The 288358-nt window shown below is 40.8% G+C and overlaps 16 protein-coding genes and 1 long non-coding RNA gene across 32 annotated transcripts in view; 8 read left to right on the forward strand and 9 right to left on the reverse strand.

The window, feature by feature from the left end:
• Positions 1–1661, forward strand: part of gpr155a (G protein-coupled receptor 155a) — an 8998-nt gene extending 7337 nt beyond the window's left edge. The window contains exons 14-16 of the mRNA XM_071531932.1: positions 34–98; positions 198–335; positions 619–1661. Coding sequence (XP_071388033.1) covers positions 34–98; positions 198–335; positions 619–814 — 399 coding nt within the window. The 3' untranslated portion in view covers positions 815–1661. The remainder of the gene's footprint in view (positions 1–33; positions 99–197; positions 336–618) is intronic.
• Positions 1662–1778: 117 nt separating this feature from the next.
• On the reverse strand, positions 1779–4653 carry scrn3 (secernin 3). Its single transcript, XM_071531951.1, has 8 exons — positions 4574–4653; positions 4212–4376; positions 3911–4092; positions 3332–3531; positions 2863–3075; positions 2607–2769; positions 2329–2509; positions 1779–2186 (listed from the first exon to the last, which is right to left on the reverse strand). Exons 2-8 carry the CDS (start codon positions 4365–4367, stop codon positions 2025–2027), a joined length of 1257 nt encoding a protein of 418 aa, XP_071388052.1. The 5' UTR covers positions 4368–4376; positions 4574–4653; the 3' UTR covers positions 1779–2024.
• A 782-nt stretch (positions 4654–5435) lies between these two features.
• cir1 (corepressor interacting with RBPJ, CIR1) lies at positions 5436–11557 on the forward strand. Its single transcript, XM_071531939.1, has 10 exons — positions 5436–5584; positions 6195–6289; positions 6939–7012; positions 7171–7184; positions 7312–7364; positions 7473–7521; positions 7944–8064; positions 8927–9033; positions 9397–9482; positions 10305–11557. The coding sequence occupies exons 1-10, from the start codon at positions 5513–5515 to the stop codon at positions 11026–11028; spliced, it is 1395 nt and encodes a 464-aa protein (XP_071388040.1). The 5' UTR covers positions 5436–5512; the 3' UTR covers positions 11029–11557.
• A 2259-nt stretch (positions 11558–13816) lies between these two features.
• Positions 13817–15755, reverse strand: sp9 (sp9 transcription factor). The gene is made up of 2 exons (XM_071531933.1): positions 15735–15755; positions 13817–15115 (listed from the first exon to the last, which is right to left on the reverse strand). The coding sequence occupies exons 1-2, from the start codon at positions 15753–15755 to the stop codon at positions 13817–13819; spliced, it is 1320 nt and encodes a 439-aa protein (XP_071388034.1).
• Positions 15756–19452: 3697 nt separating this feature from the next.
• LOC139654770 (obg-like ATPase 1) lies at positions 19453–58925 on the forward strand. Of its 5 annotated transcripts, none has more exons than XM_071531934.1 (11): positions 19453–19476; positions 19573–19664; positions 25854–25997; positions 26678–26805; positions 37150–37325; positions 41420–41500; positions 41835–41932; positions 51746–51886; positions 52476–52572; positions 56309–56431; positions 58531–58925. In XM_071531934.1, exons 1-11 carry the CDS (start codon positions 19453–19455, stop codon positions 58630–58632), a joined length of 1206 nt encoding a protein of 401 aa, XP_071388035.1. In that variant the 3' UTR covers positions 58633–58925. The 5 variants fall into 5 exon arrangements, with proteins under 5 accessions (XP_071388035.1, XP_071388036.1, XP_071388037.1 ...); XM_071531935.1 differs by having other exon boundaries at positions 19453–19467; XM_071531936.1 differs by having other exon boundaries at positions 19453–19467; positions 19579–19664.
• A 5130-nt stretch (positions 58926–64055) lies between these two features.
• On the forward strand, positions 64056–74817 carry sp3a (sp3a transcription factor). 3 transcript variants are annotated; one of them, XM_071531924.1, is made up of 7 exons: positions 64056–64193; positions 64591–64688; positions 64875–64970; positions 67303–68545; positions 70642–70828; positions 70963–71159; positions 72422–74817. In XM_071531924.1, exons 1-7 carry the CDS (start codon positions 64187–64189, stop codon positions 72712–72714), a joined length of 2121 nt encoding a protein of 706 aa, XP_071388025.1. In that variant the 5' UTR covers positions 64056–64186; the 3' UTR covers positions 72715–74817. The 3 variants fall into 3 exon arrangements, with proteins under 3 accessions (XP_071388025.1, XP_071388026.1, XP_071388027.1); XM_071531925.1 differs by having other exon boundaries at positions 64884–64970; XM_071531926.1 differs by lacking the exon at positions 64875–64970.
• A 31605-nt stretch (positions 74818–106422) lies between these two features.
• Positions 106423–110779, reverse strand: cdca7a (cell division cycle associated 7a). The gene is made up of 10 exons (XM_071531953.1): positions 110712–110779; positions 109753–109890; positions 109542–109664; positions 109240–109437; positions 109047–109124; positions 108751–108942; positions 108509–108643; positions 108252–108401; positions 108018–108154; positions 106423–107924 (listed from the first exon to the last, which is right to left on the reverse strand). Exons 1-10 carry the CDS (start codon positions 110730–110732, stop codon positions 107891–107893), a joined length of 1206 nt encoding a protein of 401 aa, XP_071388054.1. The 5' UTR covers positions 110733–110779; the 3' UTR covers positions 106423–107890.
• A 450-nt stretch (positions 110780–111229) lies between these two features.
• map3k20a (mitogen-activated protein kinase kinase kinase 20a) lies at positions 111230–133299 on the reverse strand. 3 transcript variants are annotated; one of them, XM_071531927.1, is made up of 20 exons: positions 133168–133299; positions 131149–131401; positions 130317–130404; positions 126797–126898; positions 126136–126201; positions 126011–126039; positions 124719–124856; positions 123273–123359; positions 122883–122957; positions 122677–122783; positions 120553–120688; positions 116121–116165; positions 115973–116003; positions 115717–115856; positions 115451–115513; positions 115272–115361; positions 113122–113238; positions 112855–112929; positions 112512–112662; positions 111230–112273 (listed from the first exon to the last, which is right to left on the reverse strand). In XM_071531927.1, the coding sequence occupies exons 2-20, from the start codon at positions 131305–131307 to the stop codon at positions 111546–111548; spliced, it is 2427 nt and encodes an 808-aa protein (XP_071388028.1). In that variant the 5' UTR covers positions 131308–131401; positions 133168–133299; the 3' UTR covers positions 111230–111545. The 3 variants fall into 3 exon arrangements, with proteins under 3 accessions (XP_071388028.1, XP_071388029.1, XP_071388030.1); XM_071531928.1 differs by having other exon boundaries at positions 131149–131338; positions 133168–133255; XM_071531929.1 differs by lacking the exons at positions 111230–112273; positions 112512–112662; positions 112855–112929; ... (4 more) ...; positions 115973–116003; positions 116121–116165 and adding an exon at positions 117503–119538.
• A 1081-nt stretch (positions 133300–134380) lies between these two features.
• Positions 134381–169198, reverse strand: rapgef4a (Rap guanine nucleotide exchange factor 4a). Of its 4 annotated transcripts, XM_071531905.1 has the most exons (32): positions 169125–169192; positions 165643–165785; positions 165402–165490; positions 164561–164707; positions 160896–160904; positions 152229–152301; positions 148011–148075; positions 146726–146776; positions 146502–146608; positions 145805–145926; positions 145523–145706; positions 145325–145409; positions 144756–144816; positions 144363–144439; positions 144102–144248; positions 142982–143097; positions 141786–141871; positions 141307–141385; positions 141015–141165; positions 140330–140418; positions 139855–139885; positions 139668–139746; positions 138814–138960; positions 137907–138004; positions 137240–137365; positions 136541–136719; positions 136208–136298; positions 136066–136116; positions 135792–135879; positions 135476–135540; positions 135312–135366; positions 134381–135143 (listed from the first exon to the last, which is right to left on the reverse strand). In XM_071531905.1, exons 1-32 carry the CDS (start codon positions 169190–169192, stop codon positions 135016–135018), a joined length of 3087 nt encoding a protein of 1028 aa, XP_071388006.1. In that variant the 3' UTR covers positions 134381–135015. The 4 variants fall into 4 exon arrangements, with proteins under 4 accessions (XP_071388006.1, XP_071388008.1, XP_071388007.1 ...); XM_071531907.1 differs by lacking the exon at positions 160896–160904 and having other exon boundaries at positions 169125–169198; XM_071531906.1 differs by lacking the exons at positions 146726–146776; positions 160896–160904.
• A 6343-nt stretch (positions 169199–175541) lies between these two features.
• ppp1r9ala (protein phosphatase 1 regulatory subunit 9A-like A) lies at positions 175542–200536 on the forward strand. The gene is made up of 19 exons (XM_071531914.1): positions 175542–175677; positions 176187–178319; positions 187209–187341; positions 187740–187860; positions 188415–188519; positions 188976–189111; positions 189810–189968; positions 190088–190141; positions 190507–190736; positions 190913–191009; positions 191093–191225; positions 191437–191588; positions 193290–193617; positions 193704–193761; positions 193845–193916; positions 194529–194730; positions 196943–197059; positions 198389–198577; positions 199231–200536. The coding sequence occupies exons 2-19, from the start codon at positions 176355–176357 to the stop codon at positions 199387–199389; spliced, it is 4410 nt and encodes a 1469-aa protein (XP_071388015.1). The 5' UTR covers positions 175542–175677; positions 176187–176354; the 3' UTR covers positions 199390–200536.
• A 69-nt stretch (positions 200537–200605) lies between these two features.
• pdk1 (pyruvate dehydrogenase kinase, isozyme 1) lies at positions 200606–208323 on the reverse strand. Of its 3 annotated transcripts, XM_071531913.1 has the most exons (12): positions 207885–208323; positions 207366–207507; positions 207203–207274; positions 206929–207113; positions 205486–205581; positions 205247–205331; positions 205170–205185; positions 205078–205137; positions 204784–204882; positions 204434–204544; positions 202797–202910; positions 200606–202689 (listed from the first exon to the last, which is right to left on the reverse strand). In XM_071531913.1, the coding sequence occupies exons 1-12, from the start codon at positions 207991–207993 to the stop codon at positions 202549–202551; spliced, it is 1230 nt and encodes a 409-aa protein (XP_071388014.1). In that variant the 5' UTR covers positions 207994–208323; the 3' UTR covers positions 200606–202548. The 3 variants fall into 3 exon arrangements, with proteins under 3 accessions (XP_071388014.1, XP_071388012.1, XP_071388013.1); XM_071531911.1 differs by lacking the exon at positions 205170–205185 and having other exon boundaries at positions 205078–205154; positions 205254–205331; XM_071531912.1 differs by lacking the exon at positions 205170–205185 and having other exon boundaries at positions 205078–205154; positions 205254–205331; positions 207366–207509; positions 207872–208323.
• A 381-nt stretch (positions 208324–208704) lies between these two features.
• On the forward strand, positions 208705–211188 carry nup62l (nucleoporin 62 like). The gene is made up of 2 exons (XM_071531952.1): positions 208705–210583; positions 210682–211188. Exons 1-2 carry the CDS (start codon positions 209000–209002, stop codon positions 210838–210840), a joined length of 1743 nt encoding a protein of 580 aa, XP_071388053.1. The 5' UTR covers positions 208705–208999; the 3' UTR covers positions 210841–211188.
• A 103-nt stretch (positions 211189–211291) lies between these two features.
• On the reverse strand, positions 211292–228829 carry itga6a (integrin, alpha 6a). Of its 2 annotated transcripts, XM_071531910.1 has the most exons (26): positions 228576–228829; positions 221453–221577; positions 221212–221291; positions 220512–220773; positions 220012–220143; positions 219561–219774; positions 219205–219398; positions 219021–219115; positions 218773–218900; positions 218601–218690; positions 218456–218517; positions 218202–218371; positions 217502–217645; positions 217250–217365; positions 216265–216427; positions 216055–216141; positions 215880–215959; positions 215626–215703; positions 215422–215524; positions 215126–215302; positions 214946–215044; positions 214732–214848; positions 214495–214593; positions 214241–214366; positions 213171–213305; positions 212466–212604 (listed from the first exon to the last, which is right to left on the reverse strand). In XM_071531910.1, the coding sequence occupies exons 1-25, from the start codon at positions 228752–228754 to the stop codon at positions 213198–213200; spliced, it is 3228 nt and encodes a 1075-aa protein (XP_071388011.1). In that variant the 5' UTR covers positions 228755–228829; the 3' UTR covers positions 212466–212604; positions 213171–213197. The 2 variants fall into 2 exon arrangements, with proteins under 2 accessions (XP_071388010.1, XP_071388011.1); XM_071531909.1 differs by lacking the exon at positions 213171–213305 and having other exon boundaries at positions 211292–212604.
• An 11497-nt stretch (positions 228830–240326) lies between these two features.
• On the forward strand, positions 240327–242695 carry dlx2a (distal-less homeobox 2a). The gene is made up of 3 exons (XM_071531940.1): positions 240327–240821; positions 241313–241497; positions 241673–242695. Exons 1-3 carry the CDS (start codon positions 240503–240505, stop codon positions 241997–241999), a joined length of 831 nt encoding a protein of 276 aa, XP_071388041.1. The 5' UTR covers positions 240327–240502; the 3' UTR covers positions 242000–242695.
• A 2442-nt stretch (positions 242696–245137) lies between these two features.
• Positions 245138–255798, forward strand: LOC139654767 (uncharacterized). Its single transcript, XR_011696042.1, has 3 exons — positions 245138–245277; positions 250022–250140; positions 255619–255798. It is a non-coding gene; the product is annotated as an uncharacterized lncRNA (long non-coding RNA).
• dlx1a (distal-less homeobox 1a) lies at positions 248185–251554 on the reverse strand. Of its 2 annotated transcripts, XM_071531930.1 has the most exons (3): positions 250581–251549; positions 250094–250293; positions 248185–249609 (listed from the first exon to the last, which is right to left on the reverse strand). In XM_071531930.1, the coding sequence occupies exons 1-3, from the start codon at positions 250891–250893 to the stop codon at positions 249358–249360; spliced, it is 765 nt and encodes a 254-aa protein (XP_071388031.1). In that variant the 5' UTR covers positions 250894–251549; the 3' UTR covers positions 248185–249357. The 2 variants fall into 2 exon arrangements, with proteins under 2 accessions (XP_071388031.1, XP_071388032.1); XM_071531931.1 differs by lacking the exon at positions 250094–250293 and having other exon boundaries at positions 249440–249609; positions 250581–251554.
• A 17281-nt stretch (positions 255799–273079) lies between the features above and the next one.
• hat1 (histone acetyltransferase 1) overlaps positions 273080–288358 on the reverse strand; it is a 16766-nt gene continuing 1487 nt past the window's right edge. The window contains exons 2-11 of the mRNA XM_071531944.1: positions 287508–287579; positions 287288–287363; positions 284807–284927; positions 278940–279116; positions 278573–278694; positions 277917–278021; positions 277426–277532; positions 276577–276728; positions 275046–275162; positions 273080–273781 (exon numbers count right to left, since the gene is read on the reverse strand). Of these exons, the coding sequence (XP_071388045.1) occupies positions 273611–273781; positions 275046–275162; positions 276577–276728; positions 277426–277532; positions 277917–278021; positions 278573–278694; positions 278940–279116; positions 284807–284927; positions 287288–287363; positions 287508–287579 (1220 nt within the window). The 3' untranslated portion in view covers positions 273080–273610. The remainder of the gene's footprint in view (positions 273782–275045; positions 275163–276576; positions 276729–277425; positions 277533–277916; positions 278022–278572; positions 278695–278939; positions 279117–284806; positions 284928–287287; positions 287364–287507; positions 287580–288358) is intronic.

Consider the following 288358-nt stretch of genomic DNA (forward strand, 5'->3'; position numbering starts at 1 on the left):
TGCTGTGATGACAGTTGCCTTTTCTGTCTCCAGGGATTCCTTTCTTTTGGTCTATTTGGACTGGACAAGCATTTGATTATACTGCCGTTTAAAAAGAGGTAAAGAACATTTTTGTCATGAAACATTGCCACACTCTAAAGCATATTCAAAGCTTTGAGATATATTGTTTATAAATATATTTTCTGAACGGTGTTTAGGATATGCAGCCTGTGGTATGGAAAGGAGCAGGAAGAGCAGTCACAGACCGATTTACCTGAGGATATCAGGATGACTTGCTCCCAGTTCACCAAATACCACAAAGACCAGTGTTTTCAGGACATTGTCCAAAAGAGAAGGTGAGAGCTCACGCTGACTAGTAAACACCAGCCACCGTATGGTCAGAGTTTGATGAGAAAACGTCTTTCCTGAATTTGTGGCTATGTGCTAGGAAACAGGCCCTGTTACTCTTATCCACATAAAATTCTTAGAAATACTATCCAAATACTATTTCTCAGGTTTGGTGCATGTGCTCCACTGAGTGTGCCTCTCTTGCCTCTGTTTGTACAATGTGTTCCTCCCTCCCACTTTTCGTGGCCAGCCATGGAGAGAAGATAACAGAATACTTCTTTTGCCTCGCAGGTGTGGAGAGAGGACTACGGTGGACTCGTTCCTGGGCTGTGAACTGGTGGAGTGGATCCAGCAGGTGGGCTTGGCTCAGGACCGCGGCGAGGCGGTGCTCTACGGGACACAGCTACAGCAGGGTGGCGTGCTCCAGCACATCAAGCAGAAATATGGTTTCGAGGACAGTCGCTTGTATTACCGCTTCACCGCATAAGGCCCAAGGGTCAAAGATCAAGGTATAACGTCATTTATCCCAAAGTGGGTAATTAGCTTTGCAATACATAAGGCATACTACATAAAGAGAAATGCCTTCAGACGTCAGATACATCATCTGAGGTCAGGAAGCAGGAAGCGACCAGCTATAAACAAGACTGACCTTTAAGGCACTTCAGCAGCATGAGGTCGTCATTCTCTCTGGATAACAATCTAGCTAGCAGGCAGCACTAATCCTAAGGGGTGACTCAGAGTTTGCTGCTTTTTAAAGGTGTTTTGCATATTGTTATGCAGTAAAAACATGCACTAAGCACAGGTTTTCTTTTATGCTGTGTCATTGTTTTTGTTATTGCTTTTCATAATGACAAAACAAGCAAATTGCCAGTGTGAAAATGTAAATAAATCATCATTGATAAATGATGATCATATTGTGGTAGCATGGCCTCAAAAACCTCTCGAATGCCTGAAAAATTAGTCCGTTAGAACTCAGGGAATATAAATGTGTCCATTGGCCTGAATGTGATCTCAATTATTTTATATTGCCTTTCATTCAAAAAGAAGGCATTTCATAACAGTATCTTCCTTAACAGAAGTTTTCTGGACTAAATTTGGAAGGTTTTAGCTAATCTGCTGTAATTCATTTTGCCTCTCAGGTTACTTGGGAATATAACTAGGGAACCAAGAATCATCAAGATTCTTTTGTGGCTTTTTGCATTTGTGTTAAAGTACACACACCTTGTTCAATAATGATTGTCTTTCATTGACATTACTATAACAGAATGTCTAACGCACATTTTATGTCAAGGGCTGCATATTTATGATCTTGTTTGTTTTTTTAAATAAACTTTTATCACTGAACACTTGTATCATGTAATCATGTATCCCATTTATGTTGACCAGGATTCTATTCATAAATGATGAGTCAGTCATTTCAATATTTACTCTATATTATACAACATAGTACCCATTACAATTTTACCATCCGAGTAGCTGAGGCTTCTCATTCTTTTTCATACAATTATGATAAAAGTTCAGTTGTATTTTGATATCTTTATTTGTGCAAGCATGAATGAGCATGTCCTTGTACTTAACTAAAAGGTAAACTATAATCCAGTCAAAATATTCTCATTTTGGGAGAAATAAAGGGGCTTATACCGCTGCTGTCACACTGGAAGACTATTTTGTGCTACAGACAGGTTATAGGCGCCTTCTCAACTTTTGCCATACACACTCATCTCCTCCTCTACAGAGTCTGAGAACAGATTCTCCAACAACGCAGAGTCCTGAACACCATCTGAAAGAAGATTCTCCATCTCAGCCATCTTCTCTTTTTCCAGCTGCCTCATATTTTGCTTAATCTTCTTTCCTCTCTCCTGAAGAGAAAAAAAAGCAATTTTGTAAAAATCTAATTGACAGAGAAAATCTTCAGCAGACAGTGACCACACTAAGCCAAATGATTTGAGTCTGCTCCTCATCTTTAGGTAATTTGCAGGTATGTGTTGTTAGTTTTTTAACCTTGTTGGTTTCAATGATGGCAGCCACCACTTCATGTTTGACAAATAGTGGGTGTTTGCGATCGGGCTTGCTCTGGAAGCGGGGTTTCTTCTTCACAGGGTCGTCAAGACCATAGCTGGGAGAGCAGGTCTGCATCAGCTGTTTAATGTCATTCACAAAGACGAAAGGTTTGAAAACAGACCTGTCGCACAAAAGAATCACTCAGTATATCTGTTTAAAGGCAGTCAAATTGAACTGAGAGGATGTATTACAAGATAATGCAAGATCAAGCACTGTACCTGTCAGGGTCAGGAGTTGCAGTAAAGTAGTGAATTCCTGGCAAAGCAGGATCTGTGGGTATCACAGACACCATACTGCCTGTGGACATGAACATTCCCTCCATGTTGATGCCGCTGTCCTTATCCCTCAGGATGTCCATCATTGTCTCAGCAGTGATGTGACCTTAAGTAAATGAAACAGACACATGCATAAGTAGTTGAAGCTATGTAACCACCTCTTGATCAAAAGGGATCCCAGTTTTACATGTTGACTGACCGTTGCTTTTTTCCAACAAGTTCTTTCCTTCACAGTACCGGCTGCCAGATGCCTCTATTCTGGCTGTAGTCAGGAAGGAGTAGACTTCAGCGAAGTTGAACTGGGCCTTTCCGTCCCACCAGCCTTGGCTCTGTGCATATTCCCTCATCCCTGGATGTTCCTTGTCTATCTTGGTTGTTATTCCATACTGATTTGAGATGTTGCGATATCCATCTAGAGCAAGGTTAAAACATGATCAGCTATAAAAAAAATAAAACATACTTCTACAATACATGCTATGCTGTTACAGAAATGAAACCTAGGCAGGGTCGTCTGTTGGTCAGAGAATGTCATATTTACCCTTAACTGACTTCTGATTTGGCTGGAAATATAGCTGGGTAAGCAATGACCTGCTTTATGACCTTAGTCCCTCATGCTCTATATAATATGGAAAATCGACATCCATCCTTAATATTGTATTTCTGATTACCTTCCACTCTCTCTGCTGCCCAGTACTTCCCTGACGTTTCCAGCAGCCATGCCTCCTTTCTGTCTGAGATAAGGAAGCTGTTGTGGTAAGTGAAGCCACACTCATCCTCCATGCAAGATCCTCCCTGGCCATATTTCTCCAGCAGCTCAGTAATAACATCCACCGCTTTCTCAGCCGTATCGGCTCTCTCAAGTGCAAGTCTGTAAATTGTAGAGGCACAGATTCATGTTTTGCCTTTTCCATGAGCATTCCTCACTTTGAATTGTTGAATTACACCACAACCAGGCTGTGGTGTAATTCAACAGCCTCGTAGAAGGAATTTACAACTTTCTGTTTTATTTTAGTTAGCTTTTGTTTAACCAGAAAAGGAAATTCAGAATATGTTTTATTTAGAAATGACATTTGATTGCCCTTTCTATCTGTAGATATTGATATATATATATTGCTATTGCAATAATTACAGTTTTATTAAACAATATTCATAGAAACTTAATATAATTTCAAACAATGTGATGTATTTTGGCTGGTAACAAAGGCTTGGTATGACAAATGATTTGTACATCTTTTGTGGGGAGTTACCTGACCAGATCCATGCCAAGCAGAGCCTCCTCCTCATCAGCGCTCTCTCTGCCCCATACTGCTTCATTTCCAACACACACTTGGTGCTCATTAGCGCCCATTTCTGCCCCCCACAGCCAAGCTGGTCTGCTCAATACAACTGCATAAGTGTGGGCAGCCTGCTCAATCTCTATGTATGTACACTTTTCACAAGAGCAAGAAAGACAGAGGGGCAAAAGTGTTAATGGGTATGGAATAGCATGATCAGCAAAGAACAATCACAATCTGGGGAAATGAATAACAGACAGTCGAGTTGACCTACCTCAAGCTTCTCCCCTGCCTCACAGTCTCTGGCAGGGAAATACACCACCTCCTGGACTTCATCACAAGGCCTGTCAGAGTTTTTCCCAAATATGATGCGTTGCCCCTCAGTGGAGTGGGGCAGAGCCACGAAGGTGTCACAGGAAGATGGGTACATTGTGAACAGCTGTAAGGGCAATTCAAATCAAATAGCAATAACAGTTTTATGTCTGATCACATATACAGAGTGTGATTATCTCTCCATAAACAGCAACAGACCTACACTTTAAATATAACTCGCTGATTTGAGTTAAGATTTCACACCATTTCACCACCAGACATCCACTGCAAATAATGCTTATCAATAGAGCAAGTTATACTTACCGATGCTTTCCAGTCTTACCGGGCACTCTTAACTTTCTATTCTCATTTCTACATGATTTCTTGGAAAGGTCACAGTCCGCACGGTCTGCCTGACTGACCCGGAAACAGTACTGTCATGACGGAGCTGAAGATGGTTTCTTATTCGTAGCTTCGCGAGTTAAGGAAAAAGTTGAGGGTACATTAAAGGGAATTTCAAAGCACGACTATCGCGCCATTTCGCACAATTTGCATTTATTTTTTTAGATTAAAATATTTTATCGTCATTTAAGACTATTCTCGCATATGTCCCATGTTACTCCTATCTTTTAGTAGGCCTAAATTGCTTCCAAATGTTTTCAAGCCAGCTTTGATAACTGATGACAAGAAGCTCATATGATTTGAACCCTAATAGATTTCAGCCTGAGCCACAAGGAGTCTATGACTTTTCGGGATAGCTTTGCACTGAAATAATGCTTTTTCTATTAGATTCTGTTTTTCTGTTTTCTATTGTGTAGGACTATTTTGATATATTTGATCTGTTTATAATGTATGGCCTATTCATGTCAATTATGGGAATTGTAAGATCAAATTTGGAGTCTCTGATGCAGGTATGACCGTTTAATATACAATCTCACTACCCATTGATTTACATGCAGAAAACATTTCTCAGCATAACTGAATAATGTTATTGGTCTATAATTTTTTTTCTGAATAAAGATATATCAATCTATATGAAATGTGCCATTTGACCTATTGCTCATGCAAAACAACAGTTTCCCCTGAAAAACAACTGTTTCCCCCTGATGTTTTTCCTTAAAGCTACAATACAATAAGGAACCATCTTCATCCTGACGGCGCTTGTTGTTTACGTCGTTGCGGAGGAAGCTACAGCTAGCGATTCTGTGCTAGCTAACGTTACGCTTTCCATTCAACTAACATTAGTTTATAAGTAGTTCAGTCATGGGGAAGTCATTTGCTAATTTTATGTGTAAGAAAGATTTCCACCCTGCGTCGAAGTCAAATATCAAGAAGGTGAGTGCTACTGGATAACGCTACAGAACATTTGGTTAGCCTGCTAACTAGCTAAGCTAATGTTGTCATTGCATAGCAACTAACGCTAGCTAGCTAACTAGCTTACCTTGCGTCATTACAAGAGTAATTTTGTTTCGTGGCTGATTAACGGGAAGAAAAAAAGTCAAACTAAACGCTTTGCCTAACGACAAAACCATCTGTTAAACATCTTAATTGCCAAATTCTAAACTATAGCAATAGTAATTTAACTACCTTGGTGATCTGAGCTAACCGTCTAACTTCTAACTTTCTTTACGCTAAGAATAGCATTTTCTCCCTCAATTCATTGATTTAACTTTTCTTAACGTTAACATCGGTCCACTTCTGTAATTAGTTTTGCTGTTATTATAAATATAATTTACCCGTAAAAATCTAAGATAATTCAATAAGTATGTTAGATTGTTCTGTTTACTAATGTGTTTAGATACAGTAAGTGGGTATGTCAGTAATTGCATGTAGTACTGTACTTTTTATACGTGTCTCAGGCAAGTAAGCAGGCCCAAAACAGCAGTAGTTAGAAATGCATGACTTTATGGGGAGACTGTATCCTGTAATCCTCTTTATTTTACAGGTATGGATAGCAGAACAGAAGTTGACTTTCGAGAAGAAGAAGCAGGAGGACCTTATGCAGGCATACTTGAAAGAGCAGGAAACTTACAACAACAGGTTAGATAAATATTGCACAGCTCTGCTGCAGGAACAAACCTTGTTTCTCCAAAAATCCTGCTTCTGAATATCTGCTTCATTTTTTAAAGTGATGGTCATAAATTATACATTCTGAATATTTTTTGTGGGCACTTGGGTAATGAAACTTATTCAGCAAATGAAGGTCTTCATTTAAGTCTAGCATATTTCATACAAAAAGCAACACAATGTTCTTCACAAGGCCAAGAGCAATACATGTATAGTAGATTAAAATAAGAACATACACATCATTTTACATAAAAACATACATTCATGCATACACATGTACACAGAGAACATAGATGTAAAGTGCATATAAATTCAGGTAAAACAGGAGCAGATATTTGCTCTAAAAAAACCCAACATTAGTGTGTTAAGTCAAAAGACCTAGTAAAAAAACAGCAGTAAAAAGAAATGTTGTAAGTCTACTTTTAAAAGAACTAAGTGTTGGGGCACCTCTGGCATTTACCATTAACTTTAGTGACACGGCTGTTTGTATCTGTAGTCCCTCACAATGAAGGAGATCTATGGCCCTTTTCTGAAGACCTCCTCCTACTTTATTTTGTTTGGCTAAGCTTTTATGTTTCACTTTGTACTGACATTTAACTTATCATTATTTGTTTTACTCTAGATTGTTGATGGGGGATGATCGTGTTAAAAATGGTCTCAATTTCATGTATGAAGCTCCACCTGGAGCATCCAAAGGTAAATCATAACATCACTTGAGCTGAACATTTCTGACTGTTGCTAAATTAATATTATTTCCCATTTCAAACTTCTGATTGTTTAGAAAATCATGCATAACCTCATATTAATTGTTCATTCCCCCCCCCCCATTTCATAATTGTCCTTCTGCCCTGAAGAGGAAACAAAAGAGGTAAAGCAGAGTCAATTACGAACCAACACAACTGCATGATATGTACATGTTCTGAACCAGTTTTAAATTGTTACCACCAGAAAGGTTCACATATTAGAATTCATAACTAAAATGTGTCTCTTTTTAGGAGGGGGAGTCAGATTACAAATTTGAGTGGCAGAAGGTGGCTCCTCGAGAGAAGTAAATACTTGATTTTTACACACACATTTTCACCATTAAAATCTTGGCAGTATGTAGACCAGTGCTATTTCAGAGTTGGTAATATTTCTTCTCAATTTTCTCATATAGGTATGCAAAGGATGACATGAATATTAGAGATCAGCCATTTGGGATCCAGGTGTGGTGATCTTTCAAGCATTTTTCATTTTGTTAAGCCCTAGATAAAGTTACTATATGTGTTTTCCAATTTGATATTTCAGTGTCATAATCAGCTGCAAATCATTTACCATTTGAATTGGAAAAGTATATGTATTATACATTTGAACCATATATACTGTACATCAGGAATTTTCAAAAATTGAAAAAGGAGCTTTTCTTATGAAATAACATTTTATTTGATTAATAAGATAAATTCCCCCGAGCTTCACTTCTGTTTGATGGGAGTCATGTTTTTTCTTTGTTTTGAGGTGTTGACATGACCATCGTATTTTATTAAATGATCATATAGAATGTGATTTCATCTCAAACATCAGACATGCCTCTGTGAAATTCAGACTGGTAGAACAGAGATATTAATGTCTATTGTCCTTTAATTCCCAGGTGCGCAACGTGAAATGTATCAAATGTCACAAATGGGGCCATGTGAACACAGACAGAGAGTGTCCTCTCTATGGGCTTTCTGGTATCAATGCCAGCTCTGTGGCCACAGAGGAAGCAGCAGGTAGAGTATACGTATATCATAAGTGTCATAAACAATGACATCAGCGAAGACATTTCCCACTGCGTTTGTACGTGGTAATTTGAACAAACAATGCATTTTTACTCATAACATTGTTTAATATTTACGATATAAACCACTACCTATTCTATATCGATGCTATTGAATTAAATTGTCAAGTAAGAATTGGTGCAGACATTATAGGCTTTAATAGAGGGTTTACTGCATCATACTAACATTTGCATTATCTACATTAAGTAAGTATTTCAAGTATAATCAATACAATAATATTTTCACCTTTAATATTTGGTTCCAGAGAAATGCAGATTTATTTTAAACATGTGTCAGTGTTAATTTTGCACTGGAAAAACTGTAAAATAATTTTGTGTGGTATAAAAAAGAGGAAAAAAGAATATCTCCTTGGCTGTTGGATATTTGTGGCCAGTGGGTTAGCCTTTGTCTGTCACAGACGTTGCAGCAGGTACAGCGACTGTATCTCCCCTCTCATGTTTCAGCTGGAGCTCCCAGTCTTGAGCGGATTCTGACTCCTGCAACAATCAGGGAGTTGAGTAGTAAAGTAATATGTTTACTCTGGGAGAGTCCAGTGCATGGTGTTGATGGTGGAGTGCTGTAATGGTGCCCCTCCTGTGCCGGGAGAAAAAATGCAATTATTGTGTATTCTGATTCTCCTAACTGCTGCTTTGGCAGAGAATGATATTGTATGATTTGCTCAGCCGGAAGTGGAGTGAGTTGATTTGATGTCCCATTCTGTTAACAAAGCCGCCCCTGAAATTCCCACTGTGGAGGTAGTGGTTGGCATGGGCTGACATCAATGGGACTCTGAGGCTGTGATTTGTGCTAACAGGTCCGTCGATGCACCCCTCGGAGTTAATGGCGGAGATGCGAAACAGTGGGTTTGCCCTGAAAAAATGTGTCCTTGGTAGGAATGCTACTGTTTGTGATCCATCGCAGGTAATCGTCTGTCTCACACTCCCATCTTCACACACACGGGCCGATATGCCGACACACACATACACTCCCCTTGAAAGAGAAAGACGAACAATATCCTTGGTATGCCCCTTGCCTAAATATGATTGCTGCAAAGTGGCCATTTATTGGGGTAAAACACTGAGCTATTCGAGTCTAAGCAACTTTAGTCAAGAGATAAGATTTGATGAAACAGTTTTTAATCACTGTTGAAAGGTAATGTGCTGATATAATGCTATATAGATTTGCTCCCATGCAACAAATTTTATGCATTTTAGGGGTTTAGTGATGTTATACATCTGTCTTTTTAATTTCAATGTTGGCTGTTGATTTGCTGTTCTTTCATAGGATTATGTGTCCAGTGATGAAGAGGAGGATCCCGAGGTAGAGTTTCTGAAGTCACTGACGACCAAGCAAAAACAGAAGCTCCTCAGGTAGAAGTGCAGCACAATTCACAAAATCTATTGTTTAATGTATTAAAGTTTAAAGGCCTAGCCCCACATTGAAATTATGGTGGCAATATTACCTCCTTATTGGATTTTTAAAAATGTTTATTTCCATGGTTTGAATACTTTTTTTCCACTCTCAAATTGATAGAGTAATCTTAAGATAAGGAGCGACATTAAATGGTAGCTAAATATTAATTTTAATTGTATTTTGATAATAGTTTTACATTATTTGCAAAGGCTGCAACTAAATGGATGTGTAATTGGAGTAATACTGGAATCTGAAAGAGAGAAAGCATATTTTGATAGAAATGTGCATATTGTCACTGTAAGGTAAAACCTTATGTCCCCCAAATATCAACTTGTCTGGAACTAAAGAAAAACAGCCTTGTTTTCAGATTGACCACCATGCAGTGTTGAGTTTATCCAGTGTTTTTTTTTTAAAGGGTTTCATAAGACCAAAGGGTTGTAGAATTTTCTTAACCTATAGAAGACCATATAGTCCATCAATTGAAGTGAAAACATGAAAATCACCAAAAAAAAGTTATGACATCTTCACACCATAACAGCAATACAAGAAACAAAAAAAAATGTATTCAGGTGTGGAAGAACACTGAATAATACATATAAATCTTCATTAGAATATTACATTGCTCTCCATATGGTGTTGTGTTTTCCATTGACATTTAGCTTAAACCTGGGTGTTACACACAGAACACACTGTATTACTAGAATCATATTGGACATCAATCAGCTGTCTTATTGGGGAATGTCAATTCTATAGGAAATGTTTGTGTTCTTATTTTACAGGAAACTTGATCGCCTAGAAAAGAAGAAGAAGAAGAAGAAGAGCAAAAAACAGAAAAAGAAAAGCAAAAGAAAGCACAAGAAGAAGCACTGCAGTAGTGACAGCTCGAGTGACTCCTTCGATAGCAGCAGCAGCAGCAGCGATAGCGACTCCGACTCGAGCAGCCATGGCAAGTCAAAGAGCCAGAAGAGAAAGAAGAACAAGAAAAAAGAGTCCTGTCGGGATAACAGCACCGGGGGCGAGAGCCGAGTCAAGAGTCAGAAAAAGGGCTCTTCTCACAGGAGCAGGTCGCGGAGCCCTCACACTGCACACAAGCGGCCTAAAGAGGAGGCCGGAGATGACAGACAAACAAGGACAGAGAGGGGAAGGAGCGGGAGTCGAAAGCGCAGCCCGGAGAATAAGATCAAGCTGGAGGGAGGTCAAGAGAGAAAGAGGCACAGCAGCAGGGACAGGCAGAGACCCGGCGGCTCCAGGTCCGGTCCCGACAGAAGCCAGAGCCACGAGAGAGGCAGGGAGGACCGAGGTAAAGACAGGCATCACAGCAGAGGTGGGGATAGGGACAGGGGGAGCACAGACGGAAGGAAGGACAGAGCTGCAGATGGGAGGAGCAGGAGCAGGGAAAGGAGGAAAGAAAGGGAGTGCAGACAAAGAAGCAGGAGTAGGAGCGCAGGCAGGAGTAGGGAGAGGAGAGAGAGGAGCAGAGACAGAGTAGAGCGAAAGCACTGACTTGCCCTATGACTGATTCATTTTATTTTATTATTTTACCCCAAAACTTTCTTTTTCCACGTCCATTCTTGGACAAAAATGTGTAATGTTTTGAATGTTCTTTGGGTTGACTTTTAAGGGATATTTTAACTAGGTGATCAAAAAAGAGAGAGCGCCTCATTATTGTGTGCGGGTCTTATTTTCTTCCAGTAGAGGGAAGCAGTCTACAGAAAATAACTTGAGACAGACCGCCACACTCGTGTTGCCCTGTATGGATATGTATAAATTAATTGATTACTAGTGTAAGTAATTTGCACCTAAGGCCCTTTGATGGGTGTAAGCGTTAGTTTTCATGATCAGTTGGCCACTAGCGGGTTTACATTGTTTTTTCTGCTGCAGTATTTATCCCATGTTTTCACTGTTGTACAATTTACAAATCTCGACATTGTGTGACTAGGCGATAATGCCAAACAGTCGTGTATTCCTGGAGAAAGATGACTTTATTTGCTGATTAAATTTTTAACTCTCAGAACTTGCTGCTTTTATTTGCGGCTGATGATCAACATCATGGACCTGATGAAAATAACCACTCTAAATGTGGATGTTTCTTGATTGATTACCGGGAGTGTGCATGCTGATAAATTTAAATTTATTTGAATTTACCTCATGTATAGGATTCCTTATATGAACAAACCACAGTTTTACCCACAATCATTTTTTTCCACGTGTTTGTTAATTTATCAGGCCGCAATCCTCGACTGGGTGTCATGACATGATGGCAGGAGAACTGCGTGAACCTTTAAGGAATGAAACGCGTCCTGCTCCAGGCCTGTGAGCGGCAAACTCCTCTTTGATCTCCGGTTATTGTGGCCTGGAAACAAATATGATTTCTGTCCAAATACCCAGCGAGTGGGCATGGCAGAGAAAAGACACAACAGCAACCACTGACCGCGTACTGTCTCCTGCCGCAAACTGCTCATCCCACGATGCATTTCAGGCTTCACTGTCTTGTTGACAACTATATATTTTAATATGATTGGCAAAGCCCGTTAAAAAAAACTAAATAATAGTCTAATTTTATTCTTTTATTTTAAGCCACCTGAAATAGAATCTAAAATAGCTGTAATTATTTGCCTCTTATCATCACATTCACATTAATTGGTTGCCCTAAAATAAAACTAATGATTTGACACCATTCAGTCTTCGAAACCGAGACTGGAAAAAAATACAATTTAAATGTTCTCTCAGCATAAACTGTTGTATGTTGATTGCTAAAATTTAACATTTTTATATTTTTTCTGTTGCAGTTTGTATTTTTATATATTGATGAAATTCAAATTGTCATTCTAATTTGATAGTTTTCACTATGTGACAGTTTCCTTGAAGCCGGCTGCACAAAAGGAAATGAAAATAATTTCCCTCTATTGCCTTCTGGTCAATTTAACTTCCTCTTCAAAAAAGAGGGTGTCTGGATGAGATGCTTTTCCCTGACGTATTCCCAGGCCCGGACTCACGCTGTAATTATTCCCCGGGTTTTTCTTTGAGAGTCGGACGCTGCACTGGGTAAGCACAAAGAAGTCAGAGAGCATCCTTGAACCCTTTCAATACGGGGCCACTGATATTCAAATAACATGCAGGCACCATTTGACTGCGCTGAGCAAAGAGCATTTCAAATTCAACATTTGCATGTGGCTCTTTGCCCCTTCTTTTTCAAAAGTTTAAAAAACTGTTCCCATAACATCTAGTGGTTTTCTGGCAAAGAGAAAGATGCCTTATCCTTATTCTTGGGCCACCGTTTGGTATGCAAATTAAAGCAGTTAATTTGGACAATTAGAATAAATATTCAGGGACCTTTGTCATCAAACCCCCTTGGAAACCCCCAGATAAAGTGAAATTGAACAAAAGATGTCTCGGAGATTAATTAGATATTTGATAAGACACGAATCCCTAATCGCAAATACAAGACACATGGGGCTGCGATGTGCTCCAAGTCATAATTAATACCATTTAACAAGATTTTCATTTGGGCATGAAATGTCTTTTCCGGGGCATTAACCATTGATTTATTCCATAGAGGAAATAGTCAAAGTCAAGGTACGATTACGTGATAGACTTTAAGAAATATACTCTTTCTGAATAACATTGAGTTTTTGGTAAAATAAATTTATAAATAAGCTAGATTTTTTTTTTTTTTTGATTAAGGCCTGAAGAAAAATAATGTGGCAACATAAGATAAAATCTACATCACACAATTCCAGCCTCGGGTTATTTTTTAAAGGTGTTTTTAATTACGATAAAATGAAAGGCTTATACGTGTGACTTTATACAGGTAAACATTTATATATATATTTTTTAGCAAAGAAATAAAATGGTTAACCAAAGTTTAAAAAGCTGTGTACATACATATCCACAAAGTGCGTCGAAAGTAAACTCCCTGATTTTCAGGATACCAAACACGAATAAAACAATCATAACATTTACATGAAAATAACACATAGTTAGCCGTCATATACAAGATGTAACTCACATTGTCCAACCAAGTTCAACAGGTTTCGCGCACCCTTATAGCAAACATCCATTTCATTCTCAAGTTGTCTTAAAAATGTCCATAGGCCTATTCTGTATTTTCTTTAGACGGTTTTGCGAATCAAATAGCCTATTCGTTACGCGTGTGAAGAATAACTTTTTTTTAAGCTTTGCAATCGCCTCCTGAAATATTTTCTCCCATAATTGTCTTTCAGATTAGACCCGTTTTCATTGCTGTGCAGTTTTGAATCTGGTGTGATGTTGGCTGATCTTACAGGAGCTATTAGGGCTCGTCATGAGGAGATGGATCCTTAACAGTGATTCTGGGGTTTACCCCTTCTAAAATAAGTTCTGGGGACTCGGACCTCGGGGTCTCCAGGTTACTGGTGTCGGTGTCACTGTCGCTTCCCTTTTTGCCTCCTCCACCGGCCGTGTGCGTTTTGATGTGCTTGCTCAAATGGTCACTCCTCATAAAGCGCTTGTTGCACACCGGGCAAGCAAACCTTTTCTCGCCGGTGTGGGTGCGCAGGTGTCTCTGGAGTTCATCGGATCTCGTGAATCTTTTGCCACAGAATAGCCAGTTGCAGACAAAAGGCCGCTCGCCGGTGTGCCATCTCAAATGAGCTTTGAGGTGAGATGTTTTGCCATACACTTTACCGCAACCGGGAATATGGCAACTGTGCAGTCCTTTCCTCCGGAGGCTGGCCCCCGCGGGTCCCAGCCGCTCAGCCTCCTGGCAGTTCGGACAGTCACATGTTGCTCTGCCGGAGTACCTCCTGGATGACCTCGAAGAGCTACTTATTCCTGAACTGGCCCCTGAAATCATGGCGTTGGCGGCGGACGCGTCTGTGTACGTGGGGATGACCGTTTTGAAGCCCTCCTGTGTTAGCAGGTGCTGACTGGTCGACAGCAGATGAGATGCGGACGGGCTGATTCCAGTGGAGCTGAACGCCGAGTGGGTCAGCGTGGAGAAGTCCGGGTTGTAGCCGCTGAGCTGGGAGTGGATGGCTTGGGGCGTCCCGGAGTGCAGGGAGGTCTGGAGGGTGCTGGCTGGGTTCTGGACATCGAGCCAGGAGCCGGGGTTAGTGTGGACGTCCCACCACGAGGACGCCCCGTTGGCAACATCGCCAGAGATGGTTGAGTGGAAACCGGACTTGTACCAGGACTCATACGGGTGTGCCATCCCCACCCTCGGGTACAGAGTCTCTGCTGATGTGTGGACTTTGGAGATAAACGCTGACTGTCCAGGCTCTTGAGATGTGACGCTCGCGGAGTTGGAAAACAGACCGCTGTACTCTGTGGAAAACGCAGACGAGGTCGGGGAGGTGGAGGCTAAGCAAAAGGCGCTGTTGCCTGTGCCACTAGTCGATGTTAGTCCTGTCGATGCGCGGCTTGTTGCCACCGTGAACCCGGGGAGACTGGATCCCAAGTTACAACTGGAGGAGGACCTTTTCCAAGGATGAAATCCACCTTTGGAGAAAGCGCTCGAATCAGGTAAAGTGGTGAGAGGACTGGTGTTACCAATTTTGTTGCAAGTTGCAGCCAGCATAGCTAGAGGGGTAGTTCCAAAACGTGGCTCTTCCTGAAAAAGACAAGAAGTTTGACTTAAAATCATGCATTATACAACAGCTACAGCTGAAAAGTTCTCTGCTGTGGCTAACTGGAGGATTGGCGACTCGACAAACCAGGATTTCAACTAATACATTATAACTCAACTCAAATTATTTGGTTAGAACTGTAATTTGAAATTAGAAATATGTTGTTTTGGGAGAGAGAGGAGTGACAATTACAATTCTTAGCTGCTCGATTGCTTTGTTTGAAGTGTTTGTTTTAACACGCGCATAGCAATCAAATATAAAAAATATATGGAAGCGTAACTAATAAAGACTTTAACAAATGTTATTTACCGACTTGCTGAAAATATCAACTGAATCAAACATCATCGACAATGGATATACAGGATGCTGACTCGAAAGTTTGACCATGTTTAAGATGCCGCCAAGCTTTACCAACAGTGAAAAGCTTGTTTTTAGGATAAACGGCTACAGAAGCAAGTTAAGGAACAATAAACACCAACAGTAAAGCCCAAAAGCACGCACGTCTATAAAAGTAGCTGATACTTTTTCGTGGCAGAGGAAAGTAGGCTACGCTAGAATAACTTTACGCACAACTTTTACGCACGAATACAAAATCACACTCACCCCAAGTATAGACGTAGCCATATCCAGGGTCTGTGCTATGATGGGATAGTTCGCTATTTCAATGCTGTACGTTTCCAATTTGAATCAGATACACAGAGCTTTACTCAGGTCACACGGTTTCTCTCTTGGCTCGCAGCTCCCAACACTACCTAGTTGTAGAGAGCGTGTTCTTTGAAGTACAGCTGGCGAGGACGCGCAGCCAATCTAATAGCTGCATTCATAGCCGGGGATGAAGTCAGCCAATGAGAGGCCCGACCGCAGACAGAAACACCAAAAACCCTCCCGTCAATCATCTGTTGTGCAGCCTCTGCTCTGACTGTCATACAAGATACGATTTGGTATTTTTTTAAATGCATACAGATATTTTTATGTATTCTCACACGAAGGTTCAATGTCTCCTTTCATTGCAGAATTGAGTTCACACACCAGTTCTCCAAGAGGTAAGCGTTTCACTCATTTCAAGACGTGTTTTTGGGACTGCGGTGACACACTCCTGTGTATAGTTCTAGGTTTCTCTTCTGATTTTTAATATTCAGATCATGCGCAACACGTCATTGAGAAATTGTATTTAAGCACAGAGTATCCTCAGTAATGTGACAGACAATATTGTTGCGGTATTACTTTCTCAAAACTGCGTACCATCGCCTGTTGAAGTGTTTGTTGTTTGTTAGTCATGACAAAGCTCACGGGGCACGGCTTATGTAGACAAACGGGAACAATTAATGTTACATGTTTAAAGTTGCCGAAGTAGATGTGTCCGTGTAAACTTCAAGGAAAAGCATTGATGGAATGAGTTTACAAAGTCCAGTATAGGCCTAACAGCACCGACATCACTTCTTTAACTGCCGGGAGAGAATTTATGCGCTTCATTCACGACGTCCGAATAAAAGGACTCATCACTGAATAAATGAAGACAAATAGATAGGACTATGGCTCGAAACAGATAAACTATGTTTACTTTCAGCTAAATTTATGCGCGCGTGTGTGCGCGCGCGTGCGTGCGTGTGTTCGCGTTCGCGCGCGACCGTGTCGTTCGCGCTCCCTCCCTGCTTACTTGTTGGGGGAGTGAAGGTGAGAGGTTAATTAAAAATGACAGCTTGCTTTATCAGTGCGTGCAGTAGATTTGTTTTAAAAGACAAGAATTTAATAGGCGAAAAAAAGTTTCAGAATCCAGTAAATGCCCGATGCAAGGCCGCCAGTCATCTCTATTAAATTGATTTAATAGGAGGCAGGATGCCTGTCTTGTAGCTGTGAAGTGAAAATTTATGCCAAGCTAATCACACATTTATGTGAATTGTGGAAAATTAAGAGTATACCGTGTTTCACCCATTTTCCTAAACTTATGAGACTATTTTCTTAAGATCGCAATACAATAAGCCAACATGCTCCATAGCTTGTTAAAACACTCAGGGATAATGGCATAATGTAAAATTGACCTGCTCTGATGTGAATCATCATCCCTTTAAAAGTTAAAGCAATTTTCCAGAGAAAGGCTTCACCGAAAAATGTGCATTACAGTATTCAAAACGGGCAAATAATGCAGGCGCAATTTGCTCAAATACTCTTTTTGCTTTAAATCCCCACCTTAGGAGGGGTGAATAAAAAACAATTTCATCAAATACTGAGCGCTGCCAAGAAAATTGAATCATTTTTGCAATCATGGCAATTTGGCGGAGTGCTATTAACGGTATTAAATGTCTATTCTACATAAACAAAGTTGATTGTCGCCAAAGAAGTGAAAATAATTTGATCGTTAATGAAAATGAATGCAACATGTAAGGGCATTTTTGACAATATACTAGCACATTTTAAAACGCACAATAGCCGTAGCCTTTAATTGTGTACAATCCATCTTTAAATAAATAAGCATGATTTCACGGGTTTTGCTCTACGTTAATAAATGGTAGTCTTATAATATTATAGTCTGCTGCCCGTGTGTTTCAATTTTAATATTCATATGTACGTGATTATTTTTATATTGTTCAGTTAATAAGGATCAGTGTGACAGACCGTTTAGATGGAAATCATGACGATTGCAAGCCCTAACAAAGAACCCTTTGAAGGAATCACAGGATCCTTACATTTAAATAAACATGTACATTTTTATATACATGCCTCTAATTTATTTGGAATTCAATTTATTAGGAATATTAACTTGGTATTATAAAACAATAGTGATTTCTCATAGACTGCTTACTTGGGACTAAAGGGATATGATCTTGCCTTGTCATTCAAGTGAGAATTTTGAGTTGAATCTCTAATTCTGGACTCCATTCGTGAGCACTTTTCTGTGGCAATTAGGAGCCTATTACAAGCCATTAGATTGATCAATGTACCTTAAACAATGGGAATGATTTATTTGGTAGAACAAAACGCTCTGCATCTATTGTGATGAGTCTAAGTGACGGTACATCCATCAAGGCGTTAAGTAACAAAAGATAAATGATTAATTCAGACCTATTCATTTAAATTCTTGCTACAAAGGGTCCCCTACTTGCTTCAAATCCAGATTATTAGAGCCTCATTTTCTGCATGTTAAACTAGACAGGGTGCTGGACTGGGGAATGGTTTCTGCTTGTGTCCTGTGTACTTTAATTTGTATTTCTGCTGAGGGAAGTTTATTTGAGGACATTTAACTAATTGTTGTAATTTCCTTCTGCTCATGGGATATGGCTACACCTGTTCCTCTCAAAGGGGGTTGGAGGAAACTATTAGTGCAAGGATGTCATACTTTCATTTTATGGAGCTGTAGTGTGTACATTGTTGTGTGATAAGTCACCTAAGCCACATTGTATCATACCAGAGCGGAGGATACTCAGTAAATGGAGAAAAGTGGGCAGAAACATGTTAAGTTCTTGTCAAGATGCTTTATCTGAGTAGACGTTTTTTAGCCTGTAATGTTCTTGCAGCTCACTTTTGTGCTAAAATGTATTGTAATACCTCGTGAAATACAAAGCTTATGTCTTTATTCAATATTTTTTCTTCTTTTTTTTCTGGGCATAAAATGGCAATGTCTGCATGTCATCTACTGTTTCCCATGAATTTGCTTTGGTCCATGCTTCTCAGTAGGGAATCTACCTGCAGTAGTTCCAACTTGCAGGTTGATAGATCATTGTTTATTCAATTGTAGGTAAAGATAGACAGACACAAGGGAATTGAAATGACAAACATTCATATGCGGTGTGAAATAAAATCTGCTCTACATGGGGGATTATTACTGTGGGAAATCCACAGGCTACAAAGCAAGGGCACATGGTAAAATTCATATGACCTGTCAGCATAGAGATGCAACTCTTTCACGGATAAGCTGAGCGCAGATGCAATTTGGTTAGACGACTGTCAAGAAAGAAGATTCAAATGTTAATGGAAAGCGGGCAGTTGTTGACAACACAATCAAGACTCTGATAAAGATTAACTACATTTTCAATACCAACTTTCTGCGTAAGATTGTGCTTGCAGCAGCTCATCAACCTGCATCAGTACTATCAACACACTTTTGCTAAATTTAGAAGTGCAGGTCAGCTTGCCAGCTAACAGTGTCAACTTTCATTTCCAGAAACTGCACGTTCTATTTTGAGAGAGGGGAGTGAGCCAGTTCAAGTGCAGTCGACTGGATATATTTGAGGACTTAGCTTAGACCCTTTTCTCTCAATGTAGGATTTTTTTGCACCGTAGTGGTGGGCTGCTTTGGTAGTCAGTATAAAACTAAGTGTGAGAAATGGCTCCAAAGAAGGTGTGTTTTGTGAGGAATACCTCCATTCAAAGATGAGCATGTTGTAGGTTACATAATGGCAAGTGCTCTTACTCACTACAGACATTACCACATTGTCTTTATTAGGGAAAGGGAGGTGATGGACCAAAGCCACCACCACTGATTGGAAGGTTTGGCACCTCACTGAAAATAGGAATTGTCGGCCTGCCCAATGTAGGGTAAGTAAAAAGGTTTTGATTTACAAAGATAGTGTGTGCTTCTCTCCATGTACTCCATGCACCAACATGTGCTGTATATGCCACTGCACTATATCTGCCTGCCATGATAGCAAAAATACAAATGAGTTGAGACCCGATTTAGACTGAGTAGAGCAGTAGATTGCATGACCTAAGATATTCATTTTATATAAACATTGTGAATCTAGACATGCAGGTGACTATACAGACTCCATTTGGGATTTGACAGGAGGAGTTATGCAAGTTTACGGAAAAGCAGCTTTCACACCTTGTGCACATCACACTTTCGCTATATAGGAACCAGCAAAATGACATGCCGCATAAGATACATGATTTAAGATGCACACTGGAGCTAGAAACACACAGATCCTGCTACTTGAATGTGTTTTCTTTAAAAAAAATACTGAAGTGTGCCCACAGATAGTGGAGCGGTTAAGTCTCTGAACCATGTGCACCCCCATTAGCCTAGGATCAGCTACCTGCTTTCCCAAAATAAAGAATACAAATATTAAAGGTGGTTGGCCTGCCCACTCTCCATTAAAAACATTTGTTTCAAACATTGCTGCTTTATTTCAGAAGATATAGCATGTAAGGATTGTTGATTGATCTGTTAGGTAATAAAAGGTCCAGTCTAGAAAGCACATTAGAGTAAAATCTTAAAGCCCTCCAGCTACTCACAGCTCCAGCACCATGTGCTGTGGCTCTCTACTGTAATTTTCACTGTGTGTGTGTGGTGTATGAGAGCTGTTAGCTTATGTGAACTGCAATATGAACTCTGGAGAAAGTGGAGGGTAAATCTTTCACTTCAAAAAATTATCAGTTTTGAGTTGAGTTTACTAAAGTTGTTTAAGTTCTGGTTACTTTTATTACACGTGATATGCACATGTGCATGCACATACTTCAAAATGTGTGTGTGTTTGTGTGTGTGTGTGTGTGTGTGTGTGTGTGTGTGTGTGTGTGTGTGTGTGTGTGTGTATGTATGGGCACTCATGACTGGAAATTTAATGTTAGCATGTTATGTAATGTTTGAATGATTGCTCTCATTTATTTTAATAAATGCCACAAAATTGACTGCAAACATCGAGGCCCTTTTTTCTCCAAAACATAGTTTGGTAACAGTCCAGACATAAAGGGGTGTATCGTGTTCAATATTTGGAGTACAAAGATAATATTCATATCACCAGAAAGCTTAAATTCTCCAACAAACTCAAAATGTGTCCGGGGATCAATGTGACTGAAGATGAAAGAGCAGGTCACATATAGACTAAAGGATGCCTGCTAATTTCTATAGTGTTCTGATATTTATGATAATCTGGATTTATGAGTGTGTTTTATTAGTGATATCTCTCAATGAAAGGTGAGGTGATGTCAGACTGCAGACAGTGTCTCAATTGACTCTTAATTAATGCTTAATTGCTTAATTGCTTTATTAATACATTTTCTCCTATATGACAGCATTATGCCCTCCAACTCATTTAGTGAAAGGATGACTTGTTTAATTCTGTGGAACATCTTATAGACTCTGACACTGTGTGTGTCACTGTGATTCATCCACAATCTGATTAACACCTAAAAAAAAAAGATAAAGAAGCAAAAATGACTATTCTTTCTACCTCTCTACAATGCCCAGTTATTATAGAAAGGAACATAAAATGCATCAAAAGACATATTTCCCACATCCCGCCTTGTACATTCAACAAATCATATTACGTTGACATGTTGACATATTAGGTTGAATTATTACTGTGACAGCACATTTTACGCAAACATTTTAGTTTACTTGGAAATGGTGTCAAATTCACTTGCATGTTTTTCAACTTTCAGCTTTGCAGCGTGTCAGTTGGAGATAAGGACTCGTGCATTAAATAGCAGTAGGTTCAGGTATTCAGCCTGCCTGTAGATCCCAGCCTCACAGGTAGAGAGCCCTTCAGTCTCTGTGGCACTTTTATGAAAAAAAATGTATAGGAGATGATTCTTAAACTGAGTTTTAACATGTTTTGATCAGCCTGGCTATCACAGCCGCGTCATTCAACAATCTGTTCTTACAGTTTTAGATGCATTTCAATTCAACAATTTGAGAGAAATAACTGGATCACATTATAAGCAAACAAAAAAAGAAACTCAGAAATTCAATGTTATATACTGTTAGCTCCAAAATTGAATGTCATTGACAAAAAGTCGAGTACAGATTATTAAAGTGGCCTGTTTTGTGATGTATTCCTTGTGTTCATGGAGGGGTCGGGTGTGTGTGGTGGTGGTGGGGTGTCTCATTTTCATTCAAGTCAAAAGATTCACATCTCCCTCCTATTTTATTTTTTACAGCAACAACAATGGGGTTTCAAGCAGAGGTTGAGATGACATGACATGTTTTTGTGTGCCTTGCAACTGTGACATAACTTTTTGGGCAGACATACAGTATATACTCTGTAAATATACAAGAATTCAAAAACAGCAGACTTACTAGCCCAGTGAGCTAAAGGAACCCTCTCTAAAATCCAGTAAGCTTTTGGTATGTGTTGTATTTTTTTTTCAATTATAGGAAGTAAAATGGAGTCACCAATCTTGCTTCTCACTTATAGCAGGAGAGAGGGTGTGTCTGTTATGCAAGTGGTGAAGGTGTATTTGAAGAATTTATATAAATGAAATTCGCAATGAGCAACTAGAGGTAAAATTTAAAAACAGTGCTTACTTCAAAGACGACTACTTCAGGCATTGACGCAGGAGCTAGAGCTACATCGGACAAGCATGACGGAAAAGAGGATGATGTACCTGGTGTCCATTTGAGGTGCACTCAAATTTTTCTTGGTCTATAACTTGTAATCACAATGTAATGAATGACTGTAGAGTGTGAAAAAACCGAGGTACTTGAGGAACAAAGTAGAACTGATCAGTGATAGAAAACAGGTGTGACTGTGGATTGATTTGAGAATTTCCTTGAATTATATCTTCGCCATTGTAAAAAAGAGGGCGCGACCAACTGAGCATGGTGTTCTATGGGAATGGAAGACCTTGTCAAAGACTGGCTTTTGACTTGTTTCACTGCACAAGATTTTTATTTGTAAGGCGGACAACTTGACCATATTCTAGTCATGTGTGGCATGACTGCAGTGCTAAGAGGCTGACACACTGTCTGCGTGTCAAACCTGGTCAGATAAATCCACCTATCAGCTCCTACCAAGACCTTCAGCACCGTCAGCGACTGAGCTTAATCACAGGGCAGAAACTACATGAGTTTCCAGCATGAGGAATGCAGCCCGCTTCGAGCTACAGGAAGGCCTACAGTAGTGAGAGGTCATCTACCGTTCAGCTGACAGCTCATCTTTGGCGGCTCCCTAAAAAAGATTCTTTAGTCATTTTCGTAACAAAACTGTTGTTTTCAAGCTGCCTGGAAAAGTTCAAATGGAAAGAGATCAGAAAACTGTGCACGTAATGATCTTCTGAGAGACAGACAAGGCCCATGATGTCTAGACCTTATCCACGTACTGTATTGTAATCAATGAAATTGAAGTCACAGGTATTGATGGAGTCAAGACAGGAGCAAGACAGTTTCACTTACACTTGAGACAGGTTGAGGGCAGAACTCTCCAATACTCTTGTAAAACTTGATTCAGACCGCTTATTTAAACACTTGTGCATTGAGAATGGGAAAAGCTACACTACATATAGCCTAAGCTTCCTGGAAAAGTTTGTTCTTGTTCACATGTAGCGTGTGTGTTGGTAGTTGTTTTGCCAGATTTTGGGCTGATGGCATGAAGATCCAATCCTCCAGTGTCCAGTGTTTTCATTTCTTAGCCCACTGCAACCACAGTTTCTTGTTCTTGGTGAAAGAAGTGCAACTGTGTAAGGTTGTGGGCTGCCGTACCACATCTGTGTCAAAATACAACATGTCAACCTCTTTGGCTTCTTTCATGAATGAGCTACTTTCAAATACTAACTTAGCCTGCTGTTGGCTGGTTGTGATTGACCATTCTTAATACACAACCTTAGAGCGTGACTGAGCCGCTTTGCAGCTGTTCATACAGTCAAACCAGCATGTTTGGTATCTACTGCCATTCCCCCATTTAAAGGCATGTAAAGGTTTTGTTTTGTCCATTCATCCATTGATTGGCACATACACACCATCTATGGCTCAATTGTCTCGAGGCTTAAAAGTCGCCACCAATTCACCTACATGGATTTAATGGGCGAAATCAATAAGGGAACATGATGTTCGCCTAGTTTCATCTGGTCAATCTATTTCATGAAAATCATTTAAAAAGTTGGTGTTTCTCATGTTGTGTGCACTCGGTGTGTATATCTATAGCAGCTTTTAGAAGCATATGTTAAAAAAAAACGAAATAGATCTTCAAATCTTATGAATCTCCATTAACTTCAGGGCCCCAAAAGGCCTATTTTGAATAAGCTGATGTGGCCATATTATGTTTCTTAAATAATTGTGATGTTTAGAGTATAGAAATATGGTGTGGTGATAGCTAAGAATGACAGAAAATGTAGTGAAGCAAAAATGGGAGAGGAAAAGGAAGAGGGCCTCAACTTTAGACTCCTCCAAATTAAACAGGCAGTCCACCTTAAAACAAAACTCTTCTGTTATTATATTCTACCCAGCTACTGTTTTTTTCAGCTGTTCATGTATACAGAGCGAGTAGACGTGAGTTCAGACTGGGAAACAATTTAACAATGTCTTCATAAAACTGAAATAGCCTGCTGTAGCATAAAGGTAACCAAGATGGTTAGGATTAAAAAGTAAAGAATCTCAGGTCTTGAGTTAAGATAGCAGGCTATCAAGCTAGCTAGTTAGCCTGCTAGCTAGCCATAATTTCCCCAAGGGCTGTTAACCTAAATATCAATTCTGACAAGGTCACATGAGAAACATAGTCGTGTGTGAGATACTGTGCATGTTTGCTGAATATGGTCACTAACATATAATGTGTTGGTAAACTGTTTAACAGGTTGTTGGTGACCCTAAAACACTAAAAAAAAAAACAGCCATTGGCGACCGTGCATTCTGGACCAATTTTGTTTGGTGGTGTATTTTTCCTATTCCTGCGGATAAATGGCTAAATGTAGATGTCATGTCTAGATATTTCCAGCGCAGCTACAATGCAGTTTAGTAGCCTAGCAGAAAAATGTTCAACTATCTAAAACATCAATGGTGGCTATAGCATATTTTTAAATATGATTTATTTCGGTTTTTTTATGGGTACATGTCTGCCACCCGGTAAGAAAGGCTCACAGCAGTGGAGAAACACTGGTCCAGCACAACCAGGATTGCCACATTCAGCCTGCCACACAGCTTCTTGCCGCAATCTTGTCTTCCTCAAACTCTTAAAAACACATCCAGAGATTTATTCACCCAGCCCAGCGTACAGTGGTTTGCATAGTATTACCAATTAGTTAGCAACAGATTACTCTCTAATTTGCATTTTACGAGTTATTTACTTAATAATTACATACTATTCTTATTTAAGCACTGTGTAGGCCTATGTAGATAATATCTAAACGTTGTATACCACTTGTTGGTGATTGTAGTGTTAATGCAGATTGTTTTCCTTTCTTCCTGAAGGTGACCCAAGAAAAGCCTTCAAGTACAGAAACAATCCTGCTTTATATAAGGAATTAATACATGCACCTTAGCAATCTTGAGCAATTTCACACCTATAGGTCCTGTCAAACAATCATTTCAACGGAGAGCACCGGGTGAGGGGATAAAGATGGAAAGTCCTGGATTATAGTTAACTGCCATGCCATTATTGCACTTAGATTCATTCTGTTGTCTGTAGATCTTGAAGTACCCTTGAGCTGCTTGTGCCATAGAAAAGAAATCTCCCTGTGAGCACAACATGGGGCTGCATTTGGCTGATCCTGTTCAACAGCTCAGATCTATCAGAAATGTAATTTGCCCCTCGATTCCAAGTACAATTGATCTATTATGGGATTATCTGACCTTGTAATTGGGTTTAGTATTTTACAGTCCGTGTATTTTTGGATTCAAGAGATCAAATGTTCAATATATTCGAATGACCTTTTCCTTCTTGTACGGAAAAAGGAAAAAACAAACCACATCTTGCATAATTTACTGAGGTTTTTAATTAATCAACATCATACTCTCCATCCATCGGGACACAGCAGCACTTTCAGATGGATTGACCTCACTGCTGTTTTCATTTTCAGGAAGTCAACCTTTTTCAACGTGCTGACAAAGAGTCAAGCTGCAGCTGAAAATTTCCCCTTCTGCACCATTGACCCAAATGAAAGCAGAGTGCCCATTCCCGATGAACGCTATGATTTCCTCTGCCAATTCCACAAACCTGCCAGGTATGGGGTCTCACCATTCACATATTATTCACACTTCAGATTTGTAGTCTCTGAAGGCCGTGCACCGACTGCACACTATAGGCATGTGAAAGCATATAACAATGTTGTTGACATGTAGCTGCCACTTCTTCATATGATGTTTGATTGCTGCTCTCCGCCAACATTTTTGGTAAAGAAAAAGCTGTAGCATTGGAACGCTCAATACCTGGTTATCATACATCTTTATGGAAGCAGTTAAAGCAGGTTCAATTCAGATTTTCTCTGCTATGCTGGTAAATCACTAGTGAGATATCCCTGTTGGATTGACAAGTATAGAGAATGGCACAGAACATTTCACTACATGAAATGGACCCATAAGGACTCAGCTCAACTTTTCAAAGGGCAAGATAAAACACACTAGCACTCAATTCTGTGCCCCTTATGTATATGCTGTATATAGTGTAAGGTTATATGTATATATAGTGTAAGGTTATATATATAACCATACAGCTTATATAAGGTTATATATATATATAATCTTACATAAGGTTATATATATATAACCGTGAAATGTAATAAACATATTATATATTAAGCATATATTCCAGAGAGTTTTTGTTAGAAATAGAATCAACATAATACATATTTGAACTGATAATGTTTGGCTGACTTGTTGTCTCTCCCTACTTCCTGGTTTGCAGCAAAGTCCCAGCATTCCTTAATGTTGTGGACATTGCTGGCCTCGTGAAAGGCGCTCATGCCGGCCAAGGCTTGGGAAACGCCTTCCTGTCCCATATCAGCGCATGTGACGGCATCTTCCACATGACACGTGAGTCACTCCGATAGGTTCGGGATTGCTTTCCCTCATAGGAATATCAAACCGTAAACAAAAAAACTTTTATTTGCAGTTGTATCTAATATTCTGTATTCTACCTAAAGCAATTGCGTCGTTAACAGTCGTCTTACCCAATAGCCCCTGCGCCAGCTTTTTGAAAGCAGAGGCCTTAGTTGTGCTATGGTTTTACTAGCAGGGCTTCTTGTGTGGTGGGGTGCCAAGATCAACATAACAGTCAGGAATAATGAAGGCAGACCAAACCTCACATTCCTAATGGGAGGCTCCCTGTATTGGAATCACAGAAGTAGGGACTGAAAGGGTCTGCGCCTGGTTTGGGCTTCACACAATCAGTGGCATATTCTGAGGTTTGGAAATATAACTAGACTGTTGAGAAGCGACACCACATATTATTGTAATTTGATTCCAAGTGTCACATTTGATTAAATTTGGGTACAATGGAGATAAGTAGGTTATTAATAAACATATTCTAAGAAAGGATCTCTCCTTTTCTGGCAGATTTTAAGTTTTTGTTGATAATCAATTTAGAAAAGATAAATTCTGTGTCATGCCCAGTGCATTTATAAGATATCTATAAAACAGATACTGCTTTTTTGAGTGTTTATCTTGTAGAAAGACTGCCTTTTGTTACTCTGTGAATATACAGATGTGATTAGCTCAGCAAATTATTCCCAGCAAAATACCTCTCACTCAGTAAGGCAGCCTTCAAATTACTTGTAGTTCTCTCTCTGCCTCAAGTTCTTTTGTGCCTCTGACATCGTCTTTGTCTTACACAATTAAAGTGTTACACGCTAGAATAATTTAAATTGCAGCTACTGAAATGGAGGCAGAGGCTCTTTTAAAAATAGCAGAATTTGTTTACTGATTGTATGCTGTTATTGACTTTCCCATTGTGTGAAAAGAGCTCTGATTAGTGAGTTGTTTGCGGCAGGCAAAGAGCGGCCAAATAGAAAGGGTTAAAATACAGACCATTTTCCCATATTGTTCCCAAGTTGTCTCTGCTAGGGATCGCTTTGGTGGACAGTATAAGTGTATTATTTCTGTTCCAATGCAATTTTCCAATAGGCTTTCAACAGACTGCTAGTGACACTCTGCATGGTGACTGTGTAGTTTGTGATCAACTGGAGGACCACCCACTGTAGGTCAGACCTAGTAATGATTTACAGAGGAGACAAGACATGTCAGGTGAGATACATTGGTTCGCTGGTAGCTTTAAGGAGTGACAATTTTGTCATTCATTTTTTAAGACTTTGTTAAAATTATGACAGTAACCATCATAGGAAAGTATTTAGTGTTTACAGTATGGACTTGCCCAGATTTTTATACCAGTGACTTGGGACATTTTTGCCTCAAGATATTATGCACATACTTAAGAACACCCACTTCTTTTTTATATGGACCAAATGTATACGCCAGATCCTCACCCAAAACCAACTCTTTTGTTTTCTGCTCGTACAAAAAAGACAAACATCCACATCCATCGGAAACAAGATGATCGAAAGCTTCTTCTGCGAGTTTACAACTGTCTGTTTTGACATTCCATTGTTTTCCCTCTCGAGGAGCCCTTGGAGACCATGTGGTATGTTTCACAAGTTAACCATTAAACATAGCTGGTTTTGTTTTGTAATTATAGAAATGTTTTATCTGGTGTCAGGCAAACTGCAATGTTCAAGGCACTACTTTTATATTGCTTGATTATATGGTTGTGGGGGATCACACTTTTTCGTGTCTGGAGTGGTATGTTTGTGTCTGGGAATTAGCAGAAGGGTTTGAAAACGTACTACAGAGGGATGCCTAATGTTAGAGAGCTCAATGCAGTTGTGTGATTGTTAGTGTTTGAGCCTTTGACAAACTGAGCAGATAAGCGGTTGACCTAATCCTGATGAAATGTGTGGGAAAAAAAAAGTGTGGAAGGCTTGTGAAACCTTAAAGATCCCCAAATTTCTACCCTAAACATGATTAATTCACAATTGAGCTGAAACTTTTTAAGTAATGCAGAGCTAATGACTCCATGTTGTTTGATTCCCTATATTGAGTTACAGCCCTTTGTTTAGAAGTAGTGAAATCTGAGAGAAAAAAAAAACTTGTACGCAGGCATGCAGGTGGAATATGTTCCCACAAAGTTTCTAATATTGATATTTCTAAAAAAAGATTCAACTTTTTTCCTGCAGTATGTATTGATGCCAGGCAGTGGTCTAACTGGATTTTCTTCTTGATGTCTGGACTTTCATGTCTAGCAGACTTAGTCACTAAATTCCCCCAGTAGTGTGCATGTTATGAATATTTTTCAACCCCTAATGGCTTTGAAAAGCCTGTGTAAACAGTGGATTTGCTTTCAACAAAACCTTCCAAAAACTATTAAGGCGCATTATGGCATCCTGAAAGCTGATTCTATTGAATGCCTGGTGTTGCCTGATCTCATAAGGGAATGGTTTGCAGGCTAAGCGTTCCCAGTGCTTCTGCAGTGACTGGAACACGGTTGGATCCTCACTGTCTGAGACAAGACACAGACATGTTCTACTTCATCTACTCTTCTGTTCCCCGCTAGCAGCCCTGCCAGCTCACCTGGCCTTATTCCCAGACGTTTGGTTTCCAGCAATTAGATGTATGAATGCTCACAGAGTGTCCCCCATCACCGTAGGAAACCTCTAGTTCATTTCTAGTGAAGACTTATTTACGGTTTCAGGACACTCAGTAAGAATCCAGCCTTAAGATACTGTGGTATAGCACGTTTAATCTTAAGGCTGCGGCTGTGGTCAGCCAACTGGAAAGTAGCTGTTATTCTTGGCGTACACTCTTCTCTCACTCTGATTTTCATGCCTTCAGCACCTGCATTCCTGGCCATGTGTTAAGTAAGACTCTCACACCACTCACACCTCTTCCAATGCCTGCAGTGGAAATAAGAATATATTCCTATGTTCAGAAATAATGGTAATATAGTCTGTGGTAGCTTTTAAGAAAATAATGTTTCAGTGGAGATGTTACATTGCATATCCTGTATGTGCATCATTTGTCTTATGTTGAGCATTGAGTGGCATCATGGGACAACAAGTGTTGGTGTTAGCATTCAGTAGCCTACCAAGTATCTGCCTCTACTGCCTTCTTTCAACTCTAATATAGTATGTATGATTGCTATCTGGTCAGCACTACTACTAATGGCTAACTCCAAGACATGATTTTCAGTTAAAAATGGCAATTTGAAAATATTTGCTGAATAAATTGACAGACTGTTGTACAGCTATATCACACATGACATAAATATTACATGAACACCGTATGAAAGCTGAATCAGTATTCATGAATGCAAAGTTGTTATGAAGCTCTTGCTCAGATGTCATGAATACGTTATAACCCAGAATTAATTCATCCATTCATAAAGTGGTAGCCCTCTGTGTAAACATCTTAAGTGAGAAAGAGAAATTTAAACAAATCTGAATTTGTGCTTATGGACTTTCTCCTGGCAATGGTTTGTTTGTTTCAAGGCAATATGTGTACAAGAGCCTCACTGTCCTGTTCTCGCATCTTTTTCTGTGTTTACAAACCGCGGCTCTTTCAGGAAAAACTCACTGAATGTAAACATGGACATAACAGACATTTTCAACAGTTTCTCAAAAGTTTCCCATTTACATTCAGTGGTTTTAAGCTCTGTGGCATTGTGCAGTCTGTTCTGTTTTCCTCAGATTTGCTAATGTTTTTATGTTCTGCTGAGGTGTTTCCATGGGCCTTGTTTACCCGCATCTAGCTATTGGATAGTGATGTACAGCTCCTTGATAAGTCACTCTTTTTGAACGACTCTTTAAAGTGATTGATTTGGGCGATCAATCAAAATTCCAATCAATAACAACGTTAGACAAGAACATATGTGCCTCTGCAGGACTTAGTCTTATTCACTCACCTCTCAAACATTTCAATACCTGAAGAACTCCAATATGCTGAGTGACTTCCATGTGAATCATCACTATCTAAACAAATGAGGCAGTGAGTAAATAGGTTGGCTATCAAGTTGCTGAATCAGGAAGCACATTGCATTGTATTTGGTCATTGTATCATTCCGCTTATACTTAATCGCTTGCATGGAACAAATCACACTGATCGCTTAGCTAGGGGTGTTGAGAACAGGCCGGATTGAATGTTCAGACAAAGACAATTTATGGCCTACCTGCCTTGCCACTGACGCCAATAATGGCTGCTCTCCAGGAATTGGTCCTTGTCACTCACTAACTCACAAATCCTCAAACTTGTCGAACATTCAAAGTACTTCAACCTGCCCAGTGACTTCCACGTGTGTGACTGTCTAAACAAATCAGCGATGAGTGAATGAGTTAGCAGTTCAGTTGCTGAATCAATTGGCATGTTGGTTTATTCCTTCAAAGTACATACTGATGGAAATTCTATTTTGCTGAAAATCCTTTAGAGATAGATTAGTTACAAGACGCTCATTGTTTCAAAAAACAGAGAAACACGTTTGAGTTGAATCCAACAAACGGATGAAGCCTAGTAAATATAGAGCTGTGTCAAAAATGAAAAAAAAGCTACCAAAAATTGAGAAAATATTTTGACATGTGTAAAGCACACATTTCTCATTCCTTTCACACATTTGTCTCCTTATCACTGTGTGAAACGGGATCTATACCCAATCAATAACCAAAAACAGCAGAAACTAATAGCAGAAGTTAGATTGGGGGCGCATCTCACCAATGATGAGATGACAGCGCGCATACTCCAAACATTTAGTAGCTAAAACCAATGTCTTCACAAAACATTTTGTCATATGATAACAAAATATCTAACATACATTACATACATAAAATCTGGGACTACTCTCACAAATTTATATTTTTATATTAAAGTAATATTTAGATATATATTGTCCCAGTTGTGAAATTTTGTTTTTACAGGAAATTACAACACAATATGGATTTTATTGTTGATTTGAATAGTTAAATTACTGTGAAATTCAACATTATATATTGCATTTATTAAATACTACTTGGTATTTCACTAGATTCAACATTGTGTTTATTGCTTGATTTCTCCAACTTCATTCAGACTTGAAATAAGAGACCTTAAAATAATTTCTGCCCAACTGAACCACTCAGACTTGTATTTGAACAAGCAAAGACAGATAAGGAACATATTATTGGGTCAGAAACCTAAGACGTGCTGCCAGTATACTGTACTGTGTGTGCTTCTACATTTATATTAGCTGTTGTTTTAACCAGTGATGCACTTTTCTTGAGATGCAGCACAAATCCGGATCATTTAGCTTTGCTGGTAGGAGGCTGATTCCTCCCCTTGTATGTTTGTGGGCTGTGTCGAGGTGCTGTCACAGCGTTTAAATGAGCATTTTGATTCAGCCAGAATGAAGAGTTTTTGTCAGCCTCCACTCATCGTGGGTGATTAGAGTAAAATGTCTACCCATCTTGACTGGAGATCGCCACAGCTCCAGATAACATGCCCGGTGATTGAAGGTCGAAATATTTTGAATTCTAATGGGGCTGCAAGATGAATTGCTTGAAATAGACTGTAGAATCTTTCTGCTTCCTCCTCATGCCCCCCTTCCCTGTCCGCTGTGAAAAGAACCATTGGGAATGGCAAGGCCCGATGATCATAGAATTATTGGATGGTGATTCTAAACCCCTCAAAGAGGAGTTGCTATGGAGATCTCGTTCCAAACTGTGAAATGATTCACCTTTGAAAGGCTGGAGGGCCTGAAAGCTGAACACATCATTGTTCAGGTGGCGGTTGGTTAGGAAATTGCTGGTGCCTGTGCAATCAGCAGCACTATAGTAGTTAAGGATCTAAAAAGGTTTGTTCTCTGAATGATGTGGGACAACAGTGGTGTGCATATGACAGTTCCTTTCAATCAAGGCACTCTCATACTCCCCAGTTTGACAAAATAAATGAAACGACTGAGGTTAAGCTAATGATAACGGAATGAACACCGTTGTTTTCTATCAGAGTTAGAGAAAACTGGAGCCTCCCCAGTACATTCACTTTTCAGCTGCATATAGATCAGGCTAGTATGAATGACTTTCTCCTGCATGATGTTGGCGCCATAGTTTTTCAGTCATTGATATCAAAATATTGCTGAAAGATGCACATTTAATACTCAGTTTGGTATGAGGCATTGCAGTTGACAGTAGATTACACAGGAATTGGAGACACCTTGTGAGGTGCTGATATTCATACCATGGAGCGCTGTCATTTCACTATAATCTATTTTGAAAGATGGGATCATGCAGAAAACATGAGTGTATCCCTGAAGGACACAAACCCATCATTTTCACGTGTCAAACTGCTTTTTAGCAGCCAATGTATTTGCCATAATTGAAATACGGAGAGAAACAAGGCTGAATATGCTACAAACTCTGTTACGGAAGGCAGCCTACTGAAAATTGCTGTCAAATTCACGTATCTTAAAATGAATGTCAAGAAGATATTTCCTGAATAAACATAAATACTCTTGTCTGCATTGCCAGTGTTTTTATGCCGGGAAGACGTCCATAATGTGCTTTTCCTGACAGACTCATAAAATAGCTTTTACTGCTCTGAATACCAGGAGAATTGCGGTACTAAGTTTGCATGAACATTTTAAAAGCAGCGAGAGGAATGCAAGTCCTTTAGATGTGCTCTTACCCATCTTGCATGTGAAAACATGCACAGGAAGTTAGCAGCCAATGAATACTGTAATTTAACTGAATTATGTTGACCACATATCCTCCCAGGTAGCAACATCTGAGGAAGCAGCTTGATCAGTATTGATCTCGACTTGCCTCGGATGACTCCCTTGTCTGTGTACCTGACAGGAAAGTAATGATATAAGCCAGCTCGAGCCACCTCATTGTTTTCAAGTGTTAAACTTGTACAAACTGAATATAGCCAGTGAAAGAAGTTCTTAGTATGTTTCGTTAAATGCTCTTATCTGTGTTGCAGTGTAATTATGAGCATGGTGAGGGATTTTGAAAAAAAAAAAAAAAACATTAACAAGGTCAAAATATATTTCATTCCAAATTAAATAGTTTCTGTCAAAATGTTTTTCATTAATAAGTGGTCGATTCAGTGAGTTATATTTTCAGAGGCAAAGGGGAAACAGAGCCTGCTGGCTGGTGCAGACTGTTGAGACAGAGCTTAGCCTGACCTCTGCTCAGGCCATTGAAAGCCACTCAGCCCTTAAAGATTAAGCCTTTTGTTCTGTCAATAAAGGCACACCTGTTAATGGTCTCTTCAAAACATACAGTATTTGAAATGAAGTAGTAAAATTTTAATTGTGAGATAGACTTGACTCCTGAAACTAGGCCTTTCCAGCCTCTTTTCTCTTTTTTTACTGTCTTGCATGTGGCTTTGTGTGGCGCCGCAGCCTCATAAGAGCTGTCTTCACAGAGCCATGCCCAGACCCAGTCGTTAAAGGACTAATTGTGGAGATTTCCCCCTCAGATTTTTCTTCTCTTTTTCTCCTCATGCATTTGTACCCCGGCTCTAAAGCTTGAATGGGGCTGTGGTGAAGTAGATGTGAATGTTAAATTAGGTGAAATTAATTAAAGCAAATTACTTTGGAATATATAGTAGTCAGAGGAGAGTGTCAGTAGATGACTAAATGTCTAGAGATCAGCTGCTCCAGCTCTTGGGAAGGTTCTTTGATGTTTTGATGTATCAGCTTTTTATTAGGGATGTAGAACAAGAGTTATAGACTGTTGATTACTTACTTGCAGTAAAAATATGCTGCAAAATGATGTGCTTCCTTTGTGTCTCCTTTGGCTTTGTTTTATACATTTTAGAAAGGGGATCTCTAATAATTTGAACTGACCTCAGCTGTAGTATATTCATTGCTAATAATTTCAATAATGTTTTATATTAATCTTAATATTAATCTTGGTTTATTTAACCATGTGAACCTGTTATAAACCTCTTCAGTACTAATTAATATGTACTAAATTGCACAGAAGCATTCACAAATAGTTTCCATTTCAAACACAGTGCAAAACTGTACATCATAACCATTTATAATGTATGTATATTCTTGCAGCTAACAGAATGATTTACATTGCATTATATTTTCTGAGTTCATGCAGACACAATAGCAAATTTTCACTCCAATCAGTGTTGAACAGGGAGCTGGTAAATTGGAGCAGCAAAACAATAATTCCACTGATTAGCCCCTTTCTGTGTGGCGTAAGTGAACTGTTTATACTGTGGAGTACCTCTGGAAGAGGAGAGGAACCAAAACAGCCTGATTAGGCAAAGAGTAATTGGATAAGTTCATTTCACCATGAGGACAACTCACAGGATGACAGCTTGCACAAAAGTCTACAGCTTCTGTTGACTTGCATGAGTAATGGGCCAGTAGTGTAAAGTTTGATTTTGGGTGTCTGTCAATTTGTTGCTGATGTTTAGCTCTGATATTTAGATGTGAATTGATGAGTGATGCAGGATTAGACAAGCCCTGTAGTTCCATGTCATTGAATTGCATTTACTTTGGAAACGTGGGTGCTTATCCCTTCTTAAGCCAGTACAACATCCATGTACAAGGTTAAATATGATGTTGTGTGCATGTGGGAGATCATTAGTGATTTTAAACTGGTTCTTAGTTTCCAATTTAGTATCCCTAACAATTTAGAAATACTGGAAGTGCTTCTTCCAGAGGCAGAACTGTTTCTTATTAGTGAAATATCTGGCAGTGAATACTGTATAGACAAACAGGATGTTGATCTGATTAGTGGGGGATGGCTTCTGCTGTTCAGACTATACAAAATCCTTCAAAATTCTCCTCAGACAGAATAACAACTCTGTATAGGATGCAGATCTGCAAAGATGTCCATGAATCTCAGGTGTGCTGTTACGCATCATGACAACTGCACACAGCCATGAATCATCAATATTTTTAACATGAATCACCGTTGGAACTTGTTGAGAGACGGTGTGACAGTTCCGTGATAAGTAGCATGGATCGGTGCAATGACGTTATTTTCTCACAGGGCCTCAACTGTCAACAGTGCTTTCCACAGCAGTGTCAACACTTGAACATGGATTGTTGATAACATTTAGTGGCTCCAACATCCAGATGCCAAACATAGCGTTCATCAACACAGCAATACTTAAAGCAGAGTTGTCATTCACCTGACATCCACTTCCTTTTTGCGTTTGTGAAACGCATGAAGCTTCACACGTTGCTGTTGTGGGCCATTTGATTCGATTGTTTTAATTCTTTAACGGAAAAATAAAGCATAAAGTATGAGAGGAGTAAGTTGTGCTATATTCCAAATCTAAACTATAAAGTGTTGTTATACAGTGAATTTAGTGTTTTAATCCCTCCTTTGCCAGAATATTGTTAATATCAAATGTGCAAACAAATCTTATGGGTTGTAAATGGGCTGAAGGACATATTGGAATAACATTCTGGAGAGTGGTCAACTGCAATTGCCACTGGTAATGTTAAAGGCTGTCACTCTTATGTGACAGATGCACGCCCCAGCCCCCCCTCCCTAACCCCGAGCCCTGCTGGAGAATCAGAAGGAGGCCAAGAGCCGCTGCTGGCTAAATGGTCTGCTTTAGTGCCTCATTATCTAATCACCAGCACAGCCATTGCAACGAAGCAATTGATTAGGAGAAGATTGTCCTTATTCTCTTATATTTCCATTTTTTTGTTACATCACACTCATAGTGTTTTTTATTTCTCATGTTTGTAACTTTAGTGTTGATGAGCGGCTAATAATTTTAAGACAGAGTTGGGGAAATATGTGACCAAAACCTCCCCGCTCCAAGGAGATTTACACTCTGGCATGGACAGACAAAGCTGTTTTGTTGCACTGAATAATGGAGTAAAAATGCCTTGAACCATGCAAAAATAGAAGTGCACTTTTCCATTTAAACAAATGAATATCCACATTGGTTGGAGGAATTTATGACACTGTAAGCTTGTTTCTTGTTTCTTACACTTGCAGGTTGAATAGAAAGATAAAATATATTCATGAATATGTTTATTGTATTTGTTATGACTTTCCTGTGACTCCCACTGTGCTTTTTCAAGTGGATGTGTTTATTTTTTCAATATTCTCTGTAAAAAGTAATTATTGTTGGCTACCTCTAATCACTGTTCTACATTTGATCTCAAAAAGTCAATGTCATTGATTCTTTTGTGGTGTGTGTGTGTGTGTGTGTGTGTGTGTGTGTGTGTGTGTGTGTGAGTGCGTGCGTGCATGCGTGCGTGCATGCGCCGTATGTGCAAGGGTGTGTTCTTGTTGCTGAAAAAATAATACTTAAGACATTGTTGTCTTGATGCTGTGGGTGTTTTTGCTGTGTTTGTGCGTGCTGTTGCTGCAGGTGCCTTTGAGGATGAGGATATCATCCATGTGGAGGGGACAGTGGACCCAGTGAGGGATATGGAGATCATCCACGAGGAGCTGAGGCTGAAGGATGAGGAGATGATCGGACCTATTATTGACAAGCTGGAGAAGACGGCCATTAGAGGCGGTGACAAGAAACTCAAACCTGAATACGTGAGTCAATGTCCCAGCATGCCCGTTGCTCCCCCTCACAGCAAGGCACAAATAATAACCCTCCCACACACATGGCCAAGGAGAAAAAAGTATGTATTTTTTTTTTATCTCCCTCCAATAGGTCTCGCCCCCTCCCCCTGCCCCATTTTTTTTCTTTTCTGAGATTGAAAGTGATCAGGGGTCAGAGGTTTTCTGCTGTAGAAATCATTAATAGAGAGTTACTTATTCAGCTGCTAACCCTGGGTCACAGCACTGGGCTAATGAAAGTGTTTCCACACGGCTCTTTTCATCTAAAGTAATACTCAAATCACAGTACAGCTCTTGCTCATGCTTATACACCTACAGCAGCTCGGGAAATTGTGCAAGGCCATACAATAGGTGACACACAAGCCTATATCTTGCTATGAATACAGTAAATGTTTGGAATATTCTTTGACAGAGCGTTCATGGGTTATATTCAGTGAAGCACAGGGCAAAATACATGGCAAGATCAGAAAAAAAAACACAACCTGTATATCAGATCAAAATGTATGTGGATGCAAAACACATTCACATGGTCATATTGTTAAGGTAATGAGGCTGAGCAGGCAATGTTGGCGATGAGTTGGTTATAACTGTGTCACGTTGCCGTTCCATCACCAGAGCAGGGTGGGATATAGCAGGCAGTGATGATGTGACACGCAATATCAGTGTTCAGGGCAGAGAGAGGGTGACCCCAATGCAGAATGGGCCAACAAGCGAGGTAATCTGGCCTTTCACTCGGAGCGGCATGCCCAATTTCAGGCCCCGACACACCAAGGCTCTGACCACTCATTACGCTAACGAGAGGGGCCATTTCACCTGCTGCAGAGGCCCTGTGCCTGGCTGGTTCCCTTTGGAGTAACACCCCCCCCCACACACACACACCCCCCACCCAACACCACCACCCCACACCCCACCCCACTCCCCCCACACACACCCCAGCAGCCCCACAGACAGGAGCCATTCAGGCCAGGCAGGTGGCCGCTTACGCACATAATTGCTAACAATTTTAGGCAATGAATAAAAATGATCTACATTACTTGTCAAAGGTTGCGCACACGTCGGCAAGTGAAATCTATAGAAGACCTCTTTAGATGGCGAAGAATGGTGCTTATCAAAGGCTGCACAAGCTCAGATGGGAGGGATTGTGTGATTGTCTCACAGACTGAGTCTCCCGTTTGACATGTGGAACTGCGCGTACTCCTGAGTACACATGTTTATGTCGACATTTGTATGCAGAATGTGTGCATCGCCCCAGCCACTATAAATTTACAATTTAAAAAAAGATAGGTACTTGTACTCTTTTTTCATAGTGCCACAACATACCATGAAATAACAAGGTAAATACCATGTAACTATTTACATGGTAATTACACATCCTGAGATTTAGCACTTACTGAGTAATTTGCAAGAACTTTGAATTAAGTTCTAATTTCCGTAGCTGCACCTCATTTTCCCACAGCTCCCCAGTGTCTGTTCCTTGCTGAGGATGTCTGAAATTTCATGAAGAAGAAGTGCTTTTATCTGCTCTGTGGTAAATTTAAAGAATAATTTTAATGGTTTTTGGAGGAGAGGGCAGCCTGTTTGACAAATCAGTTATCATCCAGTTAGCTGATTATTATCACATAATAGTAAATCTAATATGATGCAATATGATGTGCCATTCAGACTTATAGGGCTGGTTGCATAGACACAGCTTACATTAAGCCGTGTTTAGGCCTAAATCTCTAAATACTATATTTAGGCGGAAATAGGTTGTGATAAAACCAAACAATCACAGACAGTATTAAAAGACATATTGACAATGAAAGTCTTAAAAGACAAAACAGCTCAAATGAGTGTGCACCAAAACTGGAAAATTTGGATTTTGAGAGTGCCTTATGAAAATATATACACATATCTGGCTCATTGTAATTGAGAATCCTGGATTAATTTGCATTTGCACTTTTTGCTTCTGTTGGTGCTAAGTGGTTATCACTGCCACAGTCTGTTCTCCTACACTGTCATCAACCAACATAAAACTGAACTCAAGCCTTCTGCCTTCTTGGAGGTTGAGGTTTAGCCCTTCTCAAGTCCTGGAGTGGATCTAATTATTTTCTGGGAAAACAAATTATTCAAGTCCAGACTAGTTTAAATCAAGGATTTTAGTTCATCCAGAGTAAGAGACTTTAAGTCTAGAGCAGGAGTGTCCAAAATGAAATGTGGGTGGTGAAATATGAGCCAAATAATGCAATTGGACATTCATTATTGAGAAATGGAAACATTTTTTAGACTTTAGTCAGACATTGGGTTTGTTAATATGCCTTGTAATAAGCTAGCTATCTCAAAATCACTCTTCAAATGTTATATTGCACTAAAAAATTCTTATCACTTTCTTGAACCTTTAAAGCGACTAATGTACATTTTTTACGGCCTCTAGATGGATGAGACAGTAGACTTTCAAAGTGGTTTATAGCAAACAAATGCAAATAGTGTAGGAAAGTTAACATGCATTACTATTACTGTGCAAGATATATAAAAAATAATCCTATAGCAAATCATTGTGGGTGAGAATTCCAATATTGCTCCTATGCATTCCCAGTTCAACATAATGCACTCCCGGAAATACAATTTTGCATATGTGTGATTTGCAACCTGCTAATAATAGTGTTAAAGCACAAGAAGACAGGTTGTCTGGATGCAGATCCACATGGATCCTATCCATCCAGAACAAAGCAGGCCAGTGCAAATGAGTCTTATGCTTAATTCATGTACATGCAACCAGCCCAGAGCATATTACAGTATGAATTGGTATAAAGACTTGAATCCATTTTGCGAGTGCTGTATGTACAAGAACAATGTTTCATTGCTTTTGTCCGTTTGAATCCCCAAATTCCCTTTCCTTACAAAACAATAATAAGAAGCCGGCCCACCAGCAGCGTTTCATGGTGGCAGGCGTATGTGTTTGACCCCTGTGGGACCTATATGCCTTTTATTAACACCTGCCTGTTAGAGGAGCGCTGCACGGAGGCTGCGAGCTGATGAGGGAAACCTGGAGCGGGTTCAGCCTGTGTCACTGGCCGTTTGCTGTTTCCATTTCACAGATGATTAATCTCTCTGTGAAGACTTGGGCCGGCGCGGGCGGAGTGTGTGCCGCTCTTCCTGCGCTCTCTCCCGCTGGCTGCACTCTGGCTGCCTGACTAAAAGGCCTTTAGAATTCCTGTGGAGAGAGATGTGCAGAGAGTGAATGCAGCTGGCTGGGGGTCAGTGTGTGGAGCTTTTTCTGCCATTGTGTAATTGAGGCTCTGGCAGGCTTTTTTCCTCAGTTCTTTCAAAAGGGAGTATGATTGTGAAGTGCTGCAAGGGTTTGGGGAGGAAAAAGGAGGTAGGGGGAGTGTTGCAGGGGGTGGGGGAGTTTTTATATGAAGGGGGAGGTTAAGTTGACAGGAACAAAAAGAATGTGTTCCGCTAATTTCTGTGGGGCTGGATCAACAATAATAGGCTCAATTTCTTTATTACAAATTTTATAACTGCCTCCCTCCCATTTTCCCACCCTTTTCCGCTTCCAGATCCTGTCAAGACCCAATCTTGCCTGTGGTCTCAACCCACAAGTACCTCAATAATGAATGTGGCATACATAGCTGGAAATGCTCAATATTTTCTCCAGAAGAAACAGTGAATAATTAGTACTGTACCTCACCAGTGCATATTCAATATGACTACATGCTGCAGAGTGCCTGAGGAAGAACTAATAATTTACACATAACTAACCAACTTGCAATTAGTTCCCTGCTCTTTCCAATTTCATTCTCACCCTATCCTTTTCATCAAACAGTCCCTATGGAATATCAATGTACATAACTGTGACTCCCCAGAAGGCATTTTGTCATGATTTAAAGGTGGGAAGGGGTCTTTTGCGTTTCCATCCCTGTCAAAGCCAGGCCACTCCTGTTTGAATACGAGCACAGCCATTGTTCATTTTGGCATCAGGATGCCATGCATTTAGGAAATAATTACCCCATACCCTGCTGGGTTTATATTCTTTTTCATCTCCTTTAATGGCTTCTTGTTCATTCTCTTTTAATCCCAAACAGGACGTAATGTGCAAAATGAAGAGCTGGGTAGTGGATGAAAAGAAACATGTCCGCTACTATCACGATTGGAACGACAAGGAGGTAAGTCTTTGATGTTACACTCAAATTTATTAACGTGATTTATCTTGGTAATCATTTCATCTGGCCTGAAAGTCCAACTGCTATGTTTTTTGTGCAGGGTCTTATCACAAGCTAATATGCACGCTTGTCTTTTTCTGCTGGTTATTACTTTTTCTACAAACTAATGACATCTGTCCGTGCTGATCTTGATCTAGAGGCTTTATAGATGCTCCCCACAGTGCCTAGACCAGACCCTAATTTGATTTGGCTTCACTTATCTCTCCCTGCATGGTCTTCAAAGGCTACTTTGGAAAGTTTGGATTCTTAGTACTTGCCTTCTCTTTGTTTGTCACAGATCGAAGTGTTGAACAAATACTTGTTTTTGACATCCAAACCAATGATTTACCTCGTTAACCTCTCTGAGAAGGACTACATAAGGAAAAAGAACAAATGGTAAGTGCTTAGAAGTAGGGTGGGAGCAGACACATTGCACTCTCTATTAATCATCACCAAAGAGCCTGCCTTCTGCTTATGTATTCAGTCACATCGATGTCTACTAACTTTCATAGAACATTTTCTTAATACTTTTTGCGTGTGTGTGTGTGTGTGTGTGTTGCGGTGCGAGAAGTGTGTGTGAGAATTACCCACACTGGTCTACTGACTCTCGTCTCCTGCTGGCAAAAACGGTTATATGTTTGTGAGAGGATCTGCCTGGAGGTGGCACTAAGTATGCTCTAACACAACATCCAGCTCTGCAAACCCCAGCCAGCCCCCAGACTCTGCACTTCATTAAGCACTTACTAGCATATGGTCTCCATTTTCCATCAAAAAATTTCTCATTTCCATACGATATCAAAGAGGGTGAAGGCTTTAAATGACAAAAAAATAAACATACATAGATTCAAAGCCAAAAAAGTAATTAATATCATCTGGAGAAGGCCAATAAATCATAAGGATAACACTCTTTAAATATTGTGATGTCTAAAATTGTTTTGCTACAAATATTTGGTTTTGTCTGAGGAGCCCACTGTCTTCAGATGTTGTTGCTCAATACAGAGAATATTAGTAGCATGCTTTACGAGCTTCACTTTACAGACATGAAATTCCCATAGATCACAGTGGCATTTGTGTCTTTATTTATGTTACACTGAGGAATGGAAATGGGCTTGTATCTACTGTGTCGTTTAATGTACAGGGATGTGTATTTACTTTTCAGGTGCACCCTTATTCGTAATCACCAAACTGATTGAGAATGACTTTGCATGCACTAATATAAACTTCTCTTCCAGACCTGTGATCTTCTGTTCTGTCAAACATACTTTTTATAGTAATGTTATGATCTGGCCACAGTGAGAGCAGATCTAGAAGATCGGTGTGAGACATCCATTATATCTGAAAGGGATACTTATCCACACTACAGCCGTTTTGTCAATAACAACATCTTGTGGATTGTTATCACACTTTTCCAATTGCCCTCTAGGCTTTTGGTGTCAAACAGTTCTTACAGCATTTGTTTTTCAGTGCTTTACTTGGCAGCATTGTATTAAAAAGGGAAGTTGTTTACCTATGACTGTTTGTTAAAATGTTCTTGACACGAAAGTATGACTGTCAGACAGAGGGAGGAGGAACATTGCAAGAGAACACATAAATCAAGTGATTCATGACATGTGGAACATCAGTCATCGGCAGGAAGAGGGTTTTTCATGTTGCGTGTGTTTTTTTTTACTGTGTGAAATGCAATAAATCTTAGAGTGTTTTAAACAGGCAAACGGTAGTGCTCAGATGTCCTGAGGGCTCCACGTTGAACAATGTGAACATCAAAGTGTTGATGTTTGACAAGTGATGAGTCACTTCCCTTGTCCAGAGAGGAGCTCACACCTGTATGGAGATGATTACAGGTAGATCTGGCTGCCCCTAATTGTACAATAAATGCTGCTCTCAGCCCTAATGGCAGCTAGTCTGCAGCAGAGACGCCAGACTGCCATTTGGCTGTCGCCATGCTCCCGTGTTTTTCCACCAGCACAGTTGAGATGATGATACGGTTAAGGACTATTCAAAGCAAACAGCAAGACAAATTGCAATTTCAGCTTTAATGTGTGGAGGGAAGACGGAGAATCCTAGAATGAGGCAAATAAGCCAATTTCATCTGTGTCGCTCAGGACACCCACTCAGGCCATTTTGCAGGCTCACCTCACTGCATTTTTTGAAGTACAGTTATATTTTGCAATGTTTTGTTCATTGCATTTTGTCTTTCAGGCTCGGAGTTGATGCTATTAATTTTGTCGCAATCGCATCCCACCATACATTATTTTTTAGGTTGAAAAACATGCAGGTTCCATACATTTATGCAACCTGAAAGAAAAGTGATAGTAATTATTAAGGACACTCAACTGTGTGTTGTGGAAAGATTATCGCTGAACACCATCATATATTACACTAGCCTTATCAGATGTAGGAGATAGCAGTAGTCTTATCGGACTTATTGAGGTTCCAAAAAAAGATCCATTGTTAGCCAAGATCATTCTGTTTCGAGTACGGGAACCACATACCACGCTGCCCTTGTTTAGACAAGAATACACAGTATTAGCTTTAGCAAGCCATCATTAATGGAGGGATCAGAGGAGGAGCAGGGCCTCCTTTCATCCCCAGGTTCTCTGCTGGAGACAGTACATCATTTACTGTTGAGAGGAGCACATGGCTCCAATCCTATACAGTACAGTGCATGTGTATGTGTATGAGAATGCGTACATGTGCATGTTTGAAGTCTGTTTCAGAGGCGACTCCATGCTCATTTGGATGCTGGCGTAATTGCGGTGTGGAGATCAAAGGCGCGCTGGCCGAGTGATGTTCCAGAGGAGACTTTACCACACGGCCCTCTCCTCTGTGCAGAGGGGGCCGCCTGCTGCTCACCGCTCCCCTCTCCCCTCTAGCCATGCGCTGCCCCCTGCACATCCCCGCTCGTAAAAAATGATTAAGGCCGCATTTGTCATGTGTTTATGACTGAGAGGCATTGCGTGATAGGGAATGGCATCTACAAGAGTCTATCAAGAGGCTTTCTCCTCTTCCCTCGGCGTCAGTAGGCTGCCTGGAAGACTTTTGTCTATGCCACATAGTTTGTGTGTTAGAGAGGGTCATTACGGCACTGTTGATGATGTGGTGGCTGCAGTCTGCCTAGTGTTAGCGTGTTTTCACTTGTCAAGGGAGGAATGGATGATTTTACAAGCTCGTGGTCTTGCCATCTTTATCAACCTTTAATACTTTTATTAGGTTTGATATCAGATATTTCATCCTGGTCCTCATCAGACAACTAAGAGCAGTCACATTTTGTAAAGGCAAAAGACACAATTGAGAATACTCTTGATTTGCTGTCATGTTTTTTTTTTTTTTTCTTTTTCTTTTGATAATGTCCATTAAAGTAATTGGTGCCTCTTAAGTAGGTGTGTTGACCTTTAACGAAACCGGTAAGCGTGACCTGTCTGAGTGCCTCTGCCGTGTGGGTTCTCCTAGTGAGTGTAAGAACGGCGGGGTACCGTAGCTCTTTTATTAACTCTGTGTGTGTGTGTGTCTGTCTGTCTGTATGCAAGCATGTATATGTAGAGGCGTGTGCATACATGTCGCTCTGTCTCTACCAACCTACCTAGAATGTTAACTTATTTATTACTTTCTCTCTGTAAAAGTTACTTGCCTCTCAACATGTATTACATTAGGTACTTGTGTCTTGCCTTGTGCTTTAGGCTGGAAAACACAGCAAGGTTTCCTGAAACAATTAAGTACCACAGTTGCTCTTCCAGCCAACCTTTTTAATGATCATTTTCTCTGGCACTAAAGCATACAATGTTCATCCACAATTAATCCCCCCAAATTTGTCTGGGATGGCGTAATTTGGGAAAATCTCATGCCATGGTTATTCTTGTCCGCCTTTTCAGAGAAGTGTGATCTTGAAAAGACTGCCGATAATAGTTATGAACGGCAAGGCAGTGCAACTTAGTGGTTCAGGAGAGCGTCCTGTAACTGAAAAGTCACAGGTAGAATCCCAGCAACAGCCGCGTGTCCCGTTGAAGTGTCCTTGAGCAAGACACTGAATCCCAACCTGCTCACTTATGTAATGTAATGTAAATATAATGTAACAACTAGTTTAAGTTCAAATAAATCTTCCAACCTTGGTTAAAGAATGAGGAAAGGGACAGCAGATTCTGTTTGCTGAGTTTCATACTCTAGTTGGCCTCTAGGAGGAGCTTTGACAATTAAAGTGGAGTTGAAGCATGTCAGTTTTGGACCCACACTCTGAGAGCTTTCGCCCATTTTCCCAAAGCTTTTTCAGAACAGAAGATAGCCTGTGTAATTATCCACATGTTGAATAGATTCTTCATTTGCTTAACTACAGTGTTGACTTGTATTTTACTTTGTCCATTTTTGCTTTTGAAGAAGTGCAATAATAAGTCATGCGTTTTCTTTTTGTTCGATCATTTTGATGAACAGTTAGACAGCCATTTCTGAGTATCCCTCGAGATTTGGAGACAGAAGAAAAACTGGGGGGAAAGGCTATTATGATTCACTGAGAACCGTTTCATGAAAGCGGTTGCTGCAGCCCACTTCGGCTACTCCAAACCATAATTCCCATAAACACAACTGAAACTTTATTGAGTGCAAAACCACTGGCTCCATCCAAGTTTTTTAGGAACTACTGTCTAGGGAGTCACAGTTCGCTTTTCAAAGCCATGTGGGAGATATATGATCACTTGCTCCTTTTATTTTGTGTGCAGTCGTCCACTCTCTCCTTGTGTAGTGTGGGATCCTGAAAAACACTTTCCCATGGTAAGAAATGTACCCTGCTGCCCACAGTCAGTCCTAATGGAAGCCTTTAGCTAGCTTTTCAATGAGAGAAAACAACGGGAGAGGCTGTATAGTAAAACTGAACCAGATGGCGCTAATAAAGTCCTGTTGGTTCAGTTAGCCTGGTTATTGACTGTCTCTTAGTCCAGGTAATGAAAGGACACTGTTGACATGTCACACATCACTCTGTTGCGGCGATGTTGGATTTGTAGCGTACTCAACATGGTGATGCTGCCTTTGTGTTCTGGTGGTAAAGAGAGAGTGCTGTTGTTATCACTAATAAGCTAGATCCTAACTGGGGAGTGTCACGGATTCTTTTATATCAAAAGCAGCCTCTTGTTTGATCTATTATGACCCTGCAAGAAATCAGTTTGCTTCCCAAAATGCTTTTCATGGTGTAGTACAGATCACAACTTCTTACTCGCTTATCAGGCCCAGCCCAAGGACACTAATGTTGAATGAGTATCCTATAGGGGGCTGTGTCTGGTTTGGCCAATTAGAGAGCCTTGGAAAAAATCATTTAAATCAAGGTTAATAATTCATACATCTCTGTAGGAGCATAATATGCCTGCCTTGCACTGAGGCAGCTTCATACAGGAGCAAAGGAGGCCCTGGGAATTTTTCTCCTGTAAAGTCTCCAGTTTGGCATTGCAGGCATAAAAAGAAATCTCTGTGAGTTTCAAGTCTGGCTAATGATACATTTTGATAGCTTTGGCTTTGTTGAGCTGTGCTGTTTATTATCTTTGTGATAAGGTTGTAACCGAATACACATGTCACAGCAAGCGGCCTGCAGCCTTGCCAGCTCTAATGAGATAAATAAATGAATTTAGTGTTGCCACATACAGCTCCTGAACGCTTATTATCAGGGCGATTGTTGAATTGTTATGAATGGGGGAAAAGGACGCAGGATTGGAAGGGGGCATGATTGGCTGATGTTACATATGTCCTTGATTACCTTCCTTCTGCTTTTATTCTAATAAGTGACATTCTTTGTACTCCCTAGGACAGCTAGACAGTCTGACACACGATGAGAATAAATATTGCATGTGGTAGACATTAAGCTGTCATCCTGGAAAAAAGGAGAGATGGAGAAATCCGTGCGGCATTCTGCTGCACTACACTTTGCCTGCTCTTGTCACAATTGTCACATCTTGATGACTCCCCCACTCTACCCCAACCCCCTTCTTTTCTCTCTCCCAGTCAACTGCAGTGAATGACAGCATGGATACCCCATATAGAGAATTATTTTGGGTGATGTACTATATACTCCTGAGGGTTACTGTTTGAATTTCTGATGTTTGTCTTTTTTTCCCCTCCTCGCGAAGAGCCTTAAACAGGGCCACAGCTATGGTAATGCATTCTCAACTATCATCATAAGGACGGAACTGAGAGTGAGTGTTTGTTAGGGTTACGTCTGTCGCGTAAATATTTAAAGTCAAGGATTTGTCTTTGAAAATTTAATGGATGTAGTTATCAAAGAAAAGAAAGAAAGTTGTTCAAAAAAGCCTGTTACTAGCACGCCCTTGAGGTTTGTTTGAGACAGGATGCGAGATGATGCTCTTAATTAAAGCTGCTCCCATTGTGCCTGCACTGTGTTCTGTTTCCTCCAGCCCCTGATTGCTTTGAAGAGTGAAAGAAGTTGACAGTATTGGCAATGGTGTGTGTGTTTGTGCGTGTGTGTGTGTTTGTGTGTGTGTCAGATCTGCCTCCTTCTCAGAGACTGATGTGTGTAATGCCTCTCCATCCGGCCATGGCCACAGGGAGCAGAGAGCGTCTGCACTCATGTCTCTCAGGAGCTCACCACTGGGAGGATGAAAAGCATCCCACAGAGCCCCCGACTTCCCAGCCTCAAAAGCCACCATGAGCTCATACCTCTCATTTCTGTCTCCCTTCATAGGGGAAGGGAAGAGGAGGGGGTTAGGATGCTGTGTGCCACAGTGCCTTCTGCAGCCGGGGACTAGCAAAACAGAAGGGACCCTTGGGTTTATTACTTGATGAGTTGGTGCCTAGCATGCAAGCCGGCAGCTGCCAAGAAATGTGAAATGGCTCAATAGCACAAGGCTGATGTAAACAGGTTCAGGTGCTGAGCCAGTCTGTCTGGTCGCGGGTGGGTCAGTAATGAAGTTGCAGAAGAGGGTGAGGCAGGTAGTGGATTACTCCTCAGGTCTGTCAGCATTCAATTGCATCTGAAAGGAGGCACTCAGAGTGGAGGTGATGGCCCACCTTTTACAGGCTTACCTGGCTAAGCGCTGATAATAAAGCCAGCCTGTATGAATGCATGTCAGACACAGGCCCAGGTCATTGTCTCAGGTAGCTGCACCTGTACTTTAGCAGCTCCCATTGTTTTCCCCTCCTGAGTCGTTTAAGCAGATCAAAGCTCTGACAAAGCCCAGGGAAGCCCCAGGCATGCGGAAACACAGGAATTATTCCCCCTTCAGGATTCCCACACAAAAAGACAAATAGACTGGCCCCAGAGGGAGGCCCCCTGTGGGACGTCTCCATTCAGACCCAGCCTGTTGTGGAAGCTCCTTTTGTTTTTGCTTTTTTGTTTTGTCATTATTTCACTACATATTGTGCTTTTAATCGCACATATAGTAAGTGCTACGGGCATCAAATCTAAAGCTTACAACAAATAGCATGTGAAAGCTGTTTTTCTTGTTGTAAAATGACCAGATAAAGGAGTGATTTTCACGGTGCTGATTTAACATTCAACTTATCTTATAATACCAATTAACCTAAACTGAAAAAATAACTGCATATTGTGTTTTAGATTTGTCAAGTTGATGGTGAAAGCACATATATATGAAAAAGCTAAGTATACTTGCTTTTGAAATATTTTTTCTCCTTGAATTGAGAGCAGCAGGAAAAGCAGCACAAACATGGCTTGTTCCTCAGTCTTGTTTGAGCCTTTTAAGCTGGTGAATGATTAGCAGAAATAATGTCCCTGTCACCCTTAATCACATTAAAACGTGGTTAACATTTAATTTTTCCCACTTGATATGCAAAAATTTCCACTAGATTTGCAGCAAAGGCCATTGGAATTCCATTATAAAAAGAATAAAAATTTCAGGCATCATTTGTTCAGAGAAGGATATCAAGACCAGAAAGTGCTGAATCTTTCTATTAACGGAGCAGTGAGAGATGGCACTCAATGCTAGGACATAATGGGAGACTGACAAGACACACACACAGACACACACGCACACACACACATACACACATACACACACACACACACACACACACACACACACACACACACACACACACACAATCTCTCTTGTTGGATTTTTTGTAACTCATACTTGTAAAACCTTATGCTAGAGAACACCAACACCCACATTTTATTTTTTCTTAGAATTACTCAAACCTGTGCATAATAATTCCAAGCAATCTTGATGTGAAGATGTGAATGATCACCAAATGAGAGATATATCCAATTAAACCTCCCTTGAGGAATAAAAAAGCAAGCCTATTTCTTATTTCATAGAATGAGATGGGACGGAAGCGGTACACCAGACTTAACTCAAGCTCTAAACACCAAGAGGTGTGAAGCCTTGATGTAAAGAAAACGTGATTCTTATCAACACTTTGGTCTTCATAACATGAATCCTTTTTAGGTTATTATTTAGAATTTCATGCATGACTGAGAAACACCTTTGCTATCTTTTGATATGAACAAAGGCATGTTGTTGTACATTAACATTTTGCCCAATTTATACATCCACACAAAATTTCCTACAAATAATTGGAAAGGACATAAATACAAATTGCAAAGTGGCATGACTAGACAGTGGTGAAGTTGACAGAATTGGTTTTGGAAGTCATGTTGACGGAGCATCAAAGCTCTTAATTGACAATGCTTTGTTTCTGGAGTTGAGGGAAGGGGGTGTTTCATGTTCCTGTGGCAAGGTGTTTGTCTGCTCCTATGTCACTCAGTGCAAGGACCCAGAGACCCCCATGCTCATTTGCAGCTCACGTTCCCCATCTCGGCTTCACATTATTAAAATCATCCCTCAGCCTTCTACCAAGAGCCTCTTTGTTACTTGGCTGGCTTGGCTCGGCTCTGTCAAGTCTTCACCAATTACAGTCTCAGGTACAATGGTCTATTCACAGGATCACAGCCCTTGACTGGTGTGGGGAGAGTGATTTGTGAATCATTATTCAGCCGCCTGTAGAGAACGCGATACCTGAGGAATGCAAATAACGTGCCACCAAATAGACAGCTGTGCTCCTAAAAGTGACAAACTACAGCTGTTATTATCTCAGATTGGATTTTTTCCCCTCTTGGAGAGCCAGCCATCTCCTATGTTTTCAAGTTTTCAGTTTTGACTAAATGTGATTTTTTTTTTTGTCCTTTATGAGACATAGTGACCACCTTATTGCGGTGGCTGTCAAACCTCAACTACATACATAGTGCTAACAGAAAGGGAAATATTAGGTTATGGTTCTTAATAGATGTGTGTCTGAGCAGACAGACAGACTGGCGTATGAGGCATTTAAAATTTAGCCCATAGTGTTATTCATGCTTGTTGGGAAACGCATCCAATAAAAGCAAAACTGTGGTTTCCCGGGACAGCCATTGCCTGTCAGATGTTGTGTATTGATAATCATTTGGTAGGAGCGGTGATACGGTACTGTAGGTGATAAAGCAGTGACATTGTTATTGGAATAGATGTGGTATTGAGGTGTTGCGGCCCCTCCCAGTCTTTGATTTCTTATAGGCTTTAAACAGGAAACTAGGATTACAGATAATGACAGGGACCCTTAGAATCAATCCAGCCTAGGAGCTCTGTCAGGCCCGCCGTGTGAAAATGGATTTGTGTGATGCTGTTCTTTGAGACCTGTCCAATCCCAGCCTGAAAGCATGTGGGGCTAATCTCATAATTGCCCTAACTCCCTTATATTGTTCTGACTGAGAGTTACCATTAACTGTAAGACATTGCAGGATATCTTTGTCCTGCAATGTCAGGTGCCCTGCTGAATTGGAAGGCAAAAAAAACTCTCAAACAGTTAGGGGAGCGACAAAGACATTTATAAGTGGGAAAACTACACTTAGTGGGTAGTTTTGCTTCCACTTCCCCCTGGCCTTGCAGTAATTGTTTGGTTGGACACTAACTGGTTGAATGAATTCTATTTGTCCATTATAATAAAAAATAGGGCGGCACATTTCTTTTAAAATCTTTATGAATCTGTATTATATCATACGAGCACATGCCGTTTCATTATAAATTCTTAGTTGGAAAGTTTCACGGAAAGAAAGTGAAACTCTCTCTGACAGAAATGCTACCTTGGGAGCACAATCTCCCGCAACGGTACAGTAAACATTCATGCGTTGAGCCGCTCTCATGAATATGCATGCACCAGCAGATAACAAATACTTTACATGTCAGTCAAGCCCTCCAACTAGTTGTGTGGCTGCTGTTTTACCAGGTTGGTGAAAATCAAGGAGTGGGTGGACAGTCATGACCCAGGGGCCTTGGTCATCCCCTTCAGCGGAGGTCTGGAGAGCCAGCTACAGGACATGAGTGAAGAGGAGAGGCAGAAGTACTGCACAGAGCACAAGACGCAGAGGTTAATTAGCATTCAGTCTCCCCACACTTTATTATCAACTGTGTCCTCCATGCACTCCTTTAATTGCATGTGCTGATAGAATAATAAATGGCAGAGTAATTACCATTATAAAGCAAAGGATCCCTCTCTTTACCGAACAACTCAGTCAAAGGGTTTTCCTCTAAATTAAGTTTTTAACTGTCATCTGTCATCTGTAGGTATAATTATAACTTGGGCATTTTGGGTTTATTGTTCTCATGTGAAAACCTCTATGGAGAGAAAGAAATTGTGACAGCAGATTTTTTTTTTCTCTCTGGGCACAGAACGAGGCGTTGGGTTGAATTCTTAAAAATGCTAAATGAGTCTACAAGCTTTCCAATTAATCAAAGAAACCATTGGAGAGTTGAATGTCCTATGTGAAACGAAGTGACCCATCTTATTAATTTAATGAGTTTGTATTTGAATGAATGGGGCCTTGCCACCGAAGTGAACTTTGACTAGGAATCAGTGCCAATAAAGAATCCTTAACTAGTCCTTGTGTTTGCTTCAGTTTAGGTCTCTCCATTCAAACTGAATTTTCTCTCCCCCTCTCTTTGCGTAATTCCACCAGTGTCCTGACCAAGATCATCAAGACAGGCTACTCAACCCTGCAGCTTGAGTACTTCTTCACTGCTGGACCAGATGAGGTCCGTGCATGGACCGTTCGGGTAAGAGCCAGCTGCCAGTTGTGTGCACCAATGAGTGTGAGGGTGCGCACCCGACACACACACACACACACACACACACACACACACACACACACACACACACACACACACACAGTGTTCCACGTTCCACCCTGCTGGCACCCTCACTGATATCGCACACTTTCAACTTTGTCATGGTTGTGCTTTAGCTAGTCATTACAGGCCAAGGATAACTTCAATTACTGGTGAGCTGCTGAACAGTGAAAGTGGGGGCTACATTGATTGAGGAGGGCAACAATTGATTTTGCCCATTACGTCCATGAGAATGTTTCCATCCTGTGCAGATCTGCCTGCCCTCCTCCTGCCGCTAGAGATAAGGGGCCGGTGCATTGTGCCTGCCTAATCTGTGTGACGGGGGTTGTCTGTGCCGAAATTGATGTCGCTTTTCATCCGACTGTTTGTGGGCCTTGCTGGGGGCTCCTCCTCCCTGTGTGTCTCAGTTTACTGAGCCCGGCCCGCCAAGAGCTTTGTGCAACGGGATCGCAGGATTTACATCAATACAGATGTTGGCTTGGCATGCTGCTATTGTATAAAAGTTTTTTTTTTTTTTTTTTTTTTTTTTGAGCAAATGAAAGGATTGAGTGCAGTTATGATAAGGTATTTGACTTGTCAAGAGCTACATGCACTTCAGATAGGGGGTTAAAAAATCTGGAAAAGTCATGTGAAAGTTTTTGAAAACTTAAAGCAGATTTGGGTTGTACCATGTCATAGTAATTCATATCTATCATTCAGTCCCTCAGTCCCCTAGGAATTTATGATTTTGCCATCACCTATTTTTTTTTAACAGTTCTGCAGATATTGCAAGGCATTACAATTTTGATACACCATCAAACCTTTACAGTATAGAATGCTTTAAGTCCTTTTAAAATAACAGGGACTACAATTTTCACAAATCATTGCAATTTTACTGCAGTAGCATCTAGTCAAAGCACTTGTCACAAAGCAGATCATTGCAGTTTTGTGCCTTGGATCACAACTCTCATCAATCTTCACATGCCTAAGGCGAATAAACAGAAGACCCTGCAAATTGGATAAGCTGCTGTTTTTATGGTCACAATAATGACAGAAAATCTCATGGAGGGTCACTATCACTATCACAGTCACTGTGGATATTTACACTATTTAAAAGTTTTAATCCTCTCTAAATTTGTCATTACTAATGGACTCACAATTATTCTAAATTAAACATGACAAATTATTTATGTGTTGACTGCAGCAGCAATATGTGCTATGATATGTCCTTGACAGGACACTGATACTTTTTTAGTTACTAAAATTACTAAATTACTCACAGTACAGGTGGTTACATGTCTGATTTTTTTTTTCTACAAAGATTTCGTTACATTCTTTATGCTGAATTTGCCAAAATGCATGGGATTTCAGCTTCCATATAGTAATTTAGTACAGAGTGGAATAAATGGCCCTAAGAGTGAGTCTGAGTCCAGTCTCTGACATTTTGTACAAGACAAAAAACTGTTTACCACAGTTGGTATTTCAACATCCAACCTAATGTTATACTGAGCCACTTCCTAACTTATTTTCCTATGGAGATCGAGGGAAATTGAGGTTTGAAGGAACCCCGCTGCTGAAGTGACCCTGGATAACCTCAGGTGTGGTGGTGGGAGGGTATTGGCTGGTACATTAGCTCAGGGTCTGAACTATAGATCCATACATGAATTCCTCACTAAAAGAAAGCACTGTTGGAAAAAGTTTATACTATAAATCCCATTGAGATGTGGCAAGCTGCATTTAATGCCCAGCTATCTGGAAGAAAGATATCAACAGTCTGGTGTTATTTTGACAGGTCACAAACTTTACATAGTTATTGTGAGTAAGGCATGTAAACAAATGCTGCCTAAACATACAGACTAAATAGCTCATACTGTGTACTTTGTTCTAATATTCACGGTTTGTTCAGAAATGCAGATTTCATGAGAAAGCAAATGCATGAATATCATATGACTGCCCTGATATTTTTGCCACAGCGGGTATTATAATTTTTTTAACCACTGTAATTAACATGAATATCAAAGCTCTAAGTGAAGACCAGCCACTTTGAAATAGACTCACCTAAACATTGATTATTTTATATTAATATAAAATGTATTGCTGTAGATTCACCCACAGATGCGATGACCCATGCCTACACAAGTTTGTATACAGGAACTTTGGGGGAAAATATTTTACGGCTTCTCAGTTTAACAGACTGTACTTAGGCCAGAGGAGGAGGTGAGATCACTATTTGTTTTTACAGGAAACATTACTTTTTATTCAGGTGACATCATCTTGTTTGGGTGCACACTCGTCCCAGCATGAGTGATGTCCTCACTATTTGCAAAGTCCTGGAACACTTCAAAGGCATCCTCAAAAACACGGTTGTCCTCCTTGACATAACTGATTACAGCTAGCCTTGATTGTGTGTGAGGGGCATTTAGTCAGGTAAGCATCAGTGAGTAACTATATTAAGCCAATACATCTTGCATTGTAAAAACTACACTCAGTAATGTCGTGTTCCTAAGTCCTTTAGCATGCTTTATTAGGCAGCCTCGAGGTGACCATTATCTATCAGCCTGCTCTGCATAGCTCTTAACTAGGACAATGTGGATCTCTTGTAATGCGCCATATGAAAAAAATCCCTCCCCTAATCTATTTTTCTCCAGATAGACAAACCTTGATGCTGATTAATGGTAGTTAAACTCACAAGCACTCCGTCAATGAGATTGCATAGGGATGGTAATGTATTGGAGTCATTAAATACGCATCATTCTTTTGGCATGAAATATGTTGACCCCAACCTGATTATATACATAATTAAAACTGCTCAACAGTTCCTGAGCACAGTGCTGCAGAGCAGAGAGAGAGGGAGCAGGTCGACAGGCAGGAGTCATAATGATACAGAGCAGCCACGTCACTTATTTGGGTCATTTGTCATTTCCACCCAGCATTATTTCAATGCATATAAATTGCACATTTTATCAGTCACCAGTTGTGACTTCGGCTACTAAAGAGGATTCGGTGTACAAAGAATTTATGAAACTGTTAAAATGTTATTTTGTCCTCTTTGAATTGGCATCTGAAATGATTTTATATTTTTCATGGTCAATCCATGGTGACTGACTAGGGGCGTATTTAAATGTATGTTTGGAAGATAAAATCACAACTGTCTGTTCCAAGCCAATTTAAAAAAAATCAAAAACAGCTTCAGATTCTCCGGCACTTAATGCACTCTACAGCACCGAGTGTACTACAATAAAATATTATGAAACGCATGTATTAGAATTACCAAACTTTGGTATTTCAACATAGTAAGGCACGATGCAGTGAGGTCAATACATTGCTGGCCGTTCACTGCAACACCGAGTCTTGCTGTTATGACCAGAGAGCAGAGCAGCAACCCACAATGAGGCAAGATTGCTTGGACAGAAATCAATACCACCGCGGAATGGGAATCAGAAGGCATTGATAGCAGTGCCGGGTCCTTATCGGTCTCCAGGCTGCCCTGGCAGGGCACAGCCGAGTGGAGAGCTATCCAGAAATCAGGACTGAGGCAAGAATACCCCCGACCGAACACACCCCCTAGTGATGCTCACGCCGCTATCCCCCTATCAAACACCATGTCATTCGCGTGCTGTAATCCATCTTCTCCAAAAACAATTCATTTGCCTTATGTGTCCTCTCTTTTCCTTCCTCGTGACAGAAAGGAACTAAGGCTCCGCAGGCTGCAGGGAAGATCCATACGGACTTTGAGAAGGGCTTCATTATGGCGGAAGTAATGAAATTCCAGGATTTTAAAGAGGAAGGCAGTGAGAGCGCTGTCAAGGTGAGCAGTCAGGGTGCCAGTGGAGATGAGGGGAAGTCTCCTGTGATCAGTGGAGCTGACAGTCACCACACAGCTCCTACTGCAAACTGCTCTTCACCTTTACTCAGGGGAAGAAATTACTGCACACACTCCAGCACCACTCCTGACAAGCCAACTGATTCTGGCTCTAAACACTGCCATTCTGCTCCAGCTGTGCATATCTTTATCACAATGTGTCTTAACTGGCTCATGGTAGGTCTTGCTCATAGCTCAGCCCAGTCTCTCAGAGGTAGTGCTTCTTCACCTCACCAGGCATTTATCAGATCTATAGAGTGCACTGTTAGCTTAGAGCTCTCTGTTGCCAAATCCCCAAGCCACCGTAGGCATGTGACAGTGATATAAAGAGGCAAGTTAAATAAAGTGTGAAATTCCTCAAATAAGGACTGTTTCATGGATGAACGGCACAGAAATGTGACTTGCATATCTTCTTTTTATAACTGCCAGTGTTTGTTTTGACCTTTTTACTGGGCTGTGCGCACGCCCCTGTCAGATATAATAACTGATTTCATGGTGAATTTGTGAAGACAATAACTGAGCACTAAATACTGTAGGTAATATTGCAAAATGCTTAAAATGTTTTGGTGTTTTTTTTCCCACTACAAGTGGTGATGTTTCAGGTTTGGCATCAATTCAGTTTCAAATCAGCAAATTGTTATTTAGTAATTGAAGGATTCTAGGATGCTTTTCATGTCAGAGGTGCTTATTTTTTGTTTTTCAGGGTTTTTTTTTTTTGATAATTCAATTTCAGGTTCTGAATGGACAGAACTGAAAATGTAATCCGTAATCAATTGAATTAAATGGGAAGTGACTGTAACCTTGCTATGGGTGTCATCTGTGATCAGCAGTGGCAGAGCCTGAGACGCTGTTGTACAAACATCCTATTATCATCCCCATCACCTCCCTCTGCCCACTTACAGCCTCAGCTAATCCACTGATGGTGACACACAGGGATCTACAATATGTTACTGAAAGGACCGGTGTGGAATGGACGTATTATGAAAACATTTAAACCATTTTACTATTCAAGCCTTTTTAAAATATATTTAATATTTAATTCATCGGCAGTGTATTGTCCCCGCCCTTCATAAGCTGCAAGCAGAGTGTGAAATGTGTCGGTCTCTGGGGGTTTTCACCATTGTTATCCGAGGTTGAGATCTGAGTGTCAGGTCCTTACTGCATGCTCTCTTACTAATCCCTTTTTTGGGCCTCATAAGAACATGGAGCGTTTCTGACTGTGGCATTAAGGTCCATGCTATTTAATGCCAGTTGTGGGAATAGGCTGTCTGAATAGGGCCAGTGTATGGGGATATCACATTATTAGTAATCATATCTGCTTAAGCCAAGCTTGCTGCTCCAGATGGCTGCTTTCAAGTGCAAATGAACCAGTTAGACGTGTCTGGTTTAATACATACTCAGGAATCACAAATAGCCATTGATTTTTTTTTTCTGTCTCCTTCTCCAACCAGTGTTTCTGGTGGTATTGAGCTTGGATTAAATGGTCTCCTGAGCCTTTACAGGGACATTGATTCTTCTAATTAATTGTGTGCTGTGCAGAACCAGAATGCATAAACCTGTCCGTATTAGCACTTCAAGTCAATTATTTTGAGTTTGCTGGGAAGGAGAACAAACACTTATTGTATACAAAAGAAATGTTAGAACTTATTTTGCTTCCTTGGGAAGTGTGATGATGCTGTAATCAAAGAGTTATTAACATTTTGTACTTGTGCATGTAAAACTGAAATGGGCAGAGGAGAGGATTATTCACTCAATGGGAATTTAGACACCCCTCGAAAAAAACATGGGTGCAAGTATGTGTGTGTGTGTGAGAGAGAGAGAGAGAAAGAGAGAGAGACAGAGAGAGAGCGATAATGTGTGTATCATGTTTGCAATGGGACTCAAGTTGTTTACAGTAGATGATGCATACCCATCCTGCTATTCTTTTTTTGTTATTATTTTATACATTCTATTATATATGGAAATGTGTATATGTCATTTTCCATATACATATTTTGTTTGTTTATTAATCTTCAGTAATTTTTATTTTATTTGCTATCTTACAGGCTGCAGGGAAATACAGACAACAGGGAAGAAACTACACTGTTGAGGACGGAGACATCATCTTTTTCAAATTTAACACACCAAACGCACCAAAGAAAAAGTGACTCAAGAATAATCTGCAAGCTAACATAACAAACTGTACTGTTAAGAAATTGATTTTTTTTTTTGTTTAATTCAGATTGCTGCCTACCAGGCCACTGAAGCTTCTGATACCCACTGCCACATTCTCACTGTTTGTTCTTCTGTCCTGTAGCATCGAATCCCCCTTCTTTGCCAAAGCACAGGTTCACTAAAACCTGACAGCTTTGCTATTTAAGATCAGGATCGGCCCCCCACTCCAAATTGTAGCAGCATTTGAAGAAGCGTATTACTCTCCAGATACTTCATTAATCTCCATCACTGGTGCCAGCACTGACACAGCTGACAGCGGGGACAATGCCACCTGCTCCTCTCCCCCTTCTACAGATAATGCATGTTTTACAGTAGCCCAGATGTCTACACTCAATAAAACATTTGACAAAACCAGTCCGTGTGTGTTTTGGGATGTCTGTATTGAGTAGGGCGCTGCATGGGGACGGTGATAGCGGTCCTGCCGGCCACTGATTAGAGAATTAAAAGACACAACTGACATTGGCTGTAGCAGAGAGGGGACACCTATAATTGAATCTGTAGAGTGATGCGTTTTTTAGAAGGGTAAATTTGAGACCGATTGTTTCAGGAAAAAGAAATGGTCAGTCGAAATTATTATTTGCAGTGTGTTTGAATTAGCCTTTCATCTCCAGCTTTGCTTTCATTTATGATTGATGAATATATGCATTGTTCTGTGTCCCTACCTAGCTGCAATCACCAAATGTAGACAGAAATGACATCTTTGTTATGTTTACAGCCTTCTTACTCCCATCCCTGAACAATGGGGGCAAACACCACCTACACAAAAAAAGAAATATTCATTTGAGCCATATTTTCAGAAAAGTCTTCATTTCATGATATTCTGTATAGTAAGAAAATAGAAGTTGACGCAATCTGCGAGCACAAGCAGAAAACGAGTCCTGTGGTCTGAAGTAGTGTTTTTCTCGCCCCTATACTTTGTGTGTAAGTGTTTGCGAAGCGTTTATGCTGATGGAATTGTATGGCTGTGGCTGCGGTGCTCCAAAGTTAGATTGTATTCTCCATGGGAGTCAGAACACAGAGCTGTAGATCAGCAGTCCTTAGCTGAATATCTTGTATCTATTAATACTGCAGAGAACAAAATGGCCTTTTGACAGGAACAAAAAGATTGAATAAAAATGGTCATTTTACAGGGATAGTATTGCATATACAAGTTTTAGAAAGGATGTGTTTATGGAGCGAAGCCTGTGCTAGCACTACAAAGCATAGTGTTTGTCATGGAAATAAGGTGGATTATAGTCTTCAAGTTTTGAGATCCAAAGCAAAATGTAGGATAGTGTTTATTGTGGTTTGATGGACAGATGATGACACCTGCGTCAAACAACATTAAGCTTCCCTTGCTTAGTAGCTTTAGCATTAAACTTTGATTTCAATCACTCACACATATTTCATGCAGTAGGCCCAGGAACACTTAACAGAAAAGCACATGCTTCCAACATTTACAGTTATCATATACTGTATTCCATACAACAACTGGGTGTTTTCAGTTGGCTGTTTTCTAAGTGAAACCATACAAATCCTCTTGAGAGCACAATGGGGACTTGAGACAAAAGTGTTTTTGCATTCTTCTGGGGGTGGTGGTGGTGTTGGCCAACCTAGAAACCCCACATAGAAGATTATTCATCCGCTGCAGTTTTGAGGCCCAGGGATTGACAAGTTGTTCCCAGTGGTCTGGGTCGGAGTATTTTGTTTTTCATAAAGCGACAATAAATCTTTTCAGGACCAGTAATAAAGCTATTTAGAATCATGCAGATGTTCCATAGGAACAAAACACCACAAAAGCCTGTCTGTTCCTTAATCGTGACTTTAGTAGGCTGTTTCAGGGTTTGATACCAACAACCTTGCTATCATAGGAGGGACCAGAAGTAATCAATTATGGACTCATTTGATGTCCTTTTTCTATTGGATCTCTTCATCTGCTGATGTTGTGGAACATATTTTCCACAGGCAGATATGAACAAGGCCTAATGTTTAGCACAGTCATGTTAAAGAAGTGTTAAAACACATCATCAGGTGAAGTACAGTAGGTGGATTGCAAAAACAAGCTAGCTTCTTCTAAAAAAAAATTAACTGGCTCAGACTCCAGAAATCAGAGAGATTCTCTGTTGGTGCAAATGTTCTGTCAGCACCATCAATCAAGCGGTGCCATTCTGCCCCGGGGCAAACCACAGTGGCACCAGACCAAGAAGGGCACAGAATGGAAAGCCTGCCTTAAAAAGTACACACATAAAAGACTATGGCCTGCTATTGTAAATCACATACACACCAAAGAACTTTGAGAATTAAAAAAAGAATTTATGAGTTATGACAAATAAACATATAAATAACTATGGTATTTTTCAGAGCAGTAACTGCGCACCAGGGATTTGAGTTGGGAAATTCCATGGCTATTATAAATGTATTGTATCATATAATTACGGAGAAATTATCCCTATTTTGGATTACAATAAAACTGTTACCAGTCCGTGTTATAATTATTGCCATTGTGTGAATACTCTGTCCGACACTTGCAGATACCTTAAACTTTAACAGACCTGAAATCAAAGTCGAACAATAATTTGACTAGAATAACAATTGATTTATGTTTATCGATGAGGGTTTATGCAACAGCTTTCCACTGATTCGTGTTGTACAATCATGATATAACTTGGGTTTTGATTTATTGCTCTCTCCCTCAGGGTGAACAAACACTGTCAGTGCAATGTTGAGTGAAAAGAATGCCACCAATGGCTGAGAGGAGTGTCTCAGAGAGGAGTGTTTAACTCATAACCAGAGATTGACAAATTTAGTGCCTCATTTGCATCTACTGTTGTTATTACAGTAAAGGTCTGAAACACAAGATGACTTCACATACCTGGTTCACAACAGGTTAGTTTATTTTACTGCTGCAACATAATACAGCAAAAATATGATCTAAGCATTGAAATATGGACAGTAATGTATCCACACGTGTTAAACAGATCTCTAACTTTGACTAAAAAACACTATAAAAGCCCACCGTGTGACTGGCTTTGACCTCAACCCCTACACTCATGTACGACTGTTGACTCTGAGTGCATCAGAGAAAAACAGTGTGATTGTTCCTGTGTCTGCAATGGTGCTTCTTCAAAGTTGTCAGTAACACACATTTGGTATTCCATCCACACTTCTCCCTGCTGCACCAGTTTCAATTTTCTCTCTGAGGTCCCATTTACAGTGTCCCACAAGGTGCCTCCAGCAGGGCAGTTTCTCTCCATGGGGTCACTCTCTCTTGGACTGGCCTTCATGAAAACAACTGTCAATATGTTAATACGCTCACACACTCAGCGCCATTGTGGACACTCGCTCCTCTAATCCTTCATATTTCGCCTTCTTCGCCGTGCCACAACAACGCCATACACCCTTCACCCTGGAGATACTGAGAAGAAGCAATTGCATTGAATAATAATGCTTTGATTACTATTCCTTATCAGCTCATATTGTGCACCTTTGAAAAAAAATAAACACAAACATATACATTACATTGTCCACATCATGCTACACTGTGACATCTCATGTTTCTCCACTAAAATAAAATTAAAAGCTATGGGCTGTTAGCTATATATGTACATGCAGTGAAAGTGTCATAGATGCCTCTATAGATGCCTCTATTTACAGCTATATCTGTATCCTCATAGATGTATTGAAACTCCCACTGGGTAATTGCTCTAGAGACTTCACAGATTCCTCTCACCAGGTGAATACAAGGTCTGTCAATACAATCTCATTTCCTCTGCCTACAGCTGCAGTCGGAGACAAACTAACACTCAAAAGTCTGAAGACAAATGCTCCAGCAATTATATGTCTTGTGTAGGCCACCGTGTCCTCCAGGATGTTGGCTTTGGTGTTGCTATTAGGATATTTGACTTTTCCCTTTAACTTGGAGGTCTTTGTTGAAATTGCTGATAAGTTTCCAAGGGCTACTGGAGTAAGACAGACATAGCTGCGAGGTTTTTCTAAAGCTGTTTCCATTGGCCTGTGTTTACCTGACACTTGGATTGACAGCAGAGTGATTGGAAATATCCACCATTCACTGCCGTGAGCTCCTGAGTGCAAGGAAAGTGCTTTTGTAGTCTGGCTGTAATGGGCCAAGTTTGAATTGAAGGTTGAGAGAAATAGCCTCACTCCGGTCACGCACTGTGAGGAACTGACACACCACAAATAATACTCAGAAGTGGGGCCCTGATAGCATCACAGGCACAGAGCGGGCACAATAGCATGCAGGCTCTCATTTCAATGCAGGTTCACAATGCTATAATGTGCACAATCAGATGGGGGGGGGGGGGGGGGGGGGGAATCCAGGCAAATACAAACTCAATTTTTGTGTTGATCATTGATTCAAAACGATTGACACAAAAGATATCTTAAGACTGAATCTTGTGTAAGAACACATGAGAGCACACCTGCCAGGATGGATGGCAGAATTAACAGACTTATCAGTCAAGGCAGAAGTGTCAGAGTTTGGTTGGTGGCAGTGCCATAAGAAAAGCAAATCTGTATTGTGAATAGACTATATGTTTCTATTAAATTAAACTTAATTTACAAAAATTATACAACAAAAACAAAGCTGAAATAACTCATCTGCTTGGAATATACATTTGTTTTTGTGTTTTGGGGTGCCACAGAAGGCAATATCGTAATACCTCCCAATGAACTGAAAGCAATGGAGACCAGATGAGGTACTTTATGACAGCTGTAGACAGGGTCAAATCATCAAGGAAACACTCCAGCATTGTGGCCGAGTGTTTTTTTTTTTACAGACATCTGGAAATTGCTATGTTTGGTGTGGTAGTCGTTTAAATGCTTGGGATGCATAAGGTAATGGGTTCAAGTTCCATGCTTGCTGGGTGCCATGGTGCTGTCAGAGGTGGGTTGGCTTGGCAAAAGACTTATTGTGATAGCTGAGCGTGACATGCTCTCCCATTTAGTGGGGCGGTGAGGATAACAACCATTGTCATGGCCCACTAACTGTCCTACATCAGTTACTGCACACAATCTCATGGATCTTTAAGGCAAGCAGTCTTTTTGTGTTATTGTTAACTGACACTTGAAGTCAGATAAGCTTGTCTAAAAAAAAAAAACTGAGGGCATTAAAATATAAAGCTACATTTTGTACAAGCTGACTGCATCCTCATCAACACTCTGTAAGGCCAAAACTGAAAAGGTATCATAAACAGGAAATGAATTCGACAGAAGATGACTGACATCACGACTGACAAATAATAACACAGGATATAAAACTGTTAACCAATCACCTTTGGGGAGAACGGCGGGATTTCCTGTACGTGACGCAAAAATTCTCAGTCAACATTGGAGGCCCCACCCTTTGTGTTTCCTACCGCCCGTCAATCAAAATAGAAAAAATCTTGACAGTTATCACCTATTCCTGCGCTCCTACAATCAGTATAATTTGCTGATCATGTCTGGTGGTGTGTGACTATCCAGATTCTCCGATTTTGAGCAAGTCACGCAATGACTGGTATGTAATATCCATCTCATTCTCAAACCACGGAAGCTAATAAGCTAGCGCAGGCATCCTTTGGCTAAGTTAGCTCGCTAGCATGCTAGCATTCATGCCTCATCTTAGAGCTAATGATCGCTAGCTTAGTTAGCAGTAGCAGCTAACATTAGCAGCTAACATTACGCTTCTTAGCTTAGCTAAGTAGCTTGTTGTGAATACATCAACCAGCTAGCTTAGAGTGGTAAAGTGTCGTTATAGCAGTCTGTTTTCAGTAGGGACGCCAGTGTAATTTGTAGCGATGGTTACTGTCCTAGTACGTTAATATCAAGAAGTAATCCTGTAAAATTTTGTGAGTATCGGGTTTGTTTAGCTAACGTTAGCCCTGCCTTTCCCCACTGTTGTGCTTTTTATATAGCCCCAGAACAGCCAGTGAAACAAGAGGAAATGGCTGCCTTGGACGTGGACAGCAGTCAAAGCGACTTTCTGCACCAAGACAATGGGAAAGGAGATCAGGTAACTTTTCGTTCTCGAGCTAACGGCTCTAGCTATACATCGTTGCTGCGTTTTTAGTAATTGAGTGGTGCTTAGTGAAGTTCACACGTTTCAAACTTTGCTAGCTAGCGATAAGTCAAACTTCCTATGTGGCCCGGACTAACGGCCACCCACTTTCTTCCTTTTAAACCCGCCCATTGTGGGTAGGACACTCAGCCGTCACCGCTCGACCTGCTAGCAACTACCTGCAGTAAGGTTGGGTCGCCATCGTCAGAGTTGGACAGAGGTGCTGCCGCTGATGTGGTAAGTCAGCACCTCTGCTAGATTCGACCGAGTTCTAGCAAAATTGAAACCTTCCATCAAAATTACTTAAACAGCCAAACAAATGGTGGCAGAAGCGTAGCTTGTACTTGCTTACGGGGCATTATGCCGCGTTCAAGTCATATCTGAATAAGTTGTGGGATGACGTCTCCTTGCTACAACTTTGAAGTATTCATGTGTTTAACTCATTGTAACGCCCACATCCAAAATAATGTGTATTTATTAATTTACAATTAACCATAAACTAACTGCGGCAGACATTACTCATTTTTCTAAAATTGAATTGATTGTGTTATTGTGATTAATATCTTGTACTGCTGACATCTGTGGATTCTCAGCAGTGTCTGCAGCTTGTGTTAACACACTTCTACAAATCCCATATGTCCTAGTTGGAATTACCACTAGGAGGCTGACATGTTTTTTTTTTCCCAGTCATCAAGTCCTATTTACGGTAAATCCAACATGACATGAACGCAGCATAAGCTAGGAGACGTTTTATTTATTTAGGCTTCAGTTATGTTTCCTTTATATAGCACCAGCAGGAAGCCCATTACTAAATAGTTGCCACATCAGTAGTTCTCAACTGGCGGACTCGTTTAAGGACGTAATAAGGAAATGTAGGCTGACATTGTAGTTTGAATATTTCTTTTGTTACACTTGGCCATTAAATCGCTGAGTGCTTACTTGTCAGATTGTTTGTCCTCCACCACATGCATAAGTGTTTTGGTTGTTGGCCGGTTTTTGTCGCTGATTCACAGTGGGCAGGTCAGGAGCCTGCTGCCGGTAGGGCCCGTTTTAAAACAAGCACAAGCTCCGCCCCGGCTGGGATGTCACCACCCGGCTGGGAGCCCTTAAACAAGTGCACCCAACCTTATTTGGTCTGAATCCCCCCCCAGCACAGGTGTGCACACACTGACGCCAATATCCTTATTTGTCCTTATTTCAGGTTGTCATGTAATTAAATATTAGAGAAGCATTCAAATATTAATTTTCACAAAATCTAACCATAATAAAATGTATAGCCTAGTACTTTAGCAATATATCTATACTTTTAACATTTTATTAACCATCTCACAACCCCCAAAATATCAGGATCCTCTAGTGTTCCCTACCCCCAGATTGAAAGGCACTGGAGAACACGCAACAGTTTCAATACATTTGTCATATTTGGCAGTCCGCCTAGGCAAATTAACAACTGCCCAGTTACATTTTTGTTTTAAATGTATTTCAGGTACTGCAATGAATTAAGCTAGCATACTTGATGTTTCTCGTCAATGTTGTATATAAAAAACAAAGATGCTGTCAGGCATTGAAAGCATGTTGGTGAACTACAACGGCCGTAATTTATTGCTCCGATGACGCAGCGCATTGGTCAAACAGTTTTGCTGGGTCTGTGCCAACGCAACCTAATTAGATTGGCAAAGTTTGAAACGTAGCCTAATGATGGACTTGATACTGCATGTTAAGGATGTAACCTATTTATAGCCAGCTGTATGCTGTATTTGCTCCACCAAAATAGAGCTAATCAGATAGGAGTAAAATAGTAGTAAGTAGTAGTAAGTTAGTCTAGCCTCATTAGCTTATAGTTAATGGAGTAAAAGACTTGAGTTCCTGAACAAAGATAAGATATTGAGATTGCTAAATAAAATGTCAATAAAAATACAGCCAATATAGCCTACTTAGATATATACACACACAACTGAAAAAACATCAACTCCGTCATTATTTGAATAGATTGAAAAGTGGAATAAAGCTCATTCGCACGCAGCCCCTCCAACCCCCCACACCTGACAAATCAGCCAATAAGGCTTACATCAAGTTCAATTAAAAATAGAGCTAAATAGAGATAAATGCAAGAAGCATAGGGGTGTTTGAGTAAATTGATGAATTTATGATTGAAGCAACTTTTATTTTCAGTGGTGACGTGATATTCCGACAACTAGTCGTCTAAAAATGTCATTGTTCCTATACCCAAAACATTATAGTATTACATTGTAGGCTATATTCCTTAAGTATGTATGCATATTTTTGGAAAGTAGTCATATTTACCAAAAACAAAAAGATATTTTTTTCTTTTTCTTATACTATTGTGTGAACCAGCACCAAACACTTTGAGGTTTTTATTTTCCTTCAAAATTGTCAGCTGTGTACTATCTTTAGAATATTGTTTTTCTCTTATATAAAAGGCAGGTTATTACTAGATTCCTGTGAATACTTTCTTTGCATTTTTTATTCTTAATTTCTCTTTGCTAATTCACCAAGAGGAGGTGTGTAATCATTGCGATTTTCAAATGTCAATCATTTTCTTCCTCAGACATCTATACAACTAACCGGGACTGATAAATGGGAGGTGTTAACCCCCACAACAGCTGTAAAGGATGAATGTGGAATGATACAGATCCAGAGTCAAGGGATATTAACGTCAAACGGACAGTATGTTGTTCCTCTCCAGAACCTTCAGAGTCAACCAATCTTTGTGACGTCGGGAACGGACGCCTCCTCTGCCAATTCAGTGCCTAACATTCAGTACCAAGTGATTCCTCAGATTCAGACAGCCGATGGACACCTGAGCTTCTCCACGTCTGCTGTGGATGGAGCTAGTCTGAGTCACGATGCCACAGGGCAGATTCAGATCTTGCCCGATGGTAGCCAGAGTCTAAGTGTGACATCAACTGCAGACATCCTTAATAACAACCAGAACCTCATATCACAGACTGGTCATGTCCAGCAGATCCAGGGAGTTTCTATTGGCAGCTCCACCTTCAACAACCAGGGTCAGGTTGTCACTAATGTGCCTGTGGGTTTGCCCGGGAACATTACTTTTGTTCCTATTAACAGCGTGGACTTGGACTCCCTTGGCCTGTCTGGTGCTCAGACTATAGCAACAGGAGTCACTGCTGATGGCCAGCTAATTATGGCCAGTCAGCACGTGGATGGCTCGGAGAGTCTGGAGAAGACAGGTGATCACCTCTCACACACGCTATCGGTAAATGACTCGAATGCAAACCCAGACATATATGTGCCAACGTCTTCCTCTCAGCTACCCGATACAGCAAATGCATCAGGTCTGCTGACGCAAGACACTTCATTGTCATCGATGGCTATAGAGCAAGGAGACTCGAGTTCTGGTCTTCAGGAAGGCTTCATCCAGCAGAATCAGGTCCAGAACATCCAGGCATCCTCCGCTCAGCCCATCATTCAGCTGCAGCAGGTGCCTGTCCAGACCAGCAACGGTCAGGTAGTGCAGTCAGTGGCAGCAGGCGGGCAGGGCTTGCAGAATGTGCAACTGATAAACCCAGGGACCTTTATCATCCAAGCCCAGACAGTGACGCCGTCGGGCCAGATCCAGTGGCAGACCTTCCAGGTGCAGGGTGTGCAGAACCTGCAGAACCTCCAGCTGCCCACCACGCCGCCCCAACAGATAACCCTGGCTCCGGTCCAGACCCTGTCGCTGGGCTCCAGTCCAGTCAACATCAGCACAGGACAGATCCCCAACCTGCAGACGGTGACTATCAACTCAGTGGGCCAGCACGAGGGGGACATGGACAGTCCTGGAGGTACAGCATCTCTCTTCATTATCAAACGATATGTAGGAGACAGGATGCAAATTGTCAGTTTTTAAGAAGTTACCACCAGTTGAAATTTGTGGGCGCATGTTGCCATTGTTGTAAGCAGCCAACCAATCATCTTGTGTATCTTGAATTATGTCCCTCTTGGCAGATTTACAAGCTTCAGACTGCATATTTATCTATTTATCTTGGTGTTTGCCCATAACACTAGATTTTTAATACTTCATTTATTACTTCCTTTCAATTCTTGACAATTTAGAGCAGTTCTCAAACACAGATGACGTCCAGCATAGGTTTTCAGTCAACCTGCGCAGGGTTTACCATTCACTTTGACCAGTTGCCTTTCTGAACTTCACCTGGCCCACAGGAAAAATAAAATGCATCCCTCCCTTCCTGCACACTAGTGCAAACTCCTCATTCTGCAAACAAGCACACACAACATGCTCTCTCCGTGCATTGCCTGTGGTGTTACCAGCAGTTAACTTGAAACTTAATGTAGCCTATATCATCAATAAAAATACATCACATAAACTTGAAGAGTTCCACTTATACTTAAAAATAAGCTTTTTGCAACTTTCTTAAATGGTTGTAACCGAAAATACAGGTCTGTTTTAGTTAAGTTAGTTAAGTTACCAACATAAACCAGCCTCAAAATACATTTAAAACTCACGTTTAGTTGTCACATGCTGTCATTCAATAATGCTTTGAGTTAATCAATTTGAGAGTGGAAATAAATGCTCCAGTAAATCAAAATATATAGGGTGCCATCAGTGGAGAAATAGTGCTTTAGCCAAGGGTGCAGTTGCAAAGTGGATCTTTAAAGTGCAAGGTGTGTTGGTATCCACGGTGAGCACTCATAATTGAGTACTGGCACTTTGGACAACAAAAAAATGGAATCAGTGCAGCTCTGTCGCAAACCTACCGTGAATACAAAACCATAATTAGATTCAGGATTGGATTGGCATGAAGTGAGCTGAGAAGATGCCCAGAGAGAGGCTGTGTGCACGTGTGAGTGTTTGCTGTTGCTGTTCCATTCATAGCTCAGACTGCCTGCACAAAGAAAAATTATAAACTAGGTCTGCAGTTATTTGAATCCTACATGCACTTAAAATCTTAAAATCTCTAAAGAAAATAATGTCCATAATGGATACTAAATTTCCCACAGTTTCAGCCGATAACCTGTATGACTATATCTTAAAAATCACATCTATAAGATCATAAACTTCTCATCATTTAGTTATGAAAAGAATTAGGGCTACACTAGAGATGCACTGATCAGGTTTTATGGAGCCGATTACGATTTGCCGATTTTCTGCTAACAACGGCACATCTTGTAAAAGTGCACAGCAAGCGTAAATAATAGCCTAAAATACAAATATAGCACTATGTTTTCCAGATTGGTCTTATGGCTGCATGACATAGCTGGCTTATCCATGTGTAAATAAATCATAGGTTTTATCCCAACATGGTAATTACATGTTTGTGTGTGCTTGATGACTGAGGTGCTGACTCACCTATTGCCATTGGTAGCATATGAAAAGTTTTTCATCGTGGCGGAATAGGCTCTGCCCTCTGTCCAATATATTAAACTGGTTTTCCCCTACAGTTTGGTCATAGGCTGTGAAATTCAAAACAAATGCTAAATGAATGACAGAAATGAACTGTCGATGCCAGATGGACTACATGCCTACGCTACTAACACTCTGCTGACTGCCACAAACTGGCTCATACTTTTTATGGCATAACATTTGTCTGCTTTCCTGATATGCTGATATTTTTTTCTATCCTTTGTTGCTTAGAATTGTGTTCTACTACTAGCTATAATGATAAATACCATGTTGCCATCTCTTTGAGGAAGTGTCAATATTCTCTGTTTTTTTTTGTTTTTTTTATCAAGTTATCTATACAGCAATATTGTTGTATGGAGTTTTACTTGTGAAATTCCCTGCCATGTTGTCAGGATTATTGTCACATACAATAAAGCACTTTTCACTGTGGGCATTTTGCAGGCTATTAGGCATGCCATTATCTGAGCTTGTATTGATATTGATGTATGAATTTATTCCTCTGTCCTTGCTACCCAGATATCCAGATAAAGGAAGAGCCAGACTCTGAGGACTGGCCGCTAGGCACCGACTCCACCCTGAACACAAGCGATCTGTCCCACCTCCGCGTGCGGCTGGTGGACGAGGACGATCAGCTTGGCCAGGAGAGCAAGAGGTTGCGCAGAGTGGCGTGCACATGCCCCAACTGTAAAGAGTCGGGCGGGAGGTGAGTTAGCCTGACTGGTGCTCTTCGCTCTGACTGATCGCTCTGTACAGTGTGTGTGTCTCGATGCAGCTTTTCGCCTCTACGCGTGAAATAGGCATGCAGAGATCCTAACTGCTCATACCTGTGTCTCTCAGAGGATCCAGCATGGGGAAGAAGAAGCAGCACATCTGCCACATCGCGGGCTGTGGGAAAGTGTATGGAAAGACGTCCCACCTGCGAGCGCACCTGCGCTGGCATTCGGGGGAGCGGCCCTTCGTCTGCAGCTGGATGTTCTGTGGGAAGAGGTTCACGCGCAGCGACGAGCTGCAGAGACACAGGAGAACACACACAGGTGCCCTCTTTGCTCCCTCAGTGTTTGCACATTAGGAAAATGTGGAATTGGCTGTGATGTATAATGGCTTGGCTATGTGAGTAAAATATGTTAATTTTGTGCCCTGCAAAGTGTGAGTCATACAAGAAATAACAGTGTTTGTCCCCTCTTAGTAGCAGAAGCACAATTGGGTTTGCCTATCTCAGGTTTGGATCAAAGTCCGTAATCCAAAAACATAGCCAAAATTCACAGACTTGGTAATTTTCCATTCAGGGGAAAAAAGTTGATCAGTTTGTTCTGCAACCTAATTTGCATCATTATCTGCAGGAACAAAAATGTTTATAACTGCCGCCAGTAGCATGCTGCACCTGCCAACAGTTTTTTATCCCCCATGATTCTCCTTTAATCTTTACACTCTTGTTGCAGATACTCTTGTATCTGTTAAACTGATCTGTTTCTCTGATCTGTTGTTGTATTTTTTCCTGCTAATATATTCCCTTGAAGTTACAAGGAACAGTTCCCATTATCTTTCACCATAGTATGAATTCATAGTCGATCAGAATATATGTTCCTGTGAAATATCCAATTAAATATAGCAACAAAACATTATGGTATATCTACGTGATGCTTTGTGACTGGGAGCGGGACACGACCATCCAGATGCATTACATAGAGATATTGCTGTTTGAATTTATAGAGCTAGGCCGCATCATTGGCTGAGAGTGAGACATCTGTCTGTGCCGGTTACAGCAGCATTTCACTGCGCTCTTAACTGCAGGCTCAGATATTCTCTTACTATTACTCTCACTATTAACTTTGCAAGTGGATATTCATTCATTCAGTTTTTCTAATTGATGAATTGTATACAGTAATCAATAATCAATAATCACATCAATTTATTTGTCATTTTTGTCAATGACGAGCAACAAGTAATTCAGTTATAAAAGATTGTCTTACAGGACAATGACATGCAGTGAAAAGCCAATTTGGACTTCACCGGGTAAATCCCAAACAGTCCTGCAGTAGGCCTTTATTTGGAATTTACTATGAAAATCACGATCAGACCTGCAGTACACCTTTATTCTTCATATTGATTGTTCATATCTTATTAATTTTATTCATGAAACAAACAAATCACAACTTCTTGTGCCACTTTTTAAGCTTACCTCCTGATACATTAAAAAAGATCCCCCAGAAAAATGGCAGGGTGCCCATTTGACCCTCTCCAAATTTATACAGGATCAAACACTTTTATATTTCCAACTCTGTTTTCTCTCTGGCAGGAGAGAAGAAGTTTGTCTGCCCGGAATGTTCCAAGCGCTTCATGCGGAGCGACCACCTGGCGAAGCACATTAAAACTCATCAGAACAAAAAAGGCGTGAACTCTGGTAGCGCTGTGGTGGCCTCGATGGAGTCTGCGGGGTCCTCAGACAGTATCATCACCACGGCAGGCGGGACCACCCTCATCCTCACCAACATCCAGCAGGGCTCCAGCAACGCCCAGGACATCCTGGCCAACGCAGAGATCCCTCTCCAGCTTGTCACCACCGTAGCGGCCAGCGAAGTCATGGAGTGATTTACACTCCACTTATGAACTTCTACAACCCCTCTCATATACTCCAACCTGCATTTTTATTCCAGTTTTGAAGAAAAAAATTATATATATATTTTAACACAAAAATAGTCAATCCATGTCCATAGGCAGTCTTTTTACCGAGGAAGGGTGGGGTGGGGGGCAAAAAGAGGATAAAGGTGGAAAACGATGTGGTTGCAGTATACACACAAGGAAATGCCTTATTTTGTACAATATTGTGTAGTTGGAAATGTAGGATGCCGTTTCGTTTTGAAGCTACTTATTTGTTAATGATGTGTTTTTAAAGAAAAAAGGAAAAAAAGAATGGTAAGTTGAGGAGTTTGCTCCTGCAGGTGTAATGCCTTTGTTGGTAGTATATTCTGATGATGTCCTTGGTTAGCAAGGTCTGTTCCATATTCCTTTGAGCAACGCAAAATTTCACAACAGAGCTAATTTTATTCAACTGAAGTAATGTTATTGCTTACGTCCAGATGTGTCTTCATGCAAATTTATTCATGTTATTATTCATTTTTTTATATTATGCATTTATGACTTGTTTTTCATAGTGTCCTCCTTTTCCTGTAGTTTTTGTGCTTGCCTACCAAATTAGCAAGCCCTTCTCCCCCCTGTTTTATTTGCTCACACCTTCTATAATTTTGCAGGTGGAAATGAAAAACAATCATGTAATTACATTTTTTGTATTATAATTCCTCTTGAACATATACAGTTGATATGATATGCATTATTTGCGTATCAAATATTTTGACTGAACAGCTATTTATAGTAGGCTTTGCATAGAAAATGGATTTGTGATATTGAAGTCCAAATTCTTTAAAATGGCTTTTTCATCATATGTAATTCAAATGTGTTTTTGTAAAAACATTTTTTTTTCTTGAGTAATTGAAAACAAAATGTTGCATTGTAATATGAAGAAAAAAAAGCCATCTTTGGGAGATAATTGCCAAATTTGACTACAAACTCAGGGTGACTTGGTCATGCAGTACTGTGTGATAGTGCATACTAGAGTAAATCTCCCCTGTAGCTCCTGGGGCCATTGTGGGGTGTTGTTAAGAAATGTTATTTGATGGACCAAAAGCTGAGGTGAATTAAGCTGTCACCATGTTACCTATGCTTGTTGAATCTGACCATGTCAGGTTTTTTTTTTTTTTTAAAGGACAACCCCCATCACCTTAATGAAATCGCTTGGTAGGATTCTTCATCAGTATCTCACTCAATCAGCCCTATTAGGCAGTTGAAATAATGTCAATGTATTGCTGAAAGCGGTACTCTTTTAACAGCACTGTTCTCATCACTTTCATTTTATTGTTAATCCTTTTGTATGAAATGTTTTGTATACTTTCCAAGAAACTGTCATTCACACTCATTGTCAGTAAATGTACAATGTTTCTGTCTTTGTGTTGTTTCTTTTTATTGATCGGATTGTATGTTAGGTTTCCCTGTTCCATGTCATTATATCTTGTTCGATTTTGCTTTATGTTTGTTTTTCCGCCCTTCCAAAATATTGAAATGTTAAATTGAAGAATGATAAAAGTATACACTGAACAGTGAATTTATTGCTGGAATGTTGGATTTTTGTGCCACACAATAGGTTTCTTGGGAGGTATTTTCTCACACGGTGTCACATATTGACACAAGGTCCTCTTCAGGAGATTACATGATGCCCGAAGCGGTAAATAGTAAGACACTGTTGACATACAGTGTTTATTTCACAGCGTCAGCATATGTAGGAAGCACTGTAGTTTATATTCTCACTCTCAAAAATTCTGTTGATCTAGCTTCTGTATAAATGTATGTCAATATAACGTCAATATAAACCTTTCTGTAACACTTGAATTTCCTTTCATTTTGCTTTATTTAAAATTCTTTTTTGTAATGGTGTATAATGGTTGTACAATGTCCACTTTTTGAGGGCAGCTTGATATTTTGTACTAAAATGACTAAACATGGACAAGTTATCCTGGTCTCTACTTAAAAGTTTTGAAACCCTTAATTGTTTTGTCTCTTTTGAAAGACTTGTCTGGCAGCCCGGTGGTTCAGTTCTCCCCCAGCGGCTCACACTCTGAGTTAGTAGTCCAGTAGATGTCAGTACAGCCAAGGGAGCAGGAGCAGAGGTATGTTTGACCCCTTGACCCCTCCCCCCATGGTGTCGCTGAGATGAAGGCAAGAAGCCATTGAGGCCAACAGGAGGAGTGGACCCTCAATTAACCACCAAGTTAATGTCACACAGAAAGTCATGACCATATTCTGTATTCTCTCACCATGACTTTGAGCATGATATACAGCACTGTCGGGGATAATGGCTCTTGGGTTTTATGGCCTGCAGTCATTTATTGATGAGTAAATACCAAGGAAGCTGTATTAATATTCTGCATTTTCTTGCTTTCTACTGAAACTCCGGCTAAACTGTCCCCATAGTGCCTAAAATGTTTATATTCATAATGATTTACAAAGAAATAAATAGGTAATAATTGCTTTTTTGTGGTGACATTACATATTAAACCAATGCATTCCTGATACTGCCAACCCACTCCAGCACACACACTATCTTTACTTTATATAAAAAGTACCACTTTTCAAATTAGCTATTATTGCTGCTGCAATTTTTTTGCTTTAATATCACACTCAAGACAATTGTATGGAAGAGTTAGAAATGCATTATAACCTACCTGGTTTTAGCACCTGTGAACATAATTAAAATTACACTGTATGAAAGCCTTTATCTGGTAAATCAGAGTGAAAAGCACATGCTTTTTGAGTCTTAGTCAATTTGCTGAAGTCAGAAAATGTGGTCTATAACGTTAAAAGGACTCGTCCATTTTTTCGTACCTTTCATTTGCATAATTTAATGAATTCAATTCATTGTAATGCAATACCAAGTGCACCAGGAACATAGAATGACAGTTTGAGTTAATGAAATGTGTTAACGGTATCATCATTTACTTGTATGTTAATTAGTCCAATTAATTTCCCCTGCTCGGTAATCTGAATATTGTAATAATCTTTGCTCCCCTGCAGGAATGAAATCTATGATACACAGACCTCTGGGACAATCTGCTCAGAGAATCACGGTCTTTCCAGTCGTGGTGCATGGCAGTTTTGAAAAATGTTTGAGTACCTTGAAATTTTTTTTAGGTTTTTTCAGGTTCAGGAAGGTTTCTCTACCAGGAATATTTATGTTCTGTCCATCATTATTGTTTACTAGAGGTTGTGTACAGCCTGCCTGAAACCATTATGATGCAAAACATGCCCACAGTTGGAAATGCATTGACAAACTGGAGATGATTGTCCAATGTTAGAGCCAGAAGTTTGTCTTGCTTGATAAAGTGCCATTGCTTCAGTAACACGAAGAGGCATGATTCTTCTGGCCATGCCAGATAAAAGCTGCCATCAGTGAGCGATCCTCCCCAGCAGCTCAGCAGGTTAAAGGAGGAACAGAGATCAGGTGGCTGCTGAGCGTGACTCTGTCCCAGCTCTGCACTGTCCTGTCAGTTCAGCTTGGCACAAGGATCTGTGCTGTGTGGAACTTTGTCAACACATTCTTTTTTCATAGTTACATGTATATGAAAACATCACCCAATTGTAGAGTGAACAATGCCTTCAACAGTTTTCAGCCCAGGTAGTGAATATGGTGAGGCAGCTTATGAATTTGGTTCATGAATTATTTCTAGTGGTATTGCGTCCCTTCCAAATAAAATAGACACACAGCCCCACTGATGCAGACGTTGGTGCAAGATAGGTAAAGCTTCTCGCTGCACAGGTCTGGACTGTACACAGTTGGTTCCTCATTGTTATTGATGGGGTTTGAATATTATGTGGAATGAATTTTATGAAAGAAGAGCGAAACTCTCAATGCAACTAGAAATCTGAACAATCTTCTGTGAAATCTGCACACAGGAGAGTAAAAGGAAAGCCTTTTCAGTTATGGCGATTCAGTATTGTGATTTGTGATGGAAAGGTATCATTTCAAGTAGTGCTTATGCTCGAAGTTGTTTGTGGTTTTGTATTGTACAAAATAGCTTTCGTGTGATAGGTTCTTCTTGTAGCTCAGTTTGAATAGCTATGTAATTGTACATGACGCTCAACTTCTCATTCCAATTCATGTGCAAAATACATAAATACAATAACTATGCAGAGTGAGAGGGACACACTGTAATAATGTAATAACATTTCCCACTGTATGTGTGATAGAATTCAAAATACCATAGGGATTATGCTTCTTAACCATGGGGAGGTAATGTGAACTGTTGGCAGAAATGACTTATTTCATTATTCTGTCCCAAATATACAGAATGCTTCAGCAAGAGGGGTGCTTCATCCCTATCCTTGCCCAATTTTAACTATTTCCCCCAGTTGTTGAAGGATAGGCCTGCAATTTTGCAAAATGACTATTATTTGCCTTTCTCAAGGAATCAACAACTTGAAAGTACAGTGCAAGGAATTGTTGAGGTTTTGCAGCTGCATTCATTTACAATATCTATTCTCTGTCAAAAATCCCGCAGAATTTAAAGCATAAAGCCTTCACTTCATTGCTTCTCGGATATAAACCACAAGTTTCTTTATTAGTGACAAGAAACTGACAAGCTCCGGGCATCCTGCTTAATGTCTTGCTTAGTCCAGGGTACTAATGCTATTTTTCCTTTTAAACCATTTGGAGATTTGAAACTATCTAAAAGTCTCTTGTTGTGCCTCTACATTCCTGACACATTCTTGCCCTTGATCAACTGCAAAAGGCAGACAATGGAGCAGATCATTTTCCCCAGGCAAGGAAACACAGCATGGATCGACTCAATAACCTGATATTCCCTGTCTACTGAATGTGGCCAATTTAACAGAAGGTCAGTGCCTTTTTTATTCCAGAGACAATTTGGTGACCTCCCTCTGGAGTCCCAGCAGGACCAGAAGAGACAAACAGAATCGGCGAGCTAGAAAGTGCTTGTGTTGACATTGCATTTAGGTCTGGACTTCTCAAGGTGAACGGATACCTGGTGTGGGACAGGGGGGCTATTATGCAAACCTGATAGCAACGGCCAGCAGTCGCACACTCTTGGATTTAGGTTTTCAGGTATTTTCTGTCATTTGCCATCAGCATTTATTTTAGGTGTCAGGGTGGATGTTTAAATTGAAAGATGCAGACTGTGTAGGAAAGTGTGTGTGTGTGTGTGCGTGTGTGTGCTGGGGGGGCTAAGTGAACTGCAATCACCTTCATCTTCCTTTTTCATGCAGAGGTGTGCCGTTCACAGGGTCTAATTAGGTGCTTTTTTGTTTCAGGGAAATTACTGGTTTGACTCACTGTTCTCTTTCAGGAGGGTGGAATTCAGATCGTATCAATTTTTGCCATCTTTGTTTCTTATTAAGTTGTTAAGTGACATTTCACACTCTTACTGTTTTGCATTTATGTATGTTTCTTACAGATCAGACTATGAAAAATGGAATTGATTGTAATGACATATTTCTATCATTTTCCACATTATCTTATTCTTTGTATTCAGTATGTGTCCATTTTCAGTTGACACAATTGTATAAGATGTTAAGATTCATGTTTGAGAAAATATCTAATTGTTTATTCTTCCTCAAACCAGTAATATAGTTTTGCCACTGTACAGCATGGCAGCTAATAACTCTTTGTCTGTATTGTACACCTCAAGGTCAGATGTGAAAATGGCTTCAACTTACTTGGACTCAAGTCCAGGAAAAGCCGTGAGTATGTGCTCAATATTTTCTCTTGGTGACAAGAGCTGGTCTTCAGTGTTATTCAGCCCATTGAAAACGATTTCAGGTATGAAAGGAACCGTTTTGTATCTGAAAATGTACATTAAATGGTGTCAACAACATCCCGGAGGTCAGAGTAGAGTCCCCACGGAGACTGAATCTGGCTGCGTTTGAGGAGGCAAGACTCGACACCCCCCTGAGTGGCGGCTCTGTGATGGCTCTCAGTTTCTCTCGTCATGTCCCTGGCAGCTTTGACACAGGTAATATGCATGCAGGCTGACAGTGCCCGGGATGTGCGGCAGAGACAATGATGTACATATCATTTTCCTCCCTGACTGATTGAAGACTGTAATCTGTGCTGGACTTTCTCTCTGATTACACATGTCTCAGGGAGCAAAACAAGGACTCTGAGCTGCTGCTGGGCACTGGGCTCATCCAGGGCTTTCAGCCTTCAAGAGGACTGAAGTCCGCCTTTAAGGTGAGCTCAATTTTCGTCCCATTTACACTATTGTTACAAGTGTCGGATGGAATGCATCTGGTAGATAGTGGTCAAACAGTGGCTGTCTGAAGATGACACAGGAACACAGATGTATCTGGCTCCCAAGGTCATCCTATTCTCATCTCCAGTACATACTCACATGCTTGCTGCTGCCTTAAAGACACTCAGAGAGAGGGAGAAACAATATCATGAATTTTACATTCAGCCGCATTGTGTTCTGGGCTTACAAAATGAAAAATATCTGCTTCAGCTCAACAGGCCAATAGTGAGCCTGCCCACGGCCAAACAGGCTCAGCCATGAAATGCACAGCAGAAAAAATACCTTGTTAAAATTATTTCGTGTGTGATATGTAATGTTTATAAACAGCAGCTACAGCCATTTAACATGCACTTACCTGCCCTTGTAACCTTGTGAGTTACGCTGGTCTTTATATAAAACCTAAGAGATTTCTCTGTTGACAATAGGTCAGTCCTTTGCAGAAGGTACCTAGCACATTAGAAGGTTGGTCTCAGGGGAGAAGTAATGGGTTCTGGGCAATTGACCAACCTGCCATGCTTTACTGCACCTGCACTGAGTTAGAGCTGTCATCATTACTACTTCCTCTAACGTTCCCCACAGCAACCCAGACACTCCCACTTATAGCGATATTTCACTTGGGTAGAACATTTTCACTTTTTATCATGCATCCCTCCATATGGGAGCGAAGGGAGTCTAGCCTAAGATTGGAAGCTGTGAGGTAACCTTTAACAGGCCTTTGGGGCGCACACAAAAAAATAACGGTTCCAAAAGGGTCCCTAGTTAGAGGGTATGATTGAGTTTAACTTTTTCAGTCTGAGAACCGTGCTTACCAAAAAAAAAAAAAAAAGGCTTCTTGAGGATGAAAGGTTGTAAAAAGTGTCATTACACATATTTTTCTGAGAGATTCAGTGTCAAAAAAAAAAAAAAAATGAGGTGATCACCTACTCATTTGACTGACATTTATCTTCTATTTTGGTTGAGCGATTCAAAATTAGTGTGCGATTGTGCAGTCTGAAAATAATCATTAGGTAATACTGTAAAAGATGCTGTTTGAATAGTTAATCAAAATGGATAGAAAAGGGAACAAGCTTCTAAGTCTCAGCTAATCAAGACATGGAGTTAGCAAGCACCTATAACTTAATTTTTAGTTTTCATTTTTTTCTTGTTCTGGATAGCAAACAGTCCCTATGAAAACATTTCTACATCAAAATGATTTCAGCTTCAGGGACGCAAGCTGGAATCAAACCTGTGATATTCATCTTAACCACTGAGCCTCCAGGTCTCTGATTGCCTGGCCTTCTAAAATCTGGTTAAATCAAAATTTTTGAAAGGATTTTTTTGTGCTTTTTTGTGTTCATCTTGGCTTCTGATATCATTAGCCTTGTTGTGTGCAAACAAATGGAGAGATTGTCATATATGTTTTCCTCAAAACAAAAACAGATCTTGACCAGATTTTGTATCAATTAAACAATTTAGGAAGGTGAGGATGAAATTTTACATCAACAATTGTCCCTCAGGTATTTCCAGCCTTAATACTGACTGGAACAGTAACCTTGATGAATTGTTTCAAGAATTCATGCCTTATACTTCAATTGGAAAATTTCTGTTTTGGTTTTGTTTTGCCCTTATTGTAATGATGTAAGCTGCCTGGCTCTATATAGCTGAGCAGTTGTTCTCTAATAGCGCTCAGCCAACCACAGCATCATCATGTCACATTTTTGCAATAGGAGACAAAAATGTTTTACTACATAAAACCGCTTTAAAGGACAAATATATGAAATGATCAAGGCTTTCGAGCCAACACCACCCAAACCAAACAGAGCCTGTAGCAACTTCACTCTGTCTTGCAGATGTTTTTCCCTCAGTTTTCACTTCCTCCACCCACACATGTCTTATATCAGTGTTTTCTGGATCCAAAACGACCAGCTTCGAAAATAAAGGAGAGGAACTTTACATTGTGCCAGAAAAAGGAATGGAAATTACGGGCAGTGTCAGATAATTGAGCTTGTCGTAAGAGACATGTTAATAACAGACGGAGATGCAGAAGACTTGTCACTCCGTACCCTGGGTGACAGACTCTCTCTGCTGTTGATGAGCTGTTTAGAGGGGAAATTGTTCCACGCAAACACCATCGTTATTACAAGCTGGCAAGCTGCTCGCTTGTGTACCCAATTCTGCTTGAACTGACAGAATCCAATTGACCGGCACATATTCATGCACTTTATTTTCTTTATTCTCACCAACAATGCAGATAATTACTGCACCAAGTAAAACTGAAAATAGAATTTCACAGTGTCCCAGAAAACAATGCCAGAGCTGTCTCAGCAACATGTCTGCTGAAATAGCTGTGACTGGAAGACCTACTGTAAGAACACTTAGTTGGACCAACCAGTAATCCAATATATTACTTGTCAAGTTGAAACCTACTGAAACCATATTGACATTTTCTCCTTTTCTCTTTTTTCTCTTCATCTTTTTTTCACATCTTCTGTGTTACCTGTTTGTAGTGTTTAATGAAGAGAGCCTCATGGTGCAGTAGAGGGAAGGAGGCTCCAGTATGTGTGTTTTCAGCCAGGGAAGAGAGTAACACTGTGCTCCTTTCTGCATGGAGGCAGAGCCAGGACACACAGCCAAGCACTTCAGGCTTACTCACCTCAGTTGCTGTTGCGTTTATGGGTCTTTATGAGCTCCCCTGTATCCTGTAGGTAAACACACCAATTAAAGAGGAATACTGCTCAATTGAAGACATTATATATGCTGTTTCCTGTGGTCTAAGACAGTGCAATCAGTGTCTGTGAACATGAAAAACTCCCCCAAAGGCAGAAATCACAGAATCAACTCTTGAACCTGGGATGTCATCAATAATACAATCTGGGGCTGCTTCATAGGCAATGAATGGGAGGCTGATTTTGTGGACAGAAAATCTGCTTGACTTTTAACTCTTAAATGAGTTTTATTCTACAGCGGTGCAGTCAGTTACACACCAGAAAACGTGCCTTTATCCTCGGGAAATGGAAATGTTCTCTCAGAGTCTCCTTTTTGTAATTAATACACCATTTTCACATCTATTCAGAAGTTGATGTAAACAAGGCCTATTCTCAGAGGAGCTGTTCACTGGCACGATCATTTTCTTCCATTGTTTCTGGCAATGGGACACATGTATATTTCAGTAATACAAACTATACTTGAGGCACTGAAATCACATTTGAATCCCAAAATTCAGTGATATTCCCTTTAGAATCATTTCCTGATGAAGCTCACAAGCCTATTTGACTTCAAATTGAATTGAATAAAAATCTTAACCAATGCATAAAATTATTTACCAATTTGTGTTTTTTATCCCAAGTCAATGAGTTATTTGTTTATGAATATATGATTAACCATTGGACTTAACATAGTAGGCTTTTTCAAAAGCAGTGACAAAACTACTAAAAGAGGAGCATCAGAAAAATAGCTTTTACTTGTTTTGATGTTTTCTGTGTACCATTTATTGTTGTAAAACTACAAAATTCTCATAGATTCTCATAATAGATTACAGCAAAAAAAAAAAAAAAAGAGATGGTTTTAGAAAATGTATATGCATGCCACATTAGCCTCAAGTTTCAGTACAAAATCAGCTTATACATATAAAAAAAAATATGACTGAATATAGATTTTGGTGTGGTTAAAAGGCACATTTACCCTAAATTTAATGGTTATGTTACTGGCATTAATGCCCTTGGGAACCAATGGGATCAGCGGAGTAGCAAATGTGGCGTTGTCTCTGATCCTGGTGCCCTGAGAGAATAGAGCTCCAGGCGGGACGGGGGGAAGTGTCTCCCAGGGACCCAAGCCACATCTGCTGAGTTCATGTCCCTCTGCCACCTCTAACGCAAAACGCATTAATAAGGATCCTTCACTGAAGTCGTGTCGGTGTGTTCGTGTATTCTTGGAACTTTAACTTTGCTGTGAATCCCGGCGTGAGGAGGGCGAATGGCTGTCATACTAATGTAGGGGGGACACTAGTGCCGCTGTCCAACAAGTCGTCCGTTATCTGAGGGAAATGTGTCCGTCCAGAGGTGAGGGCGGCTTTGTGCTCTCAACCAGGCCACCTCTCAGCCTTTGTGCCGGTAACAAGCTCAGCTCAGGCTCCAACGAAGCGAGAAATTGTAAACTCTCCGGAGAGGCCCAGTGGAGAGATAAGGGCTTAGTGTTTGCTGGCAATGTGCATGGGGATGAATCTGATATGGCCAAGTCCCACGCCAGAATGGGAGTGATGATACCTCCCCTTCTATGGAGAGTTATGTTTAATCCCCTTTGCCAGTGTATTCACTTGCAAATACTCCTGTCACCATTAATATGTATTAACATCCTTCACACACTGTTCAATACAGATTTATCAGACTCTATTTTTCCTCTTGTGTGCACCATCATCTCTCTGCTGCTCTCCAACCGCAGCTTTTTTGCAAACAGAATGGGCCTGAACGTGCTGCTGATATTCAAGCAACGCACCTCTGCCTGCAGATGCTGCAGGGTGCAATTTAGACTCCAGTGATAGTCTTCAACGAAAGCAGACAAATTTCACCATAGTTTATTTGTATCGTTTATTTTTTATATCATTCCTTTGACTTTTTTTTTTAAATGAATTTCCCAATAACTTCCCTAAAGTGGCATTCCATGGTCAAATTCAGCTCTGGTGTGGCCATAACTTGCTGACTTGAGCAGTGTGACATAATTTAAGCATGAACAAAATTGAAGAAACATTTGCCATATGAATCCTACTGTAATTCATGTGTTCTTAATAATATGTTCAAGGTACAATAAGGGTTTCTATATCTAAAAGTTTGACTCACCATCTTCGGTTTAGTACACTTAATTTCTCTTTAAATGTGAAATTTTGTCAATACTGATATTTGACTTCAATTTTTTGCTAATTTCAAGGTAATTCTGATTAATACTATGGCATTAATCTAACAAGATAATGAATGTTAGATGGGATTTGTATGAGATTTTGTCTGCATTTGGTGGTCTAATCCACACAAAGCCCTGAGAAGCTCATTATGGCGTGGTGAGGCCTTAAGCCTGTACCGTTTGCATTAAAACAGCCAAGAGCTGTCTGTCAGCTTCCTGGCAGAGCCCAAATCAAGCTGTCAATTACTGGACGTGTTTATGGAAATTACATGTTTGTTAACATGCTGGAAAAATGTGCTTTCGGCTCAAGCAGCATGAGTTCGGAGAAACAATTTCGCTCGGAAATCACCTTTCAAATGGATGAAGGTGATCCTCATCAGATCACAGACACGGGAAGCATTTTAACTCTCACTATTCTGATATGCATGACAAAAAGCCCAGGAACTGGACTTTAAGACTCACAGCTAACAAGCAAAGTGGGAGCCTGTGCCCATATAATGTTACTATGGGTTACTGTGTTTTTATTTCTTTTAAGTTTGTTTAAAAGTCACTACACTCTCAGTTTTAGCTGTTGCCCACCCCCTTGGCCATTTTCAACACTGTAACAGCAGAGGTTTGGCATCTAATGCAGTGGGACAGGGAGAGGGAGCAGGGGGCTTGTTTTAGTCGGGACATCAATGACAGCTGTACAAAATAAACATTATATCAAAACACATTTCACCAAATTTCCAAAAGGGAGGAATTATCCACAAGAGGGAGCAACAAGCGCTGACTTTTTTCAAATCAAAAATATCAAATCAATAATTTATGCACAATAATGTTTTAATTTTTACCAGAATTGATGTCTTGCAGTATAACATGGGCAAATTCTGCACATCAGGTTTCATCTGAAGAAAGGTTACTTTAATGCATAGCCTCACTTTAAGTCTATTCATAAGCATGCAGTGTAAGACATGAAGCTCTGCCTGCCACCCACTATAATGTCTCCAGTGAGATGTTTATGTCAATTTCCCGTTGATTTCAGCCTCCAAATGATCATGAAATCGAGCCAATCGACATGCATGTCTCAGATGTCTGGTCGAGCTCATCTTAGACAAGGTAATTTTGTCAGAGCAATTACCTTTGTAATGTATTCCAAAGTCAGGGCATTTTCTGCTGCTTAGGTGAGCCGTTGACAGCATGTTTTGATTTTTAAGCAATTGTGCTTTTCACTTGGAGATCACGCTAAGGTCTGTATTTCTCCCTATGTAACAACCCCCCGTGATTCCGTTATTTCACATAAACTCCGTGGAAGAGCACACTTAATTACCTCACACAGACCCGCAGCTATATTGAAAACCTATTGCCAGTTGTAGGATTTGACAAAGCTGTAAGTATGGGTGGGTGGGTGTTTATGAAGAAGAAACTCCTACTGTAAGACATACCCATTCCCAGTGGACCCGTATCACCTGTCAGTGATGATGACAATGCCCTGGAGAACGTCACTGTGCAGTGAAACTGTCATCACACAATTACTCTCACCATTACTGGCCCTACATCTCCATGTAATGGCTGTGACACACTTTACAATTCAGATTGTATTCTCAGTCATTGGCACTTAAATGCTGCACTCCGTTTTATGAAAAGATAAAGATCTCTGTAATCTGCCAGAGCTCAACCATCCCTTGAAAGCTTGTCAGGCAGCATTTTGTCATTCGCTAGAAGTTGTCAAACCCTGTAGCATCCCCCTTTGTTGGGCTGGTGAAAGTGTTTTTTTGTGTGTGTGTGTTTTTTTTTTGTTTTTTTTTGAGTGCACTATTGTGTGCTTGTTGATGTGTGCTCGCCTATAGTAACGAGTCAGACTGTGTGGGTCCAGTTATCTGTTTCAGTCATCACAACAAGTGGAGCTGAGGATGGTGTATATTGTGTACAGTACAGTGCAGTTGAGCCTACAGAACAGAATTGAATGAATTTAAGATCTAAATGTGGTACTTTTCTCATGGTAAAGCCTTGCCATGCACTGATTGAGCTGTTCAGTTTGTGTTTAGATTTGAACTTTTACTCCAGGTTGTTGCCACTGAATTTCAATTTCTCACCAGGTCTGGGAACAGTCCTCTGCATCAGTGTGTGCATCGATACCACCAACTACAGAAACCACACTGTCGGCCCGTGTGCAATAGCAGATTGAGTTTAACAAGCCAGATGGGTTGTAATTGTCTGATCAATCCTTTGTTTGTGGGCTTTTATGCCTTTTATTATGGTTTGTTTTCCTTACGTGTAATTTCCTCTGCTGATTTACCTTCCCTTGGGGAGGGTCTGGGTCCAAAACACTTCTCTGCCTGACCAGCATCATTTCTGTCAGGGCCCAGAGTCGCATCATGTGCCTGCGGAGCTGGGCAGGACCTCCTGTGAAAGTGACTGGAGCAGCATCATCCTCCATGCCTGTCGGCCATGCTGCTGCAGTTTTAGCGCCCACCTTTGAGAGCAGCTCCAGTTTTGTCTGGCACAGTGCTATATGACTAATATCGCCCTCCTCTTCTCTCTGCAATGGTTAGTAGGGGCATTGCTTTTTTTCACACTTCTAGAGAATGCAAAATGAATTTAGACATTTCGAAATGCCATTTGCTTCGGCTAAACTGTACCCTTTTAATGCTCCCTTAGTAGCTTTTTATAACTTGCTGGGATTGACCTTTGCTTTTTTTTGTGCAGAGTTCCACTTTACATTAAGATATTCATGTACCTGAATCATAAAGCTGTTGTTCTGATAAAAGAAAATGTGGCAGACGAACTCCTTCAACATGATGAGATTTAAAAAACCAACGCAGAGAGACGCTCCTCCCTATATGAGACACACAGATGTGTCTGTCTTCGAACTTCACTAAGACAGGGTTTTACAATCTTGCAGGCATTGTTATTTTCTACCCACCTGTAACAGCAGGCATCCCTTTTCAATCATAACTTAAGTGTTGTTCCCCTTACAGATGTGAAGAGGTTAATTCTTCACTTTTGGAACCCATGGACTGGCTTTGTTACTTCTCCTTTTATCGCAGTAATTGAGACTCTTTAACAGTGCTTTTGTTTCTATTCTTAGGTATGTAATGTGCTGGATAGATCCTCAACATGCTCAATCACAAAGAGCTAATCTGACTATATTGTTTGACAAGTGTGTCCCTTACAGCTTGGTGCGACTGAGATGTAATCTAAGAACAATTATGATCCCTTAAACCTCACTTCTTGAAGTTTAAGTTTGCCTTTTTTTCTCCATTTCCCTACTTCCTCCATAAAAATTGCTGGATCCTGTCTGCGGCTCTCAGACATATGATTTAGTCATTTTCTTATAGGGTGAGGACTTAATTCTAATTCTGCAGCACATCAGGTACCTAATCTTAAAAAATGGCAGGTAAAAGACCCTGAAGGTGCACTGGCATTTCGGAGGTAGTGAAGTAAAAGACCTCAAGGTTGCAGAGGACTGAAACCCATCTGAGCCACGTCTTTTAAGCCCCTGTTGGACTTTTAAATTTTTATCACTCCTGATATTTGTTCTCAATGGCAAATTAACAGCCTTCCTTGTGCCATTCAGTTTCCTTTCTGAAGACAAGGCTTAAATTTTGTCTAACTGCCTGAATTTACTACTATTCTATTTTTCACACGACAGAATCAATACCAGGACTGAAGTAGAGAGGATAAAAATTTATGGTATCTTGCAATTTAATGGTTGAAAAGATGCAATTTGAAAGATCATAAATTGTGAAGGAGCTTATGCTTCATTGCCCTTGATTCAGTGCTTGCTGTTAGAACTTGATTTGCGAGTGTCTGCAAAGTGTGATTAACGAGGCGATCAATGTGCGCTGCAGCACACTATGGCACTCCTAATGCTCTTCATTAGAATAAATAAAATAAATTGACTGCAGCTCTATGAAAACTCTGTAATGGTTAAAAATCAAAGAACGTCATCCCTCAGCCACGATTTAGCTTCTCTCAGCCTGCATCCACCTTGATCACATTATCCTGACAGCCTTGTCCCCGAACCTGCAGGGGCCCCGAGACACGCTCCAAGTGAGGGAAGGAGAGGGAAGTGGTGTGTCGGCGGGGGCCACAGGGTATTGCTTAGTTGACTGGTAATCATAAATCGGAGGGCTTTTGTACTGAAAATGTTGGGGGGAATGCAGTTTGTGGAGTATTAATGCATGAAATAGCATTTCAAGCTGATAAACGGTTTGCAGAAGGTTCAGTCTGCGCAGATTGCTCTTCCTAGTCTCTTGTTTTTCATGAAGGCATATTGTTTGTAATAACATTTACCAGCAGAATTTATTCCAGTTCATCTCATGTTTTCTTGGGAGGCAGCGTGGTACTGCTGTTCAGTGTGTTGTGCAGGGAGGTATTGTGTCCTGCAGATGCCCAGCTCCACTATACTGTTCAGTTCTCTTGCCTGTCCTCTTTTGATTATTGTCCTTTCAGATTCGCTGACCACAATATGATCTGTTATGCAGTCGCTTAACTTAGGCCCTCAATTGATTTTTTTTTTTGCTACATCTCCCATATGGCTGTTAAAATCAATTAACTATAAGTAATTGGGCAACAAAACACATTTGTAAATGAGTAAGTATTGATATTTTCATCTTTCTCCATTAAAAGCAAAGTATTGACTCAAAGGTTTATGTCATGTTGTCTCTTTGTCTACACTGTTATTGAGAGAATATGAACTATACAGCTGCAGATCCATGACTGTACAGTTGATGATAATCCAACAGTCATTTGTCTCACATATCACATCATATCACATTCATAACATCATAACACCTGGAGCAGAAAGGAATGCTTTGTACTTTAATGTAAACATATAAACAGTACATCTATATACTGTAGTTATATGTTTATATATATAGAAGGTGAATTCAAAAAATCGATCTGTATATATCTATATGGGTAAGGGTATTCTGTGTTACACACTGAACTTTTGGCTGATGTGATTCATAGTCTTCCACAGTGAGAAGAGATTCATATTTCGTGGCAGTTTGTGTGAAAGCCCATGCAGGGTGTAGCTACTTATGAGCAGACGTGGCACTGTGAAGGAAGATGATAGGGTGGCTGAGCAGGAGAGGGAGACTGCATGGTGACCAGCGTCCCTCTCTGCTCCGTCTTTGAGACACCTTTGTGGTGCTACAGTAGGGTGAGTCACCTCTCCTCCTGCTCAGCCCAACCTTTATTAGCTCTCTGCCCATTAAACCTGACCTGAGCGCTCATTCTGCATGGAAACACTTAATTGCATGCTGCTGTGCTGCTAGTCCTCCATTGGGCAACTAATAAGTGCTGGCTCCTAAGGTGACTACGCATGAACTGTATATGAACTGCAAAACTTTCCTTATCCCTGCACCCCCACCCCCGTTCAGCTCATTATTTTAATCACCTTAGAAATTATGCTCTCTGAATTAAACACATGCATGTGTGATCTGAAAATATTAGGCTTGTGTAACTTTACAAATATGAATTAAAGATGAAACCATTCCTTCTTCTTCACAAATTATTCCATTAAGTAAATGTTAAATGGTTTACAAATAATCAGTAATTACTTAATTTCAATTTAATCTAAAATTGATGAATCTTCATGTGCAGTGCAATCACCCTTTGGGGAAGTTATTAGAAGTGATGTTTTTTAAATAGTCAATTTGAAGCTGGCAACATTTCCTAAAGCTGAAATACAGTCAGGTGTTTTTGGAGACAAGTCCACATGATAAAAAGGACATAGGCTGTATCATCATCCTTTTGAGCTCAATAGCTAGAGCATGATGGCAATGCCAAGGTTAATGCTTCAATTCATGCCGGGTCCTTCCATGCTAAAAACGTATGGACTCATGGTACTGTAAGGCGATTAAAGTGTCTAACCAATGGCATAGGTTCCAACATCTTTCAGTTCAAACAGTTCAAAAGGACCCACTAAAAGATGACTAAGAGGGTCTGATCAAACTGTTCCAAGTTTTCCAAACATGTGTCCAACCTACAGACTCCTTTGAAGATCTCGTTGAAGCCCAATTGCCACAAGAAAGGATAAAGAATAAAGAAAGGCCTACGATAACAAAATATAAAGTTCTATCTATCTAGCTAGTTAGCTATCTATCTATCTCTGGCAATTTTACACAGACACAAACAATCAACAAACACAAACAGACACAAACAATCAACAAACACAAACACAGACACAAACAATCAACAAACACAAACAACAATTAACTAAACTACATTTATTTGCAAAACATCATGAAGAATATTAATCTATAATCTGTAATGGTTATCTTGAGCCATGATATATTTGAAAACTTAATAATATGGGCTCTTTAAAACAAGAAAGCACATGGATTTTCTTTTCTCACAAAGCAACAAACAAATCATATCTGGTCCACACAAAAAATACTAATCAGATCTTCTGTTCCTGTGAAAATGCAGCCATGCTTACACGTTACTTTTTATCTCAAGATATGTAGGCCCTATATTTACACACGCTAATATATTTAGAATTAGTAACCCAAGCTTTACTTTACCCCTTATCTGCTGTAACATTAATCCCCTGAAACATTTGATGTTCACAAACTGACTGACTTGATAAAATATGAACAGCACCGACTGTTTTAATTTTCAGGATACAAATGCATGTAACTAAGCCTGGTTAGCAGTGCAGGTTATATTGACCGAGTGGTCAGTCTGTGCAGGGTATTCTGCTCTCTTGGGACTGGTTAAGCTGTCCATGGTGGGACTCGTCTATTTTGTCCCTTGTTTGCCTGCGGTTTCCTCAGCATCTGTGGGTCAAACCCCAGACATGGTGGCCACTGATATATTCCATGAGAGAGTACTGGATACCCTAAAGTAATTATTGTAGCATCCTGAATTTTTTGTTTTTTGTTCTCTTGATGATTTCCCTGGGTATCTCTTTTCAAATAGAGGACAATGTGTACAATCATTTCTATATTTTTGTTTTCCGTCATCAGCCAGAATACAGCTAATAAGCCATGCCTACCCATAAAGGCTTTTCTGAAAGGTTAACTGTAACTGAGCACAGCCAAATGGCAAGGTCAGCGCAAAAACAAAACAGATCAAGTTTTTGGTTTTTAAATTGTTTTTAGAGTAGGATTCATGTTGCATGGCATGTGTCCATGAATAATAGACAGCACAATTTATTTCCAAAAATTGCTTCAAGATCATGCCAAATCGCTCAAATAAGATAAACAGATGTTGGCTGGACATGGAAGTCATTGTTATGTTTCAGTTCCTCATAATTCAGTACGTATTTAAATGGTTTACCTTTACCTTCAAAAGGTGTTAGAGACATAACTCAGTGTGAGGTACAGCAAACAGGAAAACTATCTGTCTCTCTTTATGGCTGTTGGGATTAGGGATTTATCAACTCGCACTATTTTAAAGTGAGCTGACAGTGGTGAAAGCCAGATTTGTTAGATTCAACACAGAGCATAAATCTAACAGAAACAGGAAAGAGGTTTTTATTCTGGTCTATGGGTCTATGAGTGGGATTAGAGGTGTGCCATTTGCAGAGAGCAGCCTGCCCAACAGCATCTGTGGTTATTCCCATACTTACCAATAAAAACATCTTTTGAATCGGTAATCCTTGAATGACTTCAAGCCGTATTTACAGCCAATTCCAACAGCCAATATATTTATATATGTGAAAATGAGTAAAATATGTTATGCTTTATCTTGAGAAAATGTTTTTGTTTTCGTTGTTTTCCAAAGAGTTTGCCTCTAATTCAGTAGGTAAATACTATTTTCTTGGTTCCAAATAATGCTATTACCTTGTGAGTAATATAGTGTAATGTAGTTTTAACACTCAGCTCTACTGCTTAAGCGCATGTACAGTACTGTGCAAAAGTCTTAGGCACCCAAGAGTTTTTATATAAATTGTGTCTTAGATGTTTATTCATTTTTTTCTGCATTAGTGTGTCAGTGGACTGCTCTTTATTGTACATTTTTTGATATTTAGAAACTTTTCATTTAATTATTTTTGAAAGCATCTTCGCTTTACTTTTTTTCTTTTACATGTGCCTAAGACTTTTGCACAGTACTGTAGCTCCTGTTGTGTTGTATGTATAGCTTGATATTATACTATACCTGCTACGTCTTTCAGCTCAAAGGCCTCTTTATAAACACAGCATGCTGCTGACTCCCACCATCCTCCTTCACACTGAGGACAGAAGCAGCGCTAGCCATACCTGATTACTTCCTATTGCATAGCAAACTCCAGGGTTGGAGGGATGAATATCGATGTGTAATATAATCGCTTTAAAACTTTAACAACACACTCCTCATCATGCTGAAGTGTAAGGAGCCGGGGGGGGGGGCTCAGGTCAGCAGAGCTGTGAATAGGCCTCATCAGTGAGGGTGAGGGTTCAGATCCTCGTATTAGTTATACTGGAGTCACCCTCCCCGACCTAAGGCAAATAAGCCGCTTAACGCAATTATTTGCAATCACCAAATGTGGTATTCATTATAAAATTTTTTTTTTTTTTTTACAGCTACATAATTTCCTATTGTTCGTGTGAAAAAGCCACACAAAAGAGCATTTTAAGTGTTATTGTGAAGAGAAGGGCATCTGTTTAAGATTCTTTTAAAGTCTGATTAAACTTTCAAATTGTGAGCTGAGATTGAGTCTTATTATGCACTGACCCTTGCTGAGAGAGAAAATGGCAGGCTTCTTGAGCACAATTTCTATTGGGCTGATTTGTAAATATAAGCTTTTGAAATGCAGCACAATACTCTGTCATGAATATTATATGAATATTTCAAATTGTTACATCTTACGCTGCTATTGTAATCCTTTGACTTTGTTTATTAACCTTATCAGTAGATATTGTTGTTGGAGCTACGTCATCTCAAACAGTATCTGCTGCCTGGAACCTATAGATGTGAAAATACAAGAAGGAAACTGTCTATAATAAGCTGATGCCTACAGAATACCAGCAGAGCAGCAGTGCAGATAGAGAGAGCAGATAAATGATTATGCCAAACTTCCCCTCTAGTATTTATCTGTACATCTGTGTTTGTGTGATTACGGTTTCAAGAACAGAACCCACACTCTTTAGCCTCCTATCTGTTTGGGGCTTAATGTGCTATTTGGTAATGCAAACCAAATATCTGACTAATTAGCAATTCCCTCACGTTGCTATATGTTTTTTCGCTCTGCATATTTCTGCCTTCCAGATAGTAATGCAATTAAGCACAACATTTTTTTTCTCTGCAAAATTGCTTAAGTAGATGTAATTAGGGAGTGGATGTTTTGATGAGGAGAACAGAACTTATGGAATATATCCATAAACCTTCACATTGTAGAATCTTAGCTATAGAAAGCATCCACTTATATCTTTCTGATTTTTATATCTCAGTTGCAGTGTGCCTCATTTAAGTGTAATAGGATAAAGGGTAAAATATTTTGCATAAAGATTTATTTCACAATGGCTACTTCTGCACACAGCTTTGCACACCTCTCTCAAATACTAATGTATATTTAGAAGTTAGTGATTACATGAACGGCATCATCTGCTATTGTGTCACTGAAGTTATTGTGAAAACCCCTCATTTTGCGAGGAAGCGATTCAGAGAGGCAGTTTAACCAATCTCTATTCCCATTAAACTCCATAGTTAATAGTGAGGTGAGACTTTGAGAACTTGTGGCGGCATGCGCATCTGTGTGAAAACTGGATGCAGCATGATGCGTCACAATCGCCTATGATCAGTTACAATGGAAATAAATAATTCATGCTGGAGGAAATGAGTCTAATTAGCAGGCAGTTTGGGTCCTTTGATAAAGCTGAGGACTAATTCTATGAAGGGCAGGAAGCTCTGTCATCAGTCAGCCCTGAACAGATTAGCATCTATTATGAATGAGGGACGAGCACCCTGGTGAAACCAAGTGTGTCCTAGAGACAAACTTAATAACTCCTGCAATGGGACAAACTTCCCATACCATCCACCCTTCCCCCTCAACACATATACTCTCTCACTCTCTCTCTCTCCCCCACCATCCCTCCACACTCCCGTCCCGCAGGCCTATTGTGTGCAGGTCGAAACATGCTGCTGCAAAGGAATGACTCGCCCCTCTGTCCATCACCCTGACAGCTGTGGAAATACATTCGACATGCAGCATTTAAGAGCATCCACAGTGTTCAGCACTGCACTTTAGCACAAAAGGAATCCATAACTCAAACGCTGCCCCTGGGGCAACTCCGCACCCCGCTCCCCAAGTCCTGGCAACATATTCTCAGGTATTAAAGTTTATTGGGGGGGATATTATTTTATTTTGGTGTTTTCTTTCGTCATAGGATGTAGACTTGTTTCAACAATACTGAAGAATTTAGAGCAATAAAAGAGATGCTCGTCCTGGAGGTGTGATGCAGATGTGAAACTTGTGGAGCTGAGTGATGTCACATTTCTTTTCTCTTATGAGAGCAACACAATGAGGGCCAATTAGAACTGAGTGTGGAGCCGCCGTGACAAGCAAAGGCCCTGGTATCAGGGGGACATGGGTGGGCGGGGTGGGCCTGTCAGGAGTACATTGAGAAAGATAACAATAAATAGCTAATAATGACACTTAATGAGCTTGATTAAGTTGATTTGTTATGGAAAAAAATGCAGCAAATGGTGGATGTAGGCGATGTAATGAGAGATTGATTTTAATAGATAGGAAATTCTGTTGGGGCTTTGCTACACAATGGGACTGGAGGGAAAAATAGTGCAAGGTACAAAGGGATGCTAAATGGATTCTCACCGGACATATTTTAGATAATTAGATAAATTTCACACTGCCATACCTCATTCACCCAGGCGCACGATGAACATGTTATGATTCTCACCATACTTCTTAAGCACGGTGGATTTCATATCGTGTTTTCAGAATACGGCTGGGCTGATTATTTTGAACTCACATTTTTCCTACAGGGAACAAGTGCAATATGTTCATACAGTATATGAATGTCATTAAATGCTATTATGGGAGCAGTAATGACTGCCAGATAATTATCCCTCCCACTCAGACTTGACGGCTGCTGAATTTCTCTCATTTCATAACATAATTGTCTATGATTGAATTGGGGATTTTACATACTTTTCTGTTCTTATAAGCTCCGTTGGCTTTGCACAGTGATGGTGGAAGTTATCACAGACCCTACAAGTTCCCGAGTGGCCCTGTAAACAAAATGCAATAGTGAACAAAGTTTCCCAGGCTTTGAATACGCCTCTCCCAATTTTCCTTCGAAAGCAACAGAAAGTCAGATGAAGGGAAGTTTAATTAAGTAAGAACCTGTTGAAGAAGATTTCCAATCATGGTCTTCAGAATGAGTGCATTCAGCGTATTCATCTCCAGGCGATATGCTCTCTCTTTATCCAAGTGTGCGCTGGAGTTCTCTAGAGGGATCCCAGTTAATTGAATACATTAAAGGAGAGCGCTGGGGGCTTTATTTATTTTTCTACTTTACTCAGACTTGTTTAAAGGAGACCAACTGCTGATGTTTGGCCCCTTCCAGAGTTTAAATGGTCTCAACACTGGGAGTGGCGTGCAGGAGTAGTGGTTTGAGAAGAGGCTTGATGTAATCCACAGCCTTATTTATTCTTGATGAACCCCTCAGTGAGACTAGCTCATGTTATTTGGCAGTCATTCAAATCTGCATCTTCACCGCAAGGCCTGTGTCCCAATATGTATCTATGGGAGTGTTGAAACCCATCAAGGTTTTGTTTTGTTACCTGTCACTTCAGATAATAATTTATCTCCTGCTGCATTCTTTCTCCCTCATATCCTTACTACACTTAGTAGCACTTGCCAACTTGACATCATTCACACAATCAGTTTTAACTGTGGCTTCTCCTGCATTTCCCATACATAAACCAACAGTATACATACTAATATATCAGAAAAGATATTCGTTTTTTATCACAAATGGCACCTAGACTCTGTTGTGTGGTCCGGTAAACAATGTGAGCAGGACTGCATCTATTTGATTTCTAGTTATAGCTATATGTCATAGAAATGCAGTTTCCTGTTATAAGAGTAAAAACTTATTGTGAAACATAACCAGACGTTGCTGTATGAGAATAAAGAGCCATAATGTTCTGCTGTATGATAAACCAGTACTTAAAATAAAATATAGGTCTTGTTCGATTGCGGCTCATTTCCTTCGTCACCCAATTTTCAATTTAATTTTTGTCTGTTTGGGGGCAAAATCTTTTGCTGTTTAGCTGAGAGTCTGTAAAGACTTCGGGAAGTGATCGCTAACGTGTTAAATTCACCAAATACCAATTTACATCTGTAATTACAAATGCAAACTACATTATTCCAGTGGGACCCTTCAGTTTAAGTGCTAGTTGTCTTGTTAGTCACCGCCAGTTCAGAAAGTTATTGCCTGAGAGGAACTAGGAGATATTTCTGCAGACACAGGGGTCGACACTGATTGATTCTGACTTCATATTGATGTCTGAATGCAGGATGTTTAATGCAGTTTCAAAGCACATAGGATCCTATGAGAAGCTGTAGGTACATGACTTTGAATTACATATCTCACATTGAGCAGCAATCCAAATGGGCCTGAGGTAGAGTAGAAATGACAGAGCTGAGTAAAGGATTCAGTGTCGCTGGCATGATCCTTTAACAAGCGGCTTGACTGGTGGACCTTGGGGTATTAATGTCATGTGATGTGTGAAATCCAGACGGTGGCTTTCTCCCCAGAGGGCACCCAGATCAGATCCCTGGACAATATTCATTAGTCAACATGCTCTTCGTCGCCATCGTCACATTTATCACGACGACATGGAAAACTTACTCGCACAAGCATATTATATGCTCATTAATAACCTGGTACAACATTCATCTTAGGGGAAGAAAATTAATTTCCTTGCTATTGCGCACTTGTTCATTTTAGCCAATTGTCAACAGCCGTATTCTTTCTTTTGCTGATCAGGATGTGTTACTGCCCTTCAATCATCGTTGAAAGGGTCATGGAACAAATATTATCTTGCATTATATTAAATAGGCTGATTATTAAGAAATAGAAAAGCGCTCTAAATCTATTCCCCAAAATGTATCTACTTTTTCTTACTTTTTTTTTCCCCGTACTAAGCATGTGAACTTGCAGCATAAACTAAGTAAAAAACAAAGCAACTTTTTTTTTTTTTTTTTTTTTAAGATCTTTGCTATTGAAAAAGTCATTTGAACATCAATTGGCCACAATTCTATTTGAATATGTAAAACACTATAATTTGTGGACGGAGATGCCTTTTAATAAAAAGGGCTAAAGTGAGATTTAAAATGGACAAGGTGATTAAGAGCGAATGTGCTGGGCATTTATATAGCAGGACTGCAGATAATGAATAAAGATTCATGCTTTAGACCCAAATTTTAATTTTTGCACAAAATGTGCCTGATGTAGGCAGCTTTTAATCACCTTACTGACAGGAGTAACTGCTTTCATTTAACCTTGACTGAAGATCATGAATTCTAACGCATTTAATTGGATACATCATTTAACAGAATGAACAGAGCAAATTTTCACCAATTCAAAGGCTCAGATTGACAGACAGTGGCAGTAAGACCCACCACAATTAAAGCTGATCTGTATTCACTGCCCCTGTCACCCATCACCATTAGTGATGTGACTGTTTGATCATCTCTGCAGAGAAACTTTGCTGAACTTCACCTTGTTTTGAAAGGGCTAGACGCTGAATGAAAGACGAAGGGTGAGGAGGGGAAGCGGGTCTTAAGGATGGGGACACACACAAGCCCCTTGGGTACCAATGCTCCCTCTTACCAACCTCTGGCTTAACAGCAGCCTCCATCCTGACAGGGACGTGACAGCACAAAAGAAAACACTGCAAGTCTCACACCATTATGTTTATTATCTCCATCAGTGGCTTAATTGAAATGTTTCAAAATCAGGAAAATAACAATGCCATCTTTTTGAGACATTGGAAGTAATGACTTTGTCTCGTCGCTCTCTGCAGACAATTGCCCCAGTGATGTGAAAAACTGTGTCAAGTGGTACACAGTGAAATGTGCAGCAGACACTTAATTGTTTTCTTGCCTTTGACTCCAGAGAGAACAAATTCAATCTGTGTGCCAGACATTTCCTCTGTGACTAAGCCTAACCAGCCAAAGCATGTTTGGTTAAGCAACCAGCTCCAGGGTTAAATTTCAAATTTTGCAATTACATTTTTTTTTTTTATCAACAAAAATGCAATGTGTTATTTAAATGAACATAGCTCTGGGATGTTTCCGTTAACCAGATCCAATATAGTGGTTCTCAAAGTGGGGTCTGGGGACCCCAGTGGGTCCTTAAGAGCGCCCTAGGGGTTCCCCAGAAAAATGAATTATAGTTTAATTTCGCTGTAGTTTCATTTACAATTTCACACAATGAGAATCCATTGTCTATTTAGGGGTCATCAACAAGATGTCTATATATTTATTTAGGGGGTTTTAATTAAATGATGGTATGTTTGGGGCTCCCCAATAAAAAAAAATTGAGAATCAATGCTGTAATGTAATCAAAAAATATTAAGTGATATAGGATCTGGAATTTTAATCTAAATGACAGTTATTCTAATATGGGCGAAACATTCATACAGTGGTATTTACACATCCATCCAGAGATGTGTAATGAAATGTGTCTTCATTTCATTTCAAGAGGCAACAGAAACAAGGAATTAGCTGAATGTAGAATCTGTGCAATGTCATAGGTAACAAGCATGTCTTAAACCAAATGCTTTATTCTCAAGTCTATCCCCATGGGGAAAATCTACTCCAAGATGTTGCAACTGGGATGACACACATCGGTTTATGCCAGCTGGAGTTGATCAACACTGACATTTTGGAACAGAAGAAAGGCATGTTAAAGGAAATGCAGATTAGGGAGACCAAATCAAATCCACTCAAGTGTTGTTCATTCTGCCCCACCACAATAATACAAACCATGTGTGCTGCTTTTAAGTGGTGAAAATAATCTTAAGATTATAGAGTGGTCTCTGGTGCTAATTGTCTAAGAGCTGTTTTTCTTTTGCTCCCATTAATTCTTCCTTTAAGAGGCTACACCAAATGTTTTAACTGGATTTTATCAACTGTTAGCTTTGGAGATATTGTTTGATGGTGACTGTAATGAATGAAACATTATTTCAGCATGTGTGGTAAAACAGATCACATAATGTTCCTCGGGACAGCTGTCGTAAACCAGATTTGAAATGTTTAGAAGCTCACTCTGCCTCCGAGGGAAAGCACTCAGCGCTTGCTCACTGATGTGTTTTATTCTCATGCTCAATCAGAGAGAAGTTTGACAACAGATTTGCAGGATGAACAACTTCACAGAGCTTGCATACAAGATTCAGTACTGATGCAGCTCACTAGATCTAAGGGCCGCGTGTGAAGAGCTCCAAAAACTGATCTGACATTCAGCATTCAGCATTTAAATATAGGTAATTTCATCCTCAGAATTGTGTTATTTTGAGAGCAAATATGTAAGGCTTGCTAACAGCTTCGATTATATCGCTTTAGTAATTTTACTCTCATTCAAGTAATTATTTTGTAAAAACAGGTGCCATGTTGGAGATTTCATTTCGGACTGAAACTCTCCAGTTGCAGTTCACTCCCACAGGTTGGTTTCCCCTTTTACAGCCACTCTTCTTCTGTGTGGGCACTTATATGAAAACACTAAACACCCACACTCACACACACACACACACACACACACACACACACACATCTAGTCTCAGTCAAACTTTTCTCAACACTTCTGGATCCAGTGTGCTGATATCACTGAGACATCACTGCATACCTGTAATTGCTGAATAAGTCAATCACAAAAAAAAAAAAAAAAGACAAAAAGCATCTGAGAGCTGCTGCGGCAACCGGCACCGTCTCTCCCTCGGTACCCTCTCTTTACCTCACAACACCCTCCCTCCGCTCGCCTGTAAACCAGCAGAGGCCGTCACTCGTCTTGAGTTAATAGTGACGCAGGGCAGAGCAGCATGCATAGGTGCTTTCATGACTGATTGATATTGTTGGGTTTAAGACTATAATATTAAACAAATGATCCATTCTAAAGGGGAAGGAGCCGGCGGATTTTTTTGAAATCCCTTTTGCTGTGGAAAAAACGACAGACTGCTGCAGCACCTATTGATTTGTAAATGGGAGAATTCTCAGGTAACCAAGCTTGGGCAGGAGAGAGGAACTGGATGCAAACAGGCAGCTATCTACAAATGATGGCTTTGAATGTGGATATAGGGACAAGGGTTTGTAATATGACTGTGACTCTTACCAGTTATTAATGTTTTTGAAAACAATGACAGTGGCATTCACATTTGCCCTGTTCACAGTTCAAACATTTTATATTATTTTCTTATCAGCAGAATAAACATGAAACACTCTGTATATGAATTCATTTTATACATAACTTCAGTTCCCAGACAAGAGCTTACATTTTTTTCATTCTGTTGTTTTCATGCTTTTGTTGTCTGTGGCTGCATAATGACTCTTTCACAACTGAAATTGAGACAGCATTACATGTTTATTGCTTGTGATGTTTGCATGTGTTCCCTTTGACTGGAATAAATACTTTTATTCTTTACAGATATGTTTTTCAAATGTGGAGCCATATGATCCAAAGGAGTGACCCTATAGTCCATGAATATGGATTGGTCTGAGGTTACATATATTGCATGTGTTACTGATTTGTTTTGACAGCGTTACTCAGTGTATCCACTCCACTGAAAGTTGTACGGCTGTCCGTTTGCCTGTAGTCTGGATTCATGGCCAGCAATGAATTGTGTGTTGAAGGGTCTGAAGGAGAGAGTTAATGAAGTAAAAATTAATGAAGCACGTGAGCACCACCATCTCAAGGCTGTAAGCTCTTCCATGCCCCATTTATAATGTATGATCTCAATAAAATCAATCCAATGTACCAGTTCTCACTTAGGGTAAGATTAGATTTACAGATTACAGCCCTGCGTTCCCCTGGTCATAATTACCCCCCCCCCCCCTCCCCTTCCTGGAGCCAAAGTGTGCTGCTGGACTCCTTAGACATTTAATGTGAAGTTTCACAACACCGTGCGCAGGCAGCGTCATCGTCCGGTCTACCTGAATATTCAGCTGATACTGCAGGTGCAAGGCCCTCACCACACTGGTTAGCAAAGGCCAACGTCTTCTTTAAACTAAGCAAAGACACAAGGCTGTGCACTAAAATGTACTGATTACATACTTTACATTATCAGACAATATGAGAGTTCTCTCTTTTCCAGAGCAGCAAATTTGTGTTGATAGTGTCATATTTACTGATAAATGTATGTGTTATCATGATATGCCTCTGATAGCCTTTTAACTTTTTTTCCCCAGTCCTGAAGACTTGTTGAAAGTTGAAGCAAAATGAAGTGTAGCAAGTTGCCTGTATTAGAGCTCCCCCTTCAGGAGTTATGGAGAACTATGCATTAGGAAACATGGTAAGTGAAGCTCGACACATCATGAGAAATGCTCCTGTCTTAGCAGAAGCAGCGGTATGCTTCTTTCTGAGTATCTCTCCATCTTTCCATTTCCACAGTGCATTGCACAGGTAAATATTTTGGTGACAGATGTGTAGAGAAGACTTGGTAGCCTGTGACATGTGCAAAGAAACTCTTTTACTATTCTGTACAACTTAATTATACAAATGCAATAAGTGCAAAAAAGTGCAGAGAAACTCCTGCAAACTATCTCTTTTATTTGCAGTGAAAAAAAGATTTTATTGAAAAAAAATACATACAATAGTTCAGTCTTCAAGAATGTCACAATACCATAATGTTCTATGTATTTACTGTATACTGAACACTTACTATATGTATATATATATACACACATATATTACAGTGGGCAGGAGATAGTGTGCAGGAACTTATTTGCACATTTTGCATTTGCATCATGAAGTTGTACCACGTTGTCAACAGTTTTGCTTATAGTGTTTTCTATCATATAACACAGCTGACTAGTTTACTTTGTCAATAGTCTCTTATTGCAATCTTCATGGAATTGTAGTTGTTTTTGAAGTCATAAACTATGTTAAGTATTATAAAGCATAAAAATCTGCAGTCACAGTTTCATATAGGCCTATTTATGAAATGCATGAAACCCAAGTACATAAAAAGTAGATTTTGTTTTAGATAAACCCACACAGGCTTTAGAACTATACATGAAAAACAGAATTGTCAAGTTCAGCTGCCTGATGTGCCTACCCCTCCACCTCCATGAACAATTCTCTATTTATAATGTCATCTTATCACGCTCCCCTTGAAGGCAGCAGCAAGTGCACTTATGCCTTCCTTTGTTAGGGTGAGTTGGCAATTTCCTCAGAGATGGAGCAACTGCAGGCAGCCCTTTTCTTTGATAATGTCCCTGACACCTGGACCAAACTGCTGTTTCCATCACTACGCAGGCTGGAACAGGAGGAAAGAAACATGTCATAAGCCTCCTGCCACCCCGAGTCACTCACTGTGCATTTAACAGCACTCTCTTCACTACACTTTCCAGGATACAGGGGTCAGAGGAAGAGGGAGATTCTTGTCTAGAAACTTGTCTGGCCGAGACATCGTCAAAATAAGCAAGAGCGGGCCTCTCAATGTGCGAGTCCTCTATTCTGTCTAATGCTTTGTCTCTTGTTTTATCATCAAAAACATTAAAGTACTTACCATCACTGTGTTCCCTTTCAATTATTTAATTGTATGTATTAACAATTATACCTTTGTAGATCATTTTAATTTCGAAACCCTGTAGATTTTTACATTTTAACATATAAAGCTGGTTATTAAGCAGCAAGTCTGAAAGGGTATTTATCGCAGAGGCCTGACAGATTGGTTCTAAATTATAATTAATCAGTTGATTTTGACCCACAGATTGTGATTGTGCCCTGTGAGTTTCATTTATTCAGCTTTTCTTCTGGCTCCACCACAATCACTGCAGACCTGCAGGACACTCAAGCAAATTAACAGTCTTCTCGCTACCCTGCAGCCATAATGAAAATATCAGTCAATCAAAACCCATAGAATTATGATGTGAAATCCGACTACATATCTCTAAACCTGCATATAAATAGAAACTGCAGAGTAATTGCTCAACCTATCCCAGCATTACGGCCTATATCAGTGTAACAATATTTACAAGCCTTGCTGCCTTGGGCTCAGCTCTCCCAGAAGCAATATTTTAAGTCTATTTTAAGTGTTGGCCATTGACTTTCAACAGAACAAAGATAACCTCAGCATTAAGATGCTTCTGGGGGGGAAATCCAGCCCTAATTCGTGGAGCTGGGAGAGCAGGGCATGCTGGGACGGGGGGCCCCATCTGTGACCTGTCTGCAGGTCCGGTGATGTATGGCTGTGGGCTGGACAGGCAGGCAGAGGGCTGTGTGTTGCTGCTCAGTGTGCCATGGCACTCAGGGCACTTCAACCCCCAGTCCCTCCTTACAGGTACCCCACAGCCCGCCACCGTGCGCTACTCATTTACTGCTACACTGGTTTTCATAATTAGCGCCGCAAGGCCTCATTAAATCTGCTCTAATGAATAAATATTGTATTTCATAGCCTGATTACCAGATCAGCTCAATGCTTGAGCGTCGTAAACAATTATTTCCCTAAATATTCATCACCCCAAAGTGGATGATCATTGGTATTTAATACAGTACCAGTATTTTCAAGTGCATCTTTATTATACTAATAATAGTTTTTGAAATGTTGCTTTCGGAGGGAGAAAAGGGGGAAAAATCCTTGTAAAAATTGAATTTATATTTATACAGATGTAGCCTTAGAAAATAGGATGATGAGGAGCTAATAACATATATACATCTCTATTAAGAATAGCTTGGAAAAACTGAGTCATGCCCACTCTTAGAAGACCAATCAGTTGTTGGGGTCTTACTGACCTTTTTTTTTTTTTTTTTTCGCTGGGTGAAATATTCCCTGGAAATGTATAAGGATGTTAGGCATCAACAATCATTATGTTTACATCATTGATACATACTAGATCTCAAATCATTAGGTATGATTAGGTATGAAGAGGAAAGTAATGACAGAAAGCAATTTTATGGATTTGTAAATTGAGAGAACTATTTGATTAGTTGACAATCTTATTAGTAATTGACAGTTCAATCAGTTGACTACATGTTTTTGGTCAGGGACAAGCCTTAATCCAAACACTAAAGCAATAATTCACTTAGTGCAACATTTTCCCTCTTCAGCATGCATATTCCATGGAAATTCAGGAGAAATCAACGTAAATCATTAATAATCCTGGAGATTTTCAGTCACCACCGGTATTCAGGATTTTTTCTCCATCTTTCAGTATCAATAATCACAAACAAGCACTGTACTAGGTACAGACTAGTCAAACAAAATCGATAACAAGGTTCTCCAGGAATAAACACTTAAATGAAAAATCTTCAGCTGACCCAATGAGCGCAGAATAAGCATTAACATAATGGATATGCCTCACAACAGTTCAGTATTACTCTTCCAGGTAGTAGAAACTCAGTATTTTTTCCATGGAGATATTTGCACATCCAACTATCTCCGATGCAGGTGCGTTGGAAAGTATCACTTCAGTCATGAGAAAAGAAGCACACTGCTCTTGCTCAGCATCACAATTTATTGATCATATTAACGTTTCGGTCCCTCTGGACCTTTGTCAAAGAGTATTTTAAAGATTTTATTTTTGGCATTTTATGCTTTATTTGAGAGATATAGTGAGAGAGAGACAGGAAGGTATGGGAGAGAGAGCGAGGGGAAGACATGCAGCAAAGGACCACGGGTCGGATTCGAACCCGAGTCGCTACGGGAAGGCCTGAGCCAAATGGTACGCGCCCTACTTGGTGAGCCACCAGGGCACCCCGTCAAAGGGTATTTTAAACAATTCTAAACAATTTTAAACAAAGCTCCTTAGAGCATGACATGCCATGGAATCTCATCGTTCAATCCTTTGGGGGATAAAGTTTGCAAATTAAATATCCAGTATACTTCTCTTCTATTAAAACTTTCATCAATGTTACCACCTCTCTCTGGCAGAGTCACCTTTTCAATGCCCTGGAACCTGAATGATGAGATGTCATGTTTGAAGTCATTGAAATGTACTGCTATTGGGTAATCTCTATCATTCCTCCTTATGGAGCTCTTGTATTCACTTATTCTCTGTTTTAATGAACGTGATGTCTTACCAACATAGGCTAACCCACAAGGACATTTGATCATATAAATTACATGAGAAGTGGAACATGTGATGACATCATTGATAAAATACTTTTTCCCAGTATGAGGATGAGAAAAGTAATTACATTTGACCATATTATTACATTGAGCACATCCTCTGCATTTGTAGCACCCATTTGGAAGAGGTTTTAACAAGGCCTGTGTTCTCTAGAGTACACAGGCCTTGTTAAAACTGTGTGCCTGTGTACTCTAGAATGGTTCTCAAACTTATTGAACCAAGTATAACCTCTGATCAAAGCAAACCATCCAAGTACCAATGAGCGGTATGAGCGCATGTGTATGCAAAAGAGATGGACATCTCAATGGGACTCACCTGGTTAAGTTAAGGAGAAATAGCCTAAATAAAAATAAAATGTGTCATTCGCGTAGGCAGTGACAACATAAGTATGTGGTGGTGTGCAGAATGAAACAGCAAAATTGAAAATATGAAAACATTATAAGTCTATTCAAAATTTTTGATTACGCTGGTAAATCACAATTTAAGAAATTATAAACACTGTAATGGTTTCAGAGGGTTTTTCACCAGTCATCTGGCATACCACCTGACAGCGTTCCACGTACCACTGATGGTACCCGTACCACAGTTTGAGAACCACTGCTCTAGAGTACACAGGCCTTGTTAAAACCTCTTCCAATTAAAACAGAGAATAAGTGAACACAAGAGCTCCATAAGGAGGAATGATAGAGATTACCAGTACATACAGCAGTACATTTCAATGACTTCACACATGACATCTCATCATTCAGGTTCCAGGGCACTGAAAAGGTGACTCTGCCAGAGAGAGGTTGTAACATTGATGACATTTTTAATAGAAGAGAAGTATACTGGATATTTAATTTGCAAACTTTATCCCCCAAAGGATTGAACGATGAGATTCCATGGCATGTCATGCTCTAAGGAGCTTTGGGATCAAATAGACCTATTTATGGTGCACTCAAGATACAAGTATTTCATATGATTGCACAATTTAATTTTGAATGACTTATGAAAGCTGCAAGGCCAATGTTTTCATTCATTAGATATGCAATTTCTGTAAATATTTTTGTAAATAGACATAAGTATGTGACGTTGTGTCTCACTTGTTCCTGTTTTTCTTCTTTTTCTTATGTGTGGACTATAATGCGACAGATTGTACATGTTACTGTCAATTATTGAGAGACACTCCCACAGGAGAATAATTGTCCCACACCTGTGCACACAGAATGGGCGGAGCATTATCTATTTAAGATCATTGTTGTAAGAATTGTTTAAAATACTCTTTGACAAAGGTCCAGAGGGACCAAAACGTTAGTATGATCAATAAATTGTGATGCTGGGCAAGAGCAGTGTTGCGGGATCTTCTTTTCTCAAGACTGAAGTAGAAACTCAGTAGGAAAAAAACCCCATCACAGTTAGAAATAAAATCGAGTGTAATTTTGAAAAGGTGTCAAGTAATCAGAGCATACAGTATACTGGAAATGGTGCAGGTCAAATGAAGTACATTTGGAAGGCTATGGACGACCCAAGGTTAACTCCAAGTCATTTCCTGTGGATTATCACATTTTTGAACAGAAAACGCCGGCCATAACTCTATCGCCACTTCAGTGGAACCTTAAACCATTCCTACTTACACTGCAAGGCATCGCCAGAAAATGAGAGAAAAAGACTGGAAGCAGAGCGAGAATGTGCTTTAACAGGATAAAATGATTTACAGGTATGAGATTCCCATTAGAGTGTGCTAATTGTTTCCACACCATTAGTGACAGTTATCTAATGAAGGATATTTAACTAGGCACTGTAGTATATCACACAGTTCCTCTTGGTTTAGTAGTGGAAGGCAATGGACCCCGGGCTCTCTGCCCTTTCCACCTGCACCACCTCAGTGGGAACAGCAGATTATCCAACAGTCGCACAAGAACCGTTTCTACAGGAAAGCCTCCAAGTCAAACAGAGAAAAGAAAGCAGGTTTTGATCCTGTCAGTAACATAACATTTGATCATTTCCATTCATCAGAACCATGAAAGTAAAGGTTAAAACAACTTGTAAAAACACAAGCATAAACAAATTTGCAGTTTAAAAAAAAAAAGATGGTTCCCTTGGAGGCAAATTTATATTCATTTGGGCTGCATAAACCTCATACATTTAAAACAATGTAAAATATAACAACTCATCTTACGTGTTCAGATCTCATAACAATTGAAAACAATTAAAACAATGTAAAATATAACAACTCATCTTACGTGTTCAGATCTCATAACAATTGAAAACAAGCTTGAAATAGGGCAGCAAGCATGACTTAGGAATTTAAAACAAAAGAGCATTTGTTTACATGCACAGCAATATTTAAGTCTTGAGAAAATGCAAAATGTTGCTTTGACCAAAGGTCACAGGGGGCCATGATATTAGCTGCATCACTGAGGGTCGTTTGGACATGCGAGCACCTTATCAGTTTGCTCATCCATTGGAGTTTTCACAAGTTGCGACATTTCCCTAAAATAGCTCGGGTTGTTTCTCCTCCAGCTTTGTTTATAAAGGACGAGTCTTTATGGAGAGGCTCAGCACTAATAAATTGCAGGAAATTTATGTGGGAGCAACAGAAAAACCATGCAAGCTATGGGCAGGGGGGAAGTGATTGAATGTGTGTGTGCCTCCTCCAGATTTCAATCAATGCTCAAAGTAAGTCCAATCGCATGAACGGGAACATTAACAGAGCATTGTGTTATTATTCTCATAAAACTAAAGGCAATAATTACACTGTGTGCATGTAAATATGGTCACAGAGAGCATGTCAGTCAGGTCCAGAATCAACAGGGGCTCCATCTTCCAAAATTTACTGGCTGCTCTTCTCCAGCTCCTTCTTCAAACTGCAGAGCAGAGAAACCCAATGTTAAAAAAAAAAAACAGACACTTCACACAAAAAAAAAGGACAAACCTCAAAGCTTACACTTCAGAATTACCTGTTCAGGTAGGCGTGCACATTATCATAGCCGTGGTATTTAGCCAGGTAGACCAGCACTCCCGTGGCACAGCGGCCCTCTCGGGCTCGACAGAAGCTGCAGTTGCAGATCCCTCTGCATGGCGGGCACAGCCACTCCTGCAAGGGACAAGAGGATCAAAAGATAAAAATCAGACTCGCCCGAAAACGCCAACGGTCAAATTATGATTCCATTCCATAACGTCTCAGTACTCACCGGATCCAGCAGAGCATCCCGGACCTCCTCTCCGTAGCGGTTACGGAGACACGGGCCACAGAACTGACCCCTCACCCCCTGACACTCAGGATTACGACAGTTGGTTTTGGTGTCGGTCGTTTTCTGACGGCACTGGTGGCACGTGGATCCCTGTCAGAAAGAAAAGGTGTTGCCTTAAACCAAAGAGCAATGCAATCAAAACTTGGCTTCTAAAGACTCATAAATCTTTGCATTATCAATGTGTATGCGGGACCTACAGTGGAGCTGTTGTAGACCTTCTCCCTCACGTTGTTGCAGATGCGGTCCAGCTCTGCCTCTGTGATCTCCTCCACAGGACGCACTACATGAGGTATGGCCATGGCGCCATTATAGGAGCGGCGACGCGGCTGTGCCTGGAATACAGGCAGTTAATTAGCATTTGATTTATGCCTGGATATTAAGTGAATGCAGTGCAACATACAAGACAGAGGTGTAGACGGACGCTCCTGGTTTAACCTACCGGCTCATCCACCTCCTCATAGTAGCGGCTCTTGCGCACCAGGCTGAACTTGTCCTCAGGATCCTCCTCTGGAGTGGGGCTGGGGGGCCCGTCCACCAGGGTGCGGGACCGTGTGTGGGGTCGAGAGGTGCGTGCCGGGTTCCTCCTTCGGGCTCCTGGGGTTCCCATGGACTGCCGGGGTGCGCGGCGAGGCTGAAGAGGTTCAAAACACACTAATCAAAAATAGAGCACCACTAAAATCTGTCCTGTGCGGCACTACACAACAAGTAGAAAGATTCATCTTCAGGTTTAATTACCGTAGTGGATGCTGACATTGCCATCCGTCTTGGGAAGAGGCCAGGTACTTTGTTCAGCTCTGACATCAGCTTTGCTAGCTAAACGAAAAACACAACAAATTCAGGCAATTCTGACCAAAACTCAGTTCATAGTCGCAGATGGTATCAATATAAAATTGTCAAATGAATGTCAAACAAATGCATGGAATTGTACCATTGCTTTGTTCTCCTTGATATTCAGCGCCCTCTTGCTCATGAAGTTGTCCTCCTCAGAGTCGGACTCTGCCACTTTGGGCTGAGTGAGGGGTTCAGATGCAGGCCTCTTCTTGCCGGCCTTCCTGGTGGGGAACGTCATGGCGACCTTAAGGGTTTGGGATCGGCGGCCACGTCTGGGAGGTTCAGAGTCCACTTTCTGAAACAAGACATTTTACTGTTAGAGGAAACTTGCATGCTGCTTGATAAAGTTCTGAAATATGTTGCAACTAACCAGCACAATTTCCCCCCCCAGAAACTCACCATAGCACTCATCTGGCTGTTGATCATATTGTCCTCAAACCCACTGCATGTATCCTCCTCTGAAGTGGACTCAAATACATTTGGTTTCCCTCCCATCCTCCTTGCTTGTCTCAAGCTGCTCCTCTAAAATACAGACAGATATAACCATTAGTTAAGTCACCGCCATTCAACAGAACTATAATCACGATGAGATTTGGTATTGCGTTGTTACCGTATTTGTAAAGCCTCCATCAGAACCGAAGCTGTCGCAGCTATCATCGGAGGAAGATGAAGTCTCCATGGGAACCAGTGGGATGGTACGGAAACTCCGCAAACTCATCCTGGTGGAGGGAGCCTGGGCTGCCAGCGTCTAGGGAGAGGACAGGTACGTTTAGAACGGTCAAATAATACTATAGTGCTTTATTGTTCTCAGTAGTGGGATTCTATTTCCACTTGCCCCCCTATCCAGGGAGGTCAGAGGTCAGGGGGAGCTACAGAACAGCGCCCCTAGAGCTGGGAGGGATTCAGGGTTTTGCTCCAGGACACTTCAGCAAGGGGATACTTGCCAAATCAAAGCCAGAACAAGGGCTTGATCTCGGATAAAGGACGGGGTCTGCAACTACAAGGTCACCCTGACTCCAGAAACACACAGTACCACAGGCAGGGAAAAGGGACACAAAATGCCGAATTTAAAGGAGTTACTTCACCTAGCAGACACAGCTAACGTCAGCGCCATGAGATCCAAGTGTAGCCTCAAATGGTTTACGGGACACACTCATATTAAACCCACCCAGAGACACTCAACTTATAAGTTACTAGTGTTAGCACAACATTTCATTATCAGGTCTGCATTGCTGCAACAAAAAAAAGATGCCTTTTAATTTAGGTTGGACTTTAACCCCCAAGTAAGTTAGGGATGGCGGAAATGCATTTTACAAACTTGCTTAGTTTGAGGCAAAATGAAAGCGTCCCAGTTTTGATAGCTAAACAATCCCAACTGCTTGTAAATGTTATTGACTTTATACATTTTGAATTAATTAGATGAAACTTGAATCGCTGCAGCAGCAGAGTCTAGGATATAACTATGAATACAATGTGAATATATATTGGATAATGGAATATAATAGACTCAATTAACAAGATATAATTGCCTAATCAAAAGAATGAGGTTTGTTTTGCTGTTTTCCTTACCTTGGAGCGGGTGGATCGCATTTTTCTTGCTACACTCCAAACAAAAACACCGTTCAAGCAACTCTGCAGAAAACTGAACAATGCAACTCCTGCAGCCTGCCCACCAGAGGACTAGCTGTTCATTTCCCGCGCCACGACAAAGTCCTGGCAGCTGCATAAAAACGTTCTCGCAAAGTGAACAGAGAAATAAATCCTCAGCAAAAACGGCAGGCTATATTCTAAGTCAAAATCATTATACATATTTTTTCAAATGTTCGGTATATGTTTTGACTGATAAAACATTACAATGTGATGTGTTGCTGAGGTATTTTACGGAATTAAAACGCAGTGTCTTTCATGAACTGTGCCGTGGCGCGAATCTTTTACTACGTAATTTGCATACAAGGCGGGTAAAATCTGGAGCCCTAGTATGTAGGTTAGAGACTGTATGAAAAATCAAATGTGTCTGTTATTAATTTTCATAATTCCCAAGAAAACAACTCTTTCCTTATTTAGATAACTTTTAATAAATACCTGTCGAGCATAGTCAAATTTACACGAACTTGACAGCAGCCAGGTTTCTCACGTTTTTAAATAAAACCATTTGTTATTGTATGTAGTAAAATAAATATTTACAGCATAGGCACATTTGGTACAAAGATAGGTACACATTTTCTTACAGGAAGAAACATTTCTTTTTTTTTTCAAAGTTAAGTGGTAACTAGACAATTCACTTATTTCCTAAAGCAGGCCTCTGTACACAAATAGAAGCTTATTTGTAAAAACTTGTCATTGTATGACATGTCAGCATACAAGAAGCTGTCAGTTCATGTGTATTGTGTAGCCCGTGAGTTATTAGCTTCGTCCACTGACGCCACCACGGCCACCCCTGCCCCCTCTTCTCTGTCGACCTCTGACTTGTTTATTGTCCTGACGTGGCAATCGTTTCTGACGCTCCACTTTGATCCACCCCCCATCGCTGGCTTTAGCCTCCTCTTTTTCTGCGCTGGGGTTTTCTGTCACTGACGATATTCCTGGTATCAGCTTGGGTGGGCGGTTCTGCGAGGGGACACTGTAACTGTTGGACCGTGGCCTCCCTGTCTGCTGTGAGGTTTTGCTGGTTCTATTCTGAGTAAAGCTAGTTCTGTTATGGGTCCACCCATGTCTACTGCCCTCCCCTCCTCTCACAGGTAACGTGCTGCCAAAGTAGTTGTGTCTGCGGTAGTCGTACACGGCCCCGGCGCTGAGCGGCCGCTCTCGCTCTCTGTCTGAGGCGCTCTCTGATGTGGTGCTGGAAGGACTGCTGCCCTTTGACCCCAGGTGGAGCGGGGAGAGCTTGGCTGAGAGGCTGGCGGTTGGTGAGGAGTTGCGTGAGTCAGGCCAGGCAGAGAGGCGGCTGCGGCTGGGAGAGCGACGCACAGCTGCAGCGTAGGAAGAAGCCTGGTCTCCGTATGCAGACAGGAACTGAGGCAGAGTGCAGGCATCAGAGCTGCCGAAGGGGGCCGCGGCGACAGCCGGCTGCTGTGATAACTGGCTTATCGTCTGCCTCAGCCTCACGCTGTACATCCACCTGGGATCTACATCTGAAACAGAGGACATGCAGTGATAATAGGGCTGCTCCATCTTGCAGCTTTGATCAAGATTTTTTTGTTAGTTTGATGCCTGTTCTGCATATTAAGCACCTCATGCGTCTAAATATATTTTTAATATCACGAGTTCAGAGACAATTCTATAACAACAACGATTTTTTCAGCATTGGAAACTGTAGCTTTGCCTCTGTTCAGGTTATACAAGACTACAGGACAGATATGAGATAATTACCAGAGTTAGACCTGCTCCTGGGGTTCCAGTCGATGTTGGGTGGTGCTGTTTCGATGTCCAGCTCCACAGTCCTGATCTCATCTTGTCCTCCAGTAGGACTCCACCTCACTGGGCAGCTGTACCTGGTGGACCTCGGGGACCTGACATCACTCTATGGTGTCAAGTCAAAGGGAAAAGATTTAGGGATATTCAGCATTGAAAAGATTGAAAAAATATGTGTTGCACTCTGTTCTGTGAAGTCCTTTGGTGCAATAGCAGATTTACGTTTTAATCACACAAAGGGTGCTGTGTAGATTTGCATTGTTTTGTTAGGTTGTTTCCTGTAGTTGCTGAAATTACTAACCTCATAATTGACTATGTAGTCCACACTCTGGTTCTCCTGTATTCCAACAATCCACTTGTCCATCACAAAAGGTGGCTGAAATCCAATAGCATTGATTCACAAACTAATTTGACTATGGCAACCACATATAAAACATAATCATCATCAATAATAAGAAACATTTAGGATTTAAACATTTTAACATTCATTAAAATGGAAGGAAAGAGTATCTATAAAACAAAGGGATGTCCTTTCTAACTTGGTCAGGAAATGTGTTTGTGATTGCACCTTAGCCATCCTCAGGATATCCACATCGTGCCGGTTGGCATTAAAGGTGACATCTTTGATGTACGTTACCGCAACTTCATCCCCATCAAGTTCCATGTACATTTTCCATTTGCAGTCCTTGAAAAGAGAGGCAATGGTGAGATATTTCAGGTCTTCTGGTACACTCAGCACCAACCCCTGATAACTGCATTGTATGAAAAAGTTCATAATTACACTATTCTGTGTGGAGAACTTGGTTACTCTTGTATATAAACCAACAGCACAACCTAGAGGTAGTTTAATGGCAATGGCAAATTATCAGCCACATAGGCTCATACTGTAGGTGCAAATGGAAAGTATAACATTACAAAAATATGATGAAATGAAATTACAAAGTGACAAAAAGGCTAATTTATACCAAATGTAATTCCAATCATCTGTATACAACATTCAGGCACGGTAAATGGATTGCTAAAGCAGCCCATTTAGAAAACAGTTATCTTGTTGGAGATTGATTTTCCTCCTTACTATACTGATGTATTCTACATCGCCGAGAGAACTGCGGTGTTTGTAAAATTATGATAACACAGGGAACAAAACAAATGGCAACAATAGCAATTAATTTTCCTCCAGACATTCTGAATTCCTTGCTCTCTGTCAAACATTTGCCAGTATTTTTTTGGGCCCAGGATTAGTTTGCTGGAACATGGGGATATGCCGATTTTAGGTGACAACACCATTTAAGCAATGCTAATTTTATTTCAGTTTGGGCAAAAAAACTGTTTTTCCATGAGTTGCTGCATGTGACACACATCAAATCCTCACTAGGAGGCACGAATCTGAACAATTCCCTACCCCACTTCTCCTGCATATTGAATGCTGACGAAGCAGTAATGATTGTGCCAATCCCTAAAACCCTGCCATGAAGCCACAGGTCACTGCTTAACCACACAGGGTTCACGGCACAGGCCAATCTATTGTGCAGGGATCACAGAGGAAGACATCAGAGGAGTGGCACTAACACACTCGTCTGAGGAGCCTCAGTCCTCTCCTGCATCGTCCCCAGGGGCTGGAAGCGGCTCAAAGGGGGAGCGTCAGCGAGCCTCTGGCTCAGAAACACACCAGTGGCCTTGCGCTGGCCTGGTGTCGGCCCTGGCCAGTCGCACCGGGGCTCCCAGGTCCACGCTAGTCTAATCACTCCAGCAGAAACAATGTCTGGTAATGATGCCTAGGACCCGAGTGCGTCTAATGACAACTCATACATAATTCAGCACCTTTCACTTGGCTGCGCGGTGATATCCTCATTAGTAGGGGACCCTCAGTGGCTGTCAGATGGTGGCCGCACAATCGCAGGCCCTCATTTTGTCTTTGTGAAGTGCAGCTGCTTCCATGACATCGCCAGCAAAGAGGGGCGAAGAAAAAAACGCAGTGCGGGTTTGTTTTATTTAGTGCAAAAAACCTTCCAGTTTGTAAAAACAAGGCTGACACGGAACCTGACACCAGGCAGGGGAAAATAATTAGCTCTCATTTTCTCAGCCTCCTGTTTCCTTCTCCCTGCTGTGTTTTCTACCCACTAAACCACCACATGTCAGAAGAAATGGGAGGCAATTAGCAGGCTCGTTTCAGCCCTGCCGAACACACTGAAAGAGGACTATTTATGATGGGACAATGAACAGCTGAAAGATTAAATAACATTTGCCTTTTAAAAAGAAAATGACTTCTGGCTAAATGGGCTATTTTTGATTAAATTCAAACAGCAAGTGGAGAGTCACCCTTTCTCCACAGTTTGAGACCCTAACAAAGGGCTGTGAGCAAGCCGAGGTGGATGTGGTACATGGCTGAAGATGAAATGTTTATTCATTTCATTTTTATAAAGTACATGTCTAGCGATGGCAACAATGCTCAGTATAACTGTGGTCAACTGTGTGATGGAGGTCATCGTGGGAATCCTCAGAACCAACAACTAGGAGTATAATTCAGTCATGACAAAAACATGATTCTGTACACCCGTTTAAAAATATCAATAATAACCTTACTGATGAAAAAAAGACATATTTTATAACCCATCTGATCGACATTTCTTTGTGAATACCCTTTGTTTAAGTCAGTTAAATCAAATGTTCACTGCTGCAGATCATTTTGGTGGAATGAGTGTGTCGATACAAACTTACAGACTTTCCTGTTCCTGCTTTCCAGTGGTATCCAAACACCAGCTCCAGATTCACTATTTTACTCCTCTCCACCTCCTCTTCCAGCTCATCCTGGGAAGAAAAGGTGTTCAGGCACCAGTATATTGAAAATCAGGAACAATTCTTAGTGAACATAAAGGAGAAACTGTATAACACTGTACCTTGAGCAGCGGTGGGAAATGGACGAGCCCCAGGTAATCCTCAGCTAGCTTCTCAATTTCACCCTGCCAAAGAGAAAATATCACATCCTCTGTGATTCCAAACATGTATTAGCATGGATCTCATCCTATAAATATATAGTCATAGATAGATTCTGGCTGTGTATCAATGACACAGCTTGTATGGATTAACAGTTTTGTTCATACTCTATGGTTATTGATTAACAGTTTTGTTCATATTCTATGGTTATGGGTTAACTGTGCCTTGCCTTAAGGTGCATGATGTGACCTTTGGACTTGACCCCCATGTCCCGCATGTCATGTTCCGTGAGCAACAGCAGCCTCTTGCCTGTGATGTGGTTTTCCTTAAATAGGTCAGCATACAGCTGCATGCCACATGCACCCTCGCCTGAGATAGATGAGAAAAACACCCAACTTTTAATAAACAGGCAGTACACAAAGGAATTTGTAATTTGATTTGAAATTATCTTACCATGTCCTGCTACAGAAAGAGAGCAAACCAACCTGCTCCGAATATTTGATGCATCCAGAAATACTGCAGGTACAAAGATGGGAATATATTAGTTTTCATCAGTAATGGTACTGTGCGATATGAACATCGTAATATTGAGGCATAATACATTAATTATAGGGTGAATGTATTGATACTGACCACATGCTCCTCTGTCCAGGTATAGATGTCGAGGTTGGGCAACAGCTGCATAGAAACAAAAGATAAACAGAAGTAGCACCAGGGAAGATTGATATAATATGGATTGATACAGACAGTAGAAAATGTGTGTGTATGTGTGAGTCCGAAGTGTTACTTTTTGACAGCATGACAGCAGATTTTTGAACACAGACCATCTTTAAGTAAAAACCACAAGATTTAAATAAATGCTGTTAAAATGGAAAATCGCCATGTTTTCCATGTCTGTGGAGCAATTACTTTTCCGGTTATTGTGTTGTGCGATTAAGATGACTTGCCTCTAATGGTCTACATCTGAACTGAAATGTCCATCTGACTGATCTAGCGTGATCTATTTGAATGATAAATCATTTATTGCTCATTAAATGTAATCAGGCAGAAACTTGCCAGCCAAAATAAAGATTTCATCATTATGATCATGAGTCTGGGTTTTAATGACAGAAATTCTGCAATGGAAAATTGGGAGGAAAAATGACTAAATGAATGAGTAATCCCCATTCACTGTCTTCTTCCCACAACATCTGACAACGGCTCAGATTATGAACTGAATGCCAGCCTCAATAGATTGCATTTCAGAGTCATTGCCACACACTTCTGTGCAACCAGCCGCCTTATAAACTCCCTCACCCCTGCAGCATTTTCCGCCTACTCCAGTGCTATCGTTCGGAAGTAAACAGATTCAAAAACACTCCCCCACTGCCAAAGTCCCATTACAGATGGAGCCTAATTAGAGTGACATAACATCACATTTCAAGCAGCCATACTGTATTTCACAAATGACTTGCCTTCCTCCTTTTATTAAAATCCAAGGCGTACTGTTGACAAAGGGTACCAGCTCTTAAATGGGACAGGGTGTTGAGGGAATAGAGGGGGGGGGGGGGTTGGGTTTGTCAGCTGAAATTGCAAAGCACTTGGAATTTGTAAAGGATGATGGGGAGTTGGGTTTACTTCACACAATCCTGCCCCCATGTGGACTGAGTGCATGATAGGTAACTGGGGCTTGTATGTTGAGAGACACATGGTGGCGTGGAACTAACCACACTATGCAGATCAACAAAATCCTAAGTGAATCAATATGTTTGTCATAAAATCATGGTAAACTGGTGTGATCCACTTTCTGTCTTTAATATCCTCACAAACAGTGTGGTGTTGTGCTACTGTATGCCATAGTATTGTGATTTTTGCCTGCGTGATATTGAGGTAGTACCATATAATTCACATTAAACAACACAATTTCAACACAATTGGCTCAGTTTTGAAAAGATGTATGGTTAAAAAAAAATCTGAGAAAGATAGGTAAGCAGAGTGCTGAATGAAAACGGTTTATTGAAAAACAAAACAGTGAAGAATGCAGGAAAATGAGTCACATCAAGAAGCTGCTGGTCTCCATAGGGATTGGGTGGAAGCTTGAGGAGATGATTGGCATGTCTGGGGATTAAATATTTCAAGACACCTAAAGTGGTTGAATTTCACACAGGGAAGCGTAAATATTGTTTAAAGTCTATGTTAATTGGTGCAATCTGACTAGGGGTTTGACAGCACAACAGTACAGATAATGTATGAATAGGAATATTAGCTCATGGCAGGACGCTAACAAGCAACAACACGTGAACACAGCGGATTACATCCTCATGAGGCTGATTGAAGACCTAACATATCAACTGAAGAGGACAATTTAATGGGCTATGCTCAAGAAAGTGTCTCCCTTCCCCAGATGCAGCCTAATACCTAACCTGAACACTAAATATGTGCAAACTGCAAGATTGATAACTCAGCTCTCATTAGGGTGGTTTATGCTTCAAGATTTTCGCTGCTGTAAAGCGCACATCTTGAAGCTAATATTCAAACAGTTAAACCATATGGTGTGATATGTAAAATGTGTCTAAATGAGAAAATAATTCTGTAAAACGCTACATTGTGAATAATTTGGTGAAGCTTAAGTAAGCTTGTGTATGAGTCATATGAGTGCAAAAGTGGTGTGTGATTGAGGCCATTGGTGCAAATACATTAAAGGAATAGTTCACCCAAAAATGAAAATTTTGTCATGATGTACTCTATCTACCATCATGTCAGTTGAAACACTGGTGAAGTTTGTATGTCAGTATAACACACAGTGAGTTAGCTAGCGCAGCTTCATTTCAGCCTTCTCCAAAACAACTGGAGTGAATGGAGGCCGTTTCTTTAAAGCTCCAAAAAGGGCAAAAAATGACCATGAAATTATTCCAAACAGCATAACCCACATGTTCTGAAGCCAAATGATGGCACTGTGGGTCCAAAAGTTACCTATTTTTGGGTGAAATATTCCTATTTATTTATTTATTCCTTCAATTATGTCAACCTCACAGTTATAAACCCTATATATTCAATTGTCAGTACCTTTTATTCAAAACTGCGGGCCTTGTCATGGAGCCTGTCTAAAATGGTAAAGAGAGGTAGAGGATGAAAAGATTGAAGCTGACAGTGCTTATAGGAAAGTTCCTCTCACTCCTGCTGATTTGAACCTGGGTCAGTCAGAGGATAAAACATGTACTTTCTCATCCTGGTGAGAGACTCCATCTCAACAACTGCGCTCCACCACATCCCGAACAAATTGGCCAATCTTAATGTCAGCAAAATGTCACTTCATCATAAAAGCTTTGCCTTCTCTATGCAACTGGCTCACATGGCTCTGTCTTCACAGCATGGCACTATACATCCAGTACATTAGGCATAAATGACATCCATATGGTCCATGTAGGTGGAAGGTTTCAAATACATTCTATAACAGCGACTACATTTCTGTGCTACATTGAGCATTTGCTTCATCATGAATGCACATCATGAATAAAAACAATGAACAGAATAATAGTAATAGCATGCTAAGACAAAAACTTTGAGGGAGAAACTGATGGTTAAAATGACAAAATAATCAAAATGACTTGACGAGCAATTAATTTACAAAGCGTGCTTCCATAACACCAATAACGCAAGATTTGATGCATTATGTGAGATATCTTTCAAGACCACAGTGCTTGACAGACGCAACAGAACCGGCTGTGGCAAGATTAAACTTGGGGGAGATTCAATCGCTGTCGTCGGACCAAGTGAAGCGTCCCATCCCCAGAGCCATGTTGATTTTGTGTCCTTCCCTGACACAGCTGGATTTGGAAGAGTTCTGCTTGGCCTGCATGTTGACCTGCATGCCGGAGTGCAGGACCGGCCGCCCAACGTCCAAGGAAAACATGTCGTCAAAGCCCTTCATCATGGCTTGCAGACTCAGACCCTCCACCTCCCCGTTACTGGAGGTTGTGATCTGACACGACATCTGCGAACTGTTTGACTCCTCCATCTTAGACTCATAGAACGACTTAGAACTTATCTTTTTTGCCACAGGTAAGAAGAGCTGAGAGGTGGAGATAGGTGGAGAGAGAGGGGACAGAGAGGAAAAAAGAGAGCGGGGCAGAGGATGGAAAAGAAAAGGAAGTATGGAAATTAGTTTCAAAAGCACATAAACCGAGTGGAATGAAGGAAAGTGAATAATTTTTCACCCAACACAAGACGTGATTTTGAAAAGAAGAGGGTAAAAGGGAGTTTAAGGAGAAAACACTGGAAAACAGAACAGTGGAGTCACAGTAGTAGGAAAAGAGAGGAAAAGTAAAAATGATTTCAATATTCCTGATTCATAGCTTTTGCTGACAATTGCAAAAAACTATAGAATTTATATGCTGTTGAGTGACAGCTTTCAATTTATGCAAACCGATAGCATGTGTATACTGCACATATGACTGCATGCGATTCAACAGAAACACAACTGAACGCAAGGAAAAACAGCATATAAATTATATGCTGTAACGTGAATGCAATGCAAGTAAAGGTTTCTTGTGCATGCCAAAGAACATTGTGGAGAAACAAAGAAAAGAGCAATGCCACAAACAGCAGGTCAGAGAGTAGCGGAGGTTCACAGTCCAACAAGAACGGCATTAGAAACGCTGCATTCGCTATCTGCATCATGACGGATGATGACCATATATCATGCTTACTTGTTTACTTACTGGGCAATCATGCACTACACAGTGAATGGATACAGCACTACCAACAACATCTACTAAACCCATAAGCCTATCGCTGATGTCCTCAATGCTTTCTCTTCCTTTCCATTCCACTCTTTTTATTTCCATCCCATTGCCTTCCTATTTCCACTCAGTCCCAGAAAGAGATCAGTCTGAAGCAAGGGGATTTCGTCCTTCCCCCTGGTGGCAGTGTGGGAAACCATTGCAAAATCGTGGCACAATCAAGACATCACTAGTGAATAATGGTGGTAAAGTGAGGTGTTGCTCTGTGACCACTCGACAGTGTGCGGCGCTCGCCCTATGGGTGAAGGTGGACCAAGGTGAAGAGGGGACAATGGGGAACTCACCGGGGTGTGGGACTGCTCGATGAGTTTGCGCTCCCACATCTTCAGACGGCGCTCCCTCTCCTTCAGCTCCTGCTCTTTTGTACTCAGGTCTCTCTCCAGCTTCTTAAGCCTCTCGAGTGTGGCTTCAATCTCACACCTACAAAACACATTGCAATACATCGGTCAGGATAATAATGTTGCATCAAATAACTCCACAGTACTGGGGCAAACTGGAATAAATGTGGTAATAAATATTGACAAAAGCTCTCTTGGAGGCTGATTTGCTCTACATAATGGACCAAAGCTATTAGGATTATTAGGATTAGTTAGGAAATATGCAAACTTTTCTGCAAATCAGAATCATAATCAGGTTTATTTTCACCAGGTACATTTTCACATTCTAGGAATTTGACTTGGTGAAGTTGGTGCAGTACAATATACAGGCATTTAGACAGACAAACAAGCAGCAATCAAGCTTTACAAATAGAATTTAAATATCAAATATCAGATACAAAGCAGAGAGAAAGAAGAGATTCCTGAAAAATATATACAGTATATACAATATCCCAGTGATGCACAGGGGTCAGAAAAAGGATTAAGCTTTGGTTGTGCTGGACAGTTTGAATGCAAACAATGCATTATTTTGCCCTAATGCTGGGGAGGTTTGCTTTGCCCAGCAGGTGGGGCTGTGCAGTGTACCATGGAGACCCATGCCAAGTTTCAGGCCAACAAAATTGAGTTCTCACACTAACTATTCATAAACACATGTAGCCCAGGCAGGAAGGTCCGCCCTTACTCCTCCCAATCCTCCAGCTCCACCCGTATGCTTCCCACCTCAAAGAATTTCCTCTCTTGCTCCCTCATAATTTATCCTCTTGCTCGCCACTTTCCTGACAAACTCTCCTGGCATTTCTCATCTCCCCCTACCCTACATTGTTTTCATATCTCAGGCATCTTCTTTTTTTTTCTTCTTTCCCTGCACCCACAACCAAAATAAAGAAGCTAACTCTCCTTTCCTGTGCAACTCATCCAGACAGTTGCAAGAGAAACAAGGAAACAACGGCTCTATTTTAGACCTTCTGGCCTGAGTCCAAACTAGCCTGATACATAGTGCAATAGGAGCCCATTTGACATTCAACGTAGAGAATCAGGATCACTAATTAGACTAAATTTAAATTGACTTCCCATCCAAATAATATATGACATTAATACATGTATTCACCTATCAGTTAATACCGTATTTACTATCAGTGGAAAAAAAAAACACGGCATTGGACGGATTTCAACAGTCAGGTTTAATACAAATGCATCCACATTCACGGTCAGCTGAACTTGGATGTTAAACTAGTTGCTTCTAACTATTGAACTCTCTGAGCTAGTGCCAGGAATTTGCACTGTGCCTGTACATAGAGGATATATTTACTGCTGGGTGATACAGGCAGCACGTCTGCTACCTGCCCAGAGCAATAACAAGCATAACAAACCCCTCTGCCCTGGGGTTAGCATAACATCTGTCTGAGTTCTAGTGAAGCAAACCCACGCTCTAGTCCGGCATAACCATCCAACTAACTAACACTATAAGATCAGCCATGAAAAAAAATATATCTGTCTTTCTGTGTCACACATGCTCCGATTCTGTTTCCTAGCATTGAGATTCAATCCACCTGCTCCACCTGCAGATGGCTGCCTGGACATGTTGCCACCATCAGGACTTCTGAGGAGAAGCCTCAGAGCACAGACAAGCCCCAGAGAGAGAGAAGGAGAGAGAGAATAAAGTAACAGCTGAGACTCAGGCTGTGCTGAACATCACCAAACCTCCAGCTGCTCATACAGGCCAATTAAACACTTCTACTTGAAAAAGATGGTGATTATTTTTAGGGCCTTATGGGTAAAGAGAGGAAGTATATCCAGATGGATGATTCTTTGGAGTTTTTCATGCCTTTATGTAGCTATCAGTGTAATTATTAAAGATCTATATGCACGCTCTCAAGTCCTTTTTAGTATTTCACGGCCCCCATCAGCTACATTTCCACATCTTTCTTTGAAATAGTTACACATTTCCTTAGGCTCCAGCAGTATATCCGCGGAGAAAAAAAGGAGCGTTATAAACATTGACTGGGCCTGGAGAATGGGTGATCACATTACCTCCATTCAGCCTTGTTGTTTAGGAAGGAGTTGCACTGTTGAGGAAGTTGGCTGTCGTTTGACATGGACTCCAGAGTAGAGAGGATCTGCTTGAACATTGGCCGTTCCTAAATCGACAGAGAAACAGGTCACCATTTGCCTTGTATCAGATGAAAACCGTTGGTCATGCCAGTTAGGAGGCTCTTGAAACTCTGTGGCGTTCTCACCTTGGGCTCCGTGACCCAGCACTTCTTCATGAGCTCGGCAAAGCTGGCAGGACAGCTGCTAGGAACAGTTAACCTCTGAAACACAGAATTAGGCAGCATGACGGCCTTGTGGTTAGGTCGTCCCCCTGCTGAAGGAGAAACCTAACCCCTACAGAGGCTGAATAAAGCATATCAAGGTAGAAGAAAATACACAGTCACATGCGCATTTAGTAACGACTTATAACAGTTCACAATACATTGAATGATGATACAAAATCTTGACTCAGTGTGCGGGAAGGCTTATTATTTATGTCATGTATGGACAGTAACAATTCCCCAGTTATGAGGGTAAAGACTGAGGACATTCTTTGTAAGAGGCTGTGTGAAACAGGAAGAGGGATTGTACAATACCTCATTTTTCTCCACCACTAGCCAGGCCACTTGTAAGCCTTCCAGGCCTTTGAAGGGTATCTCACGTGTAAGCATCTCCCACAGAACCTAACACAAAAGGGCTGCGGTGAGACAGACCAAACATCACAAAACTAGACTCTCCTCTGCTCATGACCAGCCACTGAACAAAAGGAAATCAACCTAGAGAGCTAAAAAAAACCAAAAAACTGAAACAACCTAAAAACTTGCTATTTTGTGTATTTTTGTTGTTTTGGTGTATCAGGCTTTCATAGAATCCCATTGAGCAAAATAGCAATTTTTTATATGTGTATAAATACAAATGAACAAAAATACAATTATACTTGGCTGTCACTCTTGGATACCAACTGCAACATACAAATTAGTAATTTAGTTAGTGATTTCAGATAGCTAACAGCCATTAAAAGACTGACATCATTTCTGAAGTACAACAGCAGTATTCCCTAGGTAATTTAGGTTCATTTTTTTCAGTTGGCATTCAGCAGTTTCGGCAAAACAAACCTGCATCGACATCTCAAAATAGTGAGATCATAAAAATTTAGATGAACCAACAATTTTCAAACACCCTATTTTGACGGGGCTGGGTTTATGAGTAGCTTCTAAAAGTGCACCCCATTTCTGCATTTCTCCTGCTCGCTGCATCTCACCACGTGTTTCTATTCCACTGTGGAACTGAACTCGGAAACATGTTTGAATGGTAAAATCCAATACTGAATTCTGAAAAACATCATTTTGCAGGATACCTGAAATTAAGAGCAATCGTGGGTGTAAATGATGATGATGATGATGCATTTCAAATTACAGTCAATGAAGTGGAATGCATTGTCTGTTTGGCTTGCAACATACCCTATAGATCTTAAAGCAACATAATCCAAAGGATTCAGATGATGTTAGTGAGTTGGAGTTTTACATAGTGATCTACACAATCAATTATATTAGTGATTACAATTTTAAAGTAAACAGTAATCGGTAATGTATTACATTTTGAAATGAACCTTTCCAACTCTGTAGACAGCCAAGAATGAAAAATGAAGGAAGAATGGAAGAATGAGAAAGATACAGTAACTTCCTAAGAGGCTGTACTTCTGCAAAGGTCAAAAACACTCCTATAGTCCACTTTAGCAAAGGAAGAAATGCAGAAATGAAAATGTCATTTTTGAAAGTCTGTCCTTTCAAGTGCGAGTGGGACCGGGTGATTGACAGTTTATTTTCTCAGCCATGCTGTGTGCAAGAGTAGCATTAGAGCAATTTCTCCAAAGATAATGTAGTGAACAGATTCTTTGCATTCATTTTTAGCCAGGCTGACTTTTAAGTCTCGAATGAAATGTATTCTAATAAGTCAAATACTTTCTCTCAAGAAAGCTCTTTACAAATTGGTTCCTGCTTCGGTCGAGTCAAAACGGTGTCGCCTCTGTCCTCGTCACTCACCACGCCGTAGGAGTAGGTGTCACAGGTCTCAGACACAGGCAGGCTCTGGATCACCTCCGGAGCCATCCAGGGGAATGTGCCCACCAACGACATGTGTGTTGTGTGGGACAGGAACCTGGACGCCCCGAAATCACAGATCTGCAGTGAGAAACACAGAGTTGAGGCTAATCTAATGAATAAAAAAGTTTATTTTGGTACCCATAGCATCTCATGATTTGTGATATGAGCCACAGAAGAAAGTTTAATCTGAAACAAAGTAATCAAACAACAACACTGTATAATGGCATGATTTGTAATTAGTTTTTTTTGCCTTTTTAGCTCATTCTAACTATCACACCATACACCGATTTGACAATTTATACCACAAAACTGATTTTTGTGTATTTTTATATCCGAATCTCATTACTTTTAATTCCTGGAAAATGGAAAATCATTAGTGGTGACTTCATTGTGTACCAGGAGGTGGAAATAAAAAATTCAACCAACAAAACCATCACAGATTTTGAGCAATCCTGCCCCTCTGCCCTTCCCATCCCACCCCAATATCCTGTTTCAACAGGAAATACATCACATTAGGGAAGCAAGATGCTCTCAAAATGCAGTTTCATTGTGACTTTAAAGAAAGTATTTGAAATGCACTAATCAAACCAGCAATATAGTTGGGAGTTTTTTCCCCACCAAAGAACAACAGTGACTGTAATAATATGTCACATGTGTGCCTCTGATGGTGATGCTGTGTGTATACGGGAAATCTCTCATATATGAACATGTTTATCACATCATTTAGGCCTGACTCATTTCCTATTCTAGGTGGGAGTTTTACTTAATATTTTGCCTTTCTTCTTTTGCAAGTAAGAGCTATAATGTTGGCTATTTTTGTTGTTAATTTTGTAAACAAAGTAAAGCCAAATTTCACTTCACTGCCTCGCTGTTTATCAACAAACTGTTGACCACCAACATCATCTGCTGCTGCCATGCTTTTCTATTATCTTGTTTCTCTTGTCTTTTCTCTCAGCCACATCCAAAGCACCCAGACACACCCACAATGCTGTCGGTATTTTCTTCTGTGTGCTAAGTTAGCCACTGCCCTCTTGTGTCCATATACTGTAGGTAAATAATATATTTCATGCTCATATTCCACAAAACTTGTTACTTCATCAGAGCTGGCAACACCGTGTGCTTGAGATCAAACTCTACAGAATATGACTTCTTATTGCAAATCAAGGTATATATTTTCATCAAAACAAAAGTGGACAGCACACTAATATTACGGTCAAGTACATTCAACCTACCTTGAGAACTTTGTCTGCCGTTAAAACAACTGCAAAGGAACAGAGTGTTTTGAGAGTCAGTAGAAATATCTATTCACTTCAAACAATATATAGCTTTTAAATCCAAATAAACTGCGATCTGTTACCATTCCTGGACTTCAGGTCTCTGTGGATAACCTTCACGGGGGCCTCTGAATGTAAATAGTGCATTCCTAATGGGGAAATAAAGAAAAGTTCTTCAGTGGGAAACCACACTGATGTAAACAATCCTATGTGCTTCTCATCTCTCTCTCCTGCATATCTCTGTCCCTCCGTCCCTCCATCCCTCCACCCCGATGCTCATTACCTATGTAAACTATGGGCTCTGATTAATCACATGGAGAAGTAATGCGTCTTGGAACCACACATGTTCATGTTCACAAGTGGGACCCCATCCTTTCTGAAATATGTCTAGAATAACAATGAGCTGAGAGAGACCTTGAGCTGCCTTCAGTGGAAATGCATTCTATGAGGAACTTGCTAATGAGCGAAAAAAAGAAAAGAAAATCAGTGACTGCTTTACTTTAGTCAAATCGCCATGCAAAAGTACACCTACTCTGCCCAAGCCAGCCTGCACACTGTAAACCACACAAGTACTGGATATCGATGCCAACAGCAATAATAATAGCTACAAATGGGGGTTAAAAATAGCAGCAAAAAGAGAAATTGTATATTTCAAAACACTGTTATTGACTTACACACTTGACATTTGCTGCTCACTAATATAAACAAGCAGATAAATAAATCTTATAAATAAATAAACCTTACCTTTAGCGATCTCCATGGCCCACGTCATGATCTGCCCCATGTCCATTTCCTCACTCTCAGCACTGGACAGGTAATCATACAAGGATCCCCCACTTGCATACTCTATGAAAAGAAAACAACAAAAAAACAGAACATAATTACATGAGTGTTTTAGTGCTAAGCATCTGATACCAAATTGTAGTTTAATCAAACAAATTCTGATAAAAGACGATAAGAATGACAAATCGTGAGGGTAAAATGTACTGCGGTGACAAAACTGTACTCCTGAGGTGCCACATTATACATATGAGCACAGTATGTGAGAGCATTATGTGAAAACAATTGAAAACTGAATTTCTGCCAGAAGCCTCATGGAGGCAAGCTGACAGTGTCTTGTTTACAGATTGCTCCTGTCACTGGCCTGTCACCGAGGATGAGCTCATTTATCACAGCGCTCGGAGGAAACGCTCGCACAACTTAACACCCCGAGCCACGCTGTTCTTCCAGGATGCGACAGGACGGGCATGTTACAGCCATCAACGTCACTCAAACCCTGATGCTTCAGACACACAACGACAGCTCTTTCTCTAGCCATTTTTTCCCCAAATAATTTCATTACAGCTGCGTTTTCAAAAGTTTTATACACTTGAGTACATTTGCCACTTTCTGTGGATTTGGACATCCATGTAGCATCTAGCAAATCTCTAAATAAAATCCCTATTATGAAACTATCCAAGACACAGAGATATAGCTTACTCCTGGAAAATCCCTTTTGTGAATGAACACTATTCAGAGCAGGTAAATCAATATTTTTCTATCTTGTGACTGTAAAAAGTGCCTGAATAAGGATAAAAGGGTAAAAGGAGCACTATCTGATATCAGCTGGACCAGAAGGAAACTGGTGTTTGTGCAACATAATAATCCAATCATGTCAATACAGACTAATGTAAACATGCATAGCCACCAAGATAGGACATGGTTACAGTCTAAATTAACAAACACTGTTATAAAAAAACAAAGGATCATTAATATTATGGTTTCTTTTCTACTTTTGTGGTAACAAAAGCTGGCTATATAACTGCAGACCTACAAACTTACAGTATGTATGTTTGTAAGTATAAAAACAGCTACTAAAAGAAGTTCACATTAATTCACCTTTATTGTTATGGAATCCTCAAACACCTGTGAGGAAGTAAGAACCGGTCTGCCTCTGTACTTTGTACTTTAACACGACCGTCAGCATTCCATAGATTTGATTCCCGTGCTTCTGTTGTAAACTTTACTTCCATTTCAGTCTCATCCACCTCCTCAGAGTAAATAATACTAAGGCCATGAAACACTACTTACATAACCAACTAGAGTGACAACGAATAGCCTTATATGTAATAGGTAATGGTGCCACTGTCCATAATCGTAAGTTGTCTGACCAACCTCTCCATTCATTCGGTTTATGAGCCTGCTGAGCGAGAGCTATTATTGTCAAAGCCATGTTGGTCAACAGAGACAAATAGGTTCTCTTTGTAGATATTGTTTGTTAGAAAGATTGAACTGCAGGGCCCTGATATATCAGCAGACAGAGGAAATTTATAGCTCAGCTGATGAATGTGGACATGGCATGGTCAGAATGGCCATAAACATTTTTCCTTTATCTGGTGTTAATTAGATTCTGCTTTGATAAATAGAGACACCAGCTCCTTGACAACCAACCCCCTTCTCTTTCACAGCCGCAAACACGAGCTGCTGGGTGATATGTGGCGTCTGAGAACTTAGAGAAAGACACTAACATGGCTTATGTAACTAAAAACAGCATGACAAATGCAGTTGTTCCTGTGAAGGTAAATAAAGCAAGGCAGCCGCTTAAAATAGAGATTACGTTCCGATTTTGGCAGAGATTTCAGCAAACTTATTGGGTCATTTCCGAGTCCACAATCTCACAGCGTTACTGATTCACCTTTCACCCTCCCAATAGCCCACATGCAGTATATAAATAGATAAGCCATGTTTCACAGCAGGATGTGAGACAGTATGGAGAGTCACTTTGCATTCCGTGGTGTTGAGACTGGTGAGAAAAAAAGTGTCTTGGACATTGAAGATGCAGCAGCAAGGACATAAAAAAACAGCACATGAAAACCACAACAGAGAAGAAACGGGAGCTGGGGCTTTTAACAAAAGTGAACTTCCTTGTATGTGTGCATACTTGGCCAATAAATACTCTGATTCTGAAGAGCAGCACAGTATAGAAACAGCACACACCCTTCATCACGGGATAAAAACACATGATAGTCTATTAGATAACGCACAAACACAGTGTGGGATTGAAAAAAAATCCTGAATCATACAGTCAGTAAATAAATAGAGAGGAAAGCAAGATACTGTGTTGCTGTAGGGGATGGGGGGCGAGGAGAGGATCAGTTCTATTGACTGGGGAACAAAAATAACCTGCACTGCGGGACACTGCATTGTCAACCTGATGAGAGGAGTTGGTGTTCGGTTGTTCAGGATGTGAGTGGGGTCTGCTACCGTTTTCACTGCCTGTTAGTTCAAATGCTTCCTGAAGAGAGAGAGCGAGGGCTCTGGTGATCTTTGTGGAAGTACGGACAAGACGCAACATGTGTGAGTTGTGAGAAGTCACTAGGTTTCCAAACCAAGCAGGAAGCGCAGCCTTTGATGTATCCAAGGACAAGCACTGTCCAACACAACTTCCCATCTATGTGCACCCCAAGGTATTTGTATGACACTGCAGGCTGGTGGTGGTCTGTTGGTGTTCAATTGAAAATCACCTCCTGTGTTTTGCTTAGATTCAGCAGGAGAAAACAGTCGTCACAGCACTGGGCAAAACTGTCAATAACACAGAACGACTATGTAGTTAATTATCACAAACCTCTGATCATCACCTGTAGAGTAGACTATGCCAATATAAAAATTTGCCATATCAGTCATGTCAAAATGAGGCCAAACTGGGAAATGAAGCAAATCAGAAGAACAGTTGGAGTGACCAAAGAAGGAGTGTACAGCGAATAGAGAATGTGGGTGATGGTCTGAGATCCCAGTGTGTGGGGAGCAGAGATCAAGACTCTTACAGTAAGGAATACAATGCCAGAGCAGCTGTCCTACCCAGGAGAGAGATTTTAAAATAAAACCCTCCACTGGATGGCCTGTACACTCCTGCCATGTGGGAGTTAGTGCAGAGGCATCGAGGGCCGCGCCCCTTTACCAAAAGGCCAATGTTACATGAGCTTTACAGGTTGCTGTATTCTTCTCAGCTACTAACCTAGACAAAAAATAGGGGCACACAACTATCAATGTGTGCACTTCCTGAACCCTCTGGCATTCACTAATGCTTCAATAGAAACCTCAGCACCATTCAGTGTTAAACAAACTGTGCAACTGCTACAAACAGATTGCTGCTGCTAAATTTTCCATAACGGTGTAATCCACATGAAAACTTGTGTCAAGCAACAGGTCGCTCTGTTGACTACTGTTTATTACTGAGAGATGAATGTGGCTGTCAGTATTAAGGCTGTGTAGATAATAAACTTACCAGTGACAATGCCATAGTTGGGCGCCTCAACGATCGCCCCGTAAAACTGAATGATGTTGCGATGGCTGAGGACGCTCAGGATTTCCGCCTGTGAATTGAACACACAAGGAAACAGCGTTACTGGGACGCAACTTTTGTTATAATAATGGAGGTCAGCAAATGTGTTCCTTAATAAATGACTGCACAGCATTACTTTTAGCATGTAAAGAAAAACATAAGTGAGAGTATGTATATAGTTATGGAAATATATGTTAATAATAACACATAGGCCCAAAACGTCTATTGTCCAATCATTCCTAGAATGAACAGAAACCTAACAAAACCGATTCATTTAATTGTAACCAAACACTATAATTAAAAGAACAATCGGTTCCGTGTGAAAGGATTACATTGATTTTTTTTCACTGGAGGACCATCTCTCCAACACTTGACTGAAGTTGAATGGATATCTGTTATCTTTTGGAATTTCATAAAAGAAATTATGACTAATTTTCTGAGCATCCTATCATAGGCCAACAAATGTAATAGAATTTCCCTGAAAAGATTTCAAAGATGATTCTTTTTGTCTTTAAGACAATGAGGCTGTCGTTTGAAAGTAATTTCAAGAACCGTCTATGCTTTAATTGGGCCAAATACATTCTCTCATTTGGCAATAATCTTTCTTTTAAAGCATAACATGCACAATTCTACGCACTAAGAGTGGGGGAGTATAATGACTATGACTGATGGGTACAGAAGTCACCACAACCCACTAAATGGGGGAGCAATTAAAATGATTACTATACTGACAATTAAAAAGTATATGAAAAGCCTGGGCAATTATGACTCCTACCTCATTTTCAATCTTGAGCAGTTTTTTCACCGCCACCTCTTTGTCCTGGGAGATCCACCTGGCTCGGTACACACTTCCGAAGCTGCCACCGCCGCAGTTCTCATAGAAGAGGATGTCATCGAACTTGATTTGCACGAAGGAGGCGCTGAGAGACGACATCTCATAATGACACTCAGCACCAACTCAACTTCTGGAGGACCACCGGGGGACAGGAAGGAAGGAAGTCCAGGGCAAGATTCACCAAAGGATAACCCTGGGAACAGTGCTAAAAGTCAGTCTGGTTCACTAAAGGAGGTTCCTAGAAATCCTTAATGTAAAAAAACAAACTTGCCCCTGTGGCACAATACACTGAATGAACAGCTTCACTCCACAACGCACCATTTGAGAGTGTGACTGAGAGGCTGGATGGAGCTCTAACTCGACCCTACAGAGGCCCACGTGCCATTGGCTACGTCTGGATGGTTTTAGCCGTGTGACTTACAGGCCGTTCCCATTCTCTACCCCAGAACTCCTCTGCATAGTCCTCATCAGTACCAGTAAGCAATGAGCTCAGGATCCAGAGTCTGCTTGTATAAGGACTATGGCATGCCCGGTATGCTGTGATCACGCAGCCAAAGTCACAGACTATTCTAGCACAGTCTGCTGTGTTGAGTACAAGTAAGGCCACAGGGAGGGAGAAGCATGACTGTCATAGCTGTAAAAATATAATTGCTGATGATAAACTGTGTCTGAATGTACAACTGTTTCAATTAAAAACCCTGAGAGACCCTCATGTTCTCTATTGAGCCATAAGAGTCAGTCCTCCTGCCCATGTAAATGCTTACATACAGTTTTTTTTTTTTTGTGTAAGGCAGGGTTAGGAACTCAATGCTTCCAAACTGGCACCCACACTAAATTATTAGCATTTTCTTTTGTTTGTGCATAACAGCATAAAAGCATCTTGTAAAGAAATAATCCCATCATTACAGGAAATTGTAGCTCTGTTATTGTTCATAGGTTTCCCATTTACAGCTGAGCAATTATGGCTTTTAAAAGGCTGTTACCTGGGTCTTGATCGGGATTGCTATCCATCCCAGCGGGAAATGCCTCCATTGTCACAGAGGGGAGCCACTGCTTTCTGCTGATTTACTTGTATTCATGCTATACTTAGCTTCACACCAATCTACTCAGTACACCAGCCCACAGACACATTGTGTGGCCACTCAAGAAGCCTGGGTTACTGGGATATGGGAGCACTCCTGCACTCCTTCCTGACAGTTCTCTCTAAATAGTAAACACTGCTGTGGGCATTGGAATAATAATGGCCTGATAGCCATATGTCATACTCCAGATAGTAAGTGTAACCAAAATTAAATGAAAAAACAAACAAACAAAAAAACACATTTCAGTATAGCCTATCACACAAAATACTTTACCCAGTTACTGCTACTTCCTAGATGAGAGTAAGGTGAATTTGCCGTTACAAGCTGAACTGCGGTCAGTCGAGGAAAGGGGAAACACATTGGTTCACAGTCACTATTTCAGCACAGAGGCATCTAGATATTGATATTATAATCTTGGATATTAATCAACAGCTCATTCAGTGGTTAGATATTGATTATGCCTCTGTGTGCATGCTTAGATCTTTAGGGTAATTTTCACACATGGCTTTAAACTTGATGCATTGAAACGTTTAGCAAGACTTATAAGCGCTACAACCCTCGAGAAAGTAGGCGGCACATAATGTCACGTAAAGATAAAAACAAGAGCAGGGTCGAAGACACAGTGGGAAATAAAGTAATGCTGAATAGAATATGCCTGTTGCAATTACGCTTTGACAGAGAGCTCATGAAAAATAAACTGCATCAGCTGGACAGTAAATAGCGCAGGGACAGGGCAAAATAAGCATTTAGTAATTGCATAGGATATTTAGGCTATAAGGCCAAGTGTCATATGCATATAGCTGCAACTGACAGTCGTCTAGCAACACGTAAATATCTAACTTTGAATCTCAGCTACTGACATTCTTAGCATACATACCGACGTGTGGTGTCAAGTTTGTATCCTACAAAGCAGGGCAGTGCAGCTTACAACAGGCGAAAGATAATCTTACTGTAATAAAATTAGGGCTCTCACTTTCCGGGAACTCGCATGTGACGTTTATGATTTCTCTACTACACCGGGGTGGTTTTACAAGTTGCCCAACTTCTTCCAGCCTCGTAAAGCTACCCGGCAGGACGGGGCTGGCCTCCTGACGCACGATCCCGTTGACAGCAGCGCCCCTCGCTGGACAGAAGTGGTACAACAGCCGACACTCCCGCTTTGTTTTGGGTTTTTTGTTCACATGCCCTGGGACGGTGGTGCTCAAAGTGGGGTTCGGGGACCACCAGGGGGTCCTTCATGGGGGGTTTCAGAGGGCCCCCAGCGAAATGAGGAAGAGTTTAATCTCACTAGAAATGATTGCAATTAGAGAATGTATAAGAATGACTAGTGTAATCTTAGGTTAGGTCATTCTTCTCTCCGTGTAGACAGTCCCACAGTTCAATACTAAATCAACAACATGCACTACCAGACAAAGGTTTGGACACACCTGATTTAATGTAGCCTACTATGTTTTTCATTATCTTAAAGCCATTTTGATCTAAAGACTTATGCTTCAATGCTTGTAATTTGTTTTTTTTAGACAATTATATATAGGCCTAGTGAAGCTGATGCCTATGTATGAATTTCTTTAAAGGGTAGCTACTTTAAAGAATCTAAACTTGGGATCCTACACATGAAAATGTTTGAGAAGCCCTGCCCCACCACAAGTTGACATGCACTAATTCAGTGGTTCCCAAACATGGATTGGTTTAATTTCACCTTAATTTAATGCAGTGGAAGTTAGAATCAGGACATAATGTGTGATAATGACCTCTGATCAGAGGTTTCTCTCTCTCTCCACTGTTGCCTCTCCATCTACAGTATCTCCTAAATCCTCTCAGATCGGGGTCCCAGGGACAAAGCCTGTATCAAATTGGAGTCTGTTATCTAAAGCGTTATCAATCTGGAGTGTCCTTGACATGAAGTCGCCCTGCACTAAATCATAGCCATCATATTAATTGCAGGCTCCGATATATCTCAAGCGACAAACCCTTTTATTGTATGAGAAATCAAAGATAAACTGCTAACTGCAAGGATTATTACACTATTCTATAAATGGCCTAATAAAGACAGTAAATGATGAGAACATAGTGCGCAAATACATCTAAGAATTTTTAATATTTACAGCAGACACGGGTAAAAAGTTTTCAAACAACATTTACTGTATCTCATACACTTTCAAAGAGGAATGTGCTCACGTGAATATCCAGCCCAACATCATAATCCTTTGCATGCTGATGTCAAAATAAATATTTGTATACATTTTACAACACATAGTAAAGCCACAAACTCAAATATTTATAAATATAATTTGATACAAAAGATATGAAACAACTGAATATCAGGAATATCTAGAATTTGCATTTTTAAAGAGTCAGCATCACATAGTGTTTACATCTGAAATGTTACACAATAATCTGATGAATGAGATCCTCAAAGATCATTAGGTTCTTGGATTGTCCCTCTTGATAAGTGACTTTGAGATGATGGTGATATCTGCAGCGCAGTGATATGAAAGGTACGTCACCAGCCAACAATTACCGTTGCATGTTGCTAAAATATCAAAAATTACCGTAATAAAAGGCTTAAGAACTCAGGCTATGGCATCTGAAACAATATCTCTTTATTTTATACATAATTAGGTCCTCCATATAACTGCTTGTATGTGAGTAAATTCATACCAAGCAAGCTCATGTGTAGCGGTTAAGCAGCAGCAGCATGTAACAGCTCCGTCCCTGAGTTGTTTCAAGACCTGCGAGGCTCAAGTCCATGAGAAAGCTGGGTTAGTGTCCTTTGGTTGTCAATCACATTGAGCTGACGCACGTAGCTCCGCACCTCTGGGTGGTTCTTGCTGGCCTGAGATGAATCCGGACCTGAGTGGGTGGAGAAAAGAGAACCGTTTTAGAAAAGTGTCATGAATTAAATTTGAATCCCTGTACATCAACAGCGGACACCGAAGTCTGGATATAATATATTTGTTATGAATCCATTTAACATTTCATGCCTTTTCACAATTATAAAATAATCATTTGAATACTTACTGAATGGCTGGCTCCTACAGTATCTCACTATCTTCACTGTATTAGCAATCATCCGCTGAAAGACAAAGAGCTATAATCAGCAACAGATAACAACAATTAACGAATGGCTAGCAAATTGGTTTACATGGATTGTTAGTCAATAATCTGCTCATTCAGAGCCTTACCATTTTCTCAAAATTGACCAAATTGTCAATGAATGTCTTGTTGCCCTCATGAGTGAATGTCATGTCTGGAAAAAAGAAGGAAGTACAGTGAGAATAGCAGGTTAGAGCAAAATGAAGAGCACAACTAGCATGCAGGATTTTTTGTTTAGATGGTAAAAGCTGTTAATTACAGCAGAAGAAATTTATATAAACAATAGTGCTACCACATGCTCAGTGTCTCTGATATATCTGGTATAATCAAATCAAAAACATGACTAATCTAACTGCAAAATGACAGACTGGCTACATCAGAGAAAGGTCATGTCGACGCTCTGACCTTTGATCAACAGCGGCATGAAGGGAATGATGGGCGGCTCCAGCTTGGCAACTGTCAGACGGTACGCACGGTGGTTCCTGGACGGGTCCTGTGGAAACAGTCACACTGTTCTGAGACCTACCATCACCGCGTGAAATGGATCCATCACAGCCCTGGCCAAGGCCAGCGCTGCTAAATCCATAATGACAAACTGACGCTGCGAGAACATTGATTTTCAATTCAGCGTTTGGCTGGACAGAAACCAACATTCAATATGGAGATGAACAAAACTTACCATCAAGTTTTCAAATTCCCCGTAAAACTTCTTGAATTTGCTGGGAAGTTTCTGTCAACACAGATGATAGGGGTGGATAACAGACAGTTCTATATAAATCTGTATAATTTGAAGCAGGTGCAGATCGCAGACAGATACCCACCTCCCAGGTCTGATTCAGTCTGCTCACTGCTGGGTTGCTCATTCCCATAATGATGGCAAAGAAGGCGTTCAGATTCCTGTAGTCCTTACAGCTTTGAAAGAAAACATGAGACGGTTAAGTATTATCAGAGTGAGTTATTACAGTGTTATCCATGGAGCTCAGCAAAATAGTCCTGAATTCAAACTCAGATAAAGCTTATTCTCACATTCTGATCAATGCCTTTTAAAATACATGAACAACAAGTAAACAAAACTGCAGACTGTGACTAGATAGAAGTACGTTGTGTGAGACAGAGAGCAGCCTGGACACTGAAACAAGGTATAGGCTACTCACTGGGCAGCAATCTTGATGAACTTCTTGAGCAGCTGCACCCGCTTGCTGAGCGGAGCACACAGACACACCTCTGTGATCACCCACAACTGGATTTCATTGAACCTCCTCAGGAACAGATCCAGGTTCACAGTGGTCTTCTTGAAGTTCTGCCTCCCAAATGTGTGGTAGATCAGTTCATGCTGTTGGAAGCCAAATGAAAAACAGCAAGAAGACACAAATTGATATTCTAACTATGCCAGTGAAATAGTGGATTTATTGAAACAAAAAAAATATTCTAAATTATAATATATTATAATTCTGATTAAATATGTAAAATATTTTATTTGTACTACACCATTACCTAACATTTGTCTTTTATTCAAAGTCCATCTGACCAATCTTAAAGTCACACTGAACTGAAAAATGACTTTCTTTGCCTTTTTAACTCATTCTGACCACACAGCTGTATGGTCATTACTTTAACTTTTTACAATTTTTTTTAACAATCCCGCCCCTCCCATCAAATATAACTACCTTTCTTTCCCTAACTGATATCCCATTGGTTTACACTTTTGAATGACCCCTCCCAAATACCCTGTCTTAACAGGAAATACATCATATTAAAGAGGCAAGATGCTCAAACTGTAGTTTCACTGACTTTAAAGGAAACATCATATGATTAATCTATTCTGCTGATGGCACCTGGTCTCTCTGTCATACCTCATGCACACAGTGGAAGAGCTCCCAGTCATAGACAGTCATATGATAGGCCACGTCCTTAGAGCTCATCAGCTCAAAGCTGGCCACCGACCCTGCAGAGGGGCCTTCCTGCTCAGGTAAAGGTGTCTATAATACAGAAAAAACACCAATTAGTGTTCAACAACCTTAATATTTACATGTGACCTTAATTGTTGGGATCAATTATTGTTTTACAATGAAATATAAAACAGGGATCAACAGTAAAATTCATCTTCCAATTGACAGAAATACGTTGTCTCTACCACATAAACAAGAGCCAAACATCAAAACAAAGCAAATTATAAATATAAGCAAAAAAGACAAGAAGGCAGTTACCAATTAAAAAACGTCACTTGCACAGTTTATCTATATTCAAAGCCTTGGCAAATTTCTACAAAATAAAGAACAATACTGGCACAGTAACACCTCCATATTCATAGAGTTGCTCAAAAGAAAAGCTGTTGGTCGCAAAATATCACAAATGTCGATTATATAAAAGAAATGTGTGAAGAGCAACAGAGTTTAACATGTAACAGATGCCAGAAAAGTGCGGCTTGGGCCAAGCCTTCAGTGAATCTGTCTGAACGCTCGTTTGTACACTGTGAGAATGTGTTGGGTAATGTGTCTTTTCTGAGAGGCATTAACGCACCAGTGAATCCAGTTGATCCCTGGAGCAGGCAAACAGACGGCCATTTATGCCGAGTGTGGAGAACACTGAAACATCATTAGGCTTGAAGATGACTTTCTCTGGAGAACAAAAACACACGAGGATGAATAAAATGATTAAATTTGTAACCATAATTTCTAAGAAGAAATGGAAAACCTCCCACACAACCAATTCAACAAATTCAACTTGATGCTAGATCCATCAATACAACAACTCAAAAAACAAGGCATTTAAGCTTTAAGATTTAAGCAGCTTCACAATAGAAACTGGGTGCACAGCATACAACTCTTTTCAGTAATTTGAAACAGATTATGCTGTTTGTAGTATTATACTGTCTGCCCTAAATGGACCCTTCTCTGCTAAGTAAGTAATAACCAGGGAAAGCTGGGGCCTTGATTTTACCTTGCCATGCTTCAGATGATTGATTAAAGATATATAAGCAGTATGATCAACGACTCCAAACAGCAGAGTAGTTTCAGCTCAGTATCTATTTACTTGCCGCTGGTGAGGGGAAAGTGCAGGTCAAGCACGGGCCGGTAAGAGCTGCATTAGTGCCTTTTGGCAGAGGCAGTGGAACATCCTTACAACAAGTACCAGCCAGTGGCAGAAACAGCTCCATGTAGAATGTTATGAGATGGAGCCAAAGAGAAATACTGAGCTGAGGTTTTCCCAAGCTGCCTCTCAGCAGTCTACGGCTCATTCCTTAGCACCTAGCGGCCAGTCAGAGTGAGCCAACCCGCAGCCAAAAGCCACTCGTTTCCCTCTAAATCAGCCACTGATTAATTCGTATGATGCCCTGCACAGGCCTCCCTAAATAGAAGGATCCCTGCAGATCGACAGCGTAGCGTCTCCCATCGTTTGATTAGCATGTGGCTGCTGCCGTTCTCACCTCCGGCCGAACTGAGGCTGACCAGCAGGAGATCCTCCGCTGACCCCAGCTTGTCGGCCACGGCGCTGATGACCTCCCTGACTGAGGCAGCCACTGGGACCCGGATCGTGGTGTACGTGTGGTCGCAGCAGTAGACTTTGAACAGAACTGGAGACGGGGATCAGAGCAAATGAAGGACCATCAGCAAGGAGGAATGATGGGAGTGATAAGAGCAGAACTGACCGAGAGAGAGTTTAGAACAAATTACTGAAAAGAAAAAGACACCCATATGCCAGATTAATGCTCCTTGTGTCCAGCAGTGTCCAGCAACAAGAACTGGTCTTAATCAGGCTTATGCTTACACAAGCATATATGTATTTGTGTAGACTACTAAGATAAAGGACATCTAATTGCCTAATTTCCTCTTACACACAAAGTAAATCCACATCGATAAGGAAAACCGATCTGCAAACAGAATTATCATTCTAGTATTGCAGGGTATCAAGAGCCAATGGAAATAACTTCAAAATCATATAAATCACCAATGTGTCAGACACCACATGAGAAGTATACATATTAAGCCAGTAGATCATCTGGAGACTCGAGAGAGACAATCAATAAGGGTCATCACCGAAAAGGTCTTATGTCAAATTCCTCATTGAGTCTAGGAGTCTAGGAGTATAGTTTCAAAATGTTTCTCTTTGCAAGAGTTTTTTTTCTCCACCCCTCTGTGATAAATCCAGTCTCTTATTACCAGCGTAACACATAGCACTGACATTGTGACCTGCTGTTTTGAAGCAAACAGCGACAAAGCGACAAGGTTTTTTCCATCCACAAGATTCTCTCACCTCCATAGAGACATGCCTTTTACTTACTTTCATCATTACTCTTGATAGGCTGACGCTTCTGAAGCTTCTCATCTCCCATACTGAACTGTCGCAGTAGGACTTTGTGCTGTAACAGATCAGAACAGGTTCAGTCAATACAACAGCACTGCACAATACAGTACATCAAAAACTGAGCATGAACTTTCATTTGAAAGGACAAGAGTTAATCACATACCCTTTTCTGTAAGGATCTGGCATCTTCAGTGCTGAAATGTGAAAAAATGGATTATTAAGCAATCGCTGGCAAAATAAAGGCAGGTTTGAGCATCTACTAATAATAGTTATGCCTTGAAGAAGGTCTCTGACCGAATTGCATATTATAAATGATTCTTGCACAGATTTGAGTGTGCGGATGCTTTTTTCATTCAGTTTTTTTCATTCAGTTTGATATCCTGTAGCTCCAGCACCTCAGCCAAGTCTGATACCGGGTGAGCGGTGTATTTTTCTCCATTTTTGATAGCATCTACTAATAAAAAATTTAAAGGCAAACTATCACAAGGGCATTGCCCCCTAATAAGATATGCCTCTGACCACATACAGGTAAATAATGTCACCTAATGCTATAAATACAGATTCGCAGGCAGTCTCCAGGTTGGGGCCCAGTGAGTCATTATTGTCTTTTTATCCACCTTGAACAAACGTATACTTACTTGCGCTTCACAGTTCTCTCCAGCTCTGGAAGTTGATCCTTAAGGGGCAGAATCACCTTTGCATCATTAGATACTGCCATGAGAAACTCCTGCAAAACACAGCAGAACACAGAACAGGCAGAAAAGGATTTTCCTCATTTACTTGTGTTTCCATATAAGAGCCACTCTTACACTGTAGCACCTACTAGAACTGATTCTGGCTCTCAAAACCAAAATAACCCCTACTCCCACATCTATAAAAAAGGAAACTGTGTCAAACTTTTTGTCTTTGCTTTTTAGTTTCAAGAGGTAAATTGATTTTGACCCTGTGAATCCTGCTGGTTTCATGTTGGTCTAGTGGACTTTGAAGAGATTAAACTTGTTTTACTCTTTTTTTTAATTTTGATTGCTCTTCCTTTGTGTGATTTTGACTTATTCTGACTTTGTACATTATTGCATGTTGATGGTCTGCAACTTTTAGCCTTGTCTTGATGCTGCTTTCGTGGGGTTTCTCCCTTGAAAAAGACATTCTTAAACTCAGTGGGATTTACCTGGTTACTTGGTAAAGGATAGACAAAAAATAATAATAATTCTACAGGAAACACTGATTATTGTACTGTATTGCTACTGTCACTGTACTGTACCTATAGTGTAACAGTGGTTATGACAGTACTCTTATATCTCCATGTGAGCTAGTGAGGCTGACCTCTAGGAAGACAACCGAGGCATCCTCCTCCTGTAGGTGATCCCCATGCACAGCGGCCCACTGCAGCACCAGGCGGATCACCCTGCGTTTGTTGTTAAGAGTGTAGTCCAGCTTCTCCTGCTCAGAGCCCTGCGAGGCCTGGGCATGGTAGGTGCACAGCAGTTAAAGATCACAACCACGGCAACAACTACAGCATCGTATAACAGCAGTGAGAACTCAGGCCATTTTCAGAGATGTAGGGAAAGAAAATTCAAGCACATTAGGAAACGTAGTGAGAATTCTGAAAGGATATTGGGCCATCAACACTGGACACAATTGACTATTAGGGATGAAGACACAGTGCATGAGCGCAAAGTCGTCCAGAGCTGGATCTGTGAAAGAGAGAGAGGCAGAAAGTGAAGCCAGACACCTGTGATGTAAGAGCAGATGAAAGAGAGGCCAGACCTGCAGGCCGAACGTGGCCCATCAGGCCTCGATCCACGTGGCCCCGTCTCTGTCACCTCTGCTGGCAAATGAAACCCATAAGAGTCCGCACAACCGAGAGTAATTAGATCAGCTCTGTGATGTGAGACTAATTATAGATGAGAACAAACAGGTCAGTGCAGAGCAGCAGACAGAGGACACAATCTGAGAGACAATCTGTGAGAGTGGAAGAGATAATACACACACTGCGTAGAAGGGACCTCCTTAAGGAAATATTTAATGACCATGATATTGATAGATTATGGTACTAGTCTGATGTATTGGATGCTGTACGCGGTTCGCAGGTACCTGACTCTGTGAATTGAGAGTCCAGTCGCATCATTTCGAGGAAGTGCTCCAGGATCTTCTCTGGCGTCCCCGACATCACAGTGTATCTGGAGTGACACGGAATAAAGCACACCCTTCACTAATCAAGAAACACTGGCTCTTAGTGCTTAATGACATGGCCACGGCACTTGACTGATTTGTGTTACTTGAATATGTGTCTGTGATTGCTTCATTTGATAACAATCCTATTTACAATCACAGAGTTCTTGGCCGGCTGAAGATTAAGGGGAGCCTGGGCAAGTGCCGCAGGAGAAGCCAAAAAAGGCAGGGGCAGCCGCTCCGTGAAGGAGAATCAACACAATCCAGCCGCGGTTGTTTTCATTACTTGCTAACAGCATCACGAGAGGGAGCTGGATGCAATGTTGTGTCTTCGCCACTCAGGGGGGAGGACACAAGCTTGACACTCTTGCCACTCTTTATGTGTGAGGAGCGGAGTTGATTAGAGGGCGACCCTGGCCAAGTAATTGTGACTTGCCAGGCCTGCCTTTTCCCTAGGAGCCGGGCCATCATTACCATTAATGTGTCTCTCTATATTACAGCGACCATGGTTCAGTGACAGATGCCTCCATTAAGATAACACTCTTCGGCTGCTTTCGCTCGCAGGCTTACGCTGTGCTTGTGCTGCCTGCGCGGTAAGGGAGCGACCGCTTTCATCCGCCGGTCACAGTGGCTGATAGGTTCCAAAATTCACCAGGCACTTTCACTATTTTAACATCCAAATATGTATATTAGACCTATAAATGGTGGCTGGTTGCCTGCCTAAGTGGCCGGTAGAGTAGATAAACTTACACAGTTCAAATTTATCACTATGTAGTTGCTGGCTGGGGGTAATTTCCCACAATGCTGTTTGCTGGCCAGCAAGTTAACTGAGTCCTGTCACTGACCCTTTAGTTAACAGAGAATATATCGCTAAGCCATCCATTATTTTTGCTTTATACAGTGTAGTGCCACGAGGAAACTTAAAGCAGGTTTAAATGCAAAGATCAGCCAGTTGTGCCGTAAATGTATAAATCAGATGTACAGCAGACACATACACACACACACACACACACACACACACACACACTGTCTTTCAACCTCTGCAAACCTCTACAAATCAAGCTCTGTTAAACACTGGTGTTTGAGCGGGTGAGAGCCTGTGAAGTGGGTACATTTACTTGTAATGGGAGGATGTGGCTCCGTGGATGGAGGTTCGACTGCCGCTGAGACTCTTCTCTAAGACCAGCACATCCTGATCGTGCTCCTTCAGACGCACTGTGTTGGCCTCCACATCCTTGACACACACACACACACACACACACACACACACACACACACACACAGTAAATACACACACACACACACACACACACACAGTAAATACACATAAACATGCATTTTAATTCCATGACACATGACCAAGACACTGTTCAAGGTGATGAAGATAATTGATCAGATCAAGACATTTGAGCACTAGGAAACAGTCATAATCACTTATATAAGGAAGAATATGCTGGATGATTGTCTGCAGTTTCAGTATGTAATTCTATCTGGTGTATCTGTATTAGTAAGTGAGTATGAGCTTGCCTTTCCGCTACCGGCCGAGAGTAGCGTGTAGTAAACTGAATGCAATGTTTACACCACCACACATTCATCCCAAAATTGCAGTGAGGATCTACTCTCTGCACTCTGAATGAAAACTGGCCGTGGGTTTTCCACATGCGGAGGCGGTGGCATGACATCCGGGCCCTGGTCACTAAGCAGAGTGGATTAGTCGGCTTGTCCGGCGCACAGGCAGAGTCTGGAGGTCAGCACTCTGACAGCCTGAGCCAGCAGGAGGGGTCAACAAACTGCCTCATTCCTCTACAGTATGCACAGACCCGCATCACATACAAAGACCGCTTGCCCGTCTGCCTTCTGTCCCTCTCCACATAGATAACTAGCACCCACTTCCCAATCAAGACCCTGCTGTTGTATTCTAGCCAAAGCAGGAAATGAATAATGAAGACACAGCTCATAGCTGGCAGACTTCCCAGACAACAAGTTTATATCCACAGCCACTGACACACAAATCTGCCTTTTATGTCTAGCTTGAAGTTACACAAGTCATTTTGTACATCATTAGGGGGATGAGTGAGATAATGGCTGCTGGGGCTGGCATGCTGTTTCAAAGAGCACATGCAGTAATTTTAACATTTACAGCTGCAATACTGATATTTGACCAACAGAGGGCGATAGTGCCATTTACTGACATTTACTGATTTTCTCTGCATCGGAAGATGTTGAACAGGCACTCACCCTTAAGATCCTGTTGAAGTCCTCCTTGTCTACTCTCAGGAAATGACAGTTATCCTCTCGCAGGACAATGGAGGCGGCACGGGGGGCATCATTGACAAGAGCAAGCTTCCCAAAGTCATCTCCTTCATGCAGCGTGCAGACAACACCCTGCGCAGCACATTGTACTGACTAGTTACTGACCAACTGGCAACTAACTTAAGTGTGATATTATGAACTCCAACGTCTTCACATATAACTTGATCTCACTTGAGAAATACTTACTTTTCCATAGATGACAACATTGACCGAGCCCTTTAGAATAATGTACCATGAAGTGCCTTCCTCCCCTTGACTGAACACTGGGAGAGAAAAGACATTGTTAAAAACAGATCTGCACCTCACCTCTAATCAACCTTCTCCTTCAAAACACCTTCAAAAAAATCAACCCCCAAGTCAATGATAGGATACATAAACTGATTTCAGAAACACAAAGAAAAGCTTTGGTAGTCTAATAGAGCCTAATCTGGGATTTGCTGGATTAATTTTGCCTCTGTGTAATGCATTTATAAAACAATCATCAATGCAGCTTGACGGTGTGAAAAGGTTATCCAGGACACCAGGATTTTGTGGCAAAGTCAGTGTCACATTACTCACTTATTTTGTCAAATTACTTACACACTGTTCCTGCCTTTGCATGGGACTCAAAGATCAGCACTCCTGCCAGTTCCCTCTTTACCTGTGAAAACAGTGGACACAGATTTGTTTTACTTACTGCTGCAGCAGGGAGCATCCCAAAAGAGGAGAACCATACCTCTGCACAGTTTTTCTAGCCTGCTACTTGTAATCTCAAAACCCTGCTCATGTAAAATTGTTTTTTACAAGATAGAATTGTAATTGAAGCAGCAGGCAATCTGACATGAGTGATTTTTGGCAGAACTTTAATTAAAATGAATGATTTTACTTGCAGAATGAGTATGCAAACATTTATAAATGTGACGATCAGTAGTCTTTTAGATGCATACACTAAGGTGTGTGTGCTGCTGGTAATTTGCATGCTTGCATCTTTTCCTTCTTGTTTACAACTCTAAACAGGCTGTGCTCTTGAGCGTGACATAAAATCTGAAGAGCTGAGCATTATTTTTATTGACACAGGAGACAGAGCCAGTTGCAATTTCTGCATAATGTCAATAGGATTCCTATGACCACACTTAATACATAAGGCAGAGAATATACTGTATACTCACAGTGGTAGATAAGTGAGATAAGGCCTTTATATGGAGCAACTCTTCATAAATTATCTCCAAATCATCTGCTGTTCTTTCTGACGGACTGGAAAACAGGAAATATGGAGAAAAAAAACAATCTTAACAGCATCCCACTAATCAACTTTAAACCTTGAATGGCAGACATTGCTCCTCCAGATTATTGCTTTAGGGCCCTACTGTTTTCTCAGAATCATTCTCATGTGGGCGTCGGGCCCAATCTGCGAGAGAAGGAGAAGGGTATCCTGCAGTTCATCTTGGCTCTCCTTCCTCTCCTCCTCATTGGGGAAGGGAGCATCCTCCTGTTCATCATCCAGGAAGCGGTAGAAAAGATACTTGTCCTGGAAGCTGAGCTCCTGGTCCACTGCGTCGCAAAAACAACACAGACAACATGGCTTAAATCCAATGATTCTGCTTTGCGTTTCAGTGTGCACAGACACAAACACGGTCCAGAAATCTCACCATGGTTGAGAACACCTTCCTCCAGCAGCACCTGCCACATGCCTACAGCTTGGATGCGAGAGTGGACACATGAGCTCTGCTGCATTTGCCAGTCAACCAACTCTGTCCCCACGCAACACTGCCTGTGAAACACAAAGCAGAGACATTTCAGAGCCAAAACACACCTGCTGGACTATTATATACTCATTTCAGGGTTGCGGAATACATAACCGAATACTTGTAACAGTGTTACATACTTTAAATACAAAAAAACTGTAACTGTATTCTGTTATGTTCTCTAAAAAAACAATGTATTCTGATTAGATACTTGGGAAAAATTTGACTATTACTTCTGGAAATACTGAAAGCAAGAAACTCAAACACATTTAAAGTCCATTTAAACAGTGGCAGGTGTTCAATGTGTTTCTAAAATGTGGCACAGGACAAAATCTGTGTTTGTAGGCAACTGTTTCTCATCTATATCGGTCCCTTTACACCTCAAATAAGGCAAAACAATCTGAAAATGAAAGTAATCACTGAGTTTGAGTTTGTTACTGATTATAATTTTGATGACAAAGCTACAGTATATTGGAATACAACCTACTCAAACCCACATATGATGAACTACTGACAAAGAAGCCCTTCAGCACCTACATATAAAAAGGCAAAGGTGATGAAATCCTCCAGAAATCCGGCAGAGACTAGAGTCCAAACCAACCTGTATGTCTTCAGATGGTACTTCCGGTCTCTGATCATGTGCGGCGCTCTGGAGAGGATGGCGTGACGGAGAACCTTCCCCGCCCGCAGGATCTTCTCCGACGGCACCTTGGGCAGAGTAGAATTTGAAGTTGAATATCACAATAGAGCCATGCTGAGTATCTGCTATGTTAACAGGTACATCGGGCAAGCATTGGCCCCGACTGATGTGATCGTGTTTACTACCTGGGAAATGGATTTAGGGTGGGGTTTGGCTGCACTTTCAATGAGTGACTTCTGAAAAATAAAACGAAACGGAAAATGACTGGAATTGACAAAAAAAAATCCATTGTGGACGACAAGAAAATTGAAGCTGTACAACTGATGACGTAGAACTCAACATTAGAGGAATGGATGAAATGAAAGGTCAAAATTAAACACAACGCTACAATAATTGGCAATAAAAAGACATCAGGGCAAAACACAACGTATCTGACAAGTCATGCTACATAACCAGTGGGTTTCCTCTCAGTGAGGGTCACATTAATGTCTTCCTCACTACTATGACTCACACTTGACATTATGTGCTTTTTTTGCTGTCCATTTTAATTGAACTTATGGCTTCCTTTATTGCTTCTGACTTAAAAATAATGGTGTGTTACCAGAGTCTTGACTGATGCCTTCAATTGTTCAAAGGACAATGTGTGTGCGTGTGTGTGCGTGTGTGTGCGTGTGTGTGTGTGTGTGTGTGTGCGTGTGTGTGAGTGAGTGTGTGTATGTGTGTGGCTGTGACATTTAAAATGCATTCTACATGCCTCAGAGAGCATTGTAACTCACAGATGTGCCATAAACATGCATTTATGTGAAGCCTTTAAATTCTCATTATTTATTTATTAGGCAACGAGCCCATTCAGTATATCCACAGAGGCCGGGCTCGTGTAGTTTATATTTAAACAGCGCTAAAGTAGAATTAGAGTTGTGTTTCTTCATTACATAACGGGGAAAACAATTTAGGCATTTCTATTTTTACATGACAAATCAAATGTTGAATTTCCAAACAGGGTAAATGTGTACCAACAGCGTGATGAGGCTGACAGGACAAATGGAGGAGGGTCATGCTTGCGCTATAAATTCCACCTCTTCTGCTGATATTTATAGAGTGCATATGTTTTGGCTAACCTCTGTCTAAAACCCTCTGGAGGAACAAAGCACACGCCAAGCACAAGCCACAATAAATCTGCCAGAGTGCCATGTTATCAGTCCAGTGGCAAGGAAACGGCCACAGGAGCAAGGTGGGACAGGAACTGTTACGGATGGAGACAGGACCTCCACCTCCACCTTGTTTATATTTAGACAGACTTTAAACAAACTCCACATTCCAGACTTACTTCCATCCTCTGTTGGAGAGGTGAGTAACAGTAAAGGATGCTGTTACATCAGGCAAAATGTAAGCAATGACCAAATGAGTTATAGCCTAGTTTTAACAAGACGCATTAACACTAAATGAGATGAAATGAGTCCTTAAAACTACCTTATTCTGATGTTTGGAGACTGAAACAAATGAGTTGTTGCTTATGTTCTCTTTGTCCGGCATTCCTGGATGGGAAAAGCAGAAAATAGATCTGAATGTGTTGATAGATCTGTACAAAATGTTGTTTTTAATGAACCCAAGACTACATGTGTGGGCTTCAAATACTTAATTTTGTTTTCTTAATACTTAGTTTTTATTAAAAACAATTTCCACATAAAACAGATAAGGAACAAAGTTGTCAGACAACATCTTGATTTAAATCATCAAAATGATTTACAGTCTTTATATCTTATGCATTTTTACATTTGGCCTTCGAAATATAAGTGTACAAGTGTGTCCCTTTTGGAAGAAAAAAGAATAATTAAGTAATGTGATGCACAGAACAACAAATACCTATTAAAAAGTGGGATCATTAAATTAAATATGGAGTGAAACTCTAGCTGTAAAATAGATGCAAAAAACAAGAGCATTGATGAAAGAGTGCAATATGGACTTGTAAGGCTAAAAAAAATGATAGTGGGATGGTGATAAGACTACATAGTGTTGACTTAAGTGTTGGAGTAATAAAAAAACATGTTTTTTTCCAGCAAAACTCACACCATGAATTGGAACATGATGACCTAGTTTTCTGGATCATATGTGTCTTCAAGGACCTGAAAGCTTTGAAAATTAACCATTTCCATTTTTATGCAAAATGAGGTGATCCCTCTGTAGCTTGGATCATTACCTCTGATTTAAATGCTGGGTCATGTGCACCTCAATTTTCTTTCTGGGTTCTTCTATTTGGTCTACTTTTGCTTCTACAGCCATGAGATATATTTCTCTGTAGCGAACCAGAAACCGTACTCATATCCCTGTAAAATCATCCTGGATACTTGTCACCAATTTTCATATTAATTGTCAATGGGGCATCTTCAGGATTTGTCATTTGATGACATTATGGAGAATCTTGGCTGATCTGTCCCAAGAGATTGAATTGTGTGTTAATTTGGTTTATGATTAATTTTTCTTTTATTAAGCATCCTATCAGACTGTATTAACACATGGGGTTATGGGCATTACTGTACAGAGGCAGCAAAATGATGTGAAAAATGCAAAATAAGTGTTCAGTGTTCTTATTCTATGTGACAGTCCCACAGAGGATTTATTGGAAGGGTGTGGTTATTCCTCAGCGTCAGGAGCGAAGCTTGTACTGTACCCTCCAGGACAAACAGCATAATCAGTCAAGCCTGCTCAGTCACAATTGTATCTGCAGGGAAAAACCCAGCTATTCTTAGACTTGCCTTTCAGATTGCTGATACCACAAAAACAAAGACAGAATCCACAAAATACAGTGAAAGTGGAACAAGAGCTACATCAGACTGAAATGTAAAATTCATGCAAGTGGCTAGACATCTAGGAATAAAAATCAAGCAACTGCATGTTTAGGTTTTTTCACAGTTGTGAAATTCCTGATTACTCTAAACAAATGATAAACGATCATTTTTCCTAAGATGCTTCTATTGTTACCTTTATGTTGCATAATGTTTTACCCTTAGGGCCACCTGACCATTGGGGTAACAATATCCAACAGGCAAAACCTTGACTGAAAAATTGCAAAAAAAAACAAAACTTATATTAAACAGAATTCTTCTAAATTTACACTGGCCACAATCCTCATCGTGTATTCAGAAAGAACTACTTGTCAACACCACATAAAAATGGAGTGGGGTTCCTACCAGGAAGCAAGGGGAAGGGAAGGAGCATTTTAATGGGCGGTAGATATGACAAATATGTCATTTTTGTTGAAGGAAGAGGTATAACAAGCTTCAACCAACTCACAAGGAATAGAAGGCCTGTCCGATGCTCTCAGAGTAGAGCAATCTTGTATCAGGAGGGACTTCAGAGATATGGTCCAAAGTATACTGGAGCACACGGATTAAAGGCAACAAACTTTATTGCAGGACTAAGGTTTCGACGCCAAGTGTGTCTTCATCAGAGATTTTTGTTGTTAGAATGTGAAAAGTTATGACCGCTTCAGTAGGAAGAGAGACAAAATGTATGTAATGTAATGTATGTATTTTAACATTAAATGGGTGTCTCTTTATGGTGTCTGTCTTCACCCTCTGTTTCTATCTCTGTGCTATGGGACTGTACAGAATCTGTATTTATTATTGTTCTGAGCAGTTAACATAGCCGCCTGTCTTTTTATTTGTGATGCTGTCATGTTGGTCCATGTGACATCACACCACTCATTCAAGCGTCATCTCAATTTGTTCACAACAATACAAATGTAGCACATGCATGCAGAGGGCTGGATTGGATTTAAGGAACGATAATCCAAAATATTATCTTCTGGGGGAAAAAATGGATGCAAGCATTTACATTTTTAAGGTGAATGAGTATGATTGAGTTGAGAGTTGAGTGTTTCATTGCTATAACTTATGATGAACAAGTGTGCCAGTGCTTTCTAGGTGGAGGGATGGGGTATGGAGGTATGCATGACTGGAGTGAGTGAAACTACATTGAGTTCAAAATTTTCACCTGTTAACACCAAAGTGCACAGTGTTGTTGGAACTAAGAGAATTGCTGGACAAAATATTTAATTCATGCGTTGACTCAGCCACTACAGTTAGAAAATCACCAAGCTACTTCCAGTTGGTTGATGCTTGTGTGACTCTTACCGTACTGCCTGGTGTACAAGTGCACTCTGTATTTCTCTTATGCAGGGCTCTTGGGGCTCTGAGTGGCCTAAAGAGCACACGCTGTAATTCCCCTAAGCACTTGCAAACCCACAAACACACAGAGCCCGACCAAGCACCTAACTATGTTAAATGCCAACACAGCAACATCAGCCTTTCAACATCAGCCCAGAAGCCAAACTAATATAATCTTTATTTTGAGTGAGTTTGAGTTTATGAATTCTGAGTAAAAGCCCTCTTTGTTTTGGACAAAATGATAGAGAAAATCTCCTTCACAAAACAATATATCCATCATTCATGAAAAAAATTCAAGTAAAATTCAAAGTCAAGTAAAATCTTGACTTTGATTAATGGTATGAAAGCAAAACGAGTCACTGAAGTGATCTCTCTGATTCTTTGATGAATGCTTGCTTTCACAAAGCCAGTGTGACAGCTTCAAAAATGGAAGCAAGGCTGTGATATTTGTTCAGATTGAGAAAATTGTGTCACATGTATGCTGACATCTTGACTATACTTAAGTTATTTACATATGTAAATTGATCCTCTGAAAACAAGCAGATGCAAGCCTACTGATTTTAAATGTGTTTTAATCAATACTGGTAGTTGACTTGCGACAATAAATGCCTACATAGCAACATAAGCCCATTGCCAGTAGCCAATAGACTCTTTTGATTTTCTTGTTGAAATGCACTGTTGTTCATCATTTTTATGGTGAGTGACTTTGAGTAAAGTTAAGTGCTCTGTTTGAGCAAAGCTAAGTCAATATTGAGTTAAGTTCCAATGGTAAAAGCATAAATAGAAATATCAGCCTTTTTCACAATGCAAGTGGCTAAAGAAGCATAGCCAGGGTTGGGTGGTAAAAAAAATACTTGCGTTACGTATTCTAAACAAAAAAAAACTATTCTGTTACATTACCTAAAAAATACTGTATTCTGATTACAGATACGTGTGAAAAAATAGAAGATTACTTCTGGGAATACTTTTAAAGTGAAAGCGAGAAACTCAGAAGGCCATTTAAACAGTTCAGGTGTTGAACGTCTTTAAAAAATGTCACACCAAATAAAATTTGTTTTTCTGCAAACCTGAAATAAATTTCCTGAACTTTGTAATTTTTCACTTTTTCTTATCTGTACCTTTAAACCACATATATGGCAAAGTAACCTGAAAGTAACTGAAAGTAATCACAGTACATTACTGAGTTTGAGTAATCCCTTGGATTACATTAATGATTGTAATTGTAATAAATGTAATGGAATACATTTTGAAAGTAACCTACTCAACCCTGTGCATCGCCAACTCTTACTGTGACAGTTGGGTCATGATGAAGTCGCATGTGCATTGCAATACTCTAACGTCAAATATTCTATTTAAAATCCCATTAGAATCAACTGCAGAGTTGAAAGAACGCTTTCAAAATCTGCCTTAGTCTATCCCGTGAAGAAGGTTAATACAATTACTTTGAGCCCAAAATGATGCAAATCAATACTGTGATTGTTGAGTCTGAAACACTCAGATGTAAAATTATAGCACTACTTACTGTCACTGCTGGTACCACTTTCCATCACACCATAAGGTGGGGCGAGCAGTCCAGCCATGCACTGACGATATTTCTGTGAAAAAGGAAGAAAATGCAGGAACATATAAAACATAGGAGATAACACAATCATCTCAGATATCAACAAAATGTCAATTTCACTGTGTCAATTTTCAATGTGAAAATGCAACACACCTGAATTATCATAAATATCACAGTGATCACCTTACATTACTGATGTATGTGTCAATCATTACAAAACAGGAGCTTAAAGATGGCAGCAGCATTAGAACTAGGTAAAGTCAACTTTGTCCTAGCAGCTCCTTTCTTTCAGCCCGTGAATAAACAAGGCCATGGCAGGGTATTTAAATCCACAGCTGACACTCACAGCTGGTAGTTTGGATAAATACCGAGATTTCGGCCAACTGCCTCGCTCCAATCTTGCTTCATTCATCTCACAGCCCTAAAGCGAAGGATCAGAATCAAATCCACACATCCCATTGGCTTATTTGAGGAGCGGCAGAAAGCATTTGCCTCATCCTTTATCAGGTTGTCATCTGTACTCAGTTGTGACAAGCTCCTGATATAAATCTGTGCACGAATCAGCGAAATATAGTATACTCCTCATGACTTCACTTGGCTCGAGCGGTCTTTGTTTACTTTACGTGTGACATTTGAATCCTCATTGTACCAGAATATTTGTACCAAGGAGCAGCTCACTATATAAAGCCAGCTAAATCTGTTGTCTTAAAAGATCAAAAGGAATTACCGCAGTTTATACTGGGAATCAAAGATCTTGTCTTCAGCACGTTATTCTAACATGCTAATGTATAAAGGTTTAATGAGTAATAGTCACAATTAAAAGGATCAGTAAAGAGAAGAAGAGAAAATCAGTAAAGAGGTTATTTTTATGATTTAACACTGTGAAAACTGGCCAAAAGTACATTTAATACATCTTTAATTATCTAAATATATAACATCTTTAGGGAACATTTTTCACTATATGCATTCATAATAACAAATAACAATCTCTGCTTCTTCTTTTAACAATTTCTAGTCCTCAATTTCTAGACCTAATTTTTTGTTAGCTCATTTGTTTTTTCTTTTGCCCTGTTAAACACTTCTTAGATTAGGTATTTTGAATGGCCCTTCTCAGCACGTTTGTCTGAAAGCACTTACGAGCTGCAGGACAGCCACAGAGGAAACAGAGCATGACAATAGAGCTGGAAGTGGCTTATACATCACTGTGCCTCGCAGCATTACCACTGTTATGTAATGAACAGTATACTGCACGCATGTGCTCATGTAAATGTCATATCTTTGTTCATGACACTGGTGCATAAAGGGGTCAAATCAGCCTACATCAACGAGCCACACAAATGACAGTAGGATAGGTCTTATGCACTACATGACGAGCAATGGCATCAAGGAAAAGGCACTCGGAGAGCGTAAACCTCCACCAACACTGAACAATTCTATCACTTATATTTTAAGATAAATTGCTTTCTTAATCCTGAAAACATGACTTTAAGATTAAGAATCAAGTATCTATGTCTCTGTGTTGGTTTCATAGTTGTGGCTAAAAAACATTAATCATCGAATGGTGGAAACCCCAGATACGGATCACCACCAAAGTCTATTAGATTGTTCCTTGAGCCAAGTCCTATCTGTCCACCAAATTTAATGAAAGCACGTTTTTGAGATATCCTGTTGACAGACAGACAGACTAACTAAAAATGTAACCTCCTTGGCAGAGGTAATAAAGCTCAATCCTGCATCTCTAAGTAAACACACCAAGACTTCACTTCATCAGATAAAGCCAACCCCACTGCACATCACTCCAATACAAATTGTTAAAAAAACAAATTTCGTTATACATTTAGTGAAGTAAATTAAGTTAATCAATGGTGCAAAATTCACTTGTGGTAAAAGACAAGAAAAAGCTGGTTAGATGCCAGTCAGTCGAGGTTCTGGGTCAATAAAAAGCTGATTGAGGACCATTAGTGACATGCCAGTTCACTCCACCTTTCTATCTTCTGGTCAGAAGAGACCCAATGAAAGCTACAACTCTGCAGTAATTTGTTACTAGATGGCAGCGTACTCTCAAAGGTCAAGTTTTAAATTCAATTCAATTCCCTCTGAAGTCAGTTAATCACCTTAACATCCCCTTAGAGGCGCACAGCTTTTCCCTCAATTAAGAAGCCATTTAAAAATGTCTCAGTGACCTCAGTTTTTAAAAGCATCTCCCCCAATCAACTCCAAAACACAAACTGACTTGGCACTGTCTTTGAGATACTAAACAACATAGATTAATGAAAACATCACACTTACATTACAGAAATACTTTCACCAGTGTTTGAATGAGACTATGAGGAGGGGATTTTACAAACATTCAAACAACAGCATGTTTTTCTAGTTAATTATTCATTGTCAATAAACTCAAGGAAGTGCAACAGAAATGAAGGCTTCCGAGTCACTTCGACCTATCTCGCTTTGTTGACAATTAAAGGATTTAGGATTGGGATGAGCACTTAAACTGGACAGCACATGAGCAGATGAGATGACCCATCTGAACCAATAAAGCCATGATCCCCGGGGGGCTGAGAGCAGGGTGGGGATGTTGTTTTAGAGGATTAGGACTATTGTCAGGTGTGTAAAAGCACTCGGTTTTTATTTTGTTAGTAATCACGTCCCTCCCCCTTGTGACACGCAGCACACTCGCTTCTATAAGCTGTTACAGGAGATCAATCCTGATAAATGTAATAATGCAAACATTTTCTATTTTATCTGTGACACAGCAAAATGGAAAATGTATTCATTACATGACACATCTCAGTCTGACACTAATGCTGTGTGAGTTGTGGTTTTGGCTGGGAAAAACGCTCTTTGCAACATGCAGTTGGGATTTCTTGTTGCTCTCTCCACTTCATTGCATTAGGAGTTGAATTTCACACTCGATGTAACCCAATAAAGTATGATGACGGTCACTTCAAAACAGTTACATTTATCAGTCTGATTATATTCACACATTTGCCTCTATCATTTTACATCTCAGACGATTTAGAGCATCATTTCATTTCACGCATCGGCTAGAGAGATTAAAACTGAGGAAATACTGGAGTAATGTAAAAATGTGAGAGTAAATACAAAAAAAAAGGCATTTCTGATATTCCAATTGTTTTATCCACTTGAAGAATTACAGACCTTGTTTATGCAAAATTTAGACCATTTTCCTTAGTCATTTTCCTTTGAAAAACAAATTCAAATGTAAGTCAAAAAATGGAAAACAAAAAAACAACCATTATACCATTAGGCCTATTACTGGTTATAAGGGCTACAGTCTGATACTTTGTAACCATAACATCGATAGAGACATACTTATCATCCCATGATCTCCTATGCTAGAGGGAAGAGGCATGCAGGCACTTAAAAAAACGAAACCGGACAAGCAAGCTTGTCTTTATTGTGATCACACAACACTTGCATGCAGCGACCACACACACACACGTTAGTCAGTGAAATTCAGTCTCTGCTTTTAACCCATCCAAGGCTCTCCTTCCTCCAGCGGGCAGCTTTACAGTACAGCACCCAGGGACCAACTTCAGTCGTCACACAGAAAGGCCTCTTTTCACGATAGCCCACCTGGGCACTAGTCACCGAAGGCATTGGGAGAACATACCCCCAGTGCCAACAGCTACCCAGGCGGGAATCGAACCAAGGACCTTCTTGCTGTGAAGCGACAGCACTACCACTGCGCCACCGTGCCACTACTTAGGATCCCTCCTCACTACAGATCAGCATTACTCACAAATAGTGGGTCAGACGCCACAAGGCAAAATCAGGCTCCATTGCCACTCACAGTCAGCTCCTCACACAAGGTTCACCGCTGTGATAAGCAGCAGTGTGAGTGCTTCTGACTGCATGCAGTGAGTGAAGCATGTATAGACCTTTAGGTGTATTCCACCAGGTCAACTAATCCTCGTCAAAGTCATGGTTCGGCAGCCAGATATGAGCCAAAACAATGGTTTAATCAGATGGCTTACTGTGTCTGATTTCACTCAGTAAAACAAATCACGCCGAGCACCATGTAATCTTTCTCAAGTGATTCCATTACATTAGGAGATTATGATCTGATGCGTGGCTTCATTTGAGTAGGTGAGAGGTGTTAACAACACACTCAGAATGAGAATTATGTTCTTTGAAGTGATATATATGATGAGACAGTTACCGGAGATGTGGGAAAATGCCTAAACCTCATATCCCATCCAGATGCTCGGAATAAAAACTAACTTCCACCTCATCTTAGTAGTAGCAGCATCTGCAATTTTTACACTTAAATAATAAGTAAATGACAATAAATCATTACTTTGAACCTGAGTGCAATTTAATGGAACTGTATCTCAGTAAGATGAAGGTTATCTACTACCAGGTCAACAACAACAAAACACATATGAAAAAGGAAGAAATATTCTATACAATGGAAGAGATATTCTATGAAATTTAAAATGCTCACACAGTTGAAATATGTAATATTCAAAGAAATTGAATAATCAGGAGTTGCAGGACAACATAATCACAGGAGAAAGAGTTATATTTGCAGGGTATTTGAGTATAGAGAGACATCCGAATATACTAAGAGCACTGTATGACTCGTCACCAGACAACATCTCTTACCCCTCCATAAAAAAGAGGATTTATAAATGTCTGCAATGACAGATGTGCCATTCTGTATTCCTCCAGGGAAGCTTGGCCAACTAACTGTTTTGCTTAATTCACTCTGACATACTGACTGCACTGTTCAGTAGCAGAGCTCTCCAACACCACTAAAACTGTCCTCTAATCATGACTAATGGGTAATTTCCATTTTTTCCCCTGTGCACATTGTGTATAAACTATTGTGTAAAGCTTGTCTGCATGCATTGGAAAAAATGCTGAATATACATACCTCTATCTGATGCACATGGCTGCTATGCTTTGAAAATCCTAGCCTTATCTGTGTCACTAGGATCAAGGAAGATGCAACCAAGTCATGTCAGTGCATCCTCTGTTCAAGCTCCTCTTTAGTCTTTCATGCTTGAGCACGTCTTGCACTCTGAGCATCACTGTGCATGAATGCACACTTGTATGTTGAATAATTCACCCCGGATTACATAACATACATAGTACAAACTCTCTGTTTTCAAGGCATTCTCAAATGATTCTGGACCCTTTTCAAACAGGCACACTTCCAGCCATTTGGGAAAACAACTGGGGGAAGACCCTCCCAAGAGTCTCGACTCACCTCTGTATTTTTAGATTTTCCTCCAAACAGCGACAGTTGGAATGTAAATTCTAAATTTTCATTTTTATAGTTAGAATGTAAATTAAATATTTAAATTTTTTCATTTGGAATGCAAATTCATAATTTTCAGATTGTGCTGCTACATGTTAGTGATCAGCAAAAACAAGATTCTGTGCAAATCTCAATCTTACAATTTGTTTCCAGTCACAAATTATACAGTATTTCCCATGAAACAAATGAGCATTGCATTGTTAAGAAGTTTGTCAAAGTAAAGATTACCTAAGGATGCTACCAGCGTTCCATGTATGTACTTAGCCTATGACTGCTGTTAGTGACTGAAAGGTCCTCCACACCCTCTTAATCCAAGTGTTAACAAACTCTCTAAGCAAGTGAGTCCAATTCCAGTAGAAGAAGAGTCCCAGTGTGACAAACTAGTCATGGGTCATATCCAGTATGGTCCAGCAGCTCCGGTGCCCCAGCCTCCATGCTGCTGTGTGAGAGCAGTGTGAGCAGACTGCGTTAGCCTCAGAGCCCAGCAGAGAGCAGCCGGCAGTGGACTTCCTTTGAGCAGCAGTTGCTAGGTGATTACTCTACTCCAATCTCTCTCTCTCTCTCTCTCTCTCTCTCTCTTCCTCTCTTTCTCTCTATCAGCAGTCCCAGCTACACCACACACACTGCACAGAGTAGCAGCTAACTTCCAGCATGGTCGACTTCTCAAAGTAAGTGCCAAAAGGGGAGTGTGTGTGTGCCAATTAGATTGGATGTGCAGAGCAATAATCATAACATAAATATCAAAATAAATTATAAAACCTTCTGCACAGTCTCATTAACTTACAAATATGTTTGTAATTCTATTTTCTATTGTAAATATATAAACAAAATGTAGCATTAAAATGGTGACTGGAGTTCTTGAAACCAAGTCTTCACTGAGCCCTTATCCTTTGCTAATTTATTCCCAACCCTAAAATGTACAGACAGCACATCCAGTATCCCTGTCCCTATCACTGAGCCTCTTCCTCTCCAAGGACAGAGGGCAGATGGTGTCTTATCTTTGACCTTGTTACTGATCAAAGCCACACAAGACTGCTGCATTTTAACTCACTGAGCCTTTATAACCAACAAACTAACCACATGCTCTGAAGAGCTTCTGCAGTGTTGTGTAAGACATATCTGAGAGTTGGCTTCTAAAGTAATAATGTGTGACATTTTCATGAAAATTAAATAGCCATTTGCTACTCTATTTTGCCAATTGATATAATGCAATAGTGATTCAAGCAATACCCAGTTCATGGAAGCTTTTCCATTTGTTGTTCTAAACACCCGGTGTCTGGTAGGTCTTTCCTGGGAAAATCCTCTGGTGCACAGGAAGTGATGCGTTTTACGTTTCTAGCAGCAGCAGTGGTTTGTTTGCAATAAACAGAAGAAGAACTGGGTAGTTAGCATGAGCAGCATTAGCCACCATGGCTGAAGAGACAAAGACCAGTACCCACAGAAAGTCAAACTTAATCAACATAAAATCCAAGGAAAAATCTGTCACATTACTGGCGACACTGTTTAATTGATGGCATGATCTCTGGGAAGTGCAGTGAAAAAACATCACAACAATGACCACTTATCACCAAAGATGTCGCCAAAATCTTACCTCTTTTTATTTTTGTTTAAAATTCATTACTGATAGGCCTATCAGTTATGAATTTTAGTTTATTTGTATGAACAGCTTGGCCAAGGCTTCAGGCAATATTGGCAAAATTAAACTTGGCAGCATCAAAACATAACCTAACATATGGCATTTGGTGGATGCCTTTATCTAAAACACCTTGTACGGTGAGTGCAAACATTTTACCAAATTAAGAATAGGCTGAAAAATGACATTTGAGAAAGCTACGTATGAGAATAGCCATCTTTCCATTGATTTTGAGAAGGGAAAACACTAGAAGGGGAATAGAGAGGGGATCAGGAAACAGAGAGATGAGCTAGGGACGGAGCAGGTGTGGATGTGTGTCACTGAATCACCATGTCAAATTCAACTCCCTGACACTAACCAAAACAGCTTAGTTGCTAGAATGCAGGGAAAATCATATGACAGAAAATCACATGTCCTGTTTTGGGTTTAGCAATGGTTTCCTGATCCCTCATGTTTAAACAGGCTTTATACATGACCACATGAATTTAACACGCACATGGCTTAATGATAAAACATGTTTTGTGCAAGTCGGTGGGACTGTGGTAAATATTGTCAAATGCACAGAGAGCATCTTGTTTTCCTCCTTGTGAGGTCTATAACAAATTATCAATGAAGGAGGCTTTGGTTTTAAAATACAGAGAAATGTCTCACTCATGGACAGTACATCTGCATCAGCCTACTTCAAACAACAACAACAGTGTATGCCTATTGTGTACCCTTTCAGCACACAGGCAAAACATTTGTAAAACACACACACACACACACACACACACACACACACACGCACGCACACACACACACCTAAGTGCAAAATAATGACATGGGACCAAGAAAGCTAAGAGAAATCTAGTTTGTGCCAGTTGAATGATTTCACTTCAGCATGGTTCCTGTCTACTGGACACATTATTCTGCACTATAAAAAGTGTGTTGGTGTTTCTGTGTGAGAGAGTCCATGACTGACTGTGAGTTTACAGATGATGTAATATATCCCTTTAATCCTGTATCTTTCTATCTCATTGATCTAATTCCATCTAAATCAATCTAACTTAACTAATCTAAACACTGAAATAAATCCTCTGAGAACAGTTACGAAAAATCAGTCACTTAAGGGATTTAACAAGGGATAAAGAACCAAACATAAGATAATCTGCACGGCAGAGTTGCAATTTTCTTGAGTCCTGTTTTATTTTACAGGTTGGAGTGCACATTCCAAGCTTTTGATGATGTAATAACTCTGTGAGTGGAGATAAGGAAATAAAACAGAAATGTCTTGATACAATCTCCCTGCTCTTTCCGTGTGTATATCCGCTGTACACTGGGAGCGACTCATGGGATGTGGCTTGCTACTTGGATGTTGACCCCACTGAGGCTCGATGTTCCGACCCCCCCCCCCCCCCCCCCGCTCCTCCGCCCAACCCTCGGACCCCAGAGGGCACACTGTGTCTCTGCCACATCCTGTTCATCAGCTTTCTCTACTGCTGCCCACCAGGCTGCCTCCACGGATTGATGACACAGTGACGAGCCGTTCCCCCTGCCCACTCTCAGCTCACCACCCAGCAGATATGCCTCAAGCACAAACAAATGCACGTAAAACCACACGCAACCGTGAGCATCCATTATGCAGTGTTACTCAAACCATGCACGGTACATATGCATATAGGAGCTCCTGTGACGTGTAATGTATGACATCCAGTCCGCAGATAACAAAGCAAATCTGTCCACACCGCATGTGTAGGCCCAGGTCACTGTGAGAGAGCTGCCTTGTGATTCTAAAAACACAAATTACAGTTGTGTTGTTTCAATCACAGTGGCCGTCGGAAGCAGGAAACAAAGTGAAGAGAGAATTGATGATCAGGCCATCTAAGCATCTGCCGGTGTGCCTGTGTGTGCTGAGCATGGCTCATGCCTGCTCTGTTAAACAAACAAGCATTTCTCTTTCTCTTTCTCACTAACAGAAGCCAACATTTGTCATGCTTGAAAGCCATGATAAGTGGTTGTAGTGGTCAGTGGCATGAGAAAAAGAAATATTAAAATTGCATGCGTGAGCTGCAAGCATGGACCAGCGATATTTCAGTGACTTTGCCATGCATAGTTATGTGGAGAGGTTCTGTGTCACAAATGTTCAAACTAATGGGGAAAGAGTAGGCCTTTGGTAAACATGCATTAACTCTTTTAACGGCACAAAAACACGCACACACTCACATATACACATCCTCAAATTCACTGAACACATCCCTTAATGATTTTAGGCAAAAGAGAAAAGACCGGAGGAAATATGTATACTGAATAATTAACATGGCGGCTATAAATAAAAAATAATACCCATTGGTTCATTCAAGCGGTGTTGTGTTCACTCTGGCACCATTTTGTAGGAGTGCTTGGCCCCAGGCGTTCTGCAGGGACAGAGATCTGTGTGGGAGGAGGAGGAGGTGTGTGTGTGTGTGTGTGTGTGTGTGTGTGTGTGTGTGTGTGTGCGTGTGTTCCAGGGCCTCCTGCACCCTGAAGCGGGGCAGGAGGCTCCTTTCTCTCGGCAGACTCTGGTTCTCAACATCACTTCTATGCCGTCTCTCTCCCATATCAGCTGGCATCAGTCAGTGCAAGGATCTATTCCTCAATAAACAGTTAGCCCTGTTTGTCAGGGATGTAAGCGATATGAATACTGAGCTTAGCTTAAAGTGTGTAGCGCACCACCGAATGCACTTCAGCTTTAATACCGCCTGTGTGAAGCAGCTACACTTCATTTGCTTTAGGAATCAGGAACACACCCAAGGCAGTAGGAGGCAGTTTGTAGCCACTGGGAGCAGACTAGATTTGCAATGCAACACAGTGCAGCGTGATGTATTGTATTATATTCCAATACCAAGTACATCAGAACTGGCACAAAAAGTCTGAAGCTTGAAGTCACCAGTAATAGGATACTACAACAACAAGAATCTTTCTGCATTGCGGCAACAGTGACAGAAATAAATGGGCACCACTGACAGGCAGAATAATTCTGTGAAAATGTTGTAGGTACAACATATTGAGTTCCAATGTGAAATGTTGAGTGCCCAGTCCAATGCTAATCTGTCAACAAGCTGATTCTGTGAATTTTGACCTGATAGCCCTTCGGTCACAGCTTGTGTGACACAGCTAACACAGCACATCTAACAACAAAGGCATGATTGATGTTAATGCTGTAAATGGTTGTCGTGGCCATTGGCTGAAGAACAGCTGGAAATGCTGTGTGAAATAAACCCCAATGACAACAAATAAAGTGAACATTTCATTGTAGAATCTGTATATCAACCTGAACTGTATGAGTGATGAAGCTTAAGGGAAGAGGTCAAAAAGAAACTTGAGAGATGGGGAAACATATTGTGGTATCACCAATAATGGAAGAAGGGTGCTCCAACAAGTCTAATGAGTCTAATGTGTTTCATTAACCAAGAGTGCTGGGAACGATGACACAGGATCAAAAAATATTTTCCCCAATGCTGTTGTTAGAAACTTTGAACTGAATTCAAGCATTTAGTTTGCAATAAAAATATTAGATTGAACCAACATACAAAAAAAATGCTCCTGTATCAGTAATAATCTGTGGTATTTTGTTCCTTCATACCTGGGCTGTAGAAACACAACTGCAAACATGGCAAATATTTTCAAAAGAATCCACCTGATAATAATTGCTAAGCGGTTTGTGCTAAAACAAGCAGCTTAATTTGCAGCCACTTCACAGCGCATCATTACTAGGTCTTCTCTTTGATCCCTGTTCAAAAACAACTGGGGTCGGAAAGATCTGAAGGACAAGATGGAAAAAGCTGGAAGCCAGAAACAGAAGGCATAAAGATCAGCTGAGACGAACCTTTACTGAAGAGGTCACGGAGGTAAAAATGTGTAGTATTTCCACGTGGTCCAGACAGGGTAAAGTATCCAGTCACATTGTGGGCCACAGACACACCACCCCTTGGCTTTTAACAGCCCCTGTGCCCTCCGGTCCCAGAGGAAATGGACTCTCTTACTCAGGAAACCAACCCAGTGCAGAGGGAGAGCTGAGAGAGGAGAGGGGCCTCTGAACAGCGTGACACCTACCAGCCAACATGCAGTCTTCCTGCCTGGGGAGGCAAAGGGCTGAGTGGTGCTGCGGGAAGAGACATTGTGGCTGGGAGGAGGATGGGACCATCTCTCCTGCTGCTGACCCCCCACCCCCTCTATCCTCACACGCCTCCTTACTTTGTAAACAACACTGCTTCACTTTAGCATCTTGTCACATGCAATTTCTGCTCTACAGTCATCTCTTAAACCTATTTATAATATATTAAATTTGTTCGCACAGATACAACAAGATATGATGGGATTCTGTAGTTATATCATGTGATGCTATGAGGATAGTGGGTCTCAATATTATAATGGGTGAGTTCACTAAATCAGTGCATGGCATCAAGAGATCAGTAAACACGCACAGGGACAGAGTCTGTTTCTGTATGGCATTGTACTTCCATCTAGTGGTCAAAAGCTATACAGAAAAAAATCCCTGAGCCCCATTGAAACCAATATTAGGGTAAACACTTACACAGAAACTTGGGTTACAGTATGACAAGTAGACACCTCCCATGACAACTGTAGGAGGCTCAACAGTTAATCATCTACCAGTTTCAGCACTGATCCGACCTCCTCTTACCGACATTACACTTCATCACATTATGATGATTTTTTTATGATTTAAACCTCTTTACCCCATTTAGGGGCATGGGGCGTCCACCAAAGGCATCACATTATATGCCACCTATATTTTGGCTTACACTCAGCCCAGTTCGTCACAGTTTTCACATTCGCCGTATCATGTTCAGTAAGAACAGGCTAGAGAGCTGGCTGTTCCTCTGGCTCAAACCAGCCCCCTCAATAGGTCAGAAACCATATTTGTGCTAACAATTAGAGGTTAAATGGGCCGCTGTCCCTGCCGGCTTGAAGCAACCCACTCAGCTGTTCAGGATCTGCATTGGGTCTGCAATCAATCAACCTAACTATGTAAAAATGAGTCATATTTTTACCAGGATCTGTGGAGATGCAACATTTACTAAGATTCCTGTTTCAGATAGAGAATAGTATTGCATGCAGCCTGGTTTTCTTTTTATTATTAAGAAATTTGGAAGCTATATTTCAGTGGCTCCACTGAAAATGCCTCTCAGTACAAAAGAAACTAAGCAAAACAGACACAAAAAAATTAGCAAAAGACAAAGATGACATATTTATTGAGTGACCTTTTAAAATGTCCTGATGCAGGCACTTACCTAGAGCTAATCTCTGAGCTGTGTCACGACTTGCTGTGTAGCCAGAGAATTCCTGTAGGCTGATACAAGTAGAGCCAGTAGAGTAGATAGTGGTACTCACCTCCCACAGAGACCGAAACTCCCTCTGTTCAATGCGTAGGAGCTCACTGAATTCCCGCGTGACAATGGTGGCATGCCGGGGGGTGTTATCCAGGATCGACTCTCCAAACGCCGTCCCGATCCCCAGTGTGCATATAGTGACAGCATCCTGGAGGAGACACAGACAGGGTGCTCTACATGGATGGTTCATTCATATCATAAGCAAAGGATGAAATAGCAAGGTGGACAAGGATGCTATGCTATGCTAATGAAATGTACTTATTCTCCTAAAAAAAGGCTTTTGGTGAGAGGCTCTTGAAGCGCTGTGCTCTGCACTGATCAGATCACTCTCAAAGGTGGGAGGCAATCTAGCTCCTTGGAGCACTTGTGTTAGATAGATGGATACACTCCAATCTCCAGAAGAATCACTCCAATCAGCACCCAGGCAGGCTGACTAAGGCACACAGGGCCGTGGTAATGAAATATTTTCAATGTTGTTCCCCCAGCGTTAAAGAAAAATGCTCTTCACAGCCCACACTTTAAACGAACTTGAGGTCAGCTGAGAATTAACATTTGCATATGTGCTGAATTTAATTTCATTTGGGAAGAATTTGGGAAGAAATCATTAAAGTTTATGAAGCAAGATAATATCTGACTATCTGAGTAAATTCAGTAAATTAGTGCACCAAAATATCAGTTATTAAAAAATGTGAGCACACCTGAGAGATCTATCAACAAATCAATGTGATATGCTAATAGACTAGTAAGGAGAGACATTTCCATCTGCAAATTCAATTTGCTTTATTATCTTTCAGTTACTTCTGGCATATCATATCATGCTGGGGAAATTACATCAGTATTACCTGATAATTTGCTGTCACTGAAACTTTAACATCCAGTGAACCAGAAAGGACAGCGTACCAGCTGGTGCCGATGTCTCCTTGGCGATACACTGAAGAAGCAGTTGGAAAAACAACAAAAAAAAGTGAGTTCAACACCTTTTGAGGGAAAAAAATAATAATAATTCTTATCACTTCTTTATTCACTCTGATGAACTGCTTTGTCTCCAGATACATGACAGTGAGAGCTTGTGGTTTGACTTACAGGTGATGCCTTTCTCCAAGCATTCATAGAATCCGCAGAGGCAGATCTGCTGCAGCAAACTGGGGTGGAACCTCTCAAAGGCCTTCACATTTTTCAGACGTGCCAGGATTATGTCAACATCCTCCCCAGAGCGCTCTGCTGGTCTGGAAAACAGACAATGTACAGGTAGCTGACAAAATAAATGTACATGAAACATCTAAATAGGGTGCTGGGCCGCCATCGACCAGGACAGCCTCGCTGCACCTTGGCCTGGATTCTAAAAACATCTGGAGCTCGACAGGAGGGACGTGACACCAATCCGTCCCTGAGAAATGCTGTCCTATGGTCTTGTGTTAAAACTCTGTGTGAAAAATATTCTCCCAGGTGTCGCTCCACAATCTCCTTTAGTCTTCATTTGGGTTGAGATGACTGAAACAGTTTTTGTTCATGCTCAACATGCTATTCAGTGACTATTTGTTTCCTCCTACGGATGGGGACACTGTCATCTTGGAATACGCATGAGGATAGAAATGCTTCAAGTTTAGTATGAAGGTGATCTGTATTTACTGTTGTTTATTACCTTGACCTCTAATAGTTGGATTGACCTAAAGCATGGCAGAAAATTGGACCTTCACTCTGCTTTCACTGTGTTTTGTGTATTTAATCCTGTGTTTTCTGTATGCAGCTGTCCCACATTTAAATCCAGAGCGTCTGTATGTGGGTGTTGGATGTAGCAGAATCTATCTATCCATCCTTCAAAAATGAAACCAAACAGTTGCACAGTATCAATAATTCAAAATGGAAAACAAACACTTGTTACGCCATAGCAACAATTCCTGGGCTTAAAGCTGCTTTGAATAATATTTAGTGGATATTAAATACTTGATACAGTATTAACTGTGCTGTCATATTATAGTAAATATGTTTCCACTGAGCCACAGATTGCAAGTGAATAACTCTTCAACAAATATTCCCCGGCTCCGTTTCAACTCCCAGTACTCATTACTGTATCTCTCCTACGAACTTCCTCAATGAATTGTAAAATCATGCCTGCAGCCACGTCTGTGAGAGCCTCTGGTTACTTACTGTGTATGTTTTTCTCATAGCTTTTTTTTTTTTTTTTTTTTGGAAGCAGAGGGAGAAGTCTACCCTCCAGTATTTCACTGTGCACTGTGTACTTTATCACACACAGTGCACAGGGAGGACAACTAGGCACAAGAGAGAAATGTGTGAGCAAGGGCCCGCAGTTTGAAATCCATTGGAAAACCAACCAAGCCGACAACCTTTCAAAAAGTGCTGCTTCTGAGTCTGAGTCAGAACAAGTCTTCTTGCATTTGGAGATAAAGCAACTTGTACACTACAAACAATCATCCTGACAACCTGACAACTGCCTCTAATTTGCAATCTACTGACAAAGTGTAAGTGAGACTTTGAAGTTTGTGAGATGTCATATTTCTGCAAACTCCTCAGCGATGTAGACTGAGATGATGAAAACTCTGAACCAATTAAATTATAAGTGACATCTATGCTATTTGTATTCACTCAATCAACTATCTTTTGTATTTCACATTGTAAAAAAAAGCCAAATAAAGTACAGTATGAAATATTGCCAACTATTAGCTCAGAAACATGATACAGTCACCCGAGTTGCATTTAAGTGTCAAATTAACAACAGAATGGTTGAGGTGAATCATGCTGTTTGCCAGCAAATGGTTAGTCATACAAAAACCATTTGATTTGAGCTACACAGGTGGCTTCTGTAACTAACAAAAGGACGTTACTGTGTAAACACATCTGCCACACTGCGTCACATAGCTGTTTATAGCTGATGGACTTTGGACCTTTCTTTAGGATGCGCCCCTCTTTCTCTCTCTCCTCCTCTCATCCATCTAAGAGGCTGACTTGCATTTTTACTTCAAAATCAGAAAGTGAATAAAATTATGAGTCATGCGAAATGATGATGCAGTTTTTTCTTGTCGTTATGCCAGTTTGTTTTTAAGGTGCTTGATGGTTTGATACCTTGTTTGATACCTCTTGTGGTTACGTATCAGTCCATGTTCCACACTAATAATTTAGAGCAGAATTTAGTCTACAGCTAAATTCTAATTCAGACAGACTGAGATCCAATGAGGTTGAAAAGCACCTGAAAATAGTATAGTTTACGATGACAGTAGCATTGTTTATTAAGCATTATAATGACATACTAGCAATAACTACTGTTTTTAATATAATCTTGATTTGTCCAGTAAACTTCTGGCACATTGGAATATATTGTAGATACCATGCACAAAAAGTGCTGTGGATATTTACCAGTTCTGCTGATATGAATGAAAATACCTTAAAATTACCTGTACCTTATCCCTATAGTCACTCTATCATATAAAATCCAAAGAGATACAGAAAAAAAATAAACACCTGTAACTGTGCAAATACTTCTGGAGCACACTGTATTTTATAACAGATTGTACATTTAAGTTTAGATGAAAGACAAACAAGAGGAGTTATGTAGCTCTTATTCTGTTTGTTGCAGATATGTAATGCCAGGAGGCAATTTATATTTTGTTGTTATGGCCAAATGGAAAATGCATGAATAGATCCTGTCCGCCCCTGCCTCCTCTGCCCTACAAGTAATATTTCACTTTGCACCACCATGCCTCCTGGGCCTGAGCTGGAACAATCTGCTGCCACAACCTGGATAAGCTGACACTTCTTTCTCGCTCCTGTTCCGCAATTTGCCAGCTTTTCATTCAAATTGAACGTGTGATTTCTTATATAAGATTTTAGTCATTCTACAATATCCTTCATCCTTATATTGTGCATGTAACTGTTGCATGCAAAGCAGACTATTGACTTGAATGATTTCAATGAAGAACCTTGAAGTGAGCCTGGAAGATTACATTGTAATATTAAAATCTAGCATGCTGACACAGCTGGCAGATAAATGTTCAAGAAAAATGCACTTTTAGTGACAAACAGGCCTAGAAGTTACTGATAAACTTTTCATTAAAGCATGAAACGCCTGTCTATGAGGAGAAGTAGCCTTTGTTAGCTAACTTGCAAGATTATTGTCCTTGGCATGTTCCAATATTTTACTGACCATCAATTTGCCTTAAGCTACTGTTGTGTAAATAATCAGCATAACGGTTTGAACCCTGTAGACTCAGCCAACAGCAGGGTGATGCCGGTCAAACATACAGCCTGAAGGCAAGCTTAATGAAACCATATGCTAGTATGGGTGTAAAGCTAAAATAGACATGGCGCTTCCAAGACCGTCCTAAATTTCAGACCTGATGCATAAAGTCCTGATTGCGTTGGAACATTAAAACAACTGGTGGCGATATGCTGTAGTCTACTTAGTATTTTGATGCAGCCTGAAAAAACACAATGCACCGAAACGCACGCTGCTTCAGGCGGAAAATCGCATTATTCTGATATTCGTCGCGGGTGTGTTAAGCCTACAGTGAGTTCGTGTTGGCAGTGACGCGATATAAATTTAGGATTACCTCTTATCAAGACAAATGATCCACTCGGCAGACTCAGACGAATGCGAAGAAGTGTGCGCTGCGACCATGTTGGGAGAAATCCCCGAGCCGAGCCGAGCCGAGCCGCGGTCCTGATGCTGCGGAAGGCTGGACGAGCAGCAGCTGGTGTCTCTGCTCCTCCACTCCTTATCCACTGTTCATTAAGGTGACCTCTCTCACATCGTGCGTGGCTCTCACCTGCCCAGGAGCATCGGGGACTCTGCCCCAGGAAATACAGCAGCAGGTTCACTCAAACAAACTGCACTTGGGGATGTGAAAACATGTTATCTAATAGACAACTACAGGTTGTTTTGAGAGGATGCGTGACTGATGATGATCACAGTATTGATGCGCATGGATGTGGCAACACGTTGTGTTGTCATGATGTGGCCACCAGAGATGTGGCGGGGGGTAAACGATATAAATTTAGAAGAAGAATACATAACGCAAAGTAGTATCAAACTGTTGATATAATGTTACGCATTCTTTTAAGGGGGCATAAATTAATGCTTCTCTGGAAATATAAAACAATTTGTTTATATTGATGGTTATTTATGATGCTCACTGACTGGAGGTCATGGTTTGCCTGCCTTTTTATGGTTGGTGGCAATGAGTTGTGCTGACTTGTGTGATGTTAGCACATTTGTTTCTCTTTGAGGCATGACATAAAATAGCAGTATTTACAGGCAGTTTTCACCTAGTGTTACTATTATTGATGACAAGAGGTTAACACCTATGAATGGATGAATTATTGAGCTTAAATATAGGGTACTAATGGAACCATTCACTGCTCTAAGGAAATTTCTTTACAACAAGAAGAGCTCAAAGTTAAAACCATTAAGGACACATGGCATCAAGCAGAATAGCAGTAATGACAGTGACATATAAAACATAATTTGTATGAAAAGATACCAGAAACAATCTTTAAAGTGTGTAATATACATATATACACATACACATATGTACACTTAAAGAAATGATGAATTGTTATAATGTGTTCTTCCAACCTTAGCTGTATAGTCTGAGCTTTGTTGCAGCAACCTTGTAATCCTTGCAGAATCATTGCAGACAAAAACCTATAATTTTTTCACTGACGCATTTTCTTTTTTTAATGAAACGTTGGAATTCCATATAAGCTGCTGAGTGCAATAATAAGGTGAACTGGGGATTCACATGGGTGATTAGATAGCAACTGACTCCCAAAGCAAAGCAACACATAATATTATTATCCCAATCTAAATCAAGGTACGACTTCTGCATATTCAGCAAATGCTAATGTTCAAACTGACTACTACAACACAGTTTCAACATAAAACTGAGGCCGTATCTCAAGGCTGAGATGCAGATGGTGTGTGACTGTGTACATTGCCCATGGAGCAAATGGCAGCTGCAGGAGGAGGACGTGCCACACACAGCATGATTAAAGTGGCCAGTCAGCACATAGGGCGTTCTCTACTGCAGGATATTAGCATGCTGTCTGGAAAGGGCGACAGGCAGGCATAGGTGTGACCTTATGTGTCTAGATTCACATTACATGATTGCTCATCAGGAACAGGCAGGGAATCAAGCAAACGACACACACAGTATGTATTAGTCCATATTCTTAGTTGAACGGCTGATTGTATAAAAAGTTGACCCTGAAACCCAGCTGCAAAACTTCCCCTGTGTTCTAGAGTAGGAACATTTCCATTATAGCCCAGAGAAAATGATGTTTTGTAATAAGAGGGCACATATAGTAAAGGGACTTTTGTTCTCTTTCAGTTACCTTGGCAACAAACTGCTACAAAGATAGAAGTAATGTAGACTGGTGCTTTCATTAGGTAGTGCAGCTCCACAATGCCTCCTGTGTTAACAAAATTGTCAAAGCAACTGTTTATATGCCAATGACTTTTTTCTTTTCAGTCATTTCAAGACTGGAGAACTAGTTTGTTTTTGAGTTCCAGGGCGAAACTAAACTTACCCAAATTGTGCCTTAGCTATAAAAAAAAAAAAATCCAGCCTAATTTACATCATGTAAGTCTACATAATTTCTTGTCCGGAATAAGATGTAAAAAAGTAAATCAAAGTAAGATTAAGCAGCTTTTTGAAGGCTTGACTGCTTGAATAAATGAAGCAAGTTATGGATATAATGGAAGTCAAAGTGCAATCGACATTATACAAATTAAAAATGTTTTGTCTTATTTGCTAAAATTATGAAGCATGACACACACATGAAAGTTTGCATGGTATCCATACATTAGATGGTTTAAGTAACATTTATTTTCCATTGAATCTACAAGTTGTCATTGTTCTTGATCTCTTTACATTTTCTGAGGACCAATATTTACTGTACATTTATCTGTCAGAAGATGGCAGCAGTTCCTCTGTAAAAGGCTAGTGGTCATGCAAATTACAGTCAATGCTGATTCAACTCCCATCCAAACTGGAAAATTTAAAAATGACATGTATAAAAGCATCTTAAACACACTCAGCGCAGACTTCTAAACTCATAAATTGTAGGCTACTCTGAGGTTGACTTGCCTTGGTGTGTGTTCTGCACTGTGTATTAATGGTAACAACAGCGTCAGTCTGGTATTGAAATGCGAAGGGTTTTCTTTGGCATGAGCAGAATTCGCACATGCCACCATATGGTCGCTCCCTCTTGCTGAGATCGAGATGGTAAGGATGCAAGGACTTATGAGCTCAGGCTGGGGCATGCACAACACACAACACACATTCCACTAACACCGCATACCACCGGCTCACAGCAGCAACAGACCAACCCATAACAAAGCATGTAACCGTCAATGTGCACTACAGTACCTTGCTACTACTACTACTTTATTATTATTTTGTATTAGCTATCAATTCTCCACTGATTTGCGACTTAATTCTCTCAGAGGTAACCATGAATATCTGAATTTTCTTTAAAATATCAGATGAAAACATAGTTGACAAGATAATTGAGATTTTTATCCATTGCATCCAGGCCAACAATCCTGCATCCTGAAGAGGCTAGTCTTGGAATTCATAACTAACCAGCATCTGAACCAAAGTACCAGTATTTAAAGATCACGGACATTCGAGCAAGAAGGAAAAACACAGATGTAATCGACTATTTCGTGCTATTAGTTCTGCCTGGCTGGATTGGGTTTTAGACATTCTCTAACAGGTTCCATTGGCTGTGCTGGCCAGATATCTTCCCCTGCTCCTGTTTCCATTTGATTTAAGCATACTTGTCTTGTTCATTAGATGTTGTTTGAAGGGTTGCCATGGAGACCATTGGTTTGACTACGGCGTGCCATGTTGCCCCTGGGAGAAAGCCCTCTGACTGTGTATATATGGCTTTCGAGACCCACAGTTGCTAGGAGATAATCCAGCAAGCCTGAAATGGTAAACACACACACATGCAGCCCTCATGTGCACACACAGCATAATTTCAGATGCTGGCGAGTGTTTGGGAAGATGTTTGTTGCTGTTGGTATGTAGAACTCCTCTGAACCAACCCACGCAATTATGAAAAGGTTCAGGGTCAAACTCCTATCCAACTGAATAGATTTGTTTCTTCTTGTCAAACGAAAAAAATTAAGATGGTGTAATATTTGTCTAATTGGAGACATCAGTCCTATTTAAAAAGAGTGAAGTATTGTTTGAGCCAAAGGAAATACATTTTTAACAGTTTAGTGTCTCCATAACTGACATCAACAAGATTTTTCACTCCTGTCTGAGCCTACATCCCGGTGGCGGCCAAATGTCAGTGGATAAACAAATTAACACAAAACACCATAAAAAAAAGACGATGTACAGTATGTGAGTGGTTTGAGACACTATATAAAAGCCCACACATCAGATAACCACGTCTCAGATGGAATGTGAGAGGAGATAACTCCCAAGGAAATGCCTGAGGATCGGAACATCTCCAGAAAAGTCTCCCTGAATGTTGTAAAACATTGTTTTACAGCTTTGATAAGCTTGACTCAACTAGTCTAAAATATATCACCATTTTCCACAGTGTACTTTGAAGACACTAAGTCTAAGACTGGAGGATAAAACATACTGCTCTCTGAAAGAAAAGCAAAAACTTGTTTGGTGTTGATAAGTGTTCAATATTTAATGTTTTGTACAATTAAATATGTAGATGGGATTACACTTTAGGCAACTGAAAAAATAGTAATGCTCACAACAAACTGATGGCCTGCTAAATAGATCACCATCTGTTCAAGCCTCTTGCTGCCAAGTCTGCTTCATATTTTATCAATAATTGCTACCCTCTTCTCATTTTGTTACATAACTCTCCTCTTATTTAGTTGCATACATGGTTACTAAAGACTGTATATTCAAAAGTTATGTGGAAATAAAGATTCTATCAAATACAAGACACTCTACACTCTTAAAATGAGTGAAATAAAAATGTGAAAAGAATATCAAACAGTGCCATGAAGGCTTTTAGAAACATAACCTGATAAATATATTGAAATGTTGTTAACAATTGGATTCAAATGCAAATATAGAAGCTTGTGAAATTCAGTAGATATCTGTAAAACTGTAGATCAAATCATATTTTGATTTGATTTGGCCTCTGTTTTCCAAGCTTAGTTTGATTGGATGATATTTTTGAAATCTAGGTTCTCAGCCACCAAGGAAATGTGACTAAATACTCATTCAGTATGTCTTTGATCTCTCTGATCTGGAGGAAATCAGCAAATCTATATGTTTTGAATCAAACAAGAGGTCATACAGGCTACAGTAGTAGATGTCAATTTTGCAAAATGATTATAAACTGCCTTATTTTTGCTCCCTGAGGAGGGGACCTGTTTCCAAATGTGCATGGTAAGTACATTTCTATTTGAGTACTCTGAAAATAAAGTACAGAATGTGTTGAGAGCATATATTTTTATAAAGCTATATATCCATGAACCCATTGAGGAATATCACTTGTATTGCCAATGTTCTGTGAAAACACTTCAATAGATCATTTCAGCATAAGGTTTACTGTGTTTAGCAGTATCTTTGGTGGTAATGTTCTGTTTCAGTCTGTGCTAAGTATTTTTACTATACCTTTCTTCTTTATTTATTTATCATTTATCATTATTTTCTTCTTTATTACTCACATTCAGGGTGGTATGGTGGCTCCGTGGTTGGTACTGTCGACTCACAGCAAGAAGAACCTAGGTTCAATCCCCAGCTCTTTCTGGATGAAGTTTGCATGTTCTCATGGGTTTCCTCCTCTGGTTTCCTCCCATGTTCAAAAGACATGCAAGTCAGGTGGATTGGAGACCCTTCATTTCCCATAGGTATGAATATGAATGTCTTTCTATGTGTGTTATCCCTGTCGTGGACTGGCAAGTTGTCCAGGGTGTTTCCTTGCCTTCTGGCCAATGCATGCCTGGATAAGCTGTAGCCTCCCACGACCCTGAAAAGGATTAAGCAGGTAGGAGTGAATGAAAGAAACTCCAGGTACTGCGAGTTTCTTTGAAACTCCAGGTACTGCGTCTAAAATTAACATGCTATGTTTACTGCAGCTATATAGAGGCTACATCTTCAGTGCTAGTGACCTACTTTTATTGAGGGTAGATTTTTTCTTCATGGTAATAGATCTACCTGACTAACGTTATGGGTTTTGTAAATCTAGGAGGCATAAAGGGATTCTGATTCAGGTTCACTGGCACAATAAACTGTGCTATGACTTCAGAAGTGAGACTAGTCCCACATCAGCACTTAGGAGTATCGCCAGTGATTAGTAAAGACACTTAGTTTGCTGTTGGTTGCATTTTACCGGCACCTAGGGGTGCTATTAGGAATTCTGGGCCCCTTGGTAAGATGTGAAACGGGGAACATATGACCATAGGACATTAGGAACAGCCCTGTACCAGTGAAATAAGACTTTGTGGGGTGTGCTGAAGTTTGAGGCCTCTGAATTATCACCATCTCCCCCCTCAGTCACTACATCCAGGTGCCAAGTCTACTTATGATAGGATAGCAGGGTTACATCATTTGAAAGTAAAATGCTATTTCATCAGTTATAATGTCTTAATGCTAAGATAGTGTAATAGCAATCACTTACTGAGTAGCCTACATTGCATAGACTAGTGGAAAGGGGGTAGCTAGGGCCCCTTTCTGAAACCTGTTAAGTCTTGGCTGCAAAGCTCATTGGAAATGAACCACCAGTCATACCCGCGTGCACTCATATTGTTTTTTCTAGGTGTGGATTTTTGCCAGTGGAGAGGTCTAGGTGAGCTCTGATATACAGTAATGCTCTTTCCCACGCCATTCTCAGTGTCTCTCACGTGCTTGCGCCATGCTCGGGAAAGCGGTGGCGAGAGGGGCGGGGGGGTTTACAGTCCTGGAATGTGTGCGCGCTCTCGATTTTGTCTGATCTAGTGGCGCGCCAGACTCGTGTGCGCGCAGTACGCGACAGGTCTGGAGTACAAGGAGGCAGGAAAACGCTGGAGTGGGGAATGATGGCGGTGAAGAAGAAGAAGGGACAAGTTTGCTAGTGGAAATTGGGACATTGTAGGCGATCTTTCGGCGCCTAACACGATGGAACAAGTAGGAGGTGAGAGCCTACAAAGTTGCTTACTTTTGTGTGCTGTGTGCGTAGGACCAATGTTTACAATTTCAGCGGTTCGTTACTTGAAATTGCTACAATGAATTGTTCAAGCGCAGACACTAGGACTGTATTGAACTGTTGGCCCAGCAAGTTTAACTTTTCGCTGTTTCGCTGTTGTATCTTTGATCAACTAACACACTAACAGTGTTTGGCTGGTTAAAGTAACGACTTCCTTAATGAAATGGTTAGTTACTTTCACGATTTACTGTTTAGGTTTTAGCCGCCAGGGAACCAAGCTTGAAATGCTTGAAACATTTGTGTAGCCTAACTAGCCTTCTTAGTTATTAACCTGCTTCATATTCGAGCTTTAGCCTACTTTTAACGCTATTTTGATATGCATGTGGAAATATAATTATTTAGGCACTAACTGAGCTAAAACTAATGGTATATGAACGTATGGATCAGAAGATAATGCTATTTGTATTGATAGATTCTACTCGCTTTTCTCTCTTTAGATGTGTAGTTGAGACAATGCTCCGAAGAGGCTCCGCCGGACCCATGGCACCGTTTGTTTAGCGGTGGGGGGCATAATAGTTCACCAACAAATAAGGAAAAATCCCCCAGGTTAATTTATCACTTAAACCGGCTTTTTCGATTTGGGCTGCAGACTAAATCTGGGGAAAATGATTAAAGCGGAAAGCAAAGGAGGAGAGAGGACCCTGAGGAGCGCCTCCCCTCATAGAAATGCATACAAGTCAGACTTCCACGCCATTAAGTGCTCCTTTGATGGGACAAAATCCGAGGGCGCCGCGAAGTCATATGCAAATGGCTCCAGTGACACCCGGGAGGACTCAAGGGGGAGGCCTTTTGGGAATCGAGTGAACAAGATAAAGAACATATTCCTACAGATGGATGGCCAGCAACAAGAGTGTCAAGATGTGAAAGTGACTTTAAAACCTGAAGCGTCCCAGTTGTCCCCGCCGAAGCCACAATTTCCAGCCAGCACACACAAAGTTAACTTAAACAGTGCTACAAGCCCAGAATCACATAATTTAGATAAAACTCCCAAGGGAGAAGATGCTGAGATTGACAAAGCAGCTTTGGCAGAGAAGTTTTCTGTGACCAGAAAACTCTTTGAAAGGGGCATCAAAGAGCAGCCTGGAGCTGAAAAGCAGTCTTCAAACAGAGTAGTGAGTCGTGTGTCCCTTGGTAGTGCTTCTGATGAGGGGAAAAACACAAGGAGAGTGTCGGGATCCTCTGAGACCAACATGAAATCAGAGCAAACTCCTGTATCACCAGTTAAATGTCGACCAGATGAGAAGATCGATGTTGAGGAGAAAAGGCATGTGTCCAGGGTGTCACTGAACGCTGGGCCCATCTCCAGGAGGTTGGAGAACTTCATGGCAGAGAATGACTCCGAAGACGCCAACAGAGCCAGTGCAAAAGGGGGAACGCAGGTCTCTGCTAAAGTATACAGTCCCAATGAACACTCACTGCCTACCTCTCCAACAAGGGACAGCTTCCACAAACCCACTTCTCCTGTTAAAGAGGCCTCTAACAGCCCGTCTTCACCCACAACTGATGCCGCTAACCAATCTACGTCCCCAACCGCCTGTGTCATTAACAAACAGTCATCCCCTGTGGCCACTATCACTCTCAAACCAACTTTCCCAGTTACTAACGCAGCATGCAAATCCGTTTCTCCAACAACGGACTCCACTCACAAACCCCTCTCGCCAGAGCAGACCCCCCCGGTCAGCCATGGCTACAAGCGCTCCTCCTCATCTGGTGAAGGTTTTGGTAGGCCATCTGTTGGTGGGGATGAAGGCAAGCCCTGTAGTCCGCCCCCGAGGGATGTGAAGCAGTCTCTTCCATTAGCCAGTAGCGTTCAAAGCCACCGGGCCAAATATTCTGAAAGGGCCAAGAGTGATGGCCATGTGGCACACAGTCCACCCAAGGATAAGCCACCCAGCCAGGCCTCGTCACTGGACTCCAGGGGGGTGAGCATGGTCCGGGCAGAGCTGGTCGTGGTCCAAAATGAGTCATCCGAGAGTGAGGAGAACGAAGATGAGAATGTTGAAGATAGTGTGTTCGAAGAGCTAAAGGCACAAAGCCCCAAAGACCTACCAACAGACCTAAAAAGAAACTTGCCACCAGAAAAACAGAACGGCAACCCTGCTCAGCATGTCACTGCGAGCGATGTGGCAAAAGAGACGCAAATTGTATTGGAGAAAGCGGGTGCAAGTAGAGTCTCGGAGGACAAAGAGCAGTTTAGGGTGAAAGAGGAGAGAATGGATGAGACCTTTGTGGTGAGTCAAGGTGGTGAAGATGATCATGAGGAAGATGAGGAGGTAGCTGAGGAGGAGAGTGAGCAGGAGGAGCAGGCGGACCAGAGTATCCGGGATAGGGCCTCTCCAGTCGTGTACGGTATTGAGAATGCGGCGTTTGTGGATGACAGGGATGTAGACCAGGTCCTCAGGGAAGAAGAAGAAGAAGAAGAGGAGGAGGAGGATGAAGAAGGAGAGGATCAGCAGGAAGAGGAGCAAATGAGTAGGGAGTATGAGGACTATGACGAAGCCCCTGGGTTGTCAGATGAGGAGGAGCCGCCCCCACAGAGGAAAATCAAGTTCTCCACAGAACCCATTCTGGTATGTATTTTGTGTTTATGTTGTTTACATCTGAGCCTTTGTTGATTTCCTCAAGGCCTAAAAACATATTGCATCATAAACCACTGTCTGACTGATTCAGCAACTGCATCCATCCTAGGTGTTTCCTCGCAGACACATGACAAATTAGTAAAGCTTCAAAATGAATGCTTTTGTCATGGCAAGTTGTCATCACAGCCACAGCACTGTATCATCAGACAAGCTATGTCACAGTTTAGAAAACCAAAACTATGGGCTATTTAAACTCGTCGCCTTGGGAAGCTGGTAGTTTGAGGACCATATCTCCAGCACATTAACCCTGCCATAGATCAGGGGAAGGGGGGAGAAGTTTGGGGATGTAAGTTAGGAATGCTGTATGTGGTATTTTTGGAAATATTGTTGACATTGCATAAGAGCTGTGGCTCTGACCCACAGCTGAATGAGGGCAGCCATGGGGTAGACTGGAGCGGCTTGTGGGACTTTAGACTGTACTTTACTGTAAAGGAAACATGGCCACCCCAGTGTGCAGCTGTAGTGGGTGGGTAGTTTTACTCCTTTAGAGTTCCTCTTTATTTGTGAATCATCCATGTATTTGTATATATCGGGACTTTTCACCTCTGGCAAACATGGGTATGAGGAGTTAAGGTATTCATCCATATGACCTCATACATAAACCATGGCCAAGTTATCTTATTACAGCTGGGGAATTCTTGATTTCTTACTATCCCTTAATTTACGAGAAGGATGGAAATCCTTTATGAAAAGCAAAAAGGCACATTCCTTTTTCTTTTTCTCAGAATTCCCTCATGTAAGTAAAAAAAAAAAAGTGTATTATCAGGAAAATCTAATACCTCTTCATTGCTATCCTTTAGTCTGTCTTCTTGTATTCCATAACTAATTTTTCCTTCTGGGTTATCTTTCTTTTGGTGTTGCCACACATCATGCATTGTAAACATCACCATTGGGTGTTTTGGGGGTGTGGTGGGAGGGGAGGATGATGAGTGATATCCTCCACTATCACCATATCTAATCAACAATTTCACTAGAACAGGGAAAAACAAATCACTTCAGTGCATTCCACACAGCTTGTGAAGGGGTCAGTGTTTGTCCAGGCCCTAAAATGTGCTTTTATCTCAGGGTGTGGATCCCCTCCCACCCCCAGTCAGCCTGGCAGGGGGTCCTGGGAGAGGGGACCAGAAGCTGACCTGGAGGGGGACACAAACAACAGTGCGCCTCCTCTGCCTCTCGCTGAGCAGTGACAGAGATAAACCCAGCTTTACAGTTCACAACAATATGCTAGACTGGGTCTCCTCTCTGTGACAGTTCACATATTGATCATAACAACAGTGAGAGGGGGGGCTGGATATACAAGCGAGAAATGGCTGACACAAGGTTGCAGTTGTTTTGTTAGAGACTGATGAATATAATTCTAGGTAAGAGATAATGCCAATGCATTTCAGTGTTTAAATATGGTAATCTATGAGGTTAAATCATTGTACAACTCCGCAGGGAATTAAAGTGGCAAAGGGTTTATGTGATAGTTCCTGATCCCCAAAGGAGAAATATGTCTTTTTGCTTGCCACCCTTTGATGGTGGCAGGGATTCAGTGTCTTGCTCAAGGGCACCTGGGCATGACAGATGTTTTCTGTCATCAGGAATTGAACCTGGGGCTTTTGGTTGAAGGACAGTCTCCCTAATCAGTACTTCACCCTGCTGCCAGGTTGTGGTGACAGCCTCCAGGATGATTCTCTGAGGAAAGTGGAGGATAAAATGCAAAAACTGTCACTCAGTGGGACAAGTGTAAGATGAAAATAAATAGCCAACCAAAAATATCATGGTATTCGTTTAAGATGCATGAATGGATGCATGCAATGAAAAGACTGGAAAGAATGCAGAGAGATATGTCAAAACCATGACGTGTCATGAGCTGGGATTCAAACTCATGCAGTGAAGACTACGTGGCATGCGTGTTAGCAGACTAAGTCACTCAGATGCCCCTCAACCAACATTTCTACCTGAGGCCTGTCTAACAAAAGGCTCCCACCAGCGCTGCACCATTCTCCACAGTCTGCTGGTCTGAGCTGGCACTGTGAGCGAGTACGCCGGAGTCCTAGCGGACCGGGAGAGAGGAAGTGCTTTGTGCTTCTGCTTCACAACAGGATTAGGTCCCTTAGTAACCTGAGTCTTGACAGAGGAGGTGTCCTGTGTGGAAGAAAGGTCCTCTTTGTGAATGACCATCCATTCTCAACATGTTATCACCCTTATCATGGTTGAAAAGACCAACTCGAATGAAGAGGCCGTTATAAGGCTGTTAAGACTAGTGCAGACTGATTTGTTAATTCCATCCTATGTCAGGGTCTTGTGTCAAGCCAATAGTGGATGTTTATGGTTGGTACTGAATACATTTAATTTAGTGAAGTTCTTGACTATTAGTTACATTGCGATGAAAATACTTAAAACTTACATTGTTACTAATTATTAGACAGAACACTGCAATTATTTTATACATTCCATAATAGGTTTCTGATCTTTTGTAACGAGGTTCTTTAGCCTATACATTAATGCAGAGTAGCACTTTAGTAGGGCACTGAAATGCTGCATTCTCATTGCTGCTGTGTCAGTACAGAAGTCTGCTACACCCTCTGGCTATAGGAATAGTATAAATATTGCACCAATGTTGAAAATGATATCTTCCTTTGGTCTTTACAGTAAAGTGGCTGCTCTAGCTGCAGATGAAAACCTGGTCAGCAAGGAGTTGTTTGCACAGGCGTGCCCTAATCCAAAGGAAAAGTGGCGTGACGCTCAAAATATGTCTAAACTGTAAACCACAGGTCTTGTGTGTCCAGCAATTTGCGTCTTGCTGGAATTCGTGTTCACCTTGAGCCCTATAGTATGGCTACAAGCCAAGAATTACTGAGTGATAAACACTCCCTGCTGCAGGTGTGTTATTATTCTGTTTGTGCAGACATTTTCAGGGTGTTGGGCAGTAAGTTGGCCATCTAGAGAGGTTGTCTCAGCTATTGTTTGTCGCTTGGCACAGAAGGACGTTTGGAATAGGAGTTGAGAACCAGTTAATCATCACAGAATAGAAAATGGCAGGAACCAGGATCTACACCTGCTGCTTTGCCCCACCCCCACCAAGCTGTCATAGGAAATGCAACCGACAGTTCTCGGTCAAGCAAACACAGACATTGTCCCTTCTCGAACACACAGGGTGTGGTGAAGAATTCGAGAGTTCATTGTAACTGGAAGAATTCAGCATTTCTTCAACTTTGTTTGCACAGCCGATAATTACACTGTCCATATTGTTCACTTAACTGTACAAGAATGCACCTCTTTTTGTCATTTTGGTTTGCCATATCCCTGTGGTAAACCTGTTGTTTTGTCTCTGTAGGCAATGTACCTGTGTCAGGTAAAGTACAGTTGGTAATCATTAATACTGGGTCAGATACAGGAGTTACAGTGGTGACTGACAGTGTTACAGTGTTACTACAGAAGCCCTGAAACTACCAGAGGTTTTGCCATTATTCATGTATTTTGGAAAACTCTGTTTCCAGCAGGGCAGTATCTCCTGCTCCTCCCACTATATTTCCTGTGAATCATGAAAAGTGAAAAGGGCGTGCTCCAGTCTGCCATGGGGCCAGCCTGGACTTTGTTCGGTGGATATAAACAGGAAAAATGCTTAGGTGATTTTGTTCTTATGGCTGCCTGATTACAACAAATACAAATAGAATTAACCTGTATTTTCTGTGTGGAAATATTTATTTGCTACATTGTGCCCTACTTGGACTCTGGCCTCACTACCCAATCCTCCCCATAGTGTTATGCTTTCCATTTCCTATCTGAGTTGGGTCTTCTGGTGGCCAGAAGAATGTGTCTGACAAGACTCCACCCTCATCCAGTCAGCAGAGAGGCCTCAGCAGGATCTGGGTTCCCTCCAGACACCTGGGCTAGTGGGCGACGGTCTGGAGAGATGGGGCGGAATACTAATGCAGTCAACTCAATGCTGGTCATTAAACAGCTTGGCATAGGTTGTGTCTTGGGCTGATTGTGATTGCCTTAAACTGTTTCATTATGTGATTACAAATAAGCACATCAGCGGGTGCCTTGTTTTTTCAGCGAGTCAACACTAATTGTGTGATGTGTTGAAAAGTTTTCAGCTGCCCTTGCAGGACAATAGAAGTAGCTCTTGTGGGCCATTTGCAAACAAACCTGCTCAACCTGTCTATGTCTGCACCATTTTGGATATCTGATTCCGTGATGGAATTCTGCTCCTCCTTCCTACTGTAGCTCACACACGAAATTTAAGGACAAATATAAACATTGTTGTTTCAGTTACAGTCAATAAATGCAAACCTCACAAAACGGTAATAATTCTAAGAGCATGCTTGCAGGAAGAACCAGACATAATCTCTACTCTTACTGGTCTGTTTATTCATGGTCAGAAAACTTGGCTCTATGCTTTCTTTCCTAATTACTCTCTGATCTGCGCCAGGCCACCACCCCTGCCCCAGCTCGCTCTCACAGCGCGTTTTGATTTGTTGTCTTTTGTAGGGCTGCTTACATTACGAACTCCCCAATCCAGTGGTCGGCCCTCGCTTTGCACTGGCAAGGGGTGTCTCTGGTTTGCTGTCCTCCCAGCTGCTGACTCATTTCCCACACTGGTATTTTTTGTGGTGAAGGGAATGAGGAAAGGGGGGGAAAGGGTTTCAATTTGGGTGTGGGTTAGAGCATGTGTACATCTGTGCGTGTGAGAGCACGACAGAGGACAGACCTCTGTAGTTGTTGAAGGTAGATGAGAAGTAATTGTCAACCTCGACATGCCGTTGGGAGCCGCAGTTTTCACAAGCCGTGGAGAAAATGAAAATATGAAGCAGATGGAACAACAGTCTACCAACCCACATCACAACCTCTGCCACTGCAGTAAAAATTTTGTGGAAGAAATTTGTATGAAAAGAATGGATTAATTGCCCTGTTCTTCATCTACTTGAAGAGAAATTGGCCTTTTCTTGCTTTCTTTCTTTCTTGGTCTCACTTCCTGGTAGCAGTTTGCCTGATTGACAGTCGTGTGTTTAGGTTTTAGCCAATGGCATAACTCACCTGGTGAACTGGGCATGCACTGGGCGATAAAGGAAAATGGGTGTTTGGTCTGGTAACTGGAGACGAAGATAACAACAGTGAGCTGTGTGTGGGTTTTTTTTTGAGAGGGCGAGGCTAATAAAGAGACTGATTTCTGTCTTTCTTGCGAGGAAGACAGTGCTTGAGTGATTAGGTTTCAGCAAAGAACAGAACATTGTTTGAAAAAGCCCGGGGAGTCCATGGCAACAGGAAAGTCAGAGTTGGGGGAAGGCGGAGGGGAGAAGCCAAGCTGAACTGCTGCTGTACAACTATGAGTTCAACAGAGGCCCATGATGAATTGGTGTCCCTATGAATCAATTATCAGCAGCCTGTCTATTCACTAAGGTAATGCAAGCAGGGCAAATATGCTTTGACTGGCTTGTCTGCCATTTAAAAAACGTTTTAATCTTAAGTGCTTTGTGCAACGGCCTTTACTTTGTGTCTTCTAGCTAACACCTGTCTGTCCAAGGAAAAAGAAAAGCAGAATATATGGTGAGAGGCAAAGGGTCTGAGGTGTCTAGTATTGAACTAGGAGTAGATTATAAACCTATGGCAATAAGCTAGTTCTAGTGTCAAAGCAAGGAGGAGGATTCACTTGGGTTACTGGAGGGGAGAGGCCCCTGAATAGCATTCCTGCCTTTACCACAGCGGTGCAGTAGTGTGCATAATCCCCCAGTTTCTAATCTCTTTCATTTGGTTTGGGAATCTGCATGGGAGAGGAACCCACAAGTCTACCAAATCAATACTTGGACATACTTGCACATATTGTGTTTCCAAGATAACATAACATGATTTCTCTTGCATAAACGTGTGGATTCATGGAAAAACATCAGCAGGATATTTTGAAACGGAAATAATTGTAGTATTTCACTTTGACAAATTGAACAGACTCCCATGCAGAACAGAAAGCCTAGTGATTTTTGGTTATCCCGGAAACTCATATCTGCGCTTTTTTGGACCGTGTCCAAAATCTACAGAATGAGGAGACAGAAAGACAGAGGGAGAAGGAGGTTAGCTTGTGGCTGATTCCTCAAGTCTTGACACGCTGCAGGATCTAGACCTCAGACTCTGTTGCCCGGAGTGGAAATGTTTACTCAATTACATCATACCTCCTTACTGCAAGCTCCTCGATGAATCCCCTAATCCTATAGCCTTACTCGCTTTTTTTTTATTCGGTAAATGGTAACCTCTGCCTGCTGCTAGGATGTTTTTGATCCTTTAGTAAATACGTTGCCACTCTCAAAACCTGGGGAGCACTTGGGGAGCACAACCTCAACCTTTGCCATAGGGGCAGGAATTAGTCTCTTGTCAGATATCCAAGGTTGGGCATGGCTGAATACAACACCACATGAAAGCTTTTTGGTAGTCTGTGGAATTGAGTAAGCCAGTTTCTGTTTGTCTTGGTGTTTGGTACTAAATTAACAAGCATTACTGTAACATGGGGCCCCACACTGTAGAACTTGTTATTTGCTTTTAATAACATGCTGACCATGGATGCCCCTAGTATTCCCTTAGTGGAACCATGGTGTATGTTGGTAGAAGAAGACCAGGGAAATAGTCTGTGAACCAACAATAAAAGTTATGTTAAGCGATGTTATTGAAATTAAGTGCAGCTTGGTGAATCACTTGAGTATGCAGATTTGTGATGCACAAGACTGCATCTGAGAGGCTCTGAAAGGCAGATTCGAAAAGTTGTAGCTAATCAGTGAGTTGTACTTGCATCTGAGAAATATACTGAAAAAAAGATAAAGTTGAGCAAATATTATATTACAAGTTTGCAGCTTGTATCCCGTTCATTCAAATATTGGCTTGCACATTTGTAAATCTTTTTTGTGAATTAAAATTTAGGACACAGGTGTGTGAATATTTTCTGAGTGTAAATTCTATTTACATGCAAGTTCCCAGGTGTTTTGTTACACACAGTACACATTTTACCATGTGTCAGTGCAAGCCTTTTTTATCTGTTGATATATCTATTCAAAGTAGGTATTGAATCTGTTTTCAGTGTTATGTGCCAAGAAAATACATTTAAAGTAAATAAAACTGGGGAAAAAATGGAACCATAGACTAAAAATGTGTTATTAGCTAATCGTGTTTGATTGGAACGGGCTAAAAATACTGAGTGCATTGGGTCAGTTCAAGAACGCTGGAATGCATATATGGAGTAACAACTTGTCCATGTCTGGAAACACTTATCACTTATTATTTCACTGATGTCACACTTGAGCCTTCTTCTCAAAACTAGGATAAAAATGTCTTTGGGTTAACATTGCTAGGCTTAAAAAAAACAATCATTTTTGTATCATTTCTAAAAGAGGATCCAAGTGACTTCACTCACTCTCTGCCACTGGAAGATCCATTAAGGATCTGAAAGCAGTCGTCTGTTGGGATTGTGTCAAGTCCAATTGCCTGTACCTGTCACTCAGATCTCCAGATCAGTGATCCAGCAGACTGTAGGAAATCTACTGAGATCTGTCAAAAATCTACTTGGAGTTCCCAGCAGGCCTGTTTGGCCTTGAGGAGAATACACAAGACCTTGTAGTGCCGCTAAACTTGGCTTAATATGGAATGAATTGTATGCACTAACTACATCATGATATCTGAGTCATAACAGATGAGCTCCTTTTGTGCAGAATATTATAGCGCTCACCTTAGCTTGACCCTGGAAGTGTTTTACAGATTGGATTATGGAGGCAAGCTATGTCTGCTTGGTAATATCTGTGGTATGCAAGGTAAATAACACATAGTGATGTTGTATTTAATCACTTAAGGTGATTAAGTGATTAAAGGTCAGTGTAGGTAATGCCAGTTGACTGAAGGTTAGGGAGTCAGTTTTTTTTCTCTGTATTGCTGTTCATTTTATCTCATCTTTGCTGTGATGATGAACACTTGTCGCCTCTGAACATTGATCTTTGCTACATTCACTGTTTTGCTCTTCCCAGCTGTGCCCTACTTTCCGTGCTGCTCGTGCTCTGCCGTAGTGCGCGTGTGCTCTGTATAATTCCAACCAGGAAACAGCCTCTGGGACTCATCCAGTGCTTTGCTAGGACTGCCTGCAGAGTTCACACTGTCTTCAAACTATAATGAAAGTCCTCAGCAATGTGTCTTTAGCATGCTTCCATGTTCTTGCCTCAGTGCTTCTGTTTGCTGTAAACTTTGGTGACACTTGCTTTACCTCTGTTCATAAAAACATGGCAAATGGCTCTTTCATTAAAGATGCAAAAGATTGTGAGCAAGAATTAATGATGCAGTCCATAGCTTTTTGTATTTGTATTTAGTATCTACCTAAAAAGGGCCAGATACAATTAAGCCATCTTAAGATTTTGCAGGTTCATCATACTGACTCCAGACACTTGTTGTGGAGATGAGAACAATAGCCACAGTTTAATGAATAAAGAAGTGAACTTGTGACTGGAAGGTCAATGGTCATCTTCATCAAAATGCTCTGCCATTCCTCAGCAACTGTTGTTCAAGTGTGCTTGAGCAATGCACTCAACCCCCAATTCAGTACTGAGTAGGTCTGAGGTATGAGTGTAATTCTCCCTTCCTATGCAGTTTCTCCCACAGGCCATTATTGAAAATCAGAATGTGTCCTTAGACAATGTGCCCAGATAAATAAGGGTTAAAATGGTTCAAAAGAGGAAAAACAAACTTTTTGTCTGTGTTGATCCTGATCCCGATACCCTTATCATAAAACTGTTGATAATAAACTGCTTGTAAAGGACACAGGAAGTGCTGAGTTGAAGCTGTGCATTTGATATTTCCACAACACAGGTCTTCAGTACCTTCTCCAATGAGGACTACGATCGGCGCAACGATGAAGTGGACCCAGTGGCAGCGTCGGCGGAGTACGAGCTGGAGAAGAGAGTGGAGAAGATGGACGTGTTCCCTGTGGAGATCGAGAAGGGTGAGTTCAGCAAGACTGAGGCTAAATTCCAATAAATCATATGTTAAACTGTGAAGGGCACTTCATACAGAGGAAGAGATATTTTCACCAAGCAGCACATACTGGGCATCCCTAACCTCATCTTGTGAGTTTTAAGGGCTGAAGGTCATGACTTTGGTTTAGATTTATATCAACAAAAATTATACCCATTACAGTCCACTTTTGTACCAGCAGTGTTTTTGTCAGGACAGGAAGCAGTGTAACTGAGTCATTTTTTCTCAGTTCCACTACTCATGCAATTACTGCTTTTTGGCTTTGAAGGCCAGAGGGTCTAGGGCATAAGGATGACACCAAATGTTTGGAATTTACCCTGATTGTATGCGGTTCTGTGATCTATATGATCATTTGTCTGCATCCAGGAGACAACGGACTGGGCATCAGTATCATTGGAATGGGAGTTGGAGCGGACCAGGGCCTGGAGAAGCTGGGCATCTTTGTGAAAACCATAACAGAGCGAGGAGCAGCTGAGAGAGATGGACGGTGAGTTACAGTGCCACATTTACCATTTTAATTGTTTTGGTTTTTTTGGTTTATTTATTTATATGGACAACACACATTAATCAACATTTCTGTAAATGTGCCATTGTTAGCCAGCTGGCTAATTTTCAACTGTAGTCCTTTTGGCGAGATGTTTTAAAACCTATAAAGTAATAAAAATGTACAGAACAAAGACCACAAGATGCCATAGAGACAGACATTGTCAGAGTTATTATGTGTTGTACATAACCAAAAACATGGCATGCACTCCCTGTTACATTACACCACAACACTTTTTAACGTCAAACACTAGGGATGCCTCATCTCCCCAGGGCCCAGAGACACAATTTCCAAAAAGAGCTATATTTATAACCTTCTGAGGCAGCTAAAGAAAATAGTCTGGCTATTTCCGTTTCCCAGGGAATAGATATCTGTTGGGCTGCCAGCTGGATGCCTGTGTGCATTGAGACTACAGTATTTTTTCCCCCTTTAATCTGTATTACAGAGGAAATGTCTTCTAAAGCTCTCCTTCTAATTACTGGTCTCTGTCCCTCCAGGATCCAGGTGAATGACCAGATAGTGGAGGTGGATGGTATCAGTCTGGTGGGAGTCACTCAACTGTTTGCTGCTACAGTCCTGAAGAACACCAAAGGCACAGTCAGGTCAGCTCAAAGTCCATTTCCCTCAGCCTCTTAAAATAACCTGATTGAAAAGATCTTGGCGGTGACAAGAATGAACCGCTGTTATCTCATGGTGATTAGCTGGAACCGGAAGAAAGGTGAGGCTAAAGACTAAAGTTTGATTACATATTGAGAGATCCAGACACTTTGAATGAGAAAGATTTGTTTTTTATTATTTAACGGAAAGAGAAGGCAACCCACACGAACATGGAATATGTGAATGATTTACCATAGGCAAATGACACACACATCGGAATGACAAAGCCTAATCTGAATCCCAAATTTTGCATCTTCCTGTGGAGTGAGTCAGGCACGAGAGAAGCTATAGTGTGGCATTTCAAAGCTACAAGTAACTTTACAGTTGGAGGATGGGGGTCGGGGGGTAGTGGCTGGTTCCATTATATGCCACACACTAACTCATTGCATTCTCACAAACAGCTTCCTGATTGGTCGGGAGAGGCCAGGGACACAGAGCGAGGTCGCCCGCCTCATAAGCGAGACACTAGAGCAGGAGAAGAACCAGCAGCAGCAGCAGCAACACCTGGAGGATCCCTACGAACACTCCACAGAGGAGGTGAGTCAGTTGGTCAGTCCCTGCCCATCACCAGCTCCTCTGGCATGCCCAGTCCAATCCCACTCTGCTCAACCAGGAAATGAGCAGCTGACTGTGAGTAAGCCATGTGTCACTACTCTGCTGTGTTTGGAAGGTGTGGATTTGACCACCGCCTGTCTGCTTGGATTGTGAAATGTTTGCTTTCTGAAGCGCAAGCAGCCACAGGCCTCTGTTTTTACTGCGGAGAGTCTGGGCACAGAAGGTAGGTAGGGCTTGCTGGAACAGACAGGGATAAACAAATGAAATTTCTTCTTTCACCATTCATTTTCAACAGAATAGTTGGCAGGGGGAAGTGGACAAGGTTTTCATGGCTTTGTAGTTATGCAAAGCGTGTGTATGTATGTGTGTCGCTGTGTGTGTCTGTGTCCGTGTATGTGTGCGTAGGTGAGGGGGTGGGGGAGATTGTTATCCACTGAGCCTGTAGCTTGTTTTAATGTGTTTGACGTTGCAGTACATGCTGATGTGCTGCTGAGATGTGTCGTCTCACTGTAGCCTCCCACTGGTGTTTGCAAATGATGAATTGATTGTAATCTCCCCTCCAGACTATGGTGGATTGTACCACTGAATGTGCTGTTGACACATGCTGGGCATGTTGCGGGTGTGTGACTAAGTGACTGTTTCTAATAATGTGCGATGCCATGTGTAATGTCATGTTTCAGGAGGAGCACTATGAGGAGGAGGAGGGATTGGAGGAGGGGATTCTGGGCTCCAGTTTCTCAGCAGGGAGGAACGTAGAGGTGTTTGAGCTGCCTGATTCAGAGGCCTTATTCATGCCGACCAACATGGACACCTCTCAGATGGCCTTCAAGTTCAAAGAGGTATCATCAACACTGACTATCGAAATCAAAGTATCCACATTCTTTGTAGACATTGTAGCTAAAGATTGCCTACATAATGGGTATAACCATCTACTTTGTTTTTCTTTTTCTCCCCATAGCTTCAGCTCAAACATAGCATTGCAGCAGCTGAAATAAATCAACTAAAGGAAAAGGTATGACCTGCAATGGCCACTGTATTTAAAGACAAACAGTTGGGGAACTATTTAATGCAAATATGTTCTGGTTGTCAGTTGGTGGGTTGTATGCTTAATAAAGTCTATAGAAAGACCAATAGACTTTAATAGATTGTGAAATGTTAATGTGCTTTAGTTGTTGTTTAAAAGAATGGGGTTGCACTCAAAAGCAAGGGTATGTTTAAGCAATATTTATTGTAAGATGGACAAAATGTGCGACCCTATTCTTTTAAATGACCATTTGATACAATGTATAATGCACAGATTGGTCTGAGTGTAGTGATCCACCTTCAAACCAAATGCACTTTAGTCAACCCAAGTAACATGTCACCATCTCACTATAGCTAAGGGCATCTGAGGAGGACAAATCATTGTGGGATGCCAGGGAGACTGCGTTGGAGCTGAAGATCGAGGACAACAATGAGAAGATCCTGAAGCTGGAGAATTACTGGCTGGAGGCCCAGGCTTTGTGTAAGGGCGTCAACGAACAATTAGCTGAGACTCAGACCCAGTATGAGACTCTGGACAAGAAGTACAACAAGGCCAAGAAACTACTCAAGGACTACCAGCAGAAGTGAGTTTGTCTCGAGTTTCACTACACTTGAGTGCTTGAAATTGTGACTGCACTGGAAAGAGCGGCTCCATTCATTGTTGGAAGGATTAACTCTCTCATCCAATGGTTCAGTGATGTCATATTAAGTAGATTGTGTTTACTGATCTGAAGCCATGTTTCCCCTGCTTCCTCTCCAGAGAGATAGACTTTGTGAAGAAAGAGGAGGAGCTGAAGAAAGTTCTAGATGAAAAGGACAAGTGGTACAAGGAGCAGCTGGAGAGCTTGCAGGACAGGGTAAGATAAAATACTCGAACAACACAGCAGACTTGTGTTAGAGACACTGAAATGAGCCTGACTTTTGTCATTTTTGTCCACAGATAGCTGTCCTGGAGTCCAGAGGGCCTTCAGGTGACCGTGTGGAGAGCCAGTTTCATCAGGATTCAGCAGCAGAGGAGAGATTGAGCAGCCAAGGCCCAGTCACCCACACACAATCTGTTGACTCACTACTAGGTACCTGACAGACTTATGGAAATTTTGCTCTGAATAGAACCGTTCTCATACACATAACGGAAGTACACACGTCACACTTTCATTGCTTGTTCAATAAAACATGAATCATAACCTGCAGTGAACCCTAGTAAATCATTACGACTGTGATACAGTGTCTTATTATGACTTATTTGGTATATTTATGGTATATTTGTTTTTTGCACTCTTATAGACCAAGATTGGAGTGAGTTGGTCCCAGAGACTGAGCGTTTGGACACCAGTGCACATAGAGCGAAAGGCCTGCTGGCTCAGAAGGCCAAGCGTCAGCCTCCTTCTCGGAGCAAGCTGAAGGAGAGCCTTACGGTGGCCTCATGTCACTCTCAGGTCAGTCAGGAACAGCTGATATACTACATCTCCTATTTTGCTCCAATCCAAAGAGCCTTGCTGTATGAGCATATCATTTAATTAAACAGTAAACAACTTGAAACGAAGCTTAGCAGGGATTTTAGAATGGCCAAGAGGTAGGGCTGGGCGATATGGTTGAAATCAATATCATGATAATCATAAGGATTTTTCTCGATATCAATTCTCGATTGTGTTGTTTAAAAATTAATATGAACTTGTTTTCTTTGCATTATTCGAGGTCTGAAAACGCTGCATCTTTTTTGTCATTTTGACCAGTTATTTTCTGCAAATGAATGCTCTAAATGACAATATTTTTATTTGGGAGAAATTTTGTCAGTAGTTTATAGAATAAAACAAAAATGTTCATTTTACTCAAACACATACCTATAAATAGTAAAACCAGAGAAACTGATAATTTTGCAGTGGTCTCTTAATTTCTCCAGAGCTGTATATCACGATATGGTTCAAGTGTGCAAAATCATGTTAAATAATCAAATTAATGTTCATCTCATTGAACCGAATGGTAATGTTAGGTGTGATGTCAAACAAAACTGAAATTTTCAAATAATATTCCTACCATACCTCATTTTATCAGTTTTTAAGTAAAATTTGCTTGTCATCATCAATTTAGACAACCGAAATGTGTGTCACGATATCAAAATATCTTCATATCATCACGATATGATTCCACTGAAAGACGATAAACGATAATATTGAATTATCGCCCAACCCTACTAAGAGGTGTTGTTAGGCACGACATGAAACTCCATTAGGGCACGTTCATGCTACTCAAACTGCCTTCTCCATGTCAAAGCTAATTGGGAGAAAAACATGCTGTGCCTGGCGTCTGTAGAGTAGAGCACTTTCTGAAATTGAAAAATTTTAAACTTTTAAAGGAGCACATGTGATGTGGATGAGATGGGATTTTATGCTATATACTGTAGGTAGCTGACTGTTTGACTGCAGCCCCCTCGTCTGGCTCCTCTGCCTCCTTTGCCAAAGCCTGAACCAGCAGTCTTCTCTCTTCCATGTTCAAGCAAAATATGTAATGTAACTCATACTAGTGCTGCATGCAACATACATGCATGTATTTATTGTTCATTTATGCAACCTACACTTATTTTACAATGTAAATAAAGCGCCACATGTATTTTCCAGCTGAAGAGAGCGTTCGACGTTATGGAAGTGTGCATCGTGTGACCCACTTTTTCATATTATTAGCACAAAATGCAGTTGAGGCAGCACTTTTGTACAAAAACAGAATAATGTTAACAGGCCCATAGCTATTTTAAAAATCACTGTATTCAAGCACGGCCTTGAGTGGCCTATTGCTTATATAAAACGGTAATACACTCTTGTAATACAGGACAAATGTTCGATACTTAATAGTAGTTAAATAATATATAATGATTAAATGTTACTCTTCCACCAAGTAGTATATTTCTTGAAAAGTAACAATATGATTGCTAAGCGACATATGAGTACCGGCATTAGTGGTGATTTTCAATTAACTTATTAGTATTTGAATTAACAGTGATGTGGTCATAGGTGTGTGTCATGTACAGTGTGTGTGCAAACCTGACTCAGCCAATCCGAACTGAGGACCAGAGCTTTCTGTTATATAGAACAGCTTTTATCTACTTGTCCTCTTCCATGTAAATAACTAGTATGTCCCTCCAGGAGACTGAGGAAGAGGAGGATCAGGAGGAGCAGGAGACTCCCAGACTCCGGAGGAGGTCCATCCAGGAGAGCCTGTCTCTGCCGGTGCCTGTCTGCTATCCTGGGAACGGACAGAGAGATGATCCAGTCGAGACTAGCGATGGATCCAGGAGTAAGGTGGAGCTCTCCAGCAGCCCCTCCTTGTCGCCATCCCAGAGAGACAGTGTTGAAAGCGGAGGAAGCCCCTCTCTGTCCCCCCCTAAAGAAACCTCTTCGCCACACTCCCCCTCAGGATTCCTGCGTAACGTCAAGAAGAGGGAGTCCAAAGGCAAGGGCAAAGAGCTCAAAGGTTTGTAAGATCCAAACTTCCTGGCTGCAATAGCATGGTGTTCTCTGACATTGTTATTGAGCCTGATTATTATTGTTCCATTCCAGGGGATTTAAATGAGGCCTTGTCGGCAGGAAAACCAAAAAGACGATTTCCTGACTTTGGGTAAGTCCCCATGTCAATCATTAGTTTCCAAGTTACCACCATTTTAGTACTATTTAATCCAGTGTTACTTATAACCAACACAGGGGCCTGCGGAAGTCAGGTGGCAAAGGGAAGAAACATGACAAGGAGGCGATGAGAGCATCTTTGGACAGCAGGTATTGCTTTTTCATTTCATCAAAGACAGTATGAAGTGCCAAATAACCCTTCCAAAAATCTGTCGCTTTTTTGTTGGCTACTTTCCATGTTTTCCAACATAACATTTGGTGGAGGCTTTTATCCAGCGCTCTGCTCAGTCAAAGAGGTAGCTGGCGGCCACATCTTTTTCATATTTTTTGTTGATGCACCGTTCCATCTGTGGGCGGAATATTCTCTTATCTGGTTTATTCTTGGCAACAAGGATACTCAATCATGGGGCATCAAAGGCTCATGTAAACAGCTTAACTCCAAAAAGAAATACCTTAACTGGAGTATGGCCAATAACCAGGTCCTGTACAATAGCCAGGTCCTGTACAGCTGTGCATGTAAATGTTGTTTGCCTTTACCATACTATGGATTGCCCCGTGTCTGTTGTTCTCTACTGTCATTGTATAATGTTGTCTGCTCATGCCAATTACCTCCGACATGTCTACATCTGGGTATTGTTATTTGAATTAGTAGGTTTTTCTTGACTGTTGTCTTGTTTGTTATGCAAGAGATCTTGTATTAAGCAGTCCCATATGTAACCTTGAGTGTCTGCATGTGTATCCTCCTCTTTCCCCAATGCACAGGGGGTCAGCAGAGCTACTGGAGGAGTCTGGAGGGAACCTGTCTCCCTCAGAGTCCATGACCTCCATCCCTACTTGTATGCCCTTCTCTTGGTTTGGGGACAGAGATAAAGACAGGGACAAGGAGCCGTCTTCCTCCAGCAGCAGTCTGCCATATGCTGCCACTGAGACCAGCAGTGAGCAAAGCCAGGATCGCAAGAATAAGGTGTGTGTAAATTTGAATGGAAATAAACACTGGACATACATAGACTACATGTATTTAACACTACATGGAATGTAGTATGACATCATAGGATGACATCACATGAAAAATTAACACTCAAAAATTCAAATTTATTTGTGCAAAACTGTCTACAGTTTGATAAGTGTGAGATTATATCCACAATAAATGAGCTTTGGTTTTTTTGTGTGAAATGAACCTTTATTGAAAAATTGTCTCCCTTGAGATACAGAAAATAAAAAAATAAAAAAGTTGCACCATTTTACAAATCTTGGTTAATAATAGTTGTAAGTGATCATAGCGCTATTGAAATTAGTCAGTAGCTTGGTATTTGTCCTTTTAACTTCACATACAAATTTTAGAGGCAAAGAAGTTGAAATGTAGCTGAAATTGCAACTGAAAGTAATAGGATTACATAACTGAGTTTGCATTTACAATTTTCTCTTTCTTTCCTGCATATCGTGTATTGTAGCATGAGATGCCTAAATCAGTAACCAAGAAGGACACTTGTGTTTTGTGGTCTTTAAAGTCAATCTGCCAATCAATGAAAAGCAACAAGCCAATCAATGAAAAGCAACAAACTGTATTACCATAAAAAGTTATTTGCAAATTCTCAATCTACCACATACGTGGGAATCTTTTATGTAATGTATGTTATGTAAAAACAAATCTAAGAGACGTAAGAGGAATTTAAGAAAACATTTGTGCATAACACTAATTGTACGTGCTAGAAAACAGAATCCCAGGCTAGTGAACCGATGATTTAATCATTTGTAGTGACAGCTTGGCTGTTCTCTGTCTCTAAATTGACCCGTCATCCTGCTCTCCTCTTTTGATGAGTTGGCCAGCTTCGAGACAGTCATTGTCCACACTCCATTATCACAGCATATTTTTGTCTTCATGAAAACAGTAAAACCAGTAGACACAAAGCAGGAGGCTAATTTCCTGTTTCCAGACATGTGCTTTCAGTGACCAATTCTCCAAATAAGCTACACCAAACAATGACTGGAATAACTGCATCCATATGTTAGTCATCAGAGAGAACAAGTGGGGAAGGATTCAGTGGCTTTTCAGTGACTTGGCAAATAGTGACGCATCAAATAGCCTACATCTAGTTAAGCGCCTGGCTAGCTGTCACACAGGCTGTGGTTGGGTTGGGGTTCCCACGGTACTCTTAAATGAATTCAAGACATTTCTGAACCAATAAGGAGCGACTACGAAGACAACGGTCTTGGTTCTATTACTGTGTGTATGTCATGGCAATTTCAACTTTGTGCCAGCCTGCTGCTCAGGGGACAAACCTCTTACTAAACAGTCCTTCCTTTAAACAGACAAATCTCTCCTGGTCCTCTTTATTCAGTCGCTCATTAGATTTGGTACAGTATCATTTTTTTTTACCCTTTCTCATAGAGGAGATGGTAGATCACTACTAACAAATGTAGTTTTGTGATTTGTAGTTTCACATCTAGATGCTAGTATCAACAAAACGTGCTCCAGTTGGTATGTGGGTATGTGGTAGTGTTAGAGAAATTTCATATTATCTAATTTTCTGATTAAACCACATTGGGAAAACCTGATGGCTTGGTTTAGAGGAAACAGATTAAGCCTATAGTAGTCCTGGACGGGATGATACTCTCCTTGTTTCAGGATTAAGCCTAATCTGTGTCTGAAAACCAGCTGTAGTTTAACTTTAAACCTGCATTACATGTAAATGCTTTGTCTTCAATCTATCACCACATATTTCATCTAATAAAATCTATTTAACAGCATTTTAAAACATTACCTCATACCTAATATTGCGTTTTGTGTTTGTGCTCTTCCATTAGAAACACTTGTTGTAGTTTAGAAGTTGTGGATGTAGTTTTGTTGGTGGATGGGTGTTGGTGTTTGTGTAAAGATGCTTGAATAATATGCTAGATTTACAGACGTATGAGACACATGATCTTCTCTCATCCCCTCCGATGTTAATAACAGTGACTGACGTAGCGTAACACTTAGATCACTGTTATGGATTTCTAGCATTGTGATAGCAGTTTTGACGATTAATCATAACCATTTTAGTCCGGAAGCACTACTCTCACCCTGTATTTACCCCCCACCCAGCCCTGTAGCGTTGTTTTTGTTTCCCACCCTAGTAAAGAACTGTTTGGTCATGTGTTAATCTAGTTAATGAGTTCCTTGTTTCCACTTGTTCCAGAGTTTGTCAGTCATAGATGATTCTAACCCTGCCAGTCCCAGTTCAGACATCTCTGGGTTAGTTGCTGAACCCAATCTGTCTGGGCGCTCACACACTTTAATCTTCTCTTCCAACGAGGTGAGTGCTCTCTTTGTCGCACGGCCACAAAAGCTGTGTGGGATGCCTTGATGCGGCTGAAAGGGGACGTTCTCAAGCATGCTCTTTGAGCCTCCCCCTTTCATAGCTGTGATTAAATCATGAATGGAGAGAGCAAGGAATGGAGTTGCATGTGTGTCGAAGCTATCTTGTGTTGTGTTACAACAAGTCTTGTGGCTTAGCTCTTTTTAAGTCAGCTGTGACGTTAATAGTTTGAACTTCTCTATTAAGGCCTCTATTAGAATTGTCAACTGGTGCACAATGTTGTTTACAAGCTTTGGCAGACCACAGAACAACTTTGAGTGCTCTGCTGCCGCTGCATCTGTGTTTCAGCATCATACATTTTCTGTTTTAATTAATGTTCATTGTGTATGTTTTTTTGCTGACATTATAGTTGAATAATTTTTAAGGGTTATAATCTCAGCAAAACCAATAAAGACGTGCATTTACATGCAATTTGGAATGTCATGGGTATTTTGCTGTCACTGACATGCTCCCTGTGCATGTCGATTTTCTCAGTGCTGCTTACTTGGTGAATTAGTGCACACAGTTGTTCCAGCCATAGAACATGCAATGCATGTTGTTCTTTGCACCATACCAAGAGGTTTCTGCTGCTGCATAGCTGGCTTTGCTGTTTTGATGTTGGTGGCTGTCCAACTTGAACTGCTACTCAGCAAGCCAGCATAGAAATGTTTCTTGATGTAGTTTCAGAAAGTATTCACCCAGCTAGACCCAATATACAATGTCTTGTTTTATGAAATCTTTTCAAAATGCCATTTATTTTGTGAATAATCTACTCAAAGCATTCCATTCTCAAGTGGAAGAATGTGTGAAATGACTATATTTCACCATTTTTCACTTACTGTCAACATTGGTTTAGATAATTAAATTGATAAGAGCACAGATCCAGACTACCAAAAATGTACAGCTCCTAGCAGTATATGGATGGTGTGCATTGTTGGCACCAATCATATCTTTTTGTGAGTTACTCTTTAGGATGTAATGGTTTTTTCCATGCATAGTGCATGAGTAGTAGTCTTTTCCCTTAACAAATCAAATATAACAACACATGACATTAAACAATTCCTTGTGACAATTACCTGTACTGAAACAAACAAGGTGATCTGTTTCAAAAATGATTGAACCCACTCAAGGTTTTAGAATCTTGCACAGAAATCGCCAGATAAATGCATTTTGAAATATTTTTTTTGTACAACAAAATGCGCAAAAAGTTAAGGGGTTGAATGCTTTCTAAAGCAACAGTATGTTTCTTGTTAATGCCTTGTTTCCTGTTATGTGTATGCTCTGTAGACCTTGGATGATGAACCGGTACCCACAGGAAAGGAGTATCAATGGCAGAACCGGCCTGTCTCTGAATGGACCAATCAGCAAGTCTGCCATTGGTTGATGGGCATGAATATGGACCAATACACACCTGAGTTTACAGCCAAGGGAGTGGATGGCCAGCAGCTCATGCACCTGGACAGTGACAAGTTGAAGGTGAAAAAGCATAATGATGCAGTTGTGAATGATTGAATAAGAAACCATAATGCATGTTTCCATTTTTTTTTATCAACAAAAGAGGCCTTTCTCTTTGCTAAAGAAGTCTTCATTAAGTCAGGGTTTGTCAGTCTTTGACTGCCACCTTATGGCTAGAAGTATTTTTTGTTTTGTTTTGCTAATCTGAATTTTAGCTAGAGATAAATGTGATTCTCCAGTCATGCTTAGGACATTGAGAGGAAAGGGTATGACAAGAATATTGAAATGGTAGGATGACAAGAGTGTTGACCCCTTGCAGAGTTGTAGAATTTGGTCATGTAAGTCTTAGGGTAGAAAGACAATTAATTAAGCACAGAGTTATACAGAAATCAGGGTACAACTACAGTTACATATTTGCACCCTGATTTTTTTTTTTTGTAATGGACAACTTCATTGGACTTCAAGATTATGAGACCAAATTAACCACAGTTAAACTATGATACTAAATCCCTGCATAAATCCAGAGGGTTTGGGTGAAAAAGTTAATCGTTCTCACACTCTGACCTCATGACGTTGGCTGGCGCAACAACATTGGTTCTTAATTAGTTTGAGACATATGCAAGAAATATTGTAGTCTTTATTTTAACACTAAATCTGTGCACATTATCCCTCAGGCTCTTGGTGTGTCCAGTCAGAGTGACCGTTCAATTATCAAGAAAAAGCTGAAGGACATGCGTAAGGCCCAGGAGAAGCTGGAGAAGCAGAGAGAGAAGAGAGAGAAAGAGGCTCGACGCAGCGGGAGGCTGCCGGTCAGCACAGACTCTGTCTGCTGAGGTAGCAGCCGCACAGTCTCAACTCATGCAGCTCGTCATGTTCACCACCATGCAGGACACTGTTTCACATACTGTGTTAGTGCCATCTAGTTCACTTCAGTGTCACATGTTGTAAAGGCAACTAATAACCACAGACCTGTGCTGACTGAAGTGCCAGTCATGATTTATCTCCATACTGTAGCTTCCAGTTCATTTCTCACTCGTTTTCTCGCAGTTAAAAATACATTTTCCTCAGATCAAACCATTTAAATTGAGAGAGATAAGGGGAACATAAAAAAAAAATGACACGTGTTGGGTATGTGACCAAAAAGGTAACCTAACATTTTTTTTTTACCACTATAAAGCTTAGAAGCTATAAAACAAGTCTGTTTTCAGATATAATGTAGTTGTCGCAAGTAATGCACACATTTACCTATGGAAGTCAAATGTATACAGTACTGCTTTTTAAACATTTTATATTTTTGCTAGTATAACTTGCCTGTAGCCATGTACAAATCTTTTGCAGGAACAGTTATTGTACAGTTCAGATAAAAGCACTATATTGTCTTTTAAGCTTCAAAGGGCGACAAGGTTTTAAGTGTATAAATACGTTTTATACATGTGCCTATTAACTGCATAACTTTTTTTTTTTTTTTTTAAACTGAAATATTGAGGTTCATTTTATACTATATACTTTTTTCTACTAAGTAGAATAGCAAGGATGAGATCATTTTTGCTGAATGAAAAGCAACGAATCAAGTAGGGACAAGGTGAATGCTGCTTGTGCTGTCCCTAACTGTGCCTGGGTGGGTGATGCACCACTGTCACTGAAATGGTACCATGATGTTCCATGTAAATACACGCAGCATGTAGGTCCGCCCCGCCTCACTGGTCCATAGACAGTAGGATGTGCCTATTACAAGGACTGTTTTGAGTAGGGAACATAAGTTTCATGTGACTATGAATGTGAGGGTGCACAGTGAGTGTTCACAGACAAACCGAAGTGCTTCCTTTTTTTCTTGTTGCAATTCAAGCATGATTCAATGTTCTGTATATTTCATGGAATATAACATGTTGGACTGCAAGACAATGATGTTTTCCACATCCTCTGAAACGGAGAAACAGATTTCTTGGTAAATACTGTAAAGCAGCATCAATAAACTAATTTTCACTTTATGTGGTGTGGTTGTGTTGTGTGTGTTTAATGCTGATGCGGATTTAATGCTGTGAAGGTCTTGGAAAATGATCTATGTCAGGACTCAACATTATGGTCATTGTATTATTTCAAATAGGATACAGAGTCAAAAAGCATGAGGTCTTTTTGACATAACTTATTGAATTTCCTTTCACTTGAATTCTCCCGCTCCACCCACCTTTGCTTCACTTGCATAGCCCTAAACATTACAGTTTGCTAGATTTAAGAACATGTCTGTTTTTAAATCTTTATTTGATCTAAAAAATTCAGTTAAACTTTGATCCATTCAACAATACTGTTTATAGAGTTGACATAGAAAATAGTTATAGCTTGCAATGCTTGACAAAAGTTCTAGTTTTATAACCGCACACAGCACCCGAACGTGGAAGCATGCTGCAAATCTTGAAAAAATAAAATCATCAGGTTTTCACGTAATACAATGTTTTCATTCTTTTAAGAGATTTTTCTTGTTATGAGAAAAAGATAAGGAGGCTCAAGTTGGTTTCTGATTTGCAGCTTCAAGTAAAGGGAGAATTTAAGAGGAAAACTAAATTTAACCCAGTAAAGCTTGTCAATGCACACATTTTTCATTTCAGCTATTTAGAATTCCAATATATCAATAACTATCACCTAGTCAGTATAATCTCATGATGATGTTTTCAGTCTGGAAATATATAATTTGGGCCACTGATGCAACCAATTTATAACTACAAGATCATGTTTTAAAAAAAAAAAAAATGTTTCTATCCTGGCCCAAAGGGATTCTGGCCTAGACAGATGTTGGACCCTCACTTGCAAAGTCATGACATATAGAGGGGTAAATCAGTTTGGGCTACAAATCAGATCTCCTGTAAAGGGAAACTCAAGCACTGCAGACAGCATGTGTTCCATCCTTGCCTGTTAAGGTTTTCTTCTCAAATCAGGAGCCAAAAATGGTGCTGTGTGTATATTTACAGACACTTTACAGGGGTTAAATGTTTTGGGGGCCATGTGAACTACAACTCTTTGGGGTCAAAAGGGACGTCTACTAACCCTGGAGATGTTGACAAGTTTGACATATCCAGGGTTAAATTATTTTGGACCATCAATATGACAGATTGCCATCAGTGGCCCAAATAATTGTAGAATTCTGGAATGAAGAAACTGATAAGGTTATGGCAACTATTGTTATAAAAGACAATTCAAAATGTTAAATGCAGTATTCTACATCGATGAAGTCAAAATGTGTATATTGGCATGTTTGCAGGGTTAGAAAAGGCGTTAGACTTTCCCTTAACTCACAAATAAGAAGGTGCAAATTAGAAACAAACTTCAACTTTGTGGTCTTTTTCTCATAATAAGAAAATTATTATTAGATTATTAGAATTATTAGAAATATCTCATTATTATGAGAAAACCTGTCAAAAATGTAGTTTTTTCCCCCCCAGGATGAATGCAATATGCAGGTTCTTTTTCAAATTCCCAGCACCTGCCTTTCTTGTCTCATACAATAGAAGGAGTTGAACACTGAGCTGCAGCAATTCTGTAACAAGTTCCCCTTTTCTTACAAAGCATCCAACCTCAGACAGAGCAGACGAGATGGGCAGAGTACAACATAAAACACTCTACACACACACAGTTCGATTTTCAGCAAAATAAAAGCAGCTAAGCAATCATGCATATCAAACAAAAAACAGCAGAGCATAAAAAAGATTTCAGTCATTAGAAAGACCAGTTCATCCCTTAAAGCTGCTGCATTCTAAAAAATATTCACCATAAAGCATATCTATTGTTCTGATGAAATATATGGCACTATACTTTTGTTCTGTAACTTATTGTTTTAACTTTCTGTACAGAGGAGAAGAAATCTAAACTGACCATTTTTGTAATGTAACAACGCTTGCTTTACCCCGCCGCATCATCATTCATCCACAACAGCACACCAACCCAATCCTGTAAAACAACTACCATGATGCACTTCCCTACTGGACCCCAGCCATGTGGCTCTAGAAACTGCGGAAGGTTGTCATGTCCTTGGGCTCTTTGCTCGGCACGCACCAGTCGTCCGCCTCGTGGATCGTCTTGTAGTGTTTCCATACCGACTTGTTGTACACCGGCAGACGCTCGATGGACTCCGTGGACAAGGCCTGCACATGATCGAGGGAAGAAGATTGAAAAGGAAGTTATTACAGGCTGCGTCCATTCACTTTTTCTCTACAGACTCCCACACGCTGTTGATGTGATGCCGACTTACCCGGATGTAGATCACTGCATCAGTTCCGTGGCCCTCCAGGGAGTAGAGCTTCAGGTCGCCTTGGAAGTACTTGGCATACAGCCGTGAGATGGGCAGGCCGTACCCGTAACCGGCCTAGGCAAAAAGTATAAAGCCAACCCTGTCACAAGCTCCATAATTCAAAAATAAAGCAATTATATCACATAGAAGACAGCAGTCTTATGACAAATTGGTAAGTACCATACAGTACAACCAGAAGCATGAAAGTTGGGACAGCGAGGTTCCAGTCTCGCATTGGACAAAACTGGTCATTTTTTGCCGTAGACAATTTTTTTTGTTATCTAAGATAAGAAAATGAACATGAGACAGAAGTACAGACAGTCAGCCTTTATTTATTTTTATTTTTTCTTCCTTTCTGTGAAACCACGTTTTATATTATACTCCAAGGTCGGCTGGTCTTCTATTTCCATGCGGCAGCTCAGGCACCGGTATGTTTTTATCTATAAAGCCATTTTAGGAAAACTCCCTTTCCATCTGTCTAGCTTGCTATATGTCTCCTAAATGTGGCATGTATAACTTGTGATCTCAGGACAAACAGCAGCACTTACAATTGTTCTTAAAGCTCGCACTGAATCAGGTAAAAAGGCTTTTATGTTCTCTGTGCCCTGTACTGGGGGACAGCCTGCAGAGGGCGCTAAAGCTTCACTTTTGGTGAATTTCAGGCTATTGTAAAGTCCATGGAAACGGAATCTAGTGAAAATTGCAAATGTTTTAATTGCTAGTTTTATTATTATTGGGGTTTTTTCCTTGCTATTTGTGATGACTTTGGTGTTTGTGTCTATATACATGTGTATTGTTTATGCTCTTAAAACTATGAGGGTTTGTAATTGTGTATGTGGAGCAGCGTGTTGTTGGAAAAGAACATCCACTCAGCCAACCAAGTTATAACCAAGTTATATTAATGTCAGCTGCTACGGTCATGAGTTTAAACATTAACTGAAATTTTTGGCGTATCCACGTGTCCTAGATGTAGCCTCTTACATCAAAATCTTAGTTATCTCAGTTTTAGGGGGAATATACCTTAGCTTTCATTGGTACAGTGTGGAATACAGCAGTGACTATGACTGCCTAGTTCAACAGGCCAAAAACCTTCACTCTCTTACTTACCACCGTTAAATATAAGTTATATATAGGTCAACTGAGCACAATAATTAACAACCAAGCACACAACTCCCCACAGAACTCTCTGGGACAATTAACTGTTGACGCGGCGCTTTACAACACTCAGTCAGTACCTAAATAGATTTAACTATTACTAAAATCCCATATAGATGCACACTGTTATGTATAAGGCATGGCAGAGAATGTCAAAAGAAGTGATGGGTCACAAACATGCAGCAATTATTGCATGAAGGGTTTTGTGGTCGAATACATTAGAACCATAATCCACTTAAAGTTAAGACACCGCACCACTTATAATCCTCCATAATTAGGGGGACGTGGTGAGATAATGGTGAAATAAATCAGAATTAAAAGCTTATAGTCTGTACTTCTACCCCATTTTAATACTTTGATGCAAAATACAAATCAGATGAGTGGGAAAACTGAGCTCACTGTCCAAATGCTCACACTTGTGAGTGTAGATCAGGAGGACTCACCAGAGGAGCGGCGCGGGACGCCTCCATGCTGGGCCGGGGCGCTGTGGAGTAGGTGTAGGTAAACAGTCTGTCAATCTTACGCAGCGGCACGCCTCCTCCACGATCGCTCACCTGAGGAAGAGCACAACATGTCTGAGCAAACACCGTCCTCAACCAACAACTCCATTTTCGAAATATGCATGTGGCACAATTTGTGTTTCGCGGAGCCATACATGTCACAGAACTTTTCAGTCCCTTGCTTTAACATTTTAAACTTTATTTTCCGACTGGAGAAGAGTTTACACCAGTAAACTTTTGTAAAAAGAGAATCAGAACTCAACAAGGTAGTCATGAATGCAACAGAGCTTTACCTTGACTGTCAGGTCTTCAGTTCCTAGTGCAATCTGTGCGTGGATCGGAGGATAGTCTATGGAATCGCCATATAACTCCATGGTGGCCCTCATGGCGTTCTGCAACAATGAAAGCAAAATTAAAAAGATATTTCCCACTCCTTTCACATAAATTAAAGGCACTACATGCAACTGTAAAGGTGCTGCAGCAAAACTGCTCTGTCAACAATTTTATGAAAATATGTATCATGCACAATATTGAACGTTTGCTGAGCTTTGGGAGAGGAGCTCCAAAAAAAACAAAACAAGTTTTACCTTGAAGAGTTCAAACACCATGTGATACAAATGTGATGGAACGTAGACCACAGTGACGGGCTTTCCCTTTTCTTTGACTGTTGGAGCAAAACATGATCAAAGATGGGACTAAATTATATTAGGTCAGATACGGGTGAAATTACATCAGCGTGTGTGTGTGTGTCAAGACAAATTACCGTGGAATTCCTCCAGTACCAGCTCTGGAGAGTTCATGTAATACCGATCACAAAGGTTTCTTGCATTTTCATAGGCATCTACAAGAGACAGATGTGTTTTTAAGAAAGGCACAGAGACAGCTGACAGTTACCTGAGTAACAACATATTTTAACATCGTGTCACAGCATGTTACTCATAAAATCATGACGACTACTGGGTTCAATTAAACAAACATTAAACGAGCGTTCTCACCCCTGACCACCTCACTGACACGGCAGTTGGGATCAATACTGCCAATCTGTTTAGGATGAGCTGGGTTCACCTTCACTTTCCCACCAAAGAGCAATGCTGGAATGAAAGAAACAGGGATGTGATCAAGAACACAGAAAAACTGTGAGTGCAGTAATTGCCTAATGGAAATAAATGGGAGTTGTGTGTCCACCGACCCGAAAAAAAAACTAAAATCCTTAGAAAAAGGAAAGAAAAACACATCCCTGGAGAAGTGCACATGCACTACAGTACAAAGTATTAATTATTTAAAGGGAAAATCCACCCTAAAACAGACTTAATATTGGAAAAACTAAAACTGAAATGAAACTCTCTTGTCTACTTGTAAAACTAAAAAATATAAACGAAATAAAATAAAAATATATGTTATATGTTACATGTTTTCAGTTTTTGTCTTTTTATTTACGTGTATGGTGAAAAGAATCCACGTATACACACTGGGCAGTGTGCTTTTTTAAAATAGTTTTGCTGAAGGCTAATCTCACCACTAGGTGGCACTATCCTGCTGACCAATTTGTTGGACCCCCGAAACACCCATTTGGTCCCATTTGGGATTATTTTCAGCTAAATGATATGTATTCAGATTGCTCTGCATTTAATTTGTGCAGCATGAAACCAAGTAGTCCCAACTTAAAGTTAGTTGAGGATGTACTGAGAAATGTTTGTAAATAATTTTTTTAAAAGAATTTATGATTATTATTATGACACACCCTAAACATCCCTAAAACAGAATGTAGAGAGGGTGCAGTGAGCACACGGGGCTCTGGATGATATGTTCTTTTAAAAAATAGATTCACAAACAAAAGCATATTTACATTACAATGTTTATAGCGCCATGTAAGCCTATGCAGGCTGAACATCCATTGTTCTTGATACATGACACTTGAATAAACAGCTCAGTTGTTCACAGGCGTAGACAGGGTGCAAGTCAAATCAGGCTCATTTGAAAACCTTATCTACCGGTCGGACATAAAAGCTGGAGCTAGAGCAAGCTGGAGCAATGCCTTTGAAAATGACTTTGGGTGTGTGGAGTCATTCAATGTTCATCCCATTTGATTGTTCATTCACTGTGGCAACAACAGTTGTGCACCTATATTGCTGTAAAAATCAAGCTATGTACTGTGGTTGTGCCCAGAAAATCCCCATTCACTGTCAATGGAGCAGCTGGGAGATTTCTCTCTTCATGACATCAAGAGTCAAAAATGACAAAAAAAAGACAAAAATCTATACTGAAATGTTATGGCATCACAGCAATACAGTATGAGCATTCTGCTGCTCAGGGGATTTTCCAATCAACTAGATGCGTGGCATAATGGTAATACATTTTGTAAGATTAACAAATAATGAATAATATTTTAATAAAGTAAAAATAATGTGAGTATTTCTATAGGCAGCACATCTACTCACTGTGCTGGTTCAGCAGCATTCTGATGGATATCCTGCTCATGTAGAAACGATCCAGGAAATACTGAACGTTTTGGCTGACGATCGGGTCTGTCCCATAGGCCTCTTTGTACTCCACAACTCCCTGGGCCATGGTGGGAATGACGTCGTTGTGACGGTTTCTGATTTTTATTACCGCATCTGTGAAACTACATCAAGACATGTCAGAAGGATTACAGCTAGAGCTGTTCCACTGAAATAAAGTGAAAAAAGATGTTGTATGTTTTAATCAACTTACTCATATGTCACTTTCTCATCATCTGCGTTTTTTTCTTTGAACTCCAGAATCTCCTGAAGACTTTGCACATACCTACATGGAAAGAAGCTTTAATATCCACACATGGATGGCCGTACATGAAGTGAGAGACGACTGAGGAAAAGGGAGGATTAAACCTTCGTACCAACTCTGGACCAGCCGAACAGATGGAGTCCTGAGCAGGTTATCCGGCAGCAGATTGATCTCTTTCATGATGTTTGCCAGCCTCACGGGCAACTCCTGCCTCAGGAAGGCAAAGGATGTTCTCTCGCATGCATTTTCTGAGCCTAGAGGGTGTTAATATTGTGTTAGTATCATAACACAAGTATTAAAACTATCTTAACATTCTTAATTTGAGAAATATTAAGCACAAGAGCCAAACTGGTGATCATTCAAGCTGTTGTGTTTTGGGCCTGAACCTCCTCAGTCAGGCAAGGAGTTGATGGCTGACCTGTGCATACAATATTTCAGCTGTGTGTGTGTGTGTGTGTGTGTGTGTGTGTGTGTGTGTATGTGAGTATGTGAGAGAGAGAGAGAGAGAGAGAGAGAGAGAGAGAGAGAGAGAGAGAGAGAGAGAGAGAGAGAGAGAGAGAGAGAGAGAGAGAGAGAGAGAGAGAGAGAGAGAGAGAGAGAGAGAGAGAGAGAGAGAGAGAGAATCCCTTACCAAAATCCAAGAACTGCTTCATTGAAAGAGGGGAGGGTGAAAATTTAGAGTAATAGTCAATGTCCTTCCCTATGGAGACACTGCTCCTCAAAACCCGTAAGATCCTCATGTTGTCTGGTCCTGTGTTGGCTCACTGCTGGCTGACGGAGTTACTCAGTGTGTGTCACAGAGAATGATTAACATTGATCATCCGCAATACAATCCTGCATACGTAGCTACATACAGTATGTTGACATTAGCGAGTTCGCTAACCTGGGCAGCGCTGCAGCGCACTTTACTTTAGCGTTCTGTTATCAAGTAGTTTCGTGAAAATAATGCATCCATAGTCACTGCTGTCGCAAAATATACCAAAACATGCGTTATAGCGATTGCTCAAGCGACCAGTCCATAGCGGTAGATAATGTCAACAGGGCCAGGTGGCTCTGCTATATCAGTTTTATGAGCTAGTCACAGAGAGGAACATAGCGTAATGAAAGAGTAAAGTGGCAACTACTTCCGTCTTTGCTCAAATGTCCAGACTCTACTGCTTCAAAGATTCCTACAGTATCGTTTTTGACAATTTGTTTAGCCATAATGCAGTCCTTAGGTTTCCTTACTGTTCGCTTCCCGCGCAACTGTGAGCAATCAAATAAAAATGTTAATCGATTTTTGTGTTGTACCTTACGTCGTCTTCGCGTATATGTGCGCATGTGCAAGATCATCGTTCTAACGGACATGTTTCTACCACTCGAACAGAGGATTTTCCTCTCCATAAATGTAATATCTTTGACTAACCGTGGTCCGTGGTCCTAAACTGCGTCATTTCCTTTAGTCAGCTACAGAAATGCCTGCTTGAAGTACTAGCTTGTTAGCGGGCCACGTTGTTCTGATGGATGTATTATGAGTTTTTGATCGCCAATCTTGGTCAAGGTAACGTTAGCGAACTGTTGATTGTGTCTTTTTAACGTTAACGTTTGTAAAGTTGTCTTATGACACAAACTTGTTGCCCGGTAATTTCAGTGGAACCGGCTCGTGTTTGTGACCCGCCAAAAGCTAAGGAAAGAGCTCGGAAGTGAACATTTCGTTGCTGTTGCTCCATATATTTATCTTTTTGTTAACCTTCCCTGGAAGAGAGAATGAGTGGCGGATTCAACTTTGGCCAGGCCTCTAACACGGGGTTCACATTTGGAGCCCCTAAACCCGCGACAGCAGCCCCCGCCACTGGTTTTGGAATGGCAGCCACCGCACCTGCAGCCGCAGGCGGAGGCTTCTCCTTCGGGACCCCCAACCCTGCTCAGGCCATGACCACCCAAGCCAGCACCAACCCCAACCCCACCGGGGGGTTTAGCTTTGGCACCCCGGCCAAGAGCACGGCAGCCCCAGGAGGTTTCTCTTTCGGGACTCCCACCTCCAGCTTTAATCTGGGAGCAGCTCCTCAGCCGGCAGCACCAGCGGGTCTCACTTTGGGCTCCACGGCGGCGCCTGCCCCCGGGTCCGGGTTCACACTTGGTGGCAGTCTCTCCACACAGACCACCGCAGCTGTCCAGCCTGCAGGAGGGGGGTTCAGCTTTGGGACTGTCCCCCAAGCTCAGCCTCAAATTCAAGCTCAAATCCAACCTACAGTTGCAGCAACAACAGCACCACCACCAGCAGCAGCAGCAGCAGCAGCAGCAGCAGCAGCAGTACCATCAACCGGTTCCCTCTCGTTAGGAGGGTTTAGCTTTGGTGCAGCCAAGGTCCAGATGACCACCGCTGCAGCCTCCACTGCTGCCCCAGGGGGAGGCTTCTCCTTCGGCAGCCCTGCTCCCGCCACCCTCTCCCTGGCCCCCCAGCCCACGGCAGCATCAACCGCTGCACCAACAGCAGTCCAGGGTGGAGGATTTGCTTTTGGGATCAAACCCTCATCGACCCCAGCTCCTCCCACAATGGGCCCATCTACCCAGGCAGCCCCGACTGTAGTGCCTTCACTTTTTGCTGCTCCTATCACAACAGCAGCAGCTCCCACTGCAACCGTCACTGGCTTTGCTTTGGGTGCCACTCCAACTTCAGTAGCGACTGCCGCCCCTGCGACGACCACAGCGGCCGCTGGAGGCCTGAGCTTCATGCTCAAACCCCTCGGGGCAGTTGCCACCAGCTCTGCCCCTATCTCTGCTGCTGCTGCTGCCACCAGTGCAGCTGCCACAACAGGCGCCGTTACAGGCTTTTCACTGGGTCTCAAACCTGTATCCACCGCAAGCGCTGCAGCAACCGCATCAGTCAGCGCAACCATAACAACCACCGCCCCTCCAGTAATGTCCTACGCCCAGCTAGAGGGCCTCATCAACAAGTGGAGTCTTGAGCTGGAGGACCAAGAGAGGCACTTCTTACAGCAGGCCACTCAGGTGAACGCCTGGGACCGCATGCTGGTGGAGAACGGGGAGAAGATCACATCGCTGCACAAGGAGATGGAGAAGGTGAAGCTGGACCAGAGGAGGCTGAACCAGGAGCTGGACTTCATCCTGTCCCAGCAGAAGGAGCTGGAGGACTTGCTCTCCCCGCTCGAGGAGTCTGTGAAGGAGCAGAGCGGAACCATCTACATGCAGAACGCAGATGAGGAACGCGAGAGAACGTACAAGCTTGCCGAGAACGTGGATGCACAGCTGAAGAGGATGTCGCAGGACCTGAAGGAGATCATCGAGCACCTGAACACATCCAGTGGCCCAACAGATACCAGTGACCCAGTAGGAATAAACTATTTATTATTAAAGCTGCTGTTATGACTCATTTTTGGTACTTTGACATGTTAAATTAACCCTTTTGTCTTCTTTTTCCCCTTTAGCTTCAGCAGATCTGCAAAATTCTCAACGCCCACATGGATTCACTTCAGTGGATCGACCAGAATTCGGTTCTTCTGCAGAGGCGAGTGGAGGATGTGTCCAAACTGTGTGACACCCAGCGCAAGGAGCAGGAGAAAACCTTTCGCTTAACATTTGACTGATGTGCAGTTAGTATGTTGACATGTGAAATTGATATGCTAATTTTTTAAGAAATATTTTTCCAGTAGTCTTAGACAGGGATGTCTCTTTCCAGGTGTTCACATTTTTTTTTGGCTGTACATCCAGTTCATTCATCATAATTGCTGTTAATCCTGTTTTTCCCATCACTTTATGCTTTTTTTTCTGTTGTTTGGATCACATGAAGATGTATATTTTCAATGCAACTGCATATAAAGCATTGATTTCTTCTGGTGAAAAATGAAAATCTACTCTCTTCCCATGTAAACATTGCGCTTATATTAAATATTCTGATAAAATAAATGGCTAAATTTTATGGGTTAGCTAATAAAGACAAGAACTAAGATTTGAGTGTTATGAAGTATTGTAATTTATTTCTCTGACAATATATCAGTGTACAAAACCAATCAATGTCCCTGCAAAATTTCTCCTGTACAGGAAGATGTAAAAAAAAAAGAAAAAAGTTTTTTTATAATATTGTACTTTCTGTTATTGTGTATAGAAGGCAATGCAGATAGAAAGTGACATGTCTTTAAAAAAAAAAGATCTTAATGGAAATGAAATTCACCAGCAGAGCTTAATGATTTTTTTTTAAGCATTTTTATTTCCTCCCTCAACATCTCAACACATTCATTTCCAATCACATTTATCAGAAGTTATTAATACATTTCAGTTGCTTTTCACCATCTTCCCTTTGGATTTATTAGTTGGAAAGACAATCATATGAGTCATTCTTACTTCAGTAAACTACATACAGTGGATGCTACCTGAATGCCATAGAAGTGTTTTTCATGTTTCCATGAAAAACTAGACCGCCTCTCAATTTGTTTTAAATTCTGTTGGCTGAATCCCATCTACACCTTTTATTATTGTGAAGTGACAATGTACCTAAGTGTCATCATTCCACAAACAACTGAAACAGTCCGTCTTTTGTGTCCATTAATGCTGACCTCTGAAACAAAAGCCTCAAACACCAACATCAAAAATATATTGCTTTACATTCATATTACACTGATCCATCTTAATTGTTGCAAACATCAACAAGGGGTCTGGTGGATCTCCCCTGCTTAGACGTGTGAAAAAAGACAATTGTTTTGAACGCTGTGCCATGCATCTATGTAAATAAGTTGAACACTATTTTATAATGTGAAAGGAATCTGAGTCTGAGGCTGTTAGACCCTGTAGCTACTTTTTAGTGAGACTGTGCAACTCCAGAAAAACAGCAGTAAACTTTGCGCTTTATTGTTCTGCTCCAAAGCAGCCTGAAGACAGAAAACACTCTTTGGCTAAAAGAAATTGGCTTTAACAAAAAAAAAAAATATACAGTGTGCTTAAGATTTTAAATATATACAAAACTTACAACATTTTGTCATCTATACATTACAAAAATTCAAAGACATGATTTTGATCCAACTAATTCAAAGTAAGCACGAGGATTATCTACAAATAATAAAAAAAAATCACTGAGCATCATGTTCACTAAATGAACATAAAATAAAAAGTTCAGTGGGTTTGTGGCTTGGCAACATTTAATAAAAAACAGGTGATCCCTGACTGCAGAATCATTTGAACAGTGAAAGGTTTCATGAGTAGCTCTCGTTCTCACTCCAAGTCGTCAGCCACTGCTTTTTCTCAAAAGGATCAAACTTGACTTTTCCATCTTTGTACGGAGGAGATTCCTTTCTTATTCGCACTGCATGGTATCGAGGAACGCTGTCGTCGTACTTGGAGCGTCTGAAGAATCCACACTGGGAAGGGAGATATCAAACAGTACAAACTGGGCATTAGTAACATGGATGAACAACTGCAATATGCATGTACACTGTATATGATATAATAGAAGAAGTGTTGCAGGTATGTTAACGCATGCTTTGCAGGAGAGAAGTACAGCGTTTAAAATTATATTTCAAACAGCCAAGCAGGGAAGGCGATGTCAGCAAAAAGCACCTGCAGAGCACAGAGTACAATAAACGTTTTGAACAAAGGGGTTTGAAGAAGAAGAAGAAAATGTTAAGCCTGTTGTGGAAGAAATATCAATTTCTTGACAAAATTCAGAGACACATACTGCACACATACAAGAAACTCTATGATTTTCTCTCCTACATGAAAGGGTTTATCTATTAAATAATCTTTTTCACTTACATTTATGCTTAAAATTTCCTAGATACCTGTTTCATTAGCTTGGTACGATATGTGTCTGATTGAATTTTGTACGTTAAGTCTGCTGATTTGGCAGTAAAGCATTTCCTTAAGAGAAAAGTGAGTTCATTAGTGTCTGTCGTTATCACGCTCCATGCCGACAGTTTATTTTTACCCCGGTTCTGAGAGCATAAATGTGGCTTTACGCCTCAGCAGAGAGTTTCTCTTTGTCAGAGGGCTGAACATGGATTTCTGCCTTGTGATACGCAGCATCGTATTGGTCTTTTGGAGCTCTCTTGAAGAAACCACACTGAGGGGGAGCAAGGGTGATGAGTCATTAAGGGTGACAAACTAAATCAATAAAGAATCTGCGGCCAATACGACCTCCTCCCACAAACAGCAGAGAAATGCATTTTGTTGCTACCAACATGGTGAAGCTGTCAATATCCATCAGTGAGAATTCTTTTTATCCAGTAGAAACACATAAACACACCATCTGTTCACTTCATCTTTTATATTTTTTTTGTTGTATTATATAGGCTATATATTGTATATCATTTAAAGTCACAAGGAAACTGCATTCCGATGGTATCTTGTTTTGTAATTCGGCGTATTTCCAACTGAAACAGGACATAACATGGGGAGGGGCAGCTCAAAAGTTCAAAAATGCTTTGCACACAATCTTGAGTCATCACAAATTCCAGCCACTTTCTTAAGACAATGGCGTCTTAAGAAAAGGAAACAGAGTTTTCCAGGATGAACACCAAACTGCACCCATGTATCATGTTGCCACTTGTGTCACTTTGAGAGTTGTTAAGTTTCAAGTTTCATATTATGGGGGTGGGGGGATTCAAAAATCCGTGATAGTATCATTGGTTGGAATTTTATGTACACCTACTGGGACATCATGAAGTAACCACTAAAGATACACTGTTTACAGGAAGAAGAACATTTGACTTCAATATAAAAGAGAGAAAATACAAAAATTGTAACTAAATTAAATAGGTGTGTTATTATATGGATAATTAGTAAAAAAGGTGACAAAAGATTTTTCATTTCATTGTGACTTTAATACCTTTTTCACATCATTCAGTATCTTTTACTCTGTGTTCACAAACCAACACCTCTATTTTATTTTTTTTGCAATGACCCAATTTCCCTTCTGGAATCAATAAAGTGCATCTTACATGATCTTATCTAATGTGACCAGGCAGTAACATGATGATGTAATGGCTGTGACCTCACCTTCCAGAGTAGAAACACTAACAACGCCAACATCAAGATCCCAGCAAGAACAGCCACCAGTATGATCCACCAGGGAACGCCGCCATACTGCGCCACTGTCTTCTCTGGGAACACGGTCACTCTCACCTGCAGGGAGCATGGAAAACAGTGGAGGAGGGGAATGGTAATGAGGTGATTCAGGATGAAAATTAAGTCTTAACATCTTTATATTCATATTGGTATTTCACACATATGGCTGGATTGATGCCACTTACCTGAGTCTCAGCATTTCTCAGGATCATGTTTTTAGCAGGAGTATCAAGCCTGAGCGAGGCTTTCACAATTATATCAAGGTAGCTAAGAGAGGCATAATTCTGATACAAAACAAAAAAAAGTCAGTCAGTTAAGACAATCACATACAAATCATGAGGTTTAATTGCAGGGCATGATTAAAAACTGATGTGAAACATGGACATGCCCCTGTAGCGGAGTCTTAAAACACAGCATGTTACCTCAAGGAAGGTTGAGTTCCACAGACGAGACCTCAGTGCAATGGCTGCTGTACTGTCCAAACCCTGCAGGGGGCACTTGATCACCACACATCTGGCATCATACCCGTTCCCACACATCTAGAAGGAAAAACAGTCTATTAGACACCCTGGCTGCCAGTAAAAAAAAGCCAAAATCTCTGTTATAGAGTGTGGATGCGTCCACAGCAAAACTCACCAAAACTTTGCGCTTTCTTTGGTCCAACAGTGAAGAGATTTTGCCGCCAGATGTTTTTCCTTCCCCGGTTTCACGCTTTGTCCTGGACACAGAAGACTCCTGAAAGAGCATTGCTACTTATTAATTCAAACTGGAATTGAGCAGAGCAAGAACATGATGATGGAGGGACAGAAACACTACCTGGATGTGTTTGAGAGAGTTGATCTCGGCCTCAGGAGAGCAGCGGATTTCCTCCAGACCGGTGGTGGAGATCTTCACCAGGTACAGGAGCCACTTCCCATCCACGTTCTCTTTGGGCCACTGGATGTTCAGCGAAGCCGTGCCGAAGGACTTCAAAGGTTTCCCCAAGTTGTTTATCTGGGAGAAAAAATCAATATGGTCAGTCCTGGGTATAGCATACAGTAAGGAGTCTCAAATTAGATACCAGTAATGACACAATGATAATATATAAAAGTAAGTCTGATGATTAAACTCACTCTGAATTCATAGTTAATCAAACTGCCAATCTCATCTTCCGTCTTTATGGCGCTCTCTCCTTTCACAGCACCTCCGAAATAAACCTGGGCAGGTCTTGCTACCCTGATGCAAACAAACAAAAATCTTCAGGTACTGTATATTATCAATTAACAGTTGAAACTATCAAACAAGAGTTAAACGCCCCTCCAACCCTCCCTCCTTACCCAGTGACTGACAGCGACAGTTCAATCACCACTTTAGCCTTCACTTTCACAGTGGCCATTTTTTCTTGCACACTGGTTCTAAAAGAAAAAAAAACAACGTGTTGAGTTATATTCATAGAAATTTACCTGTCAAATATAGGAAATTATTTGCTGTTGAGCATGGTTAATGAATTATTACACACTGCAGTCCCATTCCCTGTCATTTGCAGAACGCAGTCCAGACCTGGACATGAGGCTGAAGCAGCTGTACTTACGTCTGGAGCTGTAGGTCGACTTCAATCTCTGCGGTGTCGAGAGATATTCCCACAGTGCTCAAGATGATGTAAAATGTAGCCTTGTGAGAAAGAAAGAAACATTTCTTGAATTTAAATAACCGCAGCAAAGTACCAATGAGCAAATAAAGAACTAATGCTGAAGACAAGTCCGTACCTCTGAGTCTCTCTTAAACGGATTCCCCAGCTCACAGTCTGCTTGAGAGCCGTTCTGATTGGCAATACAGATGATTTGTTTTTCCCTCTGGAAGAAAACGCATTGTAATGTTACGGCACCTGAATGGTTTTTAAATTGCGAATCTGACTGTAATTAGCGGAATCTGTGCCACTGCATCTTTTTTTTGTTGTTGTTGTTGTTGTTTTTTACCGTTGTTTTATGTGAGCGGAATCCAGAATAGGAGAGTGTGTCTGGAAACGTCCCGACCAGCTTTGTCTCGTGGGCGTCGTCTCCATTCCGGTTCCTCACTGTCACCTGCAGCGCCAAGTCCTTCTTCTGGTCGTTCAGAGAGAACACAGGCAGGCCGTTCTCACTGCAGACACGCAAAGATGAATCAGATGTACACATTACCTTATAGCCATTACATAGACAAGTTGGGAAAAAAAACATCACTCCTCCTCTCCCACCCAAGTAATGGAAAGATTCTATAGATTTTATAACTATTAATGTAACTGGGAATTGGAGGTTTGCTAAATGAGTTGGTTTGCCATACACAGGTCCAAAGGTGCAGCAGTGCACTCACAAATAGTGCGATTAGTTGATTAAGTCATCAGTCGATCAACAGAAAATTAATCGATTGTCATTTTGATAGCAGATTAATTGTTTTAGTCATTTATCAAGTAAAAATACCAAACATTTGCTGGTTACAGCTTCACGAATGCTAAGATTTTCTTGCTTTCTTCTTATCATTATAAAATGAATACTTTGGGGTTTTTTGGCTGCTGCTCAGACTGAAGACATCACTTTGGGCTCTGGTAAGTTGTGATGGGCATTTGTCGTTATTTTTGACATTTTACAGACAAAATAACTGATTACTCTAAAAAAATGATCAATAGATTAATCGATAATGACAATAATCGTTAGTCGCAGCCCTACTCACAAATGAGGACAAAACATGTATCACAGTGGGCGACCCCCACAGTCATCTACATAAAGTCACTGGAGGAACTGGAGAGGAGCAGTAACCACCCAATAATACATCACACCTGTCTTCCACATATGAAAATGTGAAAACTGAAAATGTCTCACCCAATTGATATCTTGCATTAAGGATTAATTTTACCCGATCTTAAGACTTTGTGAAATTATATTTGAACTTAATGTTGTTTAGAAAAATATAAATGTTTGTACTCACATGGGTAAAGGGGGGAACACATCCTGATTGTTTTCTTTGTAGCAGAATTTGTAATGCATCTGCAGGTTACTCTGGCAAATATTATCACTTCCACATCCCTCTTTTAAGAAGTTGACCTACAATAACAACAAACAGTAACAACATCACATACATAATTTCATACATCATCCACTGTGAACAGTACTTAATTCTCTCTATTAAATGAGCTGCTTTGTTTAGTAATAGGCTAATTGTTGCAGCCTGAATGTTTACCTCAGTGACAACTTTGCTGGCTTGAGAGGAGTCCAGTATGGGAATAAGCTGAGGCAGAGCGTTCTGTCTCTTCTGTCGCTTGGTACCCACAATTCCCACTGACACCTCAATGGGAACGCCACGCAGTTTGTCCTTAATGTTTTCCTGGGCAAAGCAGAAACATCCGTGGTAGTGTACAGCATAATACTTATTTTAAAGGAGGATAGGAATGAAACATGTCCTCTGTTTATATACATATATGATCAAAATGTAAAAAATCCATCCTTTCTTTTCCCCTCACTACATAGTTGCTAAAATCACGCAGGTTTGCCACATTTGAACTGGAAAACATCACGAAGAACACGATTCTTATCTTGAACCATAGTATACTTGGGAATAAAATCATGAAAAGTGAATAATATGGGACATTTAAGGTAAGTGACAAAGGGGTTGTCAAGATCTTCTCAAGAAGTTCCACTGATGCATTTTGACTAATTAGTGTAGCAATCTGAACTAAATGTCTTTTGAGAGTGAGAGAAAATATAAGAGGAAATGTCATTCACAAGTTTCTCTCACAGAATACATTTGGGTTTTTCTAGAACTACAACTTTCTCTCTCTTTGGCTCTGAACATAGCTTACTGTGAGCTCAAACTGCTCCTGACTGTTGCTCGCTGAGTGGAAGATATCCTGCCAATGTTCTTTAGCTGTGTCACAAATTACCTTAAGTTTGACTTTTGTCTTGATGCATGCTCTCTTGTTCTGTCCGCGGAGGTCCAGGGTGCCAGTAGACTCGTAGTCTTTGTCGGTTCGGGACTTGTTGAGGAACATCACTCTGGAGAGCAGCCCTTGTTTCCTTCGATCCCCCTCCACCTCAAAAGAATAGCTGATAGCTGCGGGGAAAAGGCACATAAGAAAGGAGAACTGCACAGTCTTGGATCTGGAAAAAAATATTGTGTTGTTACCATTTCACTTACTTAGTTTGGGGCTGTAGGATGCTGGGTTTGCTTTGTAGGTGAAGCATGCCTCAACAGTGAAGCTACGGATAAGAAATGGATTATTAATCAATTATAACACAGGGAGTTTTGAATATGAGGCCCCATGAAATATTATAATACCTACCAAATACTGTTACCACAGGTTTTCTTTGTAAGGTCAATTTCCCTTGGAGTTATTTTGACATCCTTCTTGATGCTAATGACCGGCCGTGCTCTGAAAGACAGGTTGTTAAATAAAGTTGTGATAGAAGTCAGTGGGGTTTGAATTGCAGTGTAATGGGTAAGGAGATAATTACCTGTAAATGAGAGCTGTATCTGAGAGAGAGCCTATAGCCAGATCTGGGTAATAGTTACTATCCAAGTCCATGTTCCCTGCCAGAGAATATCCAAACAATCTGATGTTGTTTTGTCTTCCTGAAAGGATCTGTAATGAAGGGAAAAACAAATATTTGACTACAATTTCAAACATTATTTTTGTGACATTATTAACACTGTTATCTGAAAAGTTTGCCATAAAGCTTGACCAAAGCTCCACAAAACCAACCTGTGTAGGCTTGGTGTTGATTCCTTGGGCAGAGCCATGATAAATGTAGACTTTTCCTGCCCCGGCGTCGTCATAGGGAGCTCCGACGGCAATGTCTAATAAGAGAGAAACCAGTTAAAGTAATGGCAACGAATAGAGAAAAGGTCCAGTAAACAAGCTAAAAAAAAAAGGACACCTAAATTACCTTCATAAGAGTCTTGATTGGTGTCCCCGATGTTTTCCACTGCCAGTCCAAACATTGAGTCTTTGGTTCCATTGAGGCGGATAGGAGTGATCTTGTTCCACTTCCCTGCCTGGTTGATATAGACATAAACGGCCCCTCCCACATCTCCGTCCTTCATGAAGAACTGAGGGGCTCCTACAACTATATCTTGCCATCTAGATCACAGAAGGAAAGGAAATCAGTATCATGTAGAATAATAGATGAAGAAAGGTAAACACTTACAAATTATATACATGAGGACCACAAAAAAATGACATTATGACAGGTGACATTCATCCTTTAAAATAAGAATAAAGGCAGTGAGAAATGTTACCCACCCATCACCATTCAGGTCAACTACAGCCACATCATATCCGAAAGAGGATGCCAGTCCCGGCCCCTCCAGGATAAACTCTGGGGAGAGTCTGGTGGAGGCTTCGCTCTCTTTCTTTAACAGGACCACGGCTCCGCTATGATTGGATCTGGGTGCTCCGGCCACAATTGTCAGGCCACGGCTCTTGGTGATGCTGTGTCCCGAATCAAGGGAAAATCCTACAGTGTGAGAGATGTTTTAGCACAGACCGTCTTACACTGAGAATGCAGAACTGGCTTCTCTTTTAAACCATAAATGAACAAAAAGAGAGACATCAACAAAATGTGAAATTGTGATGAAATGTCATATTTAGCAAATAATTCAACCTTGACAAACTGCTGACAAATAGGATACGTCAGTACACACAACATAGCTCACACAGTCAGAGTCTACCTGCTCTGTGAATAGACACCCACCTAGGTAGCTGTTGGCAGGCACAGGCACAAGGTCAGGGTCCAACAGGTTCTCATCTCCAACTTCATAAGGGCCATCGTCATAAAATCCCATTTCGAGCAAAGTGTTGTTCTTTTGCTCCGCTCGTACAATACCTGGAGAGGTGGTGAAGGGTGCAGTAGATGGTACAAGGCAAGAAATTAGAAATATTAACTATGGGGGAAAAATCTCACAAGAAAACAGAAAAAGAACCAATGACAAAGAACAAATGGAGTACTAATATGAAATAATTTGGGTTAACAGAGTGAGAAACTTGCAATAAAATCTATTTAAACAAATGATTCCCCCATTAAATAAAAACAGTGTATAACATGATGACTGTGACTGATGAAGTTTGTCATGTCACAGCTTCACTGGCTTCTAGATGACAGTGTAATCCAAAAAATAGTAAGTACAGTAGTCTATTACAGATCACTATAGCATTAACTGGTAGTTATGCTAGTTAGGGTCAGTAAGGTCTGACCTCTCCAGTTGTAAGCTCCTGGTGCTCCAAACACCAGATAATGGTAGTCCTTGGTAAAGGTGGCAGCCAGACCCTGCTGGCAGGACCCGAACCTCTCGTGGCCTCTGGCTCTGCCCTCACAGAACTTCCAGTTGCCCCCATCCTCATCAGAGGAGGTGTCGATGGTCAGGTCCTGACTCAGAACGTAGCAGCGCCCTGTGATGTCCCGGGACTCCTGAGCCGTGTTCACGAACAAGCGCCTCTGGTAACGATGAGCGCAGGTCTGACATGACAAAACAGAACCGTGTTAAAATCCATGTCCTTCATGATACGTGATAAGACCAGGACCAGCACAAAAGGCCAGTGATGGTTCAAACACATGGGTTGACTGCATGACTGTGATTATATATCCATTCTAATGTTTTTCTACTGTTTTTTCTACTCTGTGAATCGTTACATTGAATCTGGTGGTTCATTGAATATTGTAGACATATGGATGTGAATTGCCTTCCTTGGTGATGAATGGCCTTTCTAGACACTCTATTTCTAGGCTCATTCTGATTGCCCCGTGATGTCATTGATTTGGAACACCTGTTTTGTAGATTATCTGTCACTGAGATGATGTGATATTTTATCCTGAAGAAGGCAACATGTGCCAAAACATCAATCCATAATGTAAAATAAAACTATTGCATCCCTCTCATCTCTTGACAGGACTTACCACAATCTTTCCCCCAGGTCCCTGGCTCTGAACCGTCACCCCCATCCATTGGTTTTCCTTGTTCTCAATACGTACGTCCTCTTTGAAAATTTTACAACAAAGACAGGGATTAACAGCACATTAACATGAAATCAATTTCAAATTGATAACCTAATAAAGCACATTAAGGATGGCCCAGTCTACAATGAAGTCTCTGTACAATATTCGGAAGGATGTAGATAAGGTAAGACCAATTCCTCACCTTCATTATCGAATTCAATGCGCTCACAGTCATTGGATTGGGTGATTTCACATTTATAAAGGCCTCCAGTAATGTTCGCTCTCTGGTTGTCCAAAGCTCTGGCTCTGGGGGCACCAATCAACAGCCTAAAGAAAAAAAAAAACAATGTGGTCAAGGTATTATTCAGATACTTTAAGGACAAAACCACCTTCAGGTACTCTGACACTGTTAGGCATCATCAATCTGTGATGTTCAATTCATTCCAGGAGTTATTTTGTGATGGTGTGTGATGTGTTGGAATTTACTTTTTTGGTGTACCCACTCTCCCTCAATCTGCCTCATCTACTTCTTCTTCTTCACTTAGTGACTTTCTGCATTTCCCAGAATGCCTTTCAACAACCCCTAGAGACCATGTCTGAACTTGTTGCGGGTGTAGGTGAAGAGATCAATAGCGATAGTGATCGCAATAGCATAGCAACAGCAAGAGAAAGTGTTTTTCCAGAAGAGAAAAGGCGAGAGTCACGCTGTTTACTCAACATGCAACTTGTCTTGTGGCTGCATTGCATTATGAGGCTGCTGTCAGTGGGGAAACTGCTATCTCGTCTTCTTCTATGACTGTTGAACTTTGGTACAAAATGGTGAGTTTAGATTGGCCTCGCTCTTTGACACTGAGGAATCGACACAAAAACCTGACGTTTACCCTTGATGTTTTAAGTGGTTGAAAATTTTGTCCTGTCAAACTCCACTGTAGCTGCGGTGGAAATATCTTGACTCAACGTCACATTATGTACGTTTGGCCTGTTATCCACAGGAATATAGAAAATACACAGCCAAACAACAAAATAGACCCAGAAATACAAGTTAGATTGCCAATTATAGCTGTTTTTCAAGTGTTAAAAGTGTTTTAGGGAGGATTTTTCATTTAAAGCTAGCTTCTTATGTTCTTGCAACTGTCTTTTTACAAATACTGCATGACACAAGCAGATGGCGGACATATTTATTTATGCAATAGTGCATCTGTTGTATTAAATAATGAATACAATCACAGCTGTGACATTGCATTGTAATTACTGTATTGTAGTTTGTTGCTACAAAATGTAGCAAACCTACTGCACCAAATACCAAATATATATCATGGATTATATATTATGAATACAAAAGACATAAAGCTGTTTCTCTACATGAAAGAACAAATGAACATGCCTTTGATTTCCATAAGCACTTCAGAAGAGGGCAAGCCAATGAGGGGTCAGCCTTGATGAAAGACTGTTTTATTGTGCTTTGTGTGGTGCTCAATAAGGCACTCAAAGGGCTATTTTGTGATAAGAAACAAAATAGAAAACTTTGCTGTGGGACAGTAGACTACTGTCCTAACACTCTGCACAGGGCAGAGGAGCACTGGAGCAGACAATCTAATTTGGAGCATGTTCAGTAATGTAATTGTTCTGTACAGCGTTCGCTCACTAACCACAGCTTCTAACCCTCACACCCACTTTCTCACAGAGCCTTAACAAGCATGAAGGGAGAGATGTGATTCAGGCTGGATTAATAACCAACAACACTTCATCAGAGTTGCGACTGTCTAAGTGCGACTGTAGTGAAAAACGCAAAGGGCTCGGCTGTACTTGGCGGTTGAGAAAATGAGAAAGAATTTCAGTTCAGTTGGCCTAGCAGTGTGAAAGAGGTGATGGACGGCTCGCTGCAGACAACCACAGTGAAAGAGAGAAAGAGAGAAAGAGAGAGAGGGAGAGAGAGAGAGAGAGAAAGAGAGAGAGAGAGAGAGAGAGAGAGAGAGAGAGAGAGAGAGGGAGAGAGAGAGACAGAGAGTACCAAAACATGTCTGGGTCACATTTTCCAGCCTGGACAGTTACAGCCATACTAGTCATACTAAGAAACATTGGGAAAACACTACCAAATTTCCTTCAACAGTGTAAAGGTCCCTTATTCTTGGTGACAATGCGGCAGTGTGTATGTATGTTGCATCACCATATACAGTACAAGTGTTTCAAGATGTTTGGTAAAAAAAAAAACAGGCAGGACTTTAGACAAGGACATAAGGACGCTACTCTATTAATATATAGAGCAGTGTGAGAACTGACCAGCCCACACATTCGCCTGTGTAGGAATTTTCTCAGAGGATTGGGAGGAAATCCTCTCCACCCTATTCCTCTGCTCCACATGGTTCTGCAGCCCATCTGTAGCCCATCTATTGATCTCTAGGACAGTGCTGTGGCTCTTCATTTGCTAAACAAGGACTCTCCTGAGGTGGTCTGTTGTAAGACTGAAGCCACAAACTTTAAGCCCTCCCCTTGATCAACAGCCAGTGAAATGCAAATACACACAAGAGTCAATACAAAGTTACAGTAACTTTAGTTTCACACTGCAGCTGCTGAACTGACTCAGCCTAACATGCTTTAGAAGGTGATGCCAATAACCTTGCTGAAGACTTACTACATATTTATTTTAGGTGTCTATTGAGACATCAGAGGGGCTGAGAGGACTACAGTGTAGCAGAGACTGGGGAGAGAACATTTTGGGAGGATTTGATCCTGGGCCAATACAGGTTCATAGTTTCAGAGACAAGGGGTTTTGGGTTTTATCCAGTACAGTTTCTGGCCACATGTTTGAGTGTTTTGCATCACACTCACACCTAAACATCAAGGGAAGCAAGATCCATGAGGCCACATGCAGGAAAACACCACATACATGCAGAGCTTGTAACACACAAACATGTGTAACTTAACAGCAGGGCTTCTCAGTACAGCGATAGTTGTAGAATTTAGCAAGTAACTGAAATGTAACATTGACATTTACATGCAATACTCCAGCCTTTTGCAGTCCAGCGGACACATGAACAAGCTTTTCAATTTGGAAGAAGGCTGAATTGCAGGATTGAAAGGCTAACCTACATGAAATTGACTAAATAAATGCCAGAACATGTTAGCCTGGAGATGTTTTACAACACAGCCAGAAACATAATACTCAAAGAAACATCAAATTGCATTGACCAAAGTGTAACTATATATGTGACTTCAAGTGAAGGAAGCTGCAGGCTATTTTTTTTTAACAGGAAAGTCACCTGCTAAAAGTAAGTAAACAGGAAAACAGCTGCTGCTGCAGAGTCAGTGCAAAACCAAGGGTGGAATTAACTAAAACCAATATTGCTGCTATTCTACTTTTCTGAGTATTTTATGAAATCAGTACTTTTACTTAAGTATGTTTTGACTGATGTATTGTACTTTGCTACATTTTAAATCACATCCATTACAGAGTACAAATTTAGTAGGCTCTTGTATGCTCCATAAGCATTGCATTAAAAACTGTCCGGTCATAAATTGGCCAAACATGGAGCCATTTGCAGTCAAGAAGAGAAGAGAAGAGAAATCTGGCTTTACTTTATTTTGAAAAGTTTGTTTTCCAATCACAAGAATCTAATTTGAACTCTGTTATCTGCCTTTTAGAATTGCATGGAAAAGATCACAGCTTACAGTGTTCTCTTAGTACATTTTAAATGAGCTACTCTTTAATTTTACCTAAGATTTTTACACCAGTACTTTCATCTCTACTTCTACTTGAGTAGGATGTTTTGGTAGTTTTTTCACCCCTGTGTAAAACCATGGTACATCATGCAGCATGTCTTTCATTGCAGTGTAAATGGGAATGGAGAGTAACCAGTGTGGGCGCACACACTGACCTGCCTGGTCTTTGTTAACAGATGTGCTCCAGTGCTCCCACAGCTGTGCACTCAAAGCCACCAGAACCGCTGCAGCTGTTCTAACTGTTTCAGTTTACACACACACTTTGTTTGGTGCTGACCTTTGATTGGCTGGTTACACATCACTGATGGAATTAGGCATGAATTTTCAAAGCCCGGATCAACTTCACCTTAAAGATCAAGTGCAAAAAACTTAAAATAGCCACATACAGTAGCTTAAACGTAGTAATTAACCTATTCCTGAAAATGTCAAACTAGCAAAACCATGATGTTTGGTTTGCCTGGAATGTCTTGACTGGTGAAAAACTGCTGCATTCGATCTATCAGGTTACAAATGCACAGATGGCCTGGCATGTCCAGTCAAATGGCCTTTTCTCTGGTTTCATTGGGAGGATGTTATAACCACATCATTAACCCAACAGATTATTCATGGAAGAGGTATCCAGTTCACTGTTTCCAAGAGGCCACGTTATGTTCAGTCCTATGGTCAAACATGGATTTCCCAAACGTCGAAACGAAGGAAGATACCATAAAAGGCCCATAAAACAAAGTGTCATAATTAATCCAAGTTGTGCTTTCAATGAAGCCATTATAGAAAAAAAGATACAGTTACAGTTTGTTTGTAAGCATCACAAACAACAGAACACTTTCATCACCACAGATTTCCTTTTCAACTGCGCAAAGACAGGAGCAGTAAAGCGTGGAAGACTTGGGGCTTGGGCGATGAGATATCACATGTACTGATTTACACAATCAGAAGGTTATTTAACCAGAAAGGAGGAAACGGTGGGTGGAGTTTTACTGGAGAGGAAAATAGTCATATTTAGTCACACTAGATATAACTATTGCTTCACTGAGCAGATAGATTATCAGTTGTATCACTTAGAAAAGATGCTTAAGTGGCTAGCACTCAGTAAAAGCAATGATTTATCTAATGTCTTCATATATGACTTAATACAATCAGATTCATGAATGAATCGGTAGCATGTAGAGTTTTATATTTGCCCATTCATGCATACAAATTGTTTTGCAGACTTGTGGTTTCCTGTGCTCCATAATTATTTACCTGGTGAGCGTGCCTTATAGTTTCAAGTTATGCAGGCTGTTCATTACCTACTTGTGTGCAGCTTTCACTTGGTCGGCTGATTATCTCAGGGTCACATGAGGATTTAGAACTGAGATCATGGCCAAGCAGGGGGGAGCTGCTGTTGTACCATACTTTCCTGAATTACAGTGCAATCTAGAGCGTTTCAATACTGACACTCAGTCCCAATTTGTTTTCAACAAAGATATGAGAGGTAAACAATGTGGATAATCACAACGTTGGTAAAGGGTACTTCACTCACTGTTAAGCTTTTCAAAACTTTAAACTTTAGCAAATGTAACCCAAAATAACAAACATGAATGAAACATGCAATGAAAGATTAAGTTGTTTTTTTCTATTCTATTCACATCCTGAATGAAGCAAACTTTGCTTAGACTAGAAGTTAGCTAAATTTTCTTGTGAATGTGAGACCAATTTGTGCAGTATCTGTGCCAGAGTTGGGGCAGCTTTCTCATAAATCAGCTTGTCTGCCAAACTAGGCGAATCTTCACTTTCCTCTGACTTTTATTGGCTGAAGGCCAGCTATCAGACTACTGTCAAATTCCAAGATTCTGTTTGCCCCACAAATATTACTCAGTTTCACTATGTTTTACTCTTTTTAGACGTGTGACCTGTTACTGCTTCTATTTAGCATTCAGGATTCTCTTGAAACAAAGATATGAACAAAAGAAGCCTTGTAAAAACTATAATTCAAAGACTGCTGCCAACATTTCACGACTTACTGCACGGTACATTCACTGCACCGTGAGCTGCCTCTGCATGGGGGTCTAACAGTAGCCAAAACACCATCCAGATTAAATTCCACACGCAAGGCTAATCTGTGGGATCTATGGAGTCCTGGTCTAAATGTTATCAGCCTCTCTGTTTCTCAACGTGCTGCTGCAGTGTCCTGTGGCTGCCAACCAGTGTCTGATAGCTTGTTGAGCCTCACCCCGCTCACAGGCTTTGACACGCAGCTCCCACCCCCCACTGGAACCAACTGGAACCCCCTCCACACTGGAGAGGCATGGATGGTCCCAGACTGGCTCACTGCACTGACAACAGCTTTTCTGCCCCTCAGGCCTGGCCAAAGGAAATGATTCACTTTATGCATGGATAACCCCTATCCTATTCATCATCAGGCATTCTTCAAATGCCACATTGGAGATTTTTTTTTTTTTTTAATTTAACTGAAAGCCTGCCCTTTACTTTTATTGTGGCACAAGCTGAAGACTCTACTCTAGCCTGGTTCATTCATATGTATGTGAATGTTTGTCTACAGTGTGTGACAGCTGAGTGGCAGGAAGACATCAGTAAACTTGCCTTTAATACTCAATAAAGTCACCTTTACAGATCTCATACCCATCCCCTCTCAGTGCTGTTTAAAAATCAAACTTAACTACATGTAATATTGCAGGGTGACAACAGTTCTGCTAAGTAATTTGTTATAAGAGCTTTAGAGCTCTATAGCACCCCACTAAACTCATTAACATAACATTAGAGTAGATCTACAGGGTATTAAAATACAAAAGATGATTAAAACACTTAAACTGAGAGGGTAGCCTAGTTAAATCAGCTTTTAGGACAATGTTGTACCAGCTGTGAATACAGGGGAAAAAGTTAAAATGTTATCCCCTCAGCGCCCCTTACTCTGACAAAAGGGCCGACCTTATACATTTGCATGACAATTATAACCATTGTTTATTCACTTGTCCTTTGACTGCCTTCCATTTCATATTCAGAGGGATCTCCAGCCTGTGTGATCCGCTCACAAGGAGGCAGAGTCTCCTCACTCTCTATTGAAAAATGAAGTAATAGGCCAACATGCATGATTTCTGAACTGACACAGCTCTTTACCGAAGTTTGTTGCCACATGGCATTTCATATAGATGGATTCAGTGTCTGGCATCGCGGCCAAATCGATTTATCACTTTGGCCAAGGCAGAACATAAGACTCAGGGTGAAATGAACTGGTATCCTGTCCAAATTAATGGGCTGTCCTATGCAACATAGCCTAAAATAAGTGAATAGCCTACTAAGTGTTTTAATATAATAAGTTCTATTAAGGTTAAATCACAAGTTCTAAGTTATGTTATAGGTTCTATCAGTTAGTACAGCTTTAAAGCAAAAGGTTTTACAACTCATGTAAGAGACGTTCAATGTTAAACGGTTCAACTTCACGTCAAACAGGAGGCAGGCGGTAAAATGTGGTGAACCTGTCCCGTCAGGTGCTTTCTTGTAACGGAGATGCACGGTCACGCCTAAAAAAAAGCTACAGTTACAGGCGAATGAAAACAAAGAGAAAAATCACTAAGTAAAGTCGGACAACTAAAAGTATCACTCACATTCTTTTATCTGGGTTGAGCTGCCGGTGCATGGCAAGGGAGAATCCGAACAGACTCCCCGGCTCTCCGTCTTTCCTGAGAACATTATTGGTGTCAAGGTTGAAGGCAAATATAGAGGTTGACTCCAGAAAGTATAGAAGTGCAACATAAACAGCCGGGCATCCTTTTTGCAGCAGCATCGCCGTATGGACCAAATGCAATCTGTCCTTGCAGTCCAAAGTTGTGCCGGTGACCCTGCTGCTCCTCTCTCTCTCTCTCTCTCTCTCTCTGCTCGGTGCTGCTCTAGTGAAGGCTGACGCTGTTTTCCCCGGTGGTCTCCGGTCCTGCAGCACAGCGCCCCCTCCGGTGCGCCTGGGAATCACAACGCCTGCACAGGTGCCATCCCACTTCAGTTTAAGGTTTGTATTGTATCTGTGTATTGTATTTACTGTATCAATTCTGTGATAAATTAGAAAGATAGCTTACTATGTGAACATCTCAGCAAAACTATAAGTCTCTATCGGAACTTATGGGATAATTGTAAGCAAAATATGTGTATGATCAACCTTCAAATACAACGATCACAAGCCTCTTTATATAGCTACATTTCATATTCATTCCAGCAATTTTTTAATTCAGAAGCCATTTTTGTCATTTTCCCTTTTAAAGAAATATTTGGAAAGTCTAAAGTGTTCTACAAATTCTATAGCCAAAATGGTAGGTGATTATTTCTGTATTTATGTTTAATGTCTGAGTTACAGTAAATCCTCCAGAAGCTTATATCCTGTTGTACATTTAAGCTATATTTATTAATATTTTACTGTTGATTAAAAAATAAAAGGGTTTGATCTGTAACACATTTACTATCAGTATGCTAATGCCTTATTTGGTAATTCACTCAAACACCAAATAGGGAGACGGAATAACCAGGCACACCTCAGTGAAGATTTCTCAGCTATTTCAGTTGCTTGGAGGCAGCATGTCAAGTAGCTCAGCTGAACAAATAAACCTCCCAAATTCAGGCAGACAGAGACAAGCAGGTAATATATTGAATGCCTTTGAAAGGTTTGTAGTCAATTTCAAGATTTAGTGAAAACCCCTGAGGTGTTGTGTGACTGAAAAGAAAATCTGTGAGAATTAATTATTGTTTTAAAGTTATAGTTGGTTATCGTGGATTTTCTGGGCAAGGGCAATATATCATAGTTTTGGGGTTGATCATCCATCCAAGAAAAAATTGAATAGAATATTAATGCACACTCTCATTAATAACACCTTCTGAACAAAACCATGTTCATGAATTAGCAATTAGTAAAACAAGTAATGACTGTTGAAAAAAGGGTTAGGGTTAGCATTCATCACACTTTTCTTACGATGTTGAGGAGAAGGTTTACAGGAATTTGCATCCTTGTTGAATAGAGAGACCTTCAGTCACCCTGGCACAACCTTTTGGTGATGTTCAAGAGAACATTTTACTAAAATGATATGACTCTTTAGGCTTATAACATCTTTTCAGAAGCAGCGGAATGAACTCAACTGAATGAACTTTCTCTTCATTCCTGAAAAGCTGACATTTTGGATGTACAGTCCAAATATCAGTATGTGGATATGTGCCAGCAGCAGTTCTGTTCTTTTCCAAAACCTGCAAAAAAACACAAAAACACTTTCATTATATCGCTTTCTCACTTCTCCCAGTGTGTCTGGTGTTTGATCGTGGTGTGAAGTTTGAACCGACCTGGACCATACTCACACAGCAGAACACAAGACAATGTGAGCATTGTTGGAGTTAGAAAGCTGTGTGTGTGCATGCGTGTGTGTGTGTGCGTGTGTGTGTGTGTGTGTGTGTGTGTGTGTGTGTGTGTGGGGAGGGGGTGGGGGTGGTTGGGGGTGTCTTTGCACATTCCTAATTGCAACAAATGACTTGGGAGGTTCTAGTGTAAGAGATGTGAATGGTATTTCTGTTGCTGTGGGTTTGGTAACAGATGCATCAGAGCTAAAATATTTCAGTTACATAGATCACAAGTCGCTTCACTAATGTAACCCACTTCCCTCCCTTCACATATAACACTAAAGTAAGATCTACTTCATGTGCTGATCCCCATCCTGCTAAGTTAAATGGTAAATCCAGTCCTGACTAGTTGGTGAGCGCTTGACCAGACAGATAGGAATGTAAATGGTTCTTAAACAGGCTTCTCAACATAATGAGTGGACTGCAGTATCATCTTAGTAAAGAGGCTGAGGCTCAGGAATCAGATTTACATTGATAAAGACATTTCTGCTCATTTACACAACGATGTTTCGCTATCTTGGTCTCAGATGGCAGTCCACTTCCTTATTTTGGTTGTAATTCTGTTATATATCAATGATGTGTGATGTTCACAAATTTCTGAACCTGCTGCTCTCTGTCTTAACCACAATCACACATTTCTATTTAAATAAAAAAAGTATTTCATTAGCAACTGTACAATTAACTGTAAACGTTGATTGCAGCATGATTTAAAACATAAAATGAATCTTCCATCGATTGTTTCTTGATAATACACAGTGACGTATGTTTAGTCTCTGTAAGACGAGCCTGTCCACACTCTGAGAAATTGTTTCACACTGAGCTGTGATCTCCCAAATAAAAAATAAAAAAGTGCAATAAAAGCTGCCAATGGCAGTGAAATGGAGATATACAGTACATCAGTGCATGTTTACAAAATTCTAAATCCTGATAGGTGATATGATGATATATTGAGAAAATGTTCTGTCTGTGTCAGATTAGAGTGATATTAACTAACTAAAGTTTCTTCTTTTTTGAAATATCATGTGATTCATTGGGTCAGGTTTAGTGAATCTATCAGATGCATTTGTCACTGCTTGGTTTGTGTGGGTGTGTCCTTCTTTTCATAACCCAACTGGAAAATATATTCTACTCCAGTTTGCCTAGTATATGGTCTCGTCTGTGCGTCTCCCACCTGGATCTGTGACCTGGAAGGTGTGTACCCTCCATTACCTGGGTTCACCAGACCACACAAACAGCACTTTTATGTCCACTGTGGCCCTGGGTGGCTGTGTAATATGAGCTGTCAGAGGAGGTGAACCTGCCCGCCATTGTATTGTCTCAGGTCAGCGGGAAAGGAGAAACCGGAGAGATGGTGTGTGTTGGACGGGGGGTTGAGGGGGTTGGGGGGTTGGGGGGTGCTGGTGGACCCCCACAGGTGACGAGGCCTTTCTGCACAGATTACTTCTGTAGGAACAAAACTGAGCTCTGATTTAATAAAGGTCTCTGCGGCTCATATGCCAATTCAGTGGTGAAGATTCATTCATTTCTTTAGTGGGTAGAGAGTGAGATCGGATTTCCAATGCTACCCACATACATTCTATCCTGCGTAGGTTTATTGTATTGATTATTGGCAGAGATTACTGAGCTAAAGGCACAGGAGGACTGTGGTGAAATCCACCCATCTCAATCAAATAAAAAGGAAGCTTCAAAGGATTCAATATGACTTTACCATTCAAGGTTGAGGGAAACATGACTTTATAACATGCTGTTTCATTTGAGCTATGGATCCCTACTACTCTGGACATACTCTCCAAAAACAAATATGAACTACTTTTTTCACAATATCAGCATGTTGGAAGTTTAGTTTGACTTTAAAACATATATTGTAGTCTCAAAACAAGAGAAATGCAAGTTTTAATAATGTAATACTTATAAACAAACATAGGTAAAATGTTCTTGTACCCAGTGGACAGACACCTGAAGACAGCATTATAATCTTAGCCATTGTAACCTACAAACTTTGTTCCAGTTAAGGTCTTTTAATTGCATGTGAACACAGCTTTTTCTCAGAGCAGCATATTATCAATGATTGGATTTCACTGATTTGCCACCTTCATGCTGAAATTATTGGATTGGATTCAGAAACGCTGAAACCCAAACCCCTGGTGAGACTGGAGAACCCAGCTCCTTAAGTTTCACTGTAATGAAATCAACATTACAGGGACTGGAGGAGGAAACCAAGCCCACAAGTTATCGGAGAGGCAGGGAAAAATACCCAAAAAGCACAGTTAGCATAGGCATCTAGCCAGCTGTTGTACCAAGGCATTAAACCATATTGGTCACTGTAATGCAACGTTAATAGCAGATGAATTTGTTATTTGAATAAAGGACTTCTATAAGACTTTGGCCAGGCCCTAATACTGCTAACCATTAAGTTTATCCAGCATATAGAGCCAGGTGAAAAGTGATCACTTGCCAATGTAATTTTACACATAATTTTCTACATCTGACTTTGGGAGGTTACTGAGGCATTTGTGAAAAAAAAATAAGCAGACAGATTCAGCATTGGCTTGGTCTAACATCAGAGTGCTGCAGGGTGTGTGCGTGACTAGAGCATTGTCAGTTAGGGAAATATAGCAGATAATGAGATGAATATTGGACCTTTGGACCCACAGAACAATCATTAGACTACAAAACACTTGGATTGTGCTGCACAAGTTGTTTGGAGAAATTTAATGGACATTTTATGCTTTCCTTGGAGCTATAAAAAGATGGCCCCATTAACTCCAAGAGCTTGGGAGAAGGCTGAGATGAAACTACAGAACAACAAGTCGTGTGTTTGGTACCTACCACTAAAATGGGGGAGAGTAGGTAAGGACTGAATTTTCATTTTGGGGTGAACTATTCCTTTAATTCAGCTTGAAATGATCAACAGTGGAGACTGCCATCTGAGAAAATTTCACCATAGAACTTAAGACAGCATCTACTAACACCACTGTTATAGCAATGCTTTTTCTGTGTTGCTTGACTTTATTCCTATTTACTATAGAATTACTATGTAACATCATTGAAACAGAATTTCACTGTGGTGCCAATGACAGCGTCACTCAGTATGGAGTGAGTTGTTCAGATCGCAACACAGACACATCAGCTTAGTAATGACTCTAACTAGAGAAGGGGAACACAAAGACCGCCTACTCTTTTACAGTGGAGGTGCGTGAATGCTGAGTGACTTTGTAGAAGTTGTGTCTGCATCAGCGGCTGTGTGAAGCATGGCGTTAAATCACACTGTGTGAAAGGGGGAGCTGCTGATCCTGGTCCTGTTGTGACAGTGGCATGGCCCTTTGTAGGGAGAGCAGTCGCAGTAAATCTGCTCTGCTCCCCTCTCACAAAGGACTGCTTCCATTTATGGCTCCTGGGTGGGGGGTGTGCCTCTGAATCAACAATGAAGGGAGTGGGACCTTGCAGACCTCACTGAATTCTTTCTCAGGCCGGCCGTGCAGATGACACAGGGGAATTCTGGGGAATCCTTTGTTGTCTCTGCAAAGTGCAGAATCATTTGGCTTCGATACAAAGGAATGCCCTCTTGGTTGTATTGGCATTATGTCATTACAAACAAGTTATAGGTCGTGATTTTATCTGACTTTGGACTTTTTTTACATTGTGTCGCTGTCGGGTGAAAACCTCATATCTCACAAATGTCAGATTTTCACAAGTGAAATCACAGCATTGTTTTCAGATTGAGGACCATACATTTTTGAGTTTATCCAACTGAAAGGGTTTCATTACCTCAACAGGTCATTGAATTTTCTCATGGAAGACCATGCAATTAAATTTAAATTAAAACATGAAAATCACCAAAATTGGAGTTAAGAGGTTTTCACACAACAGCAGCAATAGGTAAACCAATTATGCTCTACCCATCACTGTTATTTACACATTTTCTGAGTATATTACATATTTCAATCTCTACAAAATGTTCTGTCAGTGTCCTGGTACTGAATCAAAGTTAATGGTGATTTTAAATCCTGATTGTCCCATTGTGAAGTATCAAACATTAACCTCAGTATCTGTTATGAGCTCCAAAGTGAAGACTTCCTTCCAGTTGTTATTGTCCGCCACTGCTTTCCATTTAAGCTTTTGTTGTTAAAAATAACTTCTCATCAAGGGAAAAGCCACCATGACTAATGCTGAGGAAACATGTGCTCAATCATTAGCACCATCGTATGTTTCCAACATAAACTTCACTCACATCCGGGACCCTGCAGATCAGACCAAACACTTAAAACAGAGAGGTCAAGGCACGCTGGGGAGATCATTTACATGTTTACACAAAGCATATGAGGTGAATGTATACAAACATTGCACACATTTTACTTTCTCATGGACATTATGATCCATGTGGATTCTCTCCTCTTAATCTGGCTGATGCTTGAAAACATAAAAAAAAAACAATGGAAGAACGAATAAACTGCCGACTGCTACTTTGGTTTGTTTCAAAGCATCTCATGGAGGTATCCAAACTTTTAAGCCAAAGCTGAAAAACTCACGGTAATGTGATTTGACTAAAGGCGAGTTGCCAAGGTGATGAATGCTCCAATACTCCCAGCAGGAGATCAGCTAAGAAAATCCCACAGCAGCCAAATCACTCTACTGGGCTGGAAACCTGCCCGCATTTCACACAGCGGTTACACTCACACACTTAAGCCATTACCGCCCCTGTTGACCCTGTACATACATGTTAGGTGGGCTTTAATCTATTACACAGAACACACTACAATGAAGTGGGTTACATTGTATGACCTTGAGCCCATGGTGGACTCCTCAAAACCAGAGGGAAACCTCCTACTAAATCCTGGAATAAAACAGAATGCCTCTAGTTTGCACCGCAGCACTTCATCTGGAGTGTCAAGATACATCTCTATAGGATAATCTCCACATGGGGAATCACATTAAGGCTCCATACTGAAACAGGCCAATATTCAATAGCCTTCCTTGGTAGGAAGAGTTTCCATCCCCCTCCTGTACATGACACCAATGGTATTGCAACTTTTGTACTGAGCAATGCCATTGCCAGTGTAAATGGACAGTAGCGGTCACTGCAGATGCCGTAGATTCCAAACAGCAGAGTGGACAACCAAAGTTGGTCAAAGTGGGTCATTGTATGTCATGGTGATTTCTACTCACTCGCTTTACTCTATTCAACTTCTGTTCATCTGTCTTAGACCCCAAGTGACGAATGATGTGTCATCAAAAAGATCTCTGTTCCAACCTCTTGTTCACTCCTCTGCCACCCCGTCCCACTGATCAGTGAGCTCCAGTCAGAAATGTAAAAATTATGGTGTGGTAAGAAGAACCGGAGGCTGTTCCACACGCCCAGTAAGATATGCACTTTTCAATACTCCTGGCTGATTAAACAGTCTCTCAATATATGGTGTATAGTTCTCTCAGATACATGTGGGTCAGTAGGTCAGGGTTTGAGGTCTAAATTGTTACATTGTTCAGATGCAACAGGAACATGTATTGTTCCCACTGCCAGCTTTAAGTTGTGAGAGACGAAGTCCTTCGCCAGGAGATCAGTTAGGTTCATTCTGACACATGGAGCCTAAAGTCAGTATTTATTATTCCAGGGTAAGCATTTGGCTTTAGTTCAAGCAAAACATTACTGTTATGACCCAGCACAATATAGATGATATATGCAGCAGTATTTTGTGCAATGCAATTTATCTCAATCATTTTCTCAGTATATGCTCCTTTTATATTCTGATATGCAGAGCCCAAGTATATGCAACACATTGCACTGCCTTTGCAGGGAATTTGGACAACTGTAAGAGCTTTAATGTAAACTTAGTGTTAGCACAAGTGCTGTTGGGAAAGCTCAAATCAACCCAAAGCAATTAAATTAAAAATTAGCATGCAGTGGAAAAATGCCAGGCTATTTTGTTCACAAAGACTGACTGCCAGGCCTTTGTTTTTTCCATTAAGAGATATTTCAACAAAGGCAACCCTTGCAAAAGTGTAAGACGCTCAAGCAGAATTTATAGATCCCTTCAAAATGTCAGAGTTGTTATCGGTCACAATGACTTCCTGTTATTTGCACTTTGGTTCCTCAAAACAAAATATCAATATCAGCCAGCGTTAACATCTTATCAGAGCATGTGCTGTGTCTCCCAAACATTTCTACGAGGAATGGAAAGGCTGACCTGGTGTATGGACTGTAATTTAATGCTGATGGAAATATGCTACAGGTTGTATAGGATGATGTGTTGTATGAAGGAGCCTTGCAAGAAATCACTAATTGAACTGGGACTTAAGAACGCAACTCACACAGTCTCGGTACAAGTGAGGTGTCAAATGTACTTTGCTTTGCCTTGTTGGTACAAGTAAGATTCAAGAGGTTGTGTACTATGCTCACACCACAAGGGATAAGAAGAGAGGAGAGACTTCCTTGTGTCCTCATGGCCACTCAGTTGCAGAATCAACAGACAGATAATAAAATCACAGTGCCCTTGTTTTGTCCTTGTTTTGTCTTCAGGAGTAAAGTATATATCAACATATTAAAGCCGTTATTTTCAGCTCTTCACATAAAGCATTAACATGTTCATGTAGAAAGTATATGGTGTGTGAGGGATTAAACATCAATGCAGGTGGCAAGCATGTTGAATACTAGGTGCTCAAAATCAAATTGACAATATATCACAGTTGTTTTTAGGTAACCTATAATAATGCTTGGCAACTTTGCCAGTTTTCTCTACTGACAGCATTAAAGAAATAATAAATAATGGATGGCCATTTCAATAAGCATTAGGCTAAATTATTGATAGCACAGCAAAAGAGAGGGAGAAGCACTTCTATTAGATATACTTTCAGGCTTTCAAACCTTGTTGCCTTTTTCACACAGCAAATAAACAAAAATGTGAACTGGAAGGAAAGATGTTGAATCATGATAGATATTCAAAGCTGACTTCACTGGTGTGCTCAAGGCAAGGTCAAGGCAAGCTACCGTACAAAAGCACACTAAGAGCCACTTGCAGCTGTCTTTGTCTCTTGTCCTTTGACATCATTTTCATGTCAGTGAACATTGAGCAGCTCCACTATACCAGCTGCTCTGCAGAAGAGAAGAAAACATAGAAATCAAAATCAATTAACTGGACATCATCGCCATGACAACAGGACTATTGACATTTGATGAAACCAGAACACAAGAGGCAGTAATAACTTTCTATTTCAGGTGAGCAGAACAAAAAGCTAAAAGAAAACGAAGTTACCCAGTCAGTGTTGAAGGAAACTGAGGCTGTCTGGTGTTTCTATACCAGTCTGTGCTGTTGGGATTTCTCTGGCACATCCTGATGTTGAGTATGAACACACCGAGATTGTGGAAGTATGGTGTGAAATCCTCCCAGTCCGCTATCTGAAAGTGATGACTCATGCATTCCCAAGAGGAACCACCTGCTCCTTTCAATCAGTTTTGACAGCATTTACATTTTCCACATGCAATGTCTGAATATTTTATACTCAAGCCCCCTCTGCTACCATCCAAAAAATGCTCTATGGCGACAGCTATATGGCACAAATACATGAATTTTAGTTCCAAGAAAAGAAGAAAATGCACTTTTCCAGGCAATCAACAAAGAAAACTCACCTGTGCAAACAACAGTGAGAGCTATCAAGAGAAGCAGCTACAAGGAAGATGACTGCTTATCTGTTGTTTTCACCCTGACAGCTGTCATGCAGTAGCAAAAAATACTTTGACACCTTTTCCAAACACCAGTTCACAAACAACCTCATAAACTGAATCTTTGTTGAAAAGATGAGAAGATTTATTTACACACATGACTGGTGCCGGTGATTAGACAACTGTTTCAAGGGTTATATTCCAGTGTAATTAATTACAGGCACAAGTTTTCTTCAGCTTCTATGACTAACTGGAGGATTCTTGCTCAGGCCATAGATGATTTGGCTCTGATGTTAGGCGGCTGAATGCAGAGACTGTGTGGTTCCCTAATGAGCAACGACATGCAGTCCCCATTGGCCCGCTGTGGGAGAGGAGCGCCTGTATCTCTGGGAAACAATGGGCAGATTGCAGGTCCATGGACCCGCAATCTGAGGCAGGGATCCTGCCAGAAAGCAGCCACAGTAAACTCACCATGGCCTCACTGACAAATGGGCAGAAAACATGTGGAACATGTCGAGTAGGATCATCTTAAATGTTCCACTGAAACAGAATAGCTACCAGTTAGAGCTTTCCCAGACTAGAGGAATCAAGCAGGATTTTGTCAACTGGTTGCATGGTTAATTCAATAATATGTAAATTTGCTTGAGAGAGGTCAAGCCCCACTTGATTGAATGTGAGTTTGAGGGCTTGTGGGTACTAGTGGTGAATGGCAGTGATCCTGCTCCTTCCCCCTCCCTGCTCCAACCCTCTGTAAGATCTAACAAATGCTACATCTTGTGTTGACAACATATGCCATGCACTGGGACTTCTCCATTACCCAGACAAGAATAAGTTTGAATGGAAGAGAAGAGACTATTATAAGCAACATTTAAAAAAAAAACAAAGGGGGCGTGGAGTTTCCAACAGGCAGCATGACCCCTGCCAGTGGAGTATATACTGTATATCCAAGACAGACTCCCACTGCAGAGGTCAAGAGCGCTCTGTCCTAATGTGGTGATGCACTGACTTCTGCAGGAGGGATGAAATGGAACTTGGCAACTGCAAATAAGTCTGCTGTAAAAATAAATACATTAAATCTTGATGTTTGACAGACTGAATCTATTTCAATGGTAAGTATTTTATAAGTATTTTCTGCTTGTAACACTCAACAACTGATAACTTGGGCACATGTGTGAATAAAAGGAGCTATGCTGCCATCTAGTGGTGATGAAAATAGGCGCGTCGACACTTCGGCCATCAAATGAAGCAGTCAAGAAGGCTGTTAAATATAGATGTGGAATTAAATGCATTAGGATGTGAGAGAACCGACACTGGGCTTCATATAAAATTGCAGTGGCTGATAGTACTTTTATAAACTTTATAGAAGTGGCTTTGGCTAAATTTTCCTCCACTGTGCAGGGAGTCAGTTCCTCTCACACTAAACTGCCTGTATGATTAAATAATGCAAACGTCCACTTTAACTTATCTGTTATTAACACTTCCCTGCTGTCCGGTCATAAGTGTAATGCGGTTCATCTTGCCCACCGGTGTGCATCAAATGCAGTAAAACAGAAGGGGCATATGGAAAAGGCAAAGGGTTACAAGTCAGATTTCCAACACCTGGGGACGCTGTAGCTGGCTTTTAACTTCATCCTCGGTGAGATAATTCACCTACAGCTTCTGCAGTGTTTGATTTTGTCTTAACAGCTAATATTGAGCTAAGTTGATCTCTCTCTCTCTCTCTCTCTCTCTCTCTCTCTCTCTCTCTCTCTCTCTCTCTCTCTCTCTCTCTCTCTCTCTCATTTAGTTAGTTTCACCTAGGTTTCTTTTTGACTAAGACAAGTTAGAAATGCATGGTTCCACCAAACTCCCTTAAACTATTGAAAAACGAATGGATAAGATTATGCGAAATTCGTTATATCATGTAGGCTAAAAGGAACAGATAACCACAATGACTTTGAAAAGTAATTAGCAGCAACCATCTAATTGTGAATTTTTGATATGTAGGCTACGTTTTATCCCTTTGTTGGAGGCACATTTTATCCTCTCTGATTGTGCATGAGCTCAGAATGAATTAGCCACTCTGACTGACTTACAAGGTGAAGACTAGACTTATTGGGCCTGTATGTTTGGTCACGGTACCTTTCTCTGATTCTGTTCAGATGATTGATGAAAAATACTCTGCAGACAAACGCGCCATAGGCCCGAGCAAATAATGGAGGGTGGACGCGGTGCGGGGAGTTGTCAGACATGCAGCTCTTACCCATTGGTTGCTTCAGACACAACAGCTCTGCCTCTCACTCTCTCTCATAAATGCGCTGCCACGACCATCGACGGTAGCAGACAATCACAGGCCACTGTGAGAGGGACACACCTTCCGTCGATTTTGGTAAAGTTTATATGGGACTGCGTTTTGATTCACGAAAAGGTGTTATTATTATTCCGAGATTCCAATCGTGTTTTTAGTTTGCAGCTTCTGAGTTTTGCAGTTTTGCGCATAGGTAACGCGGCTGCTTCCCCCTGTCTAAGATGACTGGAGTTTTTGAGAACTTAAATACTGATATGCATGCGAACCAGATTACCTCAAGCAATTACCACGGCTTGCACAAATCGCAGGAGTCCCCAACTCTACCGGTGTCGACGGCGACGGACAGCAGCTACTACAACAGCCAGCAGCCTGGCCATTGCGCAGGGTCTCCATTCGGCCAACTCGGCTCTTACCAGTACCACGGCAGCGCAATGAGCACCGTCCCGTATAACGCCAAGTCATACGACCTTGGTTTCAACTCATCTTATGGTGCATACAGCTCCTACGGCTCAAACTCCTCGCCTACTCCAGCCGATACAGGTAAATAAGCTTTTAAATTATTGTTTATATTTAGGTATGGGGGCGTCAATGCACTGATCCCTAGTGGAAAAGTGCCTGCATCTAATACCATTTGGCACCAAAACTAAGAAACACGCTAATATCGACTACATTTCTGGGGAGCAAATGGAGCAATGACTGATATGATGACAATATATTATTATTTGGTCTTACATTAATAGACATATAGGTCACCAAACTAATTTGCTCAGACGCACACAGTGCATGGGAACTGAATGCTCATCTGGTGTCTTTTTCAATACAGGGCTTTCAAATAAATTTGGGCAATTTTGCCTTATCTTTGCTCTCCATTATAATGATAAAAATTCGACTCAGGCTAAGATATGGCGGGTGCCCACATCTTGCCATACCCAAACTGACGCCCACGTTTTGTGTTAGAATGCATAATATGTCATTGAAAAATTGCAAGAGCCTTTATGCATGACTTCAAATTCACTTGTATGTTTCTTTAGAGAAAGAAGAGAGCGAGCCAGAAATCCGGATGGTTAATGGAAAACCAAAGAAGGTCAGGAAACCTCGAACCATTTATTCAAGCTTCCAACTGGCTGCACTTCAACGGAGATTTCAAAAGACGCAGTATTTGGCTCTACCAGAACGGGCCGAGCTGGCAGCCTCGCTGGGCCTTACTCAAACACAGGTGGGTTCATCTAAGACGTGTGTCCATGCTGTCAAATATCCACTTTACTACTAATATGAAAAGCATTTTTGAAAACCTGCAGAATGATTTCACTGCACTGGCAGATCATCTGGGTGTGTGATTGTATGCATATTCGATTGTGTGTCTTATCATGGACTATCTGTTATTTTTTCAGGTCAAAATATGGTTCCAAAACCGCCGTTCCAAGTTCAAGAAGTTGTGGAAAAGTGGAGAAATCCCCCCAGAGCAACATGTTGCCTCCAGTGAATCTCCCCCCTGCAACTCTCCGCCAACTACTGCCTGGGACTTTCCACAGAATCAAAGAATGAACAATGTCAACTCCAGTTTACCTCAGAGCAGCAGCCCTCCCAACACGACTGCGCCTTCTTCTTTTTTGGCAAACTACTCCTGGTACTCAACGACGAACTCTGCGACGCATCTGCAGCCGCCCCTGGTCCAGCACCACCACAACTCTGCCATAAGCGCTGGGACGATATTCTAAAAAAAAAAAAAAACTATTGGGTTTGAATCGGACAATACTGGTGAAAAAACAGAGAAATGCCAATACCTTCATTTTACAGACCTCGTGTGTGTGTACCATGCGAACTTTACACGCAAGCATTTAGGACAAGTTAATGGAACCAGACAGGTTCATGGACCTTGCCAATTTTCGCACTGGCAAATGGTAGACACAGATTTCTACAGTTATTTTTGTATTTATTTATTTTGTTTATGTCGAGGGATGAATGAACCACTATTACCCAAAGCAATCACAGCCTAGGCCCAAGCCTACTTTTACGCGGACGTCACTTTTTGCATTCCTGCGAGTAAAAGATTCATTGCAGGAATAACTGTCACAAATGTAGCACAATTTAACTGTATCGTGCCTTTTCAATATGACCTCATTTTGTTGTACGATAAAAACAACTTACGTTTATCCATTCCTCATATCATTAATTGGTTGATTTGCTTTTTAAGGGTAAGTGTCTGAATCCATCTTTGTAAATATTTTACCACAGCTTTTTGATATGTCGCTTTGACTTTTTTATATTGGTGCAAACCCATTAACCATCGTAAGCTACTGATTGTCCTACCCTCTGATTTACTTGTATCACACTTAATTGTATTTTTGTCTTATTTATTTTTAGCAGTGTTCCATATATGACCAGACGTTATTTAAATAAAATGTTTTTGTGCACATGCATCACTTTCTTTTTCCTATTTAAGTATGTGAAGCGCAGATTGTGGATGATTACATCAGGAGGCGGATTACAGCGTCGCCCTATGCAGCAGGCCTATTCAGATCGATTAGGATATTATGGGGACTTTTTAGATTTATTTTTTTTTGGAGGCTGAAAAAGAAACGCCTACTTTCCACTTACATTCAGAGCCTTGGCGCAAGCTGAGTCCAAGTCATGATTTTCCCACGTCATAGGCCCATAGGCTAAATGATTTTATCTCAGAAAAAAGTGCATCTGATAGGCGGGTAATATTAAAACTGAACGTTGATAAAGATTGTTTTCAGGTCTCTCTGTTGGGTTCAGACTGTTGCAAACATGCTATTACAGTTTACCAAACGGATAGACTCGTTAGAAAATACCAGATAAACTCACACCTGTAACCGCATAACAGTTAAATGTGAATACACTAACCAAAAATCACCACTCATACCTTATGTGTCGCTTAGCAACCACGTTATTTAGTTAGGAAGGTCGTTGCTGGACGGAACAAAAAAAGTAACATCATGTCATAGATTGAAAGTGATTTCATAATCATTCGCGTTGTTTTTTCCTATTACAACTGCGTATCTGCATATCTCTCCTCCACTGACTCGTGCTTTAGACGCGTTAAACCTATCCCGTCCCGGTGCCGTCAGCACGGCCCGGGAACGCGATCCAGTCCAGATGACTAGCCGAGGCGAGGCGCAGAGCCCGGGGCGCAGACCGGGCTGTCGGGAGGCACGCAACACGCCTTGGCATGCGAGAGCGAGAGAGAGAGAGAGAGAGAGAGAGAGAGAGAGAGAGAGAGAGAGAGAGAGAGGGAGAGGGAGGATGAGGGCGGAGGACCGAGCACCGCGCCTCAGACTCTGTGGAGTCAGAGAGCCGCTTTCCAGACGTTTTATGAACAGCCTAACAAGAGAGAAAGAGGGGGAGCGAGAAAAAAAAAACTAGATCCAAGACCGCCTAGAGCTACAACAACATGGAAACATTTCTCACATCTTGCTCACTCACAGCCAAAGTCTCTCATCGTTGAGGACGAGCAGACTGACCTACATTATTTATGCGGCTCATGTCGGGGCATAGGCTACGAGGAGAACAGAGGCGGTGTTTTGTCATGCACACGTCCGAAACTGCAGATACGTGAAGGCTACATTTTATTTGGCTTAGGCCTATTCCTGACTCACCGCTAAATTATAAACCACGAAAAACAATGCATGGGTTAGCTGTATAATATTTTTATTACATATATAGGCCTAGGTTGACTTGCTACAGGCTTGACAGTAAATCTCAGGATCATCTCTGTCTGTCCCACATGCTTTCCTCGGCACAGCGACCATAGGCCATAAAAAGTGGAATCATTTCGTTTTGTATAGCCTAATTGGGATGTAGGCTATCTTGTCAGCGTCTGCTATAACATGATGGAGCATGTGTCCCTGGGGCTGTCTCTATCTGGATAGCACGGATCCAGGCGGTGGGTCTGCTGTGAGCCAAAATCCAAGACATCCACACACTTTCACTGGACATTTGTATGCTTAGTAACCATGTGTTGTAGTAAGTGTATGCATTATTAGGCTACTATAATGGCACTATGGACTCCATCTGAATAAAACAACATTATATGTGGTTTTCTAATATTGTTATTCACTTCTGTGTGGTCTTTCTTCACTGCACCAGCTTTCAAGTAATTAGCCTAGATTTCACTCCACCGAGATCCAAATACAACACTTTTAGGAGCGATTTTAGATTATTTATCGATTATTTTTTCTTTATTCTCGAACAGCTGTTGGTCTAAAAATAGCAAAGTGTGTAATATAAAGCAAACTTAATTTCCCTCATTGCTCTCTGTGCCTCTGCTTCATCCATGGATTAGAAATGATGTGGTTTTATACTTCCGGATTTCTCTAGGCAACTTGTAAATGCCATACCCCCCTATCCTAATTTATACCCTGATCTGTAATTTCATCCACATTTGCTCTGGTTTGAGCATTCTGGCTTTCAAATCTGAAAGCCTGCAATTACTATATAATTCTTCGCAATTTTAGATGTCCTAATATGGGCTGTAATTTTTACGCAAGACAATTTCCCGCTATTTCAAGCATCAACATTGTCAAAGTTGTATGTACATAATAAATGGGAATATCAATGCATAGTTTTTAGCATAACATCTTGACTCAACGATAATTATATCCGTGTGGAGCCTACGCAGAATTAGCCTGAATTGCATGGTAACTGCTGCTTTAAATTTTAAAAAATTACTCATAATTTCCCCAAAGATTACCAAGATCTCGAGTGCACAATGTCATCAGCGTAATGAGGAGTAAACATTTATGCTAATAATCTACATTTTTTTCTCCATCAGCTATAAAGAGGGGGAAATAAAGCAGACATTTTCAGTCATATTCTGAACTCTGCTGTTATAGCTTAGACCAACACATGGGACACATTTTATGGGATTTAAGCACTCAGCTTGTGTCCATGCTGCAGGATGCTGCTCATCTGCCTACATGGTGATTCTTTAAAACCCTGACAGAGAGCCTGCCTGTTCCCTTTGGAGGTAAAGGTATGTCTTGTCATTTGTTTGTTCATTTTCAATAAAAATAGCCTGAAGACATGTTCAGTCTGAATGCAAAAAAAAAGATAGTTGAAGAAGCTAAGGCAGTTATTTTTCATTGTCATGCATTTGCTCCCCCTCTCTGGTCTACTGCGCCATCAACATGTGTTTGTTTTTATTATCGTCAGTTTAAGACGGTTAACGTTGCGTTGCAAATCTCCGGTTGTATATCCATTAAAACTATTTTCAGGACTAGCCTGCCTCCCTAAACATGGAATCTCATTTTACCTTGTAACTTTGGTGAAAGTGAGTATTTCTCTCTTCCACTCAAATGAACCCAGAGGCGCATCATCTTGTTTTTTTAAACAGTCCTATAGCTCAGATATCTGCGTTTATACGGGAGGAAATGTAAGGATGCAGCCGACACAAAACTTGTTCTGTAATTTAGTCGCTGCTTTCATTACTCTTACATTGTGCTTTGCTAATTTTGAAGCCTCTTCGCATTGACAGCTCCGTGATGTACACCTGCAAGCAATTTGCCAGCCTTACATAGGCTAAGTCTAAGGGAACAGTGACGAAATGGCAGCTCACCTATTTCACTTTTTTCTATTGCAGCAGCAAATTTCTTTCAGAGCACTATCTCTTTTGTTAACGCAGAAAGATTCTCTGTGCGAAAAAAAATTGCTCATAATTACCTCAGAGATAGGAAACTGCATTAGAATAAATAAGGGCGAAATTACTGTAATTATGTTGGGTTTGATGGGCTCAGCTCGTAATCAAGGGGAGAATACAGCGAAATAACACTGACCCTCTTGGATGTGCAGCTGCGCCTTTCCAAGGGAGAGACATGGCAGATTTATGTTTGCTACAACAGCAGACAATTCCTATTCTTTCTAAACGCTGTGGAAATACAGATATTTCCAATGCACTGCACAAAGGACTATATATATATATATATATATAGGCCTATATATATATATTGAATTTAGCTTTAATATAACGGTGTAAGACGTTGATGGGACAGAGGTGGGTCAGCAGAAAGTGTTACACAAGGAGCCTGTATGGAGCAAAGCAGTTAACAAGGGCAGGGCTTTCGTTTTTACTCGCTCTAAAGATAATTAGTTTGATGTGTGGTGGTGCTGCTGTAAGAACAGCCAAGCTACAGCAAGGTGAACAACAAACCACTGCCAACATCAGCAACAACAACAACAACAATAACAACAATAACAATAATGATAATAATAATAATAATAATAATAATAATAATAATAATAATAATAATAATAATAATAATAATAATAATAATAATAATAATACTAACAACAACATTCGCATTTGGACATTTTGAGATTATAAATAAATGGTTGTGCAGGCCTGCAGCAGTGAAACAGTGACTTCGTGGCTGCTAGTTTTCTCTCGGCAGTCTGGTTTGCTTGAGTCGATTTTAGCAGAATGCCATACAGGCCACACAAATTGCATCAAATTTGTCATTTTAATTGCAAAACATTTATATATTCATGGAGATATTGCAGCTGGAGGAGAGCGCGTTCGCACATGCACGCGCGTCTACTTTCTATCATTTCTTGTATCCTCTATCTCTCCCCCTCTCTCTCTCTCTCTCTCTCTCTCTCTCTCACACACACACACACACACACACACACATGCACGCACGAGCACACTGATAATATTAATAATTAATTCAAATATTAATTTAGTGTTTGTAGTCTTCCTAGTAGCCTATTTGGCCTTTCCTCTGCTCGGTATTTCAGAGCGTTTATGTTGAGTAAGAGCGCAGTTTAAAGCATCAACACTGCACATCCAATCAAGTCATTTAGTCCAATATTAAAATGTTAGGGGGTTTTTTTTAAATAAAAAGAAAACTTCTGCCAATGGAGTGAAATAATTCCATTTGTTTCCAATGCAGTTTCGTTTGTTTCAGGAATTTTCTAGAAACCAGAGTCAATATCTTGAGACAAGGCAGATCACTCCATAGTGCCAAGTAAATTACATATTCCTAAAACAAATTGATTCGTATTGGAAACAAGTAAAATTATCTCACTACATTGGAATAGGTGTTTTTTTTTTTTTTTTTAACTTGTTTTAATAAAAAATAAGATTTTATAAGCCACAATACTATATGACTTGTTAAGATGACAATTAGATTTTTGCGGTGAACCCCAGACACGAAGGCCTTTGAACTTTTCACTTTTACTTCTCTCCATCTGATCCGCCCAGTGTCCGGTTTGCTCATCCAGTCTTTTTGCAGCACCTGCCTCTTCCCCAATTATTCACTTAACACACAATTGCGCTCTTCTATTCATGGGAGAAAATGGGGTTTGTTGGAAGACAAGTACAAAGAAGATTAGACTTATAGCGGCAAACTGAAAAGAAAGCAGCGTTATTGTTGAATGAATTGTAACGTTATAGAGGCGCGTTCAGGTCTCCCGCACAGCGCCGCTTCAGTCACAAGCTATTAGAGTTGATGCAGCTTATGAACGCCAAATGCGCATCACAGAAACATGTTGGAGATAATAAAGATTCGGATTAGTTTTGTGATATTGAGCGTTTTTACCCCAAATAGATAAAAGTAATTCAACATTTTAATGTGCATTGTCCACTCAAATAAACATTTTAAATTTAACTCCTTTCTGTAGAGCTGCATGATATAAACTGACTCCTTTTTAGGCCAAAAAGTCAGATGTAACTTCCAGTTTCTAATTCCAAGGCCACTGCAAGGGTTTTACCACATCTGAAACCTATAGGGAGTAGCAGCACGAAAAAATGTAAATGCTAAACATTACCATAAATCTATGACGAAGCTGCCTTACTATTACTATTAATAACCAATATGATACCGCTTTGTGTCAGCTCGAATTAAACGTAGCCTTTCTTTTCATCGTGACAGTGGGGGGGAAATGATTTTCAATCAGACACCTTTCTTGACATCATTTAAATCATTATTTTACTGCTTTTGAAACTTTGCACATTATGTACATAAACTTCAGAAACAGAGAAATAAATTAAAGTGATCAATACAAAACTAAATATTTCTATGTTGACTAAACACATCTCGACGAATACAGAAAGCCTAAAACCCTGTTTCACAGCGTATCGAATACAACACAAACCAAATCTGAAAATGTCTATTATGTACAAAAATACAGTGACAAATGAGCTGTTCACCTTCGGGATCTTTTTTTTCTTTTTCTAAAGCAGCAAATCGTCAGGCCTTTTACATTTTCACATAACATCGGGGCACGGTCATAGAAAAGCTTTGCTTGCGTTAGTGCAGCATTAACAACACACTGTTGTTATTTCAAACACACTTATAAAAAGGAACACATACTGACTTCAACAGAAAAACTAGTCTGAATAATTTAACTTAAATAGCAAACACACATAAACAACATATTAGCAATTTGAGGCTTCGCACAATGGCTCTCTACTTGAATGTAAGCATAATAGCCTAAATTGGGTGAGGCTTGGAAATAGTAACTGCGTTTAAATTATTAGTTTTTATTATTATTTGGTTAAAGAAACACCCATATAATTCACCTTTAGCTGTTAATCAGGAGCGGATTTCTTCATCGTGTCTTTTAGGTCTTATCATATTGGCCTAAATAAGCTCACTATTAGGCCTGTGGTCTTTGCAGGTTTATATTGACACTGCATGTGATAAGTAGGCTAGTGTAATTAGTAAATAAACCAAACACGTGAGTTTTCTCAGAGACATGTACAGCTCAATAGATTTGCTTTCACAAATACGCTAGTCGTTAAAAAAAAAAGTCACAAAAATGATAAACAGCAGCCAAAAAGGATCCATTTGTTTACGATTTCCGCTGACTGTCATGGACTCGAAAGGACTTCTTGCCCTTGGGCGCACAGGGTGCCTTTTCAGTCTCTCGGCTCCCTTATTCACCGCCCGCCGTCATCCGGTATGAGGAGGCCATTATGTCAGCTGGCAACATGGGAGCAAACTCCGGGATACATTGTGTGCATTAGCAGTGCAGGGCCACACTGAGCGGCTGGCCCTTTACTTTCCTGATACGAGCCATGGCGGAGCTGAGGGCTGGACGCTCAAGTCTCTGTTCACATGAGCTGCGACTGTTGCATAGACTCTTGGTGTGTGGTTGGATACCATGAGGTGTAGCTGGGAATGTAAGACCCCGGTGTCCCTACTGAAGTTTTCACGGTGGTCGGCGAGCTCCAAACAGGTGCCACCGAGGGAGAACCGGTCGAAAGTCCACGGCCATTGGCTAAAGCATTGGTATCAATCGTGCCACCGCCTTGCTTCATCAGCTTCTTGAATTTAGATCGCTTATTCTGAAACCAAATCTTCACCTGAAAAGGCATGGATATGTTTTGGATTACAAACTTGAAATAAATGGCATTTACCAAGTGACAAAGTAGACGACATTTTGTAAAGCATTACGCACGCTTTACGCACGAAGGAGATGCCATAAACAGCGGCGTAGGTTTCTTCATACAAAGTCAAGAGCAATCAAGATAAGACTATTAACATTTACAGGTTGAAGTGAGTCAATTAACATTCACAGAATTGAAGAAAATGTATCTTTGATTCGAGGTTTAACTGAATATCAAAGTTAATGTTTGACGAATGATATCCCAGCTCAACTGTAAAATAATAATAGGCCTACAAATAATGCAAATAATAATAATACAAATAATACTAAGATCAATAATAATAATAATAATAATAATAATAACAATAATGTCTTAATTTTCCAAACAGGCTACATAATGCTCCACAGAGTGAAGCTATGTGAGGCTGCAGCTCTGAAGGGGAGGTGGATGGAGAACTTGCCTGTGTCTGGGTGAGACCCAGCGACGCTGCGAGTTCCGCTCTCTCCGGTAAAGCCAAATATTGGGTTTGTTGAAATCTTCTGTTCAGAGCTTGAAGTTGTAAACTCGAATAGATAGTCCTTGGTTTTCTAATCTTTTTCCCCTTTCCGTTGAACCGAACCTCTCCGCCTTCGACTACTGTGTTTTTCTCTGTTTCTGGTGCTGAGGAAGAGAGAAAAGAGCAAAAAGAAAAAAAAAACTGAGGAGACAGTTCCAGCCAACAGTGCTGCGCAGCAATGAGTACGCCAGCGCAAGTTTTACAGGCTGTAGTTTAGGTATAATTACCCTTAATTGCATACATTGTTTATAGCATTACGCAATAAATAATTACCAAGCCTAATTCCCCAACATCTGGCTCGCCTTTTCAACGCAACGAGCAGCACCGACAAAAGAAAAGCTCACAAACACGAAAGTTAATATTAAATGAAAAGACGGTGTTTCTCACTTACCTGTGTCCTCTAACCGTGTCTGTGTGAGTGCCGAGCTGTTTTGGTAGGTCTGTACTGTACTGAGATATGGACTGGTGGAATGGCTGCCGACGGAGTTTACGTATGGATAACCCAAAGATCTGGGGAACGATGAGGCTGGGCTGTAGGAGCTGTCGTGCTGGGTATGACCTGCAGAATGTAAACAGTGCATGGGATAGTGTCCGTGAGACATTGAGGAAGGCGACATTTGTTGACTTGGGGGTCCAAACTCCATGAAAACGGTTTTTCCTGAGACAGGGCTATTAAGACTTTCTGGTATTGTAGTCATTGTCATCTCTTCTGGCGGTTCCCCTTCTCTTGCTTTTTTTGTTTTCCTTCTATGATCTCAGTGAAGGATGGGTCCCAATTTAAGCCGAACTGATTTTTTCTCTTTCCATTCATAAGAAAATGTAGTTTGTCTCTGTGAAAAGTCCTAGGTATGATGCTGTGGATCAAGACAAACTCGCTCAAAGGTTTGAATCGTGGACTCATGAATATTCATCAAAGACTGTCGCTGATTGGTCCACTCTCTCCAAGAGTGAAGCCGATTGGCGACGCTGGGGTTGGGTCCGAAGAACCTGATAAACTCAAGAAAAACCACAAAACCTCAGATATCCTCCAGCCATGACAAGTTCCAAAGGCATTAGAAAAAAGACTATTATTTTATTTTTAATATTATTATATTACTCTAAATTATTATTATTATTGCTGTTGTCATTATTATTATTATTGTTATTATTATTACAGGCCTATCACTGTTATTCTATTCTTATTTATTATTATTAAGATTGTTATATAATATCATTATTGTTGCGGTGGTGGATTCCCTTGTTAACTGATTTGATCCAAGCAGGTTCCTTATATAACACTTTCTGCTGACCCACCTCTGTCTCATCAATGTCCAAGTGGTTTTAATCTAATTGTTATTGTTATTGTTATTGTTATTGTTATTGTTATTGTTAGAAGCGTCCGGTTATATTTTAGTAAAAACCAGGCCTGTCATTAAGGCAAAACCTGCCGCATGTCATGTAAAACGTCATTTAAATTACTTGAAAATATCTCCCACCTTGTTTATGGTTTTGTGTTCGCTGGCCTAAACTGTTAATATTCACAGGGCCTTTTTGATTAAATCATCGAGTGCTTTATCTGAAGCAAGGTGTATTAGCATAACACTAGAGTTCAATTTCCATAAGTATAATTAGTCATGTATTTAACACTTGCGGTCTCAGTTACAGCTGGCAGTAGGAAATGTAAAACAATTCTACATTGGACCTTGCTGTGAAATAAAAGGGTTTATTAGTTCAGGTAGGCCTAATGATGATTTATAACACAATGACAACATTACCAGCGTTATACACGCACGAGCCTTAAGATATCCAAAAAGAACAATAGTTAATTTTTGATCAGTAACAGTTTTAAGTGTGGCGATGCAGGAAAAATTCTGAGAAACTGGACAATCTGTGAGAAGACGGTCAAATGTCTTAATTTGTGTCTAAGTAGGCCAAACCAAGTTGCAACAGGCCGCTGCATCGTTAAATCAAAGTGACGTTATAATCTTATTTTAAACAATACAAAGCTCATGACAAATTACAGTAATTTATGCAGCCTATTTTATTTCAATCTTAGAAAAAGCTAAGACCATTTCTAAAAATCATATTGTCCTATTTTATATTTCCGATGGATTTTCCCATCTACTGCCACACCGAAGGAGCTGCTGCATCTTTTATCATACAACCAGTATATCATTATTTTTTTGTCATAGGATATTCAAACGCTTTTCAAACGACTTTACACACCTTAGTCTATGTTAATCAATTAATAGTAACCGTTTTGTTAAACACAGGCTCCTTTGACATGGATCTAAGTGTGGATGGGGGGTGCGGCCAATCTCCCACAGCCTAACAAGAATAATTATCCAAGGACGTTTGATTTAATTGAATTGACGAGTGACTAAACAAGAGACAGTTTCCTATAGCTGTGGGCTTAGACCTCCAAAAGAAAGACAGAGGCTCACACAGCAGCTCAAACAGGATCACAGCAACACTTTAAGCTATAAAAGGGATCCCAGTTTCAATCAGAGAGTAACAACAACGTCTGTGCACTTACTTAAAAAAAAAAAAAGTCATGTGATGAAAAAGAAGAAGAAAATAAATCCGCGCCATCTGAGATCAGAAAGCCTCCACAGGATACAAATCGCCGAAGAAGGAGAAGAAGAAGAAAGTGTCCAGTTCTTCATTTTATGATTCATTTGCAGGCTGCAGTCCTCGTGCCTGTGTGTGCTGAGAGAAACACAGCCAGGCTGCTCCACCGGCAGCTCCACAATCTCCACCTGAATAACAAATTAAAGGCAGTTAAATTCCGTCACTGTGATTATCAATGTAATTACATAATTGAACTCAAAACAGAACAAGCAAGTTGCGAAATGTGTTATCAAAATGCAGGCGCTGACATCACTGCGCGCAAGTGTGCCAGGCGGCTGTGGATGTCTGAATTTGAAGATTTCTGTAAAATATTAGCTTATAAGGAAATCTGTTCCCTTGTCCCCTAAAATAGGCCAATTTGAAGTGATTTATCTGGAATTACTTTCGAAAAATGCTTCAAGATTTCCTCTATCAACAACGACAATGATAATGGTAGTACAACCAATAATTATCATCTTCCAGAGCAGAGGACAGATTTTTATGGGTACTTGGTGGGTGCGACTGATAACTGTCATTATTTTCTCACGATTATAGTATCTGCACTGAAACGCGGCTGTGAGCAAAACCATTAACAGAATAGAGGTTGAATTTGCAGAAAAAATTGTATTAAAAAAAAAACAAAGAATAATGATAATAATAATTAGAGCCGTTTTGCTTAAGAGAATGTAATTTATGTCTGAGCAGCTTTTTATTTTACCTCTGAAATGTAGGCCTATATATCTATCAGAATTAATTTCATTGGCATCTTTTTCATAAATCATTCATTTACATAACGTTGATTTGTGCTCAGCTGTTTCGTTACAGATTAGCTGGCAGCAAAAAGACAAACTTTATGTGAGGGATTCTTCCAAATCATCACTGTTGGGCACGAATCTGAGATGAACCAAGGCATCTGATGTGACAATATTACCGATTCTAATTTAATTTAACATGTGACTCTCCTGCCACCTATAAACTGCTATCATCAGCTGCCTGGCAGGACGGGACACCGCGGTCCGTCTTGCAGAAATCCCCTGAGTGAATCATGGCAGGACTCTAACTAGCCACACTAAAAATAAAGCCCTCCATGCATGGCTGGAGTGCGGAGGCAGGACTCATTAGGAGTGAGTAGCTCTGTGGCTGAGAGTGTTTTAACACCTGCTGCTCTTCACCTGAGGGTTAGCAGCCAGTGCAGAGGTGCAGGAGGGGGGTTATGGGCCAAGATGTTATGGGTCACAGACTTCGTTTTTTAGTCCAGTGATAGAAAAGCCCTCCTCAATTGTCATGCCAACCTACATTTTAACAGTCACCAAAATATTAGTCCGTCCATGCATGGGAGATGTGTTCCCAACAATAATCCTGTCCTCCACCTATAGTGAAAGCAGTTCTTCCATGTCTTCCTTGAGAAAGAGTAGACAGCACATGTGGGTCTGCCATGTGATTAATTATTGTTATTGGTGGCTCAGGATGCAGTGTTTTGTTTCATTTCCTTACTTGAAGGTGAGACTAACCGAAGTCTGGCTTCTACATCTACACTGTTTTATGTTGGGGTTTTTTTGTTTTTAAGTTTTATTATTTCTGATGAGAAATATATTGTATATGACATCATTCAGCATATTTGGTAATGAACAATTACAGAGACAGCAAAGCCTTTTTGTTTGATTTTTTATTCCGTTCCCACATCTCATGCATCAAATGGGTTTGATGCATTGGGTTGATGGTCATGAGACAAAAAAACAATCACAAATTTTATAAATAGAGCAACTCAGCAATGCACTCCCTTGTCAATATGCTGTCATTTTGATGCATGCATTCAATATCATGATGCATAAATATCTGTCTCAATAAATTCTCAACACTCAGGAAGTAGATTGTTCTTATGTTGTATGATACTCTTCTTTAGGTTAATAGTTCATAGTAAAATTGTTGTGAAACAGCCTTCTGTACAGACACATCACCTCAACACACAAATACTCATACAAAAAAATAATTAGATGAGTGATTTTTTTAATCAGAAATGTCCCAGAATAGAACGACTGAAACAGTGGATAAAGATTTGTTTTATGATCAAAATGCAGTGGATCAAAATAATGAAGTGAAATCCTGAAAGATTCCCTTTTGTTCGCCTCCTCTCTGGCTTTGCTGCTCTTGCCATCTTGTAATTTGCAGCCCCACTGAACGCAAACGAGATGCATTACAATTAAGTCAATTCAATGTCTATTTTCATGTTCAATGTGGCATCAAAATGTGAATTGATTTTGTTTACTAAGTGTTACATGTAAACAAAAATTGAATCATCGTAGCTGGGAAACAAAACTGTGATATTGATTAATTGGCAATACTAATTGACTTATCATGAGGGTCAAGAGGCCTAACAGGGGAAATTTGAAATTGTTTTAAGTCGTTATTGTTTTTAGAAAAGGCAGTATATAAAAAATCACAAACCTTAACTCATATTCACAAATTACCACAGGTCCTTTCTATTAACGGGGTGGGTAGCCAAAATCACATTTGCTGCCTGCCAGTTTGCCTTACAATAATTCAACTAAGTTTAAGTAGTGACTTTTTGTGTAAGGATCAGACTGTAATTAGGCCCACTGGATATTATTAACTACATACAATCATTAGGTGCCACTTGTGGGGTTTGTTTGAAATTAAATTATAATAAGAATTAATGTTTTTATGAAATGCACACTCTTTTGACAGCCAAAATACCTTAAATGTGTTCCAGTGCAATTAAGCAATGAAACAATGAAATCACTGAAACTGGCTGGGGGAAATAATGTTTTTTTAATTTTTTTGTAATGTTTTTTTCTTTTCTTTTTTTTTTTTTTTTTTAGAATTCCTGACTTTGAGAGCCACTGCATCACTTGACTTTGGGCTGAACTGACCAAGAGCACCTGGGACCCCAAGCTGGACTTGTTGCTGTTTAGATGACTTGGCATGTCATCAACGTGGAGGCCTGGTGTTATTAGAAATAAAGAAGCAGTGGATGTGGGAATAAATTAAATACAAATAAAATTATATTTTTGCACATTTTGTATTGCTTTATTATCTTGAACATGGACTTCTCTTCCTTCATGAATTTGCATTTTGTTACTCATCTGTCAAAAGTGGAAATGTAATGGAAAAACTCCAAGTAACTCTTTCATTTCCAGCATTTGACCAAGGCTACAACAATTCTAACTAGAAAAAGTTCTACTGTGGATAACACATCTGCAGTGGGCTCAAAACTAACCGTCCTATAGACTTGAGAAGTTATATTTCGACTCCCCTTTTCCCTTGCCTGTTCAGAGAAGCTCTCCCCTCAGAAAGCAGGGGTCACAGTGTGGAAAGCCCCCAATGGACTGGTAGAAATGCTGTCCCCATTACAGCAGCAGCAGCAGGGGTCAGGCCGTGGCAGCAAGCCTCCAACCTGCCTGAAATTGGCTGCAAAATGACCAATTACCTGAGTGAAGGCTGGGGAGAAAGGACTTTGAAAAATATGGCTTTTACTTAATTCAGCTAAACTGTAAAAGAAACTAGTGTTACATTGACACTTCATACGTTTGATGCTATAGTAGGCTACCTGTTAGTGAGAAGTGGAGAACTGGGCATCAAACTGTCAACTAATCAGAAAATCATTTTTAAACATAGAACTATAATCTAAATTTAATGTCGGTTGTGTCCTGATGTGAGAGAACACTATTGCAGAAATCTAGTAAATATAATGTAGCTATAAGCTATGTAATTATTTGACCTACGTGAAAACAATGATTGATTAAACGTCTTTGGATGTAGGTCTCATTGAATTAATTTCCTTGCAAATGGAAAACATGCAAATTTGCCAATTAAGTCATTTGCCCATGGAGAGCCAGGCTGCTTGAAGTTCAGCTGCCACTGCGCCTTTAGTCTGGAAGCCCTTTCTAGTTTTTGTTAAGAGTTAAGTCGCCAACAAAGACAGGAAGGAGGTCAGCACTCAGCCAACACCTGAATGCGCCTCTCTTTTTTGTGCTCCCCTTGATCCCCACAGTCCGTGCCTGTCATTAGTCTTAATGATGGAAAATTGTCATGTTGATACAAGTCTTGCTCTCCCCCTCTCTTCTTTGTATAAGTAGTAGGTGGAAGCTCCATTTGTGACAAAGTTCTTTGTGACTAAAAGCCGTGGACATTGCATTTGTGCTGGGGGAGAGAAAAGGCTGTAGATGCTCTTTCCATAGCTGGGATAATTATTCCTACTGTGACCTTAATGATTCGCTCTGTTCCCCCTGCATCTCATCCACGCGCCAGGCCCTCAGCACAGCCCCGTGTCAGGGAATATGAAAAACCCATATAATGAAACCATTTTGGTTGATGGAAAAAAGGCTACTGAAGCTGCACTTGCTACAAAGACGGCTCAATTATATGAGTAATTGTGATAATTTTCCCTCCATTCACTGCTCTTTCTGAAAGGTAAAAAACAGAGATGCTGAAAGGGAAATTACTTGGACAATATATAATGTGTGAAATGGCCACAACAAAAAAAGATGACTGTAAGAAAGTGTAGGACTATAAATAGATATGTTAATGCAGGGCACATAAATACACCCTCAGAAGCTCACAAAGACATAAATAAACACCGTTCCCCTGTGCAAGCACATGTATATCCAAAAAATACGCAACAAATGACCATTGAAAATAACAACATGATAAAAGCAGATATGCAGCTGCCAGAAAATTAAACCTCCTTCCTATTGACAAATTTCAGCTCCTGCAAATGCACCCCAGTAGTTGGCTATCATTTGTTGTTCTCTGACAGGAAAAGGATAATTACCTCTCTCAGAGGCAGGAGGACTGACATGCCCTTTAGACTTTGCCATGAATGCAGAAGCTTGATAGAAAGCTTGAGGAATAATTTTGTTCTTTGCCTTTCCTTTATGTTCAAGAACATGTTTTGTTCAAGGGAACTTAGAAATGGCAGTATTGTAGAGTGCATTAAACCATGGGTGTTCATAAATATATGTCCCTGTGTCTATCAGCTCTTCCATTTGGGAAAAAAAAAACTCTGAAATGCATTAAAATTTCAATTTCATCTCACTAGGAGACAGGAGAGATAGTGAGATATGCATTACTTTTTCGTTTCACAGTGGGTGTTGGATTAAACATTTCCTTCTCACTGGAAAAAAAGAAAAAAAGAAAAGCTTCTTTCTACCAGGCAGGAGCCAGCCTATAATTTCAACCTTTGTGGAGAGAGAAAGTCATTGTATTCCAGTAAGTATCCAACATACATCTCCATAAAAGTAAATTCTAAATTCAGTATTCACCATATCTTGCTACAGAACCCTATGCTTTGGAGAAAAGGCTGCTTCATCAGCCTCTACATACAGTACAGTACAGTAAGATATATGCTGTTGTCTGCATATAGATAGATAGATAGATAGATAGATAGATAGATAGATAGATAGATAGATAGATAGATAGATTAGTGTCTGTCATTTTCCCCCCCGCTAACTGATACTTGGATGTTGTCAGTTCCAGCTTGTGAGCAACCCCTCCCCAAAAAGTGCAATTTATCCCGACAAACCTTCGAAGGCTCCCACATGTACGGCTGCTGACCCCTTTAGGTCCTGCAATCTGGAATAAATCTTTCCAGACAAGGCAAGCAACATTACAGCCTTGCTGCTCAAATACTTGTATCACACTCAAATGATGAGTCTCTGTCACACACCATGTCATCAGCTTCACCCCAACCCCCCAATAACTTCCGTCCCATTGAGCAGCCTGTGTGTTACAAGGCCAGACAGTCAGAGACCCCCTGGTCCAACCTGATTGTGCCTCCCGTAACATGGAGAGGCAGCTTGTGGGCACCAATAGCCCGGTCCAACCACCAACCCATACTCAGCGACATTTTGTGTGACACACACACACACACACACACACACACACACACAACCACCACCAATCTCAATTCACCGCACCCCACTGCGCACTTCCTGACAGCCACCAGAAATGTTTTCAAGTTGTCAAGTCACCATGGTAATAGTCCAAGAACAGAGGACACTACAACACAATAGTTATACTAATCAGAAATTGAGATTTAAGCCTGTAAGAATAGCAGGATTCAACTGTTTAGGTTGTTCCTTCCAAAACTCATTCATTTGCTGCTTTGACTTTGCTTTACATTGAAAGCTGTCATAACCTTTTTACTGTATGGTCACTGTGATACTTCAACAAATTGGATTTACCCAGTCTTTTTCTTTGTAATTGCAATAGCTGTTGTTATATTTGTCGACCAATTCGTTTGACACAATACAGACATCACAGGTGTATTTAGTTTGACAGATAAATACTGAGGGTTGGTTTCACAACGGGTTCTTGTATGCTGGAAAAACACTGCACTAAAATAATATATCGCTGTTGCCATGTGCAAACCTCACAAATGTAATTTTGGTGATTTTCATGTTTTAATTTCAGTTATTTCACCATTACATGCTCCTCTATGGGTTGAGAAACCTCCACCACCCTTGGTGAAACCCTTATGAAACGCTTTCAAAACCCCATTGGATAAACTTAAAATGCATGGTGGCCGAGCTAAAAAAAAAAAGGCTGTTTGGAGATATGAGGTTTTTGCCTAACAGCGATGATGTGAAGATATGAAAACTCAATGCACATGTGATCCACAGATGCGCATAATCATGTAGGCCAATCTCTGGGGCTCCTCATATACCCCCGACCTTTACAGGACGGTCCAAACCACAGACTGCATCGACCTAGACACGGGCGGTATGATTCTGTGTATGATCCATAGCCGGCCACCTGATATAAACCAGTCTGACCTACACCTACACCTCACAAATATTACTAGCCAGGGACAGAGCCTTGTCTTCCAATTATACTGCCGTACCATTGCCTAAAGCTCAGCCATCTATGGAGAAAGCTACGACAAGCCTGTCAGAGATTTTAATAAATGTAGGGAACACTGCATGGGAAAAGTGTTGCTGTCTCAATAGAGTGACACAGACAGGCCAAGGCTGTCAATGGAGCCCCTAATGACAGAGTAAGATAATGACAGACCCCAGTTAGAATCAGCAGGAAGAGGAAGATCAATCTGCAGCCAGAGAGGGAGGGATAGAAGGAGGGGAAAACTGTGGGCTCTTTCTTTTCTATTTTCTCAGTTTTAGCTCATCTCATACATATATCTTTCTGCTGCAGCTGGCCCACGCCGTGGCGAGGCAGCTCTGCATTAAGCGCACAGTGGATCAATAGCCATTACAACTCCTTCACAGCCTGACACATAGCAGGGCCACAGTTGACATTTCACTCAGGACTGCATTGATCCCCAGTGCACAATATTCCAGCCCCCAGTTAGTAGCTGAGCCTGGGGTCTGGCTGGAATTGAAAAGCGAGGGAGGGGGGTGTAAAATGGCAGAGGGGGTAGCTAACCAGCTGCCGCGCTACAAGTAAACAGCACACCCCTCGGTGCATTCCTCGTTTTCAATCTACTGTTTTTCCTGCCACTACTTGCAATCCACAAGGCTGTATCAAAGCGGATCAAAGCTTGACCGATGTGAATTATTTATACATGCAGCAGAGCAGTATGCATATGTGTGTTTAAGATAGAAATAGCCACACTGACATCATTGTTGATAGCATCTACAGCCTTTAGCGGCCCAATGGAAAGCTAGAGCAGCAAAAAAAGAACAAGCATTTGGTGCAATTAAAAAAAGTGGGAGTTTCCAAGAAAACCTTGCTCAAGATAAACAAAGAAAAATAGCAGACAACACAAAATTAGCCACGATTGGAGTTAATTTCTTTTTAATTGCCCTCTGAGACCTAAGATGCTATCTCTCAGGTCAGCCTGACTTTGCAGGATAATGAACAAAGCTGGGAGTAATGCAAAAAAAAGCACTGTGTTGAATTCATACTCATTGCTCTAAAATGGTCTGTTTGATCTTCACTAAACAAACCCACATCAGGAAAATTACAATCAGATTTAGAAAAGATATAGTTGAGGAAAATAGAAATGATCTATTGCTAGCTACAGTAGTATAGTTAGTGTGATAGTAAAATGAAAGATGACTAGATTGAGCACAGCGTTTGTATGTTTTAACAAAATATTGGAAGATACTCCATCTTGTATAACAAATCATACATTTCTCACTTGTTAGGCAGCTTCTAATAGGACACTTTATTTATAAGTGATACAAATCCATATGTGCCCTGCCTATTTGTAATTTGTAATCTTTCGCATTTAAAAGACAGCACAGCAATGACCTTTTTCAAAAGAAAACACCGTCCCTATCTATGGGGAACAGTTCCAAGACTCATCTATACAACTGTTTGACACAATGGGCTGTGTGTTCGCTGTTTCAGTACTTCAGAACGTTTTAGTTAAATGAAAAGGATCTTCTCATAACTCTTCTGCCAGCCATCAATGTTCCTGGGTTTGATTTCTAAATTGCGCCTCCATAATTGAAAGAGAGGGGATTCCCAGATAGCATGGCTAAAAGAGGGTAAATACCTGTCAGGTGTACTGTGACCACATTGTTCACGGAGGTAAAGATTCATTTTGGGAAGCTTCTATAGAGCAAAGGAGACATAAAGTTATCTCTGATTCTGTGAACTGAGTCTATTTGAACAATTGTCATACCATCTTGAAAATTAATAATAAGATTAATAAATGGAAACATGTTAGGTAACTATTTGACCATGCTCCTGTTGAGATTATAGCAAATATGAATCCATATGCAAACTATGCATGTTGAACATATTATAAATGTGATATTGAAATCCTAATCCTTTAATGGGCGATTATCTGTCCATTTGAAGAGCGGCCTGATCTCTGCACCTCCTCCTAACGTCTCATTGATGTTTTAAGCTTAACATGAATAATTTAAATTACAGGGAATATTATTGTGGGTATATCACAATGGCAACATTTACACAATCCTGCATGTGAAAGAAGACATGCATCAAATTACAGGTCTAATGCTATAATTGATTTCTTGCTCTGAGCAGAAAATTTGATTTAATCATTACATATAACGGACAGGGCAAGCAATTTTACTAGCACATATGCACACATGCATGCACTCAAAGACACACACACACACACTCACACACACACACACATACACACACACCTTAGAAATCACTGGACCCAGTGAAAGGATATAGCATACCAGCAAAAAGACCTGCAGCAGCCTCTGAATCAGATCCTCATCTTTAATTTCTATGTGGTCGGCCCAGTCGGATACAATGCCTGTCGTCACATAGTCTGGGGTTATTATGTACTGGGAGAAGAAGAAAAAAAGAAACTGTACATGAAGATGAGAGCAGGTCTGGAGTCACAATGCACCCATTTAATATGGTGGTGGAGGGGGGGGACTGGGACTGTGGAGCCTGAGGAGCGTCTTGCCCTCTCTGTCCCATAGTCCAACCCAGGGCCGAGAGACACCAGAGTCCACATCAGCCCTCCCTGCCCCTTATATACTGTAATGCTGCTTTGGCACACAATCACAAGTAAGACAAGGCTTTACTCCGAGAGCTGCTGGCACTTGTCCAAGTGGCAGTATAGATATCTGCCAGGGAAGAGGATAGACCTAATGTTTATGGTGTGCATATTGTATTAATTGTTGACTGTCGCGCAGAATTAAAAACAGATGCAAATTATAGTTATTTCCCCTGACAGGAATAAACTCTTTTTTACAGTGAAAATCTGTCATTTAGAAATTAATCATGGATTTGACAAGTCAGTTTCAATATAAGTAAAAATCTCTTCACGCCACATTTCAAATTCAAATTTTCTGCAAAACCTTGAAGCACTGATTCATTCTGATTCATGTCTTCTTTGAGATCCACCTCTTTTGTCCTATTCCAAAGTCACTTGTCCGACTCGTCAATTACTATGTTTTCCTCCCTCACACTCTTACAAAGTCAAATAGATGTTTTCACATCTGTCTTATGACAATGTTTGTGTGAATTATTCAGCCTTGCTTTTATCAAATAACAATGCTAATACCACCATTGAAACTTGAAATAATGTGGAAATAGCAATTTAGGGGAAAACTCAAAACCTTTTCAGCTTCCCTCTTCTGCCTCAGATAAAGAAATCCTCAAGGCACCAATCCACCCAACACAGACATTATGCACCTCAGTTATTCATGGATTTATAGTGATGGAAGCACAATACTTGGACATAGTGGAATACAGCTAGCGAGATAGTTAGTGTGCGTGGCTTTTTTATTAGGAGCACATGAGGTTGCACTTCACATTGGAGATGACTGTTGATAGTCACCTTCTGGACAGCGGAAGCAGCCACTCTGCCCTGGCTTCACTCGACCCCATCAGGAGGAAACACCTGCAGAGAGCACCACATGTTGGAGCTAATCCTCCTCGTCTGCAAGGAAACCTCCACTGTCTATTTTTCACTGATGAACTATTTCCAAGCAAAGAGGACGATGACCTTGGCCTACACTGTTGCAGCTCTGGATATTGTTTAAACACCCCACTAGGGAAAGCCCGACGGAAAGGCATGTACTGTTTGCGAGGCAGCTCTGTTTGTAGTGCGCAGCAGCGGCGGTTGATGGAGGGTGCTGTAGAGGACAACCAGCTTAAGCCTGGGAGGAGCCAGGCGGTGTAGCAGCTTGGTTTCTCCGGGCCGTGTGAGAAAGTTTTCTCCCTCCATGCAGCCTGGTTAAATTAGCCCCAGAGCCAGAGTGTGGACAGCAGCTGGAGTGCGAGAGGCAGCTCTGGCAGTGGTGATAATCAGCAGGGAGGATGTGGAGAGAGAAACCCTCGGGGAGGAGGGGGGTGCTGGGGGTTGCGGAGGGGGGGCCTGTGATCTTACAGGCCCAATCAGAACCCAAGTGGAGCCGAGGCCTCATGCAGTGTAACAGCACACCATTGCACTGCAGCACTCAACATCCTGGACATAGAGCAGGTCTCCTCCCTAACCGCCTGCTTAACCCTTTCAGAGTGTGTGCGCAGCTCCCCTGGCCCTCATTCGCTCATCACCGCACTAATCAGCCTCAGAGGCAGCAGCTGCAGGGAGCCCCACTCCTAACCTAGGCTGGAGAGGCTGTTATCCTCAGCAAGAGGAGTGCAAATACAGAGCTTAGTGTTCTCAACAGGGAGCACAGAGCATCCACATATCCACATATGGGCAACACGGGCTGCTCCTTCTATTGTCTCAAATCCAGCTAAATCATTGAATAAACAACCTCAGTGGGGAATATGAAATAAATAATATGCTGCATTTGCATGATAAATGCAGACAATGTGTTTATATGATGTGCTCGTTATCTATCCATTTGAGTTATTGTACAGTGTGAGTTGCCACACTACAACACAAAATTACCGGGAGTCTAAATAAAGCCATGACGAATGTTAAAGAGAAAGCAAAATATACATCCTTAAAGTTCCTATGGTGCTGGTAGTTGTGGCATATCCTCACTAAATCAGACTGCAGGTCAAGCCCGATCAGAGGTTGCACGCGACCGCCAGTTCATCAGGCGCTCACGGTGGCTGTGTGACACACAGACATGATGGAGGGTGTGGAGGAACTTCCGCACAGGTAGGGTCAGAGCCGGGTCTGATTACACAGCTGTTGATCCCCCAAAAGCACCCAGAGACAAACCAGCTCCCCATTCCTGTCTCTCCAATCCTTGAATCTATCCATCCTCTGTCCCACTGATACTGTAACTACCAATGTTGCTTTGTGAGCCGTGACACAAACTTGAGAATGAACTGAACCAAACTAACTTGGACTTGAAGTTGAATATTTTATTTTTGTGTTATTGCATAAAGGCCTATTTTTGGGAGAAACATGTTTTAAAATGTTCAGAGTTTAGACAAATCAATTACCCATGGTAAATGTCTCTCTGAGATGTCTAGTCCAAGAAACGGTTGTACCAAAGAATTGAATGATACTGGCAGCGCCAATGCTATCTCTGAGACCCAGCTTGACATGACATGAAGCAACGATTTTATGTTGTCTGTCAAACATATGAAAAAATCAATACCACTTGACAGCATTACATAAAGAGCTATTGTGCCTTGAGATTTCTTTTCTGCCTGTGTACTTTTGTCTGGGGTGTAGAGAGTAGTTCTCAGGCCCAGGGGAGTAGAGCTGGCGAGAACAATGTGGGAATCCAAGTAGGAAACTGCACATGTTGTCTTTTCTCTACAGTTTCTGCTGTGACTCCAAAAGCGGCTGCATCTTTACAGACCATTTCATATGGCAACATCATCAATCACAGCAGACAGGCCAGACTTGCACCTTCTACCTCACTCCTTCACTATACATCCAAAACTCGACCCTTGAATTCTTCTGAGATGAAGACGTTCAAAATCAAACAGCGCGCTGGACGTGAAAAACGTCAAAATAGTGCAGGATTAAGTTTATTTTCTGTCAGATAAAATCAGTTTAACATAGTACATTATTTTTGGCTGCCTTTGAATGCTCGCCATTTAGCAGCCTAATCTTTCTCCCTCCTTAATGTTTAGTACAGCCAAGTACATTTTTGTAATTTTGTAATGAGCATTACTGTAAATTTACAATGATACATTGTGGAATTGATGGGTTGACATTTGAAATACTTTGGTTAAACAGAAGTGCACAATTACATCAAACACACATTGAATATCACCGAACTAAGTGTATCCATCTGCACATCATTAACCAGAGCAACAGTCCACCTTTTCAATTTCATGGGAATATGGCAAAAGGGTTGTCAGGGAAGCTGGTCATCAACCACTTATTGCAGCCGCGTTCATATAAACTGATTATGGCTCAAACCCAGGCTGAGTGGCGGTGCTGTCTGGCAGGGGTGATAATGCTATGAGTGCTATTGACTATCCAGGTGTGGCAATAGACTCATAGGGAGCCTGAGCGTGGCTTCTGTGTGGGCCTGTAATGCTGCAGCGTTCGCCCTGCAGAGCCTCTGAATCTAACAGCCTCCCACTCTGCCTCTCGTCCAGCAGAGGATCAGCAGCAGCTTAGTGCTGCCCGGGCTGGGAGGTGAACAAGCAGGGCTTTGAGGAGCCCTCTGCCAGTCAGACGGAGCGCTCCAGGCCTCCAGCCCTCAGGGGTTAACCCGTCAGACTGCCAAGCAAAATACTGCAAGAGGCTCGCAATTACAGAGACAGTCAAAGGCCACGCGCAATTTCCAGAGCTATTTACACAGTTAGAAGGCCCCCTCGAGAACTGCCAAGAATAGGCAGAATTAAGATTCTACAGTGGTGAAGGTGGGCTTTTAAAGACACTGTGTCGTTGCTGGAGTGAGGAATATGCCATCTCGCGATTGAACCAATCAATGGCTTATCCACATTTTTAAAAAAAAGTCTGCATCATATGTACTATGCAGTGTATCATCACTGTCAGGTGAAAACCTTGCAACTCATTCATGTTTTAACTTCAATTGACAAATTATGTGGTGCTCTATGTGTTGAGAAAATTCTGCAACCCTTGGGATTATGAGACACTTTCAAAACACATTGGATAAACTGAAAAATGCATGGAGGTCAATTTGAAAACATGGCTGTTTTTCTTAGTTCCTGAAAAGTTGGCATTTCGGAAATACAAGCAGCTACAACTGACAGCAGCGATATATGCCTCAGGGCTTAGACTAAAATCCACAGGTACATTCATAAATCCATTCATAAATAAATTAGACAGTGTGCCCACTAACATGGAGCAATCACTGGCAAGGGAACTAGTGCAAAGCGCCTGTGAAGTGGGGTTTGTTGGTGTTGGTCCTGGTAAGAAGCCGTCTGGTCCTGGTGTGTAGCAGAGTGTGATGGGGTTGTGCTGAAGAGTATATAAGAAACAACTCCTCCAAGTTGTACCTCCTGGCGAGTCGATGCAGCGCTCTCAGGGGATTGCGGGGGTGCAGGGGGCCCCAGCAGCCTCTAACCCACACAGCTGTTCCCCAGGTCTAGAGCCTCTCCAGAGCCCAGCGGTTCCTCCTGCTTTGGGGACTGCCAGCCCGGGGGGCATGGAGCGCTAATAATAACAACATCCAACATGCAGGGCCGGGGTCAGACACAAGCATGACCCTCCCCATCACAGCGCCAGAACCTGGACAGGAGCCAGGACACAGAGCCACGCCGCTGCAGCCTGGGAGAGCAGGGCAGGGGGGGTGGGGAGTGTTTGGGGGTAGGTGGGGAGGGTTTGGGGGGTGGGGAGGGTGGGTCTGTGGGTGGCTGGAGCTTTCAGGTCTCCTGTCACTTCCTGTTCTGCGTTGCCCCCCCCCACCACCACCACCACCACCATTTCGAGGGTGGAGGGGGGGCTTGCAGAGGGGACTTAGGGCCGTTATGCTCAAAGCGGGACAGTTTTTGAATAGATTATATTTGGAAACTCGAAGGTGGTTTGAGGGCTTAGATTTGAACACCTGTAGGTTGGATGATAAATGATAAATTTCACACCTGAGAGGGATAATGTGTGTATGTTCAGCTGTTCACCGGAGGAGCAATGGTTTGCTGCTCAGCACACACAGCAGCATGCTGCCAGAACATGCTGAACGGTACGTCTTTAAAACCCTAAGGATCTTTAATCACACAGTCTGTCTGCACCTTCAGCAGGAGGCAGAGAAATAACTTATGCATCAAACTGCAGCTTTAAGGAGAACCTGATGTTTAGGCCCAGCAGGACAGAGCGCCGGTCCACTCACTTTTTTAAGTATACAGTATTTGCTGTGCTATTGTTTATTCGGATTCCCTATTAGCGGGAATCCTTACTTGACAAGCCACATAACCTCCAGCAAAGAGAATCGGAATATTTACACTTTCCATGTATGAAAAGTGAAATGACAAATTCCTGCTCAGACTAACAGTCCTGGCCTACAAAGCAAATAACAAAGCAGAGTTTGTTATGTTCAAGTGTTTGGAGTACAAACACAGAGCTCCACCCGAGTCAGGTCTGATAGGTTGGGCAGCGGTGCACTTACGGTTTCTCACACACTCCATACAAGAGGGAATACTTGGCCCTAATTAGCACAGAGCATCTGGCAAATGTCAGTGTGTCTCTGTGTGCAACATTCCTATTTACTTACTAAGCTTGGGTTCAGCTGGAAAAAACACTGGGAGAGCTTCACAGCATTTCAGACCGGGGTCCTGGGAGTGTTTTGTTATTGTATTGTGAGTGACATATGTGTAATGTAATAGTGCTCTTCTCACTGTCCCCTGATTGTTATGTACGGTTCAGGTTTGCTGAGCATTTCTCATTCTGTCGATGGTCACATACACCCCCCCTACACATCTATTAAAAAAAATACTCTTCATATGGATTTATTACATTTTCCTGAATGATCCTTGCTACTGATTTGGATTTTCTCACCAATATCCAGCTTTGTGCAAGGTATAGAGGATGAAGTCACACCATCTTAGCAGTGTTGATACCACTGCAGTCTAAATCTGTTACTTCACTCGTTCAGCAGATCAGCATAGAAGAGATAATGGTCACAGTCAAGACTTCCCCTCCAGCCAAATTTAATATTTTAATCACTTCTTGTGGTTCTTCAGTTGTAGCTGTTGAAACTGAGAACATGAGAACAAGAGAAAAACAGAATTTAAAACAAACTATTTGATCTGACTGAACTCTTGTTCCTTAGTAGAGAAACAACCTGTCTTCAGACGCTTGGCCTCTCCTGATGTTATTCTGCAAAGCCCTCCACCACCCTTCCCTTTCCCCTGAGATTTGACTTAAAAATAGCCACGTCCCTGTATCTTTTCAGATACTCAGACACATTGTATAAATTGATCAAAGTCATAACAGGCGTCCAACTGTGCCTTTTTTTTGATATTCAAGGCTGAATATATGCCAAGCCGTAACCACCCAGGTGAAATCCAGGCTCCAATGGGAACAGCAAAGATAGATTTGTCAGATAAGAGGAGTTCATAGCAGTTCAGTATACTTGCCATAAAGCTACAGCTGCAGCAGACAAGTAGACCCCAGTCAGCCTGATCACAGCACCGATCTCCAACCTGACAAGATTACACAGAGGCTTCCTGTCTCCTCAGCCTGATACCATCTCAGACCGACTCCTCCTCGCTCCCCTCCCATACGGCTCCATCGCAACCGCAGATAGCACAGCACCAATTACAGCCTAATGGGACAGTTTTAATTAGAAAACTACATCTAGCAAGTATGTGTTCATCCAACTCCACAGCATGGCTCATTTAAGAGATTAATACTTCGGCAGACCCTGCAGTACAGGAAAGCGGGTCTTGATGAATAACAGCTAGTCAAGGAAGCCATTCATCCATGTGCAAAACAAAATGAGTCTACTGTCAGACTGTTGATTTTTACAGAAATAATGTCAACGTGAAAGCCTCTCCATACATGTAAACACTGAATACACTGAATATTTCCCATTCTTCCACCTAATAATTACCAACAACCCTCACTTTTATTTACAGTACACATAAAGTTAATCTAGGCTTCCTCAGATTTTCAACACCAAACAGCCCAACATCCTGACAGACGTTGTTATGTCACATTGCAGTATGTACTCTTCATCAAGTAAATCAAAACCAAATGTCAGGGCAGTCTCCAGTTATTAATAATGAAAAAGAAACTAGGACAGCACTCCAAATTGACTTTTTATTTGCCACACGTGGGGCAAATAAAAAGTCAATTTGGAGTGCTGTCCTAGTTTCTTTTTCATTACCTACTACTTTAAGGATCCAGCACCCAGATGTCATGGTATTATCGTGAGTTGAGCACGTTGTATCTTATTTTTTATCAGTTATTAATAATCACATACTGTACGTTCATTTGCATAGCATATGGTCATTTGCATTTGTTCAAGTCAACTAAAAAAGCAGAACATAAAACAAGACTGGAAAGCTTAAAAAAACAACAACTAATAAATGTATTAATCAGATTAATGTGAAAAAAAAAAAAAGTACCAAAAGTACAATTTGTAGCTAAAGGTTTCTTTTTTATTGATCTGTAGTAAAGGAAAGCCTAATTTCTACCAACATGCATCACTTGTGACAAAAATAACAAGTCTGGCACTGAGGCTGTTCACTCACTGTCAATCACCATAACAAAATCCAGTGCATTATGTACACCACTGATCTATTTTGGTGTCATCTGAATAGAAATCCAGCTTGATAGATGTTCGATTTCAAATGCTCCATGATCCTAAATCATTTAGCCAGCAGATGTGATCACAAGCTCTGTACATACACAGATGGAAATCAATTACCGCGAATGTTGCAAAAACATTGGCACGTTCATTCCCAATACTTATTCATTTCATGCACATCTGCCATCTATTCTGAAACATGATGTCTTTTTATGACAGGGGACTAAATATTTTCTGTATGAAAAACTATTTTGTTGCTTTTAAATTGTTGCTACTACTTTTACGTTTGATGACACTAAAGGTAATTTACTGAAACAAATACTTGTTCAACTGTGCAGTGCTGGAGGAATCTTGACATGTTTATAGAGAGGGGAGCCACTAGCATACTAGTCTCCAGGGATTTCTACTACTAAGCTACCAACACCACCGCTTTCATCACATCCTTCGCTTGAGCAAATTACCATATCAGCAGCATGATCTCAAACCAGTCCAAGACCCACAATCACTACTTTCTGACACACAATTAAAAGATGTCAAACTCGGTTTCTTTTACAGTGTTTTGGTTCTGGCTGTCAGCGCATCAAACATTATCTTAAAGAGGACTCATTTAGCAGAGAAAGGGACTGGCCAGGTTCATTGATGGCGGAGGAGAGCTCAGTGGCCTCGGGGTATGTGGGTAACCGAGGAGCACAAAAGAAATGGGAACACGATAAGAAGAACAGTGGTGGGGGACTCCAACTTTCCTCCCCTGCTCTCTCCTGGGAACCCGGGGGCTAAGACGTTGGAGTTCCTCCACACAGGTATCATGTTCGGCAGGTCCTTCAGTACAGCTGGGCTCCAGTCCAAACTCCCTGTCTGTCTGTCTCACTGGAGGGATAGGGAGGCGCCATAAGGTAACAGTAGCAGACATGCCAACAGGTGAAACCAAATATTCAAGTCAAGTTTGATACTGTTGTTGCCATTTTGAAGAATATTGGCAATAACCCTTTCTGCTTGCTTAAATGTAACATGCACATATATTTCCTCACGATTACACATGCTAAAACGTGATAGGATATAGTCAGAAATGCATGCATTACTGGGTGTTCCTCCTTTTCCCCTGTAAAACACGAAAAGTGAGAGAGGCGAGACTGAAACCCATACAAATTTCAGACATAAATCAACCTCCCACATCTCTACCCTGACACAACATAATAGACAGACTGTGTCCCCTGTACAGAAGCACAGCAAATGAGGCCCCACTGCTGGATCCACTGTAATAGCCTTGACTCAGAGAGAAACTGCACTGCTTTCTTTAGATTTCAATTCACTGCACCTGAATAGTTGATTGACTGCGGAGGGAGAATAACCTGCAATATACATGTCGAACATCACACTTTTCAGTCTGGATGTAGCTTTTTTTTTTTTTTAAACGTACTTATTTGCCATCATAAATGCCAAGAAGAGACCAATTTTAACACAGTATATAGGGAAACACGTGTTTCATGATAATGGCACATGATACAATAGCCTGTAATCTTTAAGCAGTTTCTTTCTGACCCCAAGTATCACACACCTTTCATCTACTATGATGTGAGTTTTTATAATGTCTAAGTTGAACTGAAAACAAAGGAGGATAGACATAAATATTAAAAGAGAAGTAAACTATTTTGTTGTGTTTGTTTACCAAAATTTCAAGTTTCACACTCAAGTAGTCCATGAAATATCCTCTCAAAGATTATGAGAAAATGCCCTGTGTCTCTGTACTGCAGATGTAACATCATGTGCAACCGGTTGAATATAAAATTATTATTATTATTATATTATTATTTCTTCTTGAAAGGCGCAGTCATGTCAGAAGTGAATGCTCAATATTGAACTAAGGGCCACTGATTGTAGACAATAGAAAAAAAACAACCTAAAACATTAAGATTAAAAAAATAAATCAAAAGAATAGCATAGTAACAGTGTTTAACAGTGATAAGATTACAATCTAGCAATTAGAGCTGAATCTGAAAATGCATCATGTTTCTAAAGCAATACCATATGGTGCAACACACTTGGAATAAAATAACCTCATTCTTTTTCATTAGGTATTGAGTTAATCTACACTGTACTATATGAGTATTTGCAGACAGGTGCACTGGGACACGAGGGCCCATGATAGACTCAGAATGAACTGTGGGGCCGGTGCTGTGGGGGGAATAATTAAGCTTCTGTAAACACAACTGTGTGGTCTGGAGGAACGCTCGGGCTTCCACAACCTCCTGACAACCACACTGAGGCCTGCAGATCGTCCAAGCCATTTCCACACCCTTTACTCTCCTAATCTGCTGGATTTGTAAGGACTGGATAGACGTTTGGATGGCGTTTTGTCACATAAGAGTCTGATGACGGCTCTATTAACAGTTATGTGCTAGTAGTGGACCTAATGAGACTGTATGTAACCCTCCTGTGTCTAAAAATAAAGCAACTTTCTACTACCATGCCAGTCAGTTGAGCGTGTGCAGTGCTATCCAAAGTGTGCACTCACAGCATATAAAACAGAAAAAACTACAGTGAAATGACTCCCCTTGTGGCCATGAGTGGATTCAATCAATCTGAATTAGAGCTGGTGAAGGGTTCCAAGGTTTTGTCTCGTTTCGAGTGGAGAGAAAAAAAATTGAAAATTAACCTGGCAGCCTTCATTTAGCGACAATGTGCTAAAGTATCGAATGATGGCTATTCATCACAGTGATCTGTACAAGCGGGGCAATACAGTGGCACAAAGGTTTTAAATTGAAAACCATAATGCTCATTAGCCTAACACTCAACATCAATGGCAATCAGAAGTTGCATTAGCCACAAGAGGGTGCCTGAACAAAATTACATCCCTAAAATGGTTAAAATAAATACAGCAACTCTGGAACTGGAAAATGCATGAGTCAGGACAATTGAGATCTATACTATGCGATTAAGTACTAAAATAACCTAAAGTGATCATATTAGAAATTGATATGAATATAGCATACGCTATACTGTACTGGGTTTTACTGACCCTATATTTCTGAATACGTTTCCACAGCCTTGAGAAGATTGTTTGAAAAACAAAAACCGTGACTTTTAGGTCACTAAACAAACTTAAAGGTGGATCTGGGAGATGAGAGAATACCCATTTACAAACGCTCTAGATTATCTATATAAGTAGAATGAAGCGATAATTGAAAGACAGTGTAATCATATTGCTCAAAGCGGTTCTTAAATGACAACAAACAAGCAATTTGAGCAATATACAAAACCATTTTTTTATTTTCAGTATGAAGTGCTTCAAAACAGACATTCACGAATTTTTTTTTTTGACAAAAGATCTTTAAAAAAAAAAGAAGAAAAAAAAGAAAAAGAAACAAGGCTGTCTATTATGAAGTGGGAACATTTCTTTGCAGGGTGGTGGAACTGATATCACCTGTGAATGATTAGAAATCGCTGAATCTCACAAAGTGTGATTAAACACATGGGACAAAGAGCAAGTCTTCCCCACCAGCTGCACCATGCTCTTCCTCTACTGTATCAACATCAGCTGGGAAACAGACAGGCTCGACATTGGCCTTTTTCACTGCAACCTAGTGTTGGTACACCTTACTCACTAATATAAAGCCATAATACTCTTCAATTAAAACTGTGATTAGTCACATCAGGAGAGTTTCTTTTTGGTTGGAACCAAAGTCTGTGGCTATGTGGGCTTTGTACAGACAGGCGGACCACCCGTGTGTTGGAGAGGGCGGGCTCCAGGCCGGCAGGCGGGCAGCGTCTCAGAGTTTGATCAGGCCTGCGCTGCGAGCCTCTCTATGATTCTCCTGTACTCTCCCAGCACATCCTGATAGCTCTTCTCCAGCTCCTCGTGCTGCATCTGAGTGTCCATCTGACGTATGTGGGACACCAGCTCCTCTGGCCGCAAGCACTTCATCATCTTTGTCAGCTCTCTCTGATTCTTCTGCACACCGTAAACGAAACACAGAAACGCATACTGGTTAGGGTGTTATTTCCATTTGGTCATTTCTTCCAAGGCACATAAACCTGCTATCTAGCGATGAGCGGTGGGGAATCTGTGCTTTTTCCATTAACTTTTGTAGCATAGTGTGCTGAAAGGTGCCGGACGTGGACAGAAAGTACATATACATGGATTTGGAGTCCAGTGCAATCTGCTACATGCAAAAACCTGCACACATGCGTAGACATGGTCACTGGGGAGTTGGGGGTAAGAGAACCCAGGGCTGAGCAGAAATGTATAATCCCCCTCACATTCACAGAGCAGAGGCCTCTGCCATTCAACTAACTACAAACCAAACCTCCTCAGGGAAGAAGGAAAGAAAAAAAAAAAACCCTGGTCTGCATCTGGCCACCAGATCTTTCCTTGCCACTCTCCCAAGGAATTCCTACTTCCCTTTTCACCGCATAGGTCTATTTTCCCCCGTCAGATACTGCCTTTTTCAAGACATGCGGTTACACTGCTGACAGCAAATCCTCTAATGCTGCTGCTCAAATATGAAATGTCACAAGCAAACAGGTTGTGGGGTGTTATATGGGTGCATATAGGTCTATCCACTATAGACTCCGAGTCTGTTACACTGAATCTCTGAAACTCAAGACGACTGGCCAAGTAAAAACATGAGAAAATAACAGACGATTTGATAAAATTGCCTGATGAAGTTTGAAAAGCACTGCAATAGTGAATACATGAAACTTTGAAAAGTAACAGCTTTTTGACTATGTGGCTCAAACATACTGTCATGAAAATTATTTCTCCCAAAGAAATGCAAATCCTGACTAATGACATTTGCCTGAAAAGAAAAAGCCCCTGCAGTAGCAAAACCAAAGACACCTGGTGCGGCCTAATGTAGCTACAACAATAAGGTATTGGTATTCTATCAATTTTCACAGGACTGAAGATCAATTTTTCTCCTAGTTTTGATAGGGAACATAATAAACGGCGACAAAAAGGAGCTGTGAGCAGATAAAGTATATGCCGCACATTTTGCCTCCAGCACTGAACAGCTGTGATGCCATGTTGACAAAAGGTGCAACACTGCATCTGGCTTCTTGTTGGACAGCAATAGCAACACATTGGTATTCTATTTTATTTGAGAATACATAGGGAAATCACTTTCTCATTGAGAGTCATTCTGCATGCACCTTTGACCCTCTCCACAGCATGAAAGTAGTATATTTCGGATGTCACTGTGAATATGACACTGCACCTTGTATGGCCCAAATAGCCTCTTCTTGACCTCCAAGCGGTATTCTCTTGCTTTTGCTTCATCACTCATGTCTGTTGCTCTCAGACGCAGGATTTCATACACTCGCCTTGCATGTTTCTGTAGAGGAAAGAAGAAAAAAAAGCCCTTGACATTAATGTTTTGTTGTTTTTCTTACTTCAGAAGTCATTGGTTTGTCTCAAGAGGGATCTAAAACACATCCCAGCAGGATGGCTTCAGGTCTGTTTGAGCTATTTAGGACTTGTCTGATGGTCTGTTCCATGAAAGAGCCAAGGTATGACAAGAAAAGTCACCATTTAGTCCATTTATGCCACAGACATCAGGCTGTGATAATTAGCCACATCCAAGAAGCACAAAGAATATAAAAGTAACATATAAGGGGATAATTGAACTGTGGTTGCTGAGCATGGGAATATTGAAATTGATGTGAAAATTTCCAACACAAAAACGGTAACATTTCATGCTAGACAAAAAATGATCTACTCATTGAATAAAACATTAGAAAATTAGTGAAAAGGGATCTTACAATCTGGAATCTAGTATGAATGTTCATTTATAAAGGACTAGAAGAGGAGCTGATGAGTCTCAGCAGGGATGTGATCAGGAACAAAAAAAAGCAGGAGAAAGTAATCTCCCATTCGAAATGAGTGGGAGGAGTGTGTCAAAGGGAAAAAAATGCATTACAGCTCTGGTGCAAGGAAAGGTTTTGGGAGAGTTTAGTGTTATATAAGCCAAATAATAGTCAGTGGAAAGATGATGGGAATCCAGTGAGAATTACTAGTTCATAAACAAGGTGGAAGGATCTGAATCATTGGCCCCTATTGCATCAGGCATCAACCTTCTTCTTTATCACAAGGCAAATGGTCAATATTTGGGAAGGCACTTGTGCACTACATTGACCTATAGTCAACTGCAAGAAGTCATGTGTCAATTTGTGTAATTTTGTCCAAGACTGTCTGACTGAACTGAAGATTGTTCTGCATCTTTGAAAGTTATTTTGATGACACAGTATTATCAGATGTGGACGCCCACCACTGCCTCAACAAGGCCTTTAAGAAACATGCAAGCTGTTAAAATTATCTTTTTTTTTATTTGTCCATCTTACGCACACTAATAGAAATGGTGAGTGCATCTTTTGTTTGAGAAATGTGTAATTCAATAGACACTGCTTATTCTTTCAAACAGCTTTGACAGTAAGCAATTTTATTATTAATCACCAATGCTTTGGTCTAATGTTCTGAAAAGTTTCCATTTTTGTAACCTTTTGGACTGCTACATAGTGCACTACGTGCTGTGGGGCACAAAGCAGGGGCCACTTTAAAGAACACACAGTGGCGAGTGCCCAAGTATTTAGATGTCATGGACATTTCCCCCTTTGAACGTCCAGCTGTGTTAAAGACAGGCTTTTGACAACGTATGTTTCAGGGAAACTGAAAAGATTTAATCACAAATGGTCACAAATAATGTCATTTTGTGTGTAATTTTAATGTTGGACTGTATGCATGTGCAGCACCTTGTTGATTTTCAACTTGTCTTGAGCCTCTTTGACCATGTCATCAGAGAAACCGAGGTGCAGCTTGTCTGGAGTGAAAGACGGCAGGCTTTGACAAAGCTTGACCAGGACATAGTCTCTCAGCTTAACGTAGCTCTCAGAGGGGTCTTCAGCTGAAACAAGCATCACAACAATACAATACAATTAAAAACAGACAACTATGAAAATTAAGTTATTACGAGCCTGTTTGAGTTCAAATGATTCATAATATACTTTTGCAAATCCCTCAAAATCCATGGCATGTTTCATGGTTATTGTTTTTGGCATGGTAAGTGTGTGTGTGTTTGTGTGTTGGGGTGCAGAGAAAGGACATGTAGGATTTCTGGATCTGCTAAAATGGTTGAAATTTACATATTTCCAATCTCCACTTTTCCAAATGTCCATTTGGAAACAACAATGAGGAAATATTAATCCAGGCCACATGACCCTCCTAGCAGGAACTCTCTCCCCATTCAATTCAAAGTGGAATCCATTCTTAGAAAGGGTTCCTCCCTGAAAGGAAAAACTGGGATGCCTCTTTAGTATTCAGCCTCTGTCTCCATGCAAAGCAACTATTCCTATCCAACTAGTTTCAATAGAGCCTTAGCACATACTGCCATACATGCTGTCCCTTCAAATTAATTCTGCCTAGGATGCACCAGTTGCAATGTAACGCTGCAGAATATAGGTTGTTAAAAATGACCAGTGCAGAATCATGAAACTGTTATTAAGTCACACAAGGATCTCAAACAAGGAGATTAAATATTTATCCTCGTCTTCAACAGATTCCTAACACAGTACATATCATACAATAAAAATTCAGACGCTCACCTGTAATGTCTTGTACTTTGGGCAGAGTGCAATAGAATCTGTGCACTGCCTCCAGAAGCTGAGCCCCATGCCCCTCTCCTTGGAACGGTGGCAGGATCAGCATTTGGCTGGTTAGTCAGAGAGCAGACACATATGTTTGAATGCATAAATAGAACTAATATGAAACAGGTTTAAAATTTGTCTTCTCTAATATCAAATTGATCCAGAATCTGTGCAACAACTCTGCATAGGAGAGGAATTCTTTCTGAGAGTAGCAAATATAATAATGGATTGTAATACATATCCATCAATGCATCAAATAAAATGCTTATCTATAAAGTTGTTTTGAGATACAAATCACTTTGGTTTCGTAATGAAACAAAATCTGGTTGAATGGTTGGCTATATAAGCCAGTAATTTGGGCTCTTTGGGAAAAGGATAAAGAAATGTATAATTTTCCTCTCCTTTTTTATACAAAAGAATGGGAAGGCACGTGCTACCCCAGCAATTACCTTACACGTGGTCGGGTTTTGTCTGGATACACATAGTAATTATAAACTGTCATGTAGCCAACAGTTGCGTAGAGAGTCTCCCCATCTTTATTGTACTTTTCAAATCTGCAGATAAAACACAAAGGCAAACAGGTCAATTACAGGCACACTCCCATGCAGCGTCCATTTTAGCCTCTCCATTCTCTTGCCCCCTTTTTCCCCAATGTCAGCATGCTGGAGCAGCCAGGCCCGATTGGTACACCTGCTACAACCTGAATACATTATGCACTTAATTGGAGTACTGCAACTTAGAGGAAGAGAAGGGGTTGGAGGAGGGATTGAGCTCCTCAAAATCACTTCAGTCCATTTTCCCCATTGTCAGTATTAATAGGTGCCAGGGTAAAGAAAACACTGGCAGAGGCTCTTTTTACTGTTTAGACATTGTTCAGTGTTTCAAAAGACAACAGTATTCAATTCAGCTCTTGCCCCTGAAAAAATGAAAAGGGCTCTGGGCACAAAGGAAGCTCTTGCCTGATCAACAATTCTCCTATGGGGGAAATATAATCAAACTGGCCTGGTAATTGGTCACAAGCGCCTCAAAGGGGAGCTTTGTTTTTCAATGACACAATAAAGGCTTTGGGGTGGGGGGTATGATGTCGATTAAGGAGGGCACTCACACAAGAAAGAAGTCCCAACGATCGTCGTCTGCGTCGATGAAACTGGCCGTCTCTATGAACCACATGAGGAAGGTCTGCAGGCGCTCGTGGTACTCTTGGAATCCCGGGCAGGTCATGTCAACCTTAGGCATACGCCATAAACAAATGTCTCATTAGGGTCATTGTTGCATATTGTCCCTGCCATTGTTTTTGATGATTTATGTGTTGTGTCAGCCCAAACCAATTGAGTAACAACATATAAAAACCCCCCCAAAAAAACAAAAAACTGAGCCAAGTAAACTGTCCACGACAAACTGATAATAGGGTTTCAAAGATTGCATTGTTGAGGGAGTGAGGTAAAATCGGATGCAATGGGAAATGTGTGTACCTTGTGAATCTGGTATGTGAGTTCTCCTGCTTCCTCGTTGTGGACTTTGTAAGTGTGAAGCAGGGTGCCGAAGGGTTTGAAATTGGCCTCCTTCTCCAACAGTGAGATGAAGTCGTCGGTGTTGCAGCTGAACCCAGCAGGGATGATTTCCCTGATCTTCCCTTCAACATCATCAGGCTGGAGAATGAAATGTGAATTTAGTAATGGCACAAACAAGCAATATTGGGACAAAGAATCCAATCCAACAAGTTTATGTCAAGTTTATATATAAGAGGTATTTCTGTAGTTAATGGCCAGGGAAGCATTGTCAATTAAATAGACACACCAAATAAACAAACAGCTTAGGTTATTTGCTAGTATGTTAAAAAAATGTTGTCTCTGGCTTGATCATGAATGTGGCACTTAATTTTTATTAAGACACTATTTTTTTTCTGTCAGTCTATACTCAGTTTCCATGTTCAGTCACATAGTTATTATTATCAGACATAGTTATTTTTGTTCTTAAATTAGGCAAGACTGCAGCCCTGATTGATAGAACACAAAAAATAAAAGTGGAAGCATACATGTTTTTGTGCCAGTGAAAGGAAAACCATTAGGCAATTAAAACTGTCAGCTGAGCAGAGACCGCAGCACGGTCTCTGCTCAGCCCCCCAGCCCCCCCCCCCCCCCCCCCCCCCCCGATGAAAGAACACTTAATTCAATACATTTACTACTTATGTTAAACCATGAATATGTGATGAAGTTGCCACAATAATGCATTTCTGCTTCTCACTAGGCAATAAAATCTTATGAATTGATCTCAACTTAACAAACCTTGGGCATCCATAATAGAGGCCTCTCCTCTAATCCTGCCAAGCGAACTCAATCAAATGAATTTGCCCCTGCGTTTTCAAAGAGCCTCTGAGACAAAGAGGCTCTACCCTTGGACTTTTTACTCAGTGCAACGTGTGGTTAGTTCAGCTGTAATGTTTGCATTGTATCCATTTCCACAAGGATTGACATGAGAACACTTTGCTAAGCAGCCCTTTCACACCATTTACATGTGTGATGGGCATTATTTCTGTACAGAGACCCTTGCTGCTCAGCATTGAAAACTGGGAAATGAAGAAGGTCTGAGCAAAATGCACTACAAAAGGCTAATACAACATACTGCTAATTCCCCCCCTTTCAGACATCAGCTAATATCCAACTGGAAGTAATGCACCTGCAGCTGAATGCCACTTAACCATTGTAATTGTTCAACCACATTTCTAAGGAACAAGGAGCATGCTTAAAAGGCCATGGACAAACAAGTCACATTGTCCCAGGCACTCTCCTACATACTAGACACTGAATTGCACAGCCTTCGAGAATAGATGCCTTAGTTTGGCATGAATACAACTTAACAATATACCTTTAGAACATTTTGTTAAATTTCTTTGATTTCTAAGAATGAACACAAAGAGAGCACAAACTATCTAATTTGTTGTGTTTGAAATATTTTAGGTAAAAATCTTGTTAATCCACAACAAAAACCATGCTAAACTGAGAATATGATCAAAAAATGCAGGTAATTTTTTTTTCCAATTTACAATTATTTGTAATGCATTAATTACAAGTTACATAAATATTTGCACATCCATAAGGATTATGAATCTAATACATATTATTATACATTATAACTACGTTAGGCATTCCACAGTTTGCACTAGTCTTTAGCTTGTGCGCAACAGTAATGGGCCTAGCACTAAAACAACGTTGCCTGTGAGAAGTCCAGCAATCTAGTGTTTTTGGCTGATTTAAAGGGGAGAAGGTGATTTTTGATGAGAGTCTCGTATCAAAGTGGCAGCTGCATGAACTCTATCTCTCCCTCCCCTTGTCTCTAGCTCTCTTCTCTCACCAGCTGCACTGCACCCAGACAGTCCACATGCACTCAGAGACAAACACTCTTCAGATGCAGCCTGAACTCTGCTGCTCCCTAACTCTCTACCTCTACACCAGCTGCACTCAAACCCTTAACAAGGTGAACACTCAGGGGTCAACACAGAACAGTAAGTAGTGGCAGACAGACAGACAGTGAGCCAGCCATCACATTTCAGTTTGAATATCAGCAATGGGTGACTCTTCAAACTATGTTCCTGAAAAGTATAATGGCACTCTTTATTTTTGAACATGGTGAAATGGTTGCTCACGTGATATTGCCGTGGCATTTTCAAGTTTCCACAGATGGGAAGTGATGTGGCGCTCATCGCCCTATCAGAGGACACCAACCCTGTTTTGTTGGGTCATTTAAAATTTGAGAACTTCCGCAGAAACACCTAGTCCTTCTGTGCTATAGGTCGTGCCGCTGCCATCACTACCACCAGTTGAAGGCCACATCGCCCAATGGGGAGGCCCCCTGCCGTTTCCTGGCAGGACAGATGTCCCAGTGTTGAATCATCTGACCTCAATGGGGCCCACACTAATTCTTTCATTCACACTGCATGTTTGCTGTATTGACAGCTTTAAGAAATATTCAAAGCAGTCAGTGGCCTTTTGTGAAGTCTCAAAGAGGGAGCTACTAGTACAAGCAATTTGCATTACTAACTGCTATTTTTTTTTTGTCCAAAAGCAAAATGCAGGCTGTTGGTATGTAAATTCTGATGTTTGACTATTGTAAAATACACCAAACACAAAAAATATTTAAAATTCTGTACAGATATTTAAGTCTAGTACTGGCCTCCAAAGAGAAGATTGTAAAGTCATTAACTGATTCGTAGATTCGATTAATTACTAAATAAAATGGATGCCTCAATTCTCCTCATCGGTTATATCCAGACCTGAAGGTACCGGCTGTCTACGGCTTAAAAACATTTTTTGAATCCATAGCGCTACATTTCCCTCCTGAAAATATATTTATGAGATATCCAACAGGGGCACATTCCTCTTCCTGCTGATTCAATCACAGAAATCTCTAAAAATCTATGCCCGATGTTAGACCTCTCATACAAAACCTTTAAAAACCCTTCTCTTCTGACAGGGAGGAGTAGGATTAGTGTACTGGTGCAGGGGCCTATGGTGGGCTGAGATTAGTCTAACAAAACAGGAGATCTCTTACTGGAATAATGTCACCACCCAGAGAGTGGCCCTGACTCACTCCAGTTAGCTAAGAAACAACATCAAGGCACAAAGAAAATAGCCCACAGAGCAGGCAGCCTTTTGCCTTCATACAAGGTTGGCTAAGTAATCAATGCTATAGTTTTGTGTCTTTTTTGCTGTAATCTCTCCAGTCAGCTGAGGGAAAAAAAAGAAAAATTAGCTAAGGTCCATCTACTTCCCTTAGAGAGTAATTGGTCACACAGGTTCTCTGTAATCAAATTCTGAAGGCAACTACTCAGTATTAGTCTATCAAAAAGTTACAATTTGATTTCTAAAACTACAGAGCTAATTAAATGGCATCAAATATGCTATAATTTGATAGGTTGTTGAGGTTTTCATGGTATTTTCGTTGACAAATGAGATACTCTCAATGGACACAGAATTTCACGTGACATCCAGTCTCCAAACTAACATCTTTCACTACTATCCTGAAGTTAGAATTGTCCTGAAGTGGACACAAATGATCCCAAATGAAAAAGAAGTCTAATTTTTCAACAGCTCTTTCATAGTCAATTGCTTAGTTATTCTTCATAGGATGTGCTGTATTTGTTGTGTATACGTGTCACTCATTCATCCATGGCCTTACTAAAATCTTTAACATTTTTTAAGTCAAGTCTTGAAGTAATGACAGATCTGGCTAAACTGGTAGTTACACAATATACTGGATTGTGCCTTTTTATTTTCAATAATAATATTAATAAATTAGATAGTTCCCTATTATATAAAGTGTTTTAGGTAGTTCCGTATACATTTTAAGTAACCCCACAATAGTGTGGTGTGCAGGCCCTTAAAATGCCTGCGTTTTCTTTTTAAAAACAAGCCCTCAACACAACAAGTTTAGCCTGAATAGCAGACAACAATAGTAACATGAAGCAGAGACTGTTCCACTGCAGTGCTTGCAACAGAAAAATGAGGAACACAGAACATGTTGCAACACATATAACAACCATTTAGTGAGATAATAGCATTGCTTGCCCAGATCATTTGCTGCAAATGTTAGCCTACTTAGCAAATCTGACTGTCACAGCACTATCTTGACCAAGTAGAAAATTGAGTCTGGCTGGTGCCTGTCAGTTTACCCAGCCAGATAACTTGGCTATTAATCCTTTAAATTTACTGGTGAGGTAGAGGTCCGATCTGTTTTCATTGGTCTCACAGGATCATCTCCAATGCTACCAGTCACCCCAACATCAGAACCCTCAAAGACACACTGGATGGGACAACACAATGCTTTCTCTCAGCATATTTAATTTGCACTATAACAGAGTCAGATGCCAAAGTCCAGTATCAGAATGTCTGTGGTTGGGATGTAGTTTGCTTTGCTCTAAAACACAAGTTAACCAAAAATGTTTTTCCCCTCTCATCCAGAAAGTATCCCAAAGAATAATTCTGATCACCACAAATGTATATATTTTTGTTTTGCACTGGATGCCCTTGGTTTTAAGCACTGATTTGATAGCAATATTGTGCAGGTTCATCACTGCTGTAGTCTTATCCAGAAAATGTACCTTAAACGCTATGAGAAGTCATGTTTGCTGTAAATGCCATGCCAATTTGTCAAGTGTCACTGGTTCTCTGTCACAGGTATTGGCGATGTACCTTGCATTCCTGTGTCCATTTTGTTGATCGGTGGTGTGTTTTTTTTATGCCCGCAGATAACTAGCCAAATGTAGACGACGTGACATCTTATTGAGATATTTTCAGCACAGCTACAGTGGAGTTTAATAGGAAAACATTTTTATCTGACTTTTTTAACTATCAAGTTTTGGTATAAGTCCCCAAAAATTGAAAAATGCTTCTTTCTAGACTCACCATTTTGTACCGACTTTCAACAAATCCATCATAGAAGAGGCAGTGATATCAATTTCTCCACCGGCGGTAGCCTCAACAGTCCATAAAGCAAAGCAGCCGCAAGGCATGTTGTGTTCAAGGGTGCGAGTATCTCTATCATTATCGCTCTCTCCACCTACACGCAAAACCCAGATGGATGCAACAAGTGCAGGCGAGTTCTCTGGGTCTTGTGAAGTCATTCCTTATAAATATAGAAAATCATTAATTAACTTAAGTAGAAGTAGACGAGGCAGGTTGAGGGAAAGTGGATCCAACAAAAAAGTTAATTGAAACAATTCATCACAAAATAACTCCTGGAACAGACTGATGATGTGTAACGGTGTAAGAGGACCCGAGGTTGGAACTTTCCTTTAAAGGATAATAGACTGACTTTTAAGGAAAAAGTGGCATCTCCCCAGCTGGCATGGCATTTTCATCAGACCAGCTGATTGATTTTTGTAGGTTTGGAGGTGTTTAAGGTACATTTTCAGATACACTGGAGGCCTGTGAAGGTGATGATGCATCAGCGCAACATGATTACCCAAAATTGTAATAGTAGATAAAAATGGCTAACAAGAGTATGGGCATGGGGGCGCCCTGGTGGCTCACCGCGTAGAGCACGTACCATAAGGCTCAGTCCTTCCCGCAGCGACCCGGGTTTGAATCCAGCCCGCGGTCCTTTGCTGCATGTCCTCCCCTCTCTCTCTCCCATACCTTCCTGTCCCTCTCTCACACTGGCTCTATCAATAAAGCATAAAATGCCTAAAATAAAATCTTAAAAAAAAAAAAAAGAGTATGGGCGTGAACTGCCGTTTTGTCTTGAACTACCAAGACAAAACTGACACTGAAACCCCCAAAACAATAGTAGTCCCAGACTCTTCTCTCTTTTCTTTTATTAAAAGAATAAAAACAAATCTTACCTCCACACAATCAAACTTCTCAGTGACTTTTGAAGAGAATTTCACTTTGAAGAGGGTGCTCAGGTTTCCAGCAGTGTAGTACAGCTGTATTTGGAGACCTTTGTATCCAAAAGCCACCTCACTGTGGAAAAAAGGGTCCTTAATCACTGTACATCCTCGTGAAGTGGTTCATCTTTCAGCTGAGAAAAGTGACTTGCCAAGAGAAAACAATAAAATACTCTGTGGCCGTTTTTAAGCAGTGTGTAGTCTAGGATGAATTCATATTAGATATCAAATCTGAACATGATAGGAAGGTGACTTTTTCTTCTTTCATGAATGAAATTAATAAAATACATGACTGGACTAAAGAATAAATTCCTACTCTAGGTCTAGTCATGAATTTCAATGTATAACACCGTCTTTTACGATCTTTCTTTGGCCACTGAATCACCTGTAGAACATTACTCTAGTAGTTTATGTGAAAATAGATTTCATTATGCAACTCTGTGATTGAGCTTTACTAGCAATTAGGCTTGCTGAAATAATTAATGTCCCAATTACCGAGTTCCCTTTGAGCTGATTGTGGCAAGTGCAAAAATAACTAAGCCTAGTTTCGACTAATTTAGAAATGCAATTTAGAGCATAATGACATGCCACTGTAAGCCTACACACAGACACAGGCGTCACTGACAGTAATGTAGTGTTGCTCCAGTCCAGTGGTGATTTTTCTCTTTTTGCATCACATCAGGGTGGTAATGCCACTCTTTACAGCATTTTGTGAGCTTCAAGTATCACGCAAGGCAGACCATTATTTACTACAATATTTTCTACAAACAAAATTCACTCCATGCTCTGTATCAGGAAAGACTATAAGAACCAATCATAAAAGCAAGAATAGCAATGGAAAATACAATATATGAAAAAAAAACATGATATAGTGTGAAACATAAATGGAAAATACTGAAAATCTGTAGAGCTGACATGTCTGCAAATATTTTGATAATCGATTTTTCTGACTATTATTGTACCAATTAATCAATCTGTCGGCTGAAGAGGAAATGTAAACATTGCCACTGCATCGTCATCATCAGGCCGGGTGCTGGAAGCTGAAACTAACACTGTTACTACTGCTGCACTTTGGCGATTAGCTTAAGATTAACGCTGTGCTAGTACTAGCTGAGAGCTCTGCAGAGTTATGTTAGATTAAGGACGTTTTATTAACATGTCCTAATAAAAATACTGCATCTAATGTTATCTCACATTAAGAGCGCCAAAGCAAACACTGTGCTAACGTAACAGATTTATATTTAGTTTTGCTTTACTGTTAAGATTCCCTGCCATTTGTTTGTTACGATGTCCTGCCATGTGTTTTAGTTTGAAAATTCTGCCTTGAAGTCCCACTTTTTTTTTTATCCTGGCAGGCATGAAACACGCAAACTTGTTCTGCAGTACTAGGCAAAATCAACGTTGCAGTGTGCACGACAGTACGTTACCACTACATTCCCACACTTTGCTGTACTTTTGAAGGCTTGCTTGGGGGCTTGTCACCCAATTGCTGCATGCATCAACCATTTTCAAAATACAAATGAAAAGTGAGAGAAGTAGTAAAGCCGCTTTTCCACCGCATGGTACCGGCTAAACTCGACTCTACTCGCCTTTTTTGGTTTTCCATTGGGCAAGTACCAGGTCCCAGGTACCATATTACCTGGTACTTTTTTTGGTAGCACCTCCGTCTAGGTTCCAAGCGAGCTGAGGTGATACCAAAAGGTGACGTGAAAACACTGCAGACTTCTGATTGGTCAGAGAGAATCGTCATCATTGCGCGATACGGGACATATATGCTAACGTTAGCTACCAGGTTAGCTTACCCTCTTGCGTCGCCTTTGAGCAACCAGAGAGCAGTCTTTTGTCTTGCTGCCTTCAGCCTCTTCTGAAATAAAATCTGTCTCCTTGCTGTGACCAACAGCCACATACCGAGAATCAAGAACACCATCCCTTCGATATCCTCTTTTGGTAGTAGCAAGTGGTACTACCAAAAGCGAGTAGAGTCAAGGCGAGGTGAGGCGAGTTGAGCTGGTACCATGCGGTGGAAAAGCGGCTAACGTTTGAGTATCTTTGATGACAAATTGACAATGGGAAATACTATTCGCAGATTCAACATTTGTTGACGTTTTTAATAATGTCGAATTATTGTTTCAGCCCTACTCCCCATCCCTCAACCACTACCGTCAAGCCCTTGGCCAAGGCACTTTACCCCCCATTGCTCCAATGTAGCTGCTCAGTGGCCAACAATGAGAGACTGGGTGCATCAGGCACCTTACACAGATGTGAATGTACGTATCGGTATGAATGTGCTGCTAAAGAGCATGTATGCTCATCAAACCCCTTTGAGCAGTTAATAATGTGCTCCTCTGCACAAGGAATGAATGTGTAATGAACGGTAGTTTTATTAACATGCACATGTTAACAAGTAGGGCCAAATAACGAACAAACAAGACTCACTCATCTCCATAAAGTTGATGGCTGTACTCGGGGTGAAACGTAGTGCCATCATCATCCACATCCTCTGGAAAGCGAACTGAGAAAAGGAAGATGGAGTAAACATTTTAGGTGAACATGATTTTTGATACAAAGCAAATAATTTCATGAAACATTATCATCTTAATACCTTCATTGTAGTATTTATTCACAAGACTTACAGAATGAAAGAAACTGAACATACCGAGCTTTAAACATATAGCTTCATTGGTGTCACACTTGTATTCAGCAAGTTTCTTCTCCATCGTATTGATTGCTGAAGAGAGAAAAAGAACAGCAAACATTACTGTTAGAGCCAACACGACCACTTCGCTTTGCTCAAACAAAAAGTGTCGCTTGTGGGCGCTTCACTGGATGTATTCAGGGGTCAGGCACTAGAGCAAAATCCTGGTTTGTTGTATTTGTTCATTTAGACCCATTTTGTATCTTATGGTTTTCTTCATTGCATTTATTTCAAATGTAATCCATAATCATGTCTGTAAAACATAATCTTGAAATTATGCTTTCCTCTAGCAAGTTAGCTAGCCAAGTGGCTACAGCTATGGATGTGATAGGATAGGCAGGCTAGCTAGCAACATTTTATGAAACAAAAAATTATGTTGAATGGAATATCCATATGCACAAATCATTATTTTTGAAAGGACAACAGAGGCATAAAAACCGACATGGTGCGTAGCATAACATTTAATGTCAGGGAGAATCTGAGAACTGGATTTTTAATGTGACTGGTTCTCATGTCGCAACCATCATGCTCATTTATATAATATAAAACTTAAAAAAAAAAAAGTACATGTTGCATCGCAGGTTCACATCTATCCCATCATGCCACGGACACACAATTACTCGCTTCTCATGGACAACGGAGACAAATTGTTCATCTCATGAAACTGCACTCGGGATGCAACTGGCGTTAGTCTAATTGGCCTAAAAATGTTGCGGCAATTCATTTGTATTTTCCTGTACCTTGAGCCCAAAGGCAACCCACGTTACACCTTGAAAGAAACCTTGACCACATGCCACGCAGCAAGAAGCGGC

The sequence above is a fragment of the Centroberyx affinis genome, unplaced genomic scaffold (genome assembly GCF_046629955.1).
Source record: "Centroberyx affinis isolate AG114_WGS23_722 - 3 ecotype Tasmania unplaced genomic scaffold, CSIRO-AGI_Caff_v1 ptg002149l_1, whole genome shotgun sequence".
In the NCBI taxonomy this organism is placed as follows: domain Eukaryota; kingdom Metazoa; phylum Chordata; class Actinopteri; order Beryciformes; family Berycidae; genus Centroberyx; species Centroberyx affinis.

Bases quoted from the DNA above. Each gene is read 5' to 3' on its own strand.
- pdk1 (XM_071531912.1), bottom strand. From the start codon at position 207,993: ATGAGGATCTTACGGGTTTTGAGGAGCAGTGTCTCCATAGGGAAGGAC. The intron at 205,582-206,928 runs GTGAGTAGATGT...CTTTCATTCCAG, and splicing joins AATGCTGCTGAACCAGCACA to CATTGCTCTTTGGTGGGAAA. The intron at 202,690-202,796 runs GTAAGTCGGCAT...GATCATGTGCAG, and splicing joins ATGCAGTGATCTACATCCGG to GCCTTGTCCACGGAGTCCAT.
- map3k20a (XM_071531927.1), bottom strand. From the start codon at position 131,307: ATGTCGTCTCTCAGCGCCTCCTTCGTGCAAATCAAGTTCGATGACATC. The intron at 115,857-115,972 runs GTTGGTTTGCTC...CATCTATCTCAG, and splicing joins GCATCAAATATTCGGAGCAG to GCGAGGGTGCATGTGGCATG. The intron at 112,274-112,511 runs GTAATTATCTCA...CCTCTGTTTCAG, and splicing joins CAGGAGCAGGTCTAACTCTG to ATGTAGATCCCAGGTGGATG.
- cir1 (XM_071531939.1), top strand. From the start codon at position 5,513: ATGGGGAAGTCATTTGCTAATTTTATGTGTAAGAAAGATTTCCACCCT. The intron at 9,034-9,396 runs GTAATCGTCTGT...GTTCTTTCATAG, and splicing joins CTGTTTGTGATCCATCGCAG to GATTATGTGTCCAGTGATGA. The intron at 9,483-10,304 runs GTAGAAGTGCAG...CTTATTTTACAG, and splicing joins CAAAAACAGAAGCTCCTCAG to GAAACTTGATCGCCTAGAAA.
- nup62l (XM_071531952.1), top strand. From the start codon at position 209,000: ATGAGTGGCGGATTCAACTTTGGCCAGGCCTCTAACACGGGGTTCACA. The intron at 210,584-210,681 runs GTAGGAATAAAC...TTTCCCCTTTAG, and splicing joins CAACAGATACCAGTGACCCA to CTTCAGCAGATCTGCAAAAT.
- itga6a (XM_071531909.1), bottom strand. From the start codon at position 228,754: ATGCTGCTGCAAAAAGGATGCCCGGCTGTTTATGTTGCACTTCTATAC. The intron at 221,578-228,575 runs GTGAGTGATACT...TTTTTTCTTTAG, and splicing joins CTCAACCCAGATAAAAGAAT to GCTGTTGATTGGTGCCCCCA. The intron at 215,045-215,125 runs GTAGTGTTTCTG...ATGCTCTTTCAG, and splicing joins ACTCTCTCAAACACATCCAG to GAGTCTTCTGTGTCCAGGAC.
- sp9 (XM_071531933.1), bottom strand. From the start codon at position 15,755: ATGGCTACGTCTATACTTGGG. The intron at 15,116-15,734 runs GTGAGTGTGATT...TGTCTTTTTCAG, and splicing joins TGGCTACGTCTATACTTGGG to GAAGAGCCACGTTTTGGAAC.
- cdca7a (XM_071531953.1), bottom strand. From the start codon at position 110,732: ATGCGATCCACCCGCTCCAAG. The intron at 109,665-109,752 runs GTAACAACGCAA...TCTGTATTTTAG, and splicing joins ATGGAGGCTTTACAAATACG to AGGAGCAGCTTGAGACAAGC. The intron at 109,438-109,541 runs GTGAGTTTCTGG...GTCTTGTTTCAG, and splicing joins ACAGCCAGATGAGTGCTATG to AAAGTGGACTCTGAACCTCC.
- dlx2a (XM_071531940.1), top strand. From the start codon at position 240,503: ATGACTGGAGTTTTTGAGAACTTAAATACTGATATGCATGCGAACCAG. The intron at 240,822-241,312 runs GTAAATAAGCTT...ATGTTTCTTTAG, and splicing joins GCCTACTCCAGCCGATACAG to AGAAAGAAGAGAGCGAGCCA. The intron at 241,498-241,672 runs GTGGGTTCATCT...TTATTTTTTCAG, and splicing joins TGGGCCTTACTCAAACACAG to GTCAAAATATGGTTCCAAAA.
- LOC139654770 (XM_071531934.1), top strand. From the start codon at position 19,453: ATGGCTCCAAAGAAGGTGTGTTTT. The intron at 19,665-25,853 runs GTAAGTAAAAAG...TTTCATTTTCAG, and splicing joins GTCGGCCTGCCCAATGTAGG to GAAGTCAACCTTTTTCAACG. The intron at 41,501-41,834 runs GTAAGTCTTTGA...TGTTTGTCACAG, and splicing joins ACGATTGGAACGACAAGGAG to ATCGAAGTGTTGAACAAATA.
- scrn3 (XM_071531951.1), bottom strand. From the start codon at position 4,367: ATGTACCCATCTTCCTGTGACACCTTCGTGGCTCTGCCCCACTCCACT. The intron at 4,093-4,211 runs GTAGGTCAACTC...TCTTGTGAAAAG, and splicing joins AGGCAGGGGAGAAGCTTGAG to TGTACATACATAGAGATTGA. The intron at 2,770-2,862 runs GTCAGTCAACAT...CATTTACTTAAG, and splicing joins CTTGTTGGAAAAAAGCAACG to GTCACATCACTGCTGAGACA.
- dlx1a (XM_071531930.1), bottom strand. From the start codon at position 250,893: ATGACAATGACTACAATACCAGAAAGTCTTAATAGCCCTGTCTCAGGA. The intron at 250,294-250,580 runs GTAAGTGAGAAA...TCTCTTCCTCAG, and splicing joins GACACGGTTAGAGGACACAG to CACCAGAAACAGAGAAAAAC. The intron at 249,610-250,093 runs GCAAGTTCTCCA...ATGCCTTTTCAG, and splicing joins TGGGTCTCACCCAGACACAG to GTGAAGATTTGGTTTCAGAA.
- rapgef4a (XM_071531905.1), bottom strand. From the start codon at position 169,192: ATGGTCGCAGCGCACACTTCTTCGCATTCGTCTGAGTCTGCCGAGTGG. The intron at 141,386-141,785 runs GTACCTGCGAAC...TCTCTTTCACAG, and splicing joins CTCTCAATTCACAGAGTCAG to ATCCAGCTCTGGACGACTTT. The intron at 138,961-139,667 runs GTAAGTAAAAGG...CCCCGTCTCCAG, and splicing joins TATCAAGAGTAATGATGAAA to TTCTGTTCAAAGTCTACTGC.
- sp3a (XM_071531924.1), top strand. The intron at 64,689-64,874 runs GTAACTTTTCGT...CATTGTGGGTAG, and splicing joins ACAATGGGAAAGGAGATCAG to GACACTCAGCCGTCACCGCT. The intron at 71,160-72,421 runs GTGCCCTCTTTG...TCTCTCTGGCAG, and splicing joins ACACAGGAGAACACACACAG to GAGAGAAGAAGTTTGTCTGC.
- ppp1r9ala (XM_071531914.1), top strand. From the start codon at position 176,355: ATGATTAAAGCGGAAAGCAAAGGAGGAGAGAGGACCCTGAGGAGCGCC. The intron at 190,737-190,912 runs GTGAGTTTGTCT...CTTCCTCTCCAG, and splicing joins CTCAAGGACTACCAGCAGAA to AGAGATAGACTTTGTGAAGA. The intron at 191,226-191,436 runs GTACCTGACAGA...GCACTCTTATAG, and splicing joins ATCTGTTGACTCACTACTAG to ACCAAGATTGGAGTGAGTTG.